Source organism: Pezoporus occidentalis, unplaced genomic scaffold (genome assembly GCF_034315485.1).
Source record: "Pezoporus occidentalis ecotype Australia unplaced genomic scaffold, CSIRO_AGI_Poc_V1 ctg5, whole genome shotgun sequence".
NCBI lineage: Eukaryota > Metazoa > Chordata > Aves > Psittaciformes > Psittacidae > Pezoporus > Pezoporus occidentalis.
The window spans coordinates 10997321-11285678 of record NW_026915835.1 but is presented as its reverse complement, the minus strand read 5'-3'; the positions used below and the strand labels follow the sequence as shown (position 1 = coordinate 11285678).

The window sequence follows — 288358 nt, the reverse complement described above, 5'->3', positions numbered from 1 at the left end:
CTTGCTGATCCAATCCAGAATCCTGTTGGCCTTCTTTGCCCCAGCTGCACACTGTTCACTCATACTGAGCATGTTGTCCACCATGTTCCCAGGACCTTTTCCACAGAGCTTCTCCCCAGCCAGGTAGATCCCAATCTGTGCTGCACTCCTGGATTTCATTTATCCAGGTGCAAGACCTTACACTTGTCCTTGTTGAATTTCATAAGGTTCTTGTTAGCCCATACTTCCAGCCTATCCAGGTCATTCTGCAGAGTGATTCTCCCTTCTGAAGTGTGCCTTTTCCCACTCAGTTTGGTATAGTTTGCCAGTTTGGTCATGGTACACTTAATCCCATCATCCAAATCATTTATGAAGCTATCAAAGAGTGCTGGGCCCAATACTGATCTCTGGGGGACCCTATAGATGGATGTTTCCAAGGTCAGGATCAAAGAAACTTAAACCTGTTAAAGCCCTTTGCCTGGAGTAGAAAGGGTGGGAAACAAACAGCAGTGCTGGCTTTCTGTCACTTCTAGTAGGAGAAAAGTGGGACAGAATTGAGTGCAACATATGGAAAACACACAAGGAAGGACTAAGGCTTAGATGGAGATGTGCATAACTTTTGACATCTTTCTTTACTGTAATATACTTTTGATACATGGATTACCCAAGTTCAGCAATCAACACAAGCTCTTGGAGAGATGCAACATTGGATTTACCAGGTCAGCCAGGGCTCGATCAGTGCTCTGCATTTCAGCTGGAACAGCTTTGTTGCTACATGTGGGATTTCCAGGTTTTGACAAATATGGACATACCAGCAAGAGGCCTGTCTATATTGACCATAGCCGCGGAAAAAGACCACTCTTACACCAGACAGCTTCAAGCAGAGTACATCTCTCTCTGTATTTTGTTCAGATGTGATGACAGTCTTCTGCCTTGTTTCAGGGGAAGTATTACTTTAATTTGAAAGCAGTTAGAGAATCTCTGTTAATTTTCAAGCAGAAACAATAAAGTACAAATCACTTCTTTCCCTTTACTGGGTCCTGTGATATAGCAAGGTTTGACCTCAAATCATTAGCAGAAACCTATTGCTAAAAAATTGGGATGAACAACTGAATTAAGATCCATGCAATAATTAAAAAAATATAAAATCTTGCTTACTTAAGATGAGAGTTAATGTCTTATTTGGTCCTAATATGCTCTTCTGTATAACCTGCACAGTTAAGGCCAATACAGTATGAATATGGGTTGGATTGCAACCTCTGCACTTCAAGAGCCAGTCCTGCTTCATTAGCTTCAAAGAAAGATGAAAAATGAAATCAGAATACAGTGCCCTACAGGCTGGGTAAATGTATAGGAAAGCTGTGCAGCATTACAGGTTCCATCAAGAAAAGCCAAGAGGAAGAAAAAGGTGCTCACCCATTAGCACAAGGAAAATGAATGATATATACCAGGCAAACAATTTCACCTCCCTTGCCTCAAAGGGAAAATAACCACAGGAGGTGTATCCTTGGTGTACGCACACCTTCCCAGTGAGCAGGCTGGAATAGCGAGCAGCTCTCCTGAGATCCCTGCAGGTGTGTGAACTCTTCCCAAGAAAGAGTCAAGTTCAGGTTGGTGGAAATGCAATTGAAGTGGAATCCCTGGTAAAATCTCGCTGGCCAGGGGAAGCATCCCATGCAGGCCTGCTGACGGCATGAAGTTGAAAGGGGAGTCAGTGCACGTACATAATCGGTAGCTTTTACATGTGTAGGGTGGCTTCACTGAGGTGACTTCATGCCCGAGACCTGCAAAGCCATGCTGCCAAACAGCCTGCCTTGCTCATCCCCCAGGGCTGCAACATTTTCTCTGCTGCCACATCCCTCTGGGAACAGGCTTCCCTTATGGGTCGGGCTGGAAATCTATGGCCCGTGGGCTGGGCTGGGTCTAGAGCTCTGTTACACAGGACCTGCAGCCACCCCAGCAGGAGGAAGGCAGACACAGATGTCTCCCTGCTGCATGGGAGGTGAATGCTAATTGTGTTTCTAGTTATCACAGAAGAAGCCTATTGTGTGCATCAATGGGCAGCCCACAAAGAAAAACCCCAACTAAACCCTAGGTTTAAAAAACAAATTCCCATCCTGTGACTGCAGAACCTCCTCATCCATGAATCTGTAGCAAATGATACAACCGAGTCACATCAGGTGCAGCAACATTTGATCCTTCCCGTGCCATAAAGCAGATGGTTTATCACCTAACTCTCCACAAAACAGAGCCTTCATTATTATTACGATGAGCATAGCCTTGTACTCTGTCAGTGATTAATTTCTGTGCTAACAAATGGATTTTGTACTGAGTGCTAGTGACAGGACACAACTACTTTTTCTGGAAGAAACATTCTTAAAATTACGGTCACATTCATTTTTTTCTAAAGCAAAACTGTCTTTCCATTTCCTGTGATACAAAAATAAATGAAGTATTTTGGGGTTTTTTTGAGTAAAATGTTAAATTTTACTTGAAATCTTCACAGTACATTTTCTTTTCAATCAATTCGAGATGATTACTTGAATGATAAAATATTATCAAGGTACCAAAGGAAGTCAATTATTCTCGCAATCTTGTCTCAGTGATTATAAGTTAAGTACATTTTTAAAAGTCAAGTGCTCTGAAACAAAAAAAATCATTGCAAAGCAATGCAAAGGAAATAAATGTGGTGCAAATGAATGTCCCTAGTGCCAGTAAAAAAAAGTGCTTTGAGATACGGCTTGGAAACTAAAGAAACCGGATAAATAAAAAGTATTCAGAATCATGTATTTTACAACTAAATATCAACATGTATATTAAATACAAATGTTACAACTGTTCTGAGAGAGACTGAAACTTTACCCTGTGTGATTAGCTATCTGTGAGGAAACAGATTAAAGGGGTATTTGCCATCTAACAAACACCTATAACATTACAGAGAAACCTTCTGAAACATAATTCTGATTTAGAAAAGGCCTCCTAAAGCTTCAGTGTGAATACTCATGAAAATCACCAAGTACTAAGAAAACACTGACATCAGAATTACAAAATTATCTGTGGACAAAAAATAGGGTGCCATGCTAAAAATACACTACCTAAAAAACTCTCCCAATAATCTATTTAAAAATAGGTGCTTGATTTCAGATGCAGTTTTATGGAGTGGGTCAGAGAATCAAAGCAATATAAGGCTGGAAATTACTTTAAGAGGTTGCTGTGTTCCTACAGCATTCCTACAGGCGTTTTTCTAGCCCACCCTTAAAAGCCTCCGACAAAAGGAGATTTTCAATTCCCTCAAGTGAATCTTTTTATGGTAATCTTACTGTAGTAGACTTTTATGTTGCCTCCTCAGTCTTTGCCTTTTATACCAAACAATTTTGTCCTATGGTTCTTCCTTTATATGTCATGTTTTCTAAACCTCTTACCCTGCTTGTTACCTTCACCTGGAGTTTGCCTACGTACTTGGCCAAGTGCAGTGGCAAAAGTGGGCACAGTCTTCCAGTTGAGGCTTCACCAACACCACATAAAGCTAAGCAGTCACTTCTGTCTCTTACAGATGATGGTTTTGATCACATCATGCTAAACTGGTCTTGTTCACAACAGCCTCAGATTGCCAACTTGGTTTGGGCTTCACAGTAATCTCCAACTCCTTCCCTTCTGTGCTGCTGTACCTCATTATTCTCCATTTTATCTGTGTGTTTGACTTCTGCCTCTGAACTGCAGTTCTCTGCACTTCACCCTGTTTAGTTTCATTCTGTGGATTTCAGGCCACCCCTCTACTTTGTCCATTTTATTCCTGAAGCTCTCCTTCAAAGTATTTGGAGCATCATTTCCTCCCATTTCCACTCAAAGAAGGAAAAAGGTACATTAAGGCTTTCACCTTGAATCATGCAATAATACTTATGTTCTAAAATAAAGCAATTTCTAATATAAATGCCTGAACTTTCCTATCAGTGATTTAATAAACCTCCCATGTTTAAAAAAGAAAAAAATTAAAGACATTCATACTACAGGTATGAATAAATACTTCTGATCAGACAGCAAAAGAGCAAAATTTACGCTTCACTTATAAACTGTTTGCTTTGGCATTTACTATATAATGTGTCTGTACAAAGCGAAGGCTAGTCATGCAACATAATTATTTTCCCACCTATTCTTGTCACAAAGTTTCCTGAAAGCGCAGTTTCTTTTTTCAATCCCTGTACATAACTTCAAAACAGTATCTCCTGGTCACAAAACTCTTATGTTGTGTAAATATCTTTTAGGGCATTTGATCTTTTCCCTCTTCTTTCCTCCTCTTCCATTAGCAGTTTTTATTGCAGCTGCCTGAATACAAGGTAATGAAAGCTCATGTTTCTGTTTACACTAGGCCCATACTGGTACACAGAACAGGGAAGGAAACAAAAAGTCTGGGCATCGTTATAGAGATTGTCATCAAACAACCACTATTTTCTAGTTTGTACTTTAATCAGTGTCTGGAATGACACTTCAGGACCTGGCAGCTAATGCATTAAAGGGACCTCTTCCGGGGTTATTTGCAAAATACTATTTTGTTTCTGTGCACAGAGAAAGGCAGCATATTTTAACTTGATAATAATTTAAATCAGATAATAACTTATAATTGTGTATGACACACAATTATTGAGTGATCTGTGATTGTGTAACAATTTCTGTTCTTCCAACAGGGTAGGCAACTCCTCTCAGTGTTACAAGGGGGTTGGGAGGTGAATCAGATTGTTATCTATATACCCTAGGTGTCCTTTGGACTTTTCTAGGAGAGGAATGGAAAGTCTCCAACAGTGAGAATGATGCTGTTATATCTCATGAGGGACAAGGATGATAAGAAAAGCCAGGCAGAGAGTGCATCCTTCTTGAAGCTATGAGGAGCTGCACCTCTCTACGTTACTGTACTAAGGCACATGGCAAGAGAAGAAAACAGGCCAACAGCAGATCTCCCATAAGCCCTTCATTTCTTGCTGAATTCCATCAGCAAGCACAATGACACAGGAGGTACTTACGTCCAGTGGCTATTTCATCCACTGGTCCTGCAAGTTCGTCCAGTGGCTATTTCATCCACTGGTCCTGCAAGTTCTGCAGACAGCTTTTCTGTTACTCTCTGCTCTAGAGAATGACCTCACTTCATCTGATCCATTCTTGTTTTTCCATTCAGGGGATGGTCTAGGGGCTATACAAAATCACTGAGATTCAGGCCTAAAATGTATTTTCTCTGTTTTTGTTATTATTCTGATTAAACACACTACAGCCAGGCTCATTTGAAAACAAGCAAGTAATCTTGTGTCACTGATCTTTTGAATCAGTGTGTTTACAACAGCAATATGATCATCTTTTGGCATATTTATTGCAATTAACACAATATCAACATTTCAAGAAGACAGTATTCCTAATTCTAAAAACAGTGGTTTAATCATCCAAGCCAGTCGGAGCCAGCCCCTCTGTGCTGGGCTATCAGCTGCTTACCAAAGTAGCTCTCCTTCCTCATTGATTAACTTCCAGCTTGCCAACAGCTTTCTTAGGCAACAGACAATGATACGACTCACAGGCAGGACAAAGCTCACTGTAAACCAGTAAGACCAAATAAGAGCAATGTAAGTTTAGTACAGGCTGCATGTACATCTCAGCCAAGTAAACATTTGTGTGATTGGCCCAAGCAGAGCCCTGTACTGCTGCAGTTACACTATTAGCTAATTTATGGATAGTGTGGTGATGTTAACACCGGTTACAGTGATATCCTTGATTGCAGCACAGATACACCTTAAAAAGGAAGAGATTTACTAGGCTTGTTTTATAATAATTTCCAATTACAGCCAAAAAAGACTTCCAATCCTTATTTGTTCTTCTAACTCACTACGTTTTGTAACGTTCAGTAAAAAAAAACAAACACCCCAGTAGCAACACCTACATGCCTTCAAATGTCTACACAGGAGCTGGTCTCATTCAAAATACATGAATCCAGCTAAAAACTGGATACATTAAAAACAGGAATTTAGAAAACTGGAAAACTTACCTATTTGCAAGGAAAAATAGTCATACTGAATTGCAGTTTCAGTTGTGTCAAACTTGAAAGATCAAACATTATCAGTGCATTATTTGTATGCAAACTGATCAATGAGAGAAGTGCGTAGAAAAAATATTATTGACACAATGCAGGTAATATGAATTAAGATTTGAATATGGCACAGTTGGATAGATAGATGGATAGATAGATAAATAGATAGAGGGGCAGATCTGGAATGAGGAACTGTCTACCCTGTACAAAGATAAGTGGTAGGGGAAACGTTCTATTTGTATTCAATCAGTACATAAATATTACAGTTTCCATGGTGTTGGCATTTGTCAATCTACTTTCTAAGGAGAAGTTCAAATACTGAATAGTTAAATGACTAAGAATGTCATTTGAATGTTAGTTCAAAAACTTAGTATGTAACAATATCCACCCAAAGCATTTACAAATTCCAAACCACCACAATTATTTTTGAAATTATAACCCCTCCCATGAAATATGTATAAACAGAACTCTCCCTAGTGAGCCCTTGAAAATCTGGCCCTTTGGCCCCAATCATTGGTTCCTCAGTTAGTTAATTAATAGGCTTTTCCCAGAAAATAAATTTCATACAAATCTGAACAATGGATAAATTCATGAAAAACGTGAACAGCTCATAGGCAAATCACGACCAGCAGAAACATTTGGAGTTCTTCAAACAACTTCATAGATCATAAGACCTCCTATTTTGCATAGTGCCAGGAAGAGTGGGGCTCTAGTGCATCTGAAAGACTGTGTGGTAATAAACCTGTAGATGGGTAATGCCATTCTAGAGAGGAAATGACAGCCAGGTATTGCAATTATTTAGTTTCTCTCTATTCCTGGCATTATTGTTAAATTTAACCTGTTTTTCCTAACTCTCCATACTACAAAAACTGCAGTTTGTTGAAATATATTACTGCTCAAGTGAGCTCTGCAATTGCTATTCTCTAATTACTACATGGGGTACTAAAGAAATCGTTACAGAGGGAGTGAGAAACATGTTTAAGCAGCTTTAAAAATCCCAATGAGCTGCATCTGTATTTTTAGACACCTAAGTGCTTATGAAAAGCTAGCTCTTTGCAGATGCGTAATTTCAAGCCCATGATAGTTTGTCACAGTCAGAGGACACCATTCACGCCCTTGAAGTTACACGTTACTAAGTGCTTTGCAGAATAAGGGTCTACTTTATCTATCAACTGGAAGTACAAACAGCTGGAAACTCTTTATTAACCAGCCGGAAGGGAGGGAAATAAAATGAGAATTTAATAAATCATTAAAATGTTCCAATGACTGGTTTTGCATGAAAAATTCAAGCAAACTCCAAACATTTTTGGATAGAAGTCTCAAAGGCACATCAATGTTTTCTGAGTAATAAAAACCCACCCTTGTGCTCACATATTTCATTTACCCATTTGCTGGCTTCATCCTGCTCTTTTGAATAAGACAGATCTCATTAAAACTAATGGCAGCTTTGCCTAAACATGCACCTGCAGGATTGGGCTTCAGTTGCTGAAACTCACATTTACTCCCTGAAACTACCAGCAGATCAGCATGTTGATAAGACCTGAATACATTACCGCAGGAGAACATACAAAGCTGCGTTTGAACAGGTGACATTTCCTTTTCAAGGTAGATCTGTTCAGAAGTTTAGCATTAATCATTTCCAAGCAGGCATAACAGAATTATCTACTATATCTGTCAACTTTCTGCTCCTTATAAAGGTAAACTCTTCAACCTGTAGAAAATGATGTCAAAAACAATAAAATAGGGCCACTGATTAACTACCTAGTGCAATTTAACAGCAGCATCAGAACTTGCTCTGTCAACAGTTGCCACATGTCAGCAATATATATGTGAATACACATATACATATTTATATACTGCTTGAAGTAAAAGACAATATTTGGTTTGCTTACCTCAGGCTCAGTTCTGCAGAACCCTGATGTCACAATTGACTTTTCACTGAACACACTGAACACACCAGATTGGAATAGCGATCAATATCCATGTATGCTACAAGAGGGTGCAACAGATGCACCTCGATCCTATTTTGAGGAGCCTCCATAGGCTTTGTTTCAACTGCTTAAACTGATACAACCCATTTTTTGCACCAAACAAAAGGGAAAAGCACTTGTGTACTTCTGACAATACCTGTAGTACTCTAGAAGCACCTACTACCAGCCATGGTACTGCTCATGTGGCTGAGAAAGAGGGCTGGAAAGAGCACTCAAGTTTCTGTTTGCTTTAGTGTGCCTGGCAAAGCTGCCTGGTGGGCTGTGGGGTGCCGAGCAGGATTGTGAACTAAGGGGGAGCCTCCTAGACTCTGCAAAGTAGCTTTCAGCCACAGCTGGGGCTGTGCTTGCAGATTTTACTACTTATGCAGCCCAGCTGCACATAACACTAATGAATGACACTTGTATGAGACCATTCTCCAGCCTCAAAGCTGGCCAACTCACAGTGTATCATGCCATCCTTATTAAACTCTCTTATTCCCCCAAACAGGGTGGCCACACTCACATGGCCACCTGGAAACAGTCCCTGGCCTCTGCTGAGTCCCCACTTGTGCCATGGAATTGTTTCAGGGAGTGCTTGATGGCCAGGGCCAAAAGCATGTCAGCAACCGCTCTGATGGCTTGAGTTCCAGCGCCCTGGCACCATTTAATTTACTAGTGGAAAGGCAAATTCAGTGCATGCGGTCTTGGAAGCAGCCACACGGAGGATCTCAGAGTGAATGTAGAAAGAGCCCCTGAGGCTATTGATGGGACATCAATTGATGCTCCATCTGAGCAAGATTATCAAGATCTGGCCTATAATTAACACCACTGTCCAAGCTGGCAATACATTGATAATACTTAGGAATACTTAGCATTGCTGTAGCTTGCTTTGTTTTGATTAATGAGTGTGCATTTAACTAACAGTATACATTAACTATTATTAACAGAACATTAATTGTTAACTACACATTGCCTAGACACTTTATTAGATAATTGCCTCTCTGTTAATATATTAATCAATATGCCTATAGCTTAAATTATTTGAAAAAAAAACCTCATTTGTATATCAGAAATATATTTCTTAAATTAATACACATGGAGGATACTGATTAAAAAATTCTGAGCATTTAAATTCCTTTCTTACTGGGATATATTTACTAATCTAGCTGTAGAAATAGCCACTCTACTTGTATGATAACCAAACAGCTACCACATTCCTATAACCTCAGATCTTATCATCATCTCTACTACCTTTGCAGCACCAATTATCAAAGTTTACTTAACAAGCAGCTCCTATTCCACAATAAAAATTAATTTCCATGCCAGAGTAATAACCTGAATAACGCTTCTTGACAACCCCAAATCCAGGAGCTTTTATTTGAAATTGGACTCTTAGGTTTCCATCTCTATTTTTCTTCAACAGGAGGCTAAGCAAAACAGAGTATGTACCCAGATGCTACTGCCATAGGCACTAACTTGACTGAGCTAGACTATGGATGGAGAAGGCTTTGTGTTTGAAGGTGCAGTGCTGAATGTGCTGATCTCTCTGCAATGATAAGCACCTTTGACCAGGACTGGAGAAGCCTGCAACATGGGGCTTAAATAGCCTGTGAGCACCTACATCCAAGCTTGCTTTCTTGCAACTTCCCAGTACTACTGCACAGATCTGACTTTCACAAACTCTTGCTTTTTTGACTCAGGAAGTTTCACACACACCTAGATTTGTGCCTCAGACATATTTCCCCTGTGACGAGCTGAGGAGCTTGGCCCCTGCTCAAGCCTTAGCCTCAGTGTGATCCACAGCCTGAGGAACTTTGATCCATTAGTCTTTCCTAAGGCATCCTACACACAGTCTGGATCCATCTGCCTCCATACAACAGTGTGGCTCATACCACTTTTTGTAAAACATAGCCAAATTAAGAGCTGCCAACAACCACTTTGTATACAAGAATTTAGCGGCTAGGTTGTTCATGAAGGATGGGTGATATGGAGTTTATGGTAGTTTCTCATCTGCAGAGGTGCAGCTACCTATCTTCCAGGCATCTTCAAGTTGCCAGACTGTATGAAAAACAAACACAGGCACCTAGAAAAAGAGAGAGAAAGCAAGAAAGTGTAAGATTCTGCATCCATTGCCAAGGAGAAGAGTCCTAGGTGTTGGTCCTTGTTCTAAGGGTTGTTTGTATATTTTATTTAATGATTACTTCATGTAAACAGTCCTAGTATGAGGGACAGGAATCTCTGGTGCTGATCCAAAGCCTGTTGAAGTCAATGGAAATCAAAGCCAACTGAAGTCAATAGAAAGTTTTCTACAGATTTCAGTAGGCTTTGGATCACTTCAGGAATACTTCTTGGGTGGTAAAGGCTCCATGCCAATGCACTGAAGGCATGCACCAATTGCATACTAACACACACGTTGTTGTGGCTTATTGCTATATTGGAACCAGCCTTTGAAAACTATCATAATATCCTGAGGCAAACTAGAGAGTCAATTATTCAAAATGTTGGTCTTGAATGTTTAAAGGCCCAGTCACGGGCTCCTTAGGCTGTTCCCACTGCCTGCAATGAGAACTCTCTCTGAGAAGGCCAGGCAGAGTCAAGCTCTGAGACTCCTATTTGCAGGGTATTTTGGTGCCCTGGGCACAGCCATGACTGCAGCTTAATGCAGTGATAGCCAACCTGACTTGAAACTATTAATGTCGATAATGAACACAATTTAGCCATATTAGCATAGCACTTCACATGGGTTAATTAGCCCTACCAAGAGGCAGAGTTCATTAGCCTGAGGAGAAAGCTGCACGAAGATAGACTACTTCCGACTTATTTAGAGGTAGCTTTGCAAAGCAGTGGTTTGTGCCATGTAGACATGCTAACTATCTTCCTATTCCAAACAGTGCACAGCTTCAGATTCTGAGGCAGCTGTGGCAGTTGTGAAGTTTCTGTGGACCCACCTGCCCACTCCACAGAAGGGTCTGTTGTGCATTTCAGTCACCAGCATGCACGCACTGCTGACTTCCCTCTGACTAGGCGAATCAGTTCCAGGTTAAAGTCTGGCATGCAAAATTTTAGCAAAGAGATTTTAATTGCTTTCTTTTTCCAGAAAACAAAATCAAACAAACAATCAACCCACAATCTGTTCTTTTAGTGATTTCAGTAGTGCAAGGTTTAGATTCCTTCAGGCTATTTCCAGCACAAATCAACATAGTCTCATCACTGAGCCTTGACCATGTCCTTCATTCCTGCCTGCAGTGACCATTTCTCTAAGGTTGGATGGGTAGCTTTTTCACACACAAGGATTCCATTTCAGATTCCTTTTTCTAAAGACATACCTTCCATTAAAACTGTTTTCCTGGCAACTCTGCAAGTCTAATTTGCCCATTGCATTTTTAAGCTTTATTAATTTGCACAGGGTTTCAGTTAACATACAAACCACTTCAGTATCCTCACAGTAAAAATACCTAAAGCTGCCCCAGGAATAAATTCAGATAGAGTTTATGATTCTGCAATCCACTTTATGCACTATTTATACTTCAGTGTCTTGATGAATATTGCACTGGATCTGTCCCTGTCTTTGACTTAGGACCTCCTCATGGCAAGTGTGATAGTCTCAGTCCCGGAAGATGTATAATCTGTGAGAGACCTAAATGAGAACTGAAGTTGCTCAACTGAGAACCCCACAGGATTTTATCCATAAATAAAGATCAGATCTTTACCCCACAGAGATAACACAAGCAGACAGATAGACCAGATACCTGCCATGTTTCTCAAGTGAGTTGCCACATTGTGGGCATTCATATAACCAGCTGGCGAGGTGCAAGAAAAAGGAGGAGCAGCATTTGATGTGGTGTGATCCACCTTGGTTCTAGGAGAATCTATGGCAATCAATTTCATACTAATTGCCAGGCATACTAAAGTGCCAGACACAACACATCTGTATTCAGTAGGTAATACAAAATCCATTTCTGTACAGCCACCCCAGACTGTTTTGAGGTTGCTGGTAGAGTCATGTGCTTGTGAAGAGTGTTTTTCTTCCCTGTGCAGGATATAGGGAAGATGTGCTTTCCCTGTTTTGGAGGTACCTCACACCCATACTGCCAGTGGAGCTCTCTCATGTGTGTGCTACGTGACTCAGATTACAGACACAGGGCAAAGCTGCACCTCAACAATAACTTCTCCAGAGCACTAAGTAGCTAAAGTAGATAGATAGACACACAGAGTGCAGCAGGCATCTCCTTACATAAGACCACCAGAAGCTACCAATGAGGCAACTGCAAGGACTCACTAAGCCCCTTGCAGGTTCTGGTTGTAAATTTGATTTCTTGTCGTGGTAATGAAAGAGTCATCTGGGGCTATGGTGAGATCCCAATGCAAAGTCAGTTCTTGACTACTCCTGCCCAAAGTGGTGTTTCAAAACCAACCCAGCCATTTGCATTAAGAAAAATAACTTCTCGAAAATAAGAGGTAAAGAATGGAGCTATCCCCATAACGTAGATGTATCTCTGTACTCAGGAAGGGACTGTGCCTTAGTTTTTGTGGAAAATCTGGATATTTTTGTCATTTAAAACTTTGCAAGAGTCCTCAATGGGCGAACATACTGTGTGCTTGTTGAACATTCGTATGCCCAATAGGCTGAATAACTTCAAAGAAATTTACTCTGCTGCTTGCTGAAAAGCCTTTTTAACATTATACACCTTCAGAAATGTTATGGTACCTGGTGCCAAGAGTCTGTATTTTTAAAATTCCCTGCTTCAGCCTCAGTTCTGAACTGATTAAACTCAGTGAGAGTTCTGACATTGACTTTAAAGAGTGAAAGATCAAACAATTATCTGACAGACTGTAACAAGACCTAGAAATAATTAGGGAGTTTTGAAGCCTGTACATACAGGGGATTTTTCTTTGCTTTTAAATAAGAAATGTATTCATGAATGTATTTTGGAAATATTAGTTTAAACTTAGAAGTGGGGAGATTTAGAATTAAGGCAGGTGTTTGACTCAAGCTTATGTACTTGTTTCATATATTTTTCACATTTTTGACATCTCTTCTTATATAAATAAGACTAGAGGAAGCCGGGGGACAGTTAGTTTGGAACTAATGCAATGTTCTACGTTTCTGTTAGTCAGGGATGGCATCTCACATACAAATAGATTCCAATTTTCCTTTCATAGCCTTTCTTCCTGTCTCCAAAATTAATTCTAATTCACAGAAGACATCATGAGAACAACATTTTGCTGAACTGTGTGGGCTGCACTAAGACTTTTAGTATCTATCTCTGCAGTTACAGCTTGAGACCTCTTCAGTGAACAAGCAATTGCAAATTGTTTCCAAAATGTCACAGCCTCCTGAGCAGCCAGTTGCCTAAACACAGACTTCCCCAGGTCACTCAAATATGGGAGACTGGGTGTCTCTGTCACACAGGAGCAAGATAACCAGGAAGTACAGAAACATGTGTTAGTGAGAGAACTCTGTGGCTGTGCAGATGTACACACATAATCACGTTACTCTAAATGAGAGGATGGTAGCATCTTTTTAAAAAAATCAAGAAACTCTTGGGCATTCCTTGAGCATCTCCAGTATCCCGCATGTGGGCTAAAACTTTTCAAAGTGTCAGTACTCTCTCCCAACAACCCAGAATGCCTGAGCTTTTCTAAAATGTGCTGTTATTCTTGTTAAATCTTGTCCTGACAGCAGTAGCAGTCACTTTTCTCCTTCTTAGTAGCTGGTGCAGTGCTGTGTTTTTGACTTTCAGCCTGGGAACAGTGCTGACAACACCGATGATTTTAGTTGTTGCTAAGTAATTTTTTACTCTGACCAAGGACTTTCTGAGTCTCATGCTCTGCCAGGGAGGAGGGGAAGTCGGGAGGAAGCAGAGACAGGACACCTAACACAAACTGACCAAAGGGATATTCCATACCACAGCACGTCATGCCCACTATATAAACTGGGGGCAGTTACCTGGAAGGGTTAGATCAATGCTCGGGTCCAGCTGGGTATCAGTAGGTGGGTGGTGAGCAGTTGTATTTTCTTCCCTTGTTATTTCCCTTATCATTATTATCATTGGTGGCAGCAGTAGTGGTTTGTGTTACACCTTAGTCACTGGACTGTTCTTATCTCAACCCGTGGGAGTTAAATTATTTCGATTCTCCCCCATCCCTTCAGGAGCGGGGGGGGAGTGAGTGGGGGGAAGTGAGCGAGCGGCTGCATGGCTGACTGGGCTTAAACCATGACAAATCTACGTACAAGTCCTATCTTTTTTACATTTAATTTGTTTAGTTCCTAGATAACAACACAAGCCCTTTTCCTACCACAATGTGCAGCCACAAAACCTAGAATAAATAATAAGGCAGTAAGAAAATGTTGGATTGTGTTTCATAGTTTGTAAAAGGCAAACTGACATGTCTTATTATTTCAACAGGACAAACAAAATAATATTTCCATAGAATCACAAAATAGTTTGGACTGGAAAGGACCTTGAAGATCATCTAGTTCCAACCCCCCTAGCATAGGCAGGGACACCTTCCATTACACTAGGTTGCTCAGAGCCCTGTCCAATCCAGCCTTAAAAACTTCCATATTGCAGACATTTTTAGGAGCCAGTCACAACAGTACCATATTGCTGTATAAGAGTATCCTACTCCTTGAAAGTGAAATCAAACATGGAATTGGTCAAGGTGTCACATTTGACATACTTATTTCTGGAAAAGGTTCAGACACAACTGCATCAAGCACATACTTATAAAAGACTACACATGTCAGTTTTCTAATGCTTGAAGTAACAGGAAAACTTAGTGTTCAACAGCCCCCACAAATGTTTGCTCTGTGGATGTAGCGCACAGCAGAATCATTTAAATAATCTGTATTTTGTCTTTTAATACATTCACTGATCGGTGTTTTCTTCCAGTTTTGACTGGGAATCGTCATCTGATGGCTAACCTTGAGGATACCTCTGCCATGACTGCTTAAAGGTGTCCAATAGAAGGACCCAAGTAAACCTAACCCTATGCAAAGGCTGAGCAGGAAGCCATTTGGAAATCCAGATAACAGAGACACAACCAAAGCATTCATTGGTAAACCATGAGAAATTAATAAGCTGAAAGGCTCCTTCTGGTTTCTTCTTGTCATGACTGAGTTGGCAAAGTAAGAAGAAAACCGAGAAGCCTAAATAAAGTTAACAAAATGAAAATTCTATCAACTACATCCCCTCCTGCACAGGAGGACTGACTTTCTGCAAGGGCAAAAGCATCAGTGGGTAACGTCCAAACTTTTGCAGCCATAATTTAAAGGCATTATTTTTTTTTTCATTTATTCATCTGTCAGACTAATTCATTGCCTGGTAACTCCAGCTATTTCCTTTCATGTAAGGAAAGGGACCAGAACCTGAAGACAAGGACTTTGACATTTCTTTCCCTCCCCAATAAATCAGTGCTACTGTTCAGGACTGAGAATTTGTGTTGCATGCCCCTGTGTGTCAGGTGGAAAGAAGCATGGGCATGGAATTCAATTTGCTTTGCAGGTCTTTGGGGAGGGCAAACCATTGCAAGCAGAATGGGTCTCTATGATCAGTAACCAGGTGAAAAACAATAAATGGAAAGACTTTCTTGAGGTGCCATCCACATTCCACAAAAACATTAAATTAATGGTTCATTTTCAGGTCATTTAAAAACCAAAAACTGCCTTGAGTTCAGCTCAATTCCCTGCAATGGTAATTGTAGATAATTCCATTTTTTGTTGTTTTGTTTTTTGTGGTGTTTAGGTTTTTTTGTTTTTTTTTTTGTTTTTTTTGTTTTTTGTTTTTTTGTTTTTTTTTTGTTAGTTGTTTTTTGCAGTTTATTCAAAATTCTGTATAACCACTCATCTATAAAAACTGAAATATGCAGACAGTTTAGTGAGGTCTAGAAAGCTATTCAGCTCATACCGAGACTGACCTATCTACTACAAGGGAGACTTACCACATACCTCTCTGGACCCTACTAAGTATGCTGGCTAAAACTACACTGACTTTGCTCCTTTCTCAGACACTTGGCTCTCATGTTTTGCCTGCAGGGACACCTGAACTTAGATGTCTACAACCTGGAGCTGAATCCCACCTTTGCAAAATATCATTCAGGGCTCAATTCTGTTGCCTAGAATTGAGGGATTTCCAAGGTCCTTTGAGGTGTTTCAAGTGACTTCCAAAATGCTCCAGCACTCCTGTGCCCTATTAACCAGCCACATGCAATCACCCTGGCTGCCCTGAGAAGTCCAGTGGCACCACACATCTATGGCTTATCATATGGAACTAGACACCTAAGCTCAGGTACCTGACTCAAGCCTTTAGTTTGCATAGACATAGCCTACATCAATGATGTCCTCATCTTAGCTAGAGGATGTGTTTTGAAGGAGAAATATCCAGCCAGATTGCATAGTCTCACTTGTTCACTGATATTTATAGAATCATAGAATAGTAAAATGGTTTGGATTGGAAGAGAACTTAAAGATCATCTAGTTCCAAACCCTGTCAGGGGCAGAGACACCTTCCATTAGACCAGGTTGCCCAAGGTCCTGTCCAACCTGGCCTTCAACACTTCCTAGGATGGGGCATCCATAACTTCTCTGGACAACCTGTTCCAGTGTCTCACCACCCTCACAGTAAAGAATTTTTTCCTAACATCTAATCTAACTCTATCCTCTTTCAGTTTAAATCCATTTTCCCCTGTCCTATCACTACACACCCTACTAAAAAGTCCCCTCCAGGTTTCTTGTAGGCCCCTTTTAGTTACTGGAAGGTTGCTCTAAGGTCTTCCTGCAGACTTCTCCAGGTGGAACAACCCAAACTCTCTCAGCCTGTCCTCATAGGGGAGGTGCTCCAGCCCTCTGATCATCTTCATGGTCCTCCTCTGGAATTGCTCCAACAGGTCCATGTCCTTCTTGTGTTTGGGCCCCAGAGATGGACACAGTACTGCAGGTTGGGTCTCATAAGAGCAGAGCAGAGCAGAGAATGAAGATCACCTCCATCAACCTGCTCATCATGCTTCTTTTGATGCAGCCCACCTTAAGTTGCCTTTCTGGAGTATGAGTGCACACTGCCTGCTCATAATGAGCTTTTTGTCAGCTGACACCCCCAATTCCTTCTCCCCAGGGCTGCTCTCAATCCAGTCTCTGCTCAGCCTGTAGTTGGGATTTCCCTGACACAGGTGCAGGACCTTGCACTTGGCCTTGTTGAACTTCACAAGGTTCACCTGGGCCCACATCTCGAGCTTCTCAAGGTCCCTCTGGATGGCTTATATTTCTTTATGACCAGTATTTATGGAAAAGCTTTAAACTTTAGAACTTGCAACTCATACGATTTCAGACACCACGGATGCTCAGCTATTACACTGAAATAAGAATTGATACTCTGCAGCTGTTGCTGGAAACAACCTCTTACTGTATTCCCAAAAGCAAATTAAAACATTTTTATTAAGTCAGAACAATGCAATATTTTGCATTAGGCCATTCACAATTTTACAATTAGTCAAGGACCTGAAGTTTATTTACTTGAGAGAAAGATAGTTTTTAGAACTCTATTACTGGGGATCTAAGTGGCTTTATATGAATCCTGATAAGTTTACTTAGCAGGTTTTCTAAAACTCTCATTATTTAAAGCCAATGATTAATATTTATGAGTGTCTTCAGTGGCATATTCATAATTTCTTGCTTAATTTACTTACAGGTCTTATTAAGTTTATGAAACAAAAAACAAGTCTACAGCGACAGACTTGGGTTTAAATCAAACACACATATGCACACTCCCACAAATGAGACCTAAGCAATAACTTGGAAAATTAATTTAAAAATCTTTTTTGATCCCTTTGAATGAGCACATTTGCACTAACTGCTGTGTTCAGAGAATAGACCCACCTTTTATTCTTTTTTCAGCTATCAGAGTAACAAATGAGTGGAACATTCTACTGTGGGATCAAGAGGATTCTCCACCTGAGACCCCCACATAAAAAAATGGATGTCTCTTTGAAAAGACACATCCCAGCTAAACTGCCTGCAATTCTGGACATTTGCCCATCAATTTACTATGTTCTGTTTTCTTTAATCAACTCCTGATGAAGCTACTATTGCTGTATGTTGTGTTCAAATTAAAAGACATGAGTCAAAATAGATCAAAGTGACTGATGGCTAAGTAGTCACAGCATCTCATTTAGAACATGACTTTTCCAAAATTGATTCAGATTTTGTGTGGTAAATAGAGTTCCACACAATCTGCTGCTCTGAGAAGTTTGGGTTTTTATCAGGATGGTTTCATGGTATTTGAAGTCCTGTCTCCTCCCCCTAGACATCAATGAATCTCATCCTGTCTATGGACGGTGTTTAAGCAAATTTTTCTCTATTATGCTCCTTTGCAGTTCCTTGTCTCCAGACTGGTTTTTCTCTTTGCATACCGAAATACTAAATAACCAACACCCCTATTGTATTTAACAGAGAGCTGGCTGCTGGGAGGTGTTAGACATACAGAAGTTGTGAGTGCTCATTGCTTTGCAGAATCAGGCCAAACTTTATATGCTACTTTGCGACGAACTGGCACTCTCCTCTTCAGGGAGAAGAGGCTGACATGAATTAACCATCTAAGATCCCAGTGAGTTGTCAAGTGTTGTCTGTCACTCCTTTCATGATTGAATGAACAAGGTTAGAAGAAGTAACCAACCAATAGAGCAAATATGCTGTGGTTTCTTGCCAACATGGGGGTATTCATTAACAATTTAATTCCAGTTGGAGCACTTGTACTGTGAGGAGAGGATGAGAGAGTGTGGCTTGTTCAGCCTAGAGGAGAGACAGCTGTGAAGCACCCAACAGCAGCTCCCAGTACCTACAGGGTGGCCAGCAAGGAGATGGAACTAGGTTCTCCACAGTAGTACATGGCAGGGAAATCAGGCGGTGTCCTTAAACCAAAAAAAGGGAAGTTCAGAGTACTGGAACATACTGGGGAGATAACCACCGCTTGAAAGTTTTCAAGACCCAACCAGATAGAGCCCTAACAACCTGATGTGAGTTTGTGTCTCACTCTGCCTTGGGCAGGAGACCTCCTGAGGTCTCTTCCCTCCTGAGTGATTCTGTGATTCTGTACCTCTCAAGAGCACGTTTCCAGGTTTTATGCATATGTGAGTATAGTATATAAGCTACAATATTACCTTTGTCTGAAATCACTGCACTATCACGTGGCATAGAGGAAGACCTCATATTTTTGTATAGGCAATGTGAGGACAGAAGAAAGCTGTATTCACATCATCCATGTTTACTATTTTAGACGTATAGCCCAGGTGCAACTTAAAATACCTGAAGTCTTGTGTTCTTTATATAATCTTGACAGAGATAGGTGCCTCCAGAAGGTGATCAGAGCATCTATTTTGGATTCATAAAGCCAGAGTCAAGGCCTCCTCAGTCTTCAGGCCGTGGATATCATTGATTTGGATATACATACAGATATAGATACAGTTCTCTTACTCTTTTCACACATCTAGTAGCTATATATGGACACTGTTATTTTGATCAGCAACTGGTGCTTAGACGTAATATGTTCCTGTTGGCTGCTATATTTTCATCTGGATCGGAGAGATGTGAGTAATATGTTTATTTTCTATGTCAGTAATTTGTAGTTTGCATTCCACAGTACTTTCCACATGTTATTAGATTTCTTTTTTTTTTATGCTGGATGCTTTGTAGAGTGGTCTGTTGAGATTTAACCTTAGGATGAAGATACTTTTTAAAATAAGAAACAAAAAGCTTTACATGCACAGATAGCTTTAGAAAGTAACTGGTATGTGCATAAGTTTGTTTAACCCCCTAATGTAAATACATACATTCTGAAATGTATTTTAGTCCTCTAAGAAGCTAAGAGCAGCTCTCAAGATCACATGACAAGCAAAACATTTGTTAATCAGAAAAATTACAGCCTATTCATACTCTCTGTTTGATTATTTCCACTCTGACCTCAAAGATCCCATTGTTGATTGAACTAGTTATAGTAACTTCTATTTATTTTTACAACTAGCTATTATGAGTGCAAACTATCCTTATCTCCAAGTGATTGATAGGCACATTAAGAAGCTGTTCAACAGGTTGCTTGGTTTGAAGAAACGCTTAAATCATGATTAGTTATTCCTTATCAGCCAAGAGTGAGAGCTAAGCTCAGATAAATACATGGTGACGAAAATTAAATTTTCAACATCAAGTGCTCTCTCGCTGTTTTCTGTTTGCTATTGTTAAGCAGAGGTGCTACAGCTTCCTTTCAGTTTTATTTAAAGAGCATTTGGGCTTTCTTAGCAAACTCAGTTGTCATGTTAGTGTGCTTAGGAGAGCTAAAAGTCTTGTTCAATGATAACTTTCATCAGGGCCTCTATGTAGCTTTAGTCAGTGGAGAACTGTGAGTTGTACAAATACATATTCATACTTTCTTCTATTAGAAAATTGAAATAAATTACTTCCATGGGTGAATATTTTTAAGTGTGGAATCATTAGACTCATTAAAATTCCACATGGGGATTTAAAGCTTTATTTGTGCTATTCAGAACAGTGTTTCTATCAGCTCAGGCCAGCTGTGCAACCTGAGGACAAAAAACCCCAGCAGGGCAGCAATAGGTTTTACTAATATAGTGATGTCTCCTATATTAACAGTCCGCAGATAGATAGCTCAACACATTTCAGGTGCATTTCTGCCTTTATTCTCCAGCTCTGGTTACTCCAAGTAACATACAGTGTGATTTGATGTAGTTTGTAAAGTCAGTATATGGAAAGAAGCACAACTTCAATGACAAATAAAAAGAAACTTAGCTCATGAGTTCTTGGCCTTGGAAAAGGGAGCTGGAAAATTCAAAGTCAGCTGTCTCAAAGGACTGCTGCTTTAACATATTTGTCAAAACGCACTCAGTTTCTGCTCCTGGAACTGTATTTGTAAATAAAGTCACAAAGCATGAACTGACAACCATGTTGCAGGAGATTTTCTGCATGCAAGGTTTGCCAAAGCAGAATATTCCCTTCTCCGGTTTTAAACCACAACTACTCCAAACAAACCTTTGACGCAATTAAAAGGCAGATGACAGCAGGGACGGAGAGCTAAGGTGAAGATATCAATCTAAAAGCTAAAAATGTTTCTGTTTTTTCTATAAACATCCTACAAAGGGTGAAAGGGCTGAGCTTTCACTCCAGTGTATGCTCAGAGTACGTGAAAGGGGGAAGGGAAAGATGGTTTTCAGGTGGCACTGAAGCTATGAGGTGCTCCATCAAGCTCTCTATTTAAAAAGAAAAGAGAAGAAAGAAAAGGAACAAGAGAGACAAACACTGAAGGAAATGTGTTTGCAACCAAGGTGATGAGAACCTCTGGTAGGACTGTGTGAAGCAGCTTGTCAGCAAAGCCTTCACAGGAGGCACACACACTGGCCATGCCTCTCTGCCTTACCTAAAGGGCTCAGGACACATAGAGCAGGTAAGACAACGAACACTAAGCCTGACTGAGAAGGGACACAGTAGCAAATTCTTCAGTACTCAGTACCTCATGGTTAAAGCACTTAAGATATGAGAGTCTGCTTTGTATGCCTGAGGAGGTGGAGGGAGGACACATATAGAATCATAGAATCACAGAATGGTTTGGGTTAGAAATGACTTTAAGATTATCTAGCTGTAACCCACCTGTCACGGGCAGGGACAACTCCCACTACACCAGGTTGCTCAAGGTCCAATCTGGCCTTCTTCCAGAAACCCCTGCCATCAGCTGGGGGTACCCAAGGTATGTGGATGGGCTGTCAGAACCTTCCCTCAGAAATGGCCCCATGTTGAGCAGAGTAAATAAATATTCATTAAGCCACTGAGATAAAGACAAAAAGAAACAAAAGAAAACATGGTGCTACTGCAAGCAAGAGCTGCCAGGCAAGAGAGAATGCTGAATGCTGTGAAAGGTCCTGCATCAGCAAATCTGTCATTAAAAAGCAGTGACAAACTTATTAGAAGTTATGATCACCTCCAGTTTTCACAGAACCACAGTTTCCAGGGCTCCCAGATTTCCCCATGAAGACATATAGCAACTGTATGTACTCATACTGTATGCATGCATACTGTATGCACTGTTCACTAAGTCACCAGAGAGATGCTGCATCACAAAACTAACATTTACACCCAGGTTAGAGATGTCTCTGTGCGTGGCTGGGCTGTGAGGTTCATATGATGCTAATATTTTGGTAGGCAGCCCCCATTGTCTGACTTTCCGTCCCAAATAGCTGGGTGTCCATGCACAGGTGATTCTGAACTGCAGTCTGAATCCAGCTGACACTTATATCTCTGGCCCCTCAGCAGAATGCCTCAGCCACACTGCCATTTAACTGGTAAAAACCAAATTATGCTAACGAACTTTCAAATTATCATCTCTCTAGTGTTGGGTGTTTATCTTGTGCTTCTCCTTGTTTACAAATGTCAAGTCAAGCACATGTGGGATTGCAGGATCAAGGCAACACTACATTCTCCCACTGTGTCCTCAGATTGCAATTGCTTCCAGTGTTAGCACCAGGTTAATGCTCTCTGTGACACAGTCTGTGCACTTTCCATTTCTCCATGTGGCAGAAGAAAAATAGTTGACCCCTGGACTGTAAAAGCCTTTTCTATGCTGTCAGTCTGCCCACCTTGAAGGTGAACTACCTTAAAGGAAGGAAGCTTCACAGGGAAATCACAGATGCAAAATGTGCCTAAAGGAAATAAGTGGTGGCAGCATGTAATTAACAGAAGAAACCCTCCAGAAAATACTTGCTACAGACAGAATCAGTCTTTGCAGGTGACAGCCGTGACAAAATCCAAACTGTAATCTAATTTTTGTGGTATGCACATCTGAAAATAAATAAACAAAAGCAGTCTTAAGAATACCTCTCCTGTTCAAGTCAGACTAGAACCTGATACAGCCATTGAACAAAGAGACTGTGAATTGCTTGGTTTTGATATGACAGATCTAGCTGAAAGTCCCAGCTCTTCTCAGCTGTATAAAGGGCTGCAGGTTGTCAGGTTTAGGCTGAATTGGATGTGGTATATGACCCGGGATGTCTTATGAAAAAACATGGACCTGTTGGAGAGGTCAGAGAAAGGCCACAAAAAATGATCAGCGGGATGGGGCACCTCTCCTATGAAGACAAGGCTGAAAGAGCTTGGGTTGTTCAGCCTGGAGAAGAGAATACCCCAGGGAGACCTTATTGCAGCCTTCCAGTACTTAAAAGGGGCCTATCTTAGAGATGAGATAGGGAGATGACTTTAGCAGGGCCTGTTGTGACAGGACAAGGGGTCATGGCTTTAAATTAAAAGAGAGGAGATTCAGGCTGGATGTGAGGAAGAATTTTTTTACAGTGAGTGTGATAAAACACCGGCACAGGTTGCCGAGAGAGGCGGTGGATGCACCATCCCTGGAGACGTTCGAGGCCAGGCTGGATGTGGTTCTGAGCAACCTGATCTGGTTCAAAATGTCCCTGCTCATTGCAGGGGGGGGGGGGGGGGATCTTTGAAGGTCCCTTAGAACCTAAACTATTCTATGGTTCTATGGTGGTTTGTGTCTGTCAGCTGGTAGACTTCAATAATTTCATCAACTTTCATACACACATCAAAGGAGCCAAGGAACCATCAATTTGAGTATTTGAGAATTTGAGGTCTGCACCTGCTCAGAGATTTGTCTCAGCAGGTGTTTTAGCCTATTCAGGCTACAATCCTGCAGCATCACTGAACACACGTGAGTTTCTCACAGGTTTCTACACATGACCATGCTGCACAAACATGGTTCTAGGCAAAGCATGCAAGTCTCAGCAGGTATCTGCTTCTACATCACCTGTGCAGGACTCTGGTCTCATTTACTGCAGATGTAAAACCAAGTTCTTTGCTCATGCTCTGGTCAACACTATGTCCAAGGCATTTGTCATCAGAACTTTAACAACCAAGCTATAGGACCCTTTTCAGACCAGAAGTGGAAGCATGGCTCCTGTAGAGCCAAGCACTGAGTGGCAGCACAAAGAAATTGAGCTAATGGAAAGCAGATGTTCTTCATGACTTAGTTGCTGGTACCAATGGTTAGGAATTGAAAGGGATCACGTACTAGAACCAAGAGCAGGAAATATATCTCTTCTGCATTGTCTGGAAGTCGTTGCTGGAACAAAGGCAGTGGGAAGAGGAAGCGGAGATGTGGTTTGAAGGGTGAGATGACAAAAGTCAGATCAGAGGATCAGAATGGGATCCACTGGGAAGAGAATTTCTGTGAGATGGTCCCAAAGCAGGGAACTGAAACTTAGGCTGGCTGGGTGTGGAGACAGGGAACGATGACTGAGTATGGAAAATTGGACTAGGACCTGGGAGTGGAGAGCCAGCTAGCTGAGAAACAGCAGCTGCATCTGTACTTACTTGCTCTGCAGCATATCTTAGGGCCCTCATTTCCTGGTCATCTGAATTGTTGGGCCTGTTGGGACATGCTGCAACTCCCATCCAGCACACATGTCCAGGTTTCCATCCCAGTATGGAGCTTGGCCATGACTAAGCACACATCCAGACACGGGAACTGGGAAGCACTCTTGGCTCCAATGGTGTAAACACCGAAAGCAAGTCTAGATAAGGAGCTTGAGAAAGAGCAAGACAACAACAGTATGACCATGGTTTCTAATGGATAGGAGCGGTTTGAGCATGAGGGAAGACTGGGCATGACCAAAAAGACAATGAAATGAAGTGCTGGAGCTGAAGGACTTTGTGGGTTGGAACTAGATGATCTTTAAGGTCCTTTCCAACCCAAACCATTCTGTGATTCTATGGTTCTATGACTCTTGAAGCAAAACCCTGTGAATGGGAAGCAGGTCTGGGGGAAACATAGGGATGGAGTGGACATGGCATAATGGTCTGGAAAGACCATGGGCATTGAGGCAGACGACATGACAAGGCCAATAGGCTGGAGCAGTGTGACCAGGCTGGGCTGTAGCAAGTCCTGGTAGAGGGCTGGGACTAGCCTTCTATGCAGGGAATCAGATTATCAGGTGAGAGGCTGGATGCAGCTGGTGCCTTCTTCTGACATCATCCACTGCCTGTTTAATCCTGTTGTTTAATTCTTGTCCAACTTGTGACACACAATCAGACATTACAATGCACCATGTGCAATAAAAAATACTTGACATATGTGATGATCTGCCTTGTTGTGGTACTTGCAAGTAGAACTTTCTTGCTAAATTAATGCATGCGTTTGCATCCATCTCAATTAAGATTACTTGGGCCAGCCTGTTTTATTTCTATTCCTAACCTAAAATACTGAATACAGATTGTCTCACTTCTTTGTTACTTATGAAAAACACCGGTCACGCTTCCACAGGTTTCTTTGTCTAAAGCCAGTCTCTTGTACCTTTCTTAGATTGCTTTTGTGCTGCTCACACTATTCTTTAAAACACTTATCTTTATTATAACACTTTAAGGCTCATTCTCCCAACCACTTTAACCAAAATCCTACTAGTGCTAAAAGATTCTTTTAATACTGATAATAGAAACTGAAAATAGACTTTCCAGAAACATTATGCTGAAAGCCTCAGATCCTTTTTGTGGGATCACATCCTTATATACAGCAGTCACACTGCATATTTTCTCTCAGACCGGCTTTTCAATAAAATTGCAGTGTAAATAACCCACCTCTGAACTTTAGTCCACTGCATTTTTCCCAGGTGCTCTAGAGAGCCTATCTCCTTCACAAGTCTCACTCAGGCTAGGATTCAGTTTGCAATTTTTATATTTGTAACTGAAAAAAAAATATTGTTTAATTTTGTTTCCCAGCAAGATGCTTGCCAAGCCCCTTTTAGCAGTGGCAATAAGTAGTTTATGATCAGTTTCAACTAGGAAAGATTCCAATAAAGCTTTTTTACACCTCATGGCCTGAGACCAAGTCTTCCTTCTCTATTTGAGTGCTGTGACATTTCATTTCTATAAGTACCCATGACACATGATCCACTGTATTGCTACTTGGCTGGTCTCCAACCAGCCAGGCCAGTTTTGCTGTGGCTTGTTAGCTGATGGTGGAAAAATTTAATCCTGGGTTTTCCTTTTGTGAGGGGATTGGGGTCCCAATGTGCTAGGAGAGAGCAGAGAGAATGCAACTGGCCTGATGCAGCAAGGAAGGAGAGGCTGAGTTTCTCTCTTGCTGTCTTGGAAGAGGAAATTACCTTCCTGGTAGCAGGATGGTGAGATGATGTTATGGTGGACGTCCTACCATGCCACCAGCCAGACTGTGATTAGGGCTGCTGGGATCACAGCTCAGTATGGGAGGAGAAAGGAAGGAGGAAAAGGCCAACCGTGAATAATCGGGATAATCTGGTGCTAGAACTGGGTAGGATGAGGGAAAGAGAGTGACTGAGAGCAAGGGATATAAAGTGGTGGGTTTTTAGGTTGCTGTGGAGGTGAAGAGGGAACTATCGGGACTAGAGAAAGACATCTTGGTTGAAGGCCCAGGAGACCTGCAGTTCTTGGTCACATCAGTGTTGAAGGGTGGATGGATCTGGGAGTCTAGCTCTCAGCTAGGGAAAAAAGCGTGCACCTCTTTTTAGGTCTGGGTTGTGGACTGTGTGGTTTTGTTTGGATTTTTTGTTTGTTTGGGAGGGCTCTAATTTCAAAGATTGCAGGATTGCAACCTACTTTAATCATGCAGATGGAAGTGCTCTGAGCCAGACCTGCCACAGAATTGTCTGTAGATATCTTAAATTTGCATTTATAATCATAACATCTAGATTTTAGATGTCTACTTTACTTCCATGTACTGTAACATTCCAGCTAAAATCCAGTTTTCATAGAATCATAGAATGGTTTGGGTTGGAAAGGACCTTAAGATCATCTAGTTCCAATCCCCCTGCCATGGGCAGGGACACCTCACACTAAACCATGTCACCCAAGGCTCTGTCCAACCTGGCCTTGAACACCACCAGGGATGGAACATTCACAACTTCCCTGGGCAACCCCTTCCAGTGCCTCACCACCCTAACAGGAAAGAACTTCCTTCTTATATCCAATCTAAACTTTCCCTGTTTAAGTTTTAACCCGTTACCCCTTGTCCTATCACTACAGTCCCTAATGAAGAGTCCATCCCCAGCATCCCTATAGGCCCCCTTCAGATACTGGAAGGCTGCTATGAGGTCTCCACGCAGCCTTCTCTTCTCCAGGCTGAACAGCCCCAACTTCCTCAGCCTGTCTTCATATGGGAGGTGCTCCAGTTCCCTGATCATCCTCGTGGCCCTCCTCTGGACTTGTTCCCACAGTTCCATGTCCTTTTTATGTTGAGGACACCAGAACTGCACACAATACTCCAGGTGAGGTCTCACAAGAGCAGAGTAGAGTGGCAGGATCACCCCCTTTGACCTGCTGGTCATGGTCCTTTTGATGCAGCCCAGGATACGGTTGGCTTTCTGGGCTGCAAGCACACACTGCTGGCTCATGTTAAGTTTCTTATCAACCAGTACCCTCAAGTCCTTCTCACCTTCATACAGTCTTCTTTTCCAAGGAGTCCTTGCACTCTTCCTTGTCTACATGGGCAAGGCTACTAGAGATGCCATGCTGTTGGTGACCTCAACAGTGGGCTAATGAAAAATGTTTTGTGGGCCTCTGAGTCCTTGGGAAAGTAGCTCTCCCACAAGCCTTTTATGCAAAAGCTGTCTACCACCATCCTAATATGCAAAAGGGTCAGTGTTTTTAGGCTGATCACAGGGGTACTTTTAAAAGTAGGGCAGTACTACCTAGCTGGCTGTCTTTACTATTGTCCAGGACTAGGCACCTAAACTCCATTGAAATCCCAACTTTAAATCTTAATCTAGATCTAGGAAATCATATTCAGATAGTTAAAAAGGTTAGTATTTGCCTCAGAATCCAGACCCACAGGTTCTCACCTCAACTGGGCCACAGCTATACCACGTCTTTTGATCAAGGTAGCTCTTAATGCTTTTATTTCCTCAGCTAGAGTATTGCAGAAGCTACTTCACTAACTTGGAACATGCAGACCAACAGTTTTACAGAGGATTCCACTTCAGTACTGTTAAAATGCTGTTGCTATGTTCTCTTAAAACAAAAGGCATCTCACTCGAATGCAAATATTAGTAAAATGATTCTGATCATTTACAAGTACAGCTGCAGGCAAGCATATTCACACAGATTCCAGCTAAAGTGCAATGCAAGCAGCCTGAGATGCCAAAGGTCTGTGTGGCAATTGCTCATTTTAAAGGGCCATTAAAAGCACTTCTTGGGGGTGGGAAGGCAGGCAGGCAGAGGAATAGTAGAAAAGACTGGAAGGGAAGGTGGGAAGCCACAAGCACGCCTGTCTTTTGGGGAAGTCTCAAAGGAGGAAAAGGAGAAGGTTGAAAAGAGGGAACCAAGGCAGTAGAAGAGGTGACCAATTCAACAGCCTCATGAACAACAAAGGAAGGGGCTCATGAGACGATGAGGAGATGAACCAAGCTGGCTTGAGTGGAGGCAGCCAGCAAATGTAGCAGGAAGGATAAAGGTTAGGGAAATACATGGATGTTGCTAGGAAAAGATAGCTTTATCACAGTGTGCTTCTCTACCATTTTGACTATTGAGTCTGCCTCTGCTTTGTGGTATTCTTATTTCAAGGTTTGTCAGTGAATGGCCAATGTCACTCTTTGATGGTGCTCCTAAAGGACTACAATCCACAGCATCCTCTGAAGGATATGTCCTGTTGAAGTCAGCCTGGTCGGGTGCTAGTCAAGGGAAAGGTACCATTTTGGCCACACTCACGTATTAGAAATATGTTTTCATTTATAAAGAAGACAGGCTGGGGTTTTCTTCAGCTCTTACCTGTCCAATGCTTTATAGATTCCCAAGGTCAGGAGCAATAAGATATTAACATCTAATCTGTCATACCACCAATGAAAACTGTAATCTAGCCCATGACCTCACATGAGTACTGGGTTGTTAACTAAAGAAATGTATCAGATCATCCTCTAATAAATACTCCAGACTGTGACAGGTAAAATTCAGGTCACACGTCTCCTTTGAAGTTTTAATGGCCACTCCAATTTTATGATAAAGCCACTCACCTTATGTTTGTAGTAATTTTGCAAAGCCTGAAGCGGCTCTAGTCATCTTTGGTGCACAGTTCCCAAGGACAAAGCTCTCATAAAACTGCAAGCTTCAAAGGGATTAGACCTCTTCTTTTCTCTCCTTCTTGCTCTCTTTTTAATTCCCCCCCTCCTTTTTTTCTTCTTAAAGGAACATTACTGAACATTTCCTCCCCTGTTTTCTACATAGCTCTCTGAGGAGGCTCCCAGCTGAGCCCCCCCAACCATACTTCTTCACTCACTGAAATAAAATAAAATTAAAATAAAATGTCTTTTCCCTCTTTTTAATAGTAAGGCAATTTTCTGGGTCATTCTGCTTTTTGTCTTTATTCTATTGTCAGCGTGGAGTAATTTGAAGCGAATAGAGTCTGTGTATTTGCATATTTCTCAGGCTCTAAGAAGGACCACATGCAGCAGATCTGCTCCCCTGAATGCCATTTTGTTTGTTTGATTGTTTGTTTGTTTTTCTCCTTTTAAAATCAGGGTAAAGCTGAGCTGAATCTGCCAAAGCTTGAACTCCAAAGCTAACGTTCATTTTGCTAAATGAAATAGTGCTGGGGAACATTCCCAGGCATTGGAAAGCAATTATCTGTGCTGTTCAATTGTTAGCACAGTGCCTGGCACAAAGGAGCAGAGGCCATCTTTCCCAAACAATTCCCAAACACAGGCCAACAGCTGACATGGGCCGGGGTCATGCTCAATAGGCAGTTTGTGTGCAGGGCATGGAGAGGATGCCAGCAGTATGATCCTGCTCATTGCAGGAGGGTTGGACTAGATGACTTTTGAAGGTCCCATCCAACCCAAACCATTCTGCAATTCTGTGATTCTGTGAATGCCTCCATTTGATTTTCATCTCCAACAGCACCAGGGATGGTCCCAGACATGCTTAATTTACTAGTAGTGACATAGCATGGTTGCTCAAACTTGATACTTGTACAACTACACCATTCCAAGGAGAAAGCTGCTTATCCAACTTCCTGGCATAAACATATATATTTGCTTGTAGACTGATGTTATGCATTGCCTTGGCTGTAAGACTGATTTATTTCCATTAATTGCTAAGGAGGTTTTTTTTGGACGTTTATGCTTGCGAGAATAACACACTTGGGAGGGGCAGGAGGGGGGGAACCCATTTGTCCATTTTGCTTATTCCCCCATGGCATTAAGAAGTAGAAGTCTGAGAGGGAGCAGATGGGAACTTTCTGTACTTACACTGAGCACTGGAAAATTATTCAAATCCTGTGCCTATCCGATCATGGTCCAAACCATGGTTGTTCAAGCAGCATACAGTTCAAGTTTATTCAGTTTTATCAGCAAGTGAGCCAACCCCAGATGTTTCTCCAGGCACGGCATGGAGAACCAACCCATGTACCTCATGGTGCTGTGGTGGCTGGCAGTATTTGCACGAAAAGGACATTTGCTTGGAAACAAATGGAAGACTGGTCAGATGGTCACCCTCCCTTCACCAGACCTCAGCTAACACCCTGCTCCCCACCAAGGGGACAAAGTGAGTAACAACGAGGAGAAAAAGCAGGAGGTGGTTCTAAGGGACCATTGCAAAACAGCAACGACCATTGCATGTGACCATAGCTGGCCACAAGCACATGAAGGAACATCTACCAGCCACTATATGCAACCTAAATAATGCAAATGTGCATTATTTGGTTTTGATTGGAAGGGACCTTAAAGCTCATCTAGTTCAAACCCTCCTGTCATGGGAAGGGATGCCTTCCACTAGACCAGATTGCTCAAAGCCCCATCCAACAAAATAATCTCACAAAAAGAGGAACACATGGATTTCTTGAGCCTACTTTTTCTGCAGATGGTACACGTCAGAATAGCTGGTATTCAGAACTGTCTTTTCAGGGCATGCTTCTTTAAGGCTACTGAAAAGTTCCTTTATTCAAGAAATTAGCTTAAATGTCCTAAGGCACAGTATGTACTCTGAAAATGCTCACATTTCATTTGATTGCTGTTGTTAATGTTTCAGAAATGAAGTAAGTTTTCCCCTGGGGACATTAAGCCTGGCTTACCCATTTGTCTGAGCTTCTTCAAAGGAGGAATGATTCTCAGTTCTAGCCTGATAACAGCACAGGAGAAAAAACAAACCTACTGTTAGGAAAGCAGCAAATTATTAATTTTTGGGGTGGAGGGGAAGCCACAGGTAAATCTAGTAATAGCATACAAATATTTGTATACGAAAACTGCTGCTATTTCATTATTTACCTGAGAAGACTGAGAACAAGAAACCAAGCCAAACCAACTTCAACCTCAAGCCTATCTGGACACATTACTATTGCTTTTTCTCATGAACACTTCATGAATGTGAGTGTCCATTTAAGGGATTCATCAGAGATGGGCTGAGGGGAAAGGTTTGGATGATGTAAGGTTCTTTCTGATAGCGAGCAACAGAGGGAATGGTGTTAATCTGACAGGAGTTCTGCCATCCTCCACAGCAGAAATCTTACAAATTTTGCTCTTGGGAGATCAGTGTATTCAAACAAAACTGGAAAATAAACCTCTTCTTCAGGATCAAATCTGGACCTGGCCTCGGGAAAGACTGCAGTTTAAAACACTGGAATCAATAGATCTAGTATGAAACCTCCCCGAGAGCAAAACACTCAGACTTCAGGTCATCTTTTGTGTCATACTCCAATGCAGCAGTTTTCAAATTAAATCCTATTTCACCATATCACTTCAAACACTCATGGAGGTTCCTGGTCCAGCAGGAAGTGTACAAGGTGGCCAGAGTCACCTCCAAGGTGGTGGCAGTGCTCACCTGGTGCCAGCTCTGCATTATTGCTACCAAGGGAGAAGGCTGCTCCTGCAGACCCAGACCTCAAGGACAGCTCTGGTGCCAATGCAGCCAGCAGAAACAGATTTATCAAGCCTTCTCCAGTCATGTGAGTTACTGAAGCTGCACGTTGCTTCTTCTCACTGAAGCAAAATATCAGGGCTGATCCACCAAGAACAGATTTAGCACCTAAAGTGGGGTGTAATGTAAGCACATAACCCAGAAAACCTTTGTACTGCTAAAGTTTAACCCTACAGGGTAAACTCTGTATGCCAATAAATTTATGAGTTTTGAAAATCCTTGTGTTCCTAGAGCTGTGCTTGGGCAGATATGCAACAGAGCCTCAGGCTTCATGCTGTTAGGGACTCAGGTCACCCTCTTCCCTGGTCAGTATCCAGAAACAGGGTATTGCTCTGCCTAAATCCTCTGGGAGTTTTCATGTCAAAGGCATTCTTCCAGCTCACTTCCTGCATGTGTACAGGATGAAGCTTCTCAGAAGCTGTCATTGTTTTCCTTTGTGAAGTTACCTATTTGAAGGAACTTGGTGATGGTGCCCCTGTTTGATAGGCTGATCTGTGAACCAGGACAATCTTCTGGTGGCTGGGAGATGTGGTACCTGTTCCTCATGGGCCAGAGAGAGACAAAATCCAACTTCCCTGACTTCACAGGAGATACACCAGGTCTCAGGCTACTGAGGCACAGAAAGGGTTCACTCTGCTTCTCCCCTTCTTAGGCTTGCGAGAAGCCAAGAGTGTCAGATTCCTGGGACTGGAAAAAGAAAGCCGTGAATCTGCAACCTCGCAGCGTGGGTACTGACCTGGGACACTGGGACTCTGGTCCTTCTGAGGGTGCCTTCATCATTATTTTTGGTCTAGTGATCCACCCCAACGGGTTGGAAATAATGAGAAACCACAATAACAATAGCCAGCTAAACAAAACAAGTACAAACAGAAACAACAACTGAGGCTGGGAAGAGAAGTGGCCTTTGGGGATATTATTTAGAAGAGGCTTTAGACTTTGATTTCCTAGGCAGAGGAGATGGCAGATCAGCCAATGTGACCCCTCAGTTCTTAAGAAAGAGGCAAACCACATTTTCCTAAAGCTTCCTGTAGCTGAAGCGGTTGAACTGACTACTATAGTAAAAAGAGTAAGGCAAGAAAATGGGGACGTCAGCACAAAAAAGAAGGTTGGAAACCCCATGACTCCATGGTGAACAGCTAAGTAGTGCTGAGTTGCTGACTCAGAAGTGCAAGAATCCTCCTTTGCTCGATCCCACGGGAAGAAGAAGGCTTTAATCAGCTTCCTGAGCCCTTCACTGAAAAAAGATCACACTGGGTGCAAAAGCCATTCTGAACGTAGTAGTAGCATGTGCCATGTATTGATACAGGCACTGCACATAAGGAAAAGAGGAAGTTTGCCGTGGTCATACAGCACAGGGAGACTGACAGAAAGTAAACAAGCTGTTACTCTTTATGCCATGAATTAAGACCTGAGTTAGCTGAGATGTGTGCCCCAGCGGAAGCAGTGCAGCAGGAGGGCAGGGGCAGCACTAGCCTAAGCCCATCACCAGCTGCTGGTGCGGTGGGAAGGAGCAACAGCAGTAGCTGAAGTTGTGGGAGCAATGGGACATACAAATCAAGCCTGAGACTGATGGCCAGCAGAAATGAGATCTTGTAGAGACTGGGAAATGTAAGCAGAGCTAAGGGAGGAAGAAGCAGCATGACCAGCAGGCCAAGGGAGGTGATTCTCCCACCCTACTCTGCTCCTGTGAGACCCCACTTGTGGTACTGCATTCAGCTTACAAGAGGGAAACGGACCTGCTTGAGTGAGTCAAGAGAAGGCCATGAAGATGATCAGAGGACTGGAGCACCTCTGCTATGGAGACAGGCTGAGAGAGTTGGGTTTGTTCAGCCTGGAGAAGAGAAGGGTCTGGGGAGACCTTAGCGCAGTTTCCAGTGCCTAAAGGGGACATACAAGAAATCTGGAGGTGACTTTTGAGAAGGGCATGCAGTGATAGGACAAGGGATGATGGCTTTAAGCTGGAAGAGGGGAGATTTAGATCAGACATTAGGAAGAAATTCTTTACCATGAGGTTGGTGAGGCACTGGCACAGGTTGCCCAGAGAAGCTGTGGCTGCTCCATCCCTGGCAGTGTTCAAGACCATATTGGATGGGGCTTGGAGCAGCATGGTCTTGAGGAAGTTGTCCCTGTTCAGTGGCAGGGGGTTGGATCTGGATGAGTCTTAAGGTCCTTTCCAATCCAAACCATTCTATTATTCTATGATTATGTGATTCTATGAAGTCTGTTTTGACAAGATAAACCTGAGACCTCATTTCAGGATTCTGTCTGCTGACACCTGCACAGGTTCTCCTGCAGAAATAACTCATGTTTTTAACTTGCCTAGCTGAACAGTCTCTTCTTCAGTGTGAATTAGCTTTGTTTCTGCAATATATTGCCTCTCCCTCTCCCCACAGCTCTCTCTCACACACACAAATTTAGACTACTTCAAAATAAAGAAATAACCTAATCCTTGGAAACAGAAATTCATTGTTACGTTTCTCCCTCAGTACAGTACCCACAGTGGAGAAAACAGACTTTTAAACTTTCCCAGCTGTTTGGGAATTCTGTGTAGAAACAGGGGAGCACCCACTTTCTCCTCCCCTGCCGCTCCTCAGCTAGGCTGTGGAGCTCGCTGCCATGACACGTTGTCAAAAAGCAAGTATTTGCCAAGATTCAGGATTGAACTGAATATGCAAATGCACACGCATGCACACACACATGCACCAATACGTATTTGCATACAGATTTATATGTAAACAGTAACTATTTTTAAAAAGCACAATAACAACATCAAAGACATCTCGGGAACCACAGCACTCTTCATTTGCCATACAAGGGCCTTTGTTCACCGTAGACAGACTGGACTCTGCCTGCCCTGCCAGTGCCAAATCCAATCCCAAATCCCAAACAAGCAGCATTGGTGAGAGTACTTGAAACACAGTACATGACAACAGCAGCCTAATGGTTAGTAGTGGAGGAGAAGAGGAGTAAGTAAACACAAGCAAAGGATGATAGTCATTTTATTAAAAGCAGATCCATCAAGCTGCTTCTGCTACTTACAGTGGCCAACAAATTCCCTCTGTCTTACTGCACTCAAAGTAGCAGGGTGCATTATTCAGCACATGAGTAATTCATCACATTCTTTCAGGTAATAATCAGTTGTTGAGCCAGACTCTCTTTCATTAAGGTCAACAGCAACACCACTATTGTAGAGCATGGCAGAGCTTCATGGCAACGTACTGACCAGATTAAAACAAGGATCCATGCAGGGATCCGTGTAAGGAAGGTCAAAGAGTTCCTATGTGGGCACAGAGGCACATCTGTGGAGGATCAGGCCCTTAACTCACATTGAAAACCACAGGAAGGAACTCTGCACCCAGTCAAGAGGACTAGGTGTTCACGTGGCCACCAGAAAAGCCAGTTGGCCAACTGGTATTTCCCTCTTCGTGTGGAATGATAATTCAGGTGCTGAAGGATAATTGGAGAGTTGGATTTGAGGGTGGCCTCAGTACCCTGGGGGACTCTGTGCCAGCTGCTTTAAATAAAACAAGCAGGGCCTATGGTGATACTGTTTTTATGGCAGGTTTCAAGATCAGCCATGCTGCTGAGCTACTGCATTAACATGGTGTGTTGCGGACATAGCACTTGCCAGTGAAGAAAGCTCCTCTGCTTTTGGTTTTGTAATGTATTAGCTGCACGGGTCTGCTGTGCCTGTCTCTGTTTGCATTAGGTTAAACGCTCTGAAGTAGATGGGCCTAATTATGGCCTTTCATTCAAGATTAATATGAAGCCATTAAGCTGGTTTATGCAACCAGGTAGCTGAGCAACAGAAACATCTAAAACAAGTATGAGGCAATGTTGGAGGCTAAAACCACGCAATCAGCGGGCTTTCATTGTGAAAAGACATGAGAAACTCAAAAGCAAGTGCTGCCTTCATCTATGGAGTTGGGACAAAACACAGGATGGGAGAAGACCTAACTGCCCAGGACTAAAGGGCTATCAAACCCTTCACTGCTCCAACCCCAAATTGATGGGCTGAGCTGAACAGGGAGGCTCGTAGCTCCGAATGCCCCATGCTGCCATGCTGTTACTCACTTCACCCTGCGCTGAGCAAAATAAGCTCTGGTAGCTCTCTTTCACGGTGATGGCACATGACTGATTGCCCAATTCATTGCCAGCTTCCCATCGGAGCAAGACAGGCTCCTAAGAAACACGTGTGTTTTCCTAATGGCTGGACCAGAAAAGAGAATGCCACAGCAGTGCTGCTGGGAGTTCTCTCTCCCTGTTTTCCAACACATCGCTCTCGTGTTTGTGGTTGTGCAGTTAGGTGAGACGCAGGCAGAATTTCTTGGTAATTAACCAGGTCTTCACCGACTTCCTTAATGCTACCTTAGGTATTTTTTTAAAAGGAGGGATTAGCTGACATGTGGGAGAGGTTAGGAGAGAAACATCAAAGAAAGAAAGAAAAATCAAAGTTAGGTTGTAAGGAAAGAGCAGAGGCATTCGAGAAAGGATTTAGGAGCTCAGAGTTTACAAGAGAACAACTGAAATTTTAATAACCTGACAGTTGATTTAATTGGATGATTATAATTTGGTAGTAAATGATATTCAAACTGACTCTTTGACTGAAGTTACATTTCTTCTAAAATGCTCAGCGTGCCTCTTTTCTTTAAGCTTGGAGGAAGTGACCACAAGACAGATGTAACCCCTAGATCTCATCCACCTCAATTTATCAACAGAACCACACTTCCATCTCCCAAGGGAAAAACACTGAAAAGGAGAATCTGCTGTGGGGGACTGCACAGTCCTGCTGTGGGACCTTCTTGTCTTCCGAGGGCATGAAAGGACTTTTTTTGGAAGAAACTTCTTTCTGCCAACACTATAGGTTGTCAGAAGTGTGAGTAGGTTTTACCCACTTTGAAAGTTGAAGAGAATTTGTATACTTTCATGTGTCCAAAGGGTACCTTTAATTTACCATCTAGATACTGTGGACAATTGCACCACCCACTTTCAGGCTACCATACACTTCCTTTAAAGTTCCGATAGCAGAAAAGCACGATCCCTTCTCTGTTCCTATTTATTATTTTCATCAGGGCAGGATACGGAAGTGCCAGGTACTTTCCAAAGAGACAATCCTTGCTGTGAAGAACGAACATTCTTAGCTTCATGTTGCTATGATTTCCAGCTCCCCGTGCAAAACCACAGAGCTGTCCCTGTCAGGAGCTACAGAGAGCACACACACACACACAGGCAAACACACATTAGGCACTTTGTTTTATTTTGCAAAAAAAAAAAAAGAGTCTTTATATATAAACCATTTCATTCTCTCTCAAAACATTCTACAACTATACAGCTGTTTGCTCCATCATTTGCATAGGAAATACCACAATACAAAAAGGGGGGGGGGGGGGGGGGCCAAAAGAAGCAAAACAGCAACCAATTCCTGCATGTTTCCATGTACAAACATTTGAAGCCTTACAAAATTATTTACATCGTTTGTCAACTATTTACATTAATAGCAACATTTCTAACTATAACAAACAAAACTATAATTTATCAAGTATATGTAAAATTGTCTTAAAAAAAAAAGAGAGTCTATCATATACCACAAATAAATAAAGACAAACAACAGTTTTAACAAAGCTAGGTTTTCCTGCAAGATCCTTTTTTTTGGTATTTTGATTGTCTATTCTAGCCTTTGGTTGACAGCTTAATGTTACAGCTTGTGGAGTCCAGACACTTCCTAAGTTTGCTTGGTTTTCTCCTGTTGCCTGGCCAAATCCTACATGGTCTAACCTCATCTTTGGCCCTCCATCTACTATTTCTAGGCTGAACATGGTGGATCAAAGTCATTGTTAGCATAAAAGGGCACCGCCTCACTGTCTTCAGTGGAGTTTCAGCTACTTTTGTCAGCAGTAAGTTTTCCATTGCGTGTGTCAATCTCAACAGTGGATTAACTAGACTGTGCTGTAATTTGACACAAAATCACTGTATCCTTACCTTCTAGTAAATTACATGCAATATCCACACAAAACTAGATCACACTGGTGCTGAACCAGCTTAATGTGTCTGTATATGAAAATTGCATTCTAAATCCTTCTTTTTAAAGTGATACTAAGTTTAGCTTATAGTAAGAGGTTTAACATTCTGTGTTCCTTGCAACTATCCCCGTTAGTTAAGCTTCCAATGATGACTTTACGGTTCATTCTCCATGTCTTTGCCCTTTTAAGCAACTTGAAAACAAAATCCTGTTTTGAATATTCAGTGCACACCATTTTAGTTAACAGGTACGACACATCTGAATGTCTAGCTCATTTCTCTGAAGAAAAACAAAGCTAAGTCAGTATGGTTTTGAGAGGTATTTAAATAACTTTTTTTCTGTAAATGTGCCGTGTTATCAAATGTAAAACAACTGCCTTTTTTCAGATGATTGTTAGAAAACTTTTTGTATTAAACCTAAAAAGCTGATTTGCATATTTACAAAATCTTTGTCATAGCAAACATGCAACATACAGAACAAAATGTTTGTTCTATGGCTGTTTATGAATTTTCCTATGTACCTTTTTCCACAGAATGACTTAACGTTTAAGAAAAACCCCCACAAGTACTAAGTATGTCCAGTAAAAACCTGACAGATTACAATTCATGGCTTTTCCACTGTGTTCATTCACCTGCAGCCTCTCATTAATTTGTTTACTAAACATTGTCACAATAATGACAGTGCTTTGGTCAAAACACTGCAAGAGGAAAAAAAAAATGTATAAAGCTGCAATGTGTCAAGACATAATACTTGTGAAGAGATGTAACCTGCTGACTAAAGCCATATACATCATGAGAGCAAACAAGTGACTGAACACGCTGGTACTGTGATACAGTGTCTTCCCTTTTTCTGCATAAATATACAAAATATACATTTCCAGTTTCTTTCGAGATTTCTTTTAAATGGGTAACCCATACTCAAAAATTAAACTAAATTTAGTTGCGCGTCAACAGTCAATGGGAAATTGCATAGATACAAAACAGCCTCAACGACAAGTACAGCTTTCAGTTCTGATGCCTCTTCATGTGGAGAGCCAGGTGGTCAGAGCGGGAGAAGCTGCGATTGCAGACTGCGCACTGGAAGGGCTTTGCCCCTGTGTGCTTCCTGTAGTGGCGCGTTAACTCATCTGAGCGAGCAAATCGCCAGTCGCAGCCCTCCCACGTGCACTTGTATGGCTTCTCACCTGAAAGAGAGCACAGAGAAATGACAATGTCAGCTGCCACTCTTCAGGAGAAAAATGATTCAAGATCATATTGCATGGCACTGCTCTTCAATTTAAACCAGAAATAAATGACAATGACAATGGAGGAGCTGATGCTTCTTCATGTATCTATTCAGTAGGCCTCAAACCAACAGCCCCTTTGTTTTTCCAGCAAATCTTGCTCTTCTCTCTGATCTCCAGAGGTCCCTTTCAATTCTATCAATTCAGTGATTCCATGATTTAACACATAAAATATACGAAACCTTCAAACACACAAATTAGAGGCAGCTATGGTACAGAAAAATCACAGAGAAAAAAAAACCTAGATGAGACTGAAATACCCCCCCCTTACACTCATCTCAGTGTGAGAGGGAGTAGGGGAAAAAGCAGTTGAATGTGACAATCCGGCCTAGTTTGTGACTTATGCTTGCACCTTTTTTAAATGGGTAAATTAAATTATAGAGAGTTTTTTTAAGAGGTCTGAAATGGGAAGGAAGATTTCTATAAAGATTCTTTGTAGTGTGCAGATTATTCAAGAGCTTCTGATGTGCAAAGAAAGGGGTACAGTGTGTTACAAACACCACATGGATAGTATTTTCTAAAATCTAAGGGGCAATAAACACTTGTGGTATCCCAATTTGGGCTAGCTATATGTAGGAGAAAGTACCCAAACAATCAAAGCAGTTTTAAGAATTTAACATTTAACATATACAATCAGGTGTTTAAACAGCCATATTTTAGTGCTTGCAGTATCCATCAGTCTATACTGATGTATGGGGAGCATGTCATCTCTGAGAACTTGCTGTGTTACAGCAGCTCCAAATACAGCTTCAAACTATCCAGCTGGTCTTGAACACACCAGCATGAGCACCTAAATGCTTGCATTCATCCATTTTAGAATCATAAATGAGGTATTTTAAGCATGCCTGTTATTTATAGGTGTTTGTTGAAATGGAAGAACTATAAAGCCACAAAGCCAAGTTGACTTCTGTGTGAAACCAGAACTTTCTGCGTGTAAGTACACCTGCTCAGAAGCGGGTATGGACATGATGTCACCATGCAAGCAAGCTTCATATAAATAAAGAGGCTAAGATTACCCATTTATAGGCTATTCCTTGATGTTGGTTGACAAAAACACTTTTCAGTTGGGAGAATGGATTGTTATCTATAGCCTTTATATTAACTTGACTCATTTGGCAAAAAAGAGAAAGAAAAATGAGTTTGTCAAAGCACCTGGCAGTAGCTTCATCTGGAGCAGAATCAGAACAAGTCTGAGCTTTCCAAAAAGTCTTTTCCAACACATCTTACAGAGCTTCTGCCCCTCCATTGGTCTCAGACCTTTACCCTCACAGTCTCAATCCACAGCCGAGTGGAGTGACTCCTACTTTTCCCTGGTTTATCGTCACACAAGCATGCGGAAGAAAGACAGGAGCCAGTATCCTGCAATAAGACTGTTTGTTCTGTACCAGCTATGCAGAGAACACCATCTGAGAAACTACAAAACATTACTTCAGAGGTGCTAATTTATCATACAGATGAAATTATGAAACTGGTTTTGTCTGGGAGTTTCTACTGCTTCTCTGATCAAGTAACTAGCAAATTTCTGTCTACTACTAAGAGCAAAACCAGCCCTTTGCTCACAATGGGGATGTGACTTCATGTTTGCAGCACAGTCAGAACCAGGACCAGACCTCTACAAGAAAAAATACCCCCCCCCCCCCCAGCCACTTCATTGCATAAACAGAGACTGGGATTTATTGAAATCACAGTGGAAACGTATCATCCCTTAAGAAAAACAAACTTAGAGCCTGGCATCTCCTCTCACAGAGTTCAAAAGTATTTGGTGGATAGCAAATCAGAACACAAATCATTACAAATTTCTGTCATAGCTGAATATACTCTTATCTGATGCTGACTGACGACCGGAATGATCCACTGAGGACTCTTTTGCTCCATGCAACCTATACAGGTTAAAATATAGATTTCATTCAAACCCAGTGTGTAAAGCATTTATAACAGCAGAGAAGCCAGGTGAGATAACACATTTACTCTTCATGGCAGAATGACAGAAAAGATCTTTATTCAGCAAGGGATCTTCTGTACTATATACATCATTCTTAATGTATTTAAACTGGGTTATTAATGCTGTCTGTAAGACTGCTGCTGCTCCCATAGGCACAGCACCAGGGAGATCTTCCGTGAGCGCTCTGTGTTAAAACACACGTGCACACAGGTCGCACAAAACATTAATCCGTCATTTGAAGCACCTTAACTTAAAGCCAGTGTATTTCTTTCTCTCCTTTCTTTCTCCCTTTCTCACACACTGGCTTCAAACTCTTCTTTAAAAGCCTTCACTTAAAACTGTTATATTATACTTGATGCTAAACTCCCAGTCTTGTGATCCTGCCACCCTAACTGCCCACACAGAACATATGTATGGTCAAGCCTCTACATACTCCAAACACCTGCTTATACACTTCACATGAGGAATGAGAAATGGTAAAGATAGCAGGAAAACACCACTAGTTGAACAGAAACCTAGCAATATCTGGACCAGACCAGAAGTTAAAAACCTTCCTTCCTTAAAGGACCAGGAAGTTAAAATCAGTTTCCAAGCCTGGCATCAAGAAGGTATAAGTATGCGCAGTTTCACCATACATACACTGTACCACAAAAGGAGTCTCAAAGCTGTCACGTGGAGTTGGTACCTCACCCTGCCTGAGTCCAAACAAAACTGCTGTCCCCTTCTAAAACATTTTCTAATCTGCAAACAGCATGAGCAGGTGATATGAAGGCTCCTAGCATGCGAACTCTCAGCTGCAGAACCCCGTGTCTTGCTGGATGCCACAGCTTCCAGGTCAACGCTGAATCAGAGACCCCCATTGAACTCCAGGGGACTCCATTTCCCGGAGACACCATCTAGAAACCATCTTGCTGTCCTGGTCTCTTCCCTGCCTGCAACAGCCACCAACCCTCCTGGGCAGCAGCGCTGCTCAGAGATAAAACTGGGCAGTGCCATGCACTGACTGCTCCTCCTGGCCAGCCCTTCTGCAGACCTGAGCTAAACCTAGCTAAACCCAGCTAAACTCAGGGGATAGGGCAGGGAACAAGCTGGTGCCTTTACACAAATTAACAGTGTTACTTTTATGTACTGGAAAGTAAAGCCAGAATGCTGCTTTTAACCCCTGCTTTGGCCAACAGTGAGAACTGGAAAATGTATTTTTAGTGCCAGTGTGTAGAGGCACTGATTATTTTGAATAAATCCTAGGGGTAAAATACTGAATATCTATGTTTGTAATACTAGTTTCCGTTGGAAAGTTCTATTTAAGAACTGCATCAATTTTAAATGTTTTCCTTTTGGGCAAGGAGGAAGGGGGGCAAGAAAAAGAAGGTGGAGATTATTTTCACTCCTTTAAAGAAAGCAGAACAACAACTAGCTAGTAGTATTTTCTCTCAACCTATACACATGCTTTTTGTCATTCAGCAGAAATAAGAATTTGGTTTAAGCTCCTGCAGCAAGGGAAAAAGAGCCTCATGTTACATATTTTCTGAAGTGATCCTACTTCTTTGCTGAGAAATCTCGTGATGAAGATTTATTTTTTAAAAAGCAGGTATACACAACAAGGGACACTGAACCCTTTATCCCCTGTTTTCATTGCCTACATAGTAATGTAAGATTTGTTTACTTTAATGATTGTGGGAAATACAGTAGCTGTAAAGTTTCAGAAATATTTGGTTTTCCTCCAGCAATTTAGGGCTTCTATAGGGTGTTAAAACCAAGAATGCCACTGGTCATCAAATGCAAAGGTAGTACAACACAGTTACTGGAACACGATCGCGGTATCAAACAAATATTTCACTGTAAAAGCAAGAAAACAGCTAACTCCTCCACTTCAGGGGAGCTTCCACAGGATTTGTTAGAATGTCAACACTGTTAACTAAAACACCATGGAGGAAGCTGGTACCAATTTCCAGCCAAACAGCACACTCCAACCCTTTCTTCCCAAGCCAGAAATATTATACACAGCACTTCTGGGAAACAGAACTGCTTTCCTTTAAATTATACTTCAACAGGATACGGATTTCATAAGTTTAATTGGATTTCTGCATAACCTCCTTCCAGTATCACTGGTTTAAAATGTTTTGCTAGGCATATACATCACAAAATATATTTTTAAGTTCTTGAGCTGTTAATATGCATCCATTCTCCAGTTTAAAAGAAATACATTTGTGGAGTATGAGAAACAGACTTGTACTTGAGCACAGAAATTTTAAGCCCTCTTGTTTAGTTTGGAAGCTCTTTAACAGAAAGCACCTAGCAAGAGATAAGGTAGTTTAACCTGAAAGAAGACTATTCTGCTTGAAGTGTGTGTCTGTTACAAAAAAAAAAAACACCACAAAACCAAACACAAAAAAAACAAACCAGAATTTCTAAGGCGTGAGATTGTAAGGATGTCAAAAATATGTCTGGACATGCACATATAACATGCTAACCTAACCAGCCGCTTCAACTGATAAAACTATTCCAAGGTAAATCACAAGTTTCAGGATCCTTGTTGATCCCGCAACAGAACGGTCTGGACCAGTGAGGCACATTGTGTGGGCTCTTCTCTCTTTAATGTATTTTTGGGGGATTTAGTGGTGTCAAAGGCACCAACTGCTTTCCGAACACTAATTCTAGCCACTGGCAGTGACCATCATGGCTGTGTCCATTTGGATAAGGTACAGTGCCACCAGTGGTGGTGGGGGTGATGGTCGTTTTGAAGACACCCTGTATCTTCAACATGTAGCCTCTGCTCAAGAAAATATTTCTGTTTAAAATCCTGTTTGGAAAAAACCAAGTCACTGAAAACCTCCATTAATGATGAATTTCCCATCAACAGAAAATAAGCTTCCTTATTTATTTCTGCAATTCCCTGCTAGGACAGCTTTCTTTAAATGTAAAACTGCAAACAAGGGCCAGATTTTCAAATCTAAAGTTACGTAACTCTGTTGGTATGTAGAAACCCCAATACAGGTATTACACCAGCCAAGGCCTGCAACTTCTCTTATTTCCTATCAGAAATTTCTGTCAAAAAAGTGAGTTTGGAGCTTCCTTGAAGAAGAAAATGCAGCATACTTGTCAAAGACTCTAAAAAGACAATACCTGATTACTGCTTGTGAGGGTATAAAAGTGTAAAGACACCACCCGCCATTCTTTCCATCATTTTAATATTACTCGTTTCTATTATGGAATTGTTTCTAGTGGCAAGGGTTCAGCCTTAAAAAATACACAATTAGGTGTGATAAAAAGGCAAAGCATAGGTTTCAGCACTGTAATTGCACCAGTTATATGCATAACCTGTATTATTTAAGAACAGATAATTTTGGATTTTTTTGCGCATTTGCTTTCAATTTTTTCACATCTTAACATCAGTTGTCTTGGTTCCCTCACATGGTGTGAGAAAAAAAAACCAAACCAAACAAATGAAATGTGTTTCCTCTGTTTTAGTTTGCCTGAAATAGGTTTCCCCTAGTTTATAGCACTAAGGTTTTTAACTTTGGTCTCTTCCAGGCTAACTGGAAATGAAAGTTGCTGCTTGGGTGTATGTCTGCACTCATTCAAAAGAGGTTTTTAGCTCTCAACATTTACCTAAAATTAGACCTTCCTTCTGCTATTGCTATTGACTAAGCACTTTAGTCATCATTAAAAGCAGCTTGTTGGGGGGGTGGGGGTGGTTTGTTGGGAGTTTTTTTTTTTGCTCTTTTTAAAGACAGGGTTTTGTTGTTTTTGTGGTTTTTGGAGTGTGTTGTTTTGTTTCATTTTTTTTTTGAGAAATAGCAGAAAGCTGAAATTTCAACATAAAATGTCCATCAGGTGTCTAAAAGCACTTTAGAGCACTGAAATCCTCAGTTGTCCAAGATGGAGATGGATCAGAGGGCTGACAGTACATAAGGTACATCCAGCTTATTTTGTGAGTGACAAAATAAATTTAGTCCTTGAAACATCCACCAGTAATACAAATCCGTAAGATATGCCGTACATTTTTAAACGTGGTAAAGCCTCTGCCTAGTATAGTAATGGCTAGAGAGTGACCGTTAAGTACTACTTCACGGCAAAACAGCATTTTAAGGAATCCTGTAACAGAGAGCTGTTGTACTGTGTAAGGCTGATGACTGCTAAACCAAGCAGTATTTGATCTCTTAACAGAAGCACGCACAGGAAAAAAAAAGGAAACTGCCTGGTAAGCAAACAGGACAATCGAGTTGTGCATCATTCACCTTCTGACTAGAGAGGCACAGAAGGCATTATCTTCTCCTCAGCACTCCTACCAGTGCTTGAAGCACTCGTTAAGTGTTGTCTTACGCAGTTCAAGGATTACTGGGGAATCTTGACTGGCCTGTGTGATGGTTTATTTTCTTTCTGGTATAACATTCTGTCTTAACAGAGGTGGTCTCTCTTCAAGGAGATATGCAAACAAAGAGGAAAGAAATTTTTTTTTTAAAGTAGGTTCATCAGAAGTCCATGCCAACTGGGGTGCATTGCTGTGTCTATATGTCCTGTGCTGAAGAACACATTTCCTCATACATGCCCATGGTGCAAGAACACACACCAATAACACTAGCTCTTGTACAGTCAGATAAGAGGTGCTTTTAAAATGGAATTTATTCAACGTGTACTGTAGACTTCCAGATTTCCATCCACTGTATGCACACACACACACACACATACACACAAAAAAAAAGCGCAATACATTAAAGCAGTTTTAACTCAAAGCGAGGCACTGTACACTTGCCAAAATCAAAGGTTTTAATATGTCTTTAATCAGAGTTGTTAGAGACCCTGAATATAAATAATGCAAGCTGACAGGACAGGAATGCTGCTACCAAGATACTCAGACTAAACTAGGACATTACTTAAATGTTTCTAATCTTTCACCAATGGGAGGTGCAGGTCATCTAACAAACAACAAACACCAACACTACCCTGGAACAAGAAGTCAATCGTTCCAGTCAAGCTCAGAAATTAATTACAATAAGGAATGTCTAATCAAATAAGGGAAAGTTTTAATCACTGGCAATTGCTGTGAATCTTAGGACTATATTAGCCTATGTAGGGCGGACTGAAAATGAACTATATTTAAAGCTGGTCTCTTAGGTCAACAGTTGCCTTATCAGGAATCAAATATCCTGGAACTGAAGTTTAATCCTCTCAGGGAGCAATTGACAGAAACAACAGGTTTTTTTAAGCTTTCATGCTTAGAGGGACTTTCTAGACTTCTAATCAGAAAGAAAATATTAGGCTTTTCTTTTCAGTATCTAAAAATCTAACAGGAGTACCCCTCACCTGACACCTTGGAATTTAATTCCTGCTTCATAAAAATTGTGTGCTCGACACTGACGTGAATGGTCACTAATACTTCACTAAAATTTAGGTGTGTATTGCTAAGATTTCAGCCTCTTTTGAACAACACATTCAAACATGTCTCATTTTGCTTATGGCTACAGATAAAGAACCAGATCAATTAATCCCAAGATCTGCAATCATTCACAATGTATTTGAAAAATAAAAGCACATTATTTTCCCTTAAACTGTGGTTTGCACAGGAAAATAATGTACTTCCATTTCTCACACAGGCAACTAATGGATTTAGCAGAATTCATAAATAAAAGATATCAACATATTCTCCAGCAGTGTCTAGCAACACTGCACTTTAATGCACTTTGTCAATAGTTTTATTTAACTTGCCTCTATTTTTCCTTATTGTCTCTATCAATGATGGCATTTACCGACGCCTCCCTTAAACTATAATCTGTGCAACTGACTCATCTAGCAGGTTAAAGAAGCAGAATCTGCACAGAGGTATTACTTAATAGCAGTTTTCATGATGCAAAGATTTTTCCAGGATGAGATTTGCTATGTACACAGAATGCTGCAACCCTGAGCGAAGCTGAATCTTGAGGCCTCCACTCCCCACTTGTACACCATAAGAGAAATCCCCCACGTAAGTCTCAGAATTGAGTCAATACATGTTTTCAAAAGGTGCTTTTCTGCAGTAGAAGACCAGCTACCGCTTGTCCTTCCTTCTGAACAACAGGCATCCCAAATTCCCAGGCAATTCTGTATGGTACCTCCTTTGACAAGCATCCGCATACAGCTATGGTAAGCTGGGAGTGTCAAGTCCTATGGGCTGTGGAAGTCTATTGCACACAACTGGTCCTAATACTGATGTTGATCAGCGCCTAATTCTGGATCTATTGAGGCAGAGATCTAAAATAAAAATGTTTAACACCTTGAGGAACCACACAAGTCAGCAGCTGTCCCACGCTTACATAAACATTTGAAATAACTAGGAACAGTGGAAGTATTTTGAGTGGATCTCATTTAGAGAAATGCCATTTCTCTTCAGTTATCTCAGCTTCCACTTCCCATCACCAAACTAGATCTATAGATAGAGATGAAATAGTTCTGCAGTTAATGCTTGAAACTATTAATGGCAAGCCCACCATGTGACCAGACAACATGCCTGTACAAAGACTCTGTATACAGAAAACCAATATGCAGCTGGAAAATGTCCTCGATGTGTGTGCCTTAATGTGTTCAAAACAATGACAGATTTTCCTCTTAAAACCATACACAAGTCTGAAGTGTGCAGCTGTTCACAGAAATAATAAAAGAAAACCCCCACCATGGAGCCAGCAGCTCTTCTGCAGCGTTACAGGTAGGGCCCAGGTAAGGTATTCCCCACAGTGAATATGAAGGGCTCAACTTCCACAATGCGTATCTTTAACATTAAGAAATCTAACAAGGTAAGTTATAGGAATGCTGTTTCTAAGGGAGTACTTGATATATATGTGTACATACTCAGATGCCAGAAAAGGAACTGAATGAGGTTTATCTACAACACACAAGTAACTGCTTTTCAGTGACATTTGGCACATTATAGCTCTTATGCCAGAGCCTGAAGGTGGTTTTACGGCTGGACAGCCTGCAACAAATGCACAACTCCGTCCCCAATCATATACCATAGTTGCACAATGCTGGTTATGAAACAAAAACTTGTTCCATGACTAACAGGTAAAATTGTTTTAAAAGAAAAATCCCTGCTTCAAAAGGTCAAAAACTCCAATCTGTTTTGAGAGATGTTCCAACAGGCACCTTAGCATACTGAATACCATTTTACCTGTTTCAGGAACAAATAATATAGAGGTAAGATATCATACTTAAGAGTTTTGAGGTATTAAAATGTATCAGAAGTCTGCTTCAGAACTGCATGCAGATGGATACAAAATGTCCTGTAACTTTGCAGCATTAAAATCTTTGTTCATGTTCAATTTTAGGGTTACCTAACACACACAACTAAAATTTACTTCACAATTTACGAGTGCTACAGCATTACTTAGAGAGAAAAACCCACATGCCTGCTTCAGTGACAGGTACTCCTTACACATTAACCTTGCTTCGCTCATTAGTGAATATTGGATTCTTCATCAACTACAAAAGTTCAGTGTAATTACATTAAATCAGCATAACTACACCAGCTAATACCACCTGACATGGTGCAAGGTAAACACCTTGGGCACACCCAAGAAGAAAAATGCAATGGATTTTTCTTTTGCCCATTTTCTGTAGTTTTATTTAATTGTAATTTATAAAGTCTGACAGTGTGTTCAGATCTGAGTTTAAAAAAGGAAAAAAAAAAAGACCACAGCCTACATTCCACCTATCAAAAACAACATGTCCCTTAGGTTTGTTCTCAAAGAATGCCTACTAAACCCAGTGAAAGCCTTTCAGAAGAGAAAGGCTGCTAAGTAAATACTGTGAAAAGGCTGAGATTTTCCAATACAAAAGGAAAACCATAAGGTTTGTCTTGACTTTTAATGGCAGACAAACTCTGCTGCAGGCTCTTTTATTTTAAGATGACAGATTGCTGAAAAGGGCGGGAACTGGTTGGGATGAGAGAGAGACTGCAGCCAATTTTAAAAGGTATTGTTAAGAAACTAAGAATAAGGAGAAAACAACTTCAGTGGTCCATGATTACTAAAGAACGGGTTTAGCCAGATAAACAGGTCTGCTATACCTGAAGGGATTTGAAAGAATATCATACACAACTTTATTAAAATGGATTACGTGACACTTGCTTTAGACTTTGAAGGTAAAAGCTTCACAGAAGTCCTTAAAAAAAGGGAAAAAAAAAACAACTTAAAAAATAAATAATCAAAACTTCATAGTGCAGTATGAATTCACAGTGCTGGGGGATGGGATGCACAGAGGTACACACCCAAATTTAGCCCTCAGCATGGAGCCCTTCTCTTTGGAGATCAATAACAAGATTCCCCTGTGCTCCTGGGGGAGATGTGCAACTTCACAGGTTTCCCCGAGTTTGCACTCATTTACTTTAACGTTCACTTAATGGATTTACAGTACTGGGTAAGTCAGAGATTTTCCCCATAATATACACTTCAACCATATGTTAAAGCAGAGATCAGAATCGGTGCTGGAAATCCTCAAGTATTAACTGAATATTCAAGACAGTTAAACTAATGCAAACTGTGAAATAATGCAGGTAACAGGATACAGACTCACATTCCTGCATGTAATGCACACCTTAGACAGTTTATCCCTTCATTCACCTCCCCAGAAGACCCTTTGTATTACAGACCTGCTTAAGTTCACTAGATTTTTATCTAAAACAACATTCTTGTTTCCATGAATACATCAGCTCCTCTGACCTTTGCACATTCATCCGCATTTCTAAGGTCAAATATCTATAGGTAAAAAAGTGAAGGCAACAATAAACATTAGTGACCCTAATCAATATATGTTAGCAACATGGTCTGTATTTCTGTGCACACAGGTATTAAGTTTATACACCCTACAGTCGTTACCAAAAAAAAAAAGATATAAACTGATTTTACAAAGGAAATGAGTACATTTGAAATGCTGACTATGTAATTGTTCGTTCTTAGACTAAAGCTTTGCTTTTATCTCTCTTCCTAGTTATCGTGTAATAGCAAGTGAGATATTTAAAGCTGTATTTAGTTGCTGGCTAAAGTGCGCAAGGGGAAATCACACACCCTTAAATTTACAGATTATTTATTAAAGAGCAACAGGATTATACTCGCTGAGATTATTCAGGTTTAGAGCCTCATGAAAATATTCCCTTCTTACTGAGTTTATGGCTAAGGAGTGATTACATATATCAAAAATATTTTTAACAGTGTTCTTGCTTAGTCTATTACTAATGCAAGGCAGTAACATTTGTACGATTGCTTGCAATTTTTGACTGTGACTGCAGCACAGATAACTCATTTATCAAAACAAAACTTCTATAGTAACATTTAGCCTGGAGATACTCAATTTCTTTACGATAATCCAACGATCGATTCAAAATAGCTGCTGAATAGAAGGCCTTGTTTCCATAGAGATAGCGAAACATTTTGTTAGATCATAGCTCATGTTAAGTTTTGTTCTGATTTATGATTTAAATTTAGGTGAAACCCCATTACTTGAACGGCACAGCTGCAACGCCAACAGCCTGCTTCAATAAACAAGTTGCTTCAACTCTGCCTTGTGTTTTGCTCTGAATCGAGGTCCACACAGAGAAGAGGTGGGGTTCACTCTTTGTTTTAAAAACAGGAGTCACAGCTCTCTCATTTATTTACGAGATCAGTCATGTGCATTCACTGATTTAGCATGAGCAGTTCTGTACAAACATCCCAGCTAAGAACTGTCCTAAATAGTTTCAGGCACGCTGTTGGTGAGCTACGTTTTACTCCCATTTCCCTCCTTCTTCCCCCTGCCTCAGCGGGTGAATGCTTAGGAAAAGTACCTAAGGCAGGAGGTTCCACCTTCCAACCCTGTCCTCTGCCTGCATGGCTCCTGCACCCATGCACAAGCAACACTGTACCCAGCTCTGCTCCATGCAGGCCCACCAACAGGGACAGCCTCTGTAGCTGCTGGCAGAATTTGACTGAGGTACAAAAACCAAGCGTGACACACTGACACTTTAAATTTCCTCCATTGTAATGTCTTTCACTGACCAAAAATTAACTCTCTTTTTAAAAAATAAATATATAGAATAATTTGTCTTTAAAAAAAAAGGCATACTTAGCTAAGGAAACAGAAATATCCTGGGAATTTTCATGACATTTCTGAAAAAAAAAAAAAAATCTAAGACTAAATAATTCTAACAGGTCAAAGAAAAAGCCCAAGCAAGAAAATTCTACCTATTTAAATGAGTCTTGAAAACTCTAATATGTTCACTACGATTAATTCATTATTCAGGGGAAAAAAGTCCTTTTTTGGTAACACTTTATATTGAAAAGGAAAGCTTCATCTGTTTATTCTTACCTATTTTAAGTTCTGTATTATAAAAGGTTTATGTAAACTGCAGCAAGAATAAAAGCAATTTTTCTCCTCATTGACTGAACCCTAAAATTTTTCTTAACTGAACAGCTAGCCTGAACCCATAGCACTCCACGGAAAGCAGGGAGAAGATGGCAGATCAAACATGCTTACTTTCTCAGAAAACGTGTAAGCCATGAACGAACAAGAGACTGTGAGATACAGTGAGTACATACCCGTGTGAGTTCTCAGGTGCGCTTTTAAGTGAGAAGATTTCGTATAAACTTTTGTGCAGCCTACAAGACAAAACAAAAAAGCAGAGAGGCATTTCAGCAGGGAGAACATTAACACTCCATGTTACATTTAGGTGCTGGGGTACTAGCTGGAAACATTTAAGTTTAGTACCTTCTGGCACCATCATTCTTTAGAGTTAAGATTTGATAAAGAAAGTTCCTAGGGCTATGTTGCTTTACACAGAGAAGAGAAAAACACGTGTTTCTGGTAGACTTACTACCTTGTAATGTAGGATAGACCAATAGCTGCTACAATCTACGTACTGTAACACCTGCTAGGTAGGTTAAAATCTCAGAGTAGAACTTTATTTTTTAAATATTTCCTAAAGGATTTCATCAAAGCAGACTTGGAGTCACTGTCATCCAGGGCTCAGCGTAACTCTCCCACTGAACATTTATCACAAGGTACACTGAATGGGTAATACCTCACTGAGAGTTATGTTGGTAAAGGGGGAGATGAGCCACGAGCAGCAGCTTTTCTCTGTGCTCGGATGGGTGTGAGTATCTTTTATCTGGGATCATGTACTACATGGCAGCGCAGTTTATAGCCAGGTCTATCTTTCCTTCAACACAGAAAAGGATGGAAGGGAATCCATCTGTGGACAATTTTCAGAGACAACTTTAATGGATTTATGTGGGCAGCTGGATCCCGTTTGTAAAACGGAAGAAATGGCCATGGCCTCGGCTACTGGGAGCTGAAATGGCTCTTTCAGCGTGAGCAGAATCTAACTGAGCTGTGATGCACTGGACAAAGGCTCTGCTCCATCATGGGCATTAGGAAAGTGCAAGCAGGAGCTACATGGTCACACTGACTTACATTACAGGAGACCATAATTTTTATTGTTCTTTTTTTTTTTTCCTACAGAGTACAATTTTTGCATCATGATAAAATAAGCTCAGGTATTTAAGAGAATTATAAATGACATGAAGGGTGTATATTATTTAAACCATGTGAACATGTGCCACACAAAACAACAGAGAAATTTTACTTCGGCAAGGAAATATTTGATTCTCCCTAGGTGCAGACTACAGCTAAAGAAAAAACACTTATACCCCACCCACGATTATTCCCCATTTTTATTATTGCAAGAGCTGGTATTTTCTGGCACAGATCGCTTACCAGGATAGTCACAGTAGTGGATACGTCTTTTCTCCAAATCTGGGTTACTTCTCCTGTTGTATCTGACTGGTTGGATGTTCTGGGGGGTTATGGGCAAAGCTGCTGGTAAATTCGGATTGTGAATTGCCAGCTTGGAAGCTATAGTTGCAGCGTATGATGGAGGAGGGGTTAAATTCTGCAGCATCTCTGCTTGTCTGTCTGGACTTCCAGGCTCAGAGCTTGGAGGGGAAGGAGGGAAGTAAGTAGCCTGCTGCTGCAGAAACTGGTTTGGCATGGTGTAGGTGCAGGGGGGGATGCCCTGGAACTGTTTCATTGCAGTCTGTGGAACAGCCGAGGAGAGCGTGTTAAGGCCCGTCATGGCTGATGGCATGGAGACATTGTTAAGGGAGTCCATCACGGCTGCCTGAGTAGTAGTGTTGGGCATATCTAAATCCGGTGAGCTCAGAAGCTGATACAACTGGCCTTGCTGGGGTGTGACGGAAAGATGAACGTCTGGAGTAGGAAGCTCCTGCTTGATGAAAATGTTGTTCACATCAGGGGTCTGGTGGGAGCTGAAGATGCTGGTAAATTCAGGGAGGGCCTGAGTGGGGGGGGCAGGGGCAGTAGTTTCGCTCTGGTGACTGAAGACGGTGACTGGCTCTGTCTTGATGTGGGTTACACAAGGTCGCTGGGATTTGTACAGGCCAGTTCTCAGGTGGCTGATGTCGGGGAGGAAGACATTCATGTTGATGCTGTAAGGCAACCCTTCGCTGTCAGTGAAAAACTGGTCTACAACCGAGGCACTGTCTCTTCTGTATTTCTTATGCTCAGGGATGACGGGGACAGGCGGAAGCTGAGGTGCCAGGTATTTCTCCATTTCACATCTTGTCTACAAAAACAAAACAAACCATAACCCACATTATGTGTTACCATCTGAGAAAGATGATGGCATGCAAGTCACGTGAGGTTTTGCAAATAAAAAGCAATACTGTTCAGCTGGCCACAAGCTACCTACGGAGGAAGCTATAAACCTTCACGCTAATGAAAACCTGTCTTTTATAATCGGCGTGATAATCAGCATCACCAAGGACAAGGAGAAAAAGCCATGGCATGAGTCGTTCATGCACAGCAAGCACGAAGAGCGAGCCGGTATTTCAGTGCACGGCAAACTTTCCATCTTTTATGCCTACCAGACAGCGCGAGGTGCAGAAATGACAGGCACTCTGCCTAATCTGCAGATCTCCCGCTCTGGAATTCACTGCTGGAGCAGGGTGACTGCCTATCTGTTTCACCCGATTCTCTTTGAAATGCTAACGCTAAAAGCCACATCCTCAGCTGGCTATTTGAATGCTAACACTTCAAATAATGGTTTTTTTTTATATATATACTTCCAATATCTTTCATCATCATTTTTTAACCAAAGGCATTTGATTAAAAATACGACACCAAAATGTTAAAGTTATAAATAATGCTAAATAAAAAGAGGACGGGTTGACTGCCTCAGAGTACCCTTTGTGTGAAGCGTCTCCAGCACTATACTTTAAATAAAATAGTAATCTATACAGTGTATAATTGGTCAACAGCGTGATAAACATGTGTCTATCCATGCATGCCTCGGTACTAGGAAAGCTCTTTAATTACTGGGAAATGTTTCCCTTAGCGTAGTGGTGCGAGGGAATCCGTGGGTGGCTGGAGTCCGATCCATTGCTGGTAGAGTCATCGGCAAAGCATTTATCACGCACTCTCCAGTGGGCAAATGCTACATTCCCCCCTGCCCTGTCAAGAGAGCGCTCATACCAGACCCGTTTAGCGCCCCACAGGAGAAAGCAGCTGACAAACAGCAACTCTGCCAGAAAGTGGATTTTTAGGGCCTTTCTTCAAAGACCCCCGGTAAACACCACAAACAGAGCCGCCTTTCCCGTCCCTTTGATGTGGATCTGCCCCGACATGCCAGGCTACTTTTTCCAGCCCTTGTTTACGAGCCGAGAGCAGCTCGCTTTGAAGAGTTATTTATTCGCTGGGGAAGGCGCTACCGAAACGCAACTCCCGTCAGACCGCTGCCCGGCACCGGGGGATCCCCGGGACGCCCCTTCCCAGGGACAAGGCTGACACGCAGCAGCGCCAGGTCGGTGTCTCCTCACGGCCGCTGCCTGCCGGGTGCCGCTTCTCAGCGAACACCCTTCGCGGGGCTGCGGCCGCCGCCTTGCTCCTGTTAGCTCCTCCAGCTGTTTGCCGGTGGATCCGCTCCCGGGACGGGCAGAAAGTCCCGGGAAGTCCCCTCTCGCCCGGTGTGCCGTGTCCCCGTTCCCCCCTGAACATGACTCCTAGCGTGGGCGAGGGGACAGGCGGCCGCTCTAATCCCGCCGCCGGGCAAGCAAGCAGGCAGCAGCTGCGGCTTTCAACACACCCGCGGGGGCAGCCCCGCTCCCCACAACGCCCCGTCAGCCGCCCTGGAGCCCGCGCCCCGCCTCAGCCCCGGCCGCCTCACCGGGCTCCGCCGGCGGGAAGGCGGGAGCGCTCTCTGCTCCGCGCAGGCGGGCTGGGCGGCGGCGGCCGCTCCCCCTCACACACGCACCCGCCGGCTCAGACTCGCACCTCGGGGTCCGCTGCCCTCGCCCCGCACCGCGGCCCCACCCAATCCCGCTCTCCCGCCCGTCCGTTCCTCACGGCCACTCCCCGCCCGCCCGGGCGACTGCCGGTGGGCCGTGAGGGGTTGCCCACCGCCTACCTGTACCATCTCCTCGGCTGGCAGGGTCGCGCCGCCGCCACCGCCCCCCGGGTGCTGCTGCTGCTGCGGCGGTTGCTGCTGAGGCGGCGGCGGTGGCTGTTGCTGCTTGAGGTCGTCCCCGGGAAAGATCGCTGCGTCCCTGGCCCCCAGCACGGGCTTGAGCTGCGCGAACACCGGCTCCTCGGGCTGCTGCGCGGGACCCAGGCGCGCGCTCATGGTCAACACTCTGGTAGCCATGAGGCGGGCTGCAGGAGGCGGCGGGTGCGGCGCGGACGGGCTGCCCGCCCCGGCGCAGGGGGACTGCCCGCGGGCGGCTCCGGGCGGGCAGGCGGTGGCTAGTCGTGCGCTCACTCCCCAGGAGCCACAGCCCGAGCGCCCAGCCACTCCAGTGTCGTCAGTGCCTCCGCCTGTACCTGGCCGCGGGTATCTACCCGGTGATACACGCCCGCCTCTATTTCACCCTACTCCACCCCCGCCCCCCCCCTACACCCCACCCAGCCCGACGAAGGGGGCCGGCCCTGCGGGATGCCCTGCCTACGGGGAGCGCGGGCGGTTCCTCCCCGCACCGCGCCCGCCCTGGGCCTCCGTGGAGTGCCCGGACGAGGAGAGCGCGGCGGTGGCCGGGCAGGGTGGCCGGTACCGGTTCCCGGCCCGCCCCCGATCCCGGCGCTCAGCAGCCGGGCTGCCCCCTGCGCTGTGCCTGTGCGCTGTGCAGGCAGGGCTCAGTACGGGGAGGGACGGACGGCTTGGTGCTCGCAGCGAAGTGAAAGAAGGTTTTCAACAAGTGCGGCGGTCTGCTGTGGCCCCTCTCGTGCTTTACTATTATTTATAAGGAAGCGCTGCTAAATGCAGACATTGGAAAATAGCCGTCTGCCCTGCCTTTCAACTTCAAAAGGGGTTTAGAGGCAGTCATTCAAATTTATTATTTTCTGTCCCGAAGGCAACTCATACTCCAAAACCTGCTGCTAATACATTTCGGTGCTGTAATATACATCTTTACCGTACGCCGGGAAAATGGTGTTACAGAAGTAGCTCGGAGGAGGAGGAAGAAGGGGAGAGGAAAAGAGCGCCTATTGTCTCCCCACCCCACCGTCCCCCCCCCCCCCCAGTGAGGCAAGTTTCTATTTACTTGTTTTGAGGTGTGGTTTCGACGCAGAGCGTATTTCCCCATAAGACACGAGATGGTGAGTTAAGCTCCTGCATGTTTCACTGAAGGAGGGACGCCATCCTTTAGTGCAACACGAAAGGGCTCACATTGCATGGGAAAAGTGCAACACGTAGCAGAGCCTTGGAAAAAACCCCAAACTTTCCACCTTTCTCCTGGCCCTACCAACCTTGCAGCTCTGAGAGAGGGTTTGTGAATCCATAGAGGTGTTGGCAACCTCCCCCTCCACGAACTTATCCCCTATCAATTACAGCGAAGGCTGTTTTTTAGATGTGAAAAAGCACTTTTCTGGTCAGCCTGGCACTCCTCCCCTTCGCTTTGCAGTCCACGATGAGAACGTCTCAGAGCCTGTACGCAGAGAGCTAATTACAGAACCAGGAAAGAAATCGGCATAACATTTATTTACACTAACTGTTTAGCAGTATATAGCCGCTTGATGCTTGTTATTACAAACATAGATCTGGGTACTCCCGTCAGCATAGCATTTGAAGTCATGCAAGCGGATTTCCATCCAACACTAACATGTTTAGACAACATGCGACTTCAGTGGCTTTTTCCGAGGACTCTGGCTGACGTTTCTTTACCCATTCTATCCTAGAAACAGGTGTTTTAACCAGCAGATTTTAAAATCATCTTTTGTTTCTATGTGAATGCCCTTCACATAGCCCTAGTTTAGGGTTTTTTGAATGCCCTTCATGTTCCCTGTTTCTACCCAGTTAGGATTTGAACTATGCTTTTGATTCTCTGAAACGACACATTTAGTATAAACTGCTCAAACAGCTTTAAAAATGCAAAACTAGCAACACAGCACTACACTGTCTGAAGAATAATTTGGCTGTAATTCTTGTATATGAGGCACAATATAGGGCTAGGCACAATATAAGGCTAGGCAGCATCTGATGTAGTGCATATGCTAGTAACTTTCAGACATTTATGTAAATTGTATGGTTGTAGTAACTGAAATGTTTCTGGGACTTGCATGCTTTAATTACATGCTCTACCTCCATCTGATTAAACGAATGATAAACAGATCATTTCAAAATCGTTTTTTTGTTTTGTTTTATATATGTACATTTATAAAGGGCCAGCTCTGGCAAATGCTTTGGCAGGTTAATTAAAACAGTATCACTGAGTAAAGCTCTGTGTATACTTAAACATTTTCAGAAGCAGCTCTGAATGTGTTCTAATGTTTTTTAAAAGGATATAATTAGGTCTGAACTGCAGGTAAATAAATGCAACCCCATTGCTATGTTTTTGTGCTAATGATGGGCCCTACAGTCTTTTGTCAAGCAACTGTCAATGGAAGATTACTAAAGACTATATAATTTTTCAAGGGTGATTTTTTTCTATTTAGGCATTTCTACTGTTACTACCAATTAAACAGGCAAATCAGATCAACTCTTGTTCCTGATCAGGTCCTCTGCTTATCTGACCTACACAGTGCAGCATTATTGAAGCTTACAGATAGTCTAAATGCATGGTTAGAACCAGACAGAAAAATTATTTGATAGCCTATTTTAAGAATTTCCATTGTTAGATTTTGTACTTTCTTGAACAAATCCTTTTTATTTACAAATTTAAGGTCAGTAATAAGCTGCCAACTAACGTCATCTCCTGAATTAAATTGAAATGAGAGTTTGTTCAGAATTAATCATCAGGGGGAAAAAAAAGAGTTTACAGTTACAATTATTTGGAATGTTTCTGTTTCTTCACTGATTTTGCAGAGTTAAAAGTGAGATTACACCTTTCTGCAGCAGAAAAACGTGTAAGCTCTTTAAAACCCAGTACAGTTCTGTTTGTATAACTAAGACTTTTGTCAGGCGTGTTTGGGAGTTACAGTAAGTGATCATTCCTCTGCAACACAGCTCCCTGAGCATCATAAAAATGACAAGGTCTTTAGTCACTGTCCCATAGAGCAAAGAGGGGAATAGAACACTGAGAGATAAGCACCTTGAGCTAGATTTGTGAAAGACACCTTGCAGTGTCTTTGGTCACTGATAAGAGCAGTGCAACACTCTGTGCTCGAAAGAGCATTACCAGGTTCAATAAAAAAGGGTTAAACTTTCTGAAACTATGTAAATGCTGCAGGTTCTGAGTGGGCAGGGATCCAGGCTTCTGAATGAATGTACCTCAATTACTTTGAACTCTCTTGTTCTGTGCATTCCTGTTCACTTAGTAGTGCTATACCCATGAGGGGAGACAGGAGAAAACAAGATCTAATGTCAAGTCCCAGGCAGTTGGGAGCTTGGCAGCAGTGGGGCACAGCACTGCCTTGTGGAAGAGGGGTTGGGAGCAAAGGTGTTTAGGATGGGTGTGAGGGGGGGGACGAGATGGAGACAGGCTTCATGGTTTCCCAGCTCCTTGTCTCTGCCAGACACACCTCTTAGAGAAGGTGCTTGTGTTCCTGGTGGGGAGGAGAGGGGCCAGAGTTGATGGGGACCTGCACGTGCGTTGTTTGGAGGGGTAGGGCAGGAGTGGAAAGACATGCACAAGTTGTTTCATAATAATGGTGAGGTGAGGGAAACCTGAAGACCTCAGCTGAACTGAGCCAGAGTTGGAGTTTTAGGAAGGTGGCTGGTAATGATTTCAGGAGCTTTTAGCACATTCAGAGGCTGTTCTCTGTCAGCAGATGCTCACCCCTCTTTTTCATGTAAACTTACCAGAGAAGTGAAAATAAACTTTCTTCTTGAAAAATCAGTGGCTAGCTGTACTTCTGGCCACTCATTAGAGTCCATGTCCCCAAGGGAAGAAACGGTTTCTTTTCTTACTTTAGACTTTTGAAGGAGAGCCAGCACCATCATTTCATGTCAAGAAAGTCATTATTTTTCTTATTCTAACTTTCCACTAAAAATAGGATTGCACTAGCCATGAGGTGCCATCTTAACTCATGACAGGCTTCGTGAATGCCAGTCGAGCTATATAATAACAGCACCACCACAATGAGGAATGTAGCAGGGTGACTTTCTGCTAAAGTTAATTGGAAAATCATGAAATGATAGTCAATTGCAGTGTACTACCTTTACCTGTTGCTATTTCAGGATTAGCTTACAGAGGTGTTCCCTTTGCTTATGCAGATTTTCATTTCACTTTACTTAGTGCCAGACCCTACAGAGAAAAGGATATTCCTCCTGAAATAACAAATGGCACTTCCTTAATTGCGTCAGACTTGCGTTTGGAGTAAAAACTCCCTTCATCTTGACTTCTTTCCCTTCTTAGCTGAATGAAGATCTTACTGAAAGATGGCTCTTTCAGTAGTCATCCAGTTCTACCTTTTTGCTCTGGTGTGCAAATCTTACAATGAGGAAAATACCTCTAATTCTCCTTTGTACAAGGCTCTGTTGTGAAGCATGTACAGAAAGTGAGTTTTAATTTTGCCAGCCCCCCTGTATGCCCTAGGACAGTTGTGTAAAACCTTCCCATTCCCAATGGAGTCCCTCAGGATTTCTTTGCCACACTGCCAAGAGTGAATTCCTGAATCAGTTTGGAATTTCTTGTTACTGGAATTGGAATGGCACATCATGTCAGGTAGAAGCGTCCTCAATAGGGTTACTCCAGCATCAGAAACTGGATTTGACAGTTTTTCAAAATACATAAAAACTGCAAAACAACCAATTCCTATATTCTACAGGCCAAGGGAGAGTCACCATTGCAAAGCTGGGTACAGACTTTATGAGTGGTGCACTCAAGTTTTTCTTCTGCACAATTAAAAATGAGGCAAAACTGTTAAAGTTATGTTTGAAGTTTGCTGAGATTACTAAAAGTACCCAGATGCAGTTGTACTTGTGGTTTGTTTTTATCCTTTAGCTAAACATATTTTTCTTCCACTGTAAGATGAGTAAGAAATAATAGCAGTGAAGGTTTGTGACACTAAAAGAAGGTATGTAAACTTACCCACAAATAACCTTTGAAAAAGTTTGTTTGCAGCAACAGGTAAGGATCCTACCATGTCTGCATTTTCTGTGTTTTGACCTGTCTGGGTCAGTCTGTGCAGTATAAAGCCTAATTACAGATTAATTATAGAAATCTGTCTATGCAGAGATCTGTTCAAGTATTTTCCCTCAAGTTTAACTTGAGCATGTGTGTATACACTTGCATGCATCAGTCTCATTGGCTATTTATCAAGGCCAGTGCTGACTTGGCGGAACAGATGCTTCAAGATGGAAACTTCAACTGTTCATTACTTGAATTCTTGGATTAGGAATCATCAACCTGTCTGGAGGAAACAAGACATCTTACTCAGTAGCTGAACCCAGTCTTTACTGTGGTTTTAAGGAGTCTTCATAACTTCAGGTAGCAACCTTGTATTTCATGGTTTCAGGTGCATTTCGAATATTTTGAGCCCATCTGAGAAGACAGAGTACATAAAAATCTTTTACTGTTTCCAGTCCCATTTTTGACCTCTATATGTTAAACATATACATGAACTGGAGGCTGTTTATTACAACAGGCCTTTTTAAGAACAACAGGTCACTGACTCAGCTTTAGGAGATGAGCGTTTCCTGTATTTTCATCCGTTGTCATACAGCTGCTCGGCTCTGACTTGTTTCATGGTAGAGCCAGAAACTACAACAGCATGCTCCTTGAGCATGTCACTTAATTACTTATGTACTATTAGTGCAGATGGAAATCTGTACATGGCAGTAATTATACAAGATAAAATGCATACTTAGAAAATAACATTCACGATCTGTGGAAAGGGGGTTTCCCTGTCAGGAGTTTCGGGGGAGTCAGCACCTCTCTTTTCTTCCACCTCCCCGTGCAACACGTAGTCTGCCCACTTTATAAAAGCAAATGCTGTTGGCAACATTTGTTAGCAATGGGTGGTCCTACGCTCATGTTTAACTGCTTGAATATATGAGACAAACCCACATTCTTTTCTACTAAAGAAAGCAGTTTTGGCTCCAGAGTGTTTATGCTGAAAATTTGTTAACAGACTCTTAACTGTAAAACTGCCATGCTTGCATGTCTTGGCTGAAAATCTCCTGATCAGAGAAATAACATGGAGTGGTTTGGGGTTTGTGAAATACTGGCCTGCCAGCTAGGAGATGGAGCCTTTACAGGCTGGGATGTGGCAGAGGGGATGGTTTGGCTGGACAAGCCCCTCCTAGGGCATTAAAGCAATGACAGGCTACTTGTTTAACAATCTCTAGGAGCATGATGAGGTTGAGCAGCAAATACTCATTTGGAAGTAAAACCTAATGTTGAGAGCAAAAATAATTAAAGGATGTAGTCAGAAAAAAAAAAATCCTTCACTTCTTATGCTGTGTTCTTTCAAGCATTGCAAGGGAGGATAAGCTCCTTAATCAACTGCCTATAATGTGCAGAAAGAAGATCCTGGGGACTTCAGAGTGTAATATCTGTAGGGTACTGGTAGCACTGCAGAGACCCTGACAGACCTCTTTGGCTGTCCAGAGAAGCTAGTGAGCCTTTATGTCTGTGTTCCCTGTGGTACCTGAACTGCCTTATTCAGAGCAATGGTAGGAACCTAAATTTAAGTGTGTTAAATTTAAACTGTGTTAAGTGTTAAATTTAAGTGTAGCTATACCCTCAGTGGTGAAGCAGCAGAGCTCATGCTATTGGCTCTAATGTCTTCACAAATTCTAACATTAAGCAGTAGTGTCTGTACTCAAATGATCTTGTATCCAGCACAGACAAATTCTGCACTAGATATGTTTATAATCATAAAATCTGATAACTTGTCGAAAAAAGGGAAACTTGGTGGACATCTGCAAATAATTATTTAATCATACTGTCTATAATCAGCAGAAAGGGCTGAAACAAGAAGGTATCGACTTTGTGATTTAAAAGGGCTGATTTGACAAAACTGAAATAAATAGTAGACTTAAGTTCTGACCACTTAATAATTAGGCAGAGTCTGAGTGAGGTGAGTACAGTCCTCAAATTCTAAATCCCACAGAAGCTAGTCAAAACAAAACACCCCTTCCTCAAAGGAACGGCCTCTTTCCTTCTGCCTTGTTAGAGGACATTCTGTAAAGCAGTTATAATTATAGATACTCAACAGCTGGGAAAAGAACTAGTAACAGCAAATATAACTTTGATGGCAGTGATTATGGAAAAATAATATGGAGGAAGAAAGATGCCTAAGAAGTCAATGACCCGTGTTGAAAAGAACATCTAAAAAATGTCCATGAAATGTATTAAGAACTCTAACAATTGTCTGGTTTTAGATAAAAGATGCAGAACTGTTGACAACCAAGGAAGAAAACCATACTAAATATTCCTGTGCTGTATTTGGGAAAAGAGTAGGAAATGTATCATATAATGACAAAATATTTTCCATTTCAACAGTATTTCAAGAGCATATTAAACCAGCTACTATTAAAGGTCTTAGAGGAGTATGTCTGGATAACTTCACACCAAGAATTTTAAAAGAGCTGGTCAGTGAGCCTTCAGGATTAATATTCAGTAATTGTTAGAATATTAGACATATTCCAGAAGACTGTTAAGAAAGCTAAAGTTAGAACCAATACTTAAAAGAAAATGTAAATTAAATTATGCAGGCATATAAATTTGCATTGTGACATTAATTTGAGCAGCTTAATGTGAATAGTCAATGTGAGGATTTATTAAAATAGGACGATAATATAATTTACGCCATTCGGTATATGCTTAAGAAAAACAAGACCTTGTTGAACTAACTTTGAATAAAGTTGATCACAAAAGAGAACAGTTTATGCAAACCACATTTTTGTAAAGTATTATCACTTGATTCAACTCAACATTTTTTACTAAAATTACTAATTGAGGTCTCAACTTTTTTCAAACGGAATATTGCCAGGTTGATATATAAGGTATTATGGGGATTGGTTTTTAACGATAAGAAATGCATTTTACCTTTTTTAAAGAAAACATAGTAACTGATTAATTTTATTGAGGACATTAAGCATGGGGGAGAAATGCATGAGGAACTGTAGTGATAGTACAAGGGGTAATGTGTTTAAAGTTAAACAGGGGAAGTTTAGATTGGATATAAGGAGGAAGTTCTTTACTGTGAAGGTGCTGAGGCACTGGAATGGGTTGCCCAGGGAAGTTGTGAATGCTCCATCCCTGGCAGTGTTCAAGCCCAGATTGGACAGAGCCTTGGATGACATGGTGTAGTGTGAGGTGTCCCTGCCCAGGGCAGGGGGGTTGGAACTTGATGATCTTAAGGTCCTTTCCAACCCTAACTATTCTATGATTATATGAAATAAGTAATGAAGGTTGGAAATCTGTCTACTGAGACAAATCCCTAGATTCCTTGGTATGTTGGATGCTTCTAAACTATATATCTTCCAGTATAGATATATATGAAGACATGAAAAGGTTCTTGTCTTAATAATGGCTAGCAACATCAAGATGATTCCACAGGTGGCCAAGAAGGATGTAAATCTCGGATGCCTAAACAGATGAAACTCATGTAGAGCAGTTCTGCTGTAACTGGCACTGATGAAGGTATTTGACTGAAATGCTTAATCCTTTTGAGCATCCACAGTTGCAGAGGGAGTGAAATCCACTCTCTCACAATTAGTGGTTGACCCTGCACCTACTTGTAGTGTCTACTGAAATAGCTGGTATGTGTAGCTGATGGAGAGGGTTAGACCTCCAGATGAAGGCAGACACTATTTCCCTGTGAAGGCCTTAATTTTGTATTGATCATGAGATGTTCATTTTAAGAATACAGTTTTCAGTCTTTCCTGCTTATTCCCCTCCTTCTTAAAAAAAATTAAAAAAGCTTGTGTAATGATTTTAAACTTATAACCAACAAGCTTGCTTTTGTTAGATGTTTCTTGAGGAATCCTAGTAGTTCATGTGCACAAGCTCACAGACTGACAGCTGTTTAAGAAGGACATTTTCAGTACACACTTAAAACTTATGTGCAGTATAGATGCCAAAATATAATAAAAACTGTGAGAATGGATTGTTTGCACTATCAGACACAGATCTACCAAGGCTGGAGGTTAAATGTTTATATTTAAATCTGGACAATCTCAATCTTGATCAGTCTCCCAGGTGAGGTTGCTTGAGTATCATCATTTATGTGCCGATGTATTTTTCTTGTTGGTATTTGAGAATCACTCTGAAGCAGCTTATAAAGCAGTAATGGCGTGTACACTATATCTTAGGAATTCCCAGTTTAAGTAAACTGGTAGTGTGTTTTTGTTGCTTCATTTTTGCTGTTGCATACCCCAGTCCCATGATCTGTTCAGAGGAGCCACCCCAACTCCAAGGAGCACAAAGAATTAGGTAGTATCTAATAGTATCCTATCTAAACAGTATGCCCCTAGAGAGAGTAAAAAATAGGAAGGAACCAGCCCTTCTGCTCTGGGAAACAGATGTAGCAGCAGCAAAAGGAGGCTTTTCAGTCAGTCAGAGGATATTAAAGTTATGACAGGGTTCTCTCCTGCTTAATGCTAAGGGTAATAACCCAGTTGACCATCACATTTTTCAGCATATCCTGGTAGCTTGATTGACATTTTTTGAAAAAAGGAGGAAGTTTAGGAACAAGCAAGTAATTTCAAAAAATTTCAATAGCGAGTACTGACTTTCCATGCATCTGCCTCAAGACTACGTGAGGTTTGACCTCCACTGAAAACATATTAGGCATCTTTCAATAAATGAGCTGAATGACTGGATGTCACTTATCAGGAGGCATAACAGCAGAGATTACAGACACCTACCTCAGGCTTCACTAGAAAGGTGAATCAGGTTTGAAAGGTGCTTCCCATGGAAGCTTTTGAAAGCATACTTAATTTTTCATCCCAGTCACACCATAGGAGAGGAATGTAATTTTGTGACAAGAGTATTTAAAATCCTGATCTTAGTAAAAATTCCAGAAGTCATAGAATGTGCTTAGTCTTAGCAGTAGAGATAAATACTTAGCAAAACATCAGCTCCATTTACTGATCATCACAAGTTGACTGGTAAGAAAAATGAATGAACTAAACACTGTCAACCTTGGAGAACCCAGTCTTCCACTACAAGAAAGCTGATCAGCCTTGATATTCTGTGGCTGCACACATTCTACCTCCTGTTCACTGGGGGCTTGCAGGATTGGTGATAATATTCATCTTGCTGGATGGGGAAATTTCTGTATTTCTAATCATATACTGTAATGAAAAGGCACAGCTCCATCCCTCTTCATGGTTTCTGTTTGCCTCATGATGTACTCCTCCCATCAAGGAAGCTGCTGCCTCCACACAGTTTGAGTAGTTTCATTTACTTAGGTAAGGTGTAGTCAGAAAATCACCAACTCACCAACACTGGAACAAGCTAGAAGTAAGATGATAGGAGAAAAATGCCAGTGGTTATTGGCAATGACTCAAATGTCTCTTCACAAATGGGACTTTAGAACAGACACACATCTATAAAATGCACATCTTCTTCTCAAATAAGTATCATAAGATGTCCATTTGAAAACAAAAATTCAAATATTATAGAAGATGAAAATGTCTAATGGCATAGGACTGTCTTACACGTCTCACTATATTATTGCCATGAACTGCAGTGGCATTAATTTTTAAGTCCTTTAGAATGTTTTTAATTTCAGACATACATTAAGTAGTAGATTATGTTAAATAACATACAACATAGTTAAACAATTAACACAACGTTTTTTTCTTATTATTTTTTGCCTTTCTGAAAATATTTAGAGCCTGATCAACAGAAACAAAATAATTTTTTCAGTGAGAAAAACATGAAACACTATTAACAGATTGGCACCTACAGCTTCCAGTGTTATTCACATTATTTTCTTCAAAACTTGCTGGAAAACCATGCAACAAAATATTCAGTAAAATACTAAATCCAGCTTTATTCTACACATTTTAGAGATATTTATTCAGGTAATTAAGGATACTGTTTTCAAAAAGATTTAAATTAAAATCATGTTACAACCAGCTTACCTAGTTTCCACTTGTAATACACTAATAATTTTTTAAAAGTTTTTTTTTTTTAAAAGGTTTTTTAAATATTAAAAAAGAAAAAAGACGAAATGCTTACTTTCAGAACAAGGGACCAATAAAAACCTTTCTCTAATGATGTTTTGTTAATGTATTTTTTCGCTAGAGCAGCTGTAGATACAAATATATATGTATTAAGATGTTCACATGTGACCTGTAAGTATCCGTGCTGCTGGGTGGTGACTTAATGAAAGCCAGTCTATGTCTATTGTGTTATGGTATGGAAAACTGCAGTTCATGAATATATAGCCCATTTAAAATGCCTTTACCTGACTGGTTCATAACATGCTTAGTTAAGCTATGGAGCCTGCTTATGCATGAACTTGCACCTAATGTGGCCAGTTGGATGAAGCAAGACTTTGAACACCACATCTTAATCCCTGTGCTGCTTGAAAGATATAAATAAAGGAGAGGAAAAGTTGATTCAATCTTTTAACAAAACAAGTCTTCTTTCTCTCTAGATTGCATTTTGATAACTTTGTAGATTGACAAAATACAATGTTTTTTTTTTTGTGATTAGAAAACCTTGCTTCTGTGCAATTCACAAATAAGGCCTTACAATTCATTAATCTGGCACATATTATCATGTACGAATTGCCGTAAGATACTACATAACCGCATGTAACCTGTGGGAAAAAATATAGATCTGTATTTTATTGCACCAGAGAAACAAAGTAATAATAAAACACATTTTAGCAGACCCAGGAAAAAAGGCTCATCTTGTTCTACATGTTTTAAAGTGTTACCATGCAGCACTACAGTTTTTCAGATTTTAAATTCTGTATTCAGATATGACTTTGCTGAAAAGGAAAAGAAGTAAAAGTGGAAATGACTAGAAGAGGATGTTAAGTCTTTTCCTTTTGCTTCATGTTAGCATTTCCAGATCATGTGAATAGAGCAGATAGCTATTGCACAAACTGTCTTTCAATACTGCACCTGTATCCATCACTGTTATTTCAGATCTTACACTAAAACAAGTATTTGAACACAGTGAAATTAACCTATGAGATAATTACTAGTCAAAGTAGGCTACACCAGCTTGGTCCACTGTGTTCTATCAGCAGAAGCATTTTGCAATGATCTGGTGCAGCACTTCCAGTCCTGGTGATGTTACTTACAGGGTGAAGCAGTGGCAATCAGCTTTCCTGGTAGCTAATTTAATGATAAAAAAAAAAAGCTCTGCATTCTTTATCCCAAGGACACTGTGGTACCATTAAACTGGTCTCATGTCAGTGTTTCTTTCAAACATATCACACTGAGAGACAGTGTGATGCAATGGATGTTTCCCTCTGCTCTAAATGCAGGAGTGAAAACAGTGCTCATGGAAACCAAGGTAATAGCCAAGTAGCCAAAGAAGTTACCTGCTCACTCTGAATTATGCAATTTAAGGAATTGCCCTCTGCAAATACTTTGTTAAACATTAATGCATTTCATATTTAAATATCTACCCTCCCTGAAATGCTATGGCCCCCTAATTTGCTTTATTGGATCAGATCTACTCTTGCTGGCAACCTAAAACTGAAACTTAAGTGCTAACTTTTGCGAAGTTGAGTGTTGAAGTAGTCATGATATCCATAATCTCCAAGATTTGTCCAGAGTTCCTTATTATTTCCTGAAGTTAAGTGCTTAAGAATGGGATAAATAAAAACTAGAAAATTAGTATTTTTAAAATAGACAACAGAAAATGAAGGACGAAGAGGAATATATTAAATTCAGTACCCTGTCAGTACTCAGAAGCTTTCTGTAGCCCGTATAAGGTGATTCAAGCTAATAGACTAGAAGCTCTGGATTTTCTTTTGGCTGTTTCTTTCCAAAGCTGAAGGGCTGAAGCTCACTCCTTTCTTCAGAAATGCTCCCATCATCATGTTGCAATATTAACTTCTGTGAACACTCAAGGGGCATGATTAATCCTATCCACCGCCTGAGGAAAAAGGTAACATATTTGGTTCCCTATGGAATCAGTGAAATGACAATAGAGCTCTGTGAAGCCAACAGTTCTGTTCAGACTGGGTTCCAGTTTTTGATCCAATACATAAATGCTCAGGACCACACTTGGTCTTATTACCAAACCCAACGATTGCTATTTCATATAGAGTGAAGCACTGTTAGTACTGTCATCTCTCTACATAGAAGTTGGACTTGGCATTGTAACAGCTAGAAGTCTAGGTGGTCACTTGGAATGCTGGCATAGCTGTGTATTTTGTACCTCCGTGGCTGAGTGGCACTGAAGCAGGGTGTTAAGAACCTTACAGTTACATCTTTATGTTTTCAGAAAGTGGAAGTGATAGCAGTAAAGAACACAGAAAATCTTTTACGTGAAAAAATAACAAAAAACATAGCTGAGAAGGTGGATCAGGTATTCCTGTTCCCAGAAACACCCAGTGAACCTGAAAGCTTGCATATTAAAGATCTGTGTATTTTTATGAAAACTAAGGGCTGTCATTCAAATCAGTAAATGTGGTGCTGTCCACTGTCAGCTCATGGGGAGTTTGCACCTTTCTGTGATGAACCTGACAATTACTGGAGACAGGACAGTAGATCAGATTATACAATACACTGTCCTTTGTATTTTTAAATAAAAGCAATTTCAAGATACTTTATTGGCATTTTGTTCATGACCAAAAGCAACTTAAACAGAAAGTGAACAGATGTTCACAGGAAGTTGTCCCTGCCCATGGCATGGGGGTTGGAACCTTTAAGCTCCTTTCCAACCCAAACCAGTCTATGATTATATGAAAAATATTTTGCTTTGCATTATTAAACCCAAATAATTAAACTTACATTTATATTAAAAAAAAAGTATTTACATATTTCAGTTTACAACTTGAATAACAGTGAATTGTCAAAGATTCTTGATGTTACTGCAGCTGGAAACTTAAGAACTTTACATAGTTTGTTTCTTTGTAATTTCACAGTTTAATGGATTGAGAATACTCTGTACTTGTTTTTAAGTCATTCAGCTATCTCAGAATTACTATCATGGTGTAAAACCGCATGACAAAGTTTTCAGCCTGTACAGATTTGGAATGGCACGTCAGAACAGAAAATCGCTATGTATTTCATAGGGTCGGGTATTTGGTTTTCATTAACAACAGACCTGATCAGCTCACACAGGTTTCCCTAAGGGAGGTTTCAGACTGTCTCCATTGTGTAGGGGGGCACCCTAGCTGTGCACTGAGATTAGCCTGCAGAGATTTTACAGGGTTGAGAAAGAAAGGTAAGCTCCCTCCTGCTGTTGGTAAACATTGTTATTGTTCTCTATTCCCCACTGAATAGAACAAATGCAATTTGCAAAGTTAATTACTGCAATAATGAAAGAAATGACAGAAAATGACAAGGAATTTGCTAATTCAGTAAGTCTCAAGTCATTGACATGGTAGTCCATTTATTGCTCATTGCTACTTTCAGGCACGTACTCCTTTACTTGTAAATACTGAGTGGATTTGGGGGACTTAGTATCTAAGTATTAAGTTAGTAAAATAAAGATTAATGTCTAAGAAGTGGTGCCTAATGATGTCTTAGGAACTAACATGGAAGATCTCTGATGAAGTATCTGAAAAAAAAAAGGAGTTTGCCATCCTTGCAGGACTTGCAGCATGTTTCCTTTTCAATGTCTAAGAACAAAGACTCACCAGAATTCCATTCAAACACTAAAATAATTTAACCCCCAAGAATGAAAAGGGACAAGTGAATAGGCTGCACCAAAATATTGTATTTTTTCCTTGCTTACAGAGTATCACAGAGGAGATGAGTGATATTAATTTCTGTGTGAACGTACCTCCAGATGACAATGTGTGAATCTGTGTTTACACAGTTCCACTGGCACTGGGAGCTGTGTGCATGGAAACCATAGGCTTGTGAACAAGTGAGTGACAAGTCTCCTGAATGTGTGGCACTGTACCAGCAATGGGGAACTCAGGAAAGCCTAGGCACAGAAACAACCCTCTCAAGATCTCAGAGAGAACTCAGTGGGAATATTTCTAACTCTTTCTTTTAGAAATGACCACTGCACTTAGGTAAAAATCCTATATTTAAAATCCACATATACATTCTAGATGACAACTCTCTTGCAGAAATCAAGCACATTACCTAGTCTGTACCTAATAATAATGCACAAAGAAACAAGTTCTTCTAAAAAACTGAATAAGAAAAGAGAAAGTCTTGCAGGCTGCAATAGATGTTTCCAAAATTCATGATAGAAAGGACCACTGGTATTGCTAACAATTTCAGCTGCAACACTGAATAATCTAAGTAATCCTTTTTCTACTGAACCAAAAGGAAAAATGAAAAGACTGTCATTAAAATACAGTCATAAATTCCATCCATAAGTCTTTTCCTGCAATTAAGTTACATTTACTGATCCACTACTCCTTAAAAGAAGCATTAACACAAAGACTTCAATTATTCGTGGTCAAACAAAGTTGATTCTATTGCTCCAATCAAAGCAGCATTCTCTTTTACAGTGGTTATTTCTGTAGTATCTTCAAAAAGGGCACAGTCTATGAAAACATGTAAGCTTCTGAGTAAAAGCTATTTCCATGATCAGTCCTAAGTTTTTGCTTTTAATACTTCTGCCATTTCCTGCTTCCATGGGGATGAAATTTGCAGGTTTTTTTTTTGTCCCCCTTATCCTTTAAAGGGTAAGCTGATTAAATTCACCTTTTTTTTTTTTTTTAACCCAGCTCCAATGTCCTGAAAAAAAGGAGTCTCTCTTTCACTCACTCAGAAAGAAGTAAAGAAAGAAAAATACAGGAATTTACTGTTATGAAAAACTTCCATTAGTGAGGAAAGAAAACCAGGGAACTCTGTGGAACAATGCTTGTGGTTCTTGTGCTGTCAGCAGAGGGCTTAAAGAGCTGCAGAGGGTCTAATATCCATGAAGAGCGGTACCTGCTTCTCCTGCTACTAAACACTTCTGCAGTACCTGCCATTCACCCTTCCATAATTCCCAAGTACTGTCCATTTCCACTACTGACGCCACCCCCAAGAGCTGGCACCTTGTATGGCTGCTGACTGCTGCCCAGGTTCAGTCTGGAGTACCCTTAAGTGTAACTGCCTTAATTAAGCTACAGAAGTATGCATTTTAAAGGTCAAGAGCTCCCAATCCATCCTAGGAATTTAAGATGGGGATACTGTTGCCCAAAGACACTAAGCAAAACTTGATCTTCTAGAGGTACTTGTTTCATTTTCAAACCTCAATAATAAACACAGATTCTTTGTATTCTTTTGCATAGGAAAATACCAGGCATAAATTTATTTGACTCAGTAAAAATTCTGGCATGTGTTCTATCAAATGTAACGTTAAGAGAGAGATAAATTCTTTCCTCAGTAGACCTCCCTAATGAGTGCAACCCTGAAAGATGACAGGCTGTTACAGGCTCAAACTGTTGCATATAAATCTATTTTCATGTAAATGTACAACAGGCTGACAATTGATTGAGACACATATATATATAATAACATATTTACTTCTTCAAAAGGTAGTAATTTGTTTCTAGAAAGTCGTGTTCTCTGAATCATGTCTTCCAAAGACATTGAAGTCGATGAATGTCTACCAGGAGCAAAATAATTCTACCTGACCATCTTGCAGATGTCAGAGGTTTAGTAGAGTTAAGTGTTCCTTTTTGTAGGAGCCAAATATCACATTTTGTAGGAACTGGATATCATACAAAAGGGTAACTGAAATAGAAAATAACAGCTAAAGTGCAAGAGGTAGAAAATTGTATCCCAGAGATACTGACAAAATAGTCAACTAATGTGAATGTACACTTGTTCCTCTTTTACAAGGTTTCATCAGTTTTGTACAGAAAGTCTTGAAGAGGAGGAAGACTACAAATCCGAATCACATATTTCTTTTACAGAAAATATTTAGAAACTACAATGCCAGTGAAGTATGACCACGGGATTCAGCAATGAACTTTCAAAGTTTAGGTCCTTATTTAAAAAAATAGCAATTTAATTTTCCTCAGACAAAAGGTTTCCTTGATGTGTTAGAGCTTCTTTGCTTCTAGCATGGGACAGAAAGGTGAGAAAGCAATTACCCCTTGAAGAACAGGGAAAACATCATAACCTGCTCTAAATCAGTTGTCCTTCCATCTTTCCTGTTCAATCCCTATACTTACAAAACTTGCTGCTTAAGTAAATCCAATTTAATGTATTAAGACATGTAATAGTGGATAGAGGTTTTTCTCTGTTTGCTCCCTTTGGCTTGAAAAAGAGGAACTGAGGATGATTATGTGGGTTGGGCACTTCAGTCACAAGTTGCTTACATGCATGAATACCCTTAGAAATTTCTCTTCGTTATTTTTGACTCACACATCATTGACACAAGACCTACTACACTAGGAGACTGCAAAGACCGTGAAGAATAATTTTGGAATAATTCATTTGACAACTGTGGTTGCGGGAAAGAACATCAGTAAAAATGCTGGACAGGTAATACAACTGAACCTTTTCATTACTTAAAGACAGAAAAGATTAATTTTTGCTGTAGAGCTTTTCACATTTCAGTAGTTATATTTAAGTAACGTTCTGCTTTAGCATGAAAAGCTTAGAAGGTGCCCTCCTGCATAACTAATGAAGTGAGGAGACACAGGAAAAATACAGAGTCTTCAACTGGGAAAAAAATCCTCTAAACCATACTGAGATTTACACAAGAACCATGTGGATTACAAGAATTTACCAACAGCATTATGTGTTATAAGTATATGCTAACAAGTGACTTCTGTTTTTGACAATGTAACCGTGGACTTTGCTAGCGATTTAAAAAAAAACCCAGCAATTTTGCAATCTGAAGAGTGGTTTATATGTCAATAAAATTTCACTATAAATCAGCCCAGTTTTCTGTCTGTTTGGAGGACCCAGATACTGACAATGCACAATTTGTTCTGTAAGCATCAAAATGTTCTTGTGTATTTTATTTCCATGGAATAAGGAAACACTTTGTGTCTTTTGGATGTTAAGAAGTAAATTAATGTCACTATCTTATATCCTTATATTTAGAAATATCACCAGTGATTTTAGATTGGACAGGAATTCTGAAAACCAGTCTTCTGGTCGGTGTCAAAACCAGGTCCAATTATACCAGGTTGTGGAGGACTCTGTCCAGTCTGAGTATCTCCAAGGATGAAGATTCCATCACTTCCCTGGGCAATCTGTTTCAGTGTTTGATCAACCCTCACAGTAAAACCATTTTTCATAATAGCTGAGTTTTCTAGTGCTCTAGTTTGTGTCCAATGCCTATTACTCTATTGCTGCACATCTCTGAGAAGAGTCTGGCACTGCTGTCTCTGTACCATCCCATTAGGTAGTTGGAGGCTGCAATATATTCCCCCCAAGCCCTCTCTTCTTAAGGCTGAACAAGGCCAGTTCTTTCAGCCTCCCCTTCTGCATCAGGTGCTCCAGCCCATGATCATTTTGGTGACTCTTTGGTGGACTTCAATGTGTCAGTCTGTCTTAAACAAGCCCAAAACTGCATGCAGCACTCCAGATGTGGCCTCCTATGCACCAGATAGGAGGGAAGGATCACTTCGCTAGGATCTTGAGCTCTGTTTCTGCCAAGCTGCTTTCCAGACAGTACTGGCATACAGGGTTATTCCACCCTACACATGGAACTGCAACTGACTGCTCTTGAACTTCGTAAGGTTCTTGTTGACCCAGTTTCCAGCCTGTTGAGGTCGCTCCAAAACCCTGTTCTCCAGCATAGACTACTCCCCTGAATTTGGTATTGCTTATGAACTTGCCAAGGGATACTACTGTTCTCCAGCTGCCAGTTGGACTTTGCATTGCTGCTCACATTGCCTTGAGCTTGGTCTGTGAGCCAATTTTCCACTCACCTTATAGTCTGTATTTCACTAATTTATCTATAAGAATACTAAAGGTGAACAAATTGTGAATACTTAAGATACCAACTAATATCTTGCCTAAAATAGCTGACAGTCCTTCTACATAATAAAATTTACTAATTATTGGGTGATAACAGACAAACAGGGTAGTCTGTGAAGTTAAACTAGGGACTGTGTATCATATAAAATATCTATTATAAACTACATAATGACTATCTGCATATGTGAGCTGTTTCACATGAAAAGAAGTTAATGATTCTATTAACATAAAAACACAAATTAGATAAAACCCTAGACTTCAGGAAACCAAAGTTTATTCAGGAATGTCTGTACAGGTAGATTTGTGAGCCCAAAGGTTTGCCTATTGTTTTCCCAGTGAACACCAGTTAGTCTAGTAAAACATACTACCTCTGCCCATGCACTTGGCCTCCCCCACTCACAGAATGCTAATTTTAAACCCGTGATGTGCATTTTTACCTCACTCTCAGAATTAGAAAAAAGACCCCAATAAAGAAACTGAAGTTTACCTGTAGCAGAGGAAGTATTGCTGTGTGTCAAACTGCTGTATGGAAAATGGAGAAAAGTGTATCTAGGAATCATAAGCTTGATAAGATTAAGCTTTGTATTACACAGGAAATAATTATTGTTCATGTCCAGGTAGGAACAATGAATCAGTTGAAGAGATACTGTCAAGGAAAGAGGAGGCAAGAAAAAGAAGCTTCCTTTTAAATGAAATCTGAGCAATATTTCAGTGTACAGTCACTTAAACAATATCTTCTATATTTATGTTATATATAGAAAGGTACCATATGCAGACAAAAGTGCTTTAAAATATGAGAGACATTTTCTATAGTCTAAATAAATGGTGGAGTGGAATAAATAAGTAGATTGTGTTCTTGGAAGATGTGGCTTATTTTCATACAACTAAATATGCCAAGTTATCCATTTCACTGTTGCATGATAATCACACATCATGGCCTAATTTTATTATTACACTGATGCAACTGTACCAGAGCAAGTGTATCTAGCCAATAAAGAATCAGTGCTGGTAATTAAGATGTATTCATTGCTTCTTTAGAATTTGTAATGCCTGTCTGGTAGAACAAATTATATCAAATAACAAATTATACAAATTAAGGCTGATAAATTATTTTTTTTTTCACCTGACATGAATTTCCTTCATAGAAAGCAGGATATAGTCTGATGTTAACTCATGTATATGTTTTAAATTTTTATGAGGCAGAATAGTTGCAAGGAATGTGGCACAAAACACAGGGTCCAAGAAAAACAATATAAAAAAGCTGAAATATGCATTAATTTGAACACTCTAAATAACACGTCCTTTAACTGCCTGGATTATAAATGTGTACAATATGCTACTGTTTGTTTATCCTTTAAAATTCAAATACATGTTAGTAAAATCATTTCATGTATTATTTCCACGCACTTTATTCATATGACAGATCTAAAAAGTATTTTATGAAGCATAAGACCATTTAACAGGTATAAAAAAACAGTTTAAACCAAAACAGTTGTTTGCTTTTATGGTAAAAAGGGCATCATTATGGTGAAAATAACTTTCTTCCAAGAAAATATCCCCAAAGGATTATTTTTAGTAATTCTGGAAAAATGCTATGATGATGTTTTCTTCTGCAGTTTCTTGTACCATACAGGTGCCTCTTTATTTGTCTGTAAAATAAAGAAAGTTTCAATTGTGAGACAGTGAAAATCAGAAGAAAGTCAGAAGTAAAACATGCCATCTACACTAAAGTCTCTTTCCAGTGTAGTTCACAGTGCTATGAGAGTTCTTTGCTTGTAAACAAGATTATGCATTTAAGGTTCTTATTCCTATATATCTGTATTAAAACCTCCTTATTTCTAGCTTATAAAAAGCAGATTATACAGTAGGAAATGATTTGTTTTAAAATATCTATCGAAATGAAAACATACATCAACCGTGCCATAAACAGATTTCATATGAAATAGCATCATCTGACTTTCACAGTTGAGAAGGGGATGGGACTTAAAAAAAGGGATCTTACGTGTGCTGTAATTGACCAACACTTTATGCAGAAATATAGTTCTTAAAAATTAAGACTTAAAAACACAAGAATTCAGCAGTTTTATGACAGTGTAGAAAGTATTTTAATCACAGAGAATCATCTGTGAACAACTTTTCTTTGACTCCATAATCCTAAGGGCCATCGCTACACAGTTGGGATTGCTTGACATTCTTGTGGCAAGTTCGGTGTTTGCTCGTATACAGAAATAAAACTAATGAAGTGGAGATGGAACAAGTTAACGACTGTTCTGATGTCAGGGATGGGTATAATCTCTTGCGTTAGTGAGTACTGTCTCTTTTGTCTGTTGTCCCTATACTTGTCCTTTTCTAATTCCATTTTATATCTGCTCTCTATTTGTTCTTTCCTTCAAGACTTAAGACTTAATAACCATTCAGTTTAGAAAACAATTTAATTCAGATGGCCTTCTGGTGGGGGGTCTCTCCACATTTTAATCTCCATCTTTCTTTCTTTTTGAAGGTTTCAGTTACAAAAATACATCTTCTGTATTTGTGCAGGCTTTTTAAATTCTAGAAATTGACCTAAATTGCCAGGATTTTCACAGGACTTATAACTTCTTTCTCCATCTAAGAGGAAACCCTGCATGTGCCTGGTTTTGGTTCCCTGCTTCAATGTCTGAAAAGAATTTTTCAAACAGAAATTGGTCAGAATTTCTAAATGTAAAAGCTTTCCCCCCCCCCCCTTTTTTTTTTTTTCTTTTTTTAGATCCCTACTCCATTTCTATATCCCTGTGTAAAACAGGACAGATTAAACACTGAAACGGTGGATCACCTACAGAACCTAACTGTTAGCTTATATTTTGGCTCTGTTTTGGATCACTGAATAGCTCCATGAAAACCAAAATTTGGGGAGTATGATTTAGCACTACTGAAAGGATTGTGCATGAGACAACGCTGGGTTTGCCTGTGTTTAGTCTCATAACACTATCCAAGCAAATTTTGAACCCCTAAAATCCCGCAAAGCCCTGGCATCACGTCCAAGAGAAGCAACCATTTCCTACATTTTGTATTATAGAAACAGTATCTGATGTGCTGCAATACAAACCTTGTATTGTTTAACACACTGAATTTAAAGTTTCTGCCAGGGGAAATAAAGAAGTGTAGATGTATATCTGGACCAAAAGAGCACATAATCTATGCTGCAGTGTGGATACAACCAGTCGACCCTGGTAGCCTCAAGAAATGTTAAGAAAGAGACATAATATGTTTTGTGATTCAACACGGCAACTTGGCTTTCTTGAATCTATCAGTTCAGACACAGTTATAATGAGAAACTTCTAAACCATTTTCATGAAGCTTTTAAATACTAGGGACACTAAATCTGAAGCAGGCCACTTGAAGTATTTAAAATTAAGCATTTAGATTCTAAAGGAGTAAACCAGCATTTTATAATATCAGTTATGCTTAGTAACAGAAGCAATATTGACACTGGGCATGTATTTTTTTATATATATATTTAGATATACACACATACAGTTTAATATACATATATAAATGAATATAAGGATACACAAATACACCTATTATCCCCTTCTCCTCTCTATATATATACACACACACATATACTCAACTCACTCATACATGATCAGTGTAGATTTAAAATTGTATACATAGTCTGTGAATCCCTTCGGCTTTCAAAATTTTGCTAACCACTCAATATTGTAATATTATAATGGAATTAAAAAAAAAAACCTAGTTTGCTGTGAACTTAAAATGCAGGAAGAAATTCAGAAATACTAAATAGCTAAATAACATCACAATCAGTAATTTATCTCCACAACACTGACTATTCCCATAAAAAGGTGCAAGTGTTCAGCTGAATTAATTATACATCACCTTGAAGTTTGAACCCACATCTTTCTTTTTAAAAAGTGAGGAGAATTATCAAAAAAGCTTATGGCACTTATAGTACTTACAAATAACGTTGGCTTAGGTGTAAATACATTTTCTTCTTCATGTTCTGGCAGCTGTTTTACTGAAGGATTTGGTTTGGTTTTTGCAGTCACACTTTTTACGTCAGTATGAGACTGAGGTAAGTTTTGTTCATAGTGTTTACCATGTAGACTAATTAGAATCTGCTTCATTGTGGCTAGTTCCTATAAAACCACAAAAGAACAATGCTGTTATTCAGTAAAATTACATTTGAACCTATTAAAGATTTATTTGTTAATAATATATTTATATGCACCAAACTAAATGTGTAAGTGGATGAGTAAATCTAAAAAGCACGAACATACACTTGCCATAATTAATAAGAATACTAACTGGACATGAGTAGAAGTAACAAAATAGAAAAGGCACATAGGATTTATACAACTCCAATTTTGTATTGCTTAAAGACTGTAAAAGAAAACATTTGCAGTGTAATAAGGACCCCAGTATCTCTTTTAAATTCAGCTTCCATTTGATTTAAAATAATGCTTTTTTAATTTGTTTTGTCAGGCCAAAGGAGTTTACAAATCTGATTTGAATGACTGTGATAAACTGTACTTTCGAGTGCTAGATCTTGCACAGAAGTCTTATAAATAAATTACTAGAAATATATATGTGCCCTTTTATCCAGATCAGAAAAGGAAAATCAATGAAAAATCCTTAAGTGGACCTATGGCAAAAATGGGATCAGAGTAGAAAAGAAATTCTGTGAAAAATGAAAGTTCCAAAATGGGAAAAGGAAACCAGAAGTATACAAAAATGCAGACTTTTTTGGATGCGCTAACAATTTGCTTTGTAAACAATTTGGATTAATTAAAAAAGTAACCTTTTTTTACTACTTAGCTGAACAAAACAGATTATTCAAAATGTACAGCAGAGAAAGCAAAAAAACCCTAATATTTTGTGACTTTAACTGGACATCTTCTTTTGTCATCTTACATCACCTAGTAGCTAATGGTCTCCCCCCCGCCCCAATGGATGCAATCACTAGAAAACAATTTACTGAATTTAAAGAACTTAGTAGTAGTAGTAGTAGTAGTAGTAATTGTCCTATTATTTAGAAGATTCATTACCGTAGAACTAGAACAGCAAGGTCAGGAGAAAAGCCTTTCAAAGTAAATTTTATGACAATTTTATATATATATTTTTTTTAAACTACTAATGGTTTTGGTTGCTTGCTTTTTATAAATGCTGTTTTCTTCAGTAAGCAATACTGTTAGTGTGTTAGCATTCTATATAATTAACATTCTATCTTATAATTCAGCCAGAACAGGGTGGTAACTCATATTTATAGCTGAATGACAAACATTTGTTATATCTTACCTATTTCTCAACACTTGACAGAAAACTACACTGGTGCACGTTCTATTTTCATTGCATTATTAATAATCAGCTAAACCCCCTCACAGCCTTTTAAAACATTCCTGCCATATACCTTCTCTCTGTCCAGTGCCGCCTTTAATACAAGATGGAAAGTAAAAAGAATCATGTTGTTGCCTTTAAATTGTCCCACACTAACTCGGTTATATGAATGGATGTTATACTCCACAGATCAGCTATATCGAGTGTACAAATTGTTCTTGTATCTCAGTCATTTAATATTAAGTATTTGCATAATTCAGCCATGTGTGGTGGCATGTTGAAACAGCATGACTGCAGAGCAGCTGTTTAAAAGGACTGCATAGCTGATGCCAACATGTTTTTCAAAGTTGTAAACTCAAGCAAGATGTTGCCAAAGCGACACATAGACAGAATTTCTTGATGAAAATAACTCAAGCAAGTATACAGCAAATAAATACACCATCACAGGAGATTAAATTGTACATAAACAATGTTTTGACATTAACGAGGGCTGTTCCTATACTTAAACTGTGTTATTCTGTGGACCAAATATCTGCACGTTTGAACAAGGCAAACCCCCAAAACTGTCATGCAGATTTATTTCAGAAACAGAGTTGAAACCTGTATGTGTAGGGTCAAATTCTCTTGTGTCAGGATCCACTTGGCAGTTTAAGGTCTTCTCTACTTCACAGAATCTGTCCTGTACTTGACAGCCCTGTCTGTTTTCAAACTTGGAATAGGCTCTGGAGAGTCAGCTCTCACACAAGCTTCCCCTGTGACAGGAGAATTTTCTAATGTGAAGCTATGGAAAGGAATGACAGGGAGTGGGGATGACAGATTAGCCCACAACAAATAAACTATTTTGGCATCACAGCTGAATTTATCATGAGAATTTAGCTAAAGTTGCCTTAGTATTTGTTCTAAAATCCTTCCACATTTAGTGAGAAAGACCTTAGCAAGCTTGGCAGAATAGCACAGGAAAACACTGACTCCAATAGAATCACTGGTATGTGTACTGCTGAACAAGAAAAGAAAATTGGCCCAATAAACACATTTGCAAGAGATTTGCTGCTTTCAACCAAGGAAATACTGTAAACAAAGTTCTGTCTTGAACTGCAATAATTTTACCTATCTCTGTAGATTTCTCTGCTCCTGATCACAATCTTAATTCTTAGCTTCACTTTAAAGTTCTAAACGCACGGTCATTAGCACTACCTGCTACTGTTAATGGGCTACCATGATTCAATAATATTTTCCAACCCTAAAAATTGGCAAGTTGGTCTAGAAAGCTAGCAAGAAAAAAGAAGCTCTGGAGGTTATGCTCAACAGAAACATGTGAATTTGTCCAGGGTCAACAGGAACTTGAGAAAAAAGGGGAGGTAAGTATAGGGTTCAAAACTGATGGGAAGAAACTCTTGTGTAGAAGGACACACATTAGTTTCAGGATAAGCTACATAAAGGAAGATGTGAAGAACAACAGATGATCAAAATTTTTATAAATTTCTGCTGTAGCATGGTCTTGTGTTGAGGCAGAGTGATGCAAATTGTTTGCTTACAGTATTCACTTCAGTTACTGAGTGCACTATAGAAACAGTGTTGCTAAAACTCTGCATTTTCCAGTTTCTCTGTGCAGGTATTTGGTTCTTGCCACGCTGGCTCCTGGATGTCTAAGCAAGCTACGCGTCATTGTGTTGAGGCTTCCAGGTCTGAGGACTTTGGCTTTGGAGAGCTGGGCAGCAATCCTTCTTGGGAGGACTATGAGTACTAACACCTCTGAGTGGATTCACCCAGCGCTTCTCTGTGCTGGCTTTACAGCTTTGGTCTCCCTGGCCCACGCTTTGTGAACACAAGCACCCACCCCCTGCTTATACAATATTCTCTGGGGACACGGCAGTGCAGACACATGGAAAACAATGCAGTTAACAAGAAAAGGTGGGTTAAAATGAAACAAATTAAAAATGAAAGTATGCAGCTGGCACAAAACCACTGTTTATCGTAGAATGAAAGAATGGTTTGAGTTAGAAGGGACCTTAAAGATCATCCAGTTCCAACCCTAGCCATGGGCAGGGACACCTTCCATTAGACCAGGCTGCTTAAAGCCCCATCCAACCTGGCCTCGAACACTGCTGGGGATGGGGCAGCCACAGCTTCTCTAGACAACCTGTTCCAGTGTCTCACCACTCTCATAGCAAAGAACTTCCTAATGTACGAGTGTCACCCATACAAACAAATGTCAGGACTATATTATTAAATACTTTGAAAGTCTGTCCAAAGAAACCTGATGAATTTTTGTTAAGGATGCTAACCTGCTGTGCCTACCTGCACAAATGCCAAAAACCAAAGTAATGAGCTGTATGACACATAAAGTGGGATTTAATTCAAGCTTATAATAACTAAATTTATGTGACTGAACATAATTATCTACATGAGCTAGAAATCTAATTTTCCATTACAGACAGTGTAGCTTGGCAAGTGGTTAAACTCATTCAGAAGTGGACATCTACTGGTGTGCCGGTTGCATTGTGCTGTCGTAACATTAGCCATATTGAATAGGCCGCTTACCTCACCACGGATGCCCCCATTTAGATACATAAATTTAGTTGTCATAAGCTGAATCTATTTCTCACTTCACTCTCCTTATCATTTACTTTTCTCAGCCTTCTACTTCACCTAAACCAACTTTCATCCAGAATAACCAATGTGCAATCATAGTTCTCCATGCACACATATTTGAAGTATCGAATTGCTGTGTGAAAAAGAACTGCACTTTTAGAACAGGCATTCACACCATAGATCGTGTAAGTCTTCCTAAACATACACAGGCTCATACTTTAGAACAATCTAACATCCTATATTCCACTTACTTATGCATATCATATTAATTCACATTTAGTGAAGATTACTTGAACTATAAAAGAATCATTGAAACTTTTGCACACATAACCAGAAAGCAGCCGGAATTCAAGATAAGTAAATGGGCTGAGAACAATGGGAGTGATGTAGCAGGAGGTGAGGTAAGGTAACATGCACTGCATTGTAAATATTATCAGAAGGATGTACTTGTTTGTTTCCATTTATTTTTGGCACTGTGATGTATGACCACCTTAGTTAAAAACAGCAAAGGTGTTTTTGTATGCCAGTACACAAACGGAGAAGGAAGCACTTAGGTACAGACAAAGCACAGGTACCAATCCTTTCTGTGATGTTCATTAATTAAAAACTTTCATGTTTTGGGATTTTTATTAGGCTGAATGCTATCAGTGCTGTTTTTGTGGAACTCTTACAGTCTGCAAAAACTGTATGTCATATTAAAATCATCAAGCTTTAAAAGTGTTAAAGGAACCAAGCCAAGTAAGTGTCAATCATATTTAAAAGGTAAAATAGAAAAGACAAAATAGTTAGATGCTATCTGCTCATATTACTCATATTTCAGAAGAATCTGAGATCCTTATGACAATGTTTGATTTCAAGCAAGTAAAAATAATTTATATTTTATTGAAAATTGTTTTTACCTGTTTATTATGGATAATTGAAAGAGAGCCTAGGAAAATGTAAACTGAAGATCAGTTTGGGAATATGAAAGGTAAAATTTCATTCCTTCAGCTAGCAATGTAACTTGAACATGCAGACAAGCAAATACAAAAAGAAGAGATGCAGCAATATAAAATATAAATGTATTTTGAGTTACAAATACTACAAGGTGATCTGTTAACATTGTTTTTGTTGTCCTTGATACACGCTCAAACATACATGTACCAGAAAAGCATCTTACACTTTCCTGATTAAGTAGTAGAAATATTCAGAATTAGTATAATATTAAATATTATAACAAAATCATAAATAAAAGAAAATGAAAAAGAAGGATATGGAAAATGACTGAGGCATAAAAAGGAATGCCATTTTATCAAGTAAATAATAGATGAAATAGATGAAAAATATCGCCTACATTAAGCACAGCACGTATTTATCAATGTCGTAATTCCATTTCTTTTCAATGGATTGTCAGCAAGTTCTTCTTACTGTCTCTGTCACAGAACTACAATTAAAGCAAGAATCCTGTCCATGCACTCAAAAGCTTGCAAAGGCACTTAACATTATATATGTGTCTATATATATATTAAGTAAATTTATATAAGCAATTATAATATATATCTATAAATCTACTCTTCAAGCAGATGCAAAATAACAGTCTCAAGAAAAAAAAAACAACTGGGTTACAGGAATCAGTTACATAAACATCAATTCTAATGTTCTTATGGCAGGGATGTCTTGCACCTTCAAATAATTTCCCTAATACTATAATCTTAAAAAGAAACTTTACACAGATCAAACTGAAAGGCTGGAAATGACCAGTTAAGAAGAGACATATACCGTTCTGGTCTGAAGATAATTCATTCTGATGGTAAATTTAATGTTTTTTTTTAATATCACTAGAATCATCACAGAAGAAGCCAACGGGTGTCAAGACCATTTGATTTCTTCCTCATGCAGTAAAACCACTTGGTTACTGCACTCAGATAAATACCCTAAAGCAAAAGTGACCCTAACAATAGCATGTATAGTTATCAGAACCTTTATCATGACAAATAGTATTCTACTTTTAGCTTCATACACAATTTATGATTGTGAATTTCATCTTGGATTAGAACTCCATTTTGAAGAACAGAACTGAACAAGAAATTTCTGTCCTAGAAAATGTTTTAGATTCTGGCAGAACCACTCAGTTATGATGACTGACAAGTGTTCCCAGAGAAGAAAACAGTATAAATTCCCAGTAAAAGGAAGAAAACACAGAAAGGGCACGAAATACTATGATCTTTAAACAATAAAAGCAATTCTGCTGAAAAAAAAACACCCAGAAAATTCAGCTGAAGGAGGGATAAAAACAGAGGTTTGCCTCCCTCAGAGATGCTGATCAAAACTTAAGGTCTCTTAGAATTTGTGAACCAAGTATTAAGAATATCCCACCCCCACTCTATAACTCTTCTGTACTGTTAGAGTAAAGCATGTATGTTCAGGACCTCATTGGGAATGCTTGTATTCCTCACTTTAACTGCCATATGGTCCCCATATGGTTAAATTATAACTCAAAATAAAAATATGTATTCAGTTTGGAGAAACTTGAGAGATTACAGCACTGTTTTTAGGACCAAGAACAGTTGATTGTACAGGTCCCCTTGCATAGAGGGGACCGGGCGAAAAATGGCTTCATGAGAGACCTAGTGCACCTCAAGTCCGGAGACTGGAATCTTCTTTATGTGAAAGTCAAATAGTAGGATAGAGTTTAGCAGTCTAGTGACTATTCTGGCTATATTACCTTCTGAAATAACAGCAGCAATAAAAACAATAGCTATAATAGAACATGCAAGTGAGGGAAGTGAGGGAAGACAGCAGTACTGAGATGAAAAACATGTTCATACCAAGTCAATGCCATCTGTCTTCACATGCATATATCCTCCCATTTAGGCAGCTATTGTAGTCTTCAAACAACAAGTCAGCACAGGGAAAAGCAGAGTTCAGAAAAAGAGGTTACGGGTATGCTAAAGAACACAGATTTGAGAAACCTAAACTAGCATTTGTGAATGCTATATCCATTTGGTAGTGTTTTGTAAAGAGCGCATTTCAGAAATGATTTCTCAGTCTCTCAAGAATTAAAAGTTTGTGTTCAATATCCTCCAATTCTTGGAAGTATTCAGAGGAAAAAAATTAATTTTATACTTCCCATAATTACTTCTTGAGAGAAAGTGATCCCTTTCTGGAAAAGGGTTGGTTCAGAAGAAACTGTCTTTAGAGTGGTCTGTCTCAGAGTGTTCAGTAGAGTCAAGCTTGATGGGCACATAAGATGATGTATTGTTCCTATTAAGTCTGTGCATTTTCTTACTTGGATCCCTCTTAGACTCTTGCTGTGATTTTCTGTGAAAGTAAAGGTGTTTTAAAAATGAAGTTGTACCATTTCATAGCTGATCCTAAGATGGAGAGGCATCTTTGTGAGAACTCTTGCATGTCAATTATGTGACTGGCTATCTCCAGTAATATTTAAACCTAGGCAGAGTAGCTTGTCTGATTCCTCTATATAGCTGTTAGAATTTCACAGGTTACACTTATTTTGCCCATTTCAAACAAGGGTATGGTAAATCTTATGCAAAGCGTTTGACGCTGTCCCACACGACATCCTTGTCTCTAAATTGGAGAGACATTAATTCAATGGATGGACCACTCGGTGGATAAAGAACTGGCTGGATGGCCGCACACAAAGAGCTGTGGTCAATGGCTCAATGTCCAGCTGGAGACCAGTAACGAGTGGTGTCCCTCAGGGATTGGTGTTGGGACCGGTCTTGTTCAACATCTTTGCCGCTGACATGGACAGTGGGATTGAGTGCACCCTCAGCAAGTTTGCCGATGACACCAAGCTGTGTGGTTCGGTTGATACCCTGGAGGGAAGGAATGCCATCCAGAGGGACCTTGACACGCTTGTGAGGTGGGCTGATGCCAACCTCATGAAGTTGAAACCATGCCAAGTGCAAGGTGCTACACCTGGGTCGGAGCAATCCCGGGCACAGCTACAGGTTGGGCAGAGAAGAGATTCAGAGCAGCCCTGTGGAGAAGGACTTGGGGGTGTTGGTTGATGAGAAAATGAACATGAACTGGCTTCAGTGTGCGCTTGCAGCCCAGAAAGCCAACCGTATCATGGGCTGCATCAAAAGGAGCGTGACCAGCAGGTCGAGGGGGGTGATCCTGCCCCTCTACTCTGCTCTGGTGAGACCTCACCTGGAGTATTGTGTGCAGTTCTGGTGTCCTCAACATAAAAAGGACACGGAACTGTTGGAACAAGTCCAGAGAAGGGCCATGAGGATGATCAGGGGACTGGAGCACCTCCCATATGAAGACAGGTTGAGGAAGTTGGGGCTGTTCAGCCTGGAGAAGAGAAGGCTGCGTGGAGACCTCAGAGCAGCCTTCCAGTATCTGAAGGGGGCCTATAGGGATGCTGGGGATGGACTCTTCATTAGAGACTGTAGTGACAGGACAAGGGCTAACGGTTAAAACTGAAACAGGGGAAGTTTAGATTGGATATAAGGAGGAAGTTCTTTCCTGTTAGGGTGGTGAGGCACTGGAATGGTTTGCCCAGGGAGGTTGTGAACGCTCCATCCCTGGCAGTGTTCAAGACCAGGTTGGATGAGGCCTTGGGTGATATGATTTAGTGTAAGGTGTCCCTGCCCATGGCAGGGGGGTTGGAACTAGATGATCTTAAGGTCCTTTCCAACCCTAACTTTTCTATGATTCTATGAAATCATGCCTTAATAGTGCCTATTTTTCTTTCCTGACTATAAATCCTTGGTTGATTTTCAGATGTAGATGTCTAAACTACAGAGAATTTTTTTAGTACTCTTCTTTATGGGTTTTATTTCTGCCAAACAGCTAGGGACATACTGCAGAAAGGCTATAGCCTATAAACTGGACTGAACTGTCTCCCTTTTTTGGCTGAAAGTGGCAAAAAGACCAACACTATTAGTACAGAATAAACAACACTGGACATTAACATTAATGATGACAAAGTGTGAAATAGTAGAAAGGCACTATAGAAGCTCCATTTTGATGTGACAGCAAAATGAAGCAAGTGGTAAGTTGGTCCATTCCACTACTTATAACTGCAGATGGACAGGATGCAATGGCATAAATGGTGCAAATTCAGCTCCAACAGTGGAACGCTTTGGGCTTGTGGCTATCAGTAGAACCTACATGTGTAACAGAGCTCAAAGAAGATTTTAACAACTTATGTCATTAAGAAAACATCACAAGTCATGGTTTAATCCCTCACATAAGGCAGAGTGTATCTGACATAGCCGCATCCTCAATTGCAGCTATACTGGAAATATGAGAAGTCAGCAATAATTCTGGTGTGAGATTTGCACATATGGTCATCGTAGGCACATGGATACACACTGTAAAGCTGGAAACTGGAAGACAGCATGAAATGTCCTGATCAAACGAACCTGGTAACTGGGTGATGGAAAGATGTCAGACCATATGCAGGATGTTTGTAGTTTCTCTGTACTACACCTAATTCAGGAGTTCTCTATATCCCAGTGCATATAAAAACTTAAAATGAACTGACAGATCTGTGACTATATGGATCTATGCGCTGCTTTCAGTTCTACAAGGTGAATGTATTAGAACTGTGGCAACAACAGAATGGCCCAGTCAGAGCAGCAAACAGCTTCTGTCTTTTTAGATACATAAAAATCTATTTCACTCTATTTCAGTTGTATCTTAAATTTGCTCTTAACTGTTAAATTTTTCTAAGTTCCTGGGAAGAAACAATTTGTCTCATAATTCAGAACATGCATGTCAAATTCTGGAAGGTTTTGTTTTTTTTACTGTTTGCATTGAAAATCAGAACTATATTTGCAATTATAACTAGGACTAAATCCCCCAATATTTTTTTAATCTGAGCCACTGTGACATTCATTTACTCAAATTTAAGTTTAATAAAAAGTATGATCTCTTGAGTAAATTCTACTTACAGGAAACAGATGCTAATAATGAAATTATGTCAAAACAGCATTACTCAGACAAATTATTATGCAGAAGTTCCTGTATTTTCTGAGAAAGTAACATTTAAGTTTGATTCTCCATGGCTTCGGTATTTCTTATGGAGTATTTAAATTCACTTTTCACTTGGTAATATTCAAATGCTACCATAAATTCAACAAAAGTAAAATTTTTACACAGCTGGATAAGCAGCAGAATGTGAGGGAAGTATTCATAGCCAATACAGGAAAAATGAACATAACAGAAGACTGGTTAAATGTTCAGAAAATCTGAAGAATTTCAGATTGTCCAACAGCCAACAACTTCTTGTTTATATGTTTATTACCTTAACTGATGCTCTCACAAAAACATATAATTTAAAATATACATGCCAGTTCCATCTCATAATCATAAATAAATTGCATTTTGCCCTTGAAATTTTCCATTTTTGAGAGCAATAATGTGTTTATATTTGACTTATATTAAATGACATTACTAAACCCTGTTTTACTATCATGGTCCATAAGATTAAAAAAACATACCGAAAAGCAAGCCCAAACCCCAAAAAACCTTGCTAAGTAGATATCACTATTTAGTATACAACTGTTTAATGTATACCACTGCGAATGGAAAGATAATTGTTTAAAGAATATATATGAAAACCAGTAAGGCATTCTGAATAATACAGCTGCAAGAAAAGAATGAATGTGCCTAGCTGTCAAGTCCTTCCTCTTCTTAAATTCATTACTATTTGGAATTCAAGTTTTATTAAAGCTTGACAGCAAAAAATAGATAACAAAAATAAGAAATACTGCTTAGAAGCATATTTTTCCTTGTAAAAAATGAGCCAGAAACTTCTCTACACTCATTTAGCAATGTAAATGTCACTTTGTTTCTCCCAGCTTTAAGCTGAGAATAGCTCCAGGGCTTACTTGTGATGCAGAAATGTCCCTGTAATCTACTTAGAAAACATGCAGAACATTAATAGAAACTAGAATCTTGGAACATAAACGTAGCATAAGAAAAATGATAATTACTCTGTGGCTTAACATTTAAAAAGAGAGCTAAGCTTTGTACATCAGCATTTTTTTTTTTATATATAAAACAAGTTGCAGCACATAGATGAGCAGGAAGTCATTCACTTTAGAAACACAAATAGTTTTGACTTTATCGTGTACAATCTTTTACACAGAAAAGAGGCAGAGCTAGAGCCTGTTTGAAGGCATGTGTTACCAATCACTTCTTTTCAGTCGTGTCTTCCCAACCCCTGCAGATACCCCTTCCTTCCCCTCTCTCCCAACAAAGCAGTGTTCTCCTTTTATCCACTAAGCTTCCATCCCTGATTAAACACGTACTGCCCTCCCACTTATGACTCCAAAGCTTTTTATGAGCCTCTGAACTTCTCTCTACCTCTGTTTTTTGCAGACGGCAGCTGTTGCTACTCTACAGGTTCCTAAATCCAACACACTGGCTTTCTGTCCTAGGTTACTTCTCGTCAGTCTTCTTCAGCATAACTTAATTACAGCTACTTCAAATACTTTATGTCATACTTTAAAGTATGACTAATAATGAAACATGAAAACTCATCTGGAATCCTCAAGGTCATTGCTGAGAAGGAATGAAACCCTAGGCATAGAGAATATGGCAGAGAGGGGCATTCACCAAGGGGAATACAAAAGAAAGATAAACATGAGAATATAGGAATAACTGGTGCAAGCACAGATACTTCAGGAGACCTTGCTTCTCCTCAGAAAAGAAGAATAAATGCATTTGTCTTTTCTTTCATTTTTGTGGGCCAGATAATGGGTAGCTGTTGAGAAGTATCAGGTATTTGTGTAGGAACGTATGTGCCAGCACAGAGACTGCTATATTCTCAGACACTGGAAACAGAAAAATTTTGGAACAAGGTCACAGAATTGCAAATGCTTCTGATAATTCACATGGCCATGTTTAAAGTCCAACATCCATCAAGATTTATATAATCCTCAGGAACCTTAGCCTGATCATTTATAGAAGCTCTCTGAAAAATTCTTATAGCCATTAACAAACTATGCATATCCTAATAGAACTAATTAGTAGCTGTTCCTCCTGCTCAGTTACATTGACTCTCTTTAATCTTACATACACTTAGAAAATACATTTGGCAACCATTTCTCAAAAACAAAAACAGAAGTCAGATTTCTACATTTGAAAGATGATGAAGTAACAATTTTCTGTTCTTAACATCACTTTTCTGTCTCATTTGTTCTGTCTTTTTCTCTGTTTTTACTTATTACCAAATAATGCTGCCTTATGTTTATCTCCTTTCCCTGCTCCCTATTAGATCATCCATTTTCTTGGACAAAATAAGCTACACTTCTAATCTCATTCACATAAGAGCTCCAGCCTGCTGTGAATTTTCTTCTCTCTTCCCAGAAAATATAATATAAAAAATATATTAATGATATAGTTAAAAAAATCATTAGATTTAATTTTATTTAAGAAACTCAGTACTTTGGAAAGTACCCTTTTTCAAGAGACATGGATGAAAAAATTAATGTAAATATAAATTCTCAGAATGATGCAAGGTGAAAACATAATTTGTGAAACTACTTCCAAATTACATTCAGATCATATATAAAAAGATGACTTAGAGAAAAGGGTTAATTTGTGTCTAGTTAGGAAAAATGAACACTAAGGAGATTTTCTTTTGGGGCATTTTAACTGAAACATGTAAGGACAAAAGGATGGCTGTGATTAAGATACTGCATTAGGACACATGAACTCTTAATCTCTGCCACAAACTCTTGTGAGTTTAGGGCAAACCACCATTTCTTTCATTGTGATTGTTGCTTCTGCAAAACAGGAGTAATGACACTTTTCTGCTTGAATTTGTGAGGATAATATTTGTGAGGTATTCGGTTACAGTGGTGAAGGCCAGAGAAATATTCAGTTACTAAACAGGATTATTTTGACATATTGTTAAGAAACCATGAAAACCTGGAAGGGGGAAGAGATATGTGGTAGTAAAAGAAAAACATTACATTTGCTCATAAATTGCGAATTATACATTAGATTTGGAAAGCTTCTTGCCAATTGAAAAATGAGTTCAACATAATAGCCACTTAGGCAAATAGCATTTTAATATTAACCTGCTAGACTGTTTTCTGCATGAACAGCTTATTAAGAGGTTTGTTTTAAAAAGAACAGGTGCTTGCAATGGCTAACCTAAATGAATTTTAACCTCACCTAGTTGAAGATTCATACCAGTTCAGGTACACATTTAGATAGATTTAGCGCTCACTTCGAGTGACACAACAGCTTACTGACATAAGCTAACTGGTTTTAAGTAAATAGCAACCAAACCCCATGTGTCTGTAGCAATTTAACTGATTGATATCAAATAGGTTTATTTAAACTACTACTACATGTTTTTGACTTTGTCCCATAGCAGATAGCCAGAGCCTGGTTTCTGGTTGCTAGCTTCACTTGAAGAGCTCTGGCACAGTAACACGTGAATGTGTCAATAAGGCAGGTGACCAGTTCAGCAAGTTTACATTCTATCACTTGTATGCAGAGCTGCTAATCTACCACAAGTGCACAGATGTGTAAAGGAGATAAAATATCAGCACATTTTCATATCATTTTAACTAGTATAATATTCACGTGCTGATAACTGATCATGTCTGCATAAACAATTATGTTACAGGAAACTAATGAGTATCATAAACAGCTTTAAGTTGCACTGTTTACATCAAATTTTAGCCTCTTATTTCTTACTACAGTAGTTTCACAATAGTAGTTTTAGTTTCATGGATTAAAGATTATTGTAATCGCCAGGCTGCACTGCACACAAGTGATTTCAAGCAGTTTAAAAAAAAGGAAGTGTAAATTAACTTGCATATATTCATATAAACTAAAACTGATCTTAGCATTTAGAGGAGTACCTATTTAAAGCCTTCTATTGATGTCTCTTATACCACTGTCTCATTTTTGTTTCTTTTCAAGCCTCCTAAAATATTTCTATTTAAAACATAAGAAGAATGTCCCCATTTGTTATACTTGCTGTTCCCCCCCCAAGAACAATGGATTATCCACGTTAAAAACATAAACAACAGTTTATTAATTTTCAAGATTTTAGAAGCCACTTTCTATACTCTGCACTTCGATTTGGAAAAGTTAAAATAAATAGATTTAATTGTGCATATTATTGGTTTTCTTCCTATGATACATCTGCATCCTCAATACCAAAGAAGTAGTATAATGCCATACATCAAAGCATAGGAAATTTAAAACCTCTTAAATGTAACCTCAGAAAATGATTACTAAAACTTCTTGCCAAACATCTGAGTGCTGACAGGTTGCCCTTCCAGGTTTTCATCTGAAGTCTGCAAGCCAATGGATAAAGTCTAAAATTGCACTTATGTTCCAAAATACTAACAACTGCATCAAGTATGAAAGGCAATGGAAGTGCCAAGATCACAGAGCCTACAGTAAATATTCCTTTAAGTGAAGGGCTGACTGTTGGAAGAGGAGAAAAATCCTCAAATGACATAAAAGGAAACATGAATCAAGAATTTCAGCTAAAAAGATTTAGCAGATTCATCCCACTTAACTTTACCACTTAGGAGAACTGCACTTTGGTGTCTTTAACTTATAGATTCCGATTATATCCACAAAAGGATAAAGTTTGGATGTAGATAAAAGACGGCACAGAAGTTTGGTGTGCTATACTCAACAATTCTGGACACAAAATGCCCTCTTTTTCACAAGTAATACTGACATATAAATATTTTTACTTGCTCTTTTCCTTGCTGGACCCTTTCCAAAGGTGATTCAAACTGCTAACCTAACTGACAACAATTCACCTTTGTAGGTTTCTTTTCTTTTTGGTCAGGTTTCTGTCTAGTGATCTGAATGGTCCCAGTGCAGCATCAGAGATGTGCCAGAGCTGGTGCAAGAGGAGGAAAGAGAAGGAGAATCAGGAGCAAAGAGGTAAGTGTTAATAGGTTAATAGGTATTGCGTCAACGCAGGCACAATATATAAAGGAACATTATTCTTACTTGTGCTCCCCTGATTACATGAAGCACAAGGGCGACAAGGGTCCACATTTTGGGGAAAGTGCTGAAGTTAAGAGTGGAAGAATGAAGGCTACAGGTCCTTTCCTTTTTTTTTGCTGTGGTTTGGTTACCCACAGTTAAAAGACAGAGGGTCAAAAGTGCAAAGTCCAGCTGATTAAAAAGAGAACACAGACTCAAACAACAATTAAAAAAAAAAAATCTGGATTTGAAATAGCCATTTTTTTTTAAAAAAAAAGAACACTGTTTACTAGAAGGTTACTAACGGGAGCCCCCATTGTTCCTCCAAACAATGTTTTATGCTCTTCTAATGGAGCTGGAAAAACAATTAAAACTCCTATTGGTTATCTTGACAAAACATATAAAATTTCTTAGTCTGAAACCAGATGAAAAATTTGGCTGTACTAGCTGTACTTGTTATCATGTGTTAAGGCCTTTACAAATGGCATCACAACACTGTGTACCCCAGTTCCTTCTGACAGCTCAGAGGGCAGCAGCACTATGAGGGCTTTAGTATGAACCCCTAAGAACATAATCCCATCATGATCCCGGATACTGATCATTCATGATAATGCCATTGAACTCCCTCTAAAATTGTGAAGTTTGCATTTATCCATATTATGATTAGAAATTTTGTTGTACCAGCCAATTCTCAGTGACCTAACTGAAATGCTATATTAAAAAGTTTCTCATATTCATTTACTAATTCAGAAAAAAAAAAGGCAATAGCAGGCCAAGAAACAGTTAGGAATTTGCGCCAAGCATATAGCCTAAGGAAACTAAGAAAAGCTTCAGTTTTTCTCCTTCATGAACGGACCCAACCTTTTAAGGATGTGTATAGTCAGATGGCCAATTTTCACTGTAGTTTCCCACAGCAAAATATAATCACCATCATCAAATTAGCTGTCTACATAATTTGAAATAATGAACTACTTTATTATGTGAATAGCTAGTGTCATTTTTTCCTGTACTAAAAGAACTTACGCAAGAGCCCTGTATAAATTCTTCCAAGATTCAGACTTTAAATATTAAAACTTTTTTCTACCAAAATTAAAATATGTGGAAAAGGGAGTAAGATTAAGCATGAATGCAAGTTCTTTATTTAGAAAGTATATAAAATGCTGTAATTACCTCCAAAGCAAGCATTATGAATCCAGCTGATATCACAAGGAGATAAAAATGAAAAAACCCTACCTCTCAAACTCTAAATTTCATTAAAAAGAGTTAATACAGTCTGAGACCACACAGGCTGGAATACCTTAAGTCAAAACTGTATATTTATTGAAACATGTCAGTTTAATACAGCACTAACTTCGTTTTGGAATTTTGTTTGTACTTTTAACATACCTAAACTTGATTTTATGTTAACTATGGATATCTTGGACTTATCTATTCAAGAATCCCAATGTTTTTACTTGCAAACATGAAGGTAACAAGGTAATTTCTAAGATATGACAGTTCAGTATGTGCAATGACTAAACAAGACTGATTGTAATCAATGATAGCATGTACAGAACACATAAACCCATAATTCGTATTTCTCAAATTGCATAAATCTGTATTTAGAGACTGCATGTTACTTTTACTTAAAAGCACATACCTTGTCTAAATGAAGTTAAGTCTATGATTAGAAAATTTGGATTTTTTTTTTTCCTATTAGCAGGGATAGTTATTGGGAAGTGGTGATGTTACCGCATATTTAACCTTTTCCTTAAGATGGAAAAAAAAAAATTAGTTGAAGCCTACCTCACTGTAAACTAAGTTGTCCTATTGTGTACAAATATTTCAATACATGAAGTAATTGCCTTTTCCAGAAATCCATAAACTGTAAAACTCTGCATTAAAAGTAAAAAGTAAAAGGCTGCATTAGGAACAAACAGAAATGACAAATCTAAACCACATACACAAGCCACCTATTTTTGCACATTTTTATAAACCAACTTTAGCTAATTTTTGTGTTCCTTAGGGTTTTTTTTTGTGCATTGTACAAGCATTTCATAATTTTCTTCCCCCAAACAGACAACTTTGAATATTTCTTTTTCAGTATTTATATCATTTTCTGCATAGTAGACTTTAAAAACTGTCATCACTGTTACACAGGTAAACAACATGACTAATATGGCCTATTTTTCATAGATCTAAAAAGAATTTTGACAAAACAGTAGTAATTTTGGAAAAAATTTGCTCAATTTCTTAACATCCAGGCTATGAGGAACATTCAAGATGTAGACTGGTTTAGACTTCATTATTTGTTTTCTTTTATATAAAGCCTGCCTCACTCAGCCTTGCTTGAGTTATTTGCCAGAGTCTGAAAATTTTAAGTGGTCAAATGACACAACATGGGTATAGGCATTGGAAAGAATAGCTATCGAATGGTTACTTCTGATCCATCCACAGATGATCCTGCCAGGTCAATGACACCTGCAGGTTGGGGAAGCACGTTCAATTACTCTTTTCTGTATTTTAATTTCTATGCATGGAGCTTCACAAGCACTAATATTCAGAGAGTTAAATGCAAAAAACTATTCTAGAAGGAAACTGCATCAGACAAACATCCAGTGCAATTCAGCACTGAAAGTAAACAACTGAAGAACATTATTTCTTTTTACTTTTAAGGTGATCGTTTCACATTTGAGATCTGCACTAACACAACATAATTAATACAGTTTTACTTAAGGCTTCCTTAGACTCAGCTGTCAATGAAATTGTTTTGGTTTGGTTCTAGGAAAAAACAGCTTTGTAACTGGTTAGCAGACACGAACTGGTTTGGACCATTACGTGAGTTTTGATTTCCTGATCTAAGAAAAGAATTTGGGGGAATAGCAAGGAAAGCAGATGGAGAACAATTCTGAAGGCAGAGTGAAAGGACTTCAAGAGGTGCATGGACAGTCAGTTTTCTATGGAAATACTGGCATTAATATGAGTGATAATGCAATCTCTGAAAGGATATTTTAGGGGAGTTGTAGAATCTCCTTCTACAGTTCTTCTCTCTTCCCAGTCAGAAAACTGGAAGGACATATTCAGAGAACCATTGATATGACACTATGATGATCTTTCCGAATACGTAACTGGCTATTTAGGTCCCATCACCACCAATATATAACTTGTGCTGTTTTCCCTCACATTCATAGATTTTGATTCATTAATGTTGTATCTTCTCTGCAAATCCTTGTCAAATCATTTAGCAGCTCTAGGAGACCAGTTAAGAACTTCTCATGGTAAGCTTTTGGATTTGTATCTTCAGTATTCTACAGCTTCAGCAACTTTCCATATTACCATTCACCTTTTTTCAGATCATTTGCATATGGGACTCATTCAGTAAACTTTATTTATTTCTATCCTTTGCTCCAGACATTTAATCTACAGAAAGATTTTCTCTCATACTCTATGACATGTTAGTCTCTTAAGATTGCTTAGAGAGAAATATGGACAAAATCCTTTTAGGAATCCCCATATGGAGCATTTATGTCTAAATGGCAAGATTTTGCATACTTTCAGGATTGAGAGTGCATTCTGGTAGCATCTCGATTCCTTGCTTGGATGAAACACATGCAAGTACATACAGAAGTACCCTGACTTTTGTCTGGATGAAACCTGTGTGACTACCATCCTGTTTTCTCTCCCCAAATCCTATTTTGGAGATGAAAATAAACTCAGATATGTGTACTGGAAATGAACTGGACAATGCTTTGTCCAGGTTTTTGAACTCAATAACTGGGGAGAAGGGAGAGACCTGGGCCATACTGTGGCACATGCAGGTCTTGCAGGTTACATGTGTTATTAATTTCACTACCTTTACCTAAATACTCACTAAATCCTTGCAAATGCTGAATACTTTGCAAGGCACATCTGTTGTATAAGAAAGAAAAGAAAGAACAGTGAGATTAAGTCATCAAAAAGAATTCAGCAACTGAGAGTGTAACTAACTCAGAGCACAACTGAGAGCCTCCTGAGTGCCTGACAGACATGATTACCTCTGTGTCTGAAAGCAACACAGACAAAACCCCAAGAAATCAAACCAAAGTAAACCAACTTTCCCCCATGGTTTAAGGCTGAAAAAAGGGAAAAAAAACACACTGATAGCAGTAATGCTAAACCAGGAAGATTACCTCACGGTGATTTAGAAGTCTCTCCAAATCTGTTGCCATTTGATTCTTGACACGCAGCAAAGCTGTCTTTTCTTTATTTAAAAGACTGGGAAAAAGAGGATAGGAAATACAGTAATAGCAACAGATAATCTCTTTTAATCTTGTATTCTGGCTGAAACATGCATTTTCTAAAGCTAAATACTGGCAACGAGGAAAATCTGCTCAAGTAATTGTATCAAATGATCCTTCTCTATGTTCAAGCACTGGAACTGTTTATAAATAGGCCTGAATGTACTGATACATACAAAATCTCACTTTAGTTGAACAGAAATACTACTCAAAATCATCATAAAATATGGGGGTGAGGGTAGTGTTGATTCTCTTAAGAATTTAAACTATCAGAATCTTCTGTCTTGCTTTCTTCTATGCAAAATGAGCTCATTTTATAAATAAAGTAAGGCTCCATATATCTACATTTCTATATCAAAATGTGTATTTCTTTGTTGCATGCATCACTAGTAGCGGCAAACACTATTCTCTCAGTATCACCTATTTTTATACTACTGTATTAAGGATTTTGAAAGTAACAACTACAACTACAAGGTAGAACATCATCTAACTCTCCCTTTTAGCTGTGTAGTTTCTGCAGAATTTGTAAATTTTTTTGCCTTTTTTTTTTTGTTTTATATTCCTGGACAATGCATGGGGTCAAGTTTATCCTGTGAACCAAGTATGAAAACTGTTTTAGCATGAAGGCATGCTTTTATAGCACAATGTCAAGTTTAATTGTTCTTTGTTTTCCCAGTTACAGAATGCAAACATTTGACGTGTTTAGCATATACATTCTGATTCCAGGCAGCAATTCTAATATAATTAAATGTATTTTTGTATTTAGCCCCCACATTGGTTTCTATCAATAAACTTCAGACTCATACATGCATAATGCCAGTATATAATCTAGTTTGTTAAAACGACCACAGAGGTTTTCTTGGAAGACCAATGGTATATATGCCATTATCATGATGTAAGTAAATAGGTTGCACAACTTGAATTATAACATAAATCAACAACTATGCAATTCTGCATATGAAGTGCAAATATGCAATGCTGAATAGAGGTCAGGAAGTTCAAAAGCAAATGTATTAAAATTTTATAAATGCAATAGAACAATTATATGTTACAAATTATTTAATACTCCCAGTATTTAATCCAGGAATGATTAACAAAATAAATCAAACTTTTCTTTAATTGGCTGTTATCATCTGTTTGCTTCAAATAGGCAACATCATTCTTTGCCACAGAAATTTTCCTAGCAAGCTCGGTTTTGTAAATTATGACTATCAATTTCTTCTAGGCATTCATTAACTCTCAGAAAACTTGTAAGTTTTGGCAAAATTGCTCAGTTGTCTGAGTTATTTAAAAGCAAAGTAGTAACATTCATGAAAAACTACAAAGTTTAATATTTTCAAGAGTTATTTTCTATGACATTTTTAATCATGATGAACTTGCAGTACTATATTTTTCCTGGGTTCATATGTTGTAACTGACTGATATGTCATTTTTCCTTGGATTTCTGTACTTCCTAATAGCATAAACCAATCCTTTCAGAGACTCACAAACTTATTAGAGAAGCAATAATAAAAGTTCCTTTATGCCTTAAATAGTGTACGGAATAAGCATAAGCATTAGTGTTCATGGCTAAACCAGAAGTTCACATTCAGCGTTCAATTTCATCTACAGAACAGAACCTATTCTAGTTATACCTTCTGAAACAGTATGACATGACTGATCTATATTGAGCAGTTGCAACTTTCTTCTTTCTTTGTTTATGGTCAAATATAGAAATTAGACTGCTACATGACTCAGTACCACTTGATGTGTCTTATGCCATACATATGAATACAGAATTACCAAAGGGTGTGCAGACTTCAGATTTAATAGTTCTGCAACTGCAGAGAGGGGGAAATAAATACTTGTGAAAGAATACTGCAAAAGAGGCACACATACATTTAAAAGCAGTTACCAGACATCACAAAGTAAATTCATACCTCTAATGAGCAAGTAAAGCAGAAATACCTTCAAAAATTCACTTTGGGGAAGAAGACTGACCATTTCTGTCCCTCTTATGAAAACATTCTTAACAGGCAGCTTGGGTATCTGCAATCCTACTTGATTCAGTCAAGGAGGTTCTAGCTTTAAACTACCTTACACTTCATCAAACAATAGTTTAAGTTAATCCAGTTTTAATGGGCAGTGTAGCAAATCAGAGAGCAGCTTTACAGTTTGTTTCACCTGCCCTAAGTGAAAATTGATGCTGAAAAATCATCCTTCCCTAATAACATACTGGTAACCTGCTCTTTATACTGGTATCTGAAAATTTGTTACCATGTAAGTAGGTCACTTCACTGGAAGCTGTAGTCTTTATTTTTCACAGGGATCACCAAAACAACTTGATTTACCATGTACAGCGGAAAAACACAGCTGAAACAAGGATGAAACTATTCCATTTAGTAACTGAGTGCCTTAACTGTCTTACTGTGATTCTGAAACCACAGTCTCTAAGTCTAGACAAACCAGATTCTCACACCAAGGGTTACAACTTTCATCTTAAGAGACAAGATCTTCTTTACTATCTTTAACTAACCATACTTTAAAGTTTTCATGATACAGAGATGTATTAATGTACTAGAGTACTAATCATTGAAAGAAATCTTCCAATGACTTGCTCTGGGGTGAAACTGTGTAAACACTTGGGAAAAATGGACTGTGTTGAAGTGATACAATATCCTTGCAGCTATTTAACAGCACAAACTCTGTTTTCACACTGCAGATGTAGACTAGGCTATGCTCCACACTCCTGGTCACTGACTGCTCCATCCTGAATGTGCAGAAGGTGGTCTTTGTGATACATCATATAAGCGAGGCCTCCAAAGTCCCGGTTGGAGAATTAACTGAGGAGCAATGCAGCTCTGCTTTTTCTTGTATGTCTTGATTTCCAGAAGAAACCAAATGTCTGGGAGGAGACTCAGTTTCATTCCGTCATGCTTTCAAAACCTAACCAGGTATGAATCCAGGTGCCAGGAATGCAGGACTTACCATGGAATACACTTGTCTTATACATACACATTGTTCATAGCAACCACTGGATTGTTTTGTTTTGTCAGGATCTAAAGCCAAGGTAGCTTGGTTGTCATAAAGACATTTTTAGGTGACCTGATTTTTTTTTTTTTTTTTTTTTTTGAGAATGGAGACTAATATTTTCCAGTCTCAGACTTTTAAAACCTTTTGAATTTGGGCAATTAGCCCAAATCTCTGCTAGCTACTATATTAGCTGCTATCCTGATCACAAACTTCTATTATTAGGTATTCTGCATAATGCACTTATGTTGGACACACTAAATAAACATGAATTTACATATTACTGGGTTTTATTATTACTTCTATTCAGGTTGAAGAAAAGAAATACATTTAGTTTTCAGTGATTGTGTACCCCAAATGCTGTAAGAAATAAGGCCTTTCTGTTAATTTCATGTTACAGCATGGTAAAAGTGAAAACAGAAGTCCAATCTTGAGGGGTTTTTTAACATTTTATAGTCATATACAAGTATTACCATAAAAAAATTATTATTGCTTAATAATGTTAAATTGAGTGCTTGAGGTGGCTTAAAAATTCATCTGTGTAGTGTCCAAACTGAAAAGAAATTCCTTTTACAAATTGTAGAAAAAAAAAACCCAAACAAATAACTTTTAAAAAGCTGTAATACAGGTCAGAAAACATTAATTTATAGAAAAAAATAAATATATTTCTACAAATTTTATTTGGAGCATTTCTCAGATTAAACTGGAGTAGCATTGGAATAGATGCATATTTCACAGAATGGTAGTGTTCTCGTAAGAGCTCACTGCCCATTCTGGGATAAGAAAAACTCATCTAACACTGTATGCTGAGCTTTGTAATGTTTAGATGGCAAACAGAGAACCCAAAATGTTTTAAGTAAGGAACATTTCAGTACATAGCTTCTTAGTGAGCAAAATCCTTGTACTGCTTCTGGATTTGCCACACAGTTAGGCTTTTGAGGAGTGCTTTTGGGTAAGTGAACCACTTTTAAAACCAGCCATCAGTACAGAGAAATTTGAGTAACTGCATTTAAAATAAATACCCTCTCTTTATGAATGAAGTCCTGTTTAATGTCTCCAGTTACTTATAAACCTAGATGTTTTTACCAGAAAATTATGTACTAAAACTACAGTTACTTCACTACACACATAAGAATAAAATTCAGAGATTTGTTTTCCCACAGCATGACACAGTTACAAGGCATTTCTTTTCAAAAGCAGTGCTAAATGTGATGTTTTCGTTTCTGGTTAAAGAACTGTATGCTAGAGAGATTTCTTTATAGTAATAAGGAGTCATCCTCTTACATGCCACTGCTTGTATTAACCATGGCTATTTGCTTTTATTAACAAGAGTGCTATGTAGGCTAACATAAACGAGAGGTTACTTAACAGAATATTCTGAGATACAAAGACCACCTATAAATTCACCCTGCAGATGCCCTGTCAGTCAAGAGCAGAGGCTTTGTTTCCAAAGTGTATCTGCAGGTGCATGGATCAGTGCACAAGCACATGCAGTGTTCTGCTCCCAAGACCACCTCAGTTTTCCCCATAGCTAAATGCCAGCACAGCCTGTGGCCTGGATGGGAGAATTCTAAAGGGATGGAAAGGAGGGTGATAGTGAACATACCTGTGGGTAACATCTGACAGAGCTTAGATTACCCCTAAATAACCTCTCTTTTTATCTTTGAGTGGTAATACACTCGTGCCTTCACACTTGAATCTAAGCAGTTACATCACACACCTGTAATAACCTGGAGATGGGAACCTAAGTTGTTTTTGCAAATAACTAACAATCGTTATAATTACAGCTACTCAGCTAAGCATTTACAACACTTCTTAGTGAAGGTATGGCTAAAGATCCACAGACATGTGAAAAATGTCTAGAATTGACACACTTCTCAGCAAGCCACTGAAGTATCTCCAGCTCTGGTGAAATATCCTACTTCGAGGCCTGGATTCCATCTTTTGACTATTCCTGTCCTTTCAAGGAGAGGTTATCTAGGGTTTTGAGCAAACCTAATGTAGCAAAAAATGTCTTTATCCATGGCAGGGCACTTGAATAGATGTCTTTACCCATGGCAGGGTGTTGGAACTATATGATCCTATCTTTACAGGTCCCTTCCAATCCAAACCACTCCACGATTATTCTATGATTCAGTTTGGCAGCTACTGACATAAGCAACTTTGAGTACTATTTGAATAGTCCTTCCAAGTGAAGTCATTTTGATAGAGAGGGTCTGAATGATAGCTTCAGCTTTAGAGGTACGATGCTTAAGGATGAAGGCATGTAAAGCTCTCTGGTTACAGTGAACTTTGAAAGCCATGATGGAAGGAATACAGGGACATTGTTTGGGAAGCCAGAGATCAGGTCAGGAAAGCTAAGGCCCAGTTAGAACTGAGTCTTGCCAGGGATGTCAAAGACAACAGGAAGGGCTTCTATAGGTATGTCGCAAACAAAAGGCAGATTAGGGATAATGTGGTCTCTCTCTGGAAGCTAACGGAAGAACTGGCTACCCTGGATTTTGAGAAGGCTGAGATTCTCAATGACTTCTTTGCCTCAGTCTTCACTGGCAAAGGTTCTGACCACACCACCCAAGTCTTGGAAGGCAGACACAGGGATTGTGAGAATGAAGAAGACCCTAGGCCCACTGTAGGAGAGGATCAGGTTTGAGATCATCTTAGGAACATGAATGCGCACAAGTCCATGGGACCTGATGGAATCCATCTGTGGGTCCTGAAGGAGCTGGCAAATGAAGCTGCTAAGCCACTGGCCATCATATTTGAAAAATCACGGCAGTCAGGTGAAGTTCCCAATGACTGGAAAAAGGGAAATATAACCCCCATTTTCAAGAAGGGGAAAATGGATGACCTGGGGAATTACAGACCAGTCAGTCTCACCTCTGTGCCTGGCAAAATCTTGGAGCAGATTCTCCTGGAAGGCATGCTAAGGCACATGAAAATCAACAAGGTGCTTGGTGACAGCCAGCATGGCTTCACTAAGGGGAAATCCTGCCTGACCAATTTGGTGGCCTTCTATGATGGGGCTACGGAGGTGCTGGATAAAGGCAGAGCAGTTGACATCATCTACCTGGACTTGCGCAAAGCTTTTGATGCTGCCTGGCATGACATCCTTGTCTCTAAACAAGGTCTAGGTTCGATATAAGGAAGTTCTTTACTGTGAGGGTGGTGAGGCACTGGAATGGGTTGCCTAAGGAAGTTGTGAATGCTCCATCCCTGGCAGTGTTCAAGGCCAGGTTGGACAGAGCCTTGGGTGACATGGTTTAGTGGGAGGTGTCCCTGCCCATGGCAGGAGGGTTGGAACTTGATGATCTTAAGGTCCCTTCCAACCCAAATAATTTTATGATTCTACGAATCTACAGGACTTCTCAAAAGTATTATATCAAAATGATCTGCCTAAATCTGTCCAACTCCTTCTACGGAAATAACTGCTGTCAGAAATGCCACTTTCACAGAATGATGCAGTGTGGGTAACCCTGAATACATCTGTTGCCCCTGAAGGGACCACATTATTAAGTTGCTTTAGGCCATTTTGTGAAAAATCAGTAAAAATATGGCACAAGAAGTTTCACAAGGAGATTGCTGTCACAGATAGCCATCCTTATAGTTGCCTTCCTCTTGATGCCGATTTCATCAAGACTGTGTATTTCATGACAAAATCAAAACCACATCCAGCAGCAACCAACAGCTTTCTCAATAGACAAGGAAATACAAAGCGCTGCAGGTTGCTGCAAAGCATTTGCAAGATTGCAACAAAGTGCTGACTCATCATTCTGAGAAATCTGCTGGAATCTAACCACACTAGGAGGAGTACATTCTAAAAAGATCATTGACCTGCACACTGAAGCCCATTGGGGATTAAGTTTAAAAAATTAAATTCACTTGGAAATTAGTCCCTGCTGATCCCTCCACACTCAAATGAAGTAGGAGATGATAAAGAACACTGGCACTGATAATACAGATGTGACTGCTCCAGTTAGGGAATCCATGACTTGCATAATGCAGAACCGCCTCTCCAGATAAGCAGATGAGATAAAAACACAACACGAAAAGAACATTCCTCTACCATAGATTCTGCACACCAAATACAAAGGCAGAAAAAGCATGATCAAACACTGGGCAGCCATGAAGGTAAAACTAAGTATTCAGTCCTGATTGTCAGGGTGGAGGCATATCAACATTACCTTAATTTTTCTACAATCTGGTACTCAAATATAAAATTTAAAAAATAATGAATTAAAAATTTACTAGTATTTTAAAGGTGTGCCTCAAAACAAGAAGTTGAACATTATTCTTCTGTTAGCTGCTACTTGTGAAATTGCTTTATAGAAATAAATTTAAGGTATTGTATGTAAAAAAAAAATAATGTGCTTTCTGTAACTGTAGTATAAATTAGAACTGTGGTATTAACTATTAATTATAGGTAATGCCTGAAAAAACATTTCTCATTAAAATGGCTTTACAAATACTAACTTTTTTCCTTAGTTCTGAGATAAACCCGGCTTCATAAACCATGTTTAGTGTTTTCACTGTTACTTTTCTATAGCACCAACATTATCAGCAGAATTGAGGGCCCTCCTCGAAGAGCATTAATTCTCTGACATCATCCTCTCAAAAATATTTGACACACAAACCAACAAAGTTCTGTTTAATAAACTAAAATGGATAGGAATAGTGGGCTAAATATTTTGATCCAGCAGAGCTTCACTTGGCATGTATTTGGTAAAGATTATCATTAATTTACTGAAATAGCATTCTGACTCAGTTCTGGAATAGCTGGGAGCTAGACTGGTCCACAAAGTAATCTGAAATCACCTAAGGGATATTTTAACTTAAAACTCTCATCAGCAGATTCCTCATGACAAAAGTGTGCTGGAATGTAATGGTTCTCTATTTAGAAATCCCTTCCTCTAACCTTCCTCTCACTTAAGGAAAGCAAAGGACCAACATTATCAATTTTATACCAGATTACAATTTCTTCTGTTCTCGAGGGAATATAAATTAACAATTTAGGACATTTGTTTTAAATCTGGAGTTCTGAATAGAAAAATTAGGGACTACCTGTCTGTACCAAAAGTCCTGAGATATCAGGCTGTTTCCAAGAATTTCATTGGCCCATGAAACTACAGCAAAGTTGAGGCAAACTTGTGATAAGGAAATAATAGCTATTTTTAGTTTTCAAGAAATACTGGAAACTACAGGAAAAAACTTACCAAAACATTTGATGTGCAAAGTAAATGTTACTTTTTTTGCCACAAAACCATTAAGGATAAAAATATTTTTTTGCCAGACCACACTTTCATTTACAGAAACATGGACTGGTGGTGAGCACACGCCAGCTCACCACAGTAGAGTACTGCTAGTATGTTTACCACGAATGCTCTCACTGTGGTGCAGATCCATTTTCTTCCTTAACCTCAGGCACGTTAAGATGCCAAAAATTCCCTTTATAGTTAATGGAGAGTAACAGGCATCTCTAGCAAATGACTCACTCCATCCAAAATCTGAACTGCTTTTTAGAGATGCCACTTCCTCCATGCACTATTAAGGAAAGCTGATCTAACCAAGTTCCTAATTTAGGTGCCTTAATTTGTAGGCTAAGTTTAGGAAGACTATCTGGGCATACAGATTGTTTGTAATGAACCATAAAAACTCAAGGGAATCAATGCTAATAATGCATATATTTTAAGCAGAAATGACCTCACCTATTTACTCCTTTTTTTTTTCTAGCTTTTGAGAAGACTTTTGGGCCACTATGTGGATAATGGAAGATGTTTTTATGTTACCATAACCTGAACATTTAATTTGCTAGCAACCAGCTCTTTGATGATTTTTTCTTTACAACTGAAATGTCAAATCCTGCATATACAGAGAGAACATTATGATTTTTCATCTGCAAAACTATAATTTACCATTGAAGCTTTTCTTATATCAAGTCTAGGAAAATATTAAAAACCACTTGATTCTGGAATAAAAAAGGATCTATTCTTACTGAATAAAAGTTAAACCTAGTGAAAGCTATCTTGTTAGGAAGTATGAATGAATATTTCAGTTTATTTATAAATGCACTGATTTATGGATAGATTTACTTGGACGATAAGCGTTTTCAGGTATTCCTCAAGGGATAACAAATACTATCCCAAACTATCAAAACACTCTGAATAGATACATATGTAAGACAGTATGCAAAGTATTTAGCTGAGTCCTAGTTTTTCTATTGTCATTGCTTCAGCGGATTTTTTGGAAAAAAAAAACGGTATTTTTCATGTAATTGCTTCATAATACAATCACATTAATATTTCATAGTTTTTACTGTATGCATGTCCTAAACCAAGATACCAAGGATGCTGGAGAGGGACTCTTCACTAGGGACTATAGTGACAGGACAAGGGGTAATGGGTTGAAACTTAAACAGGGGAAGTTTAGATTGGATAAGGAAGAAGTTCTTTACTGTGAGGGTGGTGAGGCACTGGAATGGGTTGCCTAAGGAAGTTGTGAATGCTCCATCCCTGGTGGTGTTCAAGGCCAGGTTGGATAGAGCCTTGGGTGACATGGTTTAATGGGAGGTGTCCCTGCCCATGGCAGGGGGGCTGTAAGTAGATGATCTTAAGGTCCTTTCCAACCCTAACTATTCTATGTTTCTATGATTCTATACCACATAAACATCTAATAGTTAAAATGCTAATTCTTCTGCAGTGCAGTGCAGCCATCGACTTCCTTGAAAATCAAGGGGCAGATTTTAACAGTTTACTTGGGAACCACATGTTAAACAGTTTATGAAGTTGTACAATGATAGGAAGATGCTGAGTGTCCAGAGTTCTGATGCTATATATAGCATCCAATCAGAGTCTCTACTAGAGGAAGTCTGCGTGAGTTATTCCCAAAATACCCTTTGCTGGTGTACTAGTCTATTATTTTTCTCTGACTTTATTTCTTTATTTTTACTTTTGTACATCTGGTGTGTCATTCTTTCCCCCTACTCTTCTGAGCTTTCCTCTATTTCATGAGACCTCTTGTCAACTTCAAACTCAGTGTAAACCTGACTGTCATTGCTGCTTTTCCATACCTAAAGCCTCTTTTTCCTGATAGTATGAGAGAAATCACAGATGCTAGAGTTACAGCATAAAGATCAGATTTAGTTAATGATGGAGTTTCAACATCTCCTACTTCATGGCCAACAAAATAATTGTTTTCTAATGATAAACACATAAGTGATTTTACTTTCATTCTAAAAATAAAGATACAGTGATTTTAATTACCTGACATCTTTTTCAAGTTGTGTAATGTGTTCTTTCTGTCGACTTATTTGAGAATCTCTCTGTTGCACAGTTTCAATGAGATATTTGTGTGGTTGTTGTACTTGATTCAACAAAGAATTTGCTCTTCCAAGCTGCCAAAAAAAAAAAAGTATTACTACTATAATTGTTGTAACTGATAAAGCACAATTACTTGATTATTGCATATTATTGATTATTACCAATTGCACAATAATATAGAAACCAACCCTGTTATTTAAGAACAAAATTACCCTCAAATTACTATTTAATACTGTATCCTCTTACTTTTCAGTTGTAATTACACAGTATTTTCACTGCAATCATGCTACCACTTTCTATACTTCCTAATCTGCATTTTCAAGAGTTTTAATATAAAAGTTTTGACTGATGAAAAAAGTTAGTATAGACAAGGCCTCTGTTTGTTCAGCTTACTGACTACAAGTGACTTTTTCAAAACAGTATACTATTAAAATGGAATTTTCAGCTTGGAAATTGAACAGAAATTGAACTGGAAAAAAACTACAGCAATACTGTAAGTCCCCTGTCCTCTAATCAATTACTGTATATGAAAAGTGAAATCCAACAGGATGTTTACAAGAGGAGTATGAAATAGCTGTCATACCTATAAGAAGGAAATAAATTTTACTAGCTCTATTCCCTGAGAAAATTAGGACCACTAGGTTTAAAAAGCTTGCAGGATATGGCTGTCATCTTGAGCAATATAACAAAACCATTCTCTAAAATATGTAGAGAACTAAGATCATACATCAAGATTTAGCAGTTTCAGCAGCTAGACTGCATGAAAGTCAAGACTACCTACTAGATTCCTTATAAAAGAAATAAAAATATTTCAAAGTAGGGGTACAAATAGGTGTAATGAAATGAATTAAATGGAAAATGGTTAAGTTTTCCAATTAGTTTATAAAATTTCTCAATATATTAAATGATTTGCATTTGCCCAATCAGACTTAGGAATCAGCTGTCCTATTTTGTTTTGTTGCAAACAAGCAGGGGAAAAAACCCACCCCTCCAACAGAACTAGCCCATTTAATATTTTAGGACTTTTCCTAAAATCAGATTTTTCTCCTATTCACAATTCTCAAAACATAAGACTGTGTTTCCTTCTTTCTCTGACTACATTATCTTTTTAGTGCAGTTTTACCTCTGCCTTGTATACTCATCAAATATGCAACAAACACACAGTAATGGTTCACATTTATTAAAAAACAAAATATAGACAAAACTTTGCTTGCTTACTTTACTGGCCTTACTAAAAGGGAAATTAACTCCACCTCATGTTTTAAAAAGTGAAATAAGAGACAGTAACATTGCACTTCTTCAAATTAATGCAGAACTGTAGGTATTATTTAAATACATTATTTCCTTCAGGAAATACCTATTCTAGTGCACAGTGAAATTCCAGGTTTATTGTAGAGAAGTAAATAAAAAAGAGGCAATCACCTTCTTCAAGAACATAAATTTCTTTATTGACAAGTAATGAAAAAGTTATTGTTTTTCTAAGAGTACAAACTATCAAAAAAGATAGGAAGGAAGACAATAGAGAATCTTTACATGAAAAAAAGGTAATTCCAAGACATGGAGTACTAATCTCTAGGATGGTCTAAAAATTGCAGAATCAAACCTTGAGGCTGTCATTATAGGAGAAAATTAATCCAACTCATCTTGTTTGGAATCCTGTTCTTGATAGCATAAAAACTTTCAAAGTTCCTCATTGTTCTGACTGATAAATACTTCAGTGGGAAAGTGAGGTAGTGTAAGCTTGGTTTGATGCTACTAAATCATCTGTTAACTTCTAACTTCACCAGCTAAAAACCATGCTGCTGTAAGGTAAAAAGGCTATCCCTTCTCTCTCCATGGTCGTGCTTTGCTGCCTGTTTGACTTTATAAACTTAAAAGAGGCTGTCACGAAATTGTAATCAATTAAGTGTTAAATGAATTTAATGGATCAATTTTGCTTATACACACATATAAACTGAACATTATCCTTGAACAAAAGCACTATTGTTTTGAAAGCAACTTTGATTTCTTTCTGCCTTAATGTACAAGATTTCCTTAAGTACTTCTGTGTCATTCTTTTAAGTGATAAATCTAATACCTTGCAACTGGACATAGAATCATACAATAATTAGGGTTGGAAAGGACCTTAAGATCATCTAGTTCCAACCCCCTGCCGTGGGCAGGGACATCTCACACTAAACCATGTCACCGAAGGCTCTGTCCTACCTGGCCTTGAACACTGACAGGCATCGAACATTCCCTGACGGGACAACTCTATCAAGCTGAAAGATTTCATCATTGTTCAGCTTGATCTATACGCTCTCATTCACAGTGAGATATAAAGTGATTTTGGTAAAAGTTTCAACTGAGGCATACAAAACGCATAAATACAATGTCTTGATGAAGGCTCAAAAAAGTAATTCAACAGCAAGCCAAATATATCAGCTTAGTAAATTTCTTTATTTAGGATATTGCTTTTACTGCATACTGACTCAATATTTGCTTTTTAAGTCAGCCAAAGAACATATTAGCCTTCTAGGCACAAGAGAGTGTCTATCCATCAGTTCTGGCACTGTGCTAAAGTGAAACTGTGCAAAGTGAATTCATTCCAAAACTTAAGATTGGACACTAAATGTACTAATTGCAGGTCACTACTTTGCAGAACCTGACATATGGTCTTCTACTTACTTAAACTCGGAGTAACATTAAGTGAACTGCAGAGGCAATAATCTGATTATCAGTAGATGAGGATCTTGGATCAGGTAATGAGAATTTATTTTACCCTAGACATGGTCAACGAACCTTTTGTAATTTTAAAATTGCAGGTCATTGCTATACAAACCAACAGAAAGAGGACTTTGAGGGAAATTTCTTTTCTAATGCTGTATCATGACCTGAAAATAGATAGGATCCTGCAGTTAAATAAAGCCTGACAAACTGTAATGGGACTGGCAAGTTTTTTTTGCAGCAGCTGAGCTTCCACAGGGTTCCAACTTTCAAGCAGGCACACTATCAGACTTTCCATCAAATGAATGAAATTAAGGAGAAGTCAGTATTTTCTTCATGGTAATACTGGACTTTCCCAGAAGATCAATATGACTTTTTTCTATAAAGCTCAACAGCAATTGGCTGTGGACAGTCCAAAAAAAGAATCTCAGAAAGAACATCCACTGTAGTTATAGCAATCTCTTTCTTTTCCTCCCTTCTTTAAAGGATTAAAAAAAAAGTTGCATGATAAATACTGCAGTGAAATAGCAGTATTAAATGCAAGTTCAAAAGAATCTTAGCATAGTTAGGGTAGGAAAGGACCTTAAGATCATCTAGTTCCAACCCTGCTGAATGGGCAGGGGCACCTCACACCAGACCATGTCACCCAAGGCTCTTTCCAACCTGGCCTTGAACACTGCCAGGGATGGAGCATTTACCACTTCTTCAGGCAACCTGCTCCAGTGCCTCACCACCCTCACAGAATAGAGAAAAGCTGGTCCAATCACTTTGGCATCAACTCTCAATCCATGTGCTAGATTTCATCCAGATGACTGAACAAACTGTCAGTCAAAAATTAATGGGCTACCTAAGCAAGATGTAGTCTACAGGGTCTCTGTTTTGCTCTTAAAAAGAAAAAAAAGACAGATGATAGCTTAGAGTAAAAGTCTGTCTTAGCTCAGGGGATTCAGTAAAGTCAGCAAAGAGAAATTTAAGAACTTTGACTACGTAAAGAAAGATAATAGATAGCAATCAGTATAAAATATGAAATACAGAAAATTTACAAGAGGAGCTACAGCTTCAAGGAAAAAATTGATACTTGCAGGCATAAAGCTCTTAGAAGGAAAAAAATGGGAGCAAATAAATCCTAGAAACAGTACAGCCCATTATGAAGAGATATGCTAAAACTGTATATAATGCTGAAGACAACATGGAAGTTTTTCGCTCTGTTTGAAAAAGTCAGATGATGGGCTTGTATAATGTAAGAATTATGAACTATATTCCAGTCCGTTAATAACAAGTGTAAACTCTTTGTGGACCTATTAAAGGATGGCGAGCAGAATAGCTTAAGTAATTGTTATAAAATTAAATGGCCTATAATCACATAGAAAACTAAAAAAAAGGAAGAAAGAAATCTTATGAAGCATTCAGACCTGGATGCCAGATATGAGTTTAATAGAAAGCAGGTCTTAAAAAAGTTTTACTTAACCTTAGGATTTTGATGCTAATAGACTTAGTAGCTGTGCATTAGCTATGTGCAAGACATTTAACTTTACACGGGATGACATTCTGATTTCAGCTATACAGTTATATGATACAAGATCAAGAAAGGGCTACTTGACATCTCACAGGAAAATAAAAAATGAGGTGAAGATGTTCTAGTGGAATTTTGCAGGAAATTGAACTAAGGTCACTGGTACTGACTGGAAGTAGTGACTAGAAGTAGTCGCTGGTAGTGACCTAGAAGCAAATATAAAATAACTGAGGGCAAGAAGAAACGTATTAAAGTGGAAACCAGTAGATTTAAGTAGATTTAAGATTTTATTAACAATAGTGAAATAATAGTGATAGAGAAGAATACCAAGGATAACATTGGATTCCTAAATCTCTGATGTCTTCAAGTCAAGAAGATTTGAAAGATATGTTTTAGTCATATATAAATTACTAGGATATACCTACGAATCATAATAAATTGGCTGACAAAACCCAAAACATTTAAAAATTTCACTTGTTCACATACCTTTCACTGAAATATTATATATAATCATATATATATGCACATATAAAATATTTAAATTTAATTGATTTTATGTATGTGGAAACTGACATTATTTGCACTGTGAACTACTGGATGTAGTTATCCTAATCTATAATTACCATGGCTTTAAAAATCAAACTGTTAACTGCATTCCTGAAATAGCCTAGAAATTCCATAGCAAATAGAAATTCTAATAGCAAATCTAAAAGCTCATTGGTTCTTAAGAGAAACATAGAAGAAAATTTAAAAATATTTAAAAAAAACTAGTTCACCCTAATTCTGGAAGATTTCATGCTGAGTTTTGTTTAGCATTTGTTTTCCGTGTCAATGCAATATGTGATTTCAGGTATTATACACAGAATTTAAAAGATAATGAAATTAAACTCATTGTAACAAGGAAAAAAAAATAATATGAGCTTTTTAAAAAAGCAGCTCATGTTAAATATTCCCTAGATTTGTATATTCAAAAGATTCAAGAACTGCACAACATAGAAAAGGATTTACAGAAGTACCTTCAAAAGTGATTTAGGAGAAGAGCTGTGTAAAATGAGGCATTCATTGAACAATTAACTATCAAACAGAACGAACTAGTTTGGCTAGCTGGTATTCAGTTCAGAAATCAGAACGCTGTTTGTCTGGCTTACATTCTTGTTTAGCCGGTAAAATAATCCCTCTTTCAATCTTCATTTCAAAATACAATATAAATTACTTTGAAAACGTTTAGCATAGAGTTTTGGTTAATTATGACGCCAGTTTTTGACATCAAATAGACAATAAACACTGTTCAGAAAATATTTCATTTTATGAACAGCTGTTCCACAATGTTTATAGTCTCTACAGATTTGATCTTTTTTTTGTAGCAGTAATTTACCTCTTGTGAAATCTGTGTTACTTGTTCCTTCTGATGTTCCAGATCTTTTACAAGCAACGAGTTTTGCTTTTCTAGCTGCAGTAACCTCCTTGCCAAGTGCACGCTGTGCCAATAAAAAGCAAACTCAAGTTGATTTTTTTCCAAAATATGCAAAAGAAATTCTCACATTTATACTTGATTGCCTTAATTTTTTCACCAGTGCTTAAATACTAATATATAAACTACACAGTGAAACATGCAGAATGGTCAAAGTTAGAAAAACAATGAAAATACTACAAATTTTAACAACACTGAAACAACATTCCCACAGTTATGCCATTGTAATATTTTTTACAAAGTAATTGCCTATATAATTTTTGCTATATAGCAATTGCAGAAATTCTGTCAAAATTTTTTTGTTTTTTTTTTTGTTTGTTTGTTTTTTAGCAACATCAGGGAATCACTGTAATTGGCTTCTCCTTAAATAATTAAACAAAATGCACATTAATATAAATTTTATATATTATGGATATTTTGTAGTGGAACACTGCAAAATGCAGTATTTTATCATTTTCAAAACAGACGCAAAATTGTTTTGTCTGACATTTATTATGGTAATAATTGTTATTGTCACTTTATGAAAATAATCTCTCAGAGAGATCCACAAATTAATTTACAAGTCAAGAGAAAGGACTGTTGAGTTACTTAAACTCCTTAGTTAAAAAATTAGATGCTCAACCTTTTTCATGTTTCATGCCCAAATTCTCAAGTGTTTATCATCAATTCCACAGCATAGTTCCATAGGGAACATGGGAAGGCTCAGCATGCAATTCCAGATATCTAACCTAGTCTTTCAGGCTGTTACTTATCACTGAGTCAATATGGTCTGTAGAGCCTGACTATATTCCAGTGAAATGGACTCCTAGATGGGGAAGTAGAGTGGGCTCCAAACTCCACTGAATATATTGATTAGAATTAAACCAGTTATAGTGGGAGGTTAGGTGCCCAATCTCCATGTTAAACCTATGATTAGATGTCTAAATTTATGTATTCTGTCATGAATCCTGCATCTTTGTAGGATTCAGCAGCTTGGTGGCTTATTATCAAAATTGTTTCTAGAGAATTTATCCATGTAACCGTCTGTGTTACGTACTTTAGTCACCAATATATTTCACAACATAACATGGGAAATTCAGAGAAATGACGAAGATACACAGGGCTAATACCACCATTTAGCATGTCTTAACCACTGAACTAATGGCTCTCTACAACAATCTATCCTTCCATTCAAATGTGTGCCATTTTTCAGGAACACTGTACACTGAAGAAAGGAAGAAGTCATTCCAATGCAGATCTTAGACTTTCAATGTATACCATCCATAAACTGAAAATGTTAAGACTGTTGGTGACCAAATAATGGCTATGAAAGTGTTAACCAGTTCTTGACCACGATACTGTATCTATAAAAGTGTAAGCAGTCTAAAGGAGACCAACAGAGAGATTCTATTTATCCTTAAGGTGAGGTTTAGTGTGTAAAGCTAGATGAGTGTACAAACTTTCTTTTAAAATCTGACCAGTCATAACCTCCACCTTCTCCTCCGTAAAAGGAATACACTTTCAGACTGGGCAGAAGTCTTAATATTCACCTCTGTTATAAACCTACCCTTCCGTACAATATTTTACTTTCACCTTATATGAAAGCAATCCTTGAATTCTCGATAGCATTCACTATGAGGCTGGTTTCTCAGTTCCTCCTACAAGGAGCGTTAGACTATGTAAAAAATAACTGAGAAAAAGAAACTAATTCTCGAAACTAATTATTTTGATTTTTATTTAGGAGATACAAGATGTGTATTAAGAGTCCATCTAGTGAAAACGAGAAATTAAACACCTCTCTAATGAGTTAGGGATCCTATACATTAGCTATTAGAGTGTGAGGGGAAACTCTGATACCTTCTCATAGCAACGTTGGGAATGTAGCCCATTATAATTTTCCCAGCTACAACTGTTCAGTGAACTTAACCTGAATTTGCAGGTATTTAAGGAAAAACACAAGTACATCTTTCAAGTATGCTTGTCAATGTTTTTTGACTAGTTTAAATTACAAGCAAAGGGACAAAGACATCTTATCCTGGAAAAATCTGAGTCTGACTATACTAGAAAATTATGCAATGCTCAATAATGTGATAATTTATTGTTAGCAAAACACTAGAGCATCCCTGGTAGCACTCTGGCATTTACTCATTAACACTCTTGCAAACAGTTCCTGAGCATAGCTGAAGAGTTAGCGTGGGCAAGTAAATCACTGCCAAAACATAGTTCACATGCAGCTAACCTACACTGAGAATTTAGTTTTATGGAAGTAGGCCATTTGGTCTTGATACTTCAGAATGGTCCCAGGCATACTACTATGGGTGTATGGTACCTACATCCTAAGTAATTAAATAGTTGTTTCTGGCCAGTATGCAGAAGTATACCTCTATGCAGAGGTATAGACCCCCCAGTGTACTATGCTTGAATAGGTGGTTTTATACAGAGTTCCAGAGACTGAAGTGCATTCTGTGAACTTACAAGAACTCTTCATTTAGGATCCCATATGTCTGGAATTAAAGAGGAAGTACTGGACTTCAAAAGAAGATTTATTGTGTATGCAAATGATTCATATTGAATCTAATAAGGTGGGGTTCTAACTGAAACTCAGAAAAGTTCCCAAACTACTGACAGAGAAGGAAGGAACTGAAGTTCTAGGAAATAATGCTATAGAACTCTCAACAGTCTCCTAAAAGAGACATGTAACAAGCTCATTGAGGGATTTTTGCTGTTCTGCCCCCCCCACTTTCTGTTTTCTTCAATTTTAAGCAATATGAAAAGAAATCTTACACAGAAATAATCTGAAGAGGCTTAAGGGTATGAAAAAAATTAAGCCATGCCAAAATTAAAAACTACATAGAATCTTTACGATTTTTGTCAGCAGTATGTAACTCAGTGCACAACAGGTCTAATCTGATTGACAATCATATTGACAGCACTTGAAAAACAAATATAAATGACAGAAGAAAGATATGTGGCCTATAAATCTTTGTTGCAAACATGAACATACCATCATCTACCCTTAATTCTCATCAGTAACTTAGAATAGCTAGAGTTGGAAGAGACCTTAAAGATCATTGGGTTCCAACCCCCCTGACATGGCCGGGGACACCTTCCACTAGACCACATTGTTCAAAGCGCCATCTAACCTGGCCTTGAACAGTGACAGGAATGGGACATCCACAGTTTCTCTGGGCAACCTGTGCCAGTGCCTCACCACCCTCACAGTAAAGAATTTCTTCCCAATATACAAACAAAATCTTCCCTCTTACAGTTTAAAACCCTTCCCCCTTGCAGCATCACTACTTGCTCTTATAAAAATTCCTTCTCCAGCAAACCTGTAGGCCCCCTTTGGGTACTGGAAGGCTGCTACAAGGTCTCCTTGGAGCCTTCTTTTCACGTTAAATTTTCTTTGTCATGGAGAAGGTGGTGGTTAAGAGGACAAAACCAACTTAACAAACTAATACTTGATGTTAAAAACGGCTACACATAAGAGAAACTGCATTTCCAGCTCCTGAATGCTAGGGATGTGCACTGTGAAGCTATGGCACATATTCACCCTGTCTTTATACTCTTCTTTGTGTGTCTGCCAATGATGGCGGAGTTTCTCATTTTGGTAGAAGACAGCGTGGCCAAAGCCTACCATTACCACAAATTATGCAGTTGACTTTCATGCATCTTAGGTTATGTTTTCCTTTTATACTATCTATACATACTTTTAACAACAACAGAAATTTTGTTGTGGTCACACTTTAAAAATACTATACATAAATCCACATTCCCAGTGTTCCCAGTGATCCATTCAAATGTCACTATTCTTTCTTAAAGAATCTTATTTTAAAATTACTACGATCAAGCGGTCTGTTACTCAGCCTACACATCGTTTTCATCTATTGATCAAATGGTATAGGTAAACTGAATAAATATAACTGGAATCAGATCCTGTATTTGTAAAGATGAAATAGCGATGCTGTGAAACCTTGGCCTTCCTAATATACTGACAGATGTGGTTTTGTTACAACTACATACAATCAGTTTTAGGATATTAAAACCTTATTTGATATATTATTATATAAATGTGAACAATGTAACAAGTCTATTTTTACAGCTGTTTAGTTTTATACAACTAAAATTCATCCTTCTGAAAAGGCAATGAAAAAAAATCTTTAGATGACCTAGAAAAGTATGTATATGATCATTCATATGCATATGCCACATTAACAGGTCCTAGTCTTCATTCTATTCCTGTAAACTTAAGTAACTAAAAACCCTCTTTATGTTAATTAAACTGGCTGGATTCTAAGACAAAACATAATGCATCTATTTTAATTTACTTTATCTTGAAGAAGTAAATTCAGGAGGCACTTTTTACCTTTGCTTTAGTCGTCTTTTGGCAGTTGTAGGAACATTAGCGCCATACCCATATGAGAAGAGAACCCTTTCAGCTTCAACTTTATCTTCCACTGTAAAAAAATTTGCAGAAAGGTACAATTTAAGAACATAATTACAGTGCAAGAACTTATAAACTTAGAAGCAATTCTATTCATAATTACACACACAGACAGACATTTTTCTAGAAGCTAGATTTTCAGTTGTTGTAACCTGGACTTGAGTGGAACAATTTTGTTCACAGTTAGCATCAACACAGTGCCATAAATTAATTTCTTACAACAGTGGCAGGCTTTTCACTTTTTTTTTGTTTTCTGATTAATATAAGACTTATGCAATATGAAAGTAAAAGACAAAAGTTCAGTGTCCTTGAATATTCATTCTATTGGTATAGTCACAAAATACATGCTAATAGTATAGGTTTCATTCAGCAGTACAGGGTTAGGTTGCTCAGGACTTTTTCTCCTAAAGAATCCATTTTCTGTGCATACACGTGGAAGTAGAAGATAAAATTAGCGAGTGCTTAAGCCAACTGGATATAAACAAGTCCATGGGACCAGAAGGGTCACATACACATCTGAGGTTGCTGAGGGAGCTGATGGCATTATGAGGCTGCTGACTATAATTTATGAAAGACTGTGGTGATCAGAAATTTCTGATAACCTGAAGGAAACAAACGCCATATCCATCTTCAGAGAAAGGCAATGAGAATCTTATGCTTGTGCAAAGTAAAAACATTCAAATTTATCTCTCTCTCAATAAATGACTGATTTCTGAAAACATATTTCTAAGGATTCAAAACACATTGGGACTGCTTTGAAAAGAAATCCCAGTAGCAGCAAGACTCAAACATGCACAGATTTTAGTATTTCAGCTCATGTAATTCAGGTTTCCTGTCTCCTGTAAGATAAAGCGGGCAAGAGGGGAGAAAAAAACAACAGAAAAATGAAGTGTGCATGTTAGGTAGGCAGGGGCAGAGAGAGAGGGACAGAGAGAAAGGGGAAAAGGAGAATAATAATAAGGGGGCAGCGGCAAGGGTGTGAAGGAAGGAGCACAAGGGAGCACCAGCCCAGGCACCACACAACAGCTTTGATGAATCAAGTAGCTGGGAACATGAGAAACAAATTGAGGAATTGACGTGATAGTCCTATCTGACTCAGCCTTCCTAATGCTCAAGTGCCTCAAAATCAGAAATCCCTTCTCTCAACAACTTGCACAACACTCTAGCTTCCTCACTTGTCTGATACCCTTTTAATGCTATTTTAAACAAGGATCCTTAAAAAAACATTTAGAAAGAACAAAGTCTCTAGTAGAGCACTTGTGATAAGTCACATATGTAGTTACACAAAAAACAGTTCTGGTAAGTATGACAGAAAAAAGTTCACCGATGTGGCAGTACAAAGGCACCAGAACTTCAGATTTTCAAGGCTTAGTTATAATGGGGAATTCTCCAGTGCCTTAAACACCTCTGGTTCAGAAAAACATAAAAAATAATTTAACCTGCCTTTGTCATAATCCTTACTTTTGGTTACAAATTCAGTGTTGTGTGCCTCAAAAATGTCAGTAAGATTCTGCCCTATAAATTCATATCTGTCAGTAGTGTCCATGTAAACGTCAGATCATGAAGACAAACACAAATTTGTAACTGTTGAAGATACCAAGCCAAAGTAATGCTCTGTTTCAGTATGTGCCTCTCTCATGTCTTTTCAAGCTCTTCGCCTGACTTTGTGGTGTAAAATACACATTTTACAAGTTAGGGGACACTTTTTAATAACAGTTTTTTACACTACTTAGCAGAAAAAAATAATATTATATAGTTCAACTTCCTTTTCACTCCAACAAAATCAGAAAACGAAGTAATATTTTAACAGAATAGTACATTTGGAAACTTTTAATTTAAGTCATATTCTGTAGCTTAGAATATAAATTGTAATTAAAATACATACTTAATTGTTAAGAACAATTTAGTTCTGTAACAAACTGATATCCTACTACACATAAGAAAATGCAAATCAGTATAAATAAAACCTCTGTATTCTGAACTCTACCTCCTCCTTGGAAAAAATTAAGGTAAGGTCCACAAAATTCTGTATTAATACATAAATACTCTTTAGGCAAATTTATGTAGACACACTTCAAAAAACGTTACCAACTATAACATAAGCTTGTATATAGCAAACATGCTTATGGTCAGACTGAGATCTTTGGGTAGTTATGCTATTCTAACAAGTCCAAGCTGCAGTGCACAAAATTAATAAAGTATGTGCAGTCTAATTACTAATGATACCCAGACTTCACTGCATCCCAGTAATACATAATTTGCTCTACACTACTTTTTATATACAGAGCTTATGCAATTATCTTCTACCTGGAAAACATTATTTATAAATTGTTATTAATTTTTTTGAGAAGCAAAGAAAAAAAAGGGACAAGAAATTACATGAATTAGTTTGAAATCTTAAAATGCCCTACCCTGTTTACACTCAGGTTAAAAGACTTCAAGATTAGAGTCTTAGTTTCAAATCAGAAATTATTTGCTTTGTGGATTTATTTAGGCTGAGAATCAAATGAATAGAGACTTCACAGAAATTTGCCAAGCAGAGAAAAAAAAATTTTCAAGAGTAATCAGGACTGAATTTAATCCAGGGTTTAATCCATCTGACAAAAGCAACTACTCAATGTCTAATTGCTATTAATTCAACACCAGCAAGAGCTTTTATTTCTCCCCAATTCATTAAAAAATTCATATTAACCACTGCACTGTATTATGAAGCATGCAATTGTCTGTCAACAATGAGAGTTTCCTGATACTTGAAATATACTTAAATAATAGGGAAATCCTAAAAAACGTATCTAATTATAACAGATCATTTGAATAAGGAAATGAGAGATGAGGAAAAAAGAAAGACAAAGATGATTTTTAATATCTATATGTCTTCATTCAAGTTCATTTAATATATATTTACAAATCCATTTAGAAACCCATCATTAATATTTTCTGTCAAAATAGTCACTGCATCTTAATTTTCAGGCATAAGGAGGGAGAATGACAGGCACTGCAATACTTTCCAAATGCCATGAGAAACAAGACATCTTGTCATAATGCCAGAAACACCTACAGACACAACATAATTTGTGATAGAACTTACTTTCTGCTGTCTGCAGTATTATCTCATCAAGCTCTTTTTCAAGTTTTTCGTAAGTATTGAGCCTTGCTTGCAACTCAGAATTCTGTGTCTGAAGCTCAGTAATGCGTGTTTCACTAGAAGACTGAAGACTATAATATTCTTTAGTAAGCACCTGTGAGAATGAATAATGGAGAGATCAGGGAGTCAGTATTACAGCTATTTATGAAGAGGCAAAATGTAATACATGTAAAATGCTTAGCAGTATGATACTAAATCTTTGATGAAACTTTTGCACAGGAAAGATTTAAATACTTTAAAAAGCAGTTATTTTTTTAACTATATTATCTTGCACAGAGTACACTCTCAGGTCATATCACTTATGCCTATCTCCTAAGGCCTCAGTAATTCTAATAATCTCTCTCTTGAAGAAGCTACAAGAATTTTAAAGGAGAATTAGGAAAAGCACTGTAACAGCAGTCAAAGAGTGTAAATGCATTTATTCTTATTGTTTTAACTAGATTCACATATCAGTTATCTATTTAAAAAATGAAGAGTCCTTTACAGAAGGTAAATACATGAATATAAAAATTTGGTATTTAAGACATACAAGATTCTAATTATTTACTTAAAATTCTTTCTTTACTTACGATTCAATAATATTACTCAGTACTGAAAGGTAATATGCCTTATTGCTATTAAGATTTAGGACTAATGCTATTAAGATACAGGACTAATGTAAATAGCAATCCACTGAGCTTAAAAGAAAAAGCACATATTCAGAAACAGAAGTTCTAAAGGTCTTTATAAGAACTAAAGCTTGATATAGTGCTTGAAAATAGCAAACAGCATTGACAACAAAAATATGAGAAATCCAACTGGAATAAGGAAATTCTTGGTAAGTAAGTAATCTATATGCTTTGTAGAAAAATTCCCACCAGAACAGGTAAAGTTCTGGTAATAACCAAGCAGTACTGTAGCTAGGTCTGATACTAACTTCCCAAATGTAAATCCCAAACATTCAAGATGACAGCTGAATATAGATCTCGAGATCAGAAATATATGCATAGTGTATACAGCAGTAATACCAGAATCTCTGTCAAAAATACCAAAGAATGCAGAATGCTTAGAGAATCAAGCCACTCAAATATGAAAAGATTAGTGTAGTGTCATAGACGAAAATGTATAGGTTAAAATTTGTCAACATATAAATTACCTGTTTCCTAATTTTACCATGCATACGAAGAGAAACTATCCTGAAATCAAAATAAAACCAAGAGTTGCTTCACAAAGCCACTGTAGCTGAGCCACAAGTTACTAGTAACTACACTATTAAGATCAATATCCTATTAGAAGAGTAAGAAAAATCTTCTTAGTGCATTGATATATATATATATATATCAATGATATATAAGAAAGGAAAATCAAAAATTAAGAGTTCAGTCAAAAGGAATAAAAGTAAAAGCTTCAGACATCAAATACTTAAATTCTGCAAGAACATTTCTTAATGAAAGAGCACTGGTTTCAAAGTGTCCCTTTAGAGAAAAGAAGTGCAAGAAGTGTTAGTAGAACTGAATGCCAAATATACAAGATGCTACAAGATCAAATGAATATCCACAAAGAAAGTGGAAATATAACTCAGATTAAACTATCTTATCAAAGTTTAGACATGTCTGTGCAATTAAAATTCTGTTTAGCAACATCAAAGTCTAGCAAAACTGGCACTCCCAGCACTCATGACAACTAACCTCATCAGGCAGGATCTGAATGTCCCAATACAGATAAAACAAGAAATTACATTTTATCTGGAACTCTCTATTCTATTTTCACTTTAATTCCTTTTCATAAACACCCTAGGCAGGTTCAGAACTAGAAATGCAGGGACTTGAAGAACAGCATCCTTTCACAAAAAACAAAGGCTGCCGTAGCTGGCACTTTGAAAAAAAGGTTTTTATTCCATCCTGTCCAGTTTGCATCCTGACATTTGTTTAAGACATGCATACTGCCAATCTCATTTAAATCTCAAAAATTCTGAGACTAACTTTGCACAGGTGAAGTATTTGGTTTTAAAGTAAGTTTGCTCTGCTAAATACTGGACACCCTTCCAATACTAAAACAGGTGAACAGGATATGACACATTTTTGAAAGTACATGTTTGAAAGATAATAAATTCTAAGCTTATAGAGATAGAAGGGTCCAAGTCATTCAACTCTACAGCCCATGGAGGATCCCATGCCAAAGCAGTGGCACCTGCCCTGGAGGAACTTCAACCTCTGGAAAGCCCAAGTAGGAGCAGATTTTCTCCTGAATGAAGCTGACGCCCTCAGATGATTAACACACTGGAGCAGGATACAAGTGTGAGGAGGAAGAAGTGGCAGAGAGAAGCTGTTACAGATAGACCCAATCCTCAGTCCCCATCCCTTCCTGTGTTGTTTGGGGAGGGAAAGGCTGAAGAGTCAAAAATGAAGGAGGGAAATTAAACTGAGAAGAGAAAGGGGTGGGGAAAGGTGTTTTAGTTTTTCTCTTTGTTTCTCCCCATCCAAATCTATTTCAATTGGTAATAAGTGAAGTTAATTTTCCCCAGGTCAAGTCTGTTTTGCTCATGATGGGAATAGCTAAGTGATCTCTGTATCTTTATATCAACCGACAAGCTTTTTCAGCTTATTTACACCCCATCCTCTTGAGGAGGTGGAATGAGAGCATGGCTGGGTGGCTTGCTGGCAGCTGACAAAGGTCAACCCACCACGATAAGATTAGCAATGTTAGGTGTTTTCAACGCTTACACACCATGATCTCCTTGACTTTTTTAGCTAGTAAAGATCTGTTCCAGAATTGTATATCAATAAAAAAAAAAATTTTATTATACAATAATGCTATTGCAAATTCTAGCTTTTAGTAATGACACTGAATTCACCGTATTCTTTCCCTACAATAATCACAAAGACTGATATAAGCAGCTTTATGATACAAGCATATATGTATCTCATGTGAATGAGGTGCTGCCTTCAACATCTCTCCATGAGAAATTGTTTTGCTTTCTTCCTCTCCCCTAAGTCTTGTTTTCCATTGAACTGGTCAAACTTAAGCTTCATTATTAGATTCTGCTTCAGCAGAATTTGGTGGGGATACTCCTTCAGCCATGTACGTTCTTTGCCATTTTTTCCCCACGCTTTTCCATTTTACACTCTAATTGAAAACAACTACGTGATGGTCCTTAAAGTATCTCTTTATATAACATACCTCCAGTTTTCTCTGGTATTTTTCACATTCCATTTGGCACTGTGAAAGATTCTTAGCTGTTTCTTGTTGCATGAGTTGTACATGTTCAGTTTCAAAGGATTTTAACTTACTTTGGTGAAGAAGTTCAGCTACTTTGCTTTCTGTGCCAAGCTGCATTTGTCTATACCTAAAAGAAAAAAAGAAAAAAAAAGGGGGGAAGAAAGGGGGGGGGGAAGGAAAAAAAAAAGGTTATGATGATTCAAAACTCCAAGCTTAGAACACATGCTAGTTCTGTCCATTACAGGTATAAATTTCAGAAGTTATACAGTATTTCTAAGACTTTAATAGGTGTTAGTATGCTTATCTATGTAACTATTGTAATCTGTATTTGAAACATTTGAAAATTCAATACTATTATAACAACATAACACAGTATGTGGAAAACTCCGTCCATGACTTTTCTGAATATGTGGTTAATGCACAATGAAATGGCAACAACCTTACATTATGCCTTATTTTTTAAACACATTAGATCAGCGTAAATCTCCTTCTTGGTGCACAAATGGATGCACCCGAAGTCTTTTCATGGGAGAGATACTAAGGAGATGCCATCTCCTGTCTTCACCATCATGTGTTACACATGATAGGGAAAAGTGATATTAGTGCATCCCTTGGGATATCCCTTTGGGATATCACCGATATCAGCTACACTGCTTTTTCCCGTATCCAAATATATGAAGAAATGTCAGACCTCATTGGTGCATTAATTTCCACAGAACCAAGGTCCTTCTCAAAAAGCAGAGATTAAGTATATTTTTGAGAATATCACTATCAGGTAATTATAGGTGACAGATAAATAATATTTCACTTAGAAGTGGACTTCATTCATTGTACTCATTACAATTAACAGGCAATCTCAAAGAAAAGTGGTAAAAAAGTTTGTTGATAGAATACTAAATTACTGGACATCAGAAAATGAGGGTGATTTGAAGAAAAGAAGAAAGCCTTATGAATCTTAGCATTAAATAATTCAAAGGAAATAGATGCAAAGTAAATCACAGGTTGTAAAAATGATCCTAACCATATACATATAAGGATGAGCTCCTAGCTGACTGCTTTCATTCACAAGTGAGATCCTGGGGTTATGCTAGATAAATCCATGAAAACTTTTTTTCTGTTTTAAATAACGGTCAAACCCAATATTTTGGTAATTAATGTGAAAGCAACAGAAAAAATACAGAAATCACCACATCACAATTCCATGCTGCTGCCTGCGCACCAAATGCTGATGACCTTTCTAGTACCTCATCTCACAAGGAATTTAATAAAACTCATAAAGCATCAGGGAAGGGTAACAAGGATCACCTTTGATAACCAGCAACAGCATGCGCTTATATATTTACACTGTGAGGATGAAACTGCTTAAGCAAGCTAGGGCTCTACAGCTCGGAAAAGAGATGGCATAAGGACAAGGAAGAAGAGAGGCCTCTAACATCATGAGGGGCATGAAAAATGAGAATAGGAATTAATTGTATCTTCCAGTAGATGAATAAGAAGACATCTAATAAAGCTAGCAGATGCAGAATGAAAACAAATAGAAGTCCTTCTCCAAATAAGATGCTGTGGCTGCTAAAAATTAACACTTACTCAAGAGGATACTTAACAAACTTGAAGTAGAGAAATCCTTTGACAACTATAAAATGCAAGATGATACTTCTCACACAGAAGTCACTTAACTACAGATTGTTAGAACTGCAGATAAACCTTTACTCCAACCCAGCACTGCTGTTAGCTGACATTTGTCAAATAGCAGTTGCAACAACCACAATTCCATCCTATTTAGCACCTGATCTTTAGGTGGGATTGAGAGTGTTTAACAAAAGCAAAGGGATTACTTCAAGTATTTCCCTGAGGATTTCAGATGTAGGAATGTTTCTAAGGCAGAAAGAGGAAGCAATTTTCACTGGAATTAACTGGAACGGAACAAACAGGTGTCATTATGATGCCTTTTATACTCACTCTGTAGACATCCGTGTATGAGTAAACAGTCCAATGCATGAATGAGATTGTTCCCACACAGGCTGCATGAGCAGACATTGGAAATTCTGCCTACTGAGCTCAGGAAAAGGTCGCTCTTTTTACAAGAGTTTTCTTTTTCAATATTTGTTTTCAAACAGTTACTGCACTCAAACTGCTAAATGCCAATTATCTATCAGGTTATTGAGTACTGCTGTCAATTTTGCTTGAGGATGCTTTTCAAGTGCTGATACTTAAAAGTATTTCATCACTGCTCCCTGACTGTATGTTTCTATTTTTATTTTACCACACAAGAATAGTTTCAGCACTCTCACATTCTCCACACTCTGCAAATGACTGGCTGCAGACATGGCACTAAATCTGTTCTGTTGTACACATTGTTTACAATCCTGGGAAGACTGCTCTGTTCCAAAACGAGTAAGTCCTCACAAAGATACATGTCATCCAGCCAACTGATGTGCAATGCCACACACAAAAGAAATTTATCTAAAAGTAGTATTTATTGACTGTCAACAACATATTCATATCTTCCTCCTTTACACAAAATAAACAGCAATGCCTTCCTGTACACAGCTTCAGAACCTAAATTAGTCTGAGGTTCAATGGCCTGTTCTGTACAGAATTTACACACTAGACACATGCATAAACATAGGCCAAGCATGCTTCTCTGGACCTATTTTCTATACTTTCTGGAAGAGTCCATAGTTCTCTGATGATTTTGTAAATCTACTCAATCAGGTGTTTCCAGAGTGAGCTTATCAATCCAATCACGAACAGTAACTTCAGAAAAACTTTGTTGACTTTATTTTGGAAATCTGAAGAAGCTTACATGTGCATGACCTGTTTAGCATGGGTAAGGTTATGAAGGGTCAGTTTTCTTTTGACTTTAGTATACAGCTGAGCTTATTAGTAACTCCCCCACTGTATCACCATTCATAGTTTTTGTGTCATATTTGCTTTTACTTGGTCAGATAGTATCTCTGGTTTCATGGCTACTATTTCAGCACAAATGTGTGTGCATGTGTGTACAGAGTCATGTAACACAATGTCAAAATACATTCCTTAATCTGCCTAGATGGTCTGTAAGGGAAAACAAAAGAAAACAAAACCACTCCATGCTTTAATATTACTATTATGGAAGAATATGGATTTTTCTCCACCAAGGAATTTTAGCAAGCTTGATACAATGAAAGAGTAGAGGTTTTTGTCTCACAGAAAAATGAGGGTTCTGAATGAAAAAGAAATTACAGATTGAGCTAAGGAAAAAAATGGAAAAAGGCTACATGTAAGAATAATCTGGAACGAGGTCTCAATTTCATTATGCCTCTGTGCCGTTAGGATGACCGGTCAATAATACCTGAATTTTGCTGGAACAGAGCAGCCCAACAGTTACCAAAAAGGTTACTTCTGAAGTAGATGAGAGACTATTCAGAGAGGGACTTAAACTCTGGCTTGCAATGATGGTATTAAGATTTTTTTTTATTCAGAGGAATGTGGTTTTCCAATGGTGGAAACGATATAACAACTTTTCAAAATGCGCATACAGTGAGAGTAAACTGAAAGATTTCATGGTAAAATCAGGTATTAATCTGTATACTGAAGTATGGCAGGCAAGTGTTTTTTTGAATGGAGTAACTACAAACCACATCCAGCACAGCATAATCATAGAATCATAGAATAATTAGGGTTGGAAAGGACCTTAAGATCATCTACTTACAGCCCCCCTGCCGTGGGCAAGGACACCTTACGCTAAATCATATCACCCAAGGCCTCGTCCAACCTGGCCTTGAACACTGCCAGGGATGGAGCATTCACAACCTCCCTGGGCAACCTGTTCCAGTGCCTCACCACCCTAACAGGAAAGAATTTCTTCCTTATATCCAATCTAAACTTCCCCTGTTTAAGTTTGAACCCATTACCACTTGTCCTATCACTACAGTTTCTAATGAAGAGTCCCTCTCCTATGAGGTATCCACGCAGCCTTCTCTTCTCCAGGCTGAACAGCCCCAACTTCCTCAGCCTGTCTTCATACGGGAGGTGCTCCAGTCCCCTGATCATCCTTGTGGCCCTTCTCTGGACTTGTTCCAACAGTTCCATGTCCTTTTTATGTTGAGGACACCAGAACTGCACACAGTACTCTAAGTGAGGTCTCACAAGAGCAGAGGGGCAGGATCACCTCCTTCGACCTGCTGGTCACCCTCCTTTTAATGCAGCCCAGGATGTGGTTGGCTTTCTGGGCTGCAAGCGCACACTGAAGCCGGCCCATGTTCGTTGTCTCATCGACCAACACCCCCGAGTCCTTCTCCACAGGGCTGCTCTGAATCTTTTCTCTGCCCAACCTGTAGCTGTGCCTGGGATTGCTCCCACCCAGGTGTAGGACCCTGCACTTGTCATGGTTACACTTCACGAGGTTGGCATCAGCCCACGTCACAAGCGTGTCAAGGTCCCTCTGGATGGCATTCCTTCACTCCAGGGTATCAACCGAACCACACAGGTTGGTGTCATCGGCAAACTTGCTGAGGGCGCACTCAATCCCACTGTCCATGCCAGCGACGAAGATGTTGAACAAGACCGGTCCCAACTCCGATCCCTGAGGGACACCACTCATTACTGGTCTCCAGCCGGACACTGAGCCATTGACCACAACTCTTTGTGTGCGGCCATCCAGCCAGTTCTTTATCCACTGAGTGGTCCATCCATCAAATTGATGGCTCTCCAATTTAGAGACAAGGATATCGTGTGGGACAGTGTCGAACGCTTTGCACAAGTCCAGGTAGATGGCATCAACTGCTCTACCCCTGTCCATCAGTTCCGTAGCCCCATCATAGAAGGCCACCAAATTGGTCAGGGCAGGATTTGCCCTTAGTGAAGCCATGCTGGCTGTCACCAAGCACCTTGTTGATTTCCATGTGCCTCAGCATGTCTTCCAGGAGAATCTGCTCCAAGATTTTGCCAGGCACCGAGGTGACACTGACTGGTCTGTAATCTCCCGGGTCATCCATTTTCCCCTTCTTGGAAATGGGGGTTATATTTCCCTTTTTCCAGTCGTCGAGAACTTCATCTGACTGCCATGATTTTTCAAATATGATGGCCAGTGGCTTTGCAACTTCATTTGCGAGCTCCTTCAGGACCCGCAGATGGATCTTATCAGGTCCCATGGACTTGTGCACGTTCAGATTTTTAAGATGGTCTCGAACCAGTTCCTCTCCCACAGTGGGCGCAAGGTCTTCATTCTCCCAGTCCCTGCATCTGCCTTTCAAGACTTGGGTGGTTTGGTCAGAGCCTTTGCCAGTGAACACTGAGGCAAAGAAGTCATTCAGAACCTCAGCCTTCTCCAAATCCTGTGTAGCCAGTTCTCCTGAGAGCTTCCTGAGGGGGCCTACATTCTCCCTAGTATGTTTTTTTATTTGCTACATACCTGTAGAATCCCTTCCTGTTATCTTTAATACCTCTAGCTAAGTTTAATTCTATTTAATTAATTCTATTTATTATTTCATTTATTAGTTTAGTACTGATATTCAGATTGTTATCATATTTGTGTGTAAAGTGTGATTTACATAACATATTCAACTTTTTATAAGCATTCTGTAAGTACTGAGATAGTAACCCTAATCTGTTTTTACCTAACAGAAATACTTTTTTTTTTTACCATTGTCGATCTCATTGACAAAACCCGAGCAGTACTCCTCAAAAGTGTAACTGAACAATAAAGTAAATTAGAAGACAATTTTTGCATTCAAGAACCCGCAAATCCCACCATTAAGTTTATTAATAGGAAAGAATGCCAATTAGTAAATACAAATAACATCTTGTGAAGGGAATCCTACCAAAATTAAAAAAAAAAACACCTCTTTTTCATTTTGCAAACATGATTATAGTAACCTAAAGCTTTTTCATATATACTTTAAACATTTTCAAGTTTAAAAATAAAAAAAAAAACCCTTAAGTTCTGAAATCATCCTGACGCTATAGATGGGTCAGCTCAGGATCTAAGATATTTAGAGTAATTACAATATACTCTCCTATTTATACAAATGTCTTTGCTTTGGTTCAGTGCCAAACTTGCAGAGAAACCCAAATGCTACAGACATTTCCTCCCTAACCTGTCCTATTGCAAACCTCCTACTTCCAGCCCCAATATGTACTCTAATGTTCCTGCCCTCCTCCCCCTCTGTTCCCAGTGCCAGACTAAATTTCTCTTTTAATTCCTTTTACTCGGGGCATCTGTCTTTCTTCTCACCTGTATTCCTGGCCTATTCAGCTTCCATTCCAATCTTGTAGCCCTACTCTCCATCTGCTGGTTTCCTTTCTCTCTATTCCTGTATCACCCTCAGAGCTGGGCATCCTTCATCAAATCCTACCCATACTTCTTTCAATATGAGGATCAAATCCCGGTTCAGCTTCCTTACCTTTTGCAACTGAGTCTGGCTGTTAAGGCTCCCTACTTCCAAACAGCCCCAAATTAAGCATGAAAGTACAGAACAGAATTTTCTTTACTCTTCATTGTGTCACTTGGAGTCACAGGAGCAGTAACAGCAGTCTAGATAAACGTATATTAATATAAGGCATGTTACAGACTGGGCATGCTCCATCCATACATGTAGCATACTGTGAGACTCCAGTCTTACATAGCACTCAAAGGATCTCGTTTTCACTGGTTCTCTTTTTGATCCTCAGTACTAAAAGCAGGTTGGCCTGTTTCTAAGCAATTAAAACGTTCCCATGAATTGAGTTCACACACTAGCCACTAAGTAACTGAAAACGCAGGAACGCTGATCCTTAGCTTCAAATCCTTTCATTGCTCATCTTCCGAAACACTGAACATAAGTCTGATGAGTCATGGATCTGGCTGGTTTCATAAACTGAAAATCTGTTTTAATATTTACTACAAAATGGGCAAAAAAACTGTTGTTCTTCAATTAAATACATGTATTTTATGGAGATTGTTACACTAACTTTACGATCATTTTCAGTCTTTTTTACCATTTATTGTTTCATCAATGTCTATCAAATATGTTAAATTATTTCTAATCTGGACTAAAATAAAAGATTGCTTAGTAACAACGAATTTAAATACCTCCAACAGAAAAAAAAGAAAACCTCTGAGGATAATGATTAAACAGAAAATGAAGTGTGCCATCAATAAATTGTTTAAACGATAAAAAAATTGTTTGCTGAAATAGTTTAAAATTTGTCTTCCACAAAGGACATGCTGGGACTTTTTTCAGCACAGTATTCCTGTTTTAGATTCTTAATAAAAAAAAAATAATCCAGAAACATATACTTTAAATTCTAAAGGGTAAACATGATTTAACATGCAAGCTCTTGCCAGATGTTGCATTTGCTTCGTATCAAGTAATTAAACATGCAGTTCTTTCACATGTGGTTACTAAGATCTGTTTGAGAGAGAAAGCTTAGAAGCTTTGTTTAAAGCTGCTTGCTTCAAAGCAGATTTTTGTGTTTTGCAGCATTTTAAGCATTTGTTATGTATTGGCCTCTGATCCTCATTCTGTCAAAACAGCTTCCTTGGAGGCAACACTTCCACAAACTGTTTTGCAGTCTGTAGGAAGTGCTAGTGCCAAACAACCCGATTCAGCAAGATAAACAGCTGTTTCACACTACCTGTACTTTCAGGACACCTAAACCCAAAATTACCTATGCAGTAAGTGGAGCTCTTCAGTATGTAGAACCCATGTATTCTTTCTGCCCTAACCAGACTAATGCCTAGTGTACACCAGATGCGACACTCTTCCCTGTAGTCTCTGATGAGAACATGCAGACTTCCCATGTTATTTTTGTGCCTTATGCCAGAGAAAGAAACAAGTTAGTGGTTGCTCAGATCTCACTAACTTGTAATATGACTGGTAAAGAGCAAAGTAAAGGTGGGGTTGTAGAATATACATATGAAAGGCACATCTTGATGAATTACTATAAAGGTAGCTGCTTATCTTTGTGGGTTTTTTCCACTAGGACAGCTACAGTGACCTAATTACAATGACGGGTGTTCAATCTCCTTTAAGAATCAGAAGAATCAACATTACAACAGATGAGGCTGCTTTAGATATATCTGCTAAATCATGCTGACGGCAGTGACTGAAATACATCTTTGTTTCCTTGTCTCTGGACTATGCAATTATGCTTCCTTTTATTTGACTATGATTCTGAAAATTTAAGATTCTCTCCTGCACCGAGACACAGCTTCAACAGTAATGGTAGAGACGGCTTCAGCCTAGCCTAGCCTAGCCTGTGTTTGGGAGTTGTATTTCAGTCATGAGATTTTAATCCTGGAGCTCTGAATCCAGCCTTCCACTTCCAGAAAGTGCTCATTTACTTTAGGGCTACTGTAAAGAGGATGAGCAACTCCTGTCATTTTCTTTTAAATGAAACAGGATGTGGTTGCTACTCTGTCAACGCTGCTGATGCATGCTTGGTTTGCTCATTAGTCTCTCGCCTAGACTGTTATTAGGTGATTAAACTGATCAGCATTTTGATGGAGTTAACTCTTTTGTTATTTGAGTCAATGAAATATATTCAAAAAATTTAACTGAACTTTATCAGTATAGAGCTATTAATAACAGCATCCTTAAGAAGAAAAAAAAAGGATCTGAAGAAACTAATAAGCATATAACAAGGAATGGAAGATAATTCCTGGTTTTCCTCCCCAAAAACTGGTTTTTTTTTAGATAAATAAATAGAAGACCAAAGTAACCCCAGTAATTTTTAGTATTCTAATGTTAGCTGCTTTTCTCTTTGGCTATACATCTTAGTCAAAATACATGTTTAGTCTCGTTTATGCTTCTGGGGATGATGAATTCTAAATCTATGAAAAACAGTATAATAAAGAAACATAGAAATCATCGGCATACACGGTTGGTCAGAGAACACCTATCAGATCAGTTTTTTTTCCAGAGATGTAGGCATAGGGATAGCTGGTTTGTGAATCCAAAAATAGGAAATTATCACCACACAACATTCTTTGAATAAAACTTCAAAACAACCCCAAAGAAAGATTTCTCTTTTTCAAACAGAAAGGCTATTAAGTTCTCTGAAACCTAGTGAAGATATACCAAAGTATACAATTTCATAGAATTCTCCTAAGTACAGGACAACAATCTAACAGAAAAACATAGCCAAGCTAAAGGATTCAAACAAAAGCGGCTATACATCAAGCCAAAAGCAGTCAGAAGACACTGCACAGTTGTATTGTTTCTGGCACAGCCTCAATACACTGTACAAAGCTACCTCTGGCATTGGTGTGCACTAGCACATAATATGTCAAATCTTGAAAGCATGAGAAACATGATGAACTGAGGGTGGAACACACATGTGGTCAAGCAGCAGAATGAAGATGATTAGATTTCTCATTGCCTAAATAACATCTTTGCTCAAATAGATTAATACTTAAATTTTTTTTAAAAGTTCACTTTCAGATGATAGATTGAAAAGGATCCCTGCTCTGCAATATGGCTTTGTCTACTGCACAATCCAAGAGAAAACCCCACAAAGTATATTTATTAAAACCTCATTATGTCTTTAGATGCACTTTCTGTGCATATTATGGCATCTCAAACTATTAACTTTATTAAAACAGTATTTTTATTTCATGGTTCACTTCAGTCCTTGCAAAAATTGCTACGTTAACAAAGCTGAATTTTATACTAAATCAACAAAAAGTCAAGGAACAGTAGACAGACTTATCCCTAACAATGTATATTGATTGGTATAGAATATAATTAATGTGAATTGTAACTGTGAAAGGTTTCTCTGTGAGGAATATGTAACACTTAATGACCCAAATGAAGAAAATGCCAGCAATTTCCTTGGTACAAAACACTTAAAAAGAAAAATAAAAAAAAAAAGCTGAAACAAATGCAAGATTGATAATCAAATAAACTCAACATAACTACCAAAGTTACGTGAAAGTCTAGAGGTAAACAGTTTATATTCCCAATATGTCGTAGATCCTCTCCAGGGAAAATACTTTTTTCTCCTTCTTTATTTAATCAATCCACACTAGTGCCATCACCATTAAAAAAGAATACTGCATCCAAATACACATGTGCATACACAGATATATACACACACACACAAAACCCAAACTGAAATCATAAAATCATCCCTGATAAAGCTAGGAGTCGTTTTGACTATTTATTTTTTTCTTATAAATATCTGAAGTCACAAACTTTAAACCTCTGCAGATACTGAAAAGAAGCTACTGAAAACTTCTGATATACACATATTGGTCAAATTAAAACCATATCAGGAAGATGATTTAAGGAAATACACTCTCTGGATGTTCATGTTGACAAAATTTGTTACCTGTTCTATGGCAACAGCAATACTGAATGTCTCTCTCCTTTTAACAAAATCTAAAAAGTACTAAAAACACAGGCAGCTACAAACAGAAGAAAAATGTTTGGAATGCCATGTACCTCCTTAAACCAGTCAGAAATGAACATACAAATACTTAAGGTCTTAATTCCACAAATTTCACTGTATGTAACTAGTAATATCAAACCTAAAATTTTATTCTATACAGTGATGAGAACAAGGAGTTTTTTTGAGGACCAGCAAGGAAAAAATAAAAAAAGAAAATGACATCACTGAAGCTTCCCAGAAAATGACAGGGAGAGAAATGAGAAAGCAGGGACAAGTCTTTTGAGATAGGACAAACTGGGAAACCATCAAGCAAAGTTCCTCTGACATCTGAAATAGGAGATATGTGCAACTACTGTATGAACAACTCCCCCTCCATTTTCCCCACTGAAAGTCTGGGGGAGTAGGTCATAAGGTTAGGGTTTAAACTGCCATATTTTAGCAAATGATTGGTATGTCCTTTATATCACACGTAACAGGTTTGATCTCCTGATAAGCAGAGTTCAAAGTACAGGCATACCTTGTTATCTGTCAAGGATATGTTCCTCAGTGTGCTGGAGTTAGCAATGATGGACAGCAAAGCAACTTTTCCCTTAAGAATTAATGTACTGGAGGGCCTTGGTGTTTGCAGTGACTTTTGAAATAAACAAAATCTAGATACAAGAGGCCAGCTTATTGCTGCATACTTCTCCATTTATTTCCCAGTAAAATTACCCCTTAAAATAAGATCCCAACAATGCAAATGCAGAACAACATTACGGATTAATTCAGGTTGAAAAGGATTTCAGGGTATCTAGGACAACATCCTGCTCAGAGCAACGTCAGCTATAAAAATCAGACTAGGTTGTCCCAAAGACCAGATTGAACAAACCCCCTTCTCAGCCTGTCCTCATGGGGCAAGTGCTTCAGCATTCCGGTGGTTCTGCACAAAATTCAATCCAGTTTATCATTGTATTACTCATATTAGATGTCCCAGACTGGACAACCCCTTGATACCTTGACTATTCTCCTGCTAATACAGTGCAGGATGCTGTCAGGGTACACTGCTGCTTACAAAAAGACAAGAATGATGTGTAGTAACACAACTTGCATTTCCTTATATGCATTTGAATGCTACATAAAAGCTATTCAAATATTAAAAACCATATACCAAATCTACTTTAACTGCACTTTCAGCAGTTGTTTTATAAGTATGATACCAGAAAAATACATGGATTTCCATCTGTCTTTCAGAATGCAAAGGAACTTATAATAAGCCACCTGCAGGCCATTAGGCATGCTTCAGAGCAACTGGGCAGCTCAGGGAAGTTTTTGTTAGAACAGTAAAGGATGGAAAGACGTGATAACAGCTAGCAGAGATGGGTCTTACGTAATTAGAAGATACTATAATGACTGACAGTTAAGCAGTGGGTAGGGGAGCATTACTGGATCTGTCTTCTTTCAAGTCTAAGACATACAGTGATAACAGCTGGGACCCCATTAACATTACCATTAACAGGAAAACAAAGGAGATAGCGTGAAGACCTGTCTTAATTTATATGACTTAAAAACCAAGCTCAGCAACTGCAGTTCACCTTTAGAGACAACTATCAAATAATAAAATGTTGTATACTAGCTGGTTTGTTACAGGTATTAAGATGTAGATATCTGTGTGCAGTCAATCCAGAAATGAAACACAGACTGCTTCTAAAAACTGTTTTCCTGAATGGTACAAGTACTTCAAATCTACCAGAGAATCTTTTGAAGATACTGTAAGAACGATAAACGTTCCTAGAAAACAGCATCAATAGTGTAAGAGAGTGTGAAAGATATTCTTACAGCCCAAAACAAAAGGAGCTACAGTCATAACCTGCATGCTCTTAAAAGCTTCAAGAAGAGTAACAAATGAGTCCTGAATAGATACATCACTAAACTGTTTATGACACTAATGAAACAATCTCATTTCTCTTCATTTCTAAGCAGGAAAAGGTTGAATGAATCTATGTTTTCCTTCTATAAAGCAGCCTATCCCAATAAATTCTTCAGTTACCAAATTATCCTCTATTACCTGCTGAGACATGTGAAAAATGAAAATACTTCAAAAATGCAGTAACTATTTTGAAAAATAATCAGTTAACTCCAAGCTGTCTCCACTTCTGAGCTCATCTGCTTTCACAACATACTTTTCTGTATTTTATCAGTTGTCTGACAAGTTTAACAATATTTTTAGACACTTCGCTTTCATATAGCTTTTCTACTTTTCCTACTCCTGAATTTATTAATTTGAGAAGAGTTGTGGGAAGCAATTAAAAAAGAAGAAAAAAAAAAAAAACAAAATCCAGGTTTGAAAAGAAGAAAATAAAACCAGAACTGACAAATTAGAGGGTACATTAACAGGCTCTGCAATACATGTTTCACGATTAACTTCTAACAAGTCTTAGATGTGATATAACTGTCATCTGGCTCCTGAGAGACCACAGCAAAAAGCACTGAAATTTATTTTAGTAAACTTATAATTCGTAGACTAATCAAGTTTTCTGTTTCTCTGCTTCTTCTAATTATGTCCAGCTCTCTTCTCCCTCCCTACATATTTTTGTCTTAGGTTTTGCATTTTCCTCCCATTATTTCTATTCCCTCTCACCATTTAAACAATTATTTATTCATCTTGAGTATCATAATCCCTGGAATAACAACATCTGAGAAATAATTTCCCTTCTTTTGTAGCAGACTGTAGAATAAACGTCTCTTCTTATGGGATTTTCTCCTCATGGGACTTGTAGACAAGACAGGAAGGGATTCTACAGCTACACTGCAAATAAGACAGACTAGGGACAACATGGGCCCTCTCTAGAAGCTATCAGGAGAACTGGCTACACAGGATTTTGAGAAGGCTGAGATTCTCAATGACTTTTTTGCCTCAGTCTTCACTGGAAAATGCTAAGACCACACCACCCAAGTCTTGGAAGGCAGACACTGGACCCTAGGCCCACTGTAGGAGAGAATCTGGTTTGAGACCATCTTAAGAACCTGAATGTGCACAAGTCCATGGGACCTGATGAAATAAATCCGTGGGTCCTAAAGGAGCTGGCAAATGAAGTTGCAAAGCTGCTGGCCATCATATTTGAAAAATCATGGCAGTCAGGTGAAGTTCTCGATGACTGGAAAAAAGGGAATATAACCCCCATTTTCAAGAAGGGGAAAATGGATGACCTGGGAAATTACAGACCAGTCAGTCTCACCTCTGTGCCTGGCAAAATTTTGGAGCAGATTCTCCTGGAAAGCATGCTAAGGCACATGAAAATCAACAAGGTGCTTGGTGACAGCCAGCATGGCTTCACTAAGGGGAAATCCTGCCTGACCAATTTGGTGGCCTTCTAAGATAGGCCTACAGAACAGATGGATGGGGTAGAGCAGTTGACATCATCTACCTGGACTTCTGCAAAGCGTTCAACACTGGCCTGCATGACATCCTTGTCTCTAAATTGGAGAGACATCAATTTGATAGGTGGAACACTCAGTGGATAAAGAACTGGCTGGATGGCCGCACACACAGAGTTGTGGTCAATGGCTCAATGTCTGGCTAGAGATCAGTAATGAATGGTGTCCCCCAGGGATCGGTGTTGGGACCGGTCTTGTTCAACATCTTCGTCGCAGACATGGACAGTGGGATTGAGTGCGCCCTCAGCAAGTTCGCTGATGACACCAAGCTGTGTGGTTCGGTTGATACCCTGGAGGGAAGGAATGCCATCCAGAGGGACCTTGACACGCTTGTGAGGTGGGCTGATGCCAACCTCATGAAGTTTAACCATGCCAAGTGCAAGGTCCTACACCTGGGTCGGAGCAATCCCAGGCACAGCTACAGGTTGGGCAGAGAAGAGATTCAGAGCAGCCCTGTGGAGAAGGACTCGGAAGTGTTGGTCGATGAGAAAATGAACATGGGCCGGCTTCAGTGTGCTCACAGCCCAGAAAGCCAACCGCATCCTGGGCTGCATTAAAAGGAGGGTGACCAGCAGGTCGAAGGAGGTGATCCTGCCCCTCTACTCTGCTCTTCTGAGACCTCACTTAGAGTACTGTGTGCAGTTCTGGTGTCCTCAACATAAAAAGGACATGGAACTGTTGGAACAAGTCCAGAGAAGGGCCACAAGGATGATCAGGGGGCTGGAGCACCTCCTGTATGAAGACAGACTGAGAAAGTTGGGGCTGTTCAGCCTGGAGAAGAGAAGGCTGCGTGGAGACCTCATAGCAGCCTTCCAGTATCTGAAGGGGGCTTACAAGGATGCTGGAGAGGGACTCTTCATTAGGGACTATAGTGATAGGACAAGGGGTAACAGGTTCAAACTTAAACAGGGGAAGTTTAGATTGGATATAAGGAAGAAATTCTTTCCTGTGAGGGTGGTGAGGCACTGGAACAGGTTGCCCAAGGAGATTGTGAATGCTCCATCCCTGGCAGTGTTCAAGGCCAGGTTGGACAGACCCTTGGGTGACATGGTTTAGTGTGAGGTGTCCCGGCCCATGGCAGGGGGGTTGGAACTAGATGATCTTAAGGTCCTTTGGAACCCTAACTATTCTATGATTCTAAGACAATCCAAATCCTCAAATATTCCCTGTTCCAATTGAGTACCTGGAGACTATAACCTTTTCTTTTTAACTTTCAGATTGTAGTGTATCATATTTCACTGCGTAATAGAAAGATGAAGCTCCTACTACTCCGCATATTCAGTGCTTGTATCATTTCATCCCTGCCAACATCCATTCTTTCTGCTAGGAGCTTTAGAATCCACATCCTTCACACAACCAATGAAGCAAATGAAGATACAATTCTTGTACTCACTGGAGAAGTTCCCTCTAGCATAGCCATATTGTTAACATTAACTCCTTCGATAAAAGGAAGCCATTCACTGAACAGTATGTTAAGCTGCTGCTTTAACCCTTTGTATGCTTATGGTTTAAAAGAAAGACTTCTGCTGAACAGAGACTTAGATGTAGATAGGAAAAGCTTATTTCCCTTTAAACTTAAAAGAATGAACTGCTGCACTTCAGTGTGACCATGTTAGTTACCAGGTTTGTGTGAATACTAAGGTCATGACTGAAAAACAGTTGTACTTCAGTTACCCTTATTTTGTGTGATATGCAGTTCTTTTGCCTTTTTTATTACAAGATTGTTTTAAGTAGATGGAGGTGTTTAATATTTTTCCACAGTATTTTAAACTCTGTTCCACACTGAGCTCCATTCTCAGCATTCCATTCCTCCACTGTTAGAAGTCTGAACCAGGTTGGAACCAGACTCTAAGCTTGTCTAAAAGCACTTAACAGGCTAATAGTTCAACTGCCTTAAGTCTAAATGGAGTCAGTCTTTCAGAAAACAAGAAAATCTGCTTACTGTCAGCTGTTCTTGAAGATGCAGTGTTTGCAGGTACATGACACTGAAGCATGCTTGTCTTAGCAATGCTAATGGGGTACACAGTCTAATACTTTGCTGTTATATAACAGGGGTGGAGTTTGGCTCGTATTTTCACTTCTTCCCAATCTCAGAATTCTTGATAACCATAAATGGACATTCAAAGGCAAGCAATAAAGAGGGTGTGCTGCAAACGTGCATATAGGAAAAAAATACCTTAAAGAACAGTTATAGGTAAATTTGATTTCTGCTCCAGGACACCCACAATGTAAGTAACTCCAAGCTGTATTCCCCACAAAGTCACCATGAGTACGGGTAGGGAATCTTCAGTAACAAAGTTAAGAAGCCAAACCCGGGACACTCAGACACTCACACGTCAACAAGTACTTCCTCACAAGGCTACCCAATGCCTGTGACGAGTAAAGAAAACCCCACTTCTGACAATCTAGCAGTACTCCTTATAGGGATCTGTGGGTTACCTGAAAAGACACAATTTCAAAGCAAAAATTTCAAGAACACTAGCAGTCTCCTCAACTTCTATGTAGAAAGTCTTCTTATAAGAACTTTACTAGTTATATTTCCACTAGCAGAATCCCCACTGTTACAGGGTGTTAGAGGTTTACCACATAGATGATTCTGGCTGGCAAAAGCAACATAGCAAGAACACTCAACAGCTTTCACATCTAGGAAGTAAAAAAAAAGCCCTTCTCAAATTCATTCTTAATTCTCCAAGTTTGAAGAGAAAGAGATACACCTACAACTTCCTATTGGTGTCTAAGTCAAGATCACCAATCTTGTGTTGCCTCCAAATTCTTTGAAAAGAGCTCTTGAATTATCACTCCTCACTTCATCTATCCGGGAACATGCAATTCCATTTGATAATGTGTTCAAGACTCCTGTCAGTTGATGAACCGATTCCATCTGATCAGTTATTCTGCCGTGGTTTAAACCCTAGCCAGACAGCTTGTTCACTCACTCCCAGTGAGTGGTGCCGGGCTGACAGCAATCGAGGCCCCCCCCCACCCAGGGCTCTCCCCTTCCCCGCTCCCAGAGGGATGGGGAGGAGGATCAAAAGAGTGCAACTCCCACGTGTTGAGACAAGAACAGTCCAGCAACCAATGTACAACACAAATCACCCCGCTACCACCAACAACAACAATGATAAGAGAAAATAGCAAGGGAAGAGAATACTATGCCACCGGCCAAGAAATGAGTCTGACCCAGAAGCCCCTGTCCTTCTGGGTAACTCCCAGCTACCCCCCACCCCGGGCATGACGTGCTGTGGTATGGAATACCTCTTTGGCTAGCCTGAGTCAGACACCCCATCTCTGCTTCCTCCCGGCTTCCCCTCCTCCCTGGCAGAGCATGAGCCTCACAAAGTCCTTGGTCAGGGTAAACATCACTTAGCAACAACCGAAAACACTGGTATCACCAGCACTGTTCCCAGGCTGGAAGTCAAAACACAGCACTGCATCAGCTACCAAGAAGGAGAACACTGACTGCTACTGCTGAACCCAGGACATATTCCTAAGTGAGAAGACCTCATTTTGATATCTGTTAGTAAATGATATAAAAATAGAGTCGCCCCATCATTATTCATATAATGATACTGAACTTATAGGCAGGGGACTTTGTGAATATTTTTCCTATTCTTAAGTTCCAGGGATATAGAAGTGTTAACTGTCTTCCAGTGTGAAGCTTAAGCCTTACATCAGCAGATTACTGGAATTAAGTCCTTAGATGAGGTAAGGGGCCTCTGCCATTGGAGTGAAGATCTTAGGAAATGAAGATCAAAACCCAGGACATCTATCCAAGTTTCCTGTGTTTGTGAAGAAGCTCACAGACTCTTTCAGAAGAGACTTTCTGGAATTTTTAATAACAGCCCTTTTTTTTTTTTTTTGTCAGTGTTTTGGACCTTGCACAAAACGTCCATTTTCTCTGTTTAAAGCAGACTAAGCAAAAAACATAAGTGGCAAATATGAGAAAGTTACCTTCAATAAGAAAGCTACAGTTGGAGGTGACACCCCTGGAGAAATGAAGAAAAAGCAGAAATCACAGTACAGTCCTGGACCTGCACCAGTGTAGCTCTGTATCCTCAGCTTTGTATTGAAAGGGACTTAGTATGAGAATGTAGGACTGTTGATTACAGATGACATGCATCAGTACTGACAAACAAAGGAAACTATCCTTAGACTTGAGTGTATGAATGTGCATGTTGGAGACAAACACCTAAGGGAATCAGTATTTAATAAAAAAAGTTTTTACTTTCTGGATGAATGCTGCTAAGGTTTGCAATTTGCTTGGCCACAGCAGGTTTTTTAAGAGATTTGGGCTTTCAGTTATAAAGAGCATTTTTAAAGACTCTAGTCAATACAGAAGTTAAGCAGAACAGTAAATTAGTCTTCACTTAAATTTGTGATGAAACTAATAACAGTGTATGAGCAGACCAGTATAAAGCTAGATCAGATATTCAAAACCACAGTGAACTGTGCATACATAGCCTTAGGTAAAGTCAAAAGTAACCATAGAGTAACCACAGCTTGTTTGACAAAGGTAAAACCAAGGCTTTCCTGAATTAATTCTTGTTTGAATTAAAAAGTGTTGGCAAGAATAAAGAATACCTACTTTGAGAGAAAAAGTATCTTAGATATGTGCCAAATTCTGAACACGGATTACTTGAAGCGCCTCACTTTAGCAATTCAAGGGAACTTCTCCCATTCGGAGTAATGAGTATCAAGCTAATTCACTCAACATTGGAAAGAAACAGAATACTTAGCATTTTATCCCATCCTAAAATTGTTTCCTCAAAATAAAATAAATTCTTCTTTATGAATCTCTGTTCCCTAACCACAGAACATAACACAATTCAACTTGTTTGTTTACATAAAATATAATCTCTTTTTAAAGCCAAATGAATTATTGGTTATTTGACACTTTCCACCACACAAAACATTATAAATTGATCAAAGAATAAAACCTTTTATAACTGCAGAATCATGCATGTTTAACCCATTATGGATGTTTTGCCTTTTTTGTTGTCAGTGACAAGGAATACCCTTCTCAAGTTTCCTTGCTGGACTGTAAAGAATTACTTGCAGGTTTATAAAGTCAATGACTTTGACAGATATCAGATGTTGTTACTTCAATGCCACATTTAGGGGCTTGAAAGAAAGAAAAATATTCAGAACAACTATTTTACTTATTGAGATAAAGACGCACACATTTTTAGTACAGCAGAACTAAAACTGTCATCACTTAAATACAATAGTGCGTGCCAAGATTTTTGGTACATCAAGTGCGGCAATGTTGAGCCTGTGCCATTACCTCTCTTGTGCTCCTACAGTACTGTGAATTAATACTAGACACAGAATTATTATATATGATGTCACATAATTCAGTGCTTTTGTCTTATTAATATTTTTCCTTTATTTTTCAAATTTCCATTTACTCTATGACCTTATATTCTTGCTAAAAATGCTAAACTCTTGTGAATTATTCCCTATAGCACATAGAATAAATATAAAGGCTCTAGATGATCATGTCAACATTAAAATAGGACAAATATGTTGCTTTGGCATAGTAAAGTCAAATCCAGGCCACAAAAGTTTGGATTATGTACAGACAACTCCCCTCTTCACCATTCCTTAGATGCTAGGATTTACACGTACTCTACAATATGAAAATAAAAACAATAAAACAAAACAAAACACAACCTTGCAAATATATTTACTTAAACTGAGGAATAAAAAAAAAAAAAAAAGGCAAAAATAATGAAATTAATAAGAGCAGAAATTAGAACTATTTCTTTCATTCAGATATTGCAGATTTACTGAATTGGAACATAATCCTTGACAGTTTGTACAACCAACATCTACACCTCAAGTACCTTTAACTCTAGTCTAGATTAAGGTAATATTAAATTCATTTTTTTCTACTTTGACCTAAGTTAACTACTGTTTGAGTGCTTTCCTACATTTCTCAGCTGTAACAGCATCTGTCATTCTTGGCTTGGATGCAAGCTCTTGTATGAATGCGAGCAATCTTTTTTTGCTTCTTTAGAAATGCAGGGTATGTTTAACAACTGTACTACGGATCTATAGGAATCTAAAGCATGTGTTTAAAGTAATTCAGTGCATGTCTCAGATCATGATCAAATACAGCAAGCAATATGACTGATAAAATAAACAGCACACTGCAGTATTTGGTACTCTTACTAAGACAGAAGGACCAAAACTTTGCAAGAGGAAAGTAAGTAAAATACACAGTAAGAGAATTATAACTTCCAAATTCATATATTTTTATGGATTTTATGTAAAGTCTATTGCTATTGTAAACATTTTTATCAGACTTCGTAATTTAAGTTACAACAACAAAAGTAACCATACTTAGTTCTCTGGTACTATTCTCCTGTTTCCACAGCTCTAATAGCATGGACAGGTTCCATTCTGCATTTCTCACAGCTTCTAATTAGTTTATGCAGCTTAAAAAAAATAATTAAAAAAAAAGAAAATAGAGGTTGGGCCTGGCGAAAAGAATGTCAAAAGCAAAACAGATCTAAAAAATCCCCCAAACACAGACCATTTGACATTGGAATTGACACAAGAAGATAGAAGAAACCTTTCTGAAGTACTATTTAAAAAGTTTCCTTCACTTTCTGTGATTTAAAAACCATGCTGCCATCTTTTGCCACTAAATTTCAATAGTGAAATTGTATGCGTGGTGTTTGGGTTGTATTGAAATTAGCTTTTCCTCAAGGCCTTCTCAAACTATTACTACTTCTATAAGTATTAGTTCTCAAAGTATTATCATTATTAGCATGCAATAACGATGAAATTTCTGAAACCGTAATATGAAAACAAAGGACAAAAATAACAAAAGGAAGAGGTCTTGATTTTTGTAAAGATCTAGAAAACCATTTCTGTGCAATCAGTGTTGAATGGCAAAACTATTCTTCTTCCATTTGGCACAATCACATTTCCATTCTCTTTAAATTAGGTTTTCTCCTATTTTAGGTGATTTTCCTTCATTATATTCCCTCCACAGATACATAAGCTTAACTTTTACTTTGAAAAATATACAATGGTTCTAATTTTAAAACAAATTTTTTTTAGCATTTCAGAAGATTGTTTTTAAATGGTTTTAGAATTAATGTGGGAGTAACAGAAAATGACTTCTTCTAGCCATGTTTAAAGATTATTGAACTGGTATGAAATGTGCACACATTCAAGATCAATGCAATCTTTTTCAGTGATCATACATTTACATGTAATATTTAGATATATATTTATCTGACTGTCAAACGAATGTATTAGCAGACCAGTAAATGTGTTTGTAGTGTGAATCATATGTTACAATTTATACTGCTGGCATCTTGGCATCAATTTGAATATAAAAAGATTTATTTGTAGGGTGGTAAGTAGAGTAGGAAGTCCAAGACAAGTACAAAAACTGCTGGAACTGCAAACATTAAGGAAAAATAATAAGCACTAATATAAGAAATAATTTAGGAATCTAAGAAGTGATGCTTAAACATGTCTATTCATTTCACTGACTAGCTATAATAAATATGAAAAATATTAAAGTGTAGGCAAGTGAAAGGTAAAAGGTACGCATATTGCTTGAACTGTAACATAATTTAAATTACTCTCTTCCTAGACCTCAGAGCATACTGAAAAGGCATTTTTACCGATCAAACATTTTCTATTTAATAGGACACAGGATAGTCCATATAACAAGTAATTAACAAAACAAATGTGATTAAAACCCACACATTTCTAAAAGTAATATTAGTCAACATTTTCCATAACCATTAAATCTGGCAGCTGCTAAACAGAAGGTACAGAAGAATTAAAATTTATGCAATTACAAAAATTACAGAGAAACTGGTGTATTTTGTATTATGATTTTTCAAAGCTAATACAGAAAAGGTTTGTGTGAATTGTTAAATGACAAAAGCAATTACAATTACAGTATTTGTACTCTTCACAAATGTTATTCTCCCCTACCCCACTTTAGTAATGCAAGTTCACATTGATAAGTATCATATACCAAAGCTAAAATTATAACTTCTGAAACCTAGTTCATTTCTTTTTTTAGGCATTTCAATTTTTATATGCTATTGACACATAGTCAAATAGCTGAAGATTTGGGGTAAAATATAGATTAAAAATATGCCTCAGGAATTGTTGCTTAGGCAATCATATCACATCTCAGTCTAGCAAAGGCTGTGGAAAAGAAAGATAGGGTAGGAAAATAGAAATAAAACCTCTTCACAGCCAATCTAGTCTTATCACACCAGTAAGGTTGGTTTGTATTTCGCATCAATTGAATTTTTCTAAATCCAATTCTAAAATTCTTCAAAAGCTTCCTCTATGAAACTGCTGTAGGGCTTAAGTTTGTCAATGGCTTGACATTCATGTGACTATCTTGTACTATACCATTATCCTACCACCTATAGCTTCTATCTTAAAGAATCCATTGTTTACTTAGATGATACAGTTCACTACTGCATCAGCTATGTATATTTAAGACCACTAAAGTGCAGAGAGAGTGGAGACAAGCTTTTTTTCAGTGGCGCCTAGTGACGGGACCAGAAGCAAAAGGCAGAAACTGAAAAAAGGAGGTTCCATTTGAACATCAGGTAATACTTTTTTTTTTACTGTGAGGGAAACAGAGTACTGGAACAGGTTACCCAGAGAGGTTGCTGAGTCTTCATTCTCTCAGATATTCAAAAGCCATGTAGACATGATCTTGTACAACCTAGGCTCTAGGTGGCCCTGCCTGAGTGGAGTGGTTGGACAAGATGACCTTCAGAGTTCCCTTTCAAACTGAACCATTCTGTGATTTTATTTTATTTTTTTAAACTAGGTTTACAAAGGCTTAGGCATCTACCTGTAAGTTGTGTCCCCAGTATGATTGGTAGAAACCTAGTCACTGCAGTCAAAGGTTATAAAGAGAACCCTTTGACGTACTGAGGCAGCAACCTTGATTTAGTCAGCTGAACGGCTCTCCAAACCCCACTGATTCCGCTCAATAAGTTTTCACTTACTATAATGATATCTTGGATGTCTGCAACTCTGTAGTACCCATGCTAAGTACACTTACTGAGCTGTGGCTCATGTTGAGTACTTGGAGCAAAAAGATTCCACATCTTCCAGGGTGATGTGCCTCTCTCATAGACTGGAGAGTATGATTATTATTGCTACAAAAAACCAAATAAAAATTTATAGATAAACAGGAGTTAAGAATAGGGCTAGAAAACTTAAAATGGTGTCTGTTTTCATCAGACACTTAGAAGACAGGACAGGATCTAGATACATTACATGGTATCAGGATAAATAAACAGCTAACATGATCCAGCTATGCAAAAGACAGTTCCAGGAATCACTAAGGCACATCTAGTGGAAACGATGGTGTCATACAAGATAGAGCGGGAAATTATGTGAAACACTATTCAGAATTCCAGTTATTCCAGTTGAAGGAAGGTCAAGATTGAAAGAAACGGTACTCAGATGTTCAAGAGAACAAGGAATCTATCCCAGGAGAAGTCAAATAAGCTACAATCTAGGAAAATTAAGTCTAAGATTTTAAGAGGGCAAACCAACAGATGTTTAAGTATTAATGCTAGCATCAGAACTCCTTGTTATAAACCAGAAGAAAATAATCTCAGAAATTAAAACTCCATCTGAACATGACAACTAGAATAGAATCACAGAATAGTTAGGGTTGGAAAGGACCTTAAGAACATCTAGTTCCAGCCCCTTGCCATGAGCAGGGACACCTCACACTAGAACAGGTTGCTCAAAGCCCCATCCAACCTGGCCTTGGACGCTGACAGGGATGGAGTATTCAGAAATTCCTTAAGCAACCTGTTCCAATGCCTCACCACCCTCACAGTAACGAACTTCTTCCTTATACCTAATCTGATTCTCCCCTGTTTAAGTTTTAACCCATTACCTCTTGTCACTACAGCCCCAGATGAAGAGTCCCTTTCTGGCATCCTTGTAGGTCCCCTTCAGACACTAAAAAGTGGCTCTGAGGTCTCAACGCAGCCTTCTCTTCTCCAGGCTGAACAGCCCCAATATTCTTAGCCTGTCTCATTCACGAGGTGCTCCAGCCCCCTTATAATCCTGGAATAGCTTCCAGTAGGAACACTAGAGATCAGAGGTTAATATATGAAAAGATGGTTATATGCAATGACAAAAGAATCAATGATCCAAAAGGCTCATTCTCAAAATAATGTTTATAAACCTTATAGGTAACTACTTTCCTGCCAATATCCACGTTTGTAGGTTTATTTGCTAGTTTGTTGTTTTTTGGGTTTTTTTTTAATAATGGGAAAAGAAATGCAAAAGGACAATTAACATAGCTTTAAAAAGTCTAGAAGTTGTATTTTAATTGCCTTTTTTTTTTTTTAAGGATTTGTATGACCAGCATTCACAAAACCAATCACCCAAATTAGTTTATTTTTCCTCTTTTGTGGCATTTTGCTTAACTCGTGCATTATATATATTAATACACTTATCGCCAATAATTCTGGGTAAAAAACTTCTAGGTAACATCAAAACTTGTTTAAATAATTAGGGAGATTAAGAGGGAAAGGACCAAGGTCTTGAACTTCCTGAGCAAGTGCTCAAAGCTTGTTACAAAAGAGGCAAGTTTAGCCATTGCCTCCTCTTCTAACAGTGTACTGGAGTGAACTCAGTGCTTTTGAATGAGCTAGCCATGATTTAATAAAAACAGGCCCTTCAGGGACTTGAACAGGGTTCAAGTACCTCCCTACCCATATCAAAATAAACACTTAATTTTCCAAACCAGGAGACTTCCGAGCATGCATAGGAACCTCTACCTAGATGTGCTCCAATTTGGAATGCAGACTGATTTTAAGTGCCTCTGAGGTTAGGTGGTGCTTGAAAACAGGAGGTATTGGTAAGACTTCAGTGGAAACTAGTCAAGGAAAATCTGCCCCCAGAGATCACTATGACAACCAGCTGGAAAGCCATTAGTATGTGCAAGGCCTGTACTTATCAAACATATCAAACCAATACATTGCGGTGGATTGACCCTGGCTGGATGCCAGATGCCTATCAAAGCCACTCTATCACTCCCCTCCTCAGCTGGACAGGGGAGAGAAAATACAATGAAAGGCTCATGGGTTGAGATAAAGACAAGGAGAGGTCATTTGCCAATTACTGTCATGGGCAAAACAGAGGAAAATGAATTTAGTTCATTACCAATCATATCAGAGTAGGACAATGAGAAAATAAAAATTAAATCATAAAGCACCTTCCCCCCATCTCTCCCTTCTTCCCAGGCTTACTTCACTCCCAAAGGACTCAACAAGAAGCATAAAAGCTCTAAATCCCATGAAATTGTAATGAAGCTATGCTGAACCCACTGAACTCGGAAAAGACAGGCGGGACTCACCTCACCTTGCTTCAAGTGTTTACAATGAGGGTATTTACATCTGAACCTGTCATGTAAACTCCCTTTATAAGTCAGTGCAAAGGAACAAATACTTCATGGACATGATTACATCCTGGCATAGGCATTTAAAGTTAGACAAGACTGATACCAGCCACAGTAAAAGCTGTGCTGAAGTCCATGTAGCATGTACTTTCTTTTCTCAGAAACTAATGTTTGAACCCTTTTGCCTATCATCAATCTTCTGCAAGTTTCACAACAACTTAGACATAATGGAAGGAGAAAAATGTACGTATATTTGTCTGACAAAATAACTAAGACTCTCTATCCCCTAAACTAACTTCTCCCTCTCCTTTTTATGATTTCTCCGTGATGAATATATTTAAGACCAATTGGAGGGGTAGAGGAAGGGTTTTTAAATCGGTTTCCTTTATATGTTATACCACACAACTAAGAGAAAAAGGATCCCAGGATGTCTTTAAATGAAAGGCGTAGTAATCAAGTTTTAAATGTTTTCCACATCTTCTAATAAAAAGCTAAAGAAATTTTTAAGGGTGGTAATTTCAGTAAGAGCTTGCTGATAATATGGTGTTTCATTGTGGACAACAGATGGTTAAAGCTGCAACAGAAAATAATCACAGTTACCCCTAACATGCATATTAAATTGACGTGACAAATGCTGCCAATTAGAAAATATTTAGGGTGATATTTAAATACAGGCTGCAGAAATGTGAGGGTGTCTAAGCATAGATATCAGTATGTGAGCAAAGCATCTAAGATCCTAGATACCAGGAAGCTAGGACAAAGAAGTTAAAATATGAGATATTTTTAAGTAACGGATAAATGAAAATTGTCTCACCAATGGAACACTGGTGATTGTTAGTTGGTCTTTTTTTTTCGTTTGTCCATTTGTTGGTTTTGTTTTGATTTGGTTTTAAATCTAAGTATGCCTGGTCTACCTCTCAATTTTTCTCCCACTCTACCCTCCTTACTTGAAAGTCCCTTTTAAGCATATTACTTAAATTCTTTTCTAATATTTGAACTGTCAAGGTAACTTATTAGGAAACAGATTTTGAAAGTTGTAAAACTGAGAACTGTAAAATAGCATGAAAATTTGTAAAATTCAGTCAATACATCTGAAGAAAGCCATCACTTGCCCGGCTAACGTGTTCCATTTATAACACTTTGCTTGTAACCCGTAAGGCTTTTTCACAGAAGTATTCTCCATATTTTACAGAATGGTTAAACCAAAACATGCTAAAGATGAAAAAAACAAAATAGAAGTAAGACCTCTGTAAATGCTTTTAGGCTTATCACAAAAGACACTTCTGCATTATGAAAGGTCTACTCACAATCATCATGCTAGTAAAATATTACTTGGAAGCAGTTTCTAAAACTGGATGTAACATTCATTTACATGTATCTGCCAAGTTTTTAGATGTTTTAGAAGCTAAACTAAAACATGTTGAAAATGACTCTTCGTGGTACCAGAATATGTACCGTAGGAAATAAGAACTCATTTACAAGTGGGAGAAATACACTTCATCTGTGGGAATTCACTAGACTTCCCTTCCAGTAAACATTATATTTTAAAATAATCGTGGAAAATATGTTTCTTTTAACTGAGGTTTATGAAAAGATTTAGACAGCTGGCATAACAAAAGAGACTTACAAAGATAAATGTAAAAACTATCTTTAAAAATAATTCACAAATAATTCTGCCAAAAGATATCAGTTTAGCAATAGAAAGATTGCAATTATTTTTGCTTATTCTAATGGTCAAACTAAAACTGTTTCATACAGTTGTTCTGTAAAAACAGATAACCATCGGAGACAAAGGACAAAAGGAAGATTTGATTATTTTACTAAAACAGACCCCTGGCACGCAAATAAATTACCATAACATGGCTCTTTTCTAACTTGTAGCATGTCAACTACTTTCTGCTCGTCCGCACACTTCAATAATGCAAGTATCTTGCAGCAAATGCATTACTTAAATTTTTTTTTTCTTTCTTTGAAAAGAGGCATTCATCTGGAACCAAGAAAATAAACTGACATGTACCCCATATATCTATGTGTATAGAATACTTTGAAAAAAGACCAGAACTTTGACATAACACAGAAATTAGACCCAGATTTCACAAGTTGTGACTGGGAACAGAGTCATAAGGGACAAATCTAAAACTAAAAAGCTCAGCCTCACTCTCTTCTAAAACAAAGTCTGAAATGAACATGGAACAGACAAAAAAATATTTCCTCACATGGTTTTACATCTAAAAAATCTTAGAATTAAGGTATCAGTTGAGGCCTCATTCCACCTATTTCTGGCCATTACACAGGAGCGTGGGATTTACATCAGCCACAGTCACATTGTGTTTATCCTCTACTCTTTAGAGAAACAGTTTGTATTGAGTACACTTAGAGATTCAAGAGTCAGTTAACTGCCTGAAGTGAGAGGCATAGGAAGACAAGTGAAGGATTAGAGTTTCTAATTAATCTACATCTTGATACTTAAGACCTACATATTTCCGGAAAGGGAAAGGTTAAGATCTCAGAGCAATCAGGGTAAACATTAATCAAAATTTCAGAAGGGATGAATCAGTGCACTGCTATATCTGTTTGCCCATGGCAACGAACACTTTCCATGAAACAATTAGAATATCCACAAAAACAATTCCAGATGACAAGTTTCACACCAAAGCTTAAACTAGATTATATACATAGACACGCGGTAGTATTTATGTTAAAATATCAGCCAAGAGTTGCAGCATTTTGACAATATATCCAGTATTTGAATTTTAGAAGAGATATACAAGTAGGCTTGTAAGTGCAAGTGCATACATTTACATTTTATGTGCTTGTTATAAAATCTAACATTTTATGAAAAGATTAAATGACAGACAGGTATAAGCATTTTATATAATGCCCAAGCTTCATCTCAAAGGAACTTAAATTATATTTTAAGTAAGCTTATTTCTACAACTACACTGGTACTTGATGAAAAAAGTTCACTTTCCTTTAAGAGAAAGTTTCTGATGTTATGCTGTCTATATGCATATTTATGCTGCAGATAAGAAGCTGGCATAAGCTGTTGCACTTGGAACCTGTGGCAAATGGGGTACCTGTCAGAGGCACACATACACACAACCCCTATCCTTTCTATGCTGCATGAGAGGAGTTTGCATGGTGATCTGTGCAACATCATCTTCAGTAGTCCACATTAGTTTCAAGTACAAACCCCTGCTATTAAACAGGGTTTACAAGAAAGGGTTGGGCATTATATGCTCCTATGAGCAACATCTTCATGAATTCTACCTAATGGTAAAAACTACAGAAGCTCTTTATTACTTGTAGCAAAGCCCCCTGATTTACTCTTTTATATGCACCATTCCACTCCATTTCTGTTGGGTTTCTTCACTTCCCAGGTTCTATCCTTACTGCCTCTCACCATGGTCCTCGTAACACACAATTACAAAACCTCTCGCTAATCATCACTAGCTACCATCTACAACAGTCCAGCACATCTACTCCTCTGAGGGGAGCACTACAAGGTGCTCTCCTCAGAGGCCTAGGAAATGTTTCTGTCTCACTTCAGTCTTGCTAAAGTTCTGTTTGTAAGTAACCTTTTAAAAATTTGTTTAAATATAAAACCAGTTCACACCTGTATACTCATTGACATCTTAAGTAACTCAAAGTAGTACCACCCTTTTTGGTGTCCCCACGATTCAAACGCTATGTCACATCTAAGTGCCACCATGGTTATATGATGTTTGGTAAAACTGCTGCTAACCTGTCACATTACCAGCCTATAGCTATCCAGGATCAAGGTATTCCTTGGCAAGCTCTTGAACTCTGGTTAACTATATATTGAACATTAATTGCACATTCATTTTGCAGGTTTCACAGAATAGCCTTACAGAGTTACCCAGAGAGCCATATCATAGACACAATTATGCCTTTAGATTGTTAAGCTAGAAACACAAACAGCTGTAAAAATTATCTAAATAGCTCTGCACTAAGTAAACTAAAGAACATGGCCTTTCCACTATCCAATATGTGATGCAATACTTCAGGGCTGAAGGCATGTAGTTTCAAAAAAAATTTACTGGTCTTCCTGAATGTAAATAACTCTGAGCCAACCTTGACAAAGTCTGGGATAAATTCTTGAGGAAATCCTATCTAGAAAAAAGACCATACAAAAGGGAAGCCAGCTCTCCAACCATGGTCTTCCCACTCTCTCCTCATCCAGAAACTAGTCACCAGACAAGCCAATCTCATGAAGAGAAAAAGCAGCAAACAAGCTGCCATGGACTCACATGGTTGTTCCATCAGTTCTGAATGGTGATTTCCTCAGTTGGGAGCACTACATGTATGTACCATATGTCTTCTTTTGGGAAGTCCTCAATATGATTAATTAGTCACATTCAATGCTGGATGGACTACTGACCAAGGCAAAGAGCTCCCTGTGGCTTACAGCCTGAAAGTACCTTGGGCTCACCAATATACACTGTTTTGGTAGCATGTTCATGAGCAGAGTATGAAGGTTCTTTGTTTACGCATATTCCTTCATTTATTCATTTACAAATGGACTAGCTACCCTCAATTCCAGAACAATATGCTAACATTTTCCTTATTCATGAAAATTGCTTACATGACATAGGTATCACCACCATGCAAGTGAGGACCAAGCTGACAGCAGTAGAGTTAGGCTTCCAGTTACAATTAACATTTTCTCAGCACTTCGAATATGGTTCTGCAAAAGACAAGCTCTGGCCAAAACTCAGCCCAAAGTTCACTCTCATAAATGTTAGTCTTGCTTACTAACATTTCAGAGTTTCCTGTAAGTTTACTATGAGGTCCATAAGATTACAGAGCTGTAACTTCCTTCTCAAGCCGCAGAAACACCTATTTGGACAGACTGTTCTTCAACAGTTCATTATCCAGGTACAAGTACAGAATCACATGCTTTTTCCAGAGGGTATGAGAATGGAACCACAGACTCTGCATGTAATTCCAGAAGACAATTACTATTAAAAGAAAACTTTTATGGTTTGGTTAGGCTGAAATACAATATTACATATTTAGCCATCATTAGAGTATCAAAATTTTTCTACAGCCATACAGAGAATATGTTGAAGAATTTAACTTTTAAATAGGCACTATAATTCACAATTTTGTTAGACATGCAACTAACAATCACTGCATGTATTTATGGTCGTGTGGCTATTTGTGACTTGTATTTTTTCTGTATTCTAAAATCCAGGTACTTGGAGTTTCCTATAAACAGGCTCTTTTCTGATATGCCATTGAAGTGTTAATGTTTTGGGCTACCAAATGCTGCTAGGGGCTTCATACAGAAATTGAATCCTTCAAGCTAAAATGGCTAGACACATTCCAGAAGAAATATTATTTGCACAGACAACCTAATATATATATAAATCTTAACAAGAACCCCAAAACGTTAACTTTATCTTCAGATAAGTTCTTTCATTTATATCTTGTCATTACCTCCAGCCTACACTTTTCAAAGGGACACAAAGCAAACATACAGGTTGAGATGTCTCTATTTCATAGCTTCTGTTCTGTTCTATATAGAACAGCTGTACATAGACTAGTCATAGTGTATCGGACGCAAGGCCTATGTAGCCTGATAATCCTGTCTCCAATTATAGCCAAAAGTGTGTGTTTTGAGAGGAGCCAGAAAAACTGCTGCACAGATCGTATTTCTGCCTAATCCTCTGCCACTAGCATTCAACGATTTCTATCTCAAGAATTTCCTGAATTGGATGTGGTTTCTACTTGTTCAATAATTCTCAAATTAATCTCTGAGCTTTTTCAGTCTCCTTTTGAACCCATGTAAACTTAGCACCTGAAACATCATTTGGTAATGAGTTCCTCTATTTGCTCATCCTGCCAGTGCTCATCTTTAATGAGAAGCTGGGTGCAGTGAATCACAAAAATTTGTACACACAAGGGATACTAACAAACATCACAAAATCATGGACTGCAGTGGAAGTTTCAACCCTGTAATTCAAGAAATATATGAAGTCTAAGCAGCAGCACCCTTATAACTCTTCTCAATTTTGTTCTCAAAGATCACTGATATATTTTCAACCTTTCCAGGCTGACAAAAATACTAAGGACTTAAAAGAATTCATAGTTTCTTAGGTAATCAGTGTAATAGCCATCACAGAATTTTAACATTTTGCCTTTACTGGCCTTCATGTTTTAAGATTAAGGCATTTTGGCTAGTAGGAAATAACCAGGTAAAATGAGAATGTCAAGGCTTAAGGAAAATCTTTATGATATCAGGATATGTTCATATTACAACCTTCCCAAAGCATCTTTCAGAGGCTAATAATATTTTGTGAGAATTATTTCTTAGGAGCTGGGGCAAGAGGAACTAAAATAAAAACATTTCTAAAGCTATAAATATAATTATTGAACATTCCTTGCACAGTAAGAGAACGAACTTCAAAGCCTGCGTTCCAGATGTAATGAAGCTCAGAAAGGTCAGCCATCAGACTAACTTATCATTCCTATGAGTCTTGACATTGATAATTCTACAACATCAAGACAGTTACTGTTATGAGGTAACTGGTTACAGGGCTTAAAGCATTCACTCTGGAGAAACACTATCTTAGCTATGAATATAAAATTTTGAGATCCCTATTAGGCATCTAACAACCAAAGAAAGTAAGGCATGTCCTAGCAAGTGTGCAGTCTTCCTAACATTACTATTAATTTATTTGGTCAAATCAGTTAATTAGGTTTTCTCCTTCTGTTTATTAAAATGCAATTTAATCATCTATTAAGATGTAAACTCCAAATACATATATCTTTAGAAGAAAAGGGAAAAAGAGCAGAAGCCTCCCTAGTTATTTCAGCAGAAAGATGCACAGAATTGTTTTTGTTACGGATTTCAGGGCTGCTTCTATAGCTTGGAAGCAAATTAGACCCAGTCTCCTGGAAAATAGACTTTTTCTCTGCTTCTCCACCATACTGTCACTCCTGGTCTTTTACACTGCTGCCTTTGCACTGCTGAAAGACATCCTCTTGGAAGTTCAGAATTAATTTCCATCACATTCACAGCATTTCAGTGGGTTCTAATATAAGGTTACAGCAGCTTTGGCAAAGAAATATTTTGGACAGAAGTTTTCAGCATGGATTTTTTTTTAATTCATTATTTAAATCCTACTTTTATACAAATACTTTTAGGAGATAATAGACCTCTGTTTAAGTATTAGCAATTAGTCCAACACAAAAATACACTGACTTAATCATTTTAAGATTGGAATCCTGTCATTGCAACATCTGGATAAAAACACGTTAATAGAGGTGGCAATAATTAATGTTTCCATTAACAACAAACGTATAATGTAATAAATGCTAATCTAATAATCGAATGCCTGCATACTCAGCAGAGATTCTAATTGCAAAGTAGAGCAGTTATTTACTCAGTAAATTTCTCCAATTATCTTCTTATCTAAGATCTTCCTCTGGCTTGCCTGCAATTAATAAGAAGATATAGGGATCTCAATTTCATCCAATTTAAACACCCATTTTATGAGCAGGATTGGTCACTTCTCTACATCACCTACAAAGTTTAAGACAAATGACTAAAATCAGATAGAGTTAATCTCACCTCCAAAAAAATTCTAGAAAGCATCACAATTGCAAAGAACAAAACAGGGGAAAAAAAAATCAGAATATAAAGATTAATGAAGAGATTAACAGGAATCTCCAAAATGTATACATGGCTTGCAGCTGACTGGAAAGCATTAAGTAGGTAAACACAAATATACAGGGAACTTTTTGCATACATTTTTTAAATCTATGAAGCATAGACAATTACTATCAAGAAATGGCAATTACTTTTATTCTGTTTTGCTTTTTATTTGAGAAAGGCATTTCTGAATACAAATACTAAAACTACTGCTAAAGGTATTTTTACCTTTAGCAGACGATTTGTTACACATCCAACAATTTTAAAAAGCTGAGCTACCTACATCATTTCAGAAAGGTTTAAATAACAATACAAAATCCTTTGAAATCTTTATGAAACCAACCTCAGGCTCTAAACTACTTTTTGTAGCACTCTTTCTGACTTCACTCAGGCCAAATAAAAAAATATTGTTTAAAAATGCTCTTCCATCATTTATGCGTATTAAAGTAAGCTGTAAAGCCGAAGGAATAATACTGCCATACACAATTTTCTTGAATACTACTCATCTGCTTACTGCATACCTGTTTTATTTCTCTTTGTTTCTCTACACTTCCCATTTTATCATTAGAAATAAAGAACCTGAATGTGCACAAGTTCATGGGACCTGATGAAATCCACCTGTGGGTCCTAAAGGAGCTGGCAAATGAAGTTGCTAAGCCACTGGCCATCATATTTGAAAAATCATGGCAGTCAGGTGAAGTTCCTGATGACTGGAAAAAGGGAAATATAACCCCCATGTTCAAGAAGGGGAAAATGGATGACCTGGGGAACTACAGGCCAGTCAGTCTCACCTCTGTGCCTGGCAAAATCTCTGAGCAGATTCTCCTGGAAGGCATGCTAAGGCACATGAAAATCAACAAGGTGCTTGGTGACAGCCAGCATGGCTTCACTAAGGGCAAATCCTGCCTGACCAATTTGGTGGCCTTCTATGATGGGGCTACAGAACTGATGGACAGGGGTAGAGCAGCTGATGTCATCTACCTAGACTTGTGCAAAGCGTTCAACACTGTCCCACACGACATCCTTGTCTCTAAATTGGAGAGACATCAATTTGATAGGTGGAACACTCAGTGGATAAAGAACTGGCTGGATGGCCGCACACAAAGAGTTGTGGTCAATGGCTCAATGTCTGGCTAGAGATCAGTAATGAATGGTGTCCCCCAGGGATCGGTGTTGGGACCGGCCTTGTTCAACATCTTCGTCGCTGACATGGACAGTGGGATTGAGTGCGCCCTCAGCAAGTTCGCTGATGACACCAAGCTGTGTGGTTCGGTTGATACCCTGGAGTGAAGGAATGCCATCCAGAGGGACCTTGACACGCTTGTGAGGTGGGCTGATGCCAACCTCATGAAGTTTAACCATGCCAAGTGCAAGGTCCTACACCTGGGTCGGAGCAATCCCAGGCACAGCTACAGAGAAGAGATTCAGAGCAGCCCTGTGGAGAAGGACTTGGGGGTGTTGGTTGATGAGAAAATGAACATGAGCTGGCTTCAGTGTGTGTGTTCACAGCCCAGAAAGCCAACCGTATCCTGGGCTGCACCAAAAGGAGGGTGACCAGCAGGTCAAAGGGGGTGATCCTGCCCCTCTACTCTGCTCTTCTGAGACCTCACTTAAGAGTATTGCGTGCAGTTCTGGTGTCCTCAACATGAAAAGTACATGGAACTGTTGGAACAAGTCCAGAGAAGGGCAACAAGGAGGATCAGCGGGCGGGAGCTCCTCCTGTATGAAGATAGGCTGAGAAAGCTGGGGCTGTTCAGCCTGGAGAAGAGAAGGCTGCGTGGAGACCTCATAGCAGCCTTCCAGTATCTGAAGGAGGGCCTGCAAGGATGCTGGGGAGGGACTCTTCATTAGGGACTGTAGTGATAGGACAAGGGGTAACGGGTTAAAACTTAAGCAGGGGAAGTTTAGATTGGATATAAGGAAGAAATTCTTTCCTGTGAGGGTGGTGAGGCACTGGAATGGGTTGCCCAGGGAAGTTGTGAATGCTCCATCCCTGGCGGTGTTCAAGGCCGGGCTGGACAGAGCCTTGGGTAACATGGTGTAGTGTGAGGAGTCCCTGCCCATGGTAGGAGGGCTGTAAGTAGATGATCTTAAGGTCCTTTCCAACCCTAACTATTCTATGATTCTATGATTCTATTATAAGGACAGGAAAAATCACCTTGAGTATATTACGTGAGCAACAAGCAACTGTAACAGAGTACAGTTTGGGTTGTTATGTTTTTTTTTGTTACTAAGAAGATTTTGTAAAATCACACCATCTATGGATAGCCTTTGTGTTCTGAGTACTTGTGGAATTTTTCAACCACTTTCCACTGACAGAGCTAACTATATGATCTTAGGAAAAGAAATTATACTCCTTAAGGTTTGAAGGAAGTGAACAATCAAAGACAAGAGATGGCTCTTGTAGGCATCCCCTGAAGTGAAGTGCTCTTCTATGAGCTCATCCCATATTAGACCTTAGAGTCCACTTTGAACATTGGAAACATTTCAGTTTGATGTTGCACATTATATGAAACTAGAAAAGTTTACCAGCAGGAAAAACCAAAAAGATAGGAAACCAGGATGCATTTTTCTACTTTTTGATGCTGTTTTGCAAGAAGTGAATAACAGATTGACAGTCAATTGTTTGAAAATAACACTCCAGGAATATTCAAGAGAAAGAAAAGTTGGAACATATTTAGTATCTCCACTTTACTATGCGTAGCTGATGGAGCTTTTACAGAATTGCTCTTTACACTCAACCCCTGGACACTTTCAACTGAGACAATATATATTTAAAATTATAAAAAAGTCTTAGTCTCATTACCAGAAGTTTAAAACAAGGTGAAAATGTTTTTACTTGGCCATCATTCTTCAGAACATGTGTGACACTGACCTCAGTTTAATCCAAAATACCAAGTCATTTAAGTTTTTTTTCATTGCCACAGACAAACAAAACATGGATTCTCACATGGAATATAGAGCTGCAACAAAACTTACAACCTGACATTATAGTGGCCTACTCAGAGGCTGAAACAGCAGATTCTCTCTCAATATATATCTCTTTCATGGATATTATCACTCAAGTATTTTCTTGGCATATGTAAACAGCTGTTTATAAAAAAGCTATCACAAACATCAGTAAGAAAAATGAAAATAACTGTGCTTGACTAGAAAATTGGGTATTAGTTACACTTCTGATTACAAGATTTGCCAAGGGCTTTATTTAACCACCATTCAGGCCAGTCAACATTCCACATACTTCTGAAGCTTTAAAACATGTTTGTTTATACAGATTATGATACCACTGGTAACTACGATGAGTCACCTTGTTTTCACTAAAATAGAACAAGCTGTTAGAATCACTTAAATACAGAATTGAACAACACAGGTACTCCTTTTTTATCTCAGGAGTTTCTGGTGATATTAGAAAATGTCTTTGTTACAGAACTATCACATGTCAACCCACAGTAAATTCAGAATTTGGGGTCTTTTAAGTTGAGGCATTTATTCTATCTCATCATGCCAGTGTGTTACTTTGCAGGTCGTTTAGGTAGATGAATTGGAATGTGGAAAAAATCATGGTCTTAAAACCCGCACTGTGGTTAGAAGAGTTTTAAAGGGAGACGCCTTTATTTTAAAGAAAGGAAGTATGGGGTTTTCTACTTTCCCAAGAAGAAGTGTTTTTCTCTAAAAAGCATAATCTTCTGATGAATGACCTACTACTTTGAAGTTAAAAAAAAAAAAAAAAAAGAAGTATAAATCAACTTTTTAATTTATTTAGATCAAGGAAGGTAGAGTTTACTTAATTAGAGAGATTATTACTAGAAAAAGCTACTGGAGGATAGAAGCATGAGTGTGTCAAACAAGATGGCAACAAATAGTTTATTACCACCATTCTTCTTTTCCCCCCTTTTTATCCATTTGAAAATCTTATGTTTCTCATTGTAGGGAAACTTGTCGAAAAAACAACAGCAGCAATATGAAAAAAAAAAAGAAAAAGACACATTGTATGACGGGGAATAAAGCAGAACAGAGAAGTATTTTCTCCATGGTTCTAAAGTTTAAAAATAAATATGGTAATAATTATAAAGTTGATATTTCCATTAAAAACAATCAAGTTTCATACTCAAATTATCATACACCAGACCTATTTTCCAGCAGAGCTTCCTGTTAGCGATGAACTCCCCACGTCACAGTCTTATCACAATAAAACGTGGCAGTCTCATCAGAAATGTGGTTGGCTCACATAAGCATTTTATTTTGACTCAGGAAATCAGTTTTGAACTAAGTTTCCTGGTTGTCCTCAGTTAACCAGCTTTGATTTCCACATTTTGATTTGCACTGGGGAGCTATCGTCTCAGAGTTTGCTAACTGAATTCCTTTTTGAGAATCCAAGAACACCTACAATGTACTCTACCCACTAAAAGGCATTCGGTACCCTTGGGCCCCATCCAGCCCAAACTAGATTAATCTGAAGTCAAACCCCTGAAACTGAGTAGATATCAAGTCTCTGACGCACCTTGTTCGCTCTAGAACTACCCCTATTGCTTCACACCACAAAAAATAATGACTTTTTTTTGAGTCCTTAGGCAATGCTGTTTCTTCAGTAATATCACCACTGAAATTCAGGAGTTATACATAAAAATGAAAAGCTTTAATTAATTTGTGCCTATGCTTAAGTTACCAACATTTTAATAGATTACTTCTTGGAATTAAAAACAATTCCAAGTAAGAAAAAGTTCACATCTAGTAGTTTCATTGAGGTAGCACAGTTAATGAACTGATCTTTTCGTCTTAGAAAAAAGAATTAAACAACAAATTGGGTCCAAAATTAATGACACACAACAAACTTACCTTGAACAGCTTTATTATTGTCAAAAGCTTCAAATTACCTCATAATTTACCTTAACTAATATTCTAAATTTACAAAAAGATGCTGCAGAACAGGATAGCAAGACTGCTTGTAAACATGCAGAAAAATCAGTTTCGTTCTCCATATGAATAGAATTGTATGTTTCTATAGACAGTATCTTTGATACATGGAATATGAAAGGCTGAGAAGAGACAGCAGTAAGAAAAGCAGCATGTAGCAAGTATAAGTGTTCATGACTGCTGCTCTCTAACCACACTACAGAAACTATTCATTGAAGTCCTCATCTAAGATAATTTTCTATTTTCAACTAAAGAAAAAACCCAACAGGTTCAGAGTTCGACCACTGCTACCGTACAGTATGAAATCCACATTCCTGCTGTGAGATACATAATTACTGTCTGCTTGTCTTTACAGGATTGTAGGAGAATCAAACTTCCATATTGTTAGTGTACTGGTAAAAGAAAAAAAATATACTACTAAAATTAAATCTGTAATTTCATTTAAACAAAATGTTTGTAATTCCATTTCTTTTTTATACGCAGAAAGTCAAAGCAGTCATTCCTCATAAAGCTCCTGAGATAGAAATATCATTACACCTTTATATTTTTTAATGATACTTACTGTTCTAAGAGTTGATCATGTTTTCTTAAAGCATCCTTTTCAGCAATAACTGCTCTTTCTTTTTCAGCAACAGCATTATCTCTTGCTTCTCTCAAATTTCTGAAGGAAACAAAAGTTACTCTGTCAAGAATCTGTTAGGAAAAAGACTGTTTTGCTGCATGAATTATACTGACTGATCTGAACTTCAGTACTACCTTCTTCAGTTCTCACAGAATAATATAGGAGTCTATCTAAGATGCCTATTCATTATACAGGCTTTACTTCAGATTATTTTCATACATACCTGCAAAGTTTCCAGTTCTGAAATTCTAAAACCAATGATCAAACCACCTATGCACATGTACAAACATATTAATAAGTTTAGACTATTAAAACTACAAATTACTTTTTATAGGCATCAACTAAATGCCAACAATTTTGATACTTTATACTTCACTAATAAATAGGAGAATGCTCTCGCCCTAGCTGAGATATTTCACAACTTTAATGACAGAGCAGGAAAAGATTAGCTAGGCATAGAAATCCTACTTCCACATACAACTAATTGGCTAATTAGTTGTAGATATACAGGTTATTTCATGTCATTGCTGTCTCCTGGTTTCTACTGCTAACATTGTTTTTGATCTGCACAGAACTGTAAAATAACACAAGCATTTTATTGCAATCAATCTATACTTTTCCAATTTTTTAACCAAGAAACAGTCAGGACTTTCAAACTAACTATTATTTCACTGACAGAAATGAGAATAATACAAACAGTACTTGTGTTAAAAAATTATACAGGTATTAGTAGCCTGTTAATCTGTTGTCTGCATGTAGCATAACATTGTAATAAACAAAAAATAGTGGAACTACTGCTTAGATAGTGCCTATAAACTGCACCTCCATTATTTAGTGCAACACGTAACAGCCAATTTGCAGACTGTTGAAGGGCTATTGAGGACCTACATTATAAACATTTTCAAGGACACTCCCAGTTTGCTCCTGTTACTTGAACACTCACTAGCATTTGGAATATATGAAATGATCTTAAAGATTTCTTTCAATTTCATTTCACCTAAGAGGAATCCTGTTCATATGCTACAAATGTGAGCAGAATACCACAAATCCAAGCACAAACTGCGAGGCAAGCATCAATGACTAGGGGATTTCCCTTGTCATTCCAAGCAGCAACAAAGATGGTAAGCAGCAAAGACTAGGGGGGTTTCACTTCAAAACCACACTCTTCATCTAAACTGTTAATGTAGATGCAACCAAGCTCTTCCTACTGAAGCTATTTGTTCCCCTCTCCTCCACAGAAACTTTCTGAATTAAAGCAAAGTGGAATTCTAGTCTCAAGCAAATTTTGAAAACATAGAAGTTAAAGATAGAGAGCTAAATGGAAAATTACTAAGCCATGTAAATGTTACCCTAGGTTGTTTTAGCTACACTAAAGGTATATAATTCTTGGATAAAAGACTACATTCTAGATGAAGGTTACGTTATCACTGGTATATTTCTGAACTCAAGTAATTAAAATGAATAATTACTTATGAAGAGCCAACATCAAAATTATGTGACAGTTAACTGGCTATGAGAGAAAGAAAACAAAATTTTCTTTAAAAAATGAATTGCTGGGCCAGAGAATTTACTGATGAAATGCAGGGATTGATCATCAGAGCAAATCCTTTAAAACTGACTCATACCAAAATACAAGAACACTGTAATTATTTCTGTTGACAGCATTAAGATCAAGCATATTATGACTCGGAGAGGAGTACAATATTGTATCCTTCAGGGGAAGCAGAAGCACAAGGGCATCTATATTAGCTTTTGAAGTAAACCTCTTTAAATAAACTGCCATTTATTGCACTTCACACCCCTAAACTATTTCAGAGTGCACAAACTGTATTCCAGTCAGCTTGATCATGTCAGAAAATGTGCTCAGGGACAGCATCTAACATGCTCAAAACTACTAAATTGTGTTTGATCTGTACAAAAAGACTGCAGCTAATCCAAAGTCAAACCTCATGCAGGCATTCATGTGCCTTTTGAATCTGCTCATGCTTGCTAATGCAAACATAGCCAATGCTTACTACAACCAAGCAAGTGAAACTGATCCCAAATAAATTAAGAATGAAAGCATCACCTTATTATAGATTTGTCATCCCCATCCCATCTTAGCTTCTTGAACTGAATCATCCAAGTGTAAAATAAGTGCCAGTAAATTCAAGGCAAACATCAAGCTCATCAGGCTTGGCAAAGCGTAAGGAGCAACAGCAACTAATATTAGATTATCTTAGCTGTACTACCATTCCACACTTCAAGCCTGAAGAGGAAACCAGCATCTTAGCTTTATTTTCAGTCAAAATCAGCATCTTATCACATCACGCATTCATGGCAAACTGACCTACTCACAATTTCAGGTTGCATTTGTCTCGCCATTAAGGGGCATGTCAGATTGCAAAGCACTGTCTCATGGGGGATTTTTTTAGTATTTTGTAGAAAGAGCATATGCTAAAATTTTTTTTTTTTTGCAAAATATGAAATCAAATCTAAGGAATTTACATTTCAGAAGTAATTATTTCAAAATGAGGAACAGAACTTCTGTAAATTGGTTCCAGATACAAATGAAATATCTTTCAGTAATTTTCTCAGTGATATACAGACCCTTTGTCAAATTTCCATGAACAGTGAAGGTTTAAATTCGTACTTTGTAATTCAAAATAGATTTGCATACAGGAAGTGGTGTGGATGTATGTGTATATGCGTAATACATATATTTTAATCACACTTGCAAAACTACACGATGATGTAATTTTTTTAATTAGAACCTTTCAGTTGACTGGAAGACAGACAGCAGGAGTCATGTTCTTTTTTCGCTCTTCCGAGCAGTAGCAAAACTACCTATCAGAGGAACAGATGCTGATGCCACAAATATCTTTTTACTACAGTAATTTCCTTCTCCACATAAGACACTTTGAGGACATCTGCAATGAAGTTATAATGAATTATTAAATGCTCCTTCCATTTTAAAGGAATGAAAGGGGCAAAAAGCAAGCTTAAAAAGAAATGCAGTACTAGAAGTCCAAATCCTTAGATCCTTAAAGGCTTATATATGTGCCTAACTCTGCATGTAATTCCATGGAATTCAACAAGATAACACACATACAAAATTCAATACGCAGGTCTCTGCAGGACTAGGGTCTTCTTCAAAAGAGATTTTAAAATAATTTCTAGGAAATCAATGCTTTCTTGAACCATAACGCTGTAAATCTCAGATAGATTTGTTTTATAAAGACATAAATCTTATTAGTTTCCCTTATTTTTTCTGCTTTACTTTCTGCATCAGCGCCTTCTTCTCCGGTTTCCTGGCTCAGTTTCAAGATTGCCCATACAGTGGGACAGGTAATCCAACATATTTTGTGTTCATTAACTAAAATTGTACATCTGAACAAACTTCAAATCACTCATGTTTATCTGGAACAGGAATTTTAATAATCATAGAATCACAGAATGGTTTGTGTTGGAAAGTTATCTAGTCCACCCCCCTTGCAGTAAGCAGGGACATCTTCAACTAGATCAGGTTACCCAGAACCACATCCAGCCTGGCCCTGAATGTCTCCAGGGAGGGTGCATCCTTCGCCTCTCTGGGCAACGTGTGCCAGGATTTCACCACCCTCACTGTAAAAAATTTCTTCCTCACACGCAGCCTGAATCTTGCCTCTTTTAGTTTAAAACCATCACCTCTTGTCCTGTCACAACAGACACTGACAAAGAATCTCTCCCCATCTTTCTTATAGGCCCATTTTAAGAACTGAAAGGCTGCAATAAGATCTTCCTGGAACCTTCCCTTCTCCAGGCTGAACAACCCCAACTCTCTCAGCATTTCCCCACAGGAGAGATGCTCCATCCCTCTGACAGTACTTTTCATTGACAATGTTGAATATCCATAACTTAATAATAAATATAATATATTTAAAAGTATACAAGTGTAATTTCATTTTAGTTCTTACAAGATTGTCATCAATTTTATAACTGAACTTAAATTCTCACCTTTTGTTTACCTCTCAATGAGCCAGTCAACTAGAATTATACCTAAGAACGTAACAGTACTTGGTCATTTTTGCCCTAATTAGGTTATTGCCTGCGTGTTACTTACCTGTTTTCACGTTCATACATCTCTTTTGAAGCACTTTTTAGTTGCTCAATTTCTTGATTTGTTTTCAACCTTATTTGTTCCAACTCTTCATGCAGTCTCTTTTCATATTCTGTTTTATAGTGGTCTCTGTAAATAAACAAATACCCAACATGCAAATTGAAAATTAACTGCAATCACCAAAATATCACAGCTTCAGATAACAGTGGTACAAGTAGAGCAAAGCACTTCTTGATTTTACATTTTATTTTTATTTTTACTAATTTTCCTCCCAAACTGCTTGAAATACATGTTAGCCTATGTTGTTAATGCAAACCAAGCAGAAATCCATCAGGAATAAACAATATTTAATTGGGAATAAATAAAAGCTTTCTGCATACTGTTCAAATTTGTTATAAGTAATTTGACATTGACTAATAACGCAACACTATGCTTAAGATTATTCCAGCAATTCTTTGTCAGCCTCTACACGAGTGTTTATATTAACTAACCACTTAAACCCCCCAAATTAATTCCTTGCTTTCTGACGTTTTCTGCCATCTTCATCACTGGGTAAGCATTAACTAACTTGTTAATTTACAATACTGCCATGCTACTCTAGGACTTTGTTGTGTACTAGCTGCACCTTATTAGGGAAAATAAAAGAAACTTTGAAGATTACATACTGCAGAGATTCGTGAAGTCAAAAAACCCCAAGATTTGGAAATTTATCTTTCAATATGACATAAAAGCTTAAGTATGTATTTTAATTAATTTATAAACAGCAGATATCAGAAGATTCCAGGATAAAAGAATTTCCTTTCAGAATAATACTGACATCTTTTTGTAACTTTGGAAGCCCATGGCAGACTGTAGGGAACCCCTTAATGAATTTCTTCTACAAAATTACAAGAAACCCAAGCTTAAATTGTAAGTACTCAACGGCTAAGGAATGTTAAAATTTTATAGTTAATATTCATGGATAATCAATCAGCAATGAAGCAACTGGTAGAAATTACAGGTTTGGAAATAAAAGCATTTTTATGACGAAAGGTGCATTTACAACTATAAAATGCTTTAGATTTCTTCTGATTTCCAACTGTGTAATAGCCCGTAAGTTTTTTTTATAAATCAGTACTTGAGCTGGCCAAAAACTACTGCAAGTTAAATAAAAAGCCCAAAATATTTAACTGTCAGAGGGCTTCCTGTCCAGTTTGCTTTGTATTGAGACACTGAATTTCAGTTGACCCTTTACATTTATCTCCTCGCTTTCCTCAACTGTGCCACACTACAGTAAAATATTTCATTAATATCTCTGAGGCAATTAAGAAGTTTACAATTTAAAAAAATAAATCAACAAAACAAACTCCCCAAAACCACTGTACCAGAATGTAAGGTCCCCATTAGAAACTGTTCCTTTTCTTTGTGTATTATTTATATGGCTCAACATGTAGAGAAAAAGAAAAAAGACTGTGGAAGATCAGGACCATTGGATACAATTCTTACGTGCAGAACCAATGAGCATTACCATTTTCTTCACTTTCTCACACAATTTGCTATTGCCATGACTACTTGCCAAAAAAAAAAAGAATATTCTCTTCACTGCAGAAATTCCCCCTTCCCTCCCATGGCAAGGCTGACAAGAGTCAGGAAGGTTCAGTGAAAACATTCGAAGAATCTGGAAAAGTCTTAAAGACCCACAGTGATGTCACCAGCAGATATTTCAAAGGGACACTTACCTTTATGATGACTGAATTAACAAATAGTATAGTAAAGGGCATATTCTGAGTATAGAGCTTAACTGCCCTGCCAGTGCCTTTTAATAAATACCGAGTTGCTGCTGCAGCAAAGCCCCATCAATTGCAATTTTTGTTCCTGATCTGCTGTTACAGTCTTTTGCTTGAGCAGTAATTAAAAATGGTTTTGCCTTATCAAGTTGTTTCTTCGTCTTCAAGCTGCAGGCTTTAATGAGCTTCTTTCGGGGCCTAATATACATAAGGCTTTATACTGTGAATAAACTAAATGTGATCTGAGCATCTCAACACAACTATGGATTGTGTTTTAAGATTAAACATACAAAGGGAAATCTTCTTTGTTGGTCTGTGCTTACACATAGATTCCCAAGAACAGTAGCTGTGAGCTGCTGCCATTCATCTTGCTACAGTCTCAAACTATTCTAAGTGTGTCCCTTTTAAATTTTGGCAGGTTAATCCCTCAAGTCCTAAATTCCTAAATTCTGTAATTTTCTAACTACAGTACCCCAATGCCAGCAGTTCTAACAGAGACCAGAAGGTGAATTATTCTTTATACCTAAAAATAGGTATCACAGTATGCTAGAGATTGGAAGGGACCTCAAAAGATCATCTAGTCCAATCCCCCTGCCGGAGCAGGAACACCTAGATAATGTTACACAGGAATGTGTCCAGGCGAGTTCTGAATGTCTCCAGGGAAGGAGACTCCACAACCTCCCTGGGCAGCCTATTCCAGTGTTCTGTTACCCTCACTGAGAAGAATTTTCTTCTCAAGTTTAAGTGGAACCTCTTGTGTTCCAGTTTGTACCCATTACCCCTTGTCCTATCACTGTTTGCCACTGAGTAGAGCCTGGCTCCATCCTCGTGACACTCCCCCTTTATATATTTATGTACGCTAATAAGGTCACCCCTCAGTCTCCTCTTCTCCAAACTATAGAGACCCAGCTCCCTCAGTCTTTCCTCATAAGGGAGATGCTCCACTCCCTTAATCATCTTCATTGCCCTGCGCTGGACTCTCTCCAGCAGCTCCCTGTCCTTCTTGAACTGAGGGGCCCAGAACTGGACACAATATTCCAGATGCGGTCTCACCAGGGCAGAGTAGAGGGGAAGGAGGACCTCTCTCGACCTACTAACCACCGCCCTTCTAATACACCCCAGGATGCCATTGGCCTTCTTGGCCACAAGGGCACAGTGTTGGCTCATGGTCATCCTGTTGTCAACTAGGACCCCCAGGTCCCTCTCCCCTACACTGCTCTCTAACAGGTCGTTCCCCAACCTATACTGGAACCTGAGGTTGTTCCTGCCCAGATGCAGGACTCTACACTTCCCCTTGTTATATTTCATCAAGTTATTCCCTGCCCAACTCTCCAGCCTGTCCAGGTCTCGCTGAATGGCAGCACAGCCTTCTGGCGTGTCAGCCACTCCTCCCAGCTTAGTGTCGTCAGCAAACTTGCTGATAGTACACTCAATTCCCTCATCTAAATCGTTGATGAATATATTAAATAATACTGGTCCCAGTACTGACCCTTGAGGCACTCCACTAGTTACAGGCCCCCAACTAGACTCCGCCCCATAGACTACAACTCTCTGGCTTCTCTCCTTCAGCCAGTTCACAGTCCACCTCACTACCTGATCATCCAGACCACACTTCCTCAATTTAGCTGTGAGGATGCTGTGGGAGACTGTGTCAAATGCTTTGCTGAAGTCAAGGTAGACCACATCCACCGCTCGGCCATCATCCATCCACCGTGTTATTTCCTCATAAAAGGCTAAGAGATTGGTCAAACATGATTTCCCCTTGGTGAAGCCATGTTGACTGCCCCTCATAACCCTCTTATCCTTGATATGCCTTAAGATGGCACCAAGGATAAGGTGTTCCATCACTTTCCCAGGGATGGAGGTGAGGCTGACCGGTCTATAGTTACCCGGGTCCTCCTTCTTGCCCTTTTTGAAGACTGGAGTGACATTTGCTTTTCTCCAGTCCTCAGGCACCTCTCCTGTTTCCCAAGATTTGGTAAAGATGATGGAGAGTGGTCTAGCAATGACTTCCGCCAGTCCCCTCAGCACCCGCCGGTGCAACCCATCTGGACCCATGGATTTATGGATATCCAGATTGCTCAGCTGGTCTCTAAGCCATTCCTCATCGACTAAGGCAAACCACTCCATTGACCTGACTTCATCTAAGGTCTCAGGGGTACAGGGCTCTTCAGAACTGCCTGCAGCAGAGTAGACAGAGACAAAGAAGGCATTCAGTAACTCTGCCATCTCTGCATCTTCTGTCACCAGGGCACCCATCCCGTTCATCAGTGGGCCTACATTGCCTCTGGTGTTAGTTTTATCTGCCATGTATTTGAAAAAGCTCTTTTTGCTGTCCTTGACCCTTCTCGCCAGGTTTAATTCTAAGGAGGCTTTAGTCATCCTAGCTGCCTTCCTACATCCTCTAGCAGCAGCCTTATATTCCTCCCAAGTGGCCAGCCCCTCCTTCCATGACCTGTAAACTCTCCTCTTCCACTTGAGCATACCCAGCAATTCCCTATTTAGCCACGCAGGTCTCCTGGCCCTCTTCCTTGACTTCCTACGTGTCTGGATGCTCTGATCTTGAGCTCGGAAAAAGCAATCCTTGAATGCCAACCAACTATCTTGGGCCCCTTTACCTTCAAGCAGCCTTGCCCATGGGATTTCCCCTAGCAATTGCTTGAAAAGGCCAAAGTTTGCCCTGCTAAAGTCCAGGGTTGCAATTCTACTTGCTATTCTACTGGTCCTACCACACAAGATCCTGAATTCCACCATCTCGTGGTCGCTGCAATCAAGGCAGCCCTCAACCCTTACTGCTTCGACCAGACCCTCCTTGTTAGTGAGGATGAGATCCAGCAGCGCTCCTCTCCTGGTTGGCTCATCCACCATTTGCAGGAGGAAGTTATCATCCATACACTGGAGGAACCTCCTGGACTGCGGCTGGGTTGCTGAGTGGTCCTTCCAGCAAACATCAGGGAAGTTAAAATCCCCCACGACGACCACGGCCTGTGACTGTGAGGCCGCTCTCAGCTGCCTGTAGAAGGCCTCGTCAACTTCCTCACCCTGATCTGGTGGTTTGTAACAGACACCACAACAGTATCGCCCCTGCCAGCCTGCCCCTTAATTCTCACCCACAGACTCTCAACTCGCTCGTCATCTGGCCCTGGACAGAACTCAGTGCATTGTAGTTGCTCCCACGCATAAAGAGCAACCCCACCACCCCTCCTGGCTGGCCTGTCTTTCCTGAAAAGGACATAGCCCTCCATGACTATATTCCAGTCATGTGAGCTGTCCCACCACGTCTCTGTAATTGCCACCAGACCATAGTCTCCTGACTTAACACAGGTTTCCAACTCCTCCTGCTTATTTCCCATGCTGCGCGCATTGGTGTACAGACATTCCAGGGAGCGAGCTGAGCACACCGATTTCACCCTAGGATTATAGGAGGCCTCCCAGTCTTCATCAATTCTGGAGTGCTGCCCCACTGGGGCAAGCCCAGCTACAACCCCATCCCCCTTCGAATCTAGTTTAAAGCTCTCCAAATGAGCCCTGCTAATTCGTGCCCCAGCATCCTTTTGCCTCTGTGAGACAAACCTTTCCCACTTGTCATTGTCCAGACTGGTGCCCTATAAAACCAGCCGTTATCAAAGAATCCAAAGCCCCGCCTGCAGCACCAGTCTCAAAGCCAATCGTTTACGGACTGAATTTTCCCATTGCGTCCCACATCATCACTGGAAGATGGAAGGAGTGAGGAGAAGATCACTTGAGCCCCAGACTCTTTCACCATCCACCCCAAGGCCCTGTAGCCTTTCTTCATCCCCCTCAGACTGCGGGAAGCACCTTCCCCCCCACCTGTCTGGAAGACCAGCAGCGGGTAGTAGTCTGTCATGTGCACCAGGTTGGGGAGCGCCCTAGTGATATCCCTGATCCGGGCTCCAGGCAGACTACACACTTCCCTATGATGAGGGTCAACTCTGCATATCGGGCCCTCTGTTCCTCTCAGAAGGGAATCGCCTACTACAATGACCCTTCTCTCTTTCTTATCAGAGGCAGTCTTGAGGTGCAAAGTCGACCGCCTTTTCCTATGTGGCCTTGTAGGCTGGCCTTGCACCACATTCTCACCTACCTCTCCTTCAAGATCCAGGGCCTCGAGCCTATTACGGAGGGACACCTGGGGAAGCAGGGCAGGAAGGTGGGAGGGTTTCCCACGACGCCGAACTGGAACTCGCTTCCAACCCTCATCATCTTTTTGGTCCCCTACCTCTGCGCAACAGCTACAGGGCAGGGGGTGTCTCGAGCCACCCCCCTCTGTGTGAGAAGGCAGGGGGTCCTTCCCCTTTTGGGGGGTATATCCCTGGAACCGTTCCAACTGGCACGCCAGGGAGTTACTCCACCAGTCGATCTCCCTTTCACACTCCCTGATGGTCCTCAGTGTCTCAACCTCCTCCTTAAGTTTTGCCACCAGGCTAAGCAGATCTTCTACCTGCTCCCACCTCACACAGGTGGAATGCTGTCCTCCCTCCCCCGGCAGCAGCAGGCTCTGGCACTCCCTGCATCCAGAGACCTGAACAGCCACAGTTTGGGACGGGGTCTCTGTCTGAGCTGCTGCAGTCTTCTTACTGCAAGCTCTCTTTCTGGAGGCGACTATATTGTTCCGCAGCCGGACACCAGCAACAGGGTCAGCAACACGGCCTGCTTGCTCCTCCCTGCGCCTGGTGGGCAGATGTCGCTGCCCTCTCAGAGGCTCTTTCAAGGCAAGGGGTATGGGGGTGGTCACCGTCACCGTGGGAACGCCCCCCGCCACATCAGCCGCTCTCTCGCAAGGGCTGCTGGGGCTTCGGGGATCGGGAGATGTTGGGAATCGCGATGTCTCTGCGCTGTACCCTCTGATTTTCCTAATCTCCGTTGACCCTCGCGGTCGCTGAAGCGTGCCGGCTGCGGCTCTAGCTAGGCTAGCTCCGATCAGCTGACTAAATGGTACTTGGGTTTGTTTTCATAATCTTTATTCCTGAACTACAGCATCGAAAAGAGATCCAGATGTGAAGTGAGCATTAAAAAAGCCTCAAATTCTTCAAACAGTAGCAAATAGAAGCTTATAACCCAAACTGATGTCATTTCCATATACAGCCGAGTACTGTAGAATGTCCATCAGGTGTTAGTTTTCTCCTGCTCTACTTTTCTACCTCTTTAATTTACCTAACAAATAAATAGGATTCTGTAGAACTCTCTATAAGAAACCCAATTCAGTAGATATTTCACCTGAGAGATGGATGGTTTAAATTGCTGAACGTACAGGAATCCCCACTATGGGATGTAGCCTCAGAAGATGCACACAAACTGTGTACATGTGTGTGGGGAAAATGTAAAGAAGGGACAGCCACTGCAATACTGCAGATCACATGCAGAATTTAGAGCACTTGACAAAAGAACACCATTACCCATATTTTACAAAAGAAAACTTACATTAACATTTTTACATTTTACATCAGATCTTTACATTATGAAATGACTTATTCAAGGTTTTTCAGCATCAGAATCACAAATAAAACTTAGGCTGCCAAAGCTGCAGAGCAGTCCTACAAATGCTGCTCAGTGCCCTCCACTGTGTTCTCTGTTATGCTATATTGTACTTGCAGAAGACAATAATGGTCACTAGAGGACAGCAGACACACCTGCATTATTCATTACAGTTAATATCTGTCCTACGAAAATTAGCATCATGAAGACAGTCACCAATACCAATGATATTGAGAAAGAGATCTGGAAATAGTACAGGATCCCAATGACAGTATCAAGATCTCTAAAGGCAAAGTACAAGTCACAGAATTTCTCTTTAGCTGGCATCAAAATGCAGAGGTCAAGAGACCTCTGATGTTCCAGAGGTCAGAGAAGGAGGCTTGCACAGTATTCCAAACTGTGACAGAGGCAAGCTAGGTATGTCTCTTTCTAGTTTATTCATATGGAGACAGCTTTGTAAAAGTACCTCTACATCATTCTTACAGGATAAGGATTTCACAGTGGTTTTCCAGAAACATAAATTTAGCTACAAGGCAAATATTTGATGTTATTTTGGGATATATATTGAAATATTTTTGGCATGTAGATGTAGGGAAAGAACATGAACTGGATAGCCTTGAATTTCTAACAAGAAAAACCTAAATGTGGTTTGAAATTGGACAACATTCTTAGTCATATGATTTAGTTTCAAGTAGTACTGAGAGAAGCAGAAAGTGGGACTCAACACTCCCTTATGAGTCCCTTCTAACTTAAGATATGAAATTTTGTAGTATAGCATTACATAGGTAGCAAGATATGTAGCTGAACAGCATAAAGCTTCCTTTCAACATCCCATACGCATATATCTATATCAATTCAAATAGCATGAGGATTTGACACTATTTACCAGCATGGCTAACATACAATGATCAATGTATTTCTCAATGCTATATTTATTCAAACTGTATTCAAACGTGAGATATGAAAGACTGATAGCTCTATCAGCTGATATAAAACATGCTATGTCCTATTTTAAACATCTGTGAAAATTAAAAGTATTTTATTCTGCAATAATCTTGTCTTTCAAATACTTTTTTTAATAAAGGTCATTTGGGGCTTAAATTTCTATATACACCTAAGAGAATAGTTGCCATAAACTTTCAATGCTGGCATCTTCACTATTTTCAATGCTGACATCTGTACTATTTCTTATGGTCTTATACGAAAGGTTTAAAATAGTTTCCTGATAGACATTAAGATCCAACAAAAGTGTTCTGTTTCTAGTTTCATAAATATGGACTAGCTTTCTGTAAGTTAAATTATATTTAGTTAAACAGAATTTGTGCAAGAAACAAGGGAAAACAGTTAAATAACTTGGCTAGTAATAGAAGTGAACACACAGTAACTTACCTGGATGCAACATATTTTTCATACATTTCTTCCCTAGCTTTTTTGGCATCCTCTAGCTGAATTTGAAGTCTTTCAAGGCGATCCTCCTCATGTGCACAGCGAACACTAAGCTCCATGTTCTGGCGGTTAAGATAATCTTTATCTTTTTGCAACAAGTTGAGGGATTGTTGTATGGTTGCCAGCTATAAAAAGCATTAAAAAGTACACTTTAACATGAACGTCAAGATAAGTATTTCACCTATGTACGCATATTTATGATTTCATTTTAACTCTCTTCTGTGAAATTAGCTGAACCAGAAGACTCTATTTACACTTATGTAAGTTGGTAAAGCTTTATGCTGAAAAAGGACTTTAATAAAATTACAGTTTTACAAGTTTTTATTATTTATTTCTGATAGTTGGCACCTGAAAAAGAGGTAGAGTGTCCCTTAATTTACCTCAGTATCTAAGTAGTACTGAAGTACTGAATAGTGATAGTACTGAATAGTACTACGTCAGAAATCCTGATGTCAAGTCTTGGTGGCAATCTATCATCGTACTGGCTACACCATTCTCAGAAACTGAAGTGAAAATTTTAAGGACACCAGAGACATTACTGCTCCATAAACAAATGATAAAACTGCTATTTCTAGGGCTGAAGTATATCATGACTGCTGTGGACAAGCTAGTGTTCCAGACCAGCACCAAAGAGCATTACACATGCCTTGTTTTGACTTTCATTTAGCATGGTGTTGCTATAGAAGGCTGAACCGATGCCAAATCAGAAACATGAGTATCTTGCGAGTCTCTAACAGCCTTCCCAATCAACAGATCAGTCACCCTCACTATTCCAAGAAGAAAGTGGTGTGGGAGCGAGTAGTCTCAATCTATTTCAGGTGAACATTGTCAGAGAACAGCCACAAAGCATAATGGCACTGATGCAGAGCAGCCCAACTCCTTAGTCATGATAGCAAAACACAGTTTTATCACCTTAAAATATATTTTGCCATTTAAGCTCCTGAGGACTTCACATGTCATGTTCAAAGAATGATAATAGGTTATACGTACATCCACAGTGAACACAGACGTCTTTGATTACTACATGAACAAAGAAATCTAGAAGTTACTACCCCTCTAATTCCTCCACCCCTGGAATAAATACTGTGTAAACACAATTGTATGCTCTTCCAACCCAGAACTTGTAATACTGTATAAGCATACACAAAAACTGTCACAGACTTTCCAGGACATTCAAGTAAATCACACAGTTTGAAGGGGTATTTTAGTTTAAATTAGTGCTACTTTTATTTTCTCTCAGATCAATTTAGTATAAAGTTAATGAAAAGAAATATCATTGCTGTTACTGCAAATACTACTGCAGTATCTGATGCATAAATACAAGCTTGATGTACATGACAGTACTTTTTTGGCCATTGTTATACGCTGACAATGAACCTGTATTTTGGTGACCCCTTACAATGCTAGAGCACTGATGAATAAGCAGCCTAACAAAGCCTTTGGACCAATATCAAAGGCAAGAATATAAAAAGTATTTTCTAATAGAAACTGTTTCTTCCCTAGTGTTTCAGAGAATCTCTGTGGCTAGCTGTAAAATTAGCCAGAGGACTTCTACCCTTAAAGCAGTAGTTATAGACACTAATTTATCTGTAACAATGTTATACTGAGATATTAAGGAACACAATCTTCCCTGAATTCTCTCAGGTGTAATTGGTCTCATCTGTTTAGCTGCCAAAGTGTTAACACACAAAGATCCTTCATTTGATGCCTGCATGGACTAACAGAGTCAAGAACAACCTTCTCATGCAGTACCTCTTTCAAACCACCTTACAACATAAATTCACAAATTAATTCAAAACAGCTAATCGTTTTGCTATTGTTTTGTTTTCTGAAAAGATCTCTACAGAAACACAGCTTAAAAATAGTCTTATTTTTTGTCAAAATTGCACTGAGCTACAAACTATCAATGATAATACCAAGCTGAAAAATTTTCTTTCTCAAGATTCAGTAGAAGTCTCTTCTCCCTCTCAAAAAGCTGTTGCAAATCAACGCCAACATCAGATGAAGGAAAAAATACCTTAATGAGTTGTTAGTTTTGGATGATTTTATCATCCAAACATTCTCTATACATATTACTCTTTGAGTCCCTTGACCCAAAAGTTATCATACATGCCTAGTAAGGGAGCCATCACTGAAGACATTTCGTGACACTTGGATGAATGAATTACTGAACAGAGAAGCAGCTAGGGACATTTCTCTTGACCAGACACACCTCGCACCCTTGGAACAGCAGAAACACATTCCGCTGTGCAAGACTAGTGCTACAAGAATGGCAGTCACTGAGATCCCTCACCCTAGTGGAAGTCCTGCCCAAAAGGGAAGCAGCACTGGAATTCTTCTTGTCTAAATACAGTATCACAGAAAGATGGCCAGGATGGCTATCTCTCTATTTGTTACTGTCCTGGGTTCAGCAGTAGCAGTCATTTTTCTCCTTCTTGGTAGCTGGTGCAGTGCAGTGTTTTGACTTTCAGCTCAGGAACAGAGCTGATAACAAGGATATTTTGGTTTGGCCAAGGACTTTGTGAGCCTCATGCTCTGCCAGGGAGGAGGGGGAGCCAGGAGGAAGCAGAGACAGGACACCTGACCCAAACTGACCAAAGAGGTATTCCATACCACAGCACGTCATGCCCAGGATGTAACTGGGAGTTACCCAGAAGGGCTGGGAGACTGCAGGGTTGGAGGAGGTATCGGTTGGAGCTTGGTCGGGCTGGGGGGGCGAGTTATTGGTCGGCTGGTGGTGAGATGATGTATTCTCTTCCCCTGTTATTTCCTTTATCATTATTATCATTGGTGGTAGCAGTAGTGATCTGTGTTATACCTTAGTTACTAAACTGTTCTTATCTCAACCCGTGGGAGTTGCATTCTTTTCGATTCTCCTCTCCGTCCCTCCGAGAGCAGGGGGAGGGCAAGAAAGGGGGGGAAGTGAGCAAACTAATTACCTGACTGGGTTTAAACCACGACAGTTCTTTTTGGCGCCCAACGTGGGGCACGAAGGGTTGAGATAACGACAGATCTGACTGGATTAATAGTCACTCGTCACAATGCTGATTTATTGGCTCTCAGAGTTGTTCTTGTTGATCTCACAGCTTTAGAATGTTGTAACTTACGTAGAGCCGGTATTTGCTGTATTAGTGTTTATCAAGTGTGGGGCTTGGGCCTCACTGTGCTTTATGGCAATGGCTTGTAATACGGGCGGGCTCCAGCAGCAGGGCGGGACGGACGTGGCCGTGGACTTGTACCTGGCCGTCCGGCTGCTCTTCACCGTCCTGGCCCTCACCCTACTCTCCATCTTCGTGAGGCTGCGGGGAGCCGAGGGGGAGCGGCCCCGGGAGCCGGCGGCAGCCGAACCGGCCCGGGAGAGCGGCCCCGGACACCAAGCGGCAGCGGGAGCGGGGCCGGAGGCCGCGAGGGGACGGCTGCCGGTGGAGGAGGTCGGGGCGGTAGAGGAGAGGAAGGAAGCGGCTGCCGAGCAGCGGGAGAAGGCGGAGGAGGAGTCCAGCCCCGCGGAAGAGCCGAGCCCCGCGGAGGAGCCGAGCCCCGCGGAGGAGCCGAGCCCCGCGGCCGAGCACAGCCCCGCGACGGCCGAGAGCATTCCCCGGAAGCCGCCCGCCGAGCCCCAGGAGGATGCAGGAGACCACGCAGCATTTCCCAGCAAGGCAGAGGGGGAAGAGCTGGACTCAGGAAAAGAGAAGCTGGCGGTGGGAGAGCCGGCAAGCACAGCAGCTGCACCAGCCCCAGTGACAAGTACAGCAGCATCAACTGAGAGTTCTGAAGGTTTTGAATGGCCTTTGGGTATCCTTGGGACCTGCATGCTGATTGTGGTGGGGATCAGCATGTTGGCACACACACAGACTGTGTTCTACCCACAACCATTTTGTCTGGTCTCAAAAGTTAAGCAGAGTCAGGTTTGGGTCTTGTCTGGGGTTAGACGAGGATATAGGGGGACCAAAAGGTTTTCTCCAAGGCTGGACAGTGATGAGTGGCAGGGTGTGTGGGACAGTATGGGCAAGTATCTAGTCCACTGGGCCCCTCCAGTGCTTTGGAAGCATCGGAGATGGAAGGCAGCTGTATGGAGTCCCCAACAACAAGCTGCAGAAACTGCTTAAGGGGACAGTGAATTATTTTAAGCCTGGTGGGCCCATGACACCTCAGGCCATCAGAGCAGAGATGCAACACAGAGATGGACTCATGATCGAGGGGTGAACTTAGCAATGGACACTATTGCCCAGGTTATTCATGAGTGTGAACACTGCACACAGTCTCTCCTGCTCTGGAAGACTTACAAGAGATGGAGCCTGACATGGACCAGATGGACGCAGCAGCTTTATAGGGACTGGTCCATGCACTAAGTTAAGAGTGCACCGAGATAAGAGTGATGTTATATTGAAAATGTGGGATCTGAGCATGACGTGAATGGTATGGAATAAGGGGTGGACAGTGTCCTGGGTTCAGCAGTAGCAGTCATTTTTCTCCTTCTTGGTAGCTGGTGCAGTGCAGTGTTTTGACTTTCAGCTCAGGAACAGAGCTGATAACAAGGATGTTTTGGTTTGGCCAAGGACTTTGTGAGCCTCATGCTCTGCCAGGGAGGAGGGGGAGCCAGGAGGAAGCAGAGACAGGACACCTGACCCAAACTGACCAAAGAGGTATTCCATACCACAGCACGTCATGCCCAGGATGTAACTGGGAGTTACCCAGAAGGGCTGGGAGACTGCAGGGTTGGAGGAGGTATCGGTTGGAGCTTGGTCGGGCTGGGGGGGCGAGTTATCGGTCGGCTGGTGGTGAGATGATGTATTCTCTTCCCCTGTTATTTCCTTTATCATTATTATCATTGGTGGTAGCAGTAGTGATCTGTGTTATACCTTAGTTACTAAACTGTTCTTATCTCAACCCGTGGGAGTTGCATTCTTTTCGATTCTCCTCTCCGTCCCTCCGAGAGCAGGGGGAGGGCAAGAAAGGGGGGGAAGTGAGCGAACGAATTACCTGACTGGGTTTAAACCACGACAGTTACACAGAACTAACCTCTGTAAAGACAAATTGAAGGAAACTTCATGCAACTGAACCATTACTTTACTAGAGTCACAAATAAGAAAAACTATGTATTCTATTGATGTCTAGAAAAAAAATCATACACAACAAAACATAAGCCATACAGTAGCTCTGCCCTGCTGTCACTACTGGTTGGAAAAGAGCTAAAGCTAATTAGTTCTGCACCTTTTGAGGGGCAGAACATACTCACAAGCATTCAGCATTCACTCTTAGATTTTGCCCTTGGGCCTCCCAGGTTCCTGAACTTATTGCCAGAGTTCAGAAGGCTGAAGCAAAGGAAGGCTAAGCTAGAGACCTAAAAAAATGGCATCTACATAATGCCTAAGGAAAAATGAAAAGCATTTGACCAATGTTGAGGGAGACAGCCAACGCTGTTGTGAGCTTGCCCAGCTGTTTGAAAGATCATAGCAGGTGAGCAGGGCTCCTGATGACGCAGAATTCATCTTCAAGAAGGAAGACCCAGGGAACTGTAGACTTGTAAATCTAACCTCAGTCCCTGCAAAAGTTGGATTTCAGAAGGAAACAAATCCTCCTGCAAGCAATATCCATGCATATGGAGGATAAGGTGACTGAAAACAACTAGCATGGATTTATCAAGGCCAAACTGTGCCTAGCAAACCTGACAAGTAAGTTGGCTCTATGGATGAGCGCATAGCTGTTCATGTCAGTTATGTAGACTTCTGCATGGCTTTCAGCCATCTTGCATAACACCTCTATGGGAAAATGGGCAAAATATGGACTGGATACGCAAATATCAGTTGAACAAACTAAACATGAGCCAGAAGTGTGCCCTGACAGCAAAGACGGCCAAGTGCCTACTAGGCCATATTTAGTGACAATGAAGAAAATAGTCTCAAGAAATTTATTATTATCCTGTGTTCAGTACTTGTGAAACTGTACTTGACGTGCCATGTGCATTCTGATTTCCTCCTAAAAACATACATTAACATACTGGAGCAAGACCAGATGTCATCTCTGCCAAGATGGTCATGGACTGGAGCACATGAGGTACACGGGTTTGAGAGAAATGTTTTTTTTTCAACAGAAAAAAACCTGCAACAACACTGATTAGATTTTACAAAAACATTTTCAGAAAGAGGGTGGATAAACACTGTAACAGATTGTCCAGAAAGCCTGTGGAATCTCCATTCTTGGAGATTCAAAACCTGACTAACCCCTAAGTAACCTAACCTAAGCTGGTTCTGCACTGCATAGAAGGGTTGGACCAGCTGGTCTCCTTAGAGCCATTCTAATCTAAATTATTCCATGATCCTACAAGTGATCCTGACAGACTGAAGCAGACAAAGAATCAAATTCCTGAGGTGAAGAAATAGACAATTACTGAAATAAAAACGTTACCTCTTTTGATACGTCACTTCTTTCTTTAGCTTGTGCTTTGTGTGACACCTCTAATATTTCATATTTTCTTCTGAGTTCTGACAATTCATGTTCAAATGTATCACGTTCACTGTTAAAATAAAGTGAAACTGTTAGATGAATAAAGTGTAACAAACAAGATTCCTGTGCATTTATAATCCCTCAGCGTTTCTGTCATGATTCTGACTTCTTCCAATCAGTCACTCACAAGGCAATTAGTGATAATCCTACCTTTGCTAGTGATCAACACCTGGAACAATACCTTATTATATGGAAGAATTTTCATAATTTCTAAGTATTTTAAAAAAATCCTAAATTATAACACAGTAATAATGAATTCCCATCATAAATTATTTCATTCTCCTCTGATTATTATTCTTTAGTGTAACTTTGGCCTATACATTTCTCCTCTTAACAATAAACTGTAAGTATCCTTGTCCACCCTTTTAGTTCGATGCTATTTCCTACAACAGTCTCTTGAGTCTTTTTCAGCCACTGAAGTCTGATGGAAAAGTAAAGCTACTTCTTTCCTATCTTCCTGATCAAACAGAAAGCAATGTATACTTGTTCTTAGTTGCTAGTTTCCCTTGTATACAGTCTCTTGATACCAGAGGAGGTTGTACAACTCTTTTCATGTTTAAAATACACATGACACAGCTGTAAAAATTATGTTGGGTTTCCTGAATAAGAGTGCTTTCCATATGCACAAAGAAGCAGCTCTGTCTCCACTCTATCTGACCCTGTCAGAACAGTGAAATGAATGACCCAGTATGAGCTTGCAGTTTGGAAAAAAAGCTAACCAGTTTTTTATTAAGCATAGCATAGTTTTAAAACTGAGATAACTTGTAGTACACCAGAACTAGAAGATTTGACATGGCACTTTTAAAGACTGAAACAAGCCTGGAAGTGATTAACTCCTGCAATGCTCCCAAATATCCTCATGCAGTCATGCCAACAGTGCTCTCCCCTTCCCTTCATCTGTGCCTACCCAGATGAATACAACCTACTCTTAAATACAGTCTTGGCACATTCATTCATACCTTTTTTCAACTCAAGACTATTTTAAATGTACACTCTTAAACACTGGGGCCATTCACACAAACATTATTACAATCCATTTATTAAGATGCAGTTGCACACAGGAGGCAAACCATAGCATCAATCCATCCTATTTGCAAAAAGCTTCCAGGTAGATTCCAAGGTTGTTTTAGTACACATAACTGTGAACAGTTATCCAGAATAAAGACTGTCCTTCAAATGATTTTGTGGCAAAGTGATTTATGTCAGTAAGTATGCTTGAGTTCATACACTGTGAACAACTAAGGAGCTGACAGGGTGTTTTCTATTCATAATCTCAATTTTTGAATCCATTCCCCAACAAATGTGCCAAAAGCCAGACTTCATGTACTGGCAAGCACACTAAATAAGCCATTTGGGGGCTGGATTGTGAAGTATAAATCTGTATTTATAGAAAGTCCATTTTCACTATTTTGCAGTTATTGTTTACAAGATGCACATTCAAAGCACAGGCTAGAACTGTAAAATCTGTACTTTAAAAATGAAGAGACACTGGAACTTTCTGCAGTTAAACCAATTCACTAAAGTAACCCTAAGACAGGGTCGCTTTACAGTAACAGACTCTAACAGAGGTCTTATAACAGCTCTTTCAAATTCATGGTTACAAGGCTATCTTAAGTTATAAATATTAATTCCCAAGGTCCTGCACTCTTTATTCACTGTGTAGTCACCACACTGTAGAGCACAGGGCCTTTTGTTAGATCATTGCTTTTACTCTAAGAAAAAAGGAGTACTTGTTCTAAGCTGCTTGGCATCGACAGCTCCCATTTCTTTGGTTGCAATGTGACTGGTAGGCTCTTCTGAAAACACAGTAAATCCCCAAATATAAACTTCCATGGAGATAATCTGGTGCATTAGAATTCAACAGGTTGTTCATCTTATAACTGTAGCATACTACAGGAGATAACTGAACCAGCAGTGGCTTAAGGTAAGGAAAAATATCTGTGGTGTACTTAAGCCAAAAAATCAAATTAAAAACTCTAGTCAATCAAGGTTGAAGTTTTTCTATTAACATTTGTATATAGGTAGATACAGATACCTACCATTTTACTTTATCATAGTTCTCTTGTCTGTAATCACCTTGCTGAATCATTTGCTTTGTATCAGCCAGTTCCAGTGTTAAACGCTGACATCTTATCTCAAGCTCTGACCGAGTTCTCCTCTCGTCTTCATAGCTCTAGAAGATAAGACATTTTGAAATTATTAAAGCTACACTGATATTTACTTAAAGCAATCACCAACTAAGTTTTGTGAAGACCTCTTATGAACATTCAAGTAGTACCATTTGTATCTGGAAATCTAGCAGGTATCACAAAGTAACCAGTCATATTGATACTCAACTTACTTTTTATCTTATCCTAAATAGGTGATTAATGTATCTAATTTTTTCTAACACATCTGTCCACGGGCACAACTTCCAAGACCAGTAAACCTCATATATACAGCTGGTGGTCTACAAACCTATAGTAGGAGCACAAAAGTCACACTCACTTTACAATATTTTCAAACAATTTTCCATGTGAAGACATATGCCGGTCAGTCACGAATCTTGCCAAATTCTCTCATTATATGAAAAATTTCAGCCAGTTCCTCCCAAATTGTATCTGGTAATTTATGTTTGCTAAAACATATTAGAATCATAGAATAGTTAGGGTTGGAAAGGAACTTAAGATCATCGAGTTCCAAACCCCCTGCCATAGGCAGGGACAACTCACACTACACCATGTCACCCAAGGCTCTGTCCAACCTGGTCTTGAACACTGACAGAGACAGAGCAGTCACAGCTTCCTTAGGCAACCTGTTCCAGTGCCTCACCACCCTCACAGGAAAGAACTTCTTTGTTATATCTATCCTAAACTTCTCCTGTTTAAGTTTGAACCCGTTACCCCTTGTCCTGTCACTACAGTCCCTAATCAAGAGTCGCTCCCCAGCATCCTTGCAGGCCCTCTTCAGATACTGGAAAGCTGCTATGAGGTCTCCATGCAGCCTTCTCTTCTCCAGGCTGAACAGCCCTGACTTTCTCAGCCTGTCTTCATATGCGAGGTGCTTGAGCCCCCTTATCATCCCTGCAGCCCTTCTCTGCACTTGCTCCAACAAAATATCATCCAAAGCTTTGGTGAAGGGAGTGAAAAAAGGAAAAAGAAAAAGGTATTTATTTGCTTATTTAATGGTCTATCAGCCTTAATTTCCATTTTCCATTCTTTGTCCTCCACATATACTTTGAGAGTCTACTATGCAAACTAGAAAAAAGGACCAAAGCAAGAGAACACACAGAAAGCAGAAGTATTTTAAAAACACTGGTTATTCCTTTTGAAGATAACTAGATTTCCTAATTATCATATTCCTCTCTCCCACCCGCCACAGGAATAGCAGACCTCAGTATCTTAATACTCAACCTAGACTCCATTTCTCAGATTTTTTTACAAAGTACAAATTTACCCTAGAAAATTTTACACAAATTTACCTTACTTGCTTGTCCTAAATGATGTACTACTTAGCAATTTCTTCACAAAACCAACAAAAAATAACTCAGCCACCTATGCTAGGGAAAACCGATGGACAGCACAAAGAACTGCCTGCTAAAACCTTGAGAATAACTTCTGGACATCCAGATTTTTTTTCCATCTTCTGTCTCTCAGAATACTGCCGAGTTCTGCTTTTTTTTTCCTGCTATAGTTGATATATGGCAAGTTCGATAATGGATTCTTGATAAACAATAACTCTATCTGGTTTTATCAAATGGGCATCACAATATTATTCACTGAAGGTGAACACTGCTTTAAGATGTAATTACTGAACTAACCATTTAACCACTGCAAATTAAATTTATTTTGCAGAGGGACATTGTATGAGTGCATAACTTTTTTACGTAAACTGAAAGCTATGCTTCATACATTATAAGAGAGTATAGCAATTGTGTCTAGCTAGTTTTTAATAGACAAGAAAAGTTTAGGAAAGTAGCATTTAAGTAACGGATGACTCCTAAATGCAGCTTCGTAGGAGGAATGAACACAAAGATAATACTCTAGGAAAGGGATGGAAAGACACAAAGAACAACCAAATTCACAGACACCATAAACTGAAAGTCTGACAGAATGCTTCTTGAAAAAATACACCTAAATTTCCATAAGACACTACAGAAAAGCTCCCTGAGCCACCAAATATACTGTAAGTATCCTGTTGATAAATAAGAATTTTTTGGTTTATATATCACAAATCACATTAGATGACAACACTGAAAAAGTTTTCATGAGGATTTTGGATGGTATATCATTAAGAACATGTCATCTGAAGACACAACTGTTAATCATCCTAACATACTGGTACATATGGCTTATTTTTATGTTTACCCTAGTGGATATACATTATACAAATCAACACTATAGAAAAGTTTCTTCTTAAACCAATTACCATGGTATCATTTATAAAAATGGCATTATCATAATAGTAAAGCCTCGGTCTGGGTAAAGAGTGTTGTCTACAAGTTACCTAGAATTTCAAATATGTAACAAGTGTGCAGTGCAAACATGACTAATCTTGCAACAGGAAATGGGCGTAAGGGCACTTAATTTTTAAGTGCAAATTGAAAGATTAAGTTCAGATACAATTACTCTGCAAATATCATGTGCCATTCTGCTGCTAATACCATGCTAGAATTCATAAACCCTTCACAGAGAAAGCTATTGAAGCTCCTACAGTATTACTCATTTACAACTAGAAGACAACAACCAAAAGTATACAATTAAATTGGTTAACCTCTGGACAAATTTGTCATGAACAGCTCTGAAGCACCAATTTACAGAATAGTGAAATATCTACAAAACTGTATCTACAGAACTAATTCTTTTTAACACCTAAGATCTAAAACAGCTTTGAATTTTATTTAACACATCATAGAATCATAGAATAGTTAGGGTTGGAAAGGACTTTAAGATCATAAAGTTCCAACTCCCCTGCCACAGGCAGGGCCACCTCATGCTAAACCATGTCACCCAAGGCTCTCTCCAACCTGGTCTTGAACACCAATAGAGATGGAGCATTTACAACTTCCTTAGGCAACCCATTCCAGTGCTTCACCACCCTCACAGTAAAGAGCTTCTTCCTTATATCTAATCTAAACTTCCTCTGTTTAAGTTTTAACCTGTTACCCCTTGTCCTATCACTACAGTCTGTAATGAAGAGTCCCTCCCCAGCATTCTTATAGGCCCCCTTCAGATACTGTAAGGCAGCAGTGCTAGTGTCATGTAGCAATATGATAACCCCAGAGAAGGGGAAGGAGTATATAACTTTTCTTCAGCTTCTTATTAATTTTTGTTACTGCAGAGCAACAAATCAGATGAGGCGATTAAAACAAACAAATCTGACGTGTGAGATGGGTAGGCAAACATTGCCTAAAGAAATTGTTAACAGAGCTGTCCAAAAGACCCAGTATTAACCAGTACAGGTCATTTCTGCAAAATACATGAAGCAGTCCCTAGCAAGAAGTGATTCCATTTGGTTTACAAACACTGTCAACAGATGGATGTTTTGAGCAAGAAGATTCTAAACTTGACTGATATGCACCATTTAAAAACCAAACTGGTAGAGAAACTAAAGATCTAATGACAGACCTCAGTTTTATGTTATCTTCCATCTGGAATGAATAGCAGCTTATAGCAAGTCACTTGAATAAACACCTCTCTAAATTTCAAGTACAAAAATTGGGTGACATACTTTTTGAACAAAGTTAGTGACACATAATACATGGTAGGGATTAGCTGATCTTTCAAAAAGTCTTTGGGGATAAGAAGATAAACAGAACTGGGAGGAAAAGATTAATCAGCCAATCAACCAGAAGAAGCATGACTTCTTCACACTGTCTACAGATAGGCCAGTGGAAGAAAGTGGTCCTGCTTTTAAAAAGCTTACTTGAAAGAACTTCATTTTTGAAGGATCACTTACACAAGCCAGCACTTTCTGTTTGTGTCCTAAGGTACCTAATGGCCCTACACAAATGTAAAGCTACTATAACTATTGTAACATGAAAAACAATTCCCTCAAGTTAGTTGGATAAGGTGCACTACTTAGTGAAGATGACATTTTGCTTTAATCCATTTCATAGAATCATAGAATCGTTAGGGTTGGAAAGGACCTTAAGATCATCTAGTTCCAACCCCCCTGCCGTGGGCAGGGACACCTTATGCTAAATCATATCACCCAAGGCCTCGTCCAGCCTGGCCTTGAACACTGCCAGGGATGGATCATTCACAACCTCTCTGGGCAACCTATTCCAGTGCCTCACCACCTTCACAGGAAAGAATTTCTTTCTTATATCCAACCTAAACTTCCCCTGTTTAAGTTTGAACCTGTTACCCCTTGTCCTGTCACTACAGTCTCTAATGAAGAGTCCCTCTCCAGCATCCCTATAGGCCCCCTTCAGATACTGGAAAGCTGCTATGAGGTCTCCACACAGCCTTCTCTTCTCCAGGCTGAACAGCCCCAACTCCCTCAGCCTGTCTTCATATGGGAGGTGCTCCAGTCCCCTGATCATCCTCGTGGCCCTACTCCAGACTTGTTCCAACAGTTCCATGTCCTTTTTACATTGAGGACACGAGAACTGCACACAATACTAAAAGTGAGGTCTCACGAGAGCAGAGTAGAGGGGCAGGATCACCTCCTTCAACCTGCTGGTCACGTTCCTTTTGATACAGCCCAGGATACGGTTGGCTTTCTGGGCTGCAAGCGCACACTGACGCCAGCTCATGTGAGCAGTCCACAGAGAGTTTGTGGGTCAGGGTTAAAGGGAATATAGCTATGGGACACATTACTGTGGGGGGATCTGTTATAGACCGCCGGATCAAGGAGAACCTGCGGATGAAGCACTCCATAGACAGGTAGGAAAAGCCTCACGCTCACAGGCCCTTGTTCTCATGGGTGACTTCAACCACCCTGACATCTGTTGGAAGGACAGTACACAACTGTTTGTGTGCGGCAATCTAGCCAGTTCTTTATCCACTGAGTGGTCCATCCATCAAATTGATGTCTCTCCAATTTAGAGACAAGGATGTCGTGTGGGACAGTGTCGAACGCTTTCACAAGTCCAGGTAGATGACATCAACTGCTCTACCCCTGTCCATCAGTTCCGTAGCCTCATCATAGAAGGCCACCAAATTGGTCAGGCAGGATTTCCCCTTAGTGAAGCCATGCTGGCTGTCACCAAGCACCTTGTTGATTTTCATGTGCCTTAGCGTGCCTTCCAGGAGAATCTGCTCCAAGATTTTGCCAGGCACAGAGGTGAGACTGACTGGTCTGTAATTCCCCAGGTCATCCATTTTCCCCTTCTTGAAAATGGGGGTTATATTTCCCTTTTTCCAGTCGTTGAGAACTTCACCTGACTGCCATGATTTTTCAAATATGATGGCCAATGGCTTTGCAACTTCATTTGCCAGCTCCTTCAGGACCCACAGATGGATCTCATCAGGACCCATGGACTGGTGCACGTGCACAGTATGTATTCAAAAATTATTGGTCAATACATTATTTATTTGAATTACAACAGCCCAAATATCAGGAAGAAGTTACACATAACTGGACAAATAGGACATCTTTTCCAGCATGCCGATACGAAATTGGTAATCTGTCAAGGACTCTAGATAGGGCACTCCCTTGTCACTAGCAATGGTACTTTCAATTTTACAACATTCAGATACATCTAGTGGTGACTGATCCTTTGAGCAATAGCTTAGTGCGTTCTTTGAAGACCATAGAAATATTTTTCCTCCAGCTGGGAAACATTATCACAGAGAAAACTGTTAGGTATGCCTAGCTAAACCTGACAGCTACTAATCCTGATTCAGAGACAAGCTCTTGGAAAGAATCCTTGTCTTACATACATCCAGCTTTGTCTGTAGGCTAACCATAGCTTTTAACTGTCATACTATAAATTTGACTGCAAGTCTTAAACACGTTACAGGAGAAAAAAAAAAAAAAAAAAAAAAAAAGAAAGACTTGCTAAAACTGTATCAAGATCAAATTCCAGGAAAACACTGCCAAGAAAGTCATAGCCAGAGAAGAAAGCAATACTTAATCTTCTAGGCCTACAAAGAAAAGCAGAATTTCCTTCATAGACATTCTCCCAGTCTTGAGAGAAACACAAGCAGTAAATTACATCTGTTTGAGAGAAGGTTCTAACCACTTTGGAAGCAAACAACTCTGAAAATAGTACACCGATATTCAGCATGGGAACGCACACATCAGAAGCTGGTTTTCTTTCTGGGAAGCTCCTGGTAATACAACACTACAGCTGGACTGGGGTGTGGTGTGTTAATAGAATCAAATCAAACGGGTTGGAAGGGCTATGATTTGATAACAGATCAGTCAGCACTGCAATACAAGAACATGGCTTCTACCCATTCCACTGACTCCTCCCCAGTCTGTTGCTGCTGCACCTAGAAAAAGAGGACCACACTGGTCTAAATTACAGATGGAATCACTGGGTATACAGCACCATTAACTCTGTGGTAGTACTGCAGAACCACTTAGCCTGACCACTTTAAAAACAGAAAGTGGTGACAGAGATTTTTTCACACTAGCTGTGTTTATCAGATTATGTTCCAGTGCTAGAAATCAGTCTTCACGATGTTCTCTGCTACCAGTTGTCAGAAACAGCTCCCCACCCTACTGAGTCTGTGTTACAGATTCAGCAGGCTTTGATTAAATGCTAACTCAGAGCAGCAACAGACAATCAACAAGAGAACTTTGTTACCAAGTTGTAAAGTTTTAGTGGTCTTAATCTTGGGATACTAAGAATTAAATAAGTGCTGACAGAGGCTGATAAACAGTTAGGACCTTTTGCCACTTCTGAATAAATGAAAGATAAATTCATATACCTAGAATACAAATACAGGTGATGAAGATTTGGAAGATGTCTTTCATGTCCTGATGTCAGCACTTTTGCCTACTACAAATGAATTAATGAATGGCCTAGAGACAGGAACATGAGGATTTGTCAAATCTTAGAAACTTGGTTTCTACAAGGCTACAATGACAATTCAATTTTTAGAGAACCAAGCTTTCTAGCTCATACAGCTGGATACTTATAAACTCAGTTGGCTAAGAGGCCACAATGCCAGGCAACTGCACCCATTTTCGTGCCAGGTGAGGTCTGTTGTGCCGAGAACAAGTTTCTCTTGGTGGGTGCTCCCCTCACCCCCCAAAAAACAAACAAACAAAAAAGGCGGCATATAGCAAAAAAAGATTTGGTGGGTTCAAAGACCTTGTTTTATATAACCAGTACTCAGACATACTGGCTCATCTTAATAGCATCCAGACAATTGAACTGTGCAGCTTTGCCTTCTCACAAAACACTAAGGGCTCACGAGCAAAGAAAAAAAAATAATGTGCCTTGTTTTGGAGTATGAACAGAAGAACAGTGAAATTAGAGCTCATTTCCTTTGACCAAATTAAAGGACTACAGCCATCCTGTCACAAAATAACATAGCTGATACTAGGCAATGGTTGTCTTATTTGATGAATTTATTTCACATTTAAATTTTCCTAGAACTGGCTTTGCATACTAGACAAGTTTGAATTTTCCTTTAAATTTTTTCAGTTCTCTGTTGGCTAGATAGACTCTCCCAAGTCTATACCCAATTGTCTTGTATTTCCCACTAGTTTATTTCTAGGTGAATATCTACACATATGAAACTTACTCAAACCTAGTCCCTCAGGCATGAACAAGCAGAAAAGCTCCAAGACATTAGTACTTCTTAAAAAAAATTGGGCTAAGCACGTATTTTAGTTCCTTTCTATATTCCACAAAGAAGAAAAAACATGTTGAAACTCATTAGGGAGTTTGTTAATGATGTGCAACAGTAGGAAAAAAAAATGCTTATTGTAGGAAGTGGTTTATTCTCACAGAGGGAAGGGAAAAAAAAAAAAAAGAGAAAAAAAGTAATAGATTGTCTTAACTTCAGTGATGACTGCATCTCAAATATCTGTATCAGTAGTTTCCTAATGAACTTTTAAACCCAGAAGAGACACATTGTTAATAAATAATGTAGAGAACAGAAATATTGCAACTGTTGGAGAAAACTTAAGGAATACTGGATGGCAAATCAGAGAAAGGATATGAAGAGTGTAAGCTCCTTAAAAACAGGAAAGAAGCTTCAGCAACTGTGTTTCATGTATCTGGTAATAAAGAATAATTGGAGTATCACAAAAGCAGTAAAAGAAGAGTATAAGAGCTTAAGGCTCTGAATAAAACTGTACTTTATTTCCTACTGATAAATTCCTTGCAATAAAGCCTGACCTTATTTAAGGAACTCAAATAAGTAAGTTACCCTGAGAGTACACCTTGAAAACACTTCTTCATAAACTGCAAGAGATGCATACGTACATTAGTTTTAGTGTATTAAGTACATTAGAGATTCTGAAGTACCCTCACATATTGGTGATGCTCCTTACTACCTGAAACAGCCTGAGGTACCTTGTTATATTGACACTCATCAAGTCACTAGGTCAAATCTGAACTTGTCAGAAGAAAACCAGAGACTTAAGTCTCTCTGCACATAAAATACCTCATCTCAGGTCACATACACACCACCTCTGCATAACGGATAAGGTAAAGACTTGAGTTTGGGGGAGTGTATATATGGAAAAACTGTACTAAGTGAACTTACCCGAAACCTAAGAATCCTAAGGAGTAATTTTTATTAACAACTGTAAGCCCTTTTATTTTTTTTTTAACTTGTTACATTTCAGCAACTGGATATCTTCCTTTGGTTTTGGCTTGGGTTTTTCCATTTAAACGAGGTATTCATTCTTAGTAATTGTCTCTCATTTTAAGCATGATTATGGAAACAGGGTATAAGCATTCAAATAACCACCTCAGTTCAACACAGGCAACATTCTAGTGCTTTTTCACCAACATCGAAAGCCTAGTAAACTTCAAACTTGGAAAAATAAAATCAGTAGGAAAGGTGGATATTGCCAGCATGTGGTATAAAAAGAACAAAATTACATATTTCTATATTAAAGAAAGGTCAGTATACCAAGAAAATTGTTTCTAGCAAAACTTTAATTATTGTTATCTACTATCCTGTTAAGCTGCCGTATCAAAAATTAACACAGATGTCAGTCAAATCTCAGAAGGCTGAAATCCTTCTGTAGAATTTTATTCAATCAAAGCACATTAAATGTACAATGAAGCAAAATGAATGCTCAGGTAAATCAGTTAATTTAAGTTATGGCTAGAGATGATTACAAAATAATGGTGAAGCACATAAGTGCCCAAATTTTATTGGCTACTTTTAATTCAATCAAAAAGAGAAATGAAAATTATATGAATTTCACAAAGATGATCCTGTACAATTAATAACTCTTTACAGCTGATTATTCCATAAGTTAATTCTGAAGACAAAAAAAAAAAAAAAAAAGAAAAAAAAGTGGTAACTAAAGAATAAGGTCAGAAGTAGCAAACTGACAGTGGCATTCAAGTGCCTGCTGGCCACAACTTGGATAAATACACACTAGGTACCTGAAGCTGTCTTATCACAATTCCAGATTTATGCAGAACTAAGGTAAAATACAAATCTTCCTAGTTGTATACATACTAAGAATATTATAAATGTTCATAAATACCTTCAAAAATACATTCTTCATATACTGTTTCAGCTCCTTTGCTCTTTGCAAATAAAAAAATAAATATATTTAGATAATTTGTTTCTCTATTTCTGGCATTTATAACATACCTGAAATTATCTTTTTCTTTAGTATAGAAATAAATAGGAAATTCAAATATAAAAGTTGAAAAGCAGAAGAGAAGAGGCAACTCCAAAGAATTCTTTAAAAACGCATTTTTAGATTATCTAAAACTAAAGGTGAGGCAAATTACTAAGACATCACCATCTCGAAAACTATACACTGAACAATCATTCCCTATCTACTTCTGGATGGATCTCTTGGCTCAGTTTCCCTGACCTGAACCTTGCCCTCAGAAAGCACAACATAGCTGGTAAGAGTCTATCCTTAACATTCTAATGAGCAAATTTTGCAGAGTAGCTATAATGCAAAATTAGCTGTTATATAAGGGCATCTGTAGCTTGCTTCTCCTTTCCCTCTCACCACAGCCCTCCTACCCCCACTAATTATTATACAGCAAAAGAACCCTCTTTTATATCTCATACATCAATAATGATTTGGAAAATGAGGTTTTTGCAATATATTTACACATTTTCTTAATTGAAATAATTATGATTCACAGACCTCTGTCAGACACTTCAGTTGCGATTTGTACCCGCGTAGTTCTTCTGTTAGGCTCTCTTTTTTCATCTGTAGATCACTTAACTCTTTTTGTAAGGAATGGACTACTTCATAGAATAGAATCTAGAAAAACAAGATATATATTCAAAATTGAGACTAGCAAAACTGCAATCGCAAAGCCACAGTTAAAAAACAAACAAACAAAAACAAAAAAAAAAAACAAACAAAAAAAGCCCCACAAAAACAACAGTACAGACCCCAGCTTAACATTTTATGGCAATAATTCACCAAATAATTTCTAGCATAAACAAGGAACCTGGCGGAGGCTAGGGAAATGTTAAAGCAAAGACAGTGTTTTTCTTTAAGACACTAACAGCAGCAGCAAAGAAATAATCAGTTTGTGTTTGGCACTAAATAAAAAAGGAGGAATAAAGGTAAAGATATACATGTCTGTTCAACTAAGGCAGCTCTCAGGCTGCCTGATTAAAATGCAGAGCTGCTAAGGGACCACATGTTCCCTCCCTCTTACTTGTGCCAATCCTAGGGCCTATTTGATTAATATTGCAAAAAAAAGAAAAAAGAAAAAAAGAAAGTAAGCCTATTTAGCAATAAACCAACGTGACTTGCTAACTTTCCCCAAGCCAATATAAATTTTAATGGGGTGTGTAGAAGTGGGGAGAGATTAGCTCTTTTCTGCCAGTTCAGTGTGCTGAATCTGGATCAAAATGCGAGAGCAAGCACAGGAAGCAGAACAGCCCATGACCACGAAAAGCCATGACACACCCCCCCACACACTTTCAGCAGTGACAGGCTGCTGCATGGGTTCAGCTGCATCATGCAACTATGCCTCTGACAGAATCTGCCCTGCTAAATTAACACTGAAAAAAAAAAATCCTTGTAAAGGGATGAAAAAAAATAAATAATAACAATCCTGTAACAGATACTCCTCTCTCTTCCCCCAATCCACTCACAGGCATAGTCTCAGACAAGTAAATCTCAGATCCATAAACTCTTCCAGAACATTTGTACTGAACAAGAAAAAATACTAGAAAAACACAGTACTAAACCATAAACCAGCAGTAAAAAACAAATCCCAAACCCCTAAAACAAAAAGACAAAAGAGACAAAGAAGAAAGAGCTTTTTTGATATACACCCACACACACGTACACAGATATTACTCCTAGATTAACCTGATACCTTATAATGTTTGTTTTGTGGGATGAAAAGCAAAGAACAGATAATTAAGCATTATTTTCATGCAAAAGCTTCTCCATACCCCTCTATCATGAATGTTTTGTTTGATATGCAATTAAAGAAGAAATACAAGCAAGAAAGCACAGACAGAACTCAAGAGCAAGCTGTACTACACTTCCATGCAGAAGACAAGTCTGTTTTACTACCTGTAAACAACAGAAGACAAAGAAAAGTTCCAGGTATATTCCACATAATTGACAGCATACCATAGAACCACAGAAGCCATGGAAATTTGTGATGTAAATATAGGTGTAGTTTGCTTTAGACAACAAAGCAAATGTGTAACATGACTGGAAGACTAATAGTAAGGCAGAAAAAGTGACATTTTCTTTTTTTTGTTTTCAAGTTTTTCCAAATATTGTGCTTGTTAAAAGCTGCAGTTGCTTGAATCTGTTGCACTCAACAAGAGAGCTCCACTTTTCAGCCTTACCTTCAGATGCAAAACAAGCATAAGCTAAACTAAGACATATGCTATAAATCTGAAGCAACTTCTTATAAAAAAAAAAAAATGAATGCTTTCCCAAAATACAGCTGTTATTTTTAATATGGTAAGAAGGGATTCTCAGTTTGTTATGTCTAAGTTTACACACAAAATGAAGAAAATGAAGGACATTTTAAACTACAGTTAATTTTAAAAAGAAATAAGGTAGGATCACTTTTTTGTTCATGTTCTGAAAATTCCAAATGACAAGTCGAACCATCAGATGCTACAGCAGCTAAAACTAGAAAACAGAAATTTTCTATTCCGAGCAGTGAAGTGCATAATATTGCTTTATTGTACTGCTTCATTACTTTTTTTTCTTGCATTATGCCAATATTCAAGGAGTTTTTTCCTGTCCATCTGTGAAATCCCATTGTTTCTAATTGGCTTGCATGAAAACAAAACAGCAAAGATAGCTTTGTGGCTTCTTTCTAACTTCCAAACTACTACATCAGGCTTCAGCTACTTCAAAGCAGTAATTTTTCTGTCTCTTCTCTATAGCTTCCACTGACTAGTTTGCGCCTATGTGGACTCTTTAAGAACTTGTCCAACTACATCTGAAATCAAGCAACTGATTTTTAATCAAATCCTCTTCCCTCCCCCAAAAAAATATTATATTATTTTCTTTAAAAATAACCTTGACTGTCTCTAATTGATGACTATTTAAAACACTGTGGGTTTTTTAAACCACACTACTTTTTCCCTTAAGTTCTTGTCTTTTTATTGTGATTTCCTTAGGAAACCTAACTTATGCCATCATGCCACATTTACTTCCCAAACTGCAACAATCTTAAAATAGATTATCCAGTATCAAACTAGGATTTCATGGGATATAGGTATCAAGATAGGTGTATCTATCTGCACAGCCCTCCTGAGAAAACATCAATCTATGGTAATAAGAAAGTGCAAATTAATGCAGACATGAGGGGAAGGTTGTAGCAGAAGTCAACTGTTACTTAACTTGCTTGATGGCAAATAAGCATTCATGTAACTCAGCAGTCAAATCACACATATTACCTCTTGTCAAGTTAATATAGCAGCAACAAAGATTATTCTAATGGGATTTCAGAAATAACTGCATATCTTAAAAAATACAAATTTATATTCATGTGCTGTAAGGAAAAGGTCACCACTTTCCAGGCAATTTTTAAAAAGTTCTTAACATGTGCCCACCACTTTTTATAGAAAACAAAGCTTAACCTAAAAATGGGTGGGCACAGAGGATGAGGAAGTTGGCTCCTGTTAAATGAAGTCATGTTAAAGTAGTTTCATTAGTTACTGCCTTCTTAAACAAAGGGCAAATGAGCTGTAGTTAGTAAAATGAGGCCACTGAAAAACATAGCGATTGAAATTGGATCAAACAGAATTCACAGATTCCATTTTTAAACAACTTGATGAAAAATTTTTATGAGTACACAAAGGCTCACTTTACTGAACAAATTAAGTGATTCAGCTGCCAAGCACCAGTTCAATGACCTGGAGTGCTTTAAAATTTTTCTGTTTCTAACAAAATCATTCTTAGTAAAAAAACCTCTAAATTTTTACATACAAGTTAAAAAAAAGTGTGATTTTTAAGAGAAAGATGCTTAAAACATCATTATTGGAACTAGATTATCTCTAAGGTCTCTTCCAACCCAAATTATTCTATGATTAACTTAAACAGAGGAAGTTTAGGTTAGACATAAGGAAGAAGTTCTTTACTGTGAGGGTGGTGAGGTACAGGAATGGGTTGCCCAAGGAGGCTGTGAATGCTCCATCCTTGGCAGTGTTCAAGGCCGGGTTGGACAGAACCAGAGCCCTGGGCGACACGGTTTAGTGAGAGGTGTCCCTGCCCATGGCAGAGGGGTTGGAACTTGATGATCTTAAGGTCCTTTCCAACCCTAACTATTCTATTATTCTATGATTAACATTAAACATTGCCTAGTTTTTGCTCTATCGTGTCACTATTGCACCCCTTTGTGGCAGAACAGTGAAAAAACATCTCATTTGTTTTAATTCTATGTCCTGTTTGTCTATGTTGCAATATCTCTATATACAAAATGTGTATTTAAACACTTCCTGCTGTTTTTCCATTATATCAGGTTTCAAATAAAGTGTAAGAATTATATATACAATTGCTTCTATCCTGGAGAATTGTAAAGCAGTATTTTATAATGGATAAACAGAAAAAAGTCTGGAAATTTCTTGCTCAACTCTTCTTTAAGCAAAACTTTCTCACCAAGGAGAATTTTATTCTCATATCAATGCACTATACTGTTAGTCTGCCCATAGATCTGGGGTCGGAGATTTTATCTGCCTGAGAAATGCACAATTCCTCCTTAGGCGAGTAAAGCAGAAAACAGCATCAGAAAAATTACTTAGTCCCTTCAACATCCTTTTACTAGCTTTCTGAAACCAGATGGATGCATACACAGGATATACAAAACTGTTCTGTAGCTTCTCAGCATCTGTTACAGCTGAACAACTCAAAGTAGTGATAATCACCAAGCTTAACTGATACTCTCATGTTCATGCTGATCCTGTTGCCAAAATAAGTTGGGAGAAGCAGAAAACAGCATCTTACTACAAGACGACACTGTTTATGTCTTCACTACAGTGTCTTCTCACGAAAAAAAAAAAAAAATTGGTTTGACCAAAAAAGGACTTCTTCAGTCCTTTCCAAAGAAAGTGACATATATGTAAAGAAAATGACTTCACTGAACACGTAGGTAGGGGAGTTTCTGTCACAGACAAAAGTAGAATTTACCAGTTGAATGCAAGAGGAAAAGAAAGGTAGATTAGAGGTAGAAGGTGGCTGTTGCCTCTCCCGCTTCACATCCTTTTTAGAGTACTCTTCTATTCACAAATACAGTCTAAGCAATCTGTGCTGTGACACCTACACTTAAAGCAGCTGGCAAGGTTACTAACGCCTTGTATTTCTCCTTCCCAGCTACACATTCTTTTGTACTGACTGCCAATCAGCTCCAAAGAACTGGAGCTTCCAGCATACCAATTTCAAGCAAGCTGACAGAGATTTCAGTTTGCGTTTAAAATTTGCTTTCTCAACCATGGTGTTGCAGGAATCAACAAAACCCCTGAAATACTTCTGCAGAGGGCAGGGTACAGTAGGCAACTAGGGGTAGCGACCTAAGAGGCTCCAGCTAGGTGATCTTGTTATTCGTACAGAGCCTTAAAATTTTCCCAGTACTTTCAAAAGTCCAAGTTTTAGAACTTTTGAGAAGATGTTTCCAAGCACATCCTTAAGATAAGAATGACAAGTTAGGCTTCTCTGTACATATTTTAGAGCACAGTATACCATTACTTTCATCCAGCAAGAGAACTCATTCATGCAGCATTTATACCTCAACAAATCCACTAAGCTTTTTAAATTGTATTATTTACAGCTTCTTTAATAACTAGCTCTATAAATAAGTAAAATGCTAATACTTTGGTGGATTAAGGTTTGTATGTCCAAATCCTCTTCATTTCCAGAAGTGAGCCAGGATAGTCTGGACATATTCCACAGTCTGTGAAGGCACTGTCTTTTTATTGCAACCAGAAATCCCCCTGCCCTTCTATCTACCCATAAGCCACAATTAAAAAACTTCTTAAATCAAGAAAATGGGTCTTACAGTAGTCTTTAAGGTACACTTTATTTCCTGCATTTAGTCAGACAGGAAATGGACAGATGGAAAACATGAAGGAAAGGTAAGAGATGTCTGCAACAGCCACCTTGACTTCCGGCTCTAGCAAGCCGAGTTTCAAATTACTTTTTTCAGCCTGCTGTGTTTTAGATCATCAGCGTGTACCCACCATGTAACTGTAACACCTCGTCTGCTTAACCTGCTTAAAATATGTCAGCAATTCCAATCCTTTCAAGACATCAGAGACTGGACTTAAAAGGTTCCCCTCTTTACTGGAATCCTGTTGTAACAGACAGATCCAAAAGCACACCTGTCTCTGAAGTTCCCTCATTTCTAGCTGGGGAAGAGTAAGAATTTAGGAGTATAGGCTGGCTTCCACTATATGCAAATACCTTTAATTCTAAACAGAAGCAATTTACAGCTTGTGGTGGGTTGACCCTGAGCAGCAGCCAAGCACCCATATTGGCTGCTCACTGGCTGCCTCCAGTGGGAGCAGGACACAGGAGTGTGAAGAACAAAAGCAAGGAAACTCAGGTGTTGAGTTTTCTCAACAGTTTAATTAGTGAAGGAAAGAGAGATAATCATAGAATAGTGGTTGGAAGGGACCTCATGGATCATCTGGTCCAAACTTTCTTGGCAAAGCATAACCTAGACTAGATGTCTGAGCACCCGGTCCAGCTGAATTACAAGTGTCCAACACTGGGGAGTCCACCACTTCCCTGGGGAGATTATTCCAATGGCCATGCAAATACAGTCACCACCTCTTGCAAGCAGACTGATGCCCAGCCAGTCTCTGAGCAATAACCACCTTGGAAGCCACCCCCCACCTCATCTTTCTTCCTCTATTTCCCGTTTATATTGCTGAGCATGACCTTAGATGGCATGGAATATTCCTTTGGCTGATTCATGCCAGCTATTCAGCTGTGTCCCCTCTCAAGCTCATGAATACCCCTTGCTTGCTGGGGAGAGGGGAAGAAGAGTAAGCCTTGATGCTGTACAAGCACTGTCCAGCAATAGCTGTAACACTGGTGTGTTGCCAACACTGTTTTTAGCCAAGCACAAAGCAAGCACAAGAAGATTCAGGCTGCTATGAAGAAAGTTAACTCCATCCTAGGCAAACCCAGGATACTGCTATATTTTAAACCAATACAAAACTCAATACTCACAGAAACATATTCAGGGATAGAAAGCTGGTCTTCAGGAAGTAACTTTAGCTGCTTATAGCAATCATCTGTCAACTCCAAGTCTCGCAAACTACGACGGATATCTCCAGCCCTCTCCCTTAACTGACGATTTGTTTCCTCCAGTTGCTTCTGTCTCAACAAAATAGTTTCCATTTCTTGTTTCATTAGAGCCTGATGTTTTCTTTAAGATTGATTTGAAAACAGAAGACATTAAGTAGCAAGTAACACAAGTGACAAACCTTCACAATACCCTGGTAAGGCAGTGAGTTATGCTCATTGTGGTGGGGAAATTTTACAGAGATTAGGTAATTAGCACAAAACTGTACACCAGCATGATTACACAATCATATCATATATGCCAGAAACTTTACATTGACAATATGAGGCTGAATCTGAGAAGTGTCAATTAAGCTCCACATGTGCTGACTTTAATTGGTAAATTTAGACTAACTTATAAATTCAAAACATTAAAAGCATGAAAAAGCTGACTGTATTTCCACACAAAACCCAAGGAACTAGTAAATCACCAAAGAAATAGTACAATAGTAAGTTACATTTGTGTCTTACCAAGTTTCAGCACATACATGATTAAGGCCTATTCCACACACAACCCTTCATTTTCTGCCCAGTGTAATACACAAAATTGGGATCCATTTTAAACAAAACAAAACAAAAAAAAACCACAAAAAATCACACCACAAACCACACACTGCAAAGGCCACTACGCTTAAACAAGCAGCCCTACTGCCAGCCTTAAAATACTACCATTATTATTATCACCAGAGATATGGTATTATGCAACAAGAAAAACTGTGCATCACTTCAAGATGTTTCTAAGTGTTCACTTTATTTAAATCAAATGTAACTGACCTAATTTTTCAGAGGTTTTAGCCATGACTCTTGAAAATCTATTCAAATTAAATCATTCTTCAAAATGGACCAACTCCTACATTATTTTAAAAAGTAATATTAAAAATACTAGCTGGTACTACAAGGCAATGTCTGGCTCACTGATTTCAAAAAGACAAGAGAAAGTCCCAGGTCATCAATGCAGTCACACAAGGACACACTCTGCACATAGTGTGCAATACTCTTAAACAGAGATGGAAAGTGATGTAAAAGGCAGACAGGAAAACTAACTACTTTACTTTTTCCAGTCTTTTCATTAAACTTTTTATGCTTATTAATAGCAATTTGCACCGAAGTTCTTGTTTTACTGAACACTTCACAAATAACTCAGATATGGCCAACATAAAAATATTCCACTCTGGTGCAAATCAGCATTCAGAATGACAAGGCATTTTTCTGACAGTCAGCTGCTCCGAGTTAAAAGACTTTGCTGTAACTAATCCCAAATCCAGCTTCATATCCCTAAATCTGTTCTAGGCTTACTACAGAATATGACTTTGAATTAGTTACATCCTGTAAGCTCTAACATGAGACTTATAAGTAATGCTCTTCCTTCACAGGTGTTAGAACATTTAACTGACAAAGTAATTTGGAGAAGCCTGTGTGCCAGTCTATTTTCAGCTACAGGTTAATTCAAAATGTTTCAGAAAAGCAAGATGAAAAATTTCTGCATCATCAACTGATAATGTTCCTGACCAATAAGCAATCCTAACTGGGAGTGCTAAACATTATCCCCTTACCTTTCCCAAGTCATCAAGGCGGCAGAGTTATTCAAAATTCTGTTTAATTTGATGCAAAATCTGCCACCTCTACCTACTCCTTTTACTCTTTACTAGTTTTAAGAATGCTCTTACTCCAGTTCTTATTCAGTTTTGAATCCAGGTAACAATAAAACTTCAGCAAGTGAAAGCTGAATTCAAATGTATGTATATGTAAATGAAACACACAAATTCCATTTTTAGAATGCAAAAGAAATCCTATTCCTGCAATTCATAATCATTAGCTTCCATTAACTGTCAATGAATTAATTAAAATTCATATTAATAAATTATTAAAGATGAAGTTCTTAGTTTTACTCCCATTGTACCTGGAATCTTCTTGCTGTAATGCCAGCTGACTATCCAGTCGTAAAGACAACAGCTTCTTTTGATGGACTGCATCATTAAGTTTCTCTTCTAGCTCTTCAATCTAAATAGAAAGAATGTAAGTATAAAACAAAGACTGGAGCTTACTTTGGTAATTAAAAAAAAACCAACAACTGTACAAAAAGCTGGAGAGCCAATGCCGTAGGAAATGCAATGACTGTCTGACAAGACCTCCAAATATGCCAAATAATAAGTTTCATAAATACAATACAGATTTTGCCCTAATGAACTAAAAGTAAAAAAAGACTTAGCTCTAAACCTTATTGTTTTCAGCCAAATAGCTACTTGTTCAACTAACTTCAAACCAGGCTTAAATACAAAGCAGCAAGCCTGTGAAAGCCACAATTAATATTTAGTAGGCCGTAAATGTGGACTGCACACAGGTGTGGCAAAGCTTTAACAACCTTTCTTAGTTTCATGCATTTTAGTGGCAACTGTACACAATAAAATCCCCTCCTATTAGGATGTTGGCATATTCTAGCCACATCCTGATTAACAGATCATCAAATAGTATTCAGATTACTGTTCCTACTATTCCAAAGTAGAAAAGCCCTATTAAGCTGCTTTTATCAGTGACAAAATTATTCTTCATTTCTGAAAGAAAACAAGTCTTTTTCTTCTGTTTTTAGAAAAGAAAAACCTAATTAAATCCCACCTCATTCATTTGAAATGTTGAATTTACTTGCTCAGTCAGCTAAGTTTTCCGTATCTTTGTTTCCTTCTTTTCTCAAAAAAAAAAACAACAAAGAAAACACAAAAATCCCTTCCAAAAACAACTAAGCAGGCTTTCAGCATGCAATTCACAGAATTTTTTGGCAGAATATAAGTTTCTATCATACTCCAAGAGCACCAGAAACAAGAAAAGATTATACAACAAAAAGAACAACATTTCTTACCTTGGTCAGATATTCTACTTTCAGGTTGTCAATCATCAAGTTTTTCTGAGATAGTTCTATTTTAACTAGCTGAAGATTATGGAGCAACTCCTTCCGTTCAATCAGCTCCTTAGTTATTTTAACAGTACCTTCTCTCTCTTCAGAGGAAGAAATATCATCAGTTGGTACTGTGGTTTCTAAGCTAATATCTTCAGACTCAAAAGAGCTAGAAATGTTTACTTTCCTCATTTCCTTAGAGCTTTTAAGTGACATTTTCTTCTACTATTTGCAGTGCTTTTTTATGTGGTACTTTCAGATGAGCCCCTGAAGAATTAACTGTAAGAATCAAAACAGTTAAGTGAAAGGCATTATGAAAACTTAAAAAGTTAAGACCACTAAGCAACTTCCCAGCATCACATGAATGTATTTTTTACACAAGAAAAACATTTTAAGCTCAAGAAGTTGCCCAAGGAGTCTGTCGCTTAAGTAATTGTTAGCACGGGGTTTGACTGCAGTAAGCTAAATACCGGTGTGAATCAAGCTTACGGGTAAGATGCTGTAAGTAAATCAGGATGTACACCTGCCATTCACGCTTTCAGAAGAACATGCACCAAAACTTCACAAGATCCATAAGCCATACATACAGTATCAGAGAACACCCAATAACGAGCATTAACAAAGCTTGCTACAGAAAACAATACAGGAGAATGGAGTGATAGCCACTTTTGTCTTCTCTAAAGTACCAGCTCTGGTACGCTTACCAGGCTAACTTACTCAACAGCCACACGTACTTTACAACTGCTCGGCACAGACCACGGCTTTTACCGAAGAGGTGCGCAGACGAACGCAAGCCGTTCAAAGCCCTACAGGGAAAGGCAGTGCCGCGCTAACGCGAGGGGTGCCGAACCCGCCGGGGCTGGCTCTCCCAGGCCACTGCTCCTTCCCCACGGCAGAGGCAGCTCAATGGAGGATACGCCGAATGCCCAAGTCAGCGGAAGACAACGGCCAGCAGGGTGTATAAGAGCGAGAAGAAGCTGACCCGCCAGGCGAAGAGGGTTCTGCTCGGCACCTGCAGCTCCAACACCGGGTCGGGCGCTCACTCACCTCAGACGGCCGCGACGCGCCCTTCCGCCTTCCCTCAGGGCGGCCGAGGCGGGGCTGCGCGACGCCATCACCAGGGCGACCGGGGCGCCGCCGCGCGCCAATTCCCGCGCTCTCTGCCGCGGTGCGTGCCGGGAGGAAGCGGCGGGGGCGGGTGGTGTTCCTGCCCGCGGCGCGCGCCATGCAGACCTCGCGGACGTTCGTGAAGCGCACGCGGGCGGGCGCCGTCGTGAAGGTGGTGCGCGAGCACTACCTGCGTGACGACATCCCGTGCGGCGCCGCCGCCTGCCGCCTCTGCCCGTTGCGGCCCGACGCGCCCGCGCCCAGCCTCGAGGCGCGGCCCGGCGGTGCCGCCAGCAGCCTCTGCCCTGGCCCGCACTACCTTCTGCCAGACACCAACGTCCTGCTTCACCAGGTAAGCCGCGGGTCCCGCCTCGGGTCCCGGCACCGCTCTGGGCTTAGTCATGCGCCTCTCTGCTTCAGCCTCGGTTAAATCTTCTGGGTGGGAGGGGTCCCCTCAGGTCTTGGGTCTGGGCATCGCTCCTGGAGAGGTGTGGATAGCGTCAGCAGTGAGTACGCCGCCGGGCTCGGGCCTTGCTGTTGTTAGTGGTGTCCGGAACGGCTTGGCTTTTCTGTCCCTGCATGACACGGAGGAGGCTTTCAGCATCGCCGAATCTGGCCTGATCTTAGACTGTATTCCGGTTTTGTATTTTGATGCCTCAATAGTAGGAATAGAGAACTTGTTCCATAGGATCATAGAATTACGGTTGGAAGTAACCTCAAGGATTGTCTGGTCCAACCTCTTTTGGCAATGCATGACCTAGATGGCATGTTGCAGCACTCTGTCCAGTCAAATCTTAAAAGTTTCCAACCATGGGGAATCCACCACTTTCCTGGGGAGATTATTCCAGTGGCTGAGCGTTCTCATCGTGAAAAATTTTCTGATGTGTCCCACCAGAATCTTGTCAGAAGTAACTTAGACCCATTACCCTTTTCTATTTTACTCCTGGTAAAAAGGAAGTCTCCATCTTCTTTGTAGCCACCCTTTAAATACTGAACAGTATTTATTTATTCGCTGTTTGTAGCCTGATACAGGTATGGAAAGTTAAGCTAGAATGGTGTATAGACTGAAGCAGCATCAGGATCTTCAGGTGGTTACTGCATTTTCCTGAATACCTATTCCATTTTTCAGACCTGTTGTAGGCTTTGGTTCTTCATACTGTGATGCTGATTCCAGGTAATGAATAGAGGCTGCTGAATCATCCCATGTGCAACCCTGGAAGCATGGGATGAACTTTATTCTGCAGCCCATTCCTAGTTGTGCAAAGGCTTGAGCCTGGGCAGTGCAGGCAGTAAAATTTCAGGCTGGGAGAATTCCCAATCTTGATGATTTTCATTGTTTGGTGTTTTTTTTGGTGGGTTTTTTTTTTTTTTGATTGCTTTGGAATGCATGGAAAGTAGAATAGCCCTGTGCTGACATTGGAGACTGGAAATAATTCATGAATCCTAACATGGATTACTCTGGAGAGGAGCACAACACTCACATGCTTCAACTGTTGCTCATCCTGAAAGTTGTAAGAATTTTTTTCCCAAAACAGCAAACTGAGGGATGCTTTCAGCCTGTTGCCCACGGACTTCTTGGTGTCTGTTGGCAAAGTTTGTATATGCGTAATGTCGAACACTCTTAAGAATGTGCCACGGTACGCTGCCATGAACTGGAGCAGCAGGATTAGAAAGCCTTGGTAACAGCAGGAAAAGGTTTTACCCAGCAACTGGAGCATGATTGTAACAGTAAGACTTGGCCTGGTAATTCGTCTTGTGCATAGACTAATACTTGATTACTTGCCCTAGGAACATGGCTCTTAATCTGTTAGGTCATTTAAACATCAGATGAAGAGGAGCTTGGTTTGGCATGGATTTCAATTCTTTTAGCCATGCCTTCTAGTGCCTTACTGCTGTCTTGTGCTTTGGCAGGGGGTTTAGGATAGGTGATCTCCAGAGGTCCCTTCCAACCCTGACGATTATGTGATTCCATGATTCTGTCTCATTTTGGAGATGGGTTTGTACAGTTCCTTGCCACAAGCTTAGGAAATGAAGCTCACATCTTTTTCTCCTGATGGGCTGCATGGATGTTATGTGTCGACTTCTCTTTGCATGTCGTGGCTGTCAGGAGTTGGCAGAGAAAAGTGCTGAAAAATTTTAAACACATTTCCTCAAAAAGATAGGTCTTTGAAAAGGTGAAGAACAGGTAACAGAATTCCTGGTGAGTTGAATCTGTAGAAATGAAAACTGGAGGGCAACAGTGGGATTGGGTTTGGAGAACTTAAGCCTACACATGTCACAGGCATATTGGTGTTAGCTGTGTAACAGTAACTATTTTATGGTTTGCACTGTTCACAAAGACATACGCCAGAAAGCCTTTAAACTATGTTGGATTACAATCAAATTGCGTAAAACTGTATTTGGTTTACAAAGGTAATAGTTTACAAGAACCCATCCTATGTAAACTAAATTTCTAGTGTACATGTGGCCTTAGATTTGATTGGAGTACTGCACATGTTGAGGCTCAATTTGGTGAAAATCAGAATAAGTCATGCTCTTCATTCCAGCAAAATTCAGGTTACAAAGAGGCTGGAAAATCGTATTTGAACTGTTTAAGTCCTGTTATTGGATAGAATTAAACAACAATTTTTATTCATTTCCATTTTGTTCCTCAGATTGATATACTTGAAGATCCTGTTATTAAGAATGTCATTGTGCTACAGACAGTCTTACAAGAAGTCAGGAATCGGAGTATACCAGTATACAAGCGAATTAGGGACGTGATTCAAACCCCTGAAAAACATTTCTATTCTTTCACCAATGAACATCATAGGTAAGGTGTGGAATAGGATGTAACAATTGCGCTGCTAGCCGGTGAAAGAAACTGGGAAACAGAACTGCAACATTTGAACTAGGTAAAAAAATTAGGCTGGGGTGCATAGAACTGTATACTTGTAAGGAATCCAATTGGGAAATAGTTATGTGTTCCAGGAATGTGGTCTGTAATTAATATAAGCTTATATATATTATGAAAAGGTGTTTAGAATAATGAGTGAGATTTACAGACAAAACTTGCCCTGAGATATAGAATACTGATTTTCCATTTTAGTGTCCTTTTTAAAAATATTCCAATTTTTTCTTAAAAATATTCCTTTTTAAAAACATTCCAATTCCTTTTTAAAAATATTCCAATATTTTCTTAATAAGCTCAGTCTGTAGCAGAATTAAAAAAAAAAAAAAGTTGGTTAGTTAGTGACAGAAAGCTCTAAGAAATAAACATGCAATTAATTTGCCTTTTTTTGCCCTCACAAGCAGTTTCCAATATGCAGTATCATAGTTCTAGGAATCTTGAATCCATAGTTATAGCATCTTGAATGCAGTTCTCTTCAATTGTCAGTTGCGAAGGTTGAGTTAGAAATTAGCTCCTCCTTCCTATTTTTCTTTACCTGTGTGTCTCCTGACCTTCAGTGGCCTATAGAGTATTACACATACAAAAACCGGTACAGCAGTGATTCTTTTGGCCTCACAGTCTTGCTTGTCTGAAAAATTTTTGTAAGTATGGATAGATTTTAAGATTTATTTTGTTTCATTTATGTATTTATTTATGTCTATGTGTTCATGTATTTAGAGAAACATACATAGAGCAGAAGAAAGGAGAAACTTCTAATGACCGCAATGACAGAGCCATTCGGGTAGCGGTAAAATGGTACAGTGAGCACTTGAAGAAAATAGAGGATGAGGAGAAGACTCAAGTTATCTTTTTAACAAATGACAGAATTAATAAGGAGAAAGCTCTAGAGGAAGGGATAACTGCTTACACATGTAAGTAAAGTGACATGTATGTTTTAATTTATTGCTCAGATAAACAATCTCAGCAGTCTCTTCATACCTAAATCTGGTGCACCTCTTGCATAAATTTTATGTGTGTGCTTTTGTAGGTGAGGAATATATAAAAAGCTTGGTAGCTAATCCTGAGCTTGTAGATCGTCTTGCTTGTGTATCTGATGAAGGGGTATGTTTTTATTTTCTTTTTATAAGATAAATTAAGCACAAATGGTTTGCAGTATGTTATTGGACACTCTATGTCAGGCTACTAGCATCAGTTTAGAATATGAGGACTCTGGACTTAGTACCAATTTGACAATACAACCTTTTGACAACTGAAAAGAAAGGGAGATATATTGTAGCAGTTTTTACTGCTGCTTATGTGCCTATTAGTAATTGCCTAGTTATTTGTAAAATGCTACTTGCTTTAGGTAACTGGTATAAAGATGAGTATAATAATGGTTAAAGAAAGTGTATAAATATTAAAAAAATGGAAACAAAATGAAAAATGGGTATTGCAAACCATTTCAGCCTCTGCTTTGTATCTGTTATTTGAAAGTTGATATTAACTTACTGATAAATTTCTATCAAAAGTTCAGATTTTTGTGGTCATGCAAGTTGTCGTAAGTGTAGGCTGCAGCTCAGACATGAGCTACATCCTCTTTTATTTCCTTGTGCTTTGTGTTTATCACATGAGACTGATATAACTAAAAACTAACACCAAAAAATGGGAAGGTTAATTTTGTCAGAGGTAGTCCTGTCAGAATAGGGTGGGACAGGCAAGAATGGGAAGAAAGTGGAGGGCTCAGTTGATCTGCTCAGCAGTTCATTGTCTGACACCTCTTAAAGTTTTAGTCATAGTAATATATTTTCATAATGTTAATATATAGTTTATATTATATGCTTGTACTGTGTGCCATACTCATTACCATGTAATGCTAGTATATGCAAGTCAGCATGAAAGCGTGTGTCACTTGGGCAGTATCTTTTTTAGTAACTGCAGGCAAACAGGAGAAGAAGAGGAGGCATTCCTGTAATTGCCATGTTTCTGTGTTCTTTATGCTTTTTATACTTAACTAGAAAAATTAACTGCTTAATAGTTGTTTTTTATTACTGTGTATATTCATATCTAACATAGTAATTATTTTAGAGTTTGTTAGCTTGAGTGTCACATTCTTGAGTTAGTTTAAGAATAATCATGAGTACAAAAGACTGAAAATTTCTTCTTGTTTTTTGTTGCTACTTTGTTTTGTTTCATTTTGTTTGTATTTTTTTATTTGGTTTTTTTTAAGAAAGAAATAGAAAGTGGAAAAATAATTTTCCCAGAACATATTCCTCTTAGCAAATTGCAGCAAGGGATAAAATCTGGTAATTACCTCCAAGGAACTTACAGGGCAAGCAGAGATAATTATCTTGAAGCTACTGTTTGGGTTCATGGAGATGCTGAAGAAAAAGAGGTAAGTTTTTTATTTTACCTTCATGCTGTGAACTTTTAATTAGCCTCAGTAATGACTTAAAATGCAGTTGTTTCATAGTGACATATATTAAAATGAGCATTGTAGTAATTTTTCCTGTTCTGATTTTTTTTGTGACTTTTTTCTGATGTTTTACTCTATGGATATAGGCTACTGAAATGCTGACTGTGCTGTTAATACTTTTTCAGCTGACTAATGATTTCTTTTTTTATTAGTTTGAAATACATGATAAAAGAGATAAGTTTGCAGGAGGATTTTCAGAGAAACTGTGATAAGCCGTTGTGAGGCTCTCCTGCTTTATTTCCCCTAATATTTTCATACCTGGTGATGAGTAGACAGATTCTTTCCCTCCAGGCAGTTAACCCACCTGTCTACCTACTGTTGGTACAGCTGTCCTGTTTCAAGCAGCAGTGCTTACCTCCTCTCTCCCTATTTGTGGTGGCAGCTGGAGATGCTTCCCTGGCTCCCCATTTCTTTTATTCCTGTTTTCCAGTAGTATATGGAGTTCCCTAGCTTGCAAAGGTAGGAGGATTGTATGATTATAAACAAAACATCTGTGGAAAGCACATTATTTTTGTGGAGGCAGTTGGAATCCTGAAATGGTATCATAAGTACTGAAAGAAACTAAGGCAGAGGAAAAAAAATGTGTCACAAACATACCTTAAAATGTTCTTTAGAGTGCACAGCCTGTTACACATGTATACTCTTCTGATATACTGCTTTGATATGGGTCTTCTGTTGCTGTCATTGTGAATATTTACATTTTCATTTTGTTTTCTAAAAAAAAAATCCAGATAATTATACAAGGATTGAAACATTTAAATCGAGCAGTTCATGAAGATATTGTAGCTGTGGAGCTGTTGCCAAAAAGTGAATGGGTGGCACTGTCCTCAGTGGTCTTGCAAGATGATGGCCAAGATGAAGATGACATTGAAACTGAGGAGGAGAAAGAAAACATTGTATGCAATAAATAACTTTTCACTTCACTCTTACGTTAAGAGAGAGATTAAATCTGCATTACCCTGACAGTGCTAGGCTTTAGATTTACACAATCCTTTTTATACTATTGTGAATACATAAACTATGAAACTTAATTGTAGTCGTAAAGTTGCATTAATTATATGATTATGTCTAAAATTGATACTTCCTAATTAATCCCAATCAGAAATTGCCATGTTACTTAGTTAAGCTTTAATAACTCCAAAAGTTCCTGGGTGGTAGTCAGGTAATACAAAGCTATATACTGATGTGCACATTAGGATTTGCTAGAATAGGAGCAGGTGTTGTCTCATGATAATGGTCAGCTTTTACCGGTAGTGCATACATTTGGAACCAGTTGTGAAATCCTTAGCTTCTTGCAGTAATATCTCTCAATATGCATGCAGTGCATATACATGTATACCTTGTTCAACAAATACTTCTGTTTCTTTAAAAACATGATCTTCCTGCAGGTAATGTTTTTTAATTACTTGGTTTAGATTTACTGGAGAATATTCAAACAACGTAAGAGGGTTCCTGAAAATTAATTTTTTTTTTTTTTAAGGAATATTGAGATAGTTGTGGAGTAAACAGAGACAGTGGGACAAGATAGCATTTCTTCACCTTTTTTCTGCTGTTCCTTGATTTTCTGCAATGATGTCCATTAAAAAAAACCCACAACTACAACAGTGTAGTCAGGTCACATACTAAAAATACTAAAAGACATGCAGAGCACAGGGAGGCGTATTTCTGCTTATGAAGTCATAATAGAATTTACAGCATTATAGTGACACATAAGATGTTACCACCAGGGTTTGAGATATGTGCTATAGTCAAGCATGTTAACATGAGTTCAAAGATTTTTGTGTTTTTAACCCTTGTGTGTTCTACCAGCTGAAGACTTCTGTTAGCAAGGACATGCTGAGACCCACAGGAAAAGTAGTGGGCATTATAAAACGAAACTGGCGACCGCTTTGTGGCATGCTTTCCAAGTCAGAGATCAAAGAGGTAAAGAACCAATCCAGTTACTGTAAGCGCAGATGTTTGGGGTTTTGTTATTTTTCTCTCTGATTGAAAATTAATTGCTCCCTTTTCTGGCTGTTAATAGGCAAGGCGCCATTTGTTCACACCAGCTGATCGCAGAATTCCTCGCATTCGAATAGAAACAAGACAAGCAGATAAATTGCAAGGACAAAGAATAATTGTTGCTATTGACGGCTGGCCCAGGAATTCCAGGTATCCTAATGTAAGTTTAAGCTTTTTCTTATGAACTTTTTTCTATTCTTTCTATGTGTTATTAGGTAAAGTGTTTATTATCTGCAATGCTGAGTAACTTCAAAAAGTGTCAATGTGAATTTTGAGTGCCATTTGATGGTGCCAACTAAGGAAGTCCCTAAATTATTTAGTTCATTCTTACCCCCAGAAAAAGATACAGATTTATCATACTCAGAAAGCTCACTCCGCCAGTTCTGCAGTGAACTTACATGTGCTAACTAAGGTGCTTTATTTAGACTAACCAGGGACCACCTTGTTTTAGTCTGGGTTCCTAGAAATGTGAACCTTTTGCTGTGACTTTGCTCATTCACAGACTGATCACTGTCTTGGCAAGTAGTTTTAAACACCTTGGCCAAATTCAGTCAAATTGACAGTGGGGCTGAGTTACAGGTAATGAAGTTCTTGAAAGATCTTTGGAAATAAATAGGAAGCTGTAAGTGAAAATGAGGACTAGCTTTAGTTTGCATTGAAAACAAAGTAGGTTTTAAAGAGGCTTCCATTGGCTTGCATAGGAATGCATAGCTTGCAATGAATGAGAGCACAGGTGTCGCAAACAAGTTTAGAAAAATGAAGGAAACTTGGAATATATGGAACGACTGCTAAGGCGAAGACAGCATTGCTGTAAAGGATGAGATGTGAGAGATGAGAGGAATGAAGTAGTGCTGATATGGTATTAGGGAGTGGGCACAACACACACCTGTAGAGAAATTAGGCCTCACTAGTTTTGCTGCTTATGCAGCGATGTTTATTCTTAACTGCAAAACTGAATTGCCATGTTTACAATTTTGCAGTCTTAATTGTGGAGAATTTTATTGCCATTTAAGGAAAAGAGGGAGATGTACACATTTCAGACTTACTGAATCAATTAAATGTTTGAAATCTCTCTGTTAAAGCTGAGACAGCTAGTTGAAGAAAGAAAGATTATTCATACTGTTAGCTTAATATACTAATAACCTGTGGAATAATGGCCTCGAAATACTTCTGAGCTAACAGTGTTGCTTGATGTGCATGTATATTTGTATGTGTGCATATTGTTTCTCAGGGTCATTTTGTAAAGAACTTGGGAAGTGCTGGAGATAAAGAAACCGAGACAGAAGTTCTTCTGCTTGAACATGATGTCCCTCATCAGCCTTTTTCCCAGGCTGTCCTTAGTTGCCTACCAAAAATGCCATGGAGCATTACAGAACAGGTAATAATTTTTAAATTATTGTAATAATACCTATGTCTTCTACTTCAGATCAAGTTGTGATGCTCTTGGATAACCTAATGCATCAGAAATAGAGGAGAAATGTCCAGAACCATTTTATCTCGGTGTAAATTTTCAGTTGGATTTCCTATGGAGACAAAGCCTCTGCAAATTTTGGAGGTGTGGCTAAAATTATTTGTTATGGACAGACAAAAAATTTTAAGATAAAAAGCATGTTACAGGTGTCATTAAAAATAAAACTAGCCTTAAAAAGCTAGAATTGAGAGCAGTCACATTTGAAACAAATTGTCCAGCTGGACATCAGTCAAAATGTCACTTAAATCTGGATTCCTGGTCGCAATCATGAGAAGATTGAGGTTGTGTTCTGTTTGTCTTCCTGTTTGCTGTAAAACGAACAAATACAAGTATTTGATCATCTTTTGACTTATTTTCTATCACTGTAGTTCCTGCACATCTGTTTTGATCTTAAAAATAAATACTATTGCAAATCTTGTCCTAAAACAAACAAACAAAAGCACTCTGAAAATATTTGGTTGGTTTGGAAAATCTTACGTGAGCTGCATTTCCAAAGGGATCATTTTTACTTTGATACAGAAAATGTTCTTGAAAACAATTTAATTTTTTTTTATTTTTTATTTTTAATTTCAGGATATGAAATACAGGGAGGACTTAAGGCATCTGTGTATTTGTAGCGTTGATCCTCCTGGCTGTACAGATATTGATGATGCATTACATTGTAGAGAAATAGAAAACGGAAATATAGAGGTATTGTCTCTCTGTTATTATCTGGTCATCTATTTGCATTTTCCTTTATTTTACAAACAGTGCAGTAGTGGTAATAGTAAATGACATGAGCAAAGCTCAAGATCTGTTGTAAAAGAGATGAATAGTGTTTGCACAACTGCAAGATGGCAATAAAGAAAGGGAACTGATTTGCATTTCATCAGTGTCAGAAGTGGGAATTTTCTAAATTCACCCTGCTTTCCGCTCATTTGGCATGGGAAATGAACATAAGACTTACTGGCTGCCTTAGCTAAGTATAAACATGGATATCTACAGCTAGAATAAGTATCAGTGGAAAAAGTGAAGCTACTGTTTTAATGCCTAAGGAATTACTATTTTATTAAAAAAAAAGGGGGGGGGGCATTAAAAAGCTACAGGCTTAGCACCAGCACTCTACCCCCTTATATCTGATTTAGTGAGGTTTTCTTCCTTATAAATTCATCTGTAGCTGTACAAGCTGAGTGTGCAAAAATGGAAGTTCTATCAAACAGAAAACCAAAAACACGTTTTCAGTGAGCCTTTGAGAAAATGACAGAGGTTATCTGAGCCTCCAGGCAGGAAGGGTTGCATTGGAAATGAATATAACTTTCCACTAAATGTATGGACACTCTTATTTTGTGTAATTGCTGCAACTATTTATTTTTTTTATATCAGTATGATAGATTTTAACTATTCCTGTTACTGGATATAGTAGCTGCTGAAGGGAATTGGCAGTGGGTAAATTGGGTTGTAAATAAAAACTTGAGGGTGCCTTTCATGATAAAACCTATAATTTCTATGATGCTGTTTTTTAGGTTGGTGTACATATTGCAGATGTCAGCCATTTCATTCGTCCAGGAAATGCTTTGGATGAGGAGTCAGTAAAAAGAGGAACAACAGTATATCTGTGTGAAAAAGTAATGGTTTTCTGTAGCTTTTTGTTCAACTAAGCAGTTAGGTTTTCATTGCCTTCCTCCTGTAATTCTTGGGAATATTCTCTAAACTAAATAAAAAAAAAAGAAAAAGTAGGCTCCTTTGGGCTGCATGTAATTTGCCTAAGACTGTCATAATGAAGGTGCTTTCTGTCATTTGGCTTGCAGAGCAAGAAGGATGAACTGGACTTCTGTTGTAATACCAGTCTGAAACTGAGGAAGTGGCCTGGTTTGGCTTTTCAGTTGTTTTTTCTTGTGATAGCTACATCTTTATTATATATATGTTTCCTATGATTTGTATTCATTACAACTGTAGTCCTGTTCATTTTAACTTCTTACAGACCACAATTTTTTTTTCAGAAGTAACTGTTACTAAAAAGCTGATAATAAAAATGGATCTTGGAATAAATTTTTACTAAGTAGCTCACTTTTCTCTTGGAAATCTGAGCTTTATTAGCAAAAAAAAAAAAGAAAAAGTTACTATTTCCAAGCATTTAGTACAGTAAAAAGTGGGAAATTAAAATACATTTTTGTACTGAGTCATGATTTTTATTCTTTATTTTGCAGAGGATTGATATGGTTCCAGAGTTACTTAGTTCCAATTTATGCTCCCTGAGATCTGATGTGGACAGGTATGTGTATATGTATATATATATATATATATATATATATATATATGAACTGTACTTTGGTCTTGATGAGGAACTCCAGATATTTATATGTGGATTTTAACAGGTTTTTCTCCCTTTTCCCTCTCATAGGCTTGCATTTTCATGTATATGGGAGATGAACCATAAGGCTGAAATTCTAAAAACCAGATTTACAAAAAGTGTTATCAAATCCAAGGTTAGTCACAAATCTTATTATATTTCAAAAGAAGAAGCTTGAGGCCTTTTTACAAAAACTGTGATCAACAGACTAAAGTCTTCTTCTTGCTCTTTATTGATTTTCCTATATTTTTCTGGTGACCCTTGAGGTCCCTTCCAACCTGGTAATCTATGATTTTGTTAGAATTAGGAAATGATACTTAAACCTTAGAAAGACAAAGTGTTTGATTCTGCCCCCTTCTTTCAAACTTCTATGGCTACAGTGTTTTTTGTGCAGTTACTTTGTTATGGTATTTCGTTTAAAAAGTATAAATGTATTGAGATATCTATAGAGATATGGAGGTGTATATGACACGGTTGGTATATACCAGCTACTAATAATTTTCAGTTAAATTCAGTGGATTTTGTAGGTCTTAAATACATTTCTGAAAATTAAACCTCAGATGTATAAAATATGTCTGTATAAAATATATCCATATAAAATACATCTGTGATCAGCATAAAAAACCCACTGGAAATGTAGTATTTCTTGATGTTTTGCGTAGATCTGTCCTGTTTTCACATTATTTGAGAATTGTAACTCTGCACCTAAATGAATGGCAAGCTTTGTATTTGTGTGAACCACCTTTGACAGCAAACTGCAGTTTCTGCCAGACAACTGTGTTTTTCTTTTCATTATTCTATTATGTACCATGTCTCTCTTTTTTTTTTTTTAAACCTCTTCAAGGCTTCTCTTACATATGCCGAAGCACAGATGAGAATTGATTCAGCAACTATGAACGATGATATTACTACCAGCCTACGTAAACTAAACAAATTAGCAAAAATTATGAAGAAGAAAAGAATTGATAATGGGTAAACCATGCAGTGTTGCTGTTCCTTTTTCCCCTGGTTTCTTTGGTTGGTTTTGTTTTCTGTTTTTCTTGGCTGTTTTTTGCTGTCAAAATAATTTGATAATGGTCCTGTGTGTCCATTTCTTCAATGAATGTCTTTACTGAATGCCATTTCAGTTTGCATAAAATTGTCTGTCTTCATTTCCCAAAAAACAGTTAACTTGGGGTGCTTACAATATCAATCAATATGGATCTCTTACAATCAGTATAAAAAGACAACAATTTTAGGAGCTACTGCTGATGTGAGTCAGCATTATAATTTTGGCTGATTTGAACATTAATTTCCCAGTTTTATTTTTAACTCCTGCTGTATTTTGGGGTTTTCTGGGTTTGGTTTGTTTGTTTTTTTTTTTCTGCTGATTTTTAAATTATGTTTTCATGATAAACCCAGATATTGTGTACAGCCTTGCAATTGAGCTGTTGTCTGCTTTACCACAATTTGCTAATAGCTCTTCCTGTCTTCCAGAGCCTTGATGCTTTCCTCACCAGAAGTTCGTTTCCACATGGACAGTGAAACTCATGATCCTATTGATCTGCAGACTAAGGAGCTAAAGTATGTGTTTTATTTTCCTCAGTTAGTTAATTCAGGGCAGGGGTGGAATTAAAGACATGTTTAAGTAGTAGCATTAATTATAGCATGTTTAAGTAGTAGCATTTATTAAGTAGCATTAATAGTGCACAGAGTTCATATAATAGTTCATAATAGTCATAGAATTATAACATTACTTGGGTTGCAAGGGACCTTTAAAGATCATCTAGTACAAAGCCTCCTGCCATGGGCAAGGACACCTTTCACTAGATCAGGTTGCTCAAAGCCTCATCCAGCCTGGCCTTGAACACTGCCAGGGATGGGGCAGCTTCTTGGGGAAGCTGACCCTAGAATTCAGGAATTCCTCTGTATTTTACTGTGCTATGTATGAACCAAGTTTTGAGCTGTATGCTTCACAAATGAACCTAAGTCTTTACTACTGACGTAATGGAGCACTAAGGTCCAAACTTTCTACACCACACTGGCTTCTCTGTGATGCTCTTCTACTGGTATTAACAAAGGAAAATAGAACTTAGAGTTACGGATTACTGAAAACTTAAGAAAAACAGAGCAGTTATTGCACATTATTGCAGAGTGATACAGTCTTACTGAAGAGTTGTAGAAATGGAGCTACTAATTCAGTTTCTGAAGATTGTTACTTACTTTGTCTCATACTACTGCTTAGTGTCTGTGCTAAAATCTACACTTAGTTATGTAAACTGTCACGCCCGTGGTGTGCAACATGGTGTTTTCAAACTTACGTGTACAATATTACAACAGTACTCTTAGGAAGAAATCGAAAACTTATCTGTTGACATTTTGAGACAATTTTAAAGAGAGTTTTTCTTGAATATAATTCATAATTTTAGAATGGGTGTTTTTCTTCTGACTCAGTATCTAAACTTAATAAATGTTAACGTTTTTAATCTTAAAAATGTTTGCCTAATTGTGTAAATGTTTAAAACAACTGGTGAATATTGTATAATACTGTTCAGGATGGTGGAATGTCTCTTAATTAAGCACTCAAGTAAATACATAGTTTAATGCTTTTTTAACAATATAAAATATTTCATGTTGGTAGAGAAACAAATTCCATGGTTGAAGAGTTCATGTTGCTTGCCAATATTTCTGTGGCACAAAAAATTCACAGTGAGTTCCCAGAGTTTGCCTTGCTCCGGAAACATCCTGCTCCTCCTCCATCAAATTATGACATCCTTGTGAAGGCTGCAAAGTCCAAGGCAAGTTTATACCATGCTAATTAAGTGACTTAATTAAAAGAAGCTGCAGGTTTTTATTCTGATTGGCCACTTACCCAAGAATAAGGGTTCAAAAATGGTGTTTTGAAAGTGTATCAGCTGCACTTTGAAATTGCTGGTACTTGTAACAAGATTAAGTGTACTTCTAGATGAAGGGAACTATTTTGTTCTTTTATAAACCCTTCCTTCAGTAAAGAAAGCAAATCACTCTGAAAGGCTTTCCTATTGTAACTCTTGTGAGTTGTATTTCTCCTCTCCGGGCCACATGCGATTTTTGAGCCAGTTTTTGGCTTCAGATCACATACATTATTGATGTACTTACAAATTGGTCAATCATATCAAACAACATACCTCTCTTAAAGAGTCAGGAGAGAATAAAATGTATCCCTGTGTGTTTATAGTTTCCATCCTCTCCGTAGATCAGCTAGAGTTTAATTTAGCCTGAAACAAGTCTGATTTAATAACCAAGTCTGAACTGAAAAATTACTTTTCCAGTTTCAGGGGTCTTTTATTTGAGCTAATTATTCTAACTTTCTAGACATTGTGATGTGCAGTCATATTTCCTTTCCCCTCAACTATTCACACACATGCACACCCTTGTGGGTTTTTTAGAGGCTAGAGAGAAACTCCCTTATTCTATCAGTGCAAGATCAATAGATGAGCCAAAACCCAGCCCATTTCATTTTCTACTGCTGTAAAACTGGAATAGTCATAATAATTTCATTTGTACTCTCAAACTTATTATTAAACTACCGTTTTATTTGGAAAGCTAAATTCCCATGCATAGACAAATGTTCTTTCAGTAAACCAAAGTGGCTTTTCACTATGACACAACCATCATGATTAGATATTAATATGCTATACTTTTGTCATACTTTTAAAAATAAATATGTAATTATTTTACCATAATTTGGTCTCTAGATCATGCTTTGTGTTCAGTGGTTTACATAAAGGAGAACATTCAACAGATCTTACGATGTGTGATGGGAAATAAAATGCATTCCCTGTTTTCTTCTACCTACCTGAATTTTTATCAGTGAACACTGGCAAACAAGGAACAAAATGTCATATAGTTGGTTCTGCAAATTACTTTCCCAAGTATAAATTTTAATAACTGTGGAATAAGTACAACAAAGTTGATTACTGCTTAATCTTAGCCAATAAAGGGATGGAAAAGTCAAAGGAAATAAAGAACTTGCTAATATTAACAAAGTATTTCTTAGTTCTGGATGGATTTAATCTCTGAATTGCTGGGCTACTGACTTTTCATATTTTTCATAGAGTACTAGTATTAATGAGGGAAGGACCTGTGCATGTGTGGATTTATCTATCTATATTCATTTATTGGTAATAGTGGCATTCAGTGGGGTTACTTGGCATTATAGCTGCTCCAGCTGCTAAGATTAGCATGGATGTGGCTGTACATTTCTGCTTACACTCTGCTAATATTTGCTAATAATACCTGACCTTTTTTATTTTTTGATTCCCTCCTTCCAGAACTTAGAAATTAAGACAGATTCAGCAAAGGCTTTAGCTGAATCACTGGACAAAGCTGAATCTCCTACATTCCCATATCTAAATACACTGCTGCGAATTTTGACCACTCGCTGCATGATGCAAGCTGTTTATTTCTGCTCCGGAATGGATAATGATTTTCATCACTATGGTTTAGCCTCACCTATTTATACCCACTTTACCTCACCTATTAGAAGGTATTTTAATTTGGGAACCTTTCAGAGAACAAAAATAAGTGATTTATTTGTGAATAAATTCTTTTTTAAATTGTGGTGGTGTGCATTTAAAAGATACAGTTTCTGTTCAGCTTTAAATCTCAGTTGAAACAGCCATGGCTTTAGATGGTGATCAGTATTCATACATGCTCCCAGGTTCACTGCCTGTGACTTCTAAGATCAAAAGAAATCTTTAAAAAAAACTCATAATAGAAATACATCCCTCGTGCATATCTGGCATAAAAACACACTTCAGGATCAGTTAGCATTATGTAAGTCAGCAGAGACTGAGGCAGAGTTTGGTCTGTCATTTTTCAGATGTAAGCTGTGTTTAAATTTTGGGACTGTTATTTTACATATAAAAGCATTGCTGATTTGAAACTTGCATTGTAGTTAAACAGTACACCTTGGAAAATCAGAGGTTTTTTTCTTCTTTTTACCAAGAAGTATTCAAGAAAAATAATTGTCATATTTTTTTTCTCCTCAGGAACATTTCAAGTGAAATCTCTCTTACAGGAGGATTAAATTTCCTGTGCATTTGTGTGGATAATTTATGGAGCTTCTAGGAATCTTAAATTTTAGCTGCTTACAGATGCGTTAAAAGGTTCCTTGTTGAAGGTTTATTAGAAGTTATGTACAAAGATGTTAAAGTGTGATTATGCTTTGCAGATCAATGGTATTGAAACACCATTCTATATTAAATTTGGTTAAGTCATGTACTGTTGAGTACAGACTATTGGTACAAAGAAGCAGCAAAGTACAGGCTCTACTGGTAGAATATAGAGTTTATGTTGGAGAACAGTACAGTTCATGCTGGCTTTGCAGAATGTATCTTTGGTCAGTGAAAAGAGTGATCTTGCATTAATATAGGGAGTTATCAGCACACCATCATTATTGCAAAAATGTTTTGATCTAGAAGAGTCACAAACCCAAAATTATATTCAGATTATTTTTTTTTTTTAAGTATGTTTTGATCATTTAATCTCATCTTTGCAGGTATGCTGACATTATAGTACATCGACTTCTGGCAGTGGCAATAGGAGCAGATGATACTTACCCTGAACTTAGAGATAAACATAAAATAGCGGATATGTGTAAAAATCTCAATTACCGACATAAAATGGCTCAATACGCACAAAGAGCATCTGTTGCATTCCATACACAGGTAAGGAGTTTTGATATGTGAGGATTAACTGTGGTGGACCATTTATGTTGATTTTAAAGGCAGAGAGGGAACACTGAGTTGTGCTTTGTAGAGCAAAACTAAGCGAGTAAGAGCAAGAGCTGCTTCTTTGAGGAAAGGCTTCATCATTGTGTCGCTTGTTCTGAAAGATTTAGAGTAATGGCATCTTGTGGATTCTTTTTTGTGTTTTGTATCAATATGATGGATGCTTAATACTACAGTAATTTTTATGAACAGTTTATGGGATTTCTTTATTCTGCTTTCAATACGTGGTGCATAATAATCACTATAGATTTGTATTTGAATGTTTTCATTTTTTTAAAGCCAGTATATATGTAATACAGAAGAGAATGTTCTAGCTTTTATTCTTATTCATGTATTTTACTTCTGTTACAGCTGTTCTTCAAAGGCAAAGGAGTAGTGAATGAAGATGCATATATATTATTTGTAAGAAAAAATGCAGTTGTGGTTCTGATTCCCAAGTATGGGCTAGAAGGAACAGTCTTCTTTGAAGAAAAAGGTAAACCAACACCAAGACTGGATTACAACAATGAGGTATGTTAAATGCCTTTATTTTTTTACTTGGTAAGTGAGCAGAATGACTAAAATCTAGTTGGTTTTAGAGGGGTAAGAGAGGCTTTCCTAAACCTCTGAACATTCAGGAGTCATTTATGTTAATTTATATTCACCCATAATAATTTCCTACAAAAATATTTATCTGTAAAAAAACATAAGCCATTTTAAACAGTGAGTATTTATACAATATTTGAACTTTCAGGTACCATCGCTGACTGTGGAAGACACAACATTATGTGTATTTGATAAAGTTAAGGTGAACATTATGTTAGATGCTTCCAACATCCAACATCAGAAAATTCAGATGATGTTGGTAGAACCAAAGGTAAGGCACAACATTTGTGATTCACAGAAATCATATTACTCTTCAGTAATGTTCAAAAGTCAGTGTATGGTAAAATTGAAGTTTAAACCAGGAGGAAAAAAAAACCACTTAGCAGCAGATTGTTGCAATTGCTTTGTGTCCACTCTCGAGAAGACACAGGTCTGCTTTCACTGGCTGTTGAAAAGAATAAAGGGCTCTAAATTAAATTTCCCTTCTGGGCCCATAAGAGTTATTTCCACTGATAGGAAAGATGATGATTTGCTGAAATAGTATCTTTTGAATTTCATGGTTCTGTAATCAAATCTCCCTTTTGAAAACCTTCCAAAACTCAGTCAGACCATCTTTGCTCCAGTAAATTATGCTGTAACTGCGATGGGCGGCTCAGAAGGAAACTATGTAATTGCTGGCTGTAAATGACAGTCCTTTCTTAAAATGGCCACAATATAAAAATTACCCCTTGATAATGTGGTAAGAACTGCAGTGTCCTAATAACTGTGTCTCTGGTCTTCAGACTTTCCAGTTCTAGCTTCTTAGTACATCCGGGACATGGGTTTTCACCTCGTCTCACACCTCAGGTCTGCTGAGTATTTTGCATTCCATTGAATACTTTCATTAAGTTACATGTGACTTGGTAAACAGATGGTGCAATAACTGAGTATCCATAATCATGTAGGAAAAAGAAAATCGAAAATAAGCAAGAGGTCCTTGTTTTTGCAGTCAAACATTATCATTTCTCTGTTTTTGCTGAGAAATAACCTGTTTTCAGACGCATTTAAATATACTTATCTTTGAGCTGTCGTATAGGCTTGAGTTCAAGGCAGTCCTCATGATCTCAAAAAGTGGGGGGGTAGAAAATGCAATCTGTAGTAGAAAGAAACCTTGCATCCTGCTGTGCATTCTCGTGCTGAGCTACCTGCTGCTTGTGCTCACCAGTGAGGGTTTGTCCGAGCTGCTGCTGAGAGACACACTTTGTTCGTTGAAAATGGACACATATTAGGGCTGATGAAAGCTGGCTTCCCTTCTACTTGTACTAATTTCTGTGAAGGTCCCTTTTTCTACAACAAACCAAATACTATAATTTTAGCTTTTCCCTTGATACAGGAATGGCCGTAGTAGTTAAGCCAAAATACTTTTTCATCCTGACCATCAGTTACTAGTCCCCCTTCTTTGTAAGGAGCGAATACAGGAGTCAAGTGCATATACAGTGATCATTCCCTTTGTGTCCATTTCAAGCTTCCAGCAATTTGCAGCTTAAATACACAGCTCACCTTGTATGAAAAAGTGCTTGACCTTTCATCTGTTTAAAACCTAATACTATTACTTGATGACATACTGTGTTTCCCATTTACTGTTCCCATGCAACCTAATTCTATATACTTCTTTTAGCTCCTCCTTTACTGGAAACCTTTGCATCTTTGATGTTTCTCATTGCTTTTATGTTGTTATAGTTCTTTTACATGATTTTTTTGAACTGGGAGCAGCAGCACATACGTGACGTTTGTGAGCACACCACAGAGCCATACAGGATCACATACGTACAGAGATTAGGTACAGTGTTGAATGGTGTTATGTGGGAACACTTTTCATCTTTCAGTCCTAGTACCAAGACCAGTTTTAAGCACTGAGTTTACACACACCACCAGTTGCTAGCTGACAGTTTTACACTTGCTTTTAGAACTCTTAGATAGACTGTATCTAACCCTGGCATTAAAGGAACGCTTTCCCCTTACCCACTTTGTTCTAAACCTTCATTTTTTTAATTTTATTTTTTTTTTTTACTTGTCACAGTTTTCTTGATACTGGTCTTAATTTTCTCGAGTGCTTCACATACACTTTTATTACCTGCTTTAGGCTTCTGTTACCATCCAGCTAGCTACTGATAGAGATGCAAGGAGGAATTTCCTGCCTCTCACTTAGATTCTTTTATTACTGTTCTCAGTCTTTTTTGCTTGTCTGTTTAATTTTGCATTTATTCTTCATTTGGACAAGATTTTCACTTCTTTAACTGTTCTCTTGAAATCTTATTGATAAATGGCATGTTCTTCCTCCAAGCCTTTTTTAAATTCCATCTCACTCCCAAAAGCATTTTGCCTTTTTGCAACCCCCTTTAATAAAATTTTCATTAAATTCCTTATTGTTGCTCATGTAATGCATTTTAAACTTTGGGATTTTTATCTGTATTACAGGGATGGTTCTGTGGGCAACCTCTTAAGCAGGTACTCAGGCATAGAGTTGTTTCTCCCTGTTCATGGGTTCCCTGACCAGTTCCCCCAACAAACAGGCCTTTACACCTAGAAACATAGACTCTGTCTAGAGCCTTCTTGCAACACTCACTCATTGAAGGTAATTGATTGTAACTACCTTACCTGTTCTCACAGCCTCTCCAATACTCTTTAGCATGTCATAATAGTTGCCATTCTAACTAGCTGACCAAAACCATAACCTTTGGCTTATGGTGGTGGGTTTAATGCATAGGTGTCTGTGACATGCTTATACAATTAAATGACTATTCCTTCTACTGGTATATGCTGTTGTCAGTTCCATGTGATTTATAACCTGGCATTGAAGTCCTAGTGATTGGCTTCCTTGCATCAAGCTTCTGAAATACCTGTTACCTTCTCTTATCGGACATTAGTTTGCCCAGAGACCTAAGTGTAGAGGAGAATGCATGTGTATAGTCTTGGTCCAGCTGTCTTAGAGACGTTACTTAAATGAACTCCATCACAGCTTGCTTTGCTCTCCTCTCTTTAAATACTTGTCCTGGGTTCAGCAGTAACAGTCATTTTTCTCCTTCTTAGTAGCTGGTGCAGTGCTGTGTTTTTGACTTTCAGCCTGGGAACAGTGCTGATAACACTGATGGTTTTAGTTGGTGCTCAGTAATGTTTACGCTGACCAGGGACTTTCTCAGTCTCATGTCAGGGAGGAGGGGAAGCTGGGAGGAAGCAGAGACAGGACACCTGACCCAAACTGACCAAAGAGGTATTCCATACCACAGCATGTCATGCCCACTATATAAACTGGGGGCAGTTACCTGGAAGGGCTAGATCTCTGCTTGGGTCGGGCTGGGTATTGGTCAGCGGGTGGTGAGCAGTTGTATTCTCTTCCCTTGTTATTTCCCGTATTATTATCGGTGGTAGCAGTAGTGGTTTGTGTTATACCTTAGTTACTGGACTGTCCTTAGCTCATGGGAGTTACATTCTTTGGATTCTGCTCCCCATCCCTCTGGGAGCAGTGGGAGGAAGGTGGGGAGTGAGTGAGCAGCTGTGTGGTTCTGGGTTACTGGCTGGGCTTAAATACCACAATACCACATGTGTCCATACTCTCAAAGACACCACAGTGTGCTTCCTGGTGACTTCTTCAAATACAAGTAATTCTGTCCTGAGCCTGACAGGAACAGCACTGCAGGAAACGCTGCAATCGTGACTTTTAAAAGCAAAATGGAAATTGTGAGGTTAAGGTCCCTTCTCACCTCTCACTCATCCCCCTGCCACTTTGGGCAGCAGAGGTGGCACTGCTGCCCTTTGCGTGAGCTCTTCCCAGCTTTTCCTGCTGCGAGTGTTGTATGATGGTACAGCCTCCTTTAGGGGACTAACAACAGAGTTTTCTGATGTTGATACAGTGATTGTAAAAGGTCTGTATAAGTGAACTCCAGTTTCATCATGAAGGCACAAGTTAAAAGTGTTCTGACTACCACTGCTCTTCTTACTGTAGATACAAGGAAATGATGTGCCTGCAAATCTATCTGCAGAGACAAGCAGCAACAGTGAACCAGAGAAGAAGAAAAGGAAGCTACAAAAATAGCTCATACTGAAGTTAATAGGAAGTCACACATGAATTCTTTGTATTTACGTATTTTTTTCCCTATGGACAAAATGCTAGAAACAGATTATGTTTACTTTTAAATACACATTTTAATGATTTGTAAAACTGTTTTTTTTAAAAAATAACTTTTTAATGAATATGTATGTATGCAGCAGTAGTTTTAAAACCATCTATGTTTTAATGTATGGCTATAGTTTTGTCTTGTGGGTGAAAATAAATGCTTCTGCAAAGTGAAGGAATAGTTGTATTTTATAACAGCCTTAAGGCCATGCAAGAGCCTGACTAAAGTCAGTTTTTTCAATCTGCTAACAGAACTTACTCTTGAATAATAAAGGCCATACATAGCCCCATACTGGCAAGTTACAATTGTTAGTTATAATTCTCATTTTGTACCTTGAACCACATGGTTACAAGGCAAGCCACATCTCCTGCCTATGTAGTCATAAAGCATGTTTTACATGGTGTGAGGACTGATGTAGGTTGAGTGTGTGTGCTCCTGAGCGCATTGCTGAACTTCCACCACAGGGACCCCAAGGTAGTTGTTACTGAGTTCTGCATGTTTGTTTCAATTAAACTGTCCTCCAAAGCACCTGGGACAAGAGTAGTTTTCATTGACTGGTTCTGCTGCTGCCAGCTCTAAGCTCTCAAAGGCAAGAGACTGCAGTCCCACATACTACAGGTGTTCCTCAGCCATCTTCAGAGTTACAGCTCACAAACTTCCGTACTAGTCACTTGGTACCTTCCTTGGTAAGGATCAGGTCACAGTTGATCAATATGTGGTTGTCACCTGGCCATAGTTACTCAGCTTCCCGAGTGCTGTCATTGTAAAGGGCTGAATCAGGTTTATGAAGTGTGTATTTACAGAAGGCACCAAAAGGAGACAGCTGACTCAAACAGAAACCACAACACTGTCCCCCCCATGAGATGTTTGAATCCTAATCCAATTCCCATGGGCAGGGACACCTTCTACTAGACCAGGTTGCTCAAAGTCCCATCCAACCTGGCCTTGAATACTGCCAGGGGTGCGTTCACAACTCAGTTCCATTGTCTCACCAAACCCAGCACTAAAGCACTGCTTCCCAGTACTAGTCTAACTCTACACTATCAGCACTACTCTAGAAAGCTTCAGACACTTGGAAAACAAAACTCGGTTTCAAGACAGATGTGCAGAGCACAGGCTCTCTGATACCATGTGCTACAATAACTGAAACCAGTTTTTACCTGTGTACATGAGAGCAGTTCACTGAGCTCCTTCCCTGACCTCCTACTTCTGCTCCAACACCCCCCACCCAAACAGTGCACACAGATGGGTATTACTGGCATCATTAAAGGAAAGATGCTGCAAAATGTAGCAAAGAAATAAATACCAGCTAGGTATGAAAGAGATGTCTTTATTCTGTTTCACTATTCAATGTATAGTTAATACATTTATGTTAAAGGACTCTCCTTAAAACTACTGTAATTAATTTAATGTAAACAATGACCGTTTTGTGCAACATGTACCAACCAACATGTGAAGTACAACCAGAGAAACAGAATGGTCAAATGATTTCCATGGTAATTTGCACAGCAGGTTTCTTAATACAAAGCAGTTACACTGACATCATGAAAACACATGCACACTTTCATAAAATAAATAATTCCCATCCAATTGAAGACTATAAAACAGGACAGAAAATACAGGCAACTTATTTGGGGGGATCCTTAATTCTTACTTTCACTCGTTTCTGCTGTTACATTTCCTTTAAGAAAACACTTCAGCAGGGTACAGTTAAGTAGCTTAGTGATTGCTTTTATTATCTGCAAATACTCTGAAAGCCTCTGATCATTGAACATATCAAGAATCAAAAATTTAAAAAAAATAAAACCTAATCTTAAGTATAGGTGTTACAGGGAACAGTTCAGAAACAGATCATCATTTGGACCACCCTGCTTTTCATCTTCCTATTTACATTAACATTATTCCTAACTTTAGTAATCACACTTGCAAAAATAAATCCTTTGTACAGTCTGCAGATCTGAAATTCACCCTTTTAGTCGATTACTGTTAACAAGGTGCAAGGTCATAACTAACTTTTAAACCTCAGACAAGTTGTGCCTTGCTTTGGAGCGACAACCTTACAAGCTAAGGCTAAGGGCATTTTGAAGGCCCTGTTTGATATATTCAGAAGTCCAAGTTCATTCTCTACTTCAACAAATTCGTCCCCTTAAAAGTTACCAGTTCAGTGCATTTCCACCTTGTAGCAGGGCACTGCTTCAAGGTGGTGAAACAGACACTGCAGGATGTTACATTCAGTTACTGTGAATTCCATCTGCATTACCGAAATACTGATTAAATTGCTATGGAAGTAAGCCCACTGCATGTCCATGTTTGCTGGTTAGGAATCTAAAGTGATTTTCTTAATTAGAACTTTAGCAATGTGAGAACTAAACCCAAGCAACTTTGTTGATGGCACAGGAGTTTCCCATTTAGAATGTTTTTCAAAAAGCCTTCCCTGGTTAATTCTTAAACCATTTCAAGAACTGTTCTATCCATACACCACTCAAGTGCACAAGTCTCAGGCCTGAGGCGTTTGGTTTTAATGCTATCCCAATTCTGCTTGCACCTCCCCTTTTCAGACTTCAGAAAACATCACCCATCACCTTCAAATTTAGGGGATGAATCTGACCTATGAACTGTTCTGGGCTTTGATACAAGCTTTTCTGTGCCCTGCAGAATAGAACAGGAACCCAAACTTCCACCCAGAACCCTGGGACTGGGTGTCCTTGCTACAGACAGAGCGAAGGCTCCTTCACCCAGGGAGCACCTACTGGCATAGACTGGTGTCTTTGATTAATGCAATAAAGTTCACTCCAGAGGTGTACAAACACAGAGCCTGGAGATGGCAGAATTTCCCTTATCTCCTCTTCATAGTCACTATGGCTACAACATTACCATATTGATCTCCTCCCCACCTCCACATTCATATTTAAGAACTTCCAGAAGGTTCTTTTAAACAAATCAAATTTAATCACATCTGATTTGATTAGGCAAAGCGAGTTCTGGGCTTCCAGCCCCTCCTCATTCCACTACTTCTGTTCATCAGTGGTTTTCTTGACAGTATCAAGACTTTGTTTATATTAATACTTTTTGCAGTAAGTGCCATACAAAAGTTAATTATATCTCTAAATGTTTATCTATTAAATATTTTGGCAATTTCTGTAAGCAACCTAACAGTTGCTTACAGTATAGTAAGCAGTACTGGGAATTAAACATAAAAGGGAAGTGTAATGGTTTACTACTAGGAAGGCTGCACCACTCGATGTACTGAGACCAATTATCTCCTTGCACCTTCTTACGTTCCCTCAAAAGGGTACTGGAGCTTTAGTTTGGACAAAGTGCTTTTAGGAAACACTGGTGGAGTCAGGTGATCCACTTCAAGATTCTTTGGGCATAAACCTTATTATTAATAAAATTAGATTTCGGGGTTGGTTTTTTTTTCAGTTGTGGAAAGTACATAACTTCCATAACTAGAATGGAGTTTTCATGTTCACAAGGAAAATCTAACTAAGAACTAGCCTGGTATTAAAATTGAAGGCCCTGTTTTTAACAGTTTGCAGTTCAGAATAAAAACATACATGTATTCCAGGGACCTGTTTCTGGGCCACTAATTTTATTCCTTCCTCATGAAGTCGGAGCCAAGTTCCATCACTTTTCCTTTAGACTGACACAGACACACACCCAGCCCTGCTCTCCTCACACCCCCAGCAGTTCGCTCCTATCCAGCAACTCTTTCTTGGCACCACTGCTAGCATTCCTGAAGCCACACAATACATCTGATCAGGAAAAAAAAAAAAAAAAAAAAAAATCAAATGAAAACTAAACACTCCCTTTTCTCTTCCCCAAAGAAAAATTTCCCTCATGCCTTTTTAAGTTGTATCTTACAATGTAGGTGGTTTTACAGTTACGCTGGCTCCTATGCAAGTTACTCCAGGTTTGCCCAGCCTATCTGAAGTACTCCTTTTCAAGCTCAAGTTAGGCCCAACCTTTCAAACAAGGCTCCTCATGGAATCTATCCTAATCACTGAAAGAACACATTTCCAAAAAACAAACCTAATGTGGTTTCTTTATACCAAGTCCAGCTGCCTTAATTTTCAAAAAGGTTGCTTAATAATACCAGTACATTTGTTAATAAAACCTGAAGAATCCCACATTATTTAACCCCCCACTTAATACATACCAGACAATTTATTACACTTGCATTAAAAAACCCAAATAGTATATGTAATCCAGGTAACTGACGTGATATACATAAAAATTTATTAGACATCACAATTTAATCTTCTCCATCACAGAACTACATATCGTTTCTGCAAAATCCCTGAACTTGGTTTTCATTTTGATGTTTCCAGGCAGAAATGTTGCAAGTTGCATTTTGACCGAATACTGTACAATGTGGTTTTGCTTTTTGGAAACAGCATTGCTTCTCTGGAGATCTTGCTCTCAGCAACTGATTGTCCTTATGGTTTGAAACAGAAACCTCCTAGGTTAATAAGGAAAAGTTCATTTTAAACCCATTTTCACAAAAATTCCCCCAAAGAAAGAAGATCCAAACTTCCTATTGGAAATTTTCTAATTATAATTAATACCTTAACTTCCCGTCTCTCCCATTCTGAAATGAAAGAGAAATGAAAGATGTTTTCTCTGCAGAAATCTTTGCTCTCAGCAAGAATCATCTCCTCTCAGATTGCACATGCTCTGAATGAGCCAGACTGGATTCTTTCAGCCAGCAGTGCCCATGCTTTTTTGGTTTGTTTTTTTTGGTTTGTTTTTTATATTCTCTGTGGGTTCCCTGTTGTGAGAGTTGAAGGAAGTACTGAATGCCACTGCACTTAAATCCTATTCCAAAAATGCAAAGTTTGGCTTAGTCAGGATCTAGCAACTGAAGGACTAGCAGCAGGAGAAGACAGCTGCATGAACTGTCTCTAGGACAAGTTTGAGAGTAGGCAACTGATTCTTGTGAGTACCTTCAAGTCCAAAGGGTGATTGGGGCATGACCTCAGAGTAGATGGGTACTTCTAGAAGTTTAAGAAGTTTAATATCTTTTCTTCCTGTAAGGGCACATTTATTCTTGTCTTAAATGATTAGAGTTCAAAATTTCATAGAATCATATAATAGTTTGGGTTGGAAGGGACCTTAAAGGTCATTGAGTTCCAAACCCCTGCCACTAGACCAGGTTGCTCAAATCTCCATCCAATGCAGCCATGAACACTTCCAGGGATGGGGCAGACAGAACTTCTCTGGGCAAAAGGACATGATGTCCATGGTCTACCAGGCACCATCAATCTGCTCTTTACCTCATCAGATTATTGGCTATTAGCATGTCAGATACAGAAGTGAAGTCAGGGCTAAATGGGCTTACTTGAGGCTTTTCATAATCTGTTACTACTAGTCAGTACTCTCACTCCTTCAAGGACTGTAAATGATGGTAAGTAGTAGACCATAAGCTACTAAGTTTATAAGACCACAACTGCTAAGCAAGATGATCTTTGCTCTCTCCTTCAAAGAAACTAGCCTTGCTTCCCACTCTCTAGAAGCAAGACTTTCCCATCAGTCACAAGAGCTTGGGACCCTTGCTAGGTATGTGCTGTCTTTTGTAATTTATTTAGTTTTAAGATAGGTCAAGGGCTTGTAATCATAATACTGTATCCAAGCAGAAAGTTCCCCACCAAGTCAGCATTGCCAGGTACGGGGTAGAAAACTCAAGGCTAGTTTATGAAAACAAGTAGCAGACAAATTTCTCCCCAAAATGCACTTCTCCACAGGCACACATTTAAAAATTTTCTAATAAAAAAAGCAGCAGGAACAACAGAAACAAGAGACAGACTACCATACTTCAGAAGCCATGAGCAGCCTCACAACTACCTCTCATGCATATACCTCAGTTTCCTCTGAAACTGTCTGCCTTTGTCATAGAATACATTAATTTTACTGCTAGTTTGTCCTGCACTTACTCCTTGTTTTCAGCGTAATACTTGAAATGATGCTGCATTTAACACAGTCTCTATAATCACCTTACAGTCTCTCCCCTCAGGCTTTCTGAAATTGAGTAAAATAAGGAACAGATGCTTCAGGTGAGAAAACTGTCACTTTTGTATCGTATCACAATTTAACTCCTACCTTTGTTCTAAGCAGCTGAGATTTAGTCTGAAACACGTTAATGTTCACATCATTTTCTCTGCAACTGTTTTGGGCCCCCGCAGTATCCATAATGCTGCTTCCACAAGTCTGTGTATTATACCCACTGTCCACCTGAAACCAAGAAGCAGGGTTTAAAAAGGTACTGCAATTTAACACCAATAAACCCCTCAGTTAATCAAATACAAGTCCTCCCAGGTAACAGAACTTAGTCCCACAAACCAAATGCCATCAGGTAATAACAAAAGCAAACCATAAACTGTCAGAATTACAGAATCATAGAAGAGTTTGGGTTGGAAGGGACCTTCAAAGGTCATCTAGTCCAACCCTCTGCAGTAAGCAAGGACACCTTGAAATAGATCAGAATTACTTTGGATTAAATGTATTCCTGTGCATTGTAACACAAAAACTGCTATGCTGACTCCACTGCAAAAAGGGAATGGGGAGGAAGGATAAAAGTCACAATGCCACCTGTACGCAGCATCCACTAAGAGAAAATAAGACAATTACTTCCAGAATAGCATACATATTAGAAGTGATTATGTTGAGCTCAGTTTTAAAGATTCTTATTTTTACCTGAATACTACTGTTGTCACAAGGAATTGTGCTGCTTTCTGCAAGAGGCGACATGAACACATGAGAGTTTTCAATACTGAAAGTAATCCCTGTCATAAAGCTGGTCATTGGTGCATTGCTATTGCCAATTGTTTCTTTTATCCAAAGGTTTTCCTCTGACACTTCAGCTATGTCAGCCATATCTACAGTATTATTTTCCTTGGAGCCTTCCATATCCTGAAATGATGACAGCCTTTGATGACAAGCTTCTGAGTGATCTGGTGCAATAGACACAGTTGCTACCACAAGATGTGTGCCATGTGTAAAAGTATCCCCATCTTGCTGGCATAAGGTTATTCCATTATCGATTTCTGGGAACCAAGCTTCTGATGGAGAAGCATTCTCCTTGTCTTCCTCATTCTCACCGTGGTTCTCAACAGCAATCGGTATCCTAATGACAGAAGTCTGAAACTGGGTAGTTCTTCGGCATGCTCCAAGTCTCATAGGTGAAGACTTTTGAATTGGAGAACAACCATCTATATAAGGACTTCTTGTAGCTGGGGATGTCATTTTATTTGAAGAAGAAGGAATATCTGGAGAACAAAATGTGAATTTTCTTTGGTCTGTAAAAAAAAAAAAAAAAGGAAATTATGCTGTGAGATACCAGGTGGAGATAAAGTCATCATCCTCAAAGCCCTAGGGTTTTTTTAATTATACAGCTAACCACACAGCATTTCACTGACCCCTGTACCCCAGCTCCAAGGCTGCCTTTGAAAAACTAAAAAATAATCAAGCAACAAAAAAATCCCCCAAAACAACCAACTCAACAAAAACCCCAAAACAAAAACACACCAGCAGATTTAAACTATCGCAGTAAAGGCAAGTCTTTACCTCACTTTTACCACCCAATTTTGTTTCCCATTACATATTTAGCTGTACTGGTGTGGCCTCACATTTTTGAATGTCAATACTATACAACGGAAAATGTGTGAAGGCTGGTTCTGTGGCTTCTTTTCGGAACAAATATCAATGCACATGTTCTATACGCATTTAAGAAAAAAAACAACCCAAAAAAACAAAAAAAAATAATGGGGCAACAATAAAGTTTTCAAGAAAATCAAACAAGGGAGAAAACACCTATACAATCTCGACATGGGATGCTGTTGAAATACCGCAACGCTCACCAGAGTAAAATCATGTATAACCATGGCATTAAGACTTACCAGGTAATGTACAGAACAGGAAATAACTGACATCTTCTAGAGCAATGAGGACACAGAATTGTTTGTGATTTCTTCACTAGTCAGTTCCCTTTCAAGTAATCTTCACAGTCACACGATTTGAAAACTCAAACATTCTGTGTCCATATAAATCAGGTTGAGCCAAATCAGATTATGACCTTACTTAGTTCAGGCATACAACTTTAACCCCCCTCCTCAGATTAATCCTTTAAAGGTTGGGTTTTTTTTTCATTCCTATTTGGTATCAATGCCTTCTTCAAGAATAAACTGTAAAAAGCTGTTTCTAATAATAAAAATACGCACATCAAGAAAGAAAGAATAATACATACACAGTTAAACCATACCTGACAGTGGTGTCTTTCTTATGTGAAAAGCAATTGGTGAAAAAGCAGGAGAACCATTAGGGGCAGGAGACCCCTGTGGAAATGTGGGACTGGTTATACTTCCCAGACTGTAAACACTTGCTCCTCCCTGAATAGGACTTGATGAAATCTGACCCTTCAGTTTCAGAGGGAAAAAAAAAGAAAAAAAAAAAAAGGCATATTTTCATGATGTAAATTTTGACTAATATGTAAATAGAAAAACTAACTAAAAAACATAATATGGCAGCCCTGAGGAAAACTAATCCTGTACAATGACAATTTCTATCATTGGTTTATCTTGAATATTCCAGTTGTAGCTCTTCACTTGAACTTTATGCCTCCACAATAAGAAAAGAGCAATGGATTTAAACTGACACATAATACCAAGTTAGACTGTAATATCCATTGTAATTAAGAACTATGAAAAGCCTTAACAGAGTGTTAATACTATCTGTGTATACAGTTAAGTATTTAATCCCAATTTCTTACTCATACCAATGCAGATAAAGGTCAACCACTATATACATTCTAATGGAATCAGTGTTATCCAAATTTAATGCAGCAGCACAGACAATACTTAAGAAAAAAGAACAGTGGTTGTGATCTTGCTTAAGAGTACAATGCAAGAAGTCACTTTAGCAGTCCTGTAGGAACACTGTAAGAATTCTTTATTAGGTTACCACAATGAAGACTTTTTTTAAGCTACACTCTAGCTTAGGTAGTGTTTTTTACCATGTACTTCAAGTGCCCAACAGAAGAAACTGTACCACCTAAACCAGATTAGATGTGATACATCTACCTGGGAATAAGATTCATCTGGCTTAACTTAAAAAACAGACATTATATTCTGTGTTCTAATAAATATCTCTTTTATCTGAAATCTCTGGCTCGTGGAAACTGCATTCAAAGATCCACAAGTAATTTCCTTCACTATAAATGAATTTAGGAGTTATAAGGGAAATAATTACATCACCTGTTCATATCAGCTAGTATTTTAGACAGCAGTTCATGGATTTAAACATGCCTTTTTCTGTATGCACATTTATATATATATATAATGTTACAACATGCCTTCAGCAAATCTTGTATATGTATTGATTCCTACTTTTGTGAAATTAAAGCATAATTCCTTCTGTACAAGATAACAGCATCACAGCATAACAGTTTGATATAAGAAGTCAGTGACATTACTTCGAAACTTTTATTTTTCACGTTTTTTCTGACTTTGGAATTTGGAGGGGAAAAACAACAAAAAAACAACTCACAAAAACCACACCACCAAAATCCAAGCCACAAAAGCATAGTTTGGCCTAACACCTATGCTCTAATAAAGCAGTTGTAGCTTCTTAAAAAGAGTGTTCCCCTTGTGAAGCCTGTTAGAACACAAAATCGGCCTGCTCCAAGATCTGCTCCTGTGCCAAGTCAGTCACATCCCATCCAGCATCCAAACCAGGCTACTTACTGAACTAGGTGTTTCTAGAGGGCTTCTGCACCGAACTGGAGAGATGTCTATTGAACAAAGCACTCCAAGTGGCTGATTACCACATGGACTATGTGGAGAAATAGACAAACACTCAGACACACTTCCATTTTCTTCTAAAAACAGCTTTCTTCTGAGTGATGAAGAGCTCAGATTTCCCTGAGACTGATCTGAAAATTCATCAGTTCTGATATATTCACCTAGAAATGTCAGGGAGCAGTCATTTCCAGTAAGAATGAAAGAAAAAAAATCTATTACAGAGACATATATATCTAAATTAAACATTTAATCTAATTTACCAGTACATCAAGTAATAAGTCTAATTTAGCCACCTATCCTAAAGGATCACTTGTTATCATTACAAGAGAGTCCACTGCATCTACTAAGATTCCGCTTCTGCCTATCATCCTTTAATAAATACTAAAGTCTGCATTTTAAAAAACTGACAGATATTGGCTAACATCTACTTACTGGCCTTTTCACATCTGTGTATTTCACATCTGAGTTGTGAAAAGCAGATTATTATACTACTCAAGCAAAACTAGACCCTTTTTCAGGTCTCCCATATGATTTTATGGTAATCGTGATACATCATCCAAAGGCAAACCAGTCAAAGTCAAAGCAAAAAGCATGCAGATGTTAACAAAGACCCATTAAAATATGCTATGATTTATCATATCAGTTTGGTTTTACTCTATTCTAAATGGATATTCCTTGTAGAATAAATTTTTCCTGAATCTGCAAACTATGCATTGATGGAAACATTTGTTAAGATGAAATATGATAGCAACCAATATTGCTCTGATTTTCTGTTTTAATTTTGATGGCACACAATGAGGGCTGTCAATACAGGGATAGGAGAGTGCAGCCAAAAACCTCTGAGCTAGCTATACCCACTATTTTCACATAGAAGCCCCTTCCTAAGAAGCTGGCAGCAACTGCTTGATAAAGCACTTACAATCAGACAATTAATTTGGACTCTTGCCTCCCCATTCAGTGGTCACAGCTTTTTTGCCAACACACAACTTCTAGTCACCACTGTGGCTTCAGTTCAATGAAAGGCACAATTAAAGGATTGCTTTGCTCAAGGCAAAGTTGGCCTATGAGCCTCATGGCCGGCAATGTGAAGTTGAACAGCTCTCAGTAAAAGCTCTTTTTGCGGAAGGCAGGGGGTGCCTTCTACTTTGCAATTGTTCTCCATATGCCTCCTCTTTTGTCTTTATGTCTATACTCAAAGTATATCATTTAAGTCAGCTGTCCCATAAAATATGCAGTAACTTGTTTATTTAGACCACAGACTTAAAACTTCCATTCATACATTTTCAATATTTCATAAGACAAGAAAACCCCAGCAAATGATACAAGTTTTCTATTTAAACATTCATAATTAAATTTTGATATGACACAACATACCTAGTATTTTCTCTAAATTAAAATCCACCGGCAAAGACAGTACTGTCTGACAAGCAGCTGCAATGAATAAAGCCAACAAAATTAGCTTGCAGTAACCTTTGACTAAAGCTGTAGAAACAAAAATCCACTTTCAAACTGCATTGCAATTAAGCCATTTAAGATACAGTTGCAATAAGGAAAAGTGTTAATTAAAGCTAGGATTCTGATTTGACAACAACTATGCACAGCACAGTCAGTCCTACAGGTAAACAAAAGGGTTGTAACATAAAAGTCTCTAGAAAGGCATTCTGAACTGAAGAGAGATGTCTCTGAAGAAAATGACTCAAAAGGAAATGGAAGAAAATTCATCAAAATACCATGGGGAAAAGCATTGATTATTTATCTAAAATGAAACAGTTAAAAAAGATTTCTGCTATTTATATTGCAGAGAAGATAATCAAGATTCTCTACCCAAAACAATCCAACACATTACAGGCTTCTTGAAACTGTAATTTACCCATAAACCTGAGGCTTAGATTCACTTTTTAATTCAGAAAAAGGGCATGCATTGAGTCGGAAAAAATGCACTCCACAGATTACTTCAGTTTTTACTTTGGAAAAAATATGTAAGATTGTAATAGAATTAAATTACTATCAGAAACAGGTATTAAAGTAGTAGTACCATATGCTACAATAAAAAAAGTATTTCTACAGGAATATTAACAAAAAAATTACTGCCTTTTGAAATAAAAGCACCATTAAAAAATGGGTCATTTTGCTTCAGAAAAAGCTTGCAATTTCAGACATCGTCTTTTACCCACCATTACTTTTGTCAGGGTGCAAAGTTAGCTGTCTTCCAATTGGAGAAAGGCTATTTAGATCTGTGGCTGTAAAACAGATAAGAACTTAAATTTAAGCATGCATTGCACATAGTTTTGAAACCACCCAGCAGTTAAGTTAGAGTATTTAACACAACTAAAGGGAGTACTGAAAAAAGTTACCATTATAGCTGATTATGAGAATTTCAGCACCTTTCTATTCAAAAAAAGCTTTGTAAAGTAGCATCAACTTTGCCTAAATCTTTGTCTCCTGCAGCCTCCTCTACATTACATACATTTAAAACAAACTCAAGCTTGTGCTTAGCCAAACAGGCTGTGTTCAAGTAAATTTCATTTCCAGAAAATCATGCAATTTGAACATGAAGACGAAGATGAAGAATCTGCTATTCTACTTTTTTACACAGCTAAAGAACACATTATACCATCTTCTTTCAGCACACACTTTCCCTAGCTCTAGTACCATGGCTAATGTTCTCTGACAACTAAAAATACACTATCCACAAGCTACATTTCCTTGATAAAAAATTTTAACAATTTAGCCTCTTCCAAATTTTGCAAAAATACCTACGCACTTAAAGAGTCTCCTACCAAACAACAGTGAATGCAAACAATATTTTATAGCTGACATTTGTCCAATTTGTAATGCATTTACTATGTATTCTATTAGTTATATAGAAACTTTAATAACAGGAGCATTAATAATAACATGGCATAAACAAAATAAACAGAACACCCATACAGTGACAGTGAACTAGCAGGGCACAAAGAGAACAGGAATTTACATAGCAAGTAAGTAAAAATAGAGAAGTAAGTAGAAAAATACAGAACTCAGTTTCCCATATACTTATACTGACAGGAAAGCAGTCAGAATAATTCAGAGGTGCAGCCACCAGAAAACTGAAGTAGAAGATTTTACCAGTACTGATGCAGCAAAGTTGTCTGCTTGAAGACAGGTTACAAAAGAAAAAAGATACAAGAACAGGAATCAAAAATAATAAAAAGGGAAATTGTAGAAGATTTTGAATTAAAAAATAATTTTTAAAAAAAGAAAGCACTCGGAGAGAACAGCTAAAAATCTACCAGTTGTGCCAACTTTTATTACTGGTTCTTAAAATTTAAATCAGAGTTGAAAAAAAACTATGCTTGATGGTTTCTCCAAAAGCTAAGTCAATTGTGGGTGACACACAGAAGCAACTTACATTTACCAGAATTAAACTGTGAAACTTGCTTTCCTTCATGTTCTGTCCAAGGAGAAGGAACTATGAGCCTTTTTGTGAAAAACTAGAATAGAAACAAACCATATTAGCACTTTTAAAAATTGAAGGCACTCCAATTTAGATTAGTACGCTGAACAAGAAAAAATTAAGTCATACCTTTTGCCACCCACAGATCTATATCTTTAAGAATTTTAACTCTTCCTTCCCCAAAACCTAAATCCCTTATACCCTGAAAATATTTCATTATTTTATGTCTAGAGAGGTTAAAGAAAAAAAAAAGTGATTTAAAGACAACCCCCAAGCTCCTTACGACACATATCACCCCAGATCTTTCAAGCCTTCAGAGGGAAAATTGTGCAAGTTTCATTTAACACTGATTACTCATTTTAAAAGGGAATTGTCTCTACCACACTTATTGCACAGTAGTTTAACATAATTATTTTCAATTTTTCAGTTTGTTGATTTTGACAATAAAGACATTTTGCAGAACTGCTAAAGAGACAGTGAAAGGAAAAAAAAGTGGACAACCAAGGCTTACGGCAACCTTATCAAGTGTATTTGGCTAAGCAGGTTAGCAGTGAAACATTTATGAGTACTGGCACTTAAGTCTCTTTCTTTGAACCAGAAACTATCTGCTGTGACAATCCAGAACACACTAATGTTTAGGAGACGAACATTATAACATAGCTTCACAAAATACATCGTAAATCCTGTTCTCACAATAAAAGACTCAAAACAAATGAAAACAAAACAGCTTGAAACACCCAACTATTAAAGGCATAATTTTTATCAGTCATGGTTTCAAGCTGTTTAACTGCAGAATTCATTAGTTTATACCTAACAAAGAATAAATATCCCTTTTAATGCAGATTTAGAACAATAGGGCATCTTTGCTGCAGGTCAATTACCTAGCACCTTTATGGAATCATAAACCATTTTTTTTCATAGAGACAGAAACTCATAATGGCATGATACAATACGAAAAGGTCAATAACACTGTCAAAACTTCATCTTAATTGAAATAGGACTGAAGACTTGAAACACTTTTTCTTCTCTGCTAGACAAATTGATGGTAAATAATAAAATGAAAACAAACAGAAAGAATTACACACTAAAGGAAGTAAGTCTTGCCTTCAACTAAGCAGACTTTGGAAGAAACAAAAAAAAAAAAAAAATCAAGGTTCTGCTATATTTTTAAAAATGCAATAAATTATGCCATCTAACACCAGAAGTTACTGTAAATCCTAACATAATCATTTTTAAACTGAAATTAATTATTTTTAATAATTATCTTACTACTACATTCCCACAAGCCAAGCAACACAAAAGAAACAGTATCTGCTGATTTGACCTACAGGTGTGTGAAAGAAGATGGGAAGAAAAAGACCACATGGGTTTCAACTACATCTGCAAGTGAGGAGGACAGAAAATTACTTTCTTACTGACCAGTAAAATATAATAGGGTTCCGGTTTTTGAAATCCTATAATATATGTGAATCTTTTGCAAATATGTAGCTAAAGCAAATACATACTTGATAGCATAAAAATTTTATTACCTCCTCAATGGCTTTTTGCCTTCTGTCTTCTGTCTCCTTATCAATTCTAAGCGACAAATGAAAACAACTCCATTATCAAAACCATCACATAATTGAAAAAAAAAAAGTCAAGTCCAACGATGTCATCTTTTACAGATGCTTAAGAGAAACATTATAAATGAAATTGCACTAAACAATAAATCTTTTTACCATTATGCGCAATAACCTCATGCTATAAATCTAGAAATATAATGCATTTATCTGTTACTCCAGTTCATTTGAAAGATCTGTACCATTTTTAAGTACATATTTGCAAATCTTCTATTTATTTCTTGTATCAGTAAGTATTTTTATCTGGATTAAAAACAGACAAAAAAAAAATCATAACTGGTCTTCCAAAATTATAACAGAATCACGGAATGGTTTGGGTTGGAAGGGACATTAAAGATTATCTAGTTCCAACCCCCTGCCACAGGCAGGGGTGCCTTTCACTATACCTCAAAGCCCCATTCAACCTGGCCTTTAACACTGCTGGGGATGAGGCAGCCACAGATTCTCTGGGCAACCTGTTCTGTTGCCTCACCACCCTCACTTTAAGTCTCACCTATACCTTTTCAAAGAGTACTGGCTTGCCTAGCTAGCTTTATCAGCTCTACCCTTCTGCAGGAGTCCCAAAGACCAAAGCAGCCTACACTTCATAGGTGTTAGTATGGAACACTCCAAGAAGATAAACTGTGTTGTGACAAGGAGCAGAAGAGGTACAATCACTGGCAAGACATTTTCTTGCTTCTGTTGACTGCTTTTATCTGGCTGTCTTCCAAACTGCAGTCAGAGTGGATTAGCAATTCTTAACATTAAAAAGAGTGACACAGAGGCAGCCTCATCTAAATATTATATCCACATTAGGGACACATGAAAATCTATGTTAAAAGATTTGAATAAAAAGTCTTCACTGCTGCGCTGAAATGTCAATAAAGCAAAAGAACACTGTTCTAGTATTCAAGCAAGGTAACTGCATAAGAACAGACTGGAAGTTACCTATCATGACTCAGATACATTGCTTGACGTTGAACATCTTCCAAGTCAATTTCCACAGGATTTATTACAGCAAGCTGATCAATAGACCATCTAAATTTTCCTGGTGTCTAAAAAGAGACATGAACATTTTAGTGCTTCCTAGTCTCAAAAGATAAAATAGAACCACAGGACAAACTTGAACAATGCAGACATAACTTCCATACAGTTTCTGTCAGAGACTATCAAAAGAGTTTCCACTTAAATTCTTTATTAAAAAAGTCAATCAGGCTTCTTTATCCTGGTAGTAGTATTACAATGATTTACAAGATAATATAAAGTAGAAGGTCATACCTAGACTTTACAAACTGAAGTGTCAAATTCTTTTCAATTCCTTAAGATAGATGTACTAAAGATAGAGAACTTTGGATAGAATTTAGTCATTTCTAGATTGCCACAATCAAAACTGAGGTTCCATGAAGATCCCATGCCTGCATCTAACCCAAATTTTCACCTTTCACCTCGCAGTTCCAAGAAGACTTAGGATTTGCAACCCCATATGCATCTTGCAAAGTCTCCCTTGTAATGCCATACATAGCACGCAACAAAATCAAATTCAGAAACAAAGCAGTTTCAGCCCTTTATTTAACATTTAATTACAAAATACTGCTCAAATATCTGTTTGAAAAAATATCTACCAAGTCTTGGTAGATCACTCATTAGCACAGCTGTCCTGCTTATCAGAAAGTAATTCCAGCTGCAAAGCATATGATTTGCATATGATAATTCCAACTCCAAAAGCATATGATTTGCAACTAAAAAATGTTATATATACACAAAATCATCAACTTGATTCTGTGAATATACAAACAACCCATAACAGAAGTGAAATTCTGTTTTACTCGCATCCAGCCTGCTTAGCATGTAAGTAGGAACTGGAGTACTTTTCAGCTTTAGGTAGGACAAGAACACCACATCCAACAACTGTCCTTTATCTGCTTTCAACTGGTTTTAGCACTTAGCAGATCGGAGGAAGACTGACAATGTCAATATTCAAAGCAGCATATTCCTGTAATCAGAAGGAACGGCAAATGCCACCAAAATTCTTTGGCTTAGCATATACATTAAAATACACTAAATAAAATACACCTTTAAATGCATTTCAAAATGTTAGCACTGCATTTCTGTAGCTACACAACTAAAAACTAGATCTTACAGGTGAGGGTTTTGTTGATTTGAAGACTGAAGGACTGGAAACAATCTGCTCCTGAAGAGTGTAATAATCACTAGGACTTTCAAAAGGATTCAGGATGGTGACTCGTCCTGGAGTTTCTGGCATTATCTGCATTTTAGCTTCTTTTGTATGAGCCATAACAGTAAGAGATACCTTGAAAAGAAAGAAAAAAAGGAAAAGAAAAAAAAAAGCATTTATAATTCTGATTATAATTTTAGGGTCATCCTGAAGGTTTTTAAAGAGCCAGAAACATTTAGAAGACTAACAAAAGCAAAGCTATCTTTGACGTGTTAAGCTAATAAATAAGGCTGATAAGAAAAACAACTAAAAATAAATAGAACCTACAAAAAGGAAACAAGAAAGGGCACTGAAAAGGAGATTTAAAATAATCAAAACCAAACCAAACCACAAAACCAAATCCCCCCCCCCCAAACGAACAAAAACAACGGAAGAAGCAAACAAACACTGAAAGCAAATACATTCCTCAAAGGCAGCTCACATACCTCTAAAACTAGCACTCAAGGGCTTCAGAAATAAAAGTAAGTTGGATGGGACTTCAAACAACCTGGTCTAGTGGAAGGTATCCCTAAAGAGACTGGAACTAGATGATCCCTAAGGTTCCTTCCAACGCAAACCATTCTGTGATTCCAAGATTACTAGAACGGGGGTAGCACAAGGGTCAGTCTCCCTCGGTGCCACCCCCACCTTGCGCAGAAGCTGTGCACCCAGCACAGAAGCAAACGTAGAACCACAACGGCTACCGGCCAGCAACTTGCCCTGTTGGCCTACACCGGCCAAACCCTGAAGCTTCTGGGGAAGGCAGATTATCTCGGGACTTTCCTGAGGGGGGCAATAGCTCCCTCAGGAGCTAAACCTACCGGCCTAAAGCCGGCGCTTAAAACCACCGGCGCACCCTCTAGCCCCAAGGGCCAACTCCCTAGGGACTGCGGGAGGCTCCACCACTCCCTCCCGCGGCGGAAGGAAGAAGGACAGGAGGGTCTTCTGCTACGGCCCCCACACCCCATCCCTACAGCCCTCCCGTCAAGCTATGCCCCAACAGCTCCCTTACCTGAGGTGGCAAAGGGACCGAAACACCCTCTCAGCCCGCCCGGAGAACTGCTCCTTCTCCTCCCTCCCCCCAGGGCAGTGTCACCGAGCCTCTCCCCCAGCCACTCTCCCACACGCCCGCAGCTAGTGCGGTGCTAAGCTCCCCAGAACAGGTACCTGCTGCCGTTACCCAGCTACTCATACTTGCCTCAGATCACTGCGCTAGCCCTCACCGCGTCAGGCGGCTCTTTAACTAGCCCCACCCCCTCCCTGTCCTCTGTCCAATCAACACGCGCGGTCTCCCCTGTCTCACCAATAGCAGGGCTCCCCCGCTCTCGAACGGACCAATCGCCAGGGGAGCCGCTGCACAAATCCGAAATCCCGCCCTTTTGCTTTCTGCTGCTGGGTGGGCGAGTTCCGTTTGGAGCGTCACGTGGAGCGGGATTGTTTGAACGATGTCAATGACCAGGAGGGAGGGAGCGGGAAACGGGGCGGGCGGCGCGAGGGGTGCTCCTTCCGCTTCCGGGTGGGAGGAGAGGGGTCGTCATGGCGAGCAACGCCGCCAGTCTCAACGCGGTGCGGGAGACCATGGACGGTAGGTGGCACAGCCGCGGGAGAGGGGGCCATGCTTGCGGCACTGAGCTGGGCTCACCTTAGCGCTCCTGCCCTCGCCCCTCTCCGCAGGCTGCGGGGCTTTGGGCTGGGTCGTGCCTATACAAGCGCCTGACCTGTGAATGGGGATAATGGTTTGCTGAAGGATTTAGCGCATGGCGGTTTCTTTTTACTTCACGTTACGTGTAGTGCCTGAAACACTTCAAATGCCCATGTAGTGATAGTGTCTTTGGATCTCGTGTGACTTGTCTATTTTATATAGCTGTTAAGTATTTAACTTAGCGTTTTTTATGTTTATAAATGTATACGTTTGCTATTCTTTCTTATTACTTCAAGGAGTTAATGCAGATTATGTTATCTGGCTCTATGCGTCTTGAATTTAATCGGGGGGGGGGGGGGGGGTGCATGGAAAGGAGAGGAAGGACCAACCTTGTAGTGCTGTAAGTGGCAGCATCCAAACTGTGGATGGCTCATGTTAGAAAGCTATCATAAAACCAGAAGAAACCCAACATAGTGAAAAAGTTTTGAGGGGAGCGGTCAGTGTTACAGAATTAGAGTAGTTTCTGGTACACAAAAATATTGTAGGGTGGGGAACCATAGATTCACCTAGGTTGGAAAAGACCTTTATGATCATCAAGTCCAACTTACCCAGGCCTGTGTCAAGTCCACCACTAAACCATGTCAGTAATGTGAGAGAAGTGTCACTGGGAGTAGCGGGAGATACGCCAGAGATCTATAACCCATGAGAAATGTGAACTGAGTGAATAAAGATCACTTTCTCCTCCAGCCTGACGGGGAGGAATCAAAGGTGGCAGGTTAAGGAGGTGTTTCTTAGCAGTGTGTAGTGGAAAACTGGAATTCCATGGAATGGCTATGCCAGCAAGCTTACATGGATTTCAAGCAGAGTAGAAAGCTGCCAGGAAGTCACCTGAGTGGTGTTAAATATGAAGACTTTCCTGGAGAATGCCCTAATGAGAGGCCAGAGGCTAGGGAGAGTGTTCTGGGGGTACTGCTTTTTGTTTCTTATGTTCTCATGACCTTACCTTGTATTCTAGTTATGGCCACTGTTACATGAGGACTCCATAGCAGCAGAGACCTTAATGAGCTGAACTGGTGTGAAAATGCCTGTTCCAGCTGCTCAGCTACTCTCTCTGACCTGTTGCAGGAGGAAGGGCAGGACTAGCAAGGTTATTATGGCTTCTCTGATGCTCCAAGAGAATAAAATCATTCTGTATGGGTGGAGATAGATTTGTTTGGGAAGGACAGTGATTCTAAGTTCTTGTAAGTGTTGTCTTGCAGGACTTGTAAGTAAGTCTTGCAGGAATGTTTTAGGTAGGAGGGACAATATGCAGATATAAGGACAAAGTAAGACTTTTGAGAACTGCTATGAAAAGTGTACTACCCTTGAGATTTAGGAGACCAGGCTTCCTGTGTAGCAGTGTGTGTATTTTATTTAGGATAGATGTTCATAATATAATCTCTTTCTGACATCAGGTGTTTTTAGAAGAAAACAAATTTCCATAACTTAAACATGCACTTGCTCTTTAAATATTTACTTAGAGCCTTAGAAACACCCTCATATCTGAACTTTCACTGCATTCCATAACTAAATTGGCTTGGTTTTTTACTGTCAACAGTAATTTTTTGAAATTTTCATTATAAGAATATGTATTTAAAGTGGTTTGGTGGAGTGACTTAAAAAGTAACACACTGACAATTGTGTCCATGTAATTAGATTTTTCTTGATGAGGGCCTAGCATAATGAATAGACAAATATTTGTAGGATTTTTTTTTTTTTTTGCTTTTTAAATAGAACGTGAAATCTGTTTTATGTATTAACTTGCTGAATAAGAAACAGGCACCTAGTGGAAGTAAATGGCTTTAAAAGAAATGGCTGTAAAAGAAATATTCTTTTATAACTATACTAGCTTAGAAAAGTGCTTAATCTAGAATGTCAGATATAAATATTTAGCAGCTGTTCTCTGCAGAATTGTTAAGAGTTCAGATTTTTTTTGTGGAGAAGCTGCTACATCTCTCTGCCAAAGATGCTGCCTCAACACCTAATATTTTCTTTTAGAAACTAGTGACCACAACTCTTGCTGACATAGGAAATAGGAACTTATCTTTAGTTAGATTTACTGCTCTGCCTTGAAATACATCACATGCTTAGTAAATTTCACGATAAATGTTACGTGGTTAAAGAGGGTAAGGATTGTTTATTTCTGGGAAGCTGTCAGTCTTAGTTCTGTAGCTCTTAATGTTCAGTGGCATTTTTATTGCAAATGAATCAATTTGTTGTTGCTTTATTTGGCTGTTGAAGATGCTTCTGTGCAGACAGGATGCACATAAGTAGTGTGTTTGGAATGGTTTGCTTTCAAGTCAGTGGGAAGAGAAAGCCTTGCTGGGGAGAAGAAAGCTTTGCTTGTGGCTTATAGCTAGGGCTTTGGTCTGACAAACTGCTTTCATGTTTTAAATTTATGCATATTGTTAATCCAACCTACTTGTGTGGGCTAGGTGCTGTCACACGTAGAGGTTTTTTTTTTCCATAGCATCTGACATTTCTCTCTGAGTTCAGTGCAATTGGCTGGATACATTAGGCCTTTGATATCTTGGCCTTGGTAAGTATGACTCTTAGGGCTCCTGCAGTATGTCTTTGGTACACCAGAGTAGAATATTTTCATAGTTGTCAAGTGGACAATAGTCACCATGCTGCTTTTACATGGTGAGAAGACCTACTTCACTTTCTTCTAGCTTAGTGGAGGTTTGATTACAGAAACTGTGAACAACATCTGTACAAAATCAACCTGTATTGCTAGGGTCTTAGCCTCAGGATGAAGCTTACTGGTGCAAACAGAAATAAAACCTCCATGAGTTGTCTGCTACTTATGTAACAAGCTGTTTATTAGAATGAAACAAAAGAGGCCTTCTAGGAAAGGTTTGGAAGGGGAGAGAGATCTTTGCTTCGGCACAAAACTAACTGGAATCTCTCCCCCAGAAGATGCCATGCTGGTGTGTTGCTGTTCTTGATATTGTGTAAAAATTAAATAGTTCTGCTTATCGTTGAACCAGTGTTAATATTGGACATAAACCAAAGTTTAGTCATGGAAGGAGGTGGCTAGAAAACTCCTGATGTGTTTCCAGTCCATTTTAGTAGGGCTTCATCAGTATCTGTAGTTCAAAACCATGGATTATTCTTATAGCCTACTTCTTACATAATTGGCAAGAATGTTAGTTACTGATTTCTTCGCTTATTTTTATTTTTAAAGCCTATTATCCAGTATTAAGTTTGCTGAACCAGAAAAGCGTGGGTTTTTTGTTAGAAGCTGTGGCTTTTAGCTTGTGCTGGTAAACTGAACATTACTGTTGTTGCTGAGGTTCAGACTGCAAAGGCTTTCCATAACTGCCATGTTCATAGACTGTACTCTGTAGAAATTAAATGTTGAATGTTTTTTGTCATTGAAATTTAATAGTCTGTAGGGACTAAAGTGCTTTCATTTTTTCTGTTGCAGTTTTGTTTGAGATTTCAAGGATATTAAACACTGGCTTGGATATGGAGACGTTGTCTATTTGTGTGCGGCTTTGCGAACAGGGGATAAATCCAGAAGCATTATCATCTGTTATTAAAGAACTGCGTAAGGCTACAGAAGCTCTAAAGGTAATGCTTTTTATAAAAGCTTATAAATTTGTTTTTAAGAGTCAGATGTATTTTCAACTTGCTATACTTCAGTTTGTAAATTGCACTGAGATATGACTCATTTTTACATCAAGGAAATTTAACTGTTCCATAGGAAAGGCAATGAATGCAACTGAATGAAACATGAAGCAAGAAATGGTATGAATAAAACCTTTTCAGTAATAGCCAGATTTACTTTTTTGAAGGAAAAAAAGACCAAACAGCCAAAATCCACTGATTTTTATTCTGGCCATTTGTAGCAACTATTTGCTGCCTTATCTGCATTATATCACAGTTTTCTACTTTTTACTTTAACACATAGCACCTTATTTGTACATCCTCAGGCCTAATAGTATGTAGCAGTAGATGTAAACAGGTACATGCAGCTTGCTAATGTAATCTTCGCATACCGCTTTTATCACATTAACCTGTGCTTTCGGTCTCTCCAAAGACAGACAAGAGGGGATTTCATGGTGTATATGTATATATAAGGTTATTTACCTGTTTGGCTAGTGGAGAGGGTAACTATGGTTAAAAGAAAAAAAATCAAAAAGAATCTTCACTTGCCTTTAAAGGATTTTATTCTTTACTGACTACCTAAATATCATGATTTCTTTTCCCCTGTACGTTATATTTGTTTATTTATGGGAAGGTGGAGGGGAAACCTCTGTCCAGTCTGCCTGTTCTTGTTCTGCAAGACTGGATTTTGATTTTTAGATAATCCAACTTTCTGATATTTTTACTAAAGACATGCTAGTCAGGGCTGTTTTTCACCAGTTTTCAAATGGTTTACTTCATTTTTAACTTAAAATTTTATATGCTTATGCATATTTTGTATTTGTGTACATGCTTAAATGTGTGCATACGTATGTGTTTAACAGTGTATATAAGTATTTGAGGGCTGGTTTTACTACTTCCTTTGTTTTTATTGGTTTATCATTCCCATTGCTGTCCTTTGCCTGTTTGTCCCATAACTGTCTTAAAATCTACCAGTGTCGGTCTCCAACAACTGTACCTTGCTGGCTGGGTTGGGTTAAGTAAAAAAATACTTACTGATGACCTTAATCAAAAAATTGGCAGTGTGATTTATGCAGTTATGATTGGTGGTATTCCTCCAAGTTTTATGTCAATTTATCTGTATGGGTGGGAATAATAATTACAATAAATTGTATAAAGAAATAAACTTCAAAGGGGAAAAAAAAAATGGTGCATTTGAGCACTTCTTGAAAGCATTAGGGTAAAATGTGCAGGATTACAAGCTGCTCACATACAGGATATACAGTTTAACACAAGTAAATAGTAATGGCTATGTCAGTAAATGCTAAGCAGTCAACAGCATTTTTTTATATTGTATTTTTTTAGAAATGAAAGAAGTATTCATTAGAGAACAAGGCTACACATCTTATAATTTTCAGCTTATTTTTAGACTTAAGTTCTCTAGTAAAATTAAAATAGTCACAAGAATGGAGTAAATTTGATCTACATGGTGCCTATTTTTGGTGATTTGTAATAAATGTTTTTTCTCATTCTAGGTCGCTGAAAATATGACAGGCTGACATGGGAGGAGATTTCTGCATGAGAAGAATACCAGGTCAAAGTTAACAGAGGCTTTGAAGATCGTTACTATTTAGGAAATGAGTGGAATAAGTGTGTGTGTGAGAAGGTTTCAGAATATTTGTTAGCTTCTTGAAAAGCATGTATGTATAGTATAACTTTGAAAAGTTTTTTTAATGAGATAAGTTCATGTGTAATCTCATTGCTTGCTATTTTTGTGATATTTGTGAATACAGTGCAATTGGTTGTACATTTGCTGAACTTCCTAGTGTGTAGCAACAAATATTGCATAATGAGTATAGCTTGTTAATGCATCCTTTAGAAGTGCTAATATATCCTGGGTTTTATCTCTTGCATAGAGGAAAAACTGCATATACAATTTTAGTTTCATTTTATGAAGCCCATCCTGACTTTATTTTAATTAGAATGAGGGTAGTGACTTAAGTCTTAACCTGAAAGTAAGGAATAAAGCACTTTTGATAATGTAGGTAACGAATGGTCCTTTTGATTTAGATTGCTGGGGAAAGTGTTGTGGGGGTTTCTTTTGGGGCTGTTTTGTTTGTTTGTTTATTTGCTTGTTTTTATCTTGGAACTTCAGTTATCCATGCAGAAATGTATGCAAATTTAATGCTAGATTACATGGAATATTTTATGGAGTTCAGATGATACATTTGTTACACTTATTCTGGCTACTAGACCCAAAAATATTACAGCCATATTGCTACTGCCTAGTCAAAGCATACATAAGAAGCATCAGATTTGGTTGGTGGGAACCAGGGAGTCTTCAACAGTCATTTGGTATAAGAATGTCTTCTCATTCAGCACTAGGAATCTTCACTGATGCCGAAACAAATGTTTATAAGTAACTGTTATACAGTAAACTGTTTTACTGTGTTACTTACCAGTAAATATCCAAGAGTTCTGCTTCATAAGAAAATGGTTTTTTTGTTGATTCTTCATCTGCTGCTATTTAAGCGCTTTTTTTAATTTTTTGTTTTGTTTTTGCTAGCATGGTTCCAAGATGTAGCGTTAATGGGACTTAACCTCCAAGGTTAATAGTTTGGAGCACATTTGGAAATGAACCTGGAATCTTAGTTAATCCAAACATTATATTTGTGCAGAGAAAAAGAAGCTCTTTCTACTTTAAGAGTTTACATTGTATGCAGTCGAGGTCATAGTTCTACAAAAAGTGATTGAAGGGGCTAAATACTTAAGTTGCTGGCAGAGAGAACAGAAAAATAGTTATGTTACGCTGAATCATTTACTATTGTTTCCAGTTAGGCTGGCCAAAAAATCATTCCAGGAAGATGATGTGAAAACTTCTGTGAAGTGGTGGAGTCACCATTCCTGGAAGTACGTAAAAGATGTGTAGCTGTGGAACTCTGGGACATGGTTTAGTGTGGACTTGGCAGTGCTGGGTTAACAGTTGGACTTGATAATGTTCAAGGCCTTTTCCAGCCAAAAGGATTCTATAACCAAGCTGGGAACAAGTGTTCATGAGTGAGCAAAATGATTCCACGTAAAAATCCTTTGTACATTGGTGGTGTAACTTCAGATTTATAATACTTCAGATTTAGAATATTGGGTGTAATGGTTTTTGAAAATGCTGAGGTATCTCTTATATGAAGAGATATAAACAGTGAAATTTATCCTAGGGAATCTTAGAAGTCATTAAAACATCATGAAAATGCCAGGTCAGATCAACAGAAATTATCAGTTAGCTCGTACACTTAATTTTATCTAAACTCAGTGCTGCATGTCAAAAATGAAGAAAAGACCGGGGAGCTTTCTTGCTGGTTTGGGGAGTTGTGTCTAAGCCTGTGAGTTATCACTTGTGAAACCTAGACTCTGAAAGTTTTCTGTAAACTAAAGCAAATGTGCCCTTCTGGTAAGAAAAGAAAATCCCTGTAGCAAGGAGTTTCATACTGGAAATGTTTCTCTGCCCTAAAATAAGTATCACTTTGTTGGAATCCCAACTATGTGAACGTGAGCATTGATGGCTCAGAAGTCTTGGCTGTATTTGTAACACACACTGCCTTCTACAATGTTCAACTAAGAAGCTGAGCAAATAGCACGTGCTTTTCCTCTGGGCTCCATACTTACATGCTCTTGGAACTCTTGAAAAGATAAACATAGGAACAGCTATACAGGTCTCAACCAAAAGTTTTTCTACCACAATAGCCTCTCTTTTAGTCAAAAGCACTGCCTAGGAAGGAGAAGAACAATGCAAGCACATTTGGTTCTTTTCCTTCTGTGTTCTCCTAGCTTCCAAGTGTCTTCTATTCCAGGCTTTCCTGCATATCATATGGTTTGTCTATTTAGTAGTCCCCCGTGATTCTTTTTCCAGTACTTGTCCAGTTTCCCTTCGGCCATATATGCTTCCTGAATAACAGTCACCTTCATCAATTGGTGTGTTTCCTAAAGAATTGCTGTTACTTGTTTATTTTGAACCTGATTTGCACTAGCTTAGCTTAATGTTCCCTGCACAATAAGCTTTTACCTGCCATGCTTGTGCCAGTCATGGATCTGCACATACATAACATTCACGTTTAAATTTCCTCTTCTAAACTGAAATGCATTAGTTAAGCTTCTGTATTTATTGTCCTTTGAAACTTTTCTGAGTCTTATGTATTATTTTCTGAGAGCAGAACAAAAACAGCGCACAACATTAGGCATGCAGTTAAGTACTGGCCTGTTTGTTTACTTTCTTGTTCTTTATTTCTTTCCTAGTAGTTCCTCATTTGAGTTTTTAAATTTGAGCTGAGCACTGAACTGTCTTCATGGCATTATCTGTTGTAACCACAGGATCTCACTCTTGAGCAGTAATGATAAGCTGAGAGGCTGTTGGTTCACAGGTGAAAGTACGGTTGTTTATCTCCATGTATACAATTTTTATTTATCTTTGCTGAATTGCATCTGCCATTTTATTTCCTAATCAGTCTTATATGTCTTTCTGCAGTTCTTCACAGTTTGCTAGTAGTCTTACTACTGTCACTAACTTTATCCTTGTCAAATTTTGCCACTTTGTCCCTTTTTAGAGATTAATTATGAATAGGTCAAGCATCACATGAGTTAGCAAAGGCCGCTGGTAACCTATGACCTTATTCCCATTGATTTTCAGTGATTGTGAATAAAATGCAGTCCTGCCTACTAGTGCCTACTTATTCTTAAACCGTATTTTTAGTGTCACATACAGCACAGCTGTGAGAGACTAAGCACAATCATGAATCCAGCCTGGCCAAGCCATTGCATTCTAGATAACTAACAGAATCAGTGCCATTTGTAATTGTATAATTAGGTTGCATCGATATAAATTAAGTAGAAAAATAATTTTACAGGAAATTGTAGCATACCAGAAAAGAACACAGACATGATCCTGAAGTCTCTATCTTTACATGACTATCTTAACATTAGGAGTTGTTATTTCTCAGGTAACTGTGTTAGCAAAAGCAAAAAAAAAAATCTGTTAACAAGAAGAAGAAAAGACAAAAACATGAAAACAAACAGAAAAACCCAACCCAGAAATCTGGACGATGATCAGGCCAAGACACTTGACCTAATAGATCTGTACCCATAAAAAGTGCATGTATATTTGTCAGCTATTTTTCTTTCCAGCTGAGCAAATACTGATTTAGTCTTAGACTTTCTTTTTAATCCAGTCAGCTAGTTCCCCCTGCAATGAACCTGAATGCTCTTGTAGATATACTTTACTCCAGGGACTGCTCCTAGTAGGCTGCGCCAGGTTGGGCCCTACCATTCTTCCCCAATGCTTTCCACTTTCAAACACTGCCATGTACTTTTGCATGTTTATACTTTCATGCTATAGAAACCCTGCAGCCCTCATTATTTGACTAGACATTATGTTAAAAGAAAAAGCACCAAAAAATGACAATAAGAATTAGTGGTGACCCATGACAGCATGCTATGTAGTATGTGTGTAGAGAGCCTTCTTTAAAGAGAGGTAATGCCAAGCAGTGGGACTTCGCATTGCTATGCATCATCTGAGCTAGGGACTTGGGCAGGCCTTTAGTAGTGGAGATTCACCTCTTTGAACCACAAATACTACTTTTAATTAAAGTTTGGAAAACCAATTTCCAAAGACTGAAAGGTGTGCCAAATTAATTTCAACCTTTTAAAAAGCAAGGCAGAATTGATAACAGAATTGAAGACCAGTCACCCAGCATCAGCTTTTGTAAACAGTGAACCAGTGAACTTGCGATTTTATGGGCAAAGAATGAGACCAAAAAAAATGTACTGAGTTCCATTTGAACCTTGCTTGGTGGAAATGTCAGTGGACTATTTTTTTTTCTTATTTATGGGTTTATATGCGAGATGTTGGTGCAGTATGCTTCAATTTATGCATCACAATTTTCACTTGAAACACACCATTAGCATCACTTAGTAAAAACAAATGTACTATGTTGGTACCCATTTTGCTCTCTTGTTACCTCAGGAGTGAGATTGACAAAAAAAAACCAAACCAAACAAACAAAAAAAAAATAAACCAAAACCCAAGCTTTAAAAATGTAAAAACCAAACATCTCAGTTCTAAAAAACTCTTTATCAGGGTCTGTAGCAATAGGACAAGAGGTAATGGGTTCAAACTTAAACAAGGGAAGTTTAGACTGGATATAAGGAGGAAGTTCTTAAAGAGTGGTGAGGCACTGGAGTGGGTTGCCCAAGGAAGTTGTGAATGCTCCATCCCTGGTGGCATTCAAGGCCAGGTTGGACAGAGCCTTGGGTGACATGGTGTAGTGTGAGGTGTCCCTGCCCTGTGGTTGGGTGGTTGGAACCAGATGATCTTAAGGTCCTTTCCAACCCTAACTATTCTATGATTCAAAGTCATGATTTAATCCAGTTTCTAGAGAAATGTCCCTAATGTCTCTCTGCAGGATGTCAGACGCACTAGTTGTGGCAGTTGCTTCTGCCTGCAGAGTCCATGTAGGTTGGTGTGAAACAGCTCTAAGTAACATGAAGAAAATTAAGAATATTTAGGATGAACATCAGTAATGTTTCTGTCAGAGAAATGCAAGCTTGGTTTCTGAGACGTTTAAACATTACCTGATAAGAAAACCCCAAACAACACAACTATTAATTATCTGAACTAGCAATCTGGAATGTATTAAGTCCAGGCACTTTTATTATCACTTCATAAATATTCCTGTTTTCTCACCTCAGATTCTTGTAAGGAAAGAGCAGCTCATGAAAATGTATCTCTGAAAGAGCTCAATAGTGTCATTGCATGGGCGAGCAGGTTTTTTTAAAGCTCAGTTGTAACTTTGAGTAAAGGAGATGGAAAATGTGGGAGTGGAAGAGGCGGCACTTGGCCATGCTGTGGTTCCCAGGGGAGCAGCCAGGAGAACCCCTGGGCAGGGAAGGGAGCCGTGAGAGGGTGAAGAGGCTGAGGGACATCCCAGCTTGATTTCATTTGGTTATTTTATTTGTACGCTAGATTCAAAATTGTTGTCTTTGAAGATAACAGCAGGTAAGAATTATTTAATGGACAGGAGATACAGGATAGAATACTGTTAATAGATTGTCATATCACCCTACTCCCACCCACAGGTTCAGTTCCTTTAACAAGAGATTTTATGAGTTAGGTGGTAATTCATTAAACACTCTCCACAATGCTGAAGCTGTGTCAGGGTACTGTGTGAGCCAAGGACTCCTTGAGGGCAGGGGACATCAGGGCAGGGCCTGGCACCCCAGGCCTGTCTCACCACCCCAGCCAGGGAGACGTGGTCGGGCCCAGCAAGGGGAACCTGGGATGGCCATGCTAAATCATTTTTGACCGTTGCATGTTTCTTTGGCCTTGAAGCTGGCAGTGGTAAGACAACAAGGCTGCCATCACTACCCATTGGCACAACTTGTGAAGACACCACATGAAGGAGCTGAATCATCAGCTGTCACTCCACCCCATCTCAGCGTTTGCTCTAGCCCATCTCATCAGCTGTCACTCCATCCCACTTCCCTAGGCTCCCACACATTCTTTGTGACATTCTTCCTGCCTTCCTGAAAAACTGCTTGGTACACCCTCTGTTTTTGTTCCCAAGCCATGTTACAGGGGCAGATGACTGTGAATGGGATGAATTACAATTTTGGGATGGGTCAGCTCATTGAAGAGAGAGAAATAGTCTCATTCCTGTGACCAGCGAACTTGTGTTGAACTCAAAGTGTATTGTGAGCAGCAGCAGGTGGTTGTTTACTATGTGTGATTTACAGCTGTGAAAAACCCAAGATGTTACAATAATATGCACCTTGCCCTTAAAGGTCAAGACTTTATGAGATATAAATGCTGCAAGAACAACGTTAAGGGAAAACATTAATCACTTGTGAATACAGTACTCTGGCATATGTAAGATTTAATGAGGGATTTAAAGAAGGCACTGGTCTTACACGTTTTGAAGATGCATGCAGAAATATCTGGACAAACGTTTCCTAGGACATATAAAAAGAAGCCTTGCTATTTTCATACGGAGAACTCAGGATACAGTTTGAGTTGTATAGGATATTATATGTTGAGGGATACAAGCTGAAGTAAAATGCAGGCTCTTTTCAGATAAAGCACTTTTCTAATTAAAAAATGAATGATTTGTTTAGGTTTGCTGTTCAGATGAAACCGATCAAGACACAGGAACAACTCAGCAAGGTACGTGCACAGCTGTTTATTCCTCTGTGCTGTGACGTTTGCACTCACGTTGAAGGCAGGAAAATATCTATGGCACATGCACAGACTGATAATCTAGCCTGTATTTTTAGAATGTTATCTTGGGCTAAGCATTTCACTGTTAAGAATGACATCAGTTATAAAGCTGCCAGTCTTAGTCACTGCTGTCTGCTCTGGTTAGATGACTTTGCAGCAGCCATTCCATTTTTAGAAGTGCTGGGCCAAACTTGGCATTGACTTGCACCCTCTGAAGTTTTATTGAAGTTGGTGAAATAGCAGTACAAGGCATGAACCCACAGTTCATCTTATCTGTGACTGAATGGAGGACATAAAAACATTATTTTGTTTGGGCAGATTCTTTAACTTTCCCATGGGAGGACTCTCTAGTTAAAATAGGTTGTTTTCCTTTATCAAAATATTAAAAAAAAAGAATTAAAATTAAAGATCAAAACAATTTTACTAAAGTCTTGTTTAGTAAAAGATTTAAAGATTTTCATTTAGTATGGTGTTATTATAATTTGTCATGCTAGGTCTTGTGCTCCCATTTCTCTTTGGTGAGCTGAGTTTTCTGCCCAAATATATCTGCCACAGTTCATCATTGTCCTCTCCTGTTTTAAAGGGGGTCAGGCTTCAATATTTTCCAGTTTTTCAGCTGTCATTTCTATAATATTTCCCCAAGATGATCAGGCACTGTTCAATAAAGACTTTTCTTGGCAACTCGTTTGTCTCCTGGAAGCGATTTTGATGTAATTATTTCAAGTGGTGCTAACGTGCACAACTGCCCAAGAAACTGGAGTCACATAGTATTCTGCATGGCCAAATCTACTTAGTGTCCTGGTGTACAAATGTTTGTACTTATGTACCCCTAAAGTACCTTTAGAGTGTCATAGTGTGCAGTGTAGGTATCCAGTGCATCAGCATATGTATGCTATGCCATATGTGTATAGAGATATCACATAAATATCAGGGATAGTGTTCATTCTTCTAAAATACAACTTTTATTTGCTTTATGTAATGACTGTCCCATGTCAGATACCAGGTATACAAGTCACATTTGGTGACACAGAGGTGTAGGCTTTTCAAAAAACTCTCTAGGAAAATATGTCAGGCAGAACAAGAGCTTTGCCCTGTTTTCAGTATACTGGTCTTTCTCTACCCCAGCCTTTCTCTGCCTCAGCTGATACAACCTTATTTGTGTTACAGACCTTTGTATGTACAAAGGTCTGCCTATTTCATCTTTGCAGCAGTTAAAGTTTGTGTTTAAGAATTTTATGAGCATGGTGCCATTATCCTTCATGCCTTTCACGTTTACTTCTGTAATTATTTCTTTAAAAAACTTCCCGTAGTTAGAGCAGGATAAATATTACTGGAAAGGGTTGCATATTCCACTAGATGGCAGACAAACATTTGCAACCACTGCTGCAGCTTTGTAAAACACACCTCTGTTAGTTTTGCGTGGGTTCTAATAAATAGAATTTTATTATCAATTTCTAGTTTAATGAAGATTTGTTGCAATTTAGCCTTTAGATTTATTTTTTTAAAACATTTTAAAACTATAAGGAAGAATAAAAGGTATGCTATTGATTGCATGACCTTGGTTCACAAAAGAGAGCTGAGATTTAGGCACTTAGCATGTATTTTATGCATTTAACTTTTACTCACATGGGATATACCAGTAGTAAAATAGCCACAGTTGAGGGAGTTTTCAGCACAGCTAATCAGTATTGTCATCTTTTTCTTTTCATTCAGAGTAGTAAAATGTACACAACTGTCTTGGTGCACCAAAGGAAGTTCTGCAACCTTCTGTGGTTCATAGCCATTTTAGCTTTTCCCTTTTGGTGTTTATGTACTTTCTGGCAGTTAATCATCAATCTACATCATTTAATACAAGAAGGCACAATCAAGATAAGGGTAGCACGTAGACTAACTGTGTGTAGGAAGAGATGCCTCCCTGACGAGGATGTACCAATACCATAGGAGCACCACAGTTTTAATCAAATACCAACTGAATAGCCACATTTATTAGATGTGGTAGATTAGGTAAGAATATTTTCCAATAGCAAAAATAGAAGGGGCAGGATGAATTCTCCCACCTGCCTGCTGGCCAGGAGCTCATCTACGTCTGTCAGGTGTTTCTGGTTCTGTTTCTTGCCTGTGGTCTCCAAAGTGAGACCACATTAGAGGGAGGATAGGGGTTTCCTAAAGTAGGATATTTAAGGGGGTGGTAAAGAAGTGACATGTTAATCTTCAGCCTCCCACCACAGATGACAATCTCTCAGGGAGAAGATGTAGCTCCCTGCATAATCAGATGAGGTTATCAAGGGTTAATTAGTGAAAAGAGAGCTGTCCCCATCCCCATCCTCCCCACAGTTCACCCACTAAGGCCTTCCCAAAATCTTTAGTAAAATTGTCATTTTATACTTTAGTGTGGTGGTGGTTTAGTGAAAAACCCAGATGATTTCAACTATCCTTAAACCTCTGTTTTTCTCTGCAGTCAATGGAGAGGCAAGCTTTTTCAGTGGAGAGGGGCAAATTGGACCACTAAAGTTATTCTTCATCTCTGAATTGCTCTCTAAAGGAAACTCTATTGACTGAAGAGGTAACCCAAGGAGAGTAGCATCCTGAGGCTAAGATTAGTCTTTGCAAATATTCCCATTAGATCATCTACTCTGACTTCCTGTGTTTCACAAGCCTTTGAATTTCACCCAGCAGCCTCTCTATTGAATTCAATAACTTGTGTTTAGATAAAGCATATCCAAAAAGACATTTATTCTTGAGTTGAAGACATTAATAGAGATAGTGTATCCATTGCTTCCTTTGTTGGTTTGTTCCGTAGTTAATCATCTCCACTATTAAACTTTGTGTGCCTTATTTCTTTTAATTTATCTGACTTGCGCTCAGTACACAGCTGCTTGTTATGCTTTTTCCTTCTTAACTAAAGAACCCTTTAGTCTGTGGGATTTTCTCCTGAGGGAGCTATTAAGTCACCACTCTATCTTCTTTTTGATAAGCTGAAAGGATTTTCCTGTCTCTAAAGCGTTTTTCCTCTTTTCTCCAGTGCTCATTCTGGTCTTCTCTGCAGCCTGTGGTGGTTTCGCCTTCCCTTCTGTCTGATAGCGATCTCACCTGTGCTGTGGGTGGAGATAAGATCAGTCTAGCCTATTCACTCTTTTGCTCCGCTATCACACCCAAGGTTCCCTTTGAGCTATGCTTTCTCAAAGATCCCCTAAATCCTTTCTGGAGTTACTGTTTTACAGAATGTGATCCTCCATTTTTCCCGTATGGCCCAACTTGTTCCTGGTTGTTTAGCTTTTCATGTGTCTGTGTTAAAATAGATTTAATCTGAATCGGTCCACTTTTTGAATAGGTCAAAATCCCTCTTTCTGTCTGTCTTGTCTTTACATTTACCACTCTGCCAGCTTTTGTGTAATCCACAAATGTATCAGCAACAACTTTTTCATTTAGTTCCAGTTTATCCATGACAAAGTATCAGCACAGCTACTGAACCTTGCCTCACCCTGCTAAAATCAGGATGGGTGCTCCTGCTTTATATAACAAGAGTGTGCTCTTGCATTATGTAATACAGCCACAGTGTGTGCTTATGTATATGTCCTGTCCTTAATTAAATCAAATCTCAACAATATCTTTGCTTTTGTGAACTGAATTGTGGAATATTTAACCATTTCTGAATCCTGTGAAAGGAATTTTTACTGTGATTGTTTAGGCCATAAGACAAAACAAAAAATAATAAGAAAAAGCTGTCAGGCTTTCTAAAGTTGAAATTCCCTACAAAAGTCTGGAAGTATGCTGTTACAGATAGAGTGACTACAGATGGAAGTGTCTTGATTATAAACCAAATTAAGCATGAAGTTTTATTTAACAAGACCTATTTTCTACAAAACCATGTTGACCATCGTTAATTGCATTCATTCCTTTAATTTTTTGTATTAATTGAATCCCACATCAGATTACTAGCTTTTCCATTAATTTTCCCTGGGTTTTTTGTGATGATTACTGGCCTTCAGTTAGCTGGGTCATCACAGTTGCCCTTTCAAAAGAATGGTAAAATATTAGTGCTAATTCAAGATTTCTCTTATTTATCCAGATTTTTAAACATATAGCATAAGATCTTTGCTTAAGTTTTCCCACTATTTTCCCTAACTGTACGTAAGTAGCTCCTTTGTAGTTCCACGTATGTGTACATTAGTATATGATGTATTTTAATACTTTTACTGTTTGTAATTTTTTTATGTCTTACACTTTTGACTACTGTTTATAAAAAGTAATCAGAGCACTTCCCTGATACAAGACAGTAACCAAGTATGGAAATGAATTTGTTTTTTCCTGTTTAAAATGAAAATTAAGACATTCCTAATTATTGTGGATACCTTTTGTTCTACAAACTTAGAACTGTTGAAAAAAATCCTGTCATTAGGGCTGTCTGTATGGGCGTCACCAGATGGCACTGTTGCAAGTGTCTTGTTGATTCTTTTGTCTAGGCGAGACTATATAAAAACAGGCCTTGAAAGATATACTTATTTTTTGTTTATTTTTCCCTTACAGTAGCATAGCCCAAATCTATCATAAGCTAAATATTTTCTCACAGGCATTGTAGTAGTCCAAAGATTTTGCTTATGAACTAGCTAAACATACTCTCAGACTACAAACCTCTCAAGAGCCAGGCAGCCTAAGCGTTGGCCAAGACTATGATGTTCTTCAATTATCCACAATGTTTTTGGAAAGTAAGAGTCATTTTTTAGAGGGCAAGAAGTTTAAGCAGCCTAGCGACATTCAAAGCATGCTGAACTACAAAAATATGGGAAAGACATTCTGTATTTGCTGCTCTGAGTCAGAAATGTAGGGACATTTATAATGTTTCGTTATATGAATTGAGAAGAAAAGGGGGAGTGATAAAGTTATTTTAATGTAATGCAGCTTTTGATAAAGTTCTGAAGAAGTTCACAAGCCAATTTCAAATCTGACACACAGAGAAGAATAGTAAGTCAGGACTGACAAAGACAGTGACAGTAGAAGTATGTGGCTGTGTAATGAAGCTCATACAGCTCTTACACTGCTTTACTTATCAACCTGCTCATTGTTGTAAATTAATATGAAGCATAAAAATTGAAGGAATATAGGGAATACTACTGCAACTATACATACGACTTTTATGGGATTTGTATTGCATATTTCCAATAAAATTATTTTCATGTGTTAGTAAAGCTGTCAATCTAGCTCCACCTGTTTAGAACCTGTATAATTAAGCCTTATTTATTTATTTGCTACTCAGTATCAGAATTATGCATGGTTATGTACATTTGAAATATTCTTGCCTAATCTTTATTTTGCAACATACATATTATAAATGTGGAGCCTAGTACTTGACACTTATTTAGCACCTGGTTAAACACCATTAAACTATTTGACACTGAATGTGTGATGGTATTTTCTCAATTAAAATGTCTGTTGGCATTCAGTAGAATAAGGATAATCAATTTCATGGAGAAGGTCCCCATAAAACATCTGTCCAGGTGTAACCTATCCCAGCAAAGCAAGAAGAAATTTTATTAATATTTATCAAAATGCATAATCTTTGTATTTTATATATTATATTCCTATAATGTCTTATTCCTCATAAATTAGACTCCCACCTCAGCATAATTCCCTGAGGAACTGTTTGGTACATCAGCATTCATAAAATCCTTTTTCATATAAAACAAAGTACAGGAATGTTGGTATATACATTAGCATAAAGTTTGGGTTTTAAAGTCATGTCCAGAATACTTGCTCTGTAAATAGCACAGAATACCATATGTCTCACTAGAAGATGGAGGCCTAACCAATGCTGCCAGTCTTGTACAAGTGTTTCCTAGAGTGCAAATGTTTAAGATGGAATGTTAAATTAAACAAATATTTTAATTGCTTCTGTAAACTTATTCGTAGCCACTTCAAGGTCACTGGCTTGCTATGTGTCAGTCTGACTTTCCATTTTCAAGTAGGCGGCCATGTTATATGCCAATGATTTTGCTACATCTGCAAGGAAATAAAAACTATTGTTAGAACACAATATTGAGCTATATATGAAAAAGAAAAATCCCTCATTATGTCAGGAGCAAAGTGGGGGAGGGAGTTATAATTTCTTTTGAGGCCACAGCAACTACCTAGGCATTCAGGAGCATTTCAGCAGCTAACATCTCTTGCAGCCCTGTGCTGTGAGTAGTAGGAGTCACTCTGTCTTTTATGAGGCCCTGGATATAGTTTTCTAGCTCTCCTGGATGTATCTCAAATTGCCAGTTTAAATACATTGATGAATAAGGGCCTTCAGGTAAAGGTACAAACGTGTTTCAGATACTAGGGAGATAAAAGCCACGTGTAAGTTCTTCAGTGGATTTCTCGTGGTGTTTGTCCGCAGCTGCATTTTTCCCTGTATCCTTAGCCAGAGATAATCGTACTCATCTTACTCTTTATGTTCTTTAGTGGTCGTTTACATGCCATCCTCACTACACTTTTTACTCATTTATGTGCTTGCTGTTGCTGGGTTAAGGATAATATTTTCTCAGGCCACAGCTGAAATGCTAATTCATATAGTACTTCTGTCACCTCCAAGGCGGATTATTGTAATTCCTTTCTGGTGTCTACCTGATTGTAAAACTTCACAAGTTCTGTTTTACATAAAATGCTTCAGCTGACATGCTTATTCATCTTAAACCAAATTAGCATATCACTCTGGTCTTTTGATCCATGCCATGGCTGCCAGTTAGAGTAGTGCTTCCTTTCTATATGACCTGGCATGCACTGATGCATGATGATGGATTCTGACCACAAGTATTAACACAAGCATACAGTTTAGACTGTAATATTGCCTTGCTCCTTTTGAACACTTTGTCTTTTTTTTTGCTTTATGTTGATGTGCTAACAATTTTAATAGCCATGTTCAAGAATAATTAATGCATTCCTAGATGTTAGGAATGGGAATTCCTTAGGCATTTTAGTTTAAGTAATATGTTCTCTAGCTGTAGAAAATCAGGTTATAAAGTGCTGTTCTAAATGAGGCTTTTACTAGACAAACAGGACTCTGCTGTTTGCTATTTCCACTGTAGGGAATGAAGCCCAAATGTCATTTCCCCTGAAACTGAAACACTTCCATGGTGAATATCACTGAAGCACAAAACTGTTTCTATTTTATATCTACAGGAAAATAATTTGAATTTCGCTGATCAAAATATAATTAATAAACTATTATTATTTGAAATGATCTTATTTAAGAAATGTTGATGATAAGGAACGAATTCCTCAGAGTGTTAGTGGATTCTTTCTCCTATATAGCCCATGAAAGTGTTCATCCTGTTCCTGCTTTGGATTACATTCCTGTCTTGAATATGTTTATTTTCCCCTTACAAGTTATAGAAGAATTCCCATGCACTTGAATATTTTGGGGTGGAGGCCTGTTTCCCCCATGCTAGAACCTGACTTTGCAGATATTTATCTTGGATGTTCACCGTGACTAACTTCACATTTGAGGTTTACTGCTGAGCTAGTTGCCTTGGGCATGTTTGTTTGTTGGTGGAGAGACACAATTTTGGGGCACAGTCTGACTTGTTTTAGATTACTGTTATGGATAAATCAAATTATATTAATCTGCTAATTATCTATATTGAATGAGACACAGCCTTTTCTTATTGATCAGATGAATTCTATTCTCAAAGGCACAACTACCATTATTCATGTAGTACTTCTGCTGAGTTCAGTGGTCGTATGTATAAATGTTCACAGGCTGAGCAGCTTCTACTACAAATATCTAAAAGCTATCTGGTTGGGAAACTGTCTGTAAATCACATAGTAACTAAAAGACACAAAAGTAAATTCTCGACTATTATTATAATCTGACGGCTATTCAGTGCTTTTTCCATACTTACTAGTGAATTACACCTATATTAGGTGAGAAAAAGAATAAACCTTCAAAGTACAGTGCATATATACATGTGCTTATACAAAATAAAAATGTTACATGTGTACATAGTACTATGTATTTTTGATTCTAGTCTATAGATTGAAAAAAAAACACAACACGAAGGGATGTAGTCACTTGGTAAACAACCTGGGCCACATTCTCCTTTTCCTACATGAATATGTGCATGAATAATGAGACCCATTTGTTTTTGGCCTTCTTTGTAGCAGAACTAAAATTAAAGAGAATAGCATCTTAAATTCCTTCTGCTATAATGCTGTTAATCTCAGAAAACTTTAGAAGCTTGCGTGATATGAAAGCCAGCGTTTTTATACTTAGGTATTATTATTTGAAAAATTAAATTGAAATATAGCTTTGAAAACACTGAAATAGAGTTGTTATTTAGTAAAATGGTTATGTTATTTTTGGTTAGATTGCCCATGCCTCACAAGTAGTGAATAAGTCATATTTACTTTTTGCAAAGAAATTTAAGCAATTACATTTTCTGAGCAAGTACAACATTCCATGTTACTTGGCTATTAAGTTTTCTCATACACACTGCTATTTAGAGGTGAAAACAGAAAAAGGTCAAAAAAGTAAGAATATGTAAGTAAGAATGTAATATAGGTTGAAATTCCTGAAATGTCTAACATAAACAAGTATCTCTAGAAAGTTACTGTGTATTTTTTCTTAAATAAGCTCCTACACACATATATGCTTAAATATACACTATGTAGTTAGATTTCTTTGTACTATTGCATAAAGACTGAAGTGCACTGGCACATCTACTATTGATCCTGTTTGCTATGAATGTTAAATCTTGATGTATTCATAGAGTTGCAATGAAATACAAACATGTATGCACACATATGTACCACCAATTATAAAAACTGATATACACAGTGGAATATTCTAATGGGCTGGTCCTCTGTTTATTCTCAAAATTCTTTCCCTCAGGCTCCATTTCTGCTACTGTACCATCTCAAGTGAATTTGAATTTGAAAGCGTTCTTCAGTATTTAATGTTAATGGATGTCATTGCACTATGGCTCTACAAGAGAGAAGAATATTACTATCAAATAAAAATACTAAAGTTTTGAAGAAGATGTTTTTTAAGTCACAGCTCTGATAAAAATAAGAATGCTTTCATTTTTGCACATGCAAACAAATTAATCTTGCTCTATAAAGGGAATTTATTTATTTATGCAGAAGGTATACTAACGCTTGTTTAAATGTGCAAAGTAAAGTAATGGGATGAAATTACTATTGATAAGAAATTATAATTCATATTACATTAACACCCTGAACAAAGTCAAGACCTATTCTGAGTTCAGCATAGAATGAAAGAAGACCATTCTGGTGTTTCTTAAAATTTGACTTATGCTAGTAATGGATATTAAAAAAATTAATAGCTAGGCAATAATCCATCCTCAATGAGGATTCAGTTAAACCTTGTAGCAGAAATTGCTTTTTGGTTCAGCCTATTTATTTTAAATCTAGGACTCTGTTGTTTGAGATTTTAGAAGAAAACCATTTTTTATGCAGATTGCAGTGTAATTGGTGAATAGTGCCAGTATTTCTTTACATAAGATTTGGTAGAAGGAAAGTATCTGAGTTCATACCAAAAATATCAGCAAGTTGTATGCTATACCGTAAATCATGCTGTACACATTAAAAGGTTTCATATATTCAAATGTTATTTTCAGAAACCAGACACTCTGGGAGAATAACATGTAGGTCATGAATTAGGTTTTGTCTTTTATTTTCCTATTAGCACTTGTTGTCTTTTTTTATTTTTTTTTTAATATTTGGTACGAAAGTAATATAAATTATAAATGACCTTGCATTTCAAGAGCTTGGGGTCTGGATATTTTAGCCCTTGCTTTTATGAACACTTTTTATTCCCACAAACAAGCCTACCGGTGTCTGTAAAATTTTGCATGTTGTTATTGCTCATTTTAGAAAAGAACTAAGAATTGTGCCTTTGGACCTTGCACACATGAAAACGAAGCTGTAAGGGAAATCGGTATGAATCAGAGTTTTGGGATTTTTTTCGAAAGTATGGCAGAGAAAAACTAGTAATATTGAGTGTGGTGCTCACCGAAATGAGAAAAGTAACAATGAAATACGAACTTCGTATGCACTTTGACATTTGTGTGTAGTGAATTAATGCTAGAATGCATAAAATATTTTGTTCTGATTATTTGCTAGTAAAAGCCCAGGCAGCCAATGGTTCAGTTATTTAATATATTAAATAAGAAGTTATGTTAAGTATGGTTTTCCAGCTCTCTCTCTCCTTGATCTTTGAAGTGTGTCACTCTTTCATTTTGCCATTCAACAGCCTGACATGCAAAAGCTTTGTTCAGACAGTTTAATTTAATCACTGCCTCTGGTTCAACAAGATGATAAAATCCCCTATGCTGTACAACATCCAACATCCAACATCCAGCTCACTGTTATCTGATAGTGTTTGAAGCTCCTCTCATGAATGTATGCTGATAACACAAGAACTCCAAACATGTCATAAACAATATATTAATACCCTTGATTGAATTCCATTAGAATAAGAACGAGATGAAGTTTAGGCCGTCCAAGCGGGCCAATGTAATAAAATGTAATTTGGACTAATCTTTCCAAAGAATGCCTTGTTTTTGAAGCTGACAGTCTCCCATCACAAGCAGAAGTAATTGCTTGTTGAATACACTGGGAACTCCTTTGAATTCTAGCCTTTGTACTTTGTGCACCTTCCAGGTGTCTCCTGCAGCAGACAATCTACCCTTTTGTTTCAGGGGAGAGACGCCAGGACCACAAATAATGAAATAGGCAGGGCTTGTTTTAATGAACGGTGGGAGGCCGGATGGAATTTCTAGGAGCTTAAGAGGGGCTGTTTGAGGCAAAAACAAAGCAAAGGACTTGATAGGTAATGTTAATTCAAGTAATCTGTTTCCTTAAATTGAATCAGGAAGAGGTAAGAAAGTATTTTAGCCAGTGCATACCTATAGATATCAGAAAGAATACAAATCAATCTGTCTCTGGAGCAGATCTTTTCACAAGGGAGGAGCAACACCAAGAACTTGTTTAGCCGGAAAATTTAACTGGTTTAAACTGGAATTTTGAGGGTGTGTAATTTGTTAAATTGATATGGTTTACATACAAAACATTTTTCTTGGCTTTTATTAGCTAACAAGTATTTCTTAGATTATTTCAGAAGCAGTAAACTAAAAAAAGGCAGCACTATGAATTTGTTATAAATAGTAATGAATTTGTTACTAATTTGTTTTCAGCAATTGCTACTTTTTATTTAAAAATTGGCAAGCACTGACAATATTCCTCCTGCTATAGAAAACCTATGAAGAAAGAGATATTTATAAATTAAATGCTTAAAGGAAAAAGAGGAGTCTCTGCTTAGAAGAAACTATAGCTTTACTTTGTTTTGCTTGTTTTCTGTTTAGTACAGCTGGGTCACTTCTAAATCTCAGGAGCTGTAGAATAAGGACAGCCCAAATACAAAGAAATAGTAAAACTGGGTGTTTGGACAGCAGTCACTGCAAATGGTTGCAAGTTTATTCATAGATCAGGTCTGTGAACATTTATACTGCGCTCTTTGGCACTTTACAATCTGGTCCAGTAAATGGTTTTTTAGTCCTTCTTCTCAAAAAAAAAAAAAAAAAAAAATCAAATTGCATCATCATGGTTATGTATGAAGAATGCTTGTTCCCTATTCAAGAAGCATTTAATTCCAGATGAGGAAAAGTGTGTTTCTACAAGAAGCTGACTTTTCAGTTTCAGTGTGGACTTTTCCTCATTGGAACTCAGACTACTGCCACGGGATCTCTACCTTTTATCCCAATTACAGATTGTTGGTTCTGCTGCTTTCAGAATTCCCTCACAGCTGGTGAATGGTGCTACAAATCCACCTCTGCTCTGAAAAAGTAGGCTGGCACTATTTCCCCATTCAGACTCTGTTTTCTACCATTTACCAAGCTTTTAGCTCTGTTACGTGTACACCAAAATATCAGCTGAGATTATTGAGATTGCTCTTGTGAAAACACTTGACGCAACCAATAAAATTCAAAAGCATCTTAACAGCTTGGTACCTTACTTCCTCATAGCAGTTTGTACGGGTGGATTAAATTAATTTATTTTTCTCTCCCCGTCTCCCATAACTGAGGAGACACAATATTGTCTTTGGCAGAAGCATGGCTTCAAGGTTGTTCTGTTTATCTCGGTAAATACATGTAGTTCTCAGTACAATCATGACAGTACTTTCAACATTTCCTATTCTCTTTCCAAGAAGTTGCAAAATACATCTACTTGAGGAAGGGTAATAGCTGTAATCTTAATCTGGGGCAATTTGAAATAAATACATCTGGCATAGCACACAGATAAACACTGATTATGACAGAATTGTTTTCTGTAATATTTCAGCTCCTTTTAGGCTGGAATCTGCAAACACATATGCTCAACTTAAAATCTGTGAAATCAGCTGCATCTCGCTGTAGCTGCTTGTAAATTTAGAGGAATAAAATGCTTGGGGAAAGGAAATGTAAAGTGCTGGATTAAGAACTTCAGTGCTGCGTTTTGGGTGTTTGTGATATGCACAACATATATCAACAGCTATTAAAATAAGTTTCAGGAAAGAATTCTAGAGATTGATTGTTTCTTCAAAAATTACTCCAAAAATCAATCAGAACTGTCTTAGAAATATGCCTACTATGCACCAAGATCTAGTTTTCCTTTTTTTTAACAAAATTTATCAATCCAGTAAGAGGAGACAAGTAAACAAAAATGAATTGTCATTTGTGTTATTTTATTAGTGTCACATGAGATTACAGCATATTATTGATTTGAGAATATTTTACCCAAGGAGACTTGTTTTAACATGAACAAGTCAGGATCAATACTGGATATGCATTCATTTTCATAAAAAGCTACAAGGCAATATTTTTTTTACAAATCCCATGACTATACTTATAGCTCTGTAAAAAAAATATCATTGTGACCAAATGAGGACCTAGCTAAGATTTAATTATTAAAAAATGGATTATTATTTGCACTGTTGCTTACTTTCCCAGGTGTATTATTTACCGACCAAAAGTAATTTATGTGCTCACCCGGTTATAGAGTGAAGTTAGATTGCCTGTGCAATTTTTGCTGACTTTGCTGCCTTAGCTTACTTTATCAATTCTCTTTCCCCCCCCCCCCTTTTTTCATTAGAGATCGCATATAGTTTAAGAGCTGTAATCTGAAACCTTACAGCTCTAGTGGATACTTAAAAGACTCATTGATACACTTTGAAACCAAGTCAATTGAACAGCATTAGCAACAGCAGCATCTAGCCATTAGGCTATTAGGATCATTTGCCGAGGCACCAAAATTAAATATAGGGACTCTAGCAATTCCCCAATTATATTGTGTTTGTATAATGGCAGTGAAAAGGATATTATTTTAGTCAGCTCAGTGCTACTATTGCAAGAACCAGGATGCTCTCCATTTTGCAGACGTAGATATGTATTGGCCAGGACACTGACATTAATTCCCTTTGCAGGCAGAATAGATCAACACCATGGACAGAATTCAAATACTACTAGTCAATAGCAGTTTTTCAGAGTCCCCATATTTAATTTTTTTTTTTTGGGGGGGGGCTGTCAGCATTTAAAATAATACATGTAGGTTAAAATACCATCTAGAAAAAGATATTGAGGAGGCACAGTATATGATGCAGAGTCAAGGGAAGGAAATTCCTTACCTCAGTTAGCTGTCCCATACAGCTGTGACTCGTCTGGTTTAGCCTCCCACATATAGCTCATATCTTCACGATTCCCTAGAGATAAAGCTTCCTAGAAAAAGAGAAAATATGATCCACAATCATGAAAAAAAAAAAAAGATAAGGGAAGTTCTTATGTAGGGCTAGGAGTCAGCTATAAACACACTTCTTCCATTTTGAGTTGAGTGCAATCCTCTATTGCAGTAAGAGAAAAGGAAACTATTAACACTTCAGTCATGAGTTACTTTGTTTCCCAATGCACACCAAGTTGTACTAAAATTGAATGGTGGTAATAGCAATATAAGAATGGCTGTATTGTGTTGAAGAAGAAATCCCATTAGCCAAGTTTAACACAGCCAACAGCAAGTGCCTAGAGTAGTGTGTGAGGGGATACATGCCTAGCACACCTTTCACTGATTTGCAGCTCAGGGACTTTTGGATGCAATGGTCAGATTTTTGTACATGCTAGACTTTGATTTCTTTCTTCACTAGTTTGTCCCTTTGCTTTTTGAACCTATATAACCATTAAGCATCCATAAAACTCTTGTGGTTAAGTGATCTGCAGTTTAACTATGATTTATGAGAAAAAAAAAAACACGCCCTTTGTTTGACACTTGTGATCTGCTAATTTTGTGTAAGGCTCTTCCCATCTTTTATTAAGAAGAACAGCGTGGGACTGCTTTATTTCTCCTAGACACTCAGAATTTATAAACCCTGTGGCATATCTTTTCGGTGCTGCAGGATCCTAATTTATTTAGCTGTTCTTTGCATGGGAACCATTCTATACCTTTTTCTCTTTCTCACTCCTCCCTCATTTTTAGTGCTACTGTATCCTTTTTGACATTGGGTTCCAGCACTACATGTACCATTCAGAATATGCATCCATCAGTGTCTTGGCAATGTTTCAGTTTCATTCTTTCCATTCTACAACTCATGAGTTCAGCAGCTCATCTGTTTTTTCCATCTGTACTAGTTAGACTAATAATTTTATTATCTCTGTGTACAGAACCAGATAATGACCACTGCAGTGCTATATTTATCTGAGCATGAGATGATGGTTTTATATCTCTAATACTGGATTTAGATACTGCTATACAGGCAGATTTTTTCACTAAGTGTTCCTGAACTATGAGATGGTGCTAGTTTACACTTTCTTTCAGTGAAAAATAAAAACATCATAGAAGACCAGAAAACCTGGTCTTGCATCAAGCAGTCACAATTTAATTCCAGTTTAATTCAGTGGAAGAAAAAGCTGAATTATATCTGTAGCTAGGTATCTTAATTTATGAGTGGATTCAGGCAGTCATATCTACAGCAGACTTGTAATTTCCTTTAGTTAAAAATACAGAAATTGGAGTTTGTATGCAAAGAATATGGAGAGACATGTAGGAAAGTACCCCAGTCTGACTGGAAAGATCAGATGTCTTGAAAAGAATTTTAAGGAGAAGCAGAAAATATAAGTGAGAGGTGAAAGAAATTTTCAAGGAAAGAACCTCAGAACAAAAGTGAATTCTGAAAGCATAGGAGCCATATTCCCTGTAGCAAGTACTTACACCTGGGATAGCGAAAGGGTAGTCTTAACAATTCATGTCATTCCCTCTAGTTCTGGTTTTCTTACTAGTGCTGTTATTCTTACTTTTCTCTAATGCTGCTTCTCTCCTGCTTTTCATCTCTCTGACACTCTTCCTGTGTTGTTTATTTTCAACACTCAGTCAGGTTAGGCACCTCCACTGAATTCTGGCAAGGAGTTAACCTTCTTCTTTCAATACAAAATAATTTATTCGCCAGCATATAGTTCTGTGTCTTTTCATTCTTCCTCCTATTGTCACTACCTTAATTCAATACCTTAAGAAAATTACCTCTTCTTTTGTCCCCTTTCAGTCTTTCTCACACAGTCCTGGTGGTTACAGTTGTAGTCTACTTTATTACTGGAGTTAACATTTATTTTAATTTTGGTATTTTGGATTTTTGGATTAGAAAATCCCTTACCTTTTCTGTAAAACACATTTGCCCAGAAGATGATGGTTTCTAAACACTACTTTCATTTCTGACCTTCTCGTCCACAAAATACTTGAGAAAATACAATTTCCTCACCTAAGCAGTCATCTCACAAAACAGCGTTAAAAAAACCCAAATAAACTAAAAAAGGCAGCTTTCAAATGGTGTTTGTTCTTGTTCTGGCTAAATGAATGGTTTACAGAAAAAAAACTCCAAAAGGCTGTGTTGAAGTGGGAAGGCCTGGAGAAAGAACAAGGAGAAAGGGGACGCCTGAGATGGTGAGAAGACCTGCTGTAAGAAGATACCCCCTCCCCAATATAAGGTATATTTACCTTATATGTAATGCCACTCAAAACTGGGCACAGGCTGAGCAGCTGAAAGTGATGAGGTGCTAGAGTTATACTATGGACTAAACTAGTATGATGCTTTTTTTAAAGGGAACTGATAGTCAATCAAATACAAAAAAAAAACAAACAAAACCTTTTTTTTTTCCTTTGTTCTTTAAGTACATTTTTGTACCTTTTTTTTGGTGGCTTTTTGTGAAAAAGGGCTTGTTTAATTACTAAAAGAATAGGTTGTTTTTACAGACATTTGAGAGAAGGCATTACATTTAGTTTAAATTTGCATTACATTTAATTTAAATTTACATTACATTTCAGCTTGAGACAACTTAATATTTTAATCTGTCCTGAGACTGTGAATGGAAATAGTGGGTGGGAAAGCTATAAGGCAAGTTAAAATGCCATTCCACTGCAGTGTGTATAAGCAGCATGTTTTCTCTTGTTAGAGAATTTACAGCAGCTCTGAGTTTTCATGAAGTATGTAATCAACCTATGGAGTAAGGAAGCAATAGAAATGTCTGGATCAATGTTTCTGAGTTTAGTTAGGGGTTTTGGAAAAAGAACATGGAGCTTTTCTGTCAGGAGAGAAATATTACCCTTGTAGCAGACAGCTTTTCATGGCACTTTACAGCTTTATTTTTCTTTTCTTCTCCTTCATACTGTAAAAATAGTATTTTTTCCTGCAAGCACAACTCAAGAATGTCCTCTAGACAAAAGCTAAATTAAAAACCTTAAAATGAAAACTAAAGTTTGTTTGCTAGTGTTATATACAATGCACAAATTATTTCTATCTGCCCTTGATGAGCTTGCCAAATCTTCAAGAGCAACGCAAACCTTAAAATTCTGACATTAGTTCAGACTAGAGCAATGCACTGTAGTAACAGCAATGGATTTTTCTTCATCAACTGAATCACATTGCTCATAGCATTTGCTGGACACAGCATTCATGAACATTTCTAAGTCTCAGCAATTTAACAAAAGATTTTTGAATGTAATTTTGTGAAAGATATTGTGTAACAGTGCTTTATCTGAATCAGTACCCCTTTTTTATTCATTTTTTGTAAGTAGCCTGGTACATAGGCTTTGTAAATATCCTATATGAACTTTCTATGAACAGAATTCCTGTGTTTTGTAGTAAATATAAATCATAACAATTTAGTGATGGCTTTTGTCCAGATACGCAGCATTAATTAATAAAGTACACAAGTGAAAAGTTGTCAATCTTAATCGATCTTCTTTGTTGTGTGGAAGTGTATTGAGAATTAAATATACATTAATGAAGGCAGAACTCAGAATATTCCTATTACTCTTCACCTGCAACCACTGAGTGTATCTGCACAAGTAAACAACAGTTCTGGGGCCTGGGCTTAAGCACAGCCCAGAATCACCCATCTTCTCCATTTGCACAAACAAGGACCCATTCCAACTAGCTCTCTGTCCTTACCTCTAATGATAGCTCGGCAGAATTCTGCTTGAGTCAAGGGCTTTTCTCAGCAAGAAGTAGAGACAAACCTATTTTGTTTGGAGGCAAAGGGATTTAGCTGCAGAGATCCAAACAACAACATGCTTCTTTCCTACAAAGCCAAATAATTGGTACTATCCTATGTTATTTACTTTTATGGATGCATTCACAGATGTTTCTCTTAGACTGCTGATAGCAGAAGGGGGATAGCTGTAAGATGCAGCTCTTGCATGGCCACAGTCTGCTACAGTCTGCCAAGATCCCTCTTACGTACATGCGTCTACACCTGACCTAGGTGTCCTAGCTGCTTTTGTACTCAGTGCAGAGAAACAAGTATTCTAATGGCATAAGATATTTATTTCAGGATGGGATTAGTCACACCTTTTTTCTTTCTTTTGGTTGTACAGGCAGCTTACTCAGATACAGCTGTTGAAGAGGGCAACTGTAAATGTTCAAGTCAAATAAAACCTAAGGTTCAGTCACTCTCATGTCTCCCTAAACCCTTAGGCCAATGGAACTGAACTTCTTTTCAGGCATGTGATTATCCAAAGTACCCGTGCAGAGATGGATTCAAGGAGGTTAAGACCGCAGTTCTTTCCCCTGTTAGTAGTCCCTAATGTAGTGTGTATACCCCAGGTCACTTGGTGTGCTGGGTACCTCCCTCCAACCTGGTCAGGTCTGTGTTTGGCTGGGAGCATATCATGTACAATTGTCATCTAGTGACAGATCCACCCACGGAAGGGCACAGAAAAGGTGTGCCACTACTCCTTTGGAGAGTCCAAAAAGCCTGCTGAGCTGGGTGAGTGCTCCATATGTGAGTACTTGACTTCCTTTAGCCGTTAGAGGTGTAAGAACCTGTTCAGCCACTGGTCCCAGTAGCATGAGTTTCTCACCCGTACGTAAATGATGGAATAACTGGTTTCATCTCTATTTCATTGGAGTATGTATCAGTGCTGGTTCTGTATTCAGTCAATTAAATCATGTGCCCAATTGTTGTAGCACACTATTAAATATTAAGAGAAAGGGAAATTAAGTAACACTTCAGCCTTCTTAATAATTTATAAGCCCACCTAACCTTAATGACAAATTTGAGTGGGATGCGATGTGTTAGGCAGATTTAATGCAGTGCAGGATTTACACTTGGCTGCTGCTAAAGCAAGTTAGTGCTAACCAGACGTGGGCAGGGTGGGGCAGATTATGTGAACCCTTCATGGACAGGAGAAACTCATCTAGAGAGAGAGCTAAGGCAGTTCCAGCCTGATTCTTTTTAATGTCACAGTTCATTTGCAGAACCATAACTGGAATCAAGAATTAAAAAGCCTTGTATAAAAGTCAGTAACATTAAACCTTTAAGACTCATGTTTCATGTGTCATAAAAAGTCTATGAAAGGATTTTATATTCTGTACAATGTTTTAGCACTTTCAATCATTTTTTTTTCCAACATAACTTTTGTGAACACTTTTATAGCCTCTAAATGAAAAACTAAACTATGTGTCATTCAAGAAAAGGTTTTATGGATCACAGAATTTAATATAAGTTCTGCACCATAACAAGGAACTGATAAACCTATATTAGAATTAATTTAAAATGTTGGAAAATGTTTTGGAAGATCATGCGTCACACATTGTGGTAAACAACACTAGTGAATTAAAAAATTTATTGTATACACACACTCTTTGACTGCAATGTGAACTGAAAATTACTTAAAATAACAGAAATGTTGGTGGTTAAAAAATGTGTTTACATCATGTATATTAAAATCACAAATTTTCATGCAAATGAAAATGTTTTCCATAAGTGGAATAGAATAAACTCTGAAAAAATAATCAAACGTACATGATAATAAAAACCAGGTTGAAACTGTGTCCAAGAATATACAGTATGATATAAGGTCTAATCTTTCTCCAGGGAAAAGATTGTTACTCCTTGGTATTATTAACATTTATGAATTAAAGCTTCTTTATGAAACGGCAAAATTAAAATTATATTCTTCAGGTGTTAACTGTATATTATGCATCTGTTTTACACTAATGGGGAATGTCTTCATTCTTTAATACATGATGGTTGTATGCTGTTATCAAAGGAAGAAAGTATCATAGGAAATATGTAGAAATGTAACAATTTGCACATTTTGTCCCCTTTAAAATGCTGCACAGACTTAAACAGTAATTTCCCAAACACTTTTGCAAGGTAGGTAAATATAATCTGCCCAATATACAGACTGTGATGTCTCATTGATTTTTTCCTGTTTCTCATGCTGTTTCTGTTCAGGCCTATCTGTTCCTGCTGCAAGAGGGCCAAATGGGACCTCTCGTCTATGCTTTCTGTTTAGAGAGTCTTTCTATTTTTGGACTATTTTTCTACCATTGACTATGACTATAACTCCGCAGAACCACACCAGTAATATAAACTGTAACAATACATTATTAGTGACAACAAAGAAGTGCATAAAATTAAACATCACATTCATTCCTCCTAGTTTTAGCTGTTTGTGAGCTAGTCATCTGGGCTTCGTTTGTGGTTCATGAGGAAGCAATTGTTCATTAGGGCTGAAACTGTGCCTGTTCATCCACCATTCCTTCATGGGGTGTGGAGTTCTGGATGGTCTCAACAAAAGACAGTCTATTTGAAGACCGTTATTTTTAAGTGATGGGCAGTTTGGTCTTGACTAAAAGTAACAAAATAGGAAATGTGGGAGTCACTTGAGATTCTGTTATCTAACTGTATACAGTTAGCCTACATTACATAGAACACTAACCATTCTATGATTCTATAATCCTATGATTGCAGACATGCATACATGAGCTAAGTGTTCAAGCTCACAGGATAGTCAGTTGCCCCATTGATGACCCATGCATACGTGCCCAGTTCTGTTTCAGGTGGGACCCCTTGAAGTAGCAGTATGATGCTCTGGGATTTGCTGGGGTGCTCCAGAATGACTCAGGTGGCACTAGAAGCTGCAACATATGCGATTACATCAAGCCCTGTATCTTTCTGTTGACTAATTGGAACTTGGACATCTAGCTCTCAAGCAGATACCAACACGTTGTGGCTGAATTTAAGTGAGTGAATCTGAAAAAAAATCCTACTCAGTCCTACCCTGTGTCTGTGGGAGGAAGCAGGAGCACACTAGAAGGAGCACACACAGGAGCATGTGCCATATTGTTAGCATTGCATGATCGTGATCACAGTACAACAAACCATTGGTTGACTTAAGAAGAAGTTCCTTTTAGTTAAGTGTCAAAACCCTATCAGTGGTCTTACCTATGGTTGGAGACATCATTTCTTATGCTGACATGATCTGCCCCGTTCCTAAGTTTCCTTTTTGCTATCTTTGAGAAGGTCAGGGACACTTTATTTTTTTTGTTATTTTTATAAAGTACAGTTTGGTGATTTTGCTACTCACATAGTTTTCAACTGGTTCACTGCCTTTACATTTTAAAGACAGGAATGGTAGACACAAATTGGTCGAGAGAAGAAAGCAGTGAGTATATGTACTACTTGTCCTTGGCTTTGCTGTCTACCTGTGCAGACTGTGAAGCAGCTGTGAATTATCTCACATATTATCTTTGTCAAACTTTGTCAGAGGGCCACATACTTTTTGTTCTTCTTCTATCCTTTTTTATGCTGTGGTGTCCCCAAAAAGCCTTTGGTCCAGTCACCACAGCATGCAAATTCTGGTGTGTGTTTCACTTTTTTGTCCACCTTCCCTCACATTCGCATTAATATTACAAGGAGTTATTTCTGCTAAAACAATATGTATTGAAACAGGTCTGTGACTTTCCTGTTCAGTGAGGTACCTAAACATGTTTAACTTCTGGGCCTAAAGAGTGTTCTTAAAGGCTTTACTGAATTTGTGCCTGAATGAACTGTTCTGCTAGTTACTGCTTCTTGTTTTGTTTGCTCCACGTCAGTAGCAATAATTTCAAGTTGTCATGTGTCTATCTTCTGCTAATTCACAAGCATTTCATTAGATGTGATTTGACTTTAAAAGAAATAGCCTTGTGGCTGTATAAATCTTCTAGGGAATTTAAGCGACAGGCTTGTTGGCAATGTGTTACTTCCCTCAAAAGTCAACCTTATAACTTGTATAACTACGCCTAACCTTAGCAATACTTTCAAAATTACTTGTACACATGTCAGCTTCCCTACATGTTTTGACAAATGACACATTTCCTTTGGTGCTTCTTTGTGGGTAACAGCGTGTGAGGATATGGTAGTGGCAAAATTTATTACGGTTATTTTGTAGTTGATATTAAAGAACATGATGTATTGTATCAGGTGTCTGACCTTTAAAGATCTTAGGACCCAATTCATTACAACATAAAATTTACATATTATTCAACATTCTATGGTCCTTTTATGAAAACGTCATGATGCATACGTACATGAGATTTAAAGCAGACAATCTCTGCACATTGCAGATGTAGAGATTGAAGACAGTGTGAAATGAAAAATATTGTAGGTTGGAAAAGATTCACTTTTTTAACCCATGAAATAGATTACTCTGGCTGCACCTTTTTGTACAAAGTCTTAGGAAAAATAAATAGAGCACACAGAGGCAACGGTATATTAGATACGAGCTGTATTCGTGTGTCTTTCGTAAATCCTGACAAGACCTACCTGTCTCTGTTCCTGTGTGTGATGAAGTTTTCCACTAATCTGATATATGAAGAGTCAACCTGGGGGATTTTGTCAAGGAGAAATTGATGAGTTCTTCTGTGCATTGTGTTTGCACATACTCAGCTGGAGCCCACTCTGAATACTATACCAGCATTCCTACCTTTTGTGCTCTCTTATTCATATTTCGATGGTATGAACACGCATTCTTTACCACAGGAGAAAAGAGCAGCTGCAGTCTACCACTTCTTATAGCTGCTACACCTCAGGTGTGTAGCTGATGTTGTGCACCTGGTTGTTGTGCCGTCAGTTGTGGATATCTGGCGATGCTCCAGGTGTTCAGACCAGCATAACTGGGCTTGCTTTTATGCTACATCTATGCCAATGCTCAAAGATCTTCCTGTTGGAGAGTGCCCTATACTTTCATACCAGTAAAAGTACAAAAGCAACAAACGGAGTTAGGTAAGACACTTGATACAGCATCTGTAAATGTCCAAGTTGCAAAATCCATGTAGAGGTGTGGTAATGACAAACAAACAGTACACATTTACTTCTTTTTCAAATTGGGTACCTCTTTCATTCCAAACATTCAGGTATAATCTCTTCTCAAGGCTGGGCTGGCTTCTCTACTGATTTTTCTAACTTTGTTGTCATATACAGCACCCTGTGACAGCCTTTTCCATAGCTCTGGAATTTATTGACAGATTTCAGTGTTGTGTCAAGATATATATGCTCACTGTGATTTTCACATGGAAAAGGCTGGGTCAAGCATTTTGCTTTCTGTTATTCTAAGGGTCAGACTCTAGGTGTCGAGTAAGATCCAGATGCCTAGATTTAGGCATGTAGAGTTGCTTTCTGAAGCTCTTTAAAACCATCTATTTCTCTCCATTAGTTAGACAGAGGACATAGGCATTTAAGATAGAACTGATTTACTAGACTTCCCAAAATTTGAAACCAGGCTTGGTGATCTGGCCATATCATGGGCTGTCTTATCTAAGAATTGCTGCTTATATAGCCTTTAGCAAAAAGTTGGACCTGAGCTTTGAATTTGAACTGATTCCCTGTGGATTGAAAGTTTCACCCTCTGTTACGATACAGAACATGGGTTCCTTTATTGTTATCACAAAATGTGACAATACAGGCAGTAATATGCATAGGAGATGACAAGGAGGACTGAGACAAGGACATGCCCTGCCAGAATTAAGCAGGGTTTTACTTGCAAAACCAATGTTGAAAGAATGTGACTGAGGTACTTTCAGAAGCTATATAGACTGATACAAGGCTGGGATTATGGTTTAATTTACCCTTGCTGGACATGTGCATTATGAGACTATTTTATTTATGTGGTCCACATAGGTAGCTTTTGCTGTATTTAGTTTAGAGAGTGAATCTGGGCACATTTATCAGATTTTTGTGAAGGATGATGCTATTTATTTTCTTACAGAAAACATACTGGGAAGGATTTTTTTTTTACCATAAGTTAGCCTTCTAAATACTGGGTGTTTATTCTAAACTAGTCTGGGATTTTTCTGTAGTCAGAGGGAAAGACAGACACCTACTATCCCATCCATTTATCCTTACAGAGGGTTAGTTATTCAGCCTATCTCCCTACTGTCAACAGAGAGGCATGATGACCAGCTCATGGCTAACTTCTAGGTGTTTCAAATTTGCTGAAACAATCCCATGCATAGTGGCCAAAATAAGAGACTGGAAAAAAAGAAAAGAAGGTGTCATGGTTAAGGGAGCTGAATGCAACCACAGGGAATTTTACTCTATCTGTGCATCTGTCAGGGAATTCCTGTGGGATGCTTGGCAAGTCACTGAACAGGTGGTCAATAATGGTGTGTTTCTTGTGTTATGGGTGTCTGGAGTCTGATTTACAGAAGCAATAAGCACTCACAACTGAAATTGAAGTAAATTGTAATTTTATTGTGGAATGCTACATGCTTATAAATACCTAGTCCTGTTGTTCTTAAACTGAACATCCCAAATGAGTGAATACTTTGGGCCCACATTTTTTGTGTCATTATTCCCAACTGTAAAATGGGAATAATGACACTCATCTCCCAGAGGTGTTGGGAAAGTGAACTTACTACTGTCTAGGAAATATTTAGGAAAGTTTTACAAAGAAGCCCTTGGGGAAATTAATAATTCTGTATTCAGAGCAGGATTTGAACGGCATGCAGCAAAACCTTGGTCCATATACTGAACAGTTAGGAAAGAACAATATTGAATGCCTGTCTGTTAACTGAGCATTAGCCTTCACATGAATTGAATTGAACAAGGAGGGCAGAAATAGAATGTGATTATGCCAATTTACAGACTTCTTATAATACAGACACAGAGGTAAATGAGAATTCTTGGAGGTAACCTAGATTTTGAGTGTCAGACTTTTGTCAAGTTCTTTTACCACATTTTGGTTTATTTCTAAGACAATATACTGAAAAAAAGAAATATCCCACCCAGACATGTCATTTTATGTCATATGAACAGCCCTCAGTAGTGCTTTCTGCATGGTGGACATCAATCACAAAAATGCTAGCCACTTGAGTTAATGGGTAGGAATACTAAATTTCTGTGTTTGTCTTGTTAGCTTAGTGGGTCCACCCTCTCCACTGAATCTATCAAGAGTTATGTGGGGCATGCAAATAAAGATAGTTTCACATTGCAGATGTCTTGTGGGGGCAATGTGGTGGATTTCACAGAGATTGGGTCTCAGCAGACCTAGAAGTATTGGGTTTCTTTCCACTCTGTAAGAGTAGTGCACTTCCAGGCACAAACAGTGCATATATCCACCCTTAGTCTGAACTTGCATTACCTTCTTCCTCTAAGTTGCCCTTTTCTACATAACTTATTTTGGGACTTACAGTCCTAAAACAACAGCTTCAGTCTGCATCAGACAATGGGAAGTGCCCCATGCAGTTCCTCTCTCCAGTGCAGCAATGAATTTCTGATGTTCTTCAAGAATATCTTTGTCATATGTCAAAGATGATGGGAGAGTTTCCCCATTGCCCTTCTCCCCCAAGCTGTGCTTCTGCATGTGAAGGATGTGGGCTGAAAGGGGAAGGGTAAAGTGCAGCAATGCAAGAAGATGCTTGGCACTGAAATTTTCACCCTAAAAAAAATAATTTCTTTCTTACAAGCAAAACAGTGTCTTGCAAGGAAAAGTTTGGGTAGCCCGCTGACAGATAGTACCACCATGCCACCTAAAATGTTCTCATCTTGTCAGGGACTTGTACTTGTTAGATAGTTCTAAAATTATTTCAAATTATTTTAAGATGCTAAGTATGTTTTATGCAAATAATCAATTTTGTTTTTTTAATAGGCACACTAACCCAATGAAAATTACCCTAAACGACAGACACATACCCTCTATACTTTTCCTGATCTTTGCAACCAGAGCATTCAACACACCTTTTTTCCTCAGCTATTATAATAGGATTTTTTAAGTTTGAGAGAAATAAAGTGAGCACGTAAACAAGAAAATTAAATTAATGACCATTTGAACACAAGAAAACACAAAATATTATAACAAGTTTTATTGAAATAATATAAACTAGTAATAAAGCCGACAGTACAAGATTGCAAGATATCTTAGCAGAACATGTAAGTACTATAGAAAATCTACTGATAATACAAGACATTATTTTCTGTAACCAGGGGAATAAATTGTCACACAAAACCCATTTCAGGTTTTGATGCATTAGCTGTGGTGTGAGGACAGTGTCTGAGCAGGCATTTTATAGATGAAATGTCTGTTTATGTCCTATTACAGACTCTCATGATCTAAGGAACTTTGCTTTTAAGACCTAAGCACAACTTGCAATTCAGTAACCTTCATTCGAGCCAGCAAGGTGTTTCTCAGCACTGAGCTAGCTGGTAGCCATGTTGTGAGCACAAAGGTTGCTTTAGCCAAGATGCTTTGTCTCCCTAGAAAACGTTAGCCATTATTCTGATTTCACCCCTGTCAGATTAGCACTAGTTGCAAACTACTATTTGAGAGCATTTGCTCTGACTGGGTAGAAATGTAAAGGAAAATCATGCCTGTGAAACCAAGACAGGAAAAATGAAGGAACTGCCGTGAAAGTAAATGGAAAAAAAGTTTATTTTTTGAGAAAAGGATTGATGAAATGATATGAAGGTGAACCCCTTATTTAGCCACTGACTACACCTGCCTAGGACAGAGACCTAGAAATTTGTGTCCTTTTGTAAGTAAAATATTTCTTGTAATTCTGGTGCCCCATTAGTTTGGAATATTACATAGATTTCCAAGGATATCTTTGATCTGGATTCTCCTCATCAACCAGTTACTCCTCTGCATGCCACCAAGAAGATCTCTCTCTTTGACTGATTGCAGTTTTTTTGGTGCTGGCCCTGGAATCTGAGTCTTTGTGTCAATGGAAGTCTCTTGCTGCATGGATCTAACCACAGGATCTGACCTGGATGAATATGCATAAATCTCACAAAACTTCACAGCACTTCAGCTAAATGCTGACCCAGACTCCTTGGCTAAGAGCAGGCTTAACTTGTGGGTCCTAAAAGGAAATTATTAAATAAAAATACACAAAAAGACCCTGCTGTGCAAAATTGATAAAAAGGAGAAAATTTAAAAAGTGTTTTCTCAGCAGTGGCAGCTGCTGGGATTTTTAATCAAGGTTTTATCATAGCAGTTTTTAGGAAAACTTTCTTCACAGAACTACTTTTAAACTGTTCATGTATAGAGAAAATAATACTAGCCTTTCTGAGTCACTGGTTCTTTTTTTTTCCCCACTACTAGCAAAAAAGCAAAGTCAATCTGTGTGTTGTGTGTATGTGCCCATGTGTGTGGGAAGTGGAGTCCTCAAGAAGATAACATCACTCATTACTTTAGGCTTAGTAAAAAAGAAAAAGTTTAAAAGTATCAAAAATTACTGTTCCAGATGATAATTGTAGTAAAGATCTCAAAAATGAACAAAGGGTCTTGCACTGTCCTACACAGTACAGGACTATTGGTCCCCTAATCTGCAAAAAAAGAAGTCTATTAGAGAGGAAAGAAAAACTGAGTAAAATTTAAATTTAACAGAAAGCTGTGAAAAGAAGCTGGAGGAAAGAGAATTGATGCAGAAACCACTTTTTGATGAGAATGTTTTTGAAAGCTCCTAATATGAAGTGCAAAGCACAGTCTGGGTTTGGGGTCTGTCAGCAGAAGCAACACACACTGCAGAAGACACAGGGAAGAGCAAGTTGGCTCTGGCTGCTCGCAGGCTACCCTTGCCTGGATCTGCACCCCGTTGCTGGAATCAGGGTGGCTGTGTAGAGGGGGGCACAGAAACATTACATGTGATGGAAGACCCAGCACAGGCTGTTGTGCTGAAAGTTCAAAACCTCTGCTGGGATCAGCTGCCACTGGGATGTCAGTGAGTGTGGAGAGAGGAGTGATGCCCTGCTGGGCTGCTTTGAGAGACTTCTTGCAAAGAGTAAGTGGATTTTGTGGAACACCCTGCGTGTTTATTTAGTCTCAGAAGTTCAGCAAAGAAGCATGGCTTCAGAGGAGTCAGTACTTCATTGCGTGAGCATATTTGAAAGAAAATCCAGCTGTAAAGATGGGAGCTATAGAATAAATGCGAATAGCGCGGAATTACCTGATGCGAGATAAGCACCACTTTTCAAAGCCGTATCACAAACTGGCCTTGTCTTAAAGCCGCTGGGTTTCCATGTCCCATTGCCTAATTACAGTAAGTTTGTTTTGACCGAATACTAGTACTTTCCCTTTTAGAAAGCCTGCAAATCCACATTGCAGTTTGTAGGGGTTTTGGTTTGGTTCGTTTATTTTTTTCAGCTTTCCCAGGTAAACGTTTGAGACTTGATAAAAATAATCTAAGGCAGGGGAGAAAAGAAAAAAAGAAGAAAAACGAAAAGTGACATTATTTTAGGTTCGTGTTCCCGGTGGCAGGTGGTAAGTGGGTGCTGGGGCCCGTGGCGAAGAGGTAGCCTGCCCTCAGCAGAGGGTGCTGTCTTCTCACGCTAGCGCCGGCTGAGCGAGAAGGTCACTCAGCCTATTGATAAATCACTGCGCCGTGATTCCTAACTGACAGCTCAAACTAAAATCAAGCTGGATGAGAGAGAACAAAAGGCCATCAAGCAGCCATTTTCTTGACACTTTTATTCAATCACCAGCAGATTGCTTACGACAGCAATAGCAGCTGTTTTGTCTTCATCTTTCCACATTTGATAAAAGGTGTCAACTCAAATTTTTGTAAATAATTCACTTACCCCTACTGCACACACCAGCACTGCTCAGCATATGTATTCTGTGCGAGCAGATCACTGAGGCAGGTCAGGGCTCAATGATATCAGCTGAAGGTCATCTGTGATCTAAACGGAAGCACTGATAAAGCTACAGTCCCTCAAGGTCAAAGATAAGAACTACACTGAGATATTTGTAATGTGGACAAAAGGTTAAACAATAGAGAGAAAAGTATGGTATTGTTTCAGTTAACACACTAATGATTTTTCTATTGTTCTTTAGGAAACTGCTCCAGCAGATTCAGATAGTTAACCCTTCCCAAGTATGGTGTGTATTTAAGAGCAATTACAGAATATCACTTCCCAAAGTTGGTAATGTCAGGTAATAGCTCTCAGCCTTAATATGCTGCTGCTAATACATCTGAACTGCAAATGGGAGCAACAGCGATTTTTATTGCAGGCATTGAAAATTAAAAAAAAAAACACAACAAAACACAAAACACAGAAAATCCAACCATGTAGTGTATCAAACAACAGTTAAAAAAGATAATTAAGTAAAATACAGTTTACCTTGAATTTCTCCTTAAAATAAATTTAGCTCCCAGACCTAAGTAGAATTAGAGCATGTGCCTAGCATTTCCTGTTGTAACAGCTTCATTTGCTTTAAAGGCTCAGAGAAACTAATAGAAAGATCTTTGAATTACTGCAATATGACACTCTATCTGATGCTGGCAGTAGCCAAAGCACTGAGATTAAAAATGATACATACTTCAATACTAGGCTGTTTTTTTTTTCATCCAGTTATATTACTCAGAAAATAAATCTAAACAACAGATAGTCACTGTTTATCACTATTCGGTTTATACTTTCTAATAGCCAAAGTATATGTGCATTTGAGATTCTGTCTGTGCTCAAGCAACAGGGAATTTATTGCATGTAATTGATGTACATGAAGATCAGAGAACAGTTGCCTCACGTTTTCCTGTTCTTTCTCCCTCAGTGCTGTGGTAAAAGCGACTTTCTTTATTCCAGTGTACTTGTGATAGAGAAATAACAAAATCTGAATGAAAAAATGTCTCTTTTGTTTTTTAACTAAGCAAGATAGTACAGGAATGCTTTCTTGCTAAAAGCAGGAATCCTATCTGCATCAGTGTCATTCCCTGTCTACCCAGTTGTATATGAACAGAAATAGTCTTAATTAGAATTAATTTTCAGCAACTAATTTTATTTGTGGGCATTGCCTCATTTTCTTCTTGTGGAATATTTACATTACAGTTTCTTCAAAGATACCTTTTTTAACTTGCTTAGTGATTTGAAAGGTTTTAGTGAATTAATTTGGAAAGCTTTTTAGGGAGCTTAAATGCTAAAAAACCAAATTGTGTTTCATGGCACAGACTGGCCAAGTAATTCATATGGAATTATTTCCTCCTGTTGGTGCTGTGTCTTAGAAACAAAAAGATGTCTTCAACCAAAAAAACCACTAGGATTTAGAATCTGTCATCACATACACAAGATTAAAAACTTCAGAAAACTTTCCATTTTTGGTCTTGCTACTATCTTGCTCAAAGTATCATTCTTATAGGAAAATAGACCACTAAAAATTAGTGTCTGTCTGAAGAATTAAAATGTGATGTTCTTTCATCACAAAGCCATTGCTCGTGAATGCATGCTCATAGCAGTGAAAGGTGCTGTTATATTAATAGTCATTGTAGAAGAGCACTAGTAAGGATCTATGGGCACACTAATCATTTGTTTTAAGTTGTATTATGTTATGTAAAACCATTCAATGCATTCTATTTACCAGTTTCCTAATTTTGCATTTACCAGTCTATGGATCCTGACCCATAATAACTGTGGAGAATAATCTGTGAGGTTTAAATGTTTTCATCATTAATATTAGCTTAAACCTTTTCTTCCTCAAGCATTAACACAGGCAAACCTGTCTTTCCATGAACATACAAGAAATATGTGTCTATATGAAGTGAATTCGTGCTCTATATAATTTTGCAAATAGTCAAAGAATTATTTTTCTGACATTTGCTTCTGGAGACAGCTATGTATTATGAAACTGCAGTCAGTATGAGTAACTATGTCAGAAATTATCCTCCTGTCCAAGACCAGTTCCACTGCCTATACCTCATCTTGCCCAGTACCTGCCAGTCTCTCTGGAATTTTACGTGCTGCATATTTTAGAGAAAATAATTCCAGGAACAATTTTAAAGTTCTGAGGCTAGTTTCTTAACCTGTATAAATCAATATATGTTTTTTTCAAGGTAAAAGAAGGAAGAGGGTGAAGGTCTGTTATTGAAGCTTGGACTGAAGTAGGAGGGAAGATGACAGAAAAGATAAAATGTAGAAAAATGGGAAGGGAACACAAGAGTGCTGAAGAGTAAAGGAAAGAAACATGTAAGGAGCAGAGGCACCAAAATGTGCATGGCAAGTGCTATGGGACAAGGAGTATGGATACAGGAGACTGAGGCTCTGACTGAAAGAGAGTAGGGTACAGCAGAGGATGTAGTAAGATGGAATCTTCCTTCCTTGTATTGGACTTTAACTCTTCCTTTTTTTCTAATTCTAAACTATAGGCACTTGGAAAGAATCACCGGGTATTGTTAATTTATTGCAAATAATGTGATCTTGGCTATGACTATGGGATCGTTTGTGATAATTGATTCTGGATGAAAATGCCCCTTTCTCATCCCTTAGCTTGCACCCAAGGTTAA

General features: G+C 38.5%; 5 protein-coding genes and 1 long non-coding RNA gene across 12 annotated transcripts; 3 read left to right on the top strand and 3 right to left on the bottom strand.

Annotated features, from left to right (window-relative positions):
- Positions 1-37189: 37189 nt before the first annotated feature.
- Positions 37190-56110, bottom strand: KLF5 (KLF transcription factor 5). Of its 2 annotated transcripts, none has more exons than XM_062636871.1 (4): positions 55620-56110; positions 52913-53780; positions 51736-51795; positions 37190-39153 (listed from the first exon to the last, which is right to left on the bottom strand). In XM_062636871.1, exons 1-4 carry the CDS (start codon positions 55854-55856, stop codon positions 38975-38977), a joined length of 1344 nt encoding a protein of 447 aa, XP_062492855.1. In that variant the 5' UTR covers positions 55857-56110; the 3' UTR covers positions 37190-38974. The 2 variants fall into 2 exon arrangements, with proteins under 2 accessions (XP_062492855.1, XP_062492857.1); XM_062636873.1 differs by lacking the exon at positions 55620-56110 and adding an exon at positions 55380-55525.
- Positions 56111-75653: 19543 nt separating this feature from the next.
- On the bottom strand, positions 75654-205166 carry PIBF1 (progesterone immunomodulatory binding factor 1). 6 transcript variants are annotated; one of them, XM_062636874.1, is made up of 18 exons: positions 205041-205166; positions 203958-204272; positions 203004-203104; positions 200990-201188; positions 194468-194587; positions 184267-184400; positions 182129-182237; positions 175667-175848; positions 167019-167144; positions 162878-162976; positions 124484-124649; positions 121268-121418; positions 118102-118192; positions 113661-113763; positions 108010-108140; positions 97637-97721; positions 78584-78763; positions 75654-76276 (listed from the first exon to the last, which is right to left on the bottom strand). In XM_062636874.1, exons 2-18 carry the CDS (start codon positions 204207-204209, stop codon positions 76220-76222), a joined length of 2286 nt encoding a protein of 761 aa, XP_062492858.1. In that variant the 5' UTR covers positions 204210-204272; positions 205041-205166; the 3' UTR covers positions 75654-76219. The 6 variants fall into 6 exon arrangements, with proteins under 6 accessions (XP_062492858.1, XP_062492859.1, XP_062492860.1 ...); XM_062636875.1 differs by lacking the exon at positions 205041-205166 and adding an exon at positions 204698-204975; XM_062636876.1 differs by lacking the exon at positions 194468-194587.
- Positions 205144-226909, top strand: DIS3 (DIS3 homolog, exosome endoribonuclease and 3'-5' exoribonuclease). Its single transcript, XM_062636897.1, has 21 exons — positions 205144-205452; positions 207755-207912; positions 208708-208901; positions 209018-209091; positions 210197-210361; positions 211174-211338; positions 212252-212365; positions 212466-212603; positions 213675-213821; positions 214488-214604; positions 215417-215518; positions 216101-216165; positions 216295-216379; positions 217088-217215; positions 217720-217806; positions 218864-219020; positions 220536-220750; positions 221765-221933; positions 222348-222506; positions 222730-222852; positions 226564-226909. Exons 1-21 carry the CDS (start codon positions 205219-205221, stop codon positions 226651-226653), a joined length of 2886 nt encoding a protein of 961 aa, XP_062492881.1. The 5' UTR covers positions 205144-205218; the 3' UTR covers positions 226654-226909.
- A 4050-nt stretch (positions 226910-230959) lies between these two features.
- Positions 230960-245103, bottom strand: BORA (BORA aurora kinase A activator). The gene is made up of 12 exons (XM_062636887.1): positions 245082-245103; positions 243704-243874; positions 242512-242618; positions 241495-241540; positions 239927-240002; positions 238704-238769; positions 237904-237960; positions 236473-236690; positions 234993-235146; positions 233429-234030; positions 232835-232966; positions 230960-231197 (listed from the first exon to the last, which is right to left on the bottom strand). The coding sequence occupies exons 2-12, from the start codon at positions 243857-243859 to the stop codon at positions 231012-231014; spliced, it is 1800 nt and encodes a 599-aa protein (XP_062492871.1). The 5' UTR covers positions 243860-243874; positions 245082-245103; the 3' UTR covers positions 230960-231011.
- Positions 245104-245220: 117 nt separating this feature from the next.
- On the top strand, positions 245221-251094 carry MZT1 (mitotic spindle organizing protein 1). Its single transcript, XM_062636896.1, has 3 exons — positions 245221-245363; positions 248890-249035; positions 250586-251094. The coding sequence occupies exons 1-3, from the start codon at positions 245315-245317 to the stop codon at positions 250607-250609; spliced, it is 219 nt and encodes a 72-aa protein (XP_062492880.1). The 5' UTR covers positions 245221-245314; the 3' UTR covers positions 250610-251094.
- Positions 251095-255293: 4199 nt separating this feature from the next.
- Positions 255294-271206, top strand: LOC134173147 (uncharacterized). Its single transcript, XR_009968147.1, has 4 exons — positions 255294-256092; positions 268674-268799; positions 269078-269153; positions 269650-271206. It is a non-coding gene; the product is annotated as an uncharacterized LOC134173147 (long non-coding RNA).
- Positions 271207-288358: the final 17152 nt, after the last annotated feature.

What these genes read in the sequence shown, in the direction of transcription:
- KLF5 (XM_062636871.1), bottom strand. Translation starts at nt 55,856, where the DNA reads ATGGCTACCAGAGTGTTGACCATGAGCGCGCGCCTGGGTCCCGCGCAG. An exon ending in CAGCCGAGGAGATGGTACAG is followed by an intron (nt 53,781 to 55,619) that starts GTAGGCGGTGGG and finishes TTGTTTTTGTAG; the next exon opens with ACAAGATGTGAAATGGAGAA. An exon ending in CCACTACTGTGACTATCCTG is followed by an intron (nt 51,796 to 52,912) that starts GTAAGCGATCTG and finishes TTTGTCTTGTAG; the next exon opens with GCTGCACAAAAGTTTATACG.
- PIBF1 (XM_062636874.1), bottom strand. Translation starts at nt 204,209, where the DNA reads ATGTCACTTAAAAGCTCTAAGGAAATGAGGAAAGTAAACATTTCTAGC. An exon ending in GAAAAATATGTTGCATCCAG is followed by an intron (nt 167,145 to 175,666) that starts GTAAGTTACTGT and finishes GTTTATTTACAG; the next exon opens with AGACCACTATAAAACAGAAT. An exon ending in CAACTTGAAAAAGATGTCAG is followed by an intron (nt 97,722 to 108,009) that starts GTAATTAAAATC and finishes TCTTTTTCCCAG; the next exon opens with TCTTTTAAATAAAGAAAAGA.
- DIS3 (XM_062636897.1), top strand. Translation starts at nt 205,219, where the DNA reads ATGCAGACCTCGCGGACGTTCGTGAAGCGCACGCGGGCGGGCGCCGTC. An exon ending in TTCACCAATGAACATCATAG is followed by an intron (nt 207,913 to 208,707) that starts GTAAGGTGTGGA and finishes TCATGTATTTAG; the next exon opens with AGAAACATACATAGAGCAGA. An exon ending in AAGAAAAGAATTGATAATGG is followed by an intron (nt 217,216 to 217,719) that starts GTAAACCATGCA and finishes CCTGTCTTCCAG; the next exon opens with AGCCTTGATGCTTTCCTCAC.
- BORA (XM_062636887.1), bottom strand. Translation starts at nt 243,859, where the DNA reads ATGGCTCATACAAAAGAAGCTAAAATGCAGATAATGCCAGAAACTCCA. An exon ending in AGTTTCACAGTTTAATTCTG is followed by an intron (nt 238,770 to 239,926) that starts GTAAATGTAAGT and finishes TCTGTTTTACAG; the next exon opens with CCACAGATCTAAATAGCCTT. An exon ending in TAATTTAGAGAAAATACTAG is followed by an intron (nt 236,691 to 237,903) that starts GTATGTTGTGTC and finishes TGACATTTCTAG; the next exon opens with GTGAATATATCAGAACTGAT.
- MZT1 (XM_062636896.1), top strand. Translation starts at nt 245,315, where the DNA reads ATGGCGAGCAACGCCGCCAGTCTCAACGCGGTGCGGGAGACCATGGAC. An exon ending in GGTGCGGGAGACCATGGACG is followed by an intron (nt 245,364 to 248,889) that starts GTAGGTGGCACA and finishes TTTCTGTTGCAG; the next exon opens with TTTTGTTTGAGATTTCAAGG. An exon ending in AGGCTACAGAAGCTCTAAAG is followed by an intron (nt 249,036 to 250,585) that starts GTAATGCTTTTT and finishes TTCTCATTCTAG; the next exon opens with GTCGCTGAAAATATGACAGG.